The 203,259-nt window shown below is 47.7% G+C and overlaps 8 protein-coding genes and 2 non-coding genes across 15 annotated transcripts in view; 3 read left to right on the forward strand and 7 right to left on the reverse strand.

Annotated features, from left to right (window-relative positions):
- Positions 1-13,686: 13,686 nt before the first annotated feature.
- Positions 13,687-13,760, reverse strand: TRNAN-GUU (transfer RNA asparagine (anticodon GUU)). Its single transcript has one exon. It is a non-coding gene; the product is annotated as a tRNA-Asn (tRNA).
- A 2,324-nt stretch (positions 13,761-16,084) lies between these two features.
- LOC144943833 (uncharacterized) lies at positions 16,085-19,706 on the reverse strand. Its single transcript, XM_078871680.1, has 2 exons — positions 19,294-19,706; positions 16,085-17,633 (listed from the first exon to the last, which is right to left on the reverse strand). Exon 2 carries the CDS (start codon positions 17,535-17,537, stop codon positions 17,184-17,186), a length of 354 nt encoding a protein of 117 aa, XP_078727806.1. The 5' UTR covers positions 17,538-17,633; positions 19,294-19,706; the 3' UTR covers positions 16,085-17,183.
- Positions 19,707-41,062: 21,356 nt separating this feature from the next.
- On the reverse strand, positions 41,063-88,902 carry DLD (dihydrolipoamide dehydrogenase). Of its 4 annotated transcripts, XM_078871485.1 has the most exons (15): positions 88,699-88,849; positions 88,524-88,613; positions 61,373-61,454; positions 58,864-58,943; positions 58,531-58,599; positions 57,327-57,396; positions 56,998-57,098; positions 53,518-53,661; positions 52,006-52,107; positions 50,931-51,121; positions 49,444-49,614; positions 48,273-48,462; positions 46,842-46,979; positions 45,208-45,297; positions 41,063-42,260 (listed from the first exon to the last, which is right to left on the reverse strand). In XM_078871485.1, exons 1-15 carry the CDS (start codon positions 88,738-88,740, stop codon positions 42,195-42,197), a joined length of 1,626 nt encoding a protein of 541 aa, XP_078727611.1. In that variant the 5' UTR covers positions 88,741-88,849; the 3' UTR covers positions 41,063-42,194. The 4 variants fall into 4 exon arrangements, with proteins under 4 accessions (XP_078727611.1, XP_078727615.1, XP_078727613.1 ...); XM_078871489.1 differs by lacking the exons at positions 88,524-88,613; positions 88,699-88,849 and adding an exon at positions 88,878-88,902; XM_078871487.1 differs by lacking the exon at positions 88,524-88,613.
- On the reverse strand, positions 66,861-66,933 carry TRNAA-AGC (transfer RNA alanine (anticodon AGC)). Its single transcript has one exon. It is a non-coding gene; the product is annotated as a tRNA-Ala (tRNA).
- Positions 88,903-89,029: 127 nt separating the features above from the next.
- Positions 89,030-98,834, forward strand: LOC144943718 (G-protein coupled receptor 22-like). Its single transcript, XM_078871490.1, has 2 exons — positions 89,030-89,886; positions 94,664-98,834. Exon 2 carries the CDS (start codon positions 95,979-95,981, stop codon positions 97,593-97,595), a length of 1,617 nt encoding a protein of 538 aa, XP_078727616.1. The 5' UTR covers positions 89,030-89,886; positions 94,664-95,978; the 3' UTR covers positions 97,596-98,834.
- Positions 98,835-107,661: 8,827 nt separating this feature from the next.
- On the reverse strand, positions 107,662-125,437 carry LOC144943725 (phosphatidylinositol 4,5-bisphosphate 3-kinase catalytic subunit gamma isoform-like). The gene is made up of 11 exons (XM_078871503.1): positions 123,874-125,437; positions 122,684-123,332; positions 120,035-120,100; positions 118,227-118,452; positions 116,231-116,325; positions 115,091-115,237; positions 113,704-113,794; positions 112,580-112,704; positions 112,303-112,414; positions 110,606-110,760; positions 107,662-109,512 (listed from the first exon to the last, which is right to left on the reverse strand). Exons 1-11 carry the CDS (start codon positions 125,124-125,126, stop codon positions 109,252-109,254), a joined length of 3,180 nt encoding a protein of 1,059 aa, XP_078727629.1. The 5' UTR covers positions 125,127-125,437; the 3' UTR covers positions 107,662-109,251.
- Positions 125,438-132,175: 6,738 nt separating this feature from the next.
- Positions 132,176-155,138, reverse strand: LOC144943719 (coatomer subunit gamma-2). The gene is made up of 23 exons (XM_078871491.1): positions 154,965-155,138; positions 153,281-153,333; positions 152,765-152,845; positions 152,268-152,339; positions 151,826-151,905; positions 150,906-150,981; positions 150,081-150,173; positions 148,714-148,958; positions 147,366-147,499; positions 145,983-146,050; positions 145,220-145,408; positions 143,990-144,085; positions 143,350-143,593; positions 142,694-142,769; positions 141,855-141,958; positions 141,613-141,741; positions 140,885-140,953; positions 140,152-140,291; positions 138,007-138,178; positions 137,463-137,560; positions 137,165-137,303; positions 134,921-135,019; positions 132,176-134,176 (listed from the first exon to the last, which is right to left on the reverse strand). The coding sequence occupies exons 1-23, from the start codon at positions 154,999-155,001 to the stop codon at positions 134,046-134,048; spliced, it is 2,625 nt and encodes an 874-aa protein (XP_078727617.1). The 5' UTR covers positions 155,002-155,138; the 3' UTR covers positions 132,176-134,045.
- A 2,176-nt stretch (positions 155,139-157,314) lies between these two features.
- Positions 157,315-167,150, forward strand: LOC144943720 (zinc finger and BTB domain-containing protein 39-like). The gene is made up of 3 exons (XM_078871492.1): positions 157,315-157,377; positions 161,802-163,119; positions 163,324-167,150. Exons 2-3 carry the CDS (start codon positions 161,860-161,862, stop codon positions 163,627-163,629), a joined length of 1,566 nt encoding a protein of 521 aa, XP_078727618.1. The 5' UTR covers positions 157,315-157,377; positions 161,802-161,859; the 3' UTR covers positions 163,630-167,150.
- Positions 167,151-170,731: 3,581 nt separating this feature from the next.
- On the forward strand, positions 170,732-179,262 carry LOC144943726 (zinc finger and BTB domain-containing protein 39-like). 2 transcript variants are annotated; one of them, XM_078871505.1, is made up of 2 exons: positions 170,732-170,766; positions 172,144-179,262. In XM_078871505.1, the coding sequence occupies exon 2, from the start codon at positions 172,495-172,497 to the stop codon at positions 174,226-174,228; it is 1,734 nt and encodes a 577-aa protein (XP_078727631.1). In that variant the 5' UTR covers positions 170,732-170,766; positions 172,144-172,494; the 3' UTR covers positions 174,229-179,262. The 2 variants fall into 2 exon arrangements, with proteins under 2 accessions (XP_078727631.1, XP_078727630.1); XM_078871504.1 differs by lacking the exon at positions 170,732-170,766 and adding an exon at positions 170,777-170,935.
- A 9,222-nt stretch (positions 179,263-188,484) lies between these two features.
- The window catches only part of LOC144943729 (max dimerization protein 1-like), an 18,175-nt gene continuing 3,400 nt past the window's right edge, over positions 188,485-203,259 (reverse strand). Inside the window, exons 3-7 of one of the 2 annotated variants that reach the window (XM_078871509.1) lie at positions 202,724-202,777; positions 202,585-202,614; positions 199,403-199,517; positions 197,791-197,965; positions 188,485-196,232 (exon numbers count right to left, since the gene is read on the reverse strand). In XM_078871509.1, the coding sequence (XP_078727635.1) occupies positions 196,063-196,232; positions 197,791-197,965; positions 199,403-199,517; positions 202,585-202,614; positions 202,724-202,777 (544 nt within the window). In that variant the 3' untranslated portion in view covers positions 188,485-196,062. Of the gene's footprint in view, positions 196,236-197,790; positions 197,966-199,402; positions 199,518-202,584; positions 202,615-202,723; positions 202,778-203,259 lie in introns of both variants that reach the window. The other variant, XM_078871508.1, reaches the window with a different exon arrangement.

Here is a 203,259-nt window from a genome sequence, read left to right on the forward strand (position 1 = left end):
TTGCCTTTCATTGGACCGGAGATCGGGTGCCTTGTCCCCTCACAGCTGACACCGTTTGGCGTGCACTGCGCGCAAAAGAACTTTCAGCCCTTTGAATGCGTCTGGTTTGTTCTGCAACACTGGGGATGCGGTTACTGTGAATAGGTCACATTTCTTGTCTCGTTTCAATCCCAAACATGCCTATCTGTTCATCTTGATTGATGTTCTTCGTCTGGGCTGTGAGGATGTTTCTATCCACTGCGAGATGTAACTTATCCCCAGACATGCTGTTGTAATATTTTTTTGCATTTAACATTCATATTAGGGAGTACTTTCATGTAGTTGTGGATAGGTCATGGTGGCAGACGATAATAATTTCTTACAGTGTTTGCTGAATAAGGCTATTGCTAAAAGAGGTAGAATATCCACCCTTAACATTGAAATATATTTTACGGCGGAAATTAAACTGATATAAAAAGGAGTTTGCTACCAGTTCAATAGGGTCGAACTCACGATCAAAAAGTCGCTCAACAGGAATTGTTTTGGCCAGAGAGCAGTCGCCCTCCTTGGCGGTGGCGTCTGCCCATCGGGGGCCCGGAGCAGAATATATTCCTGGGGTGCCACGTGCCGACAACACATTACACGACTGACACGCCGCTGAATAAACACATTCCTGCGGAGGAAGCTGGTAGGAACGTTGGGTTGCTCGGTCAATGGCCAGGGTCAACGGCGGCATGGTGTATTCCGCAAATATGGCCGACTGTGAGGGCGGGCACAAGCCGGCGTGAGTAGGTTAAACGTTGAGTTTTATAAGGGCACCACGGGGTGACCAGCCCCTCCCCACCCAGCCCCACCCCTCCCACCCCCCACCCAGCCCCACCCTCCCCACCCAGCCCCTCCGCACCCTCCCCTCCCCACCCAGCCCCACCCAGCCCCTCCCCACCCTCCCCTCTCGACCCAGCCCCACCCCTCCCATTTTTGGATGCACGACGGACGGACACAATAATCCCCTGTCGGCTGGTGTAACCAGGAGATTCCTACTCGTATAATCACACTTGTGTGGTCGATAGACTAATTACAATCATAATTAATTTCAAGTGTTATTACAACAATGAGCTTTGGTTTATTTGTTGTTTACAATCGTCTGAGTTCGAGCTGATATTTGGTGAATCGGGGGCTACTTGAGCTACTTCGGACGTTTGCTTCGGTTGATTCGGCATGGCACCACCACCAACCACCATCAGTCAAACACTGACAGCTCGCAACTCTTCTTCTCGCGAAGGCATCTCTCTCTGCCAGGACACCGCTGGCATCAACCACTGGGAGCACTCGGTCCATGCTTAATTTAGCAGCTTGCGAGGTCGCTGGTAGTTTCGCCACCACTTGGCTTGCGACTTGCATGTCTGGGTCAACGCGCATTCAATTCGGGGCCACTGCATTCCCTACGTAGCGGCATCGGTGGCCAGGGTCAGGTTATTTCCTTTCCAAATCCACAACGTGTAAAATAGAAATAGAGTTCGGTGTTTGGCAAAGCACAGAGGTGCGACTACACTTTGCTAGCCAATCATTCATTTATATAATGCTGGACCGATGGTGAAGTGCACTGCGCTATGAACCCGGCAAACCTGAATTCCGAGACCTGCCCATGGCTGAAAACAGTGGCAGGTGACATCTGAACGAGTCCTGTCGCCCCCCCCCTCTTCACCAACCCGCGCGGACCATCAATGACTGAGAAGACATGGGGAGGCCTTCATCCAGCAGTGAATTTGCAAAACGCTGTAAATTATCGTTATATTATAATGCATATATTTTGCCCGTGGTGTAACGGTGAGCAAACTGGATCTGCAATCTAGAGGATACCCATGCAGAAGATGATACCCATTCAGTCTTCCAATGTGGCAATTGAAACTTCGTACATTCGAATTGTAGATGTTGTTGTGGGTTTACTCTCCAACACACCGGTGTGCCGAAGTAGTCACAAATTGTCACGTTTTGTTTTACGTGACAAACCTTAAGTGGTTGTGGCCGGTTTAACGCCACATTGATATTTGCGAGCTCTCACCCCTAAAAACCTTTATTAATGAATCGTATGGTTTTTTGACCTGCACGATTGTTTTGTTCTTCTTGGTTCTTTCGGTAAAGTCACGTAGAAGGGAAATAATAAAATAAGAACCAAGAAGATGAATCCCTGCAGTCACGAAAGCTTTAAATCGAGATTGTTTTGTTACGATGGTGGGTCCTTATTTTACACATTGGGTGTCAGTCCCACCGCTCAAATAATTTACCCCAAAAAAATCTAAATGTAGCAGCACCCTCCTGAATACAAACAACAAAATGTCTTTAAATTCAAGCGACGTTTTTGTCGCCAAATAATCGACACCTATTACCTCTCAGTAATATCATAATCATTAACATTATTATCATGAATACTAAACTAAAACCAAAAAATTGCCAGCTAAGGCCCACTGAAATATATAGTCCGACGAAGTGGCTTACCATGTGGACATTGATGGTAGCCAAACGCTCAAAACGCATGTTTCTAAACGTGGAGGCAAACACCAGAGGACCCGGAGAAAAATTGAGACGAGAGACACGCAAACTCAAAATATACATATTCTTAGGTTTTTTCGGTAAAGTCACGTAGGTAAAATTTTTTAATTAAAATTAATAAAAGTAAAATAAAAATAAAATAAAAATCACGACGTTTTATTTTACTTTTATTAATTTTAATTCTTCACCTACGTGACTTTACCGAAAAAACCTCAGAATATGAATCCTTGCAGTCACGAAAGCTTCAAATCTAGAATCAAAATATACAGGTGACAGGGTCGGGATCGAACCCACACACCTCCTGTACACCTGGTCGAGGGAGTTAACATCTCGCCACCTTGGCACCCCGATACAAAACCCACCACTCTCTGCCACTGAGACACGCGGGAGGAGAGAGTGAACGAGCGAACGTCCGCATCTGTGTCCGCCCAGCGGCTGCGTGCACACAGAAGCAGACTGCCCCTGATGGCCGAATAATTTTTCCCCCAAAAAAAAAAATCGCCGGAATGGAAACTCCGGCGCAAGGCCATCGCTGCGGTCAGAACTGCCACGATGGTGCAATCTGACACCCCCCCCCCCACTACCCATCCACCCCCTACCCCTCCACCCCCTACCCCTTTACCCCCTTAACTCCCCACCCCCTTACCCCTCCACCCCCTACCCCCCACCCCTCCACCCCCCTACCCCTCCACCCCCTTACCCCTCCACCCCCCTACCCCTTTACCCCCTTAACTCCCCACCCCCCTACCCCTCCACCCCCCTACCCCCCACCCCTCCACTCCCCTCACCCCCCTACTCCTCCACCCCCCCTCATCCCCCCCCACCCCCCTACCCCTCCACCCCCTACCCCCCACCCCTCCACCCCCCTAACCCCCCACCCCTACCCCCCACCCCCACGTGGCACCAGACGTGAATGTGGCCGTCGACCCGTGCCCCCGTTCGCCTCCACAATGGGCGATTGTCTCGTTTTGCCGATGCAGCGACGACGATCGATTCGCGAGGAAGGAGCCAACATTGAAATGGTTCCACGTTGCTTTGCGTTGCGCCCTCCGCGTACACGCACATGCGCACGTGTGCACGTGTGCGTGCGTGCGTGTGCACGTGTGTGTGCGTGGTGCCTGTGGCGTGGGCGGGAGCGGTGGTGCAGCGGTTAGCGCTACGCTGCGCTACGAACCCGGGCATCCGAGTTCGATTCCCGCTCACGGCCAACACCGCTGACGATTTTCTAAACCGGTCCTGGGCCTCCCTCTAGGTCGACTCAGCCTCAAATGAGTACCTGGTGCGGTGTGTAAACATCGCCGCTAGGGAGACAAAGGCGGCTGTGCGTGGTGCTGGCCACCCACCCCCTCGTGTGCCATGCCGGCCTTCATTAGGTGCTACTCGCTAACAGCACTTGCCCCAACAGCCTGTTAAGGCTACACGGGGGGTCTTTGTGTGTGCGCGAGTGAGACTCGTCTCGTGTTCTGCCCCCTAATCATTTTGTTTAATCAGCGAGCGGCGATCGCAGTCGCAAGAGACATCGCTGCCAGCTCGGTGTTTTGTTTGGCAAAATTCAACATCAGTCGATTGTAGCCCAGTGGGGCGAGGTGGACTAACGGGGTCATTTGTGTATTCGTGTTTCAGCCACGTACAATGCGCTCCAATGTGACTTTATATAGCGTGTCAATGCAACCACGGTTCGAGGCGCCGTACAGAAACCAGTGGGCACATTAATCTGGAGCTAGGAAGAGACATTAAGTCATAGGCGAAGGGGGGGAAAACTCGAGGCTGACAATGTACAGGGGCAGGGAGCCAGCAGCACGCACGGCAGGGGAGGTGTAGTTTTAGACCTTGGGTGCAGCGTAAGAGAGGCAGTGGCCTCCCGCTGAACAATGGCTGACGGAGGGCTTTCATGGAAAACTTTGGTTGCTGGAGCAGAGAGTGCGTGGAGGGGAGCAGGGTGAGATGAGAGGGGGAGAGGTAGGAGAGTGCGTGGAGGGGAGTAGAGTGAGATGAGAGGGGGAGAGGTAGGAGAGTGCGTGGAGGGGAGTAGAGTGAGATGAGAGGGGAGAGGTGGGAGAGTGCGTGGAGGGTAGTAGAGTGAGATGAGAGGGGAGAGGTGGGAGAGTGCGTGGAGGGTAGTAGAGTGAGATGAGAGGGGAGAGGTAGGAGAGTGCGTGGAGGGGAGTGGAGTGAGATGAGAAGGGAGAGGTAGGAGAGTGCGTGGAGGGGAGTGGAGTGAGATGAGAGGGGAGAGGCAGGAGAGTGCGTGGAGGGGAGTAGAGTGAAATGAGAGGGGAGAGGTAGGAGAGTGCGTGGAGGGGAGTAGAGTGAGATGAGAGGGGAGAGGTAGGAGAGTGCGTGGGCGGGAGTAGAGTGAGAGGGGAGAGGTAGGAGAGTGCGTGGAGGGGAGTGGAGTGAGATGAGAAGGGAGAGGTAGGAGAGTGCGTGGAGGGGAGTGGAGTGAGATGAGAGGGGAGAGGCAGGAGAGTGCGTGGAGGGGAGTAGAGTGAAATGAGAGGGGAGAGGTAGGAGAGTGCGTGGAGGGGAGTAGAGTGAGATGAGAGGGGAGAGGTAGGAGAGTGCGTGGGCGGGAGTAGAGTGAGATGAGAGGGGAGAGGTAGGAGAGTGCGTGGATGAGAGTAGAGTGAGATGAGAGGGGAGAGGTAGGAGAGTGCGTGGGCGGGAGTAGAGTGAGATGAGAGGGGAGAGGTAGGAGAGTGCGTGGATGAGAGTAGAGTGAGATGAGAGGGGGGAGGTGGGAGAGTGCGTGGATGAGAGTAGAGTGAGATGAGAGGGGGGAGGTAGGAGAGTGCGTGGAGGGGAGTAGAGTGAGATGAGAGGGGAGAGGTGGGAGAGTGCGTGGATGAGAGTAGAGTGAGATGAGAGGGGGGAGGTAGGAGAGTGCGTGGAGAGGAGTAGAGTGAGATGAGAGGGGAGAGGTGGGAGAGTGCGTGGATGAGAGTAGAGTGAGATGAGAGGTGGGAGGTAGGAGAGTTCGTGGAGGGGAGTAGAGTGAGATGAGAGGGGGGAGGTAGGAGAGTGCGTGGAGGGGAGTAGAGTGAGATGAGAGGGGAGAGGTAGGAGAGTTCGTGGAGGGGAGTATAGTGAGATGAGAGGGGGGAGGTTGGAGAGTGCGTGGAGGGGAGTAGAGTGAGATGAGAGGGGGGAGGTAGGAGAGTGCGTGGAGGGGAGTAGAGTGAGATGAGAGGGGAGAGGTAAGAGAGTGCGTGGAGGGGAGTAGAGTGAGATGAGAGGGGAGAAGTAGGAGAGTTCGTGGAGGGGAGTAGAGTGAAATGAGAGGGGGGAGGTTGGAGAGTGCGTGGAGGGTGTAGAGTGAGATGAGAGGGGGGAGGTAGGAGAGTGCGTGGAGGGGAGTAGAGTGAGATGAGAGGGGAGAGGTAGGAGAGTGCGTGGAGGGGAGTAGAGTGAAATGAGAGGGGAGAGGTGGGAGAGTGCGTGGAGGGTAGTAGAGTGAGATGAGAGGGGGGAGGTTGGAGAGTGCGTGGAGGGGAGTAGAGTGAGATGAGAGGGGGGAGGTAGGAGAGTTTGTGGATGAGAGTAGAGTGAGATGAGAGGGGGGAGGTTGGAGAGTGCGTGGAGGGGAGTAGAGTGAGATGAGAGGGGAGAGGTAGGAGAGTTCGTGGAGGGGAGTAGAGTGAGATGAGAGGGGGGAGGTTGGAGAGTGCGTGGAGGGGAGTAGAGTGAGATGAGAGGAAAGGGGTAGGAGAGTGCGTGGAGGGGAGTAGAGTGAGATGAGAGGGGAGAGGTAGGAGAGTGCGTGGAGGGGAGTAGAGTGAGATGAGAGGGGGGAGGTAGGAGAGTGCGTGGAGGGGAGTAGAGTTAGATGAGAGGGGAGAGGTAGGAGAGTGCGTGGAGGGGAGTAGAGTGAGATGAGAGGGGAGAGGTGGGAGAGTGCGTGGAGGGTAGTAGAGTGAGATGAGAGGGGGGAGGTTGGAGAGTGCGTGGAGGGGAGTAGAGTGAGATGAGAGGGGGGAGGTTGGAGAGTGCGTGGAGGGGAGTAGAGTGAGATGAGAGGGGAGAGGTGGGAGAGTGCGTGGAGGGTAGTAGAGTGAGATGAGAGGGGGGAGGTTGGAGAGTGCGTGGAGGGGAGTAGAGTGAGATGAGAGGGGGGAGGTTGGAGAGTGCGTGGAGGGGAGTAGAGTGAGATGAGAGGGGAGAGGTGGGAGAGTGCGTGGAGGGGAGTGGAGTGAGATGAGAGGGACAAAGTAGACAGGGCTGAGTCCACGGAGAATATTTTAGACGGCCAATGTGATCTTAATATGGATCCAGAATTGTATTGGGAGCCCTTGGAGGGATTGGGGGCGATGTGGTATTATTTGCGTGTGCTGGTGAGAAGTCTATTCGTAGAATTGTGGATCGTCTGGGATTTGGAGGTGAGCGATTTGAGGAGGCCACGGAGGAGAGAGTAACGGAGAAGGGAGTCAGTAAGCAGCAGGAGCAGGTGCAGTAAGGGAATGACGGATGCGGGAATTGTGGAGCAGAATGAGTTTGGAGGTCCTGCAGAGGTGGAATAGGTTCCGGAAAGGGCAGGAGCACGGGGTCATCAAAGACAACTTCAAGTTTTCACGCCAACTTAACGAGCGCTGTAGCAGCTTGTATGGGTGACCGCCATGCTTAACACGGAGCGGCGTTGTGGGCAGCCGAGGCCAGTGCAGCAAAAAAAATCCAGTGTTGTACTCTACTTCTATGCTCCCACACCGATGTCGCCCGCCTTTCACCAGCCCGCACTGACCAGCGTGGTGACGTGTGGTTAAATAACCCCACCGCGAGTCGCAGAGTGTGGGGGAGGCCTTCCTCTAGCAGTGGGCTGACCAAAGAGCGTGCATTTCGATACACGTGTGTGATGACTGTAATAACTAAGCGCTCACATTGGACCCACGCTGTGCCCGTCTGACAATATGCACCTTCCCTGGATTCGCACGAAGAGCGAGGCAAATATTTTCACTTAGATTTTTTCCTGTATTTTCCCCCCCACCCCCTCCAAATGTTCTCCCATGTGTTTCTATCGGTGTCACGGGTGGCAGATTTGTGCCAAAAAGGCCCCACGGTGTTAAAGCAAAAATGAAATTGGATGACTCATTTCACGTAACATTAAATCCTTTCGGATCTCTGGCATAAGCACCGCGAACCATCTGCGTTAGAGAATCGCCCAGGTAAGTGGATCGCACAGAGCCACCTCGGAAGATCTCTTCAAAGTTACTGGGCTGAGACCATGAACTCACTACACTTGAGAACTCGGTTCATTTATGGGCAGATGTCTGGATTTAACCCCCAAAAATATCAGCAATGCCAGCGAGCCTCACCCATTTTAGTTTTACAGGTTCCACATTTACCACCATCAATTCCACATTGCTCACTAGGCCACCACATTACCTTGCCTCTCTCTCTCGCTCTCTCTCTCTGTCCTTTTTTAGTCTTACATTTCACTCCCCTTACTGCTCGGTAGCTGGTTTCCAGTGCTGCCATAATTAACGCGCACGGCATTGCCCCAGAAGGACTGGCACCACTCAATTACACGGCCACAGTTTGCAATCTTATATTTATTTCATGATTATAGTGAAGGGTTTGAAAGCTCCTCTGACTGCTATCCAACGTGTCCTTTCGTTGACCCAAATAAGTCAGGTATAAATGATTCGACATTTCCACTCCCTTAAACAGAATCTTGCATTTTAAAGCATAACATATATGGTATTAGACTACGGCCCGGTGTTAATGCATTGCTGGATGAAGGCTTCTCGCGTGTCATCTCGGTTATGGGGGTTGTTTGACCTTACATCACCACGCTAATCAGTGCGGGTTGGTGAATTGAGGGATAGGGCCCAAGACCGGTTCAGATATATCACTCACCACTGATGGTAGCCGTGCCCTGGTGTACTCACCACTGCATCACTATTGTCCACGATAAAATGTACTGTTGGATAACCAACAACTCTACAACATTAACTGGACTCAAATCCCCCCAAAACAGTGGTGCCAATGCAGTCCCACAAACTTTTATCCCAATAAAGGATCCTCCTGAATTTGAGTGTTGAGATCCAGCGAGGCTTTCTTGGGTAAACAACATGTTAAATTTTGATTTAAAGCTTTCGTGACTGCAGGGATTCATATTCTTGGTTATTTCGGGAAAGTCACGTAGAAGGGAAATAATAAAATAACAAAAATACAAACCAATTAAATTCTCACGACGTTTCGACTGCAACACAAGCAATCACAAGCAATCATCATCAGGTGACGTTAAGAAAAAAACGCCACTTTTTTCAAATTTTCTTGCTGTGGATTTCACACCTGATGATGATTGCTTGTGTTGCAGTCGAAACGTCGTGATAATTTAATTGTTTAATATTTTTTATTATTGTATTATTTCCCTCCTACGTGACTTTACCGAAAGAACCAAGAATATATAACGACATGTTATGCAATATCCTAGCCTATGAAATTGACTCATGACCACATAAGCAAAGCTATAATGTGTAACTGATTGCAATATCATACTGTAATTTTAAGCCAGCCCATAATATTTAAAAACACCGAGTTAATTATACACTCACAGACTTAAAATGTGACTTAAAACTTTCGTGACTGTAGGAATTCATCATAGAATTCTCACAGACTTGTCACTGGATTTCCAACATGCTTTTTTTTCCTGCCATACTTTGTGTTTCATCATCGGAAATTTTCTATCCACTGCTGGATGAAGGCCTCGCCCTGTCGCCTAGATGGTCATCCCCTCGAGGTCATTCTCTCCTTTGCAAAAAAAAGTCTAATTGGAGCGATACAAAATATAGGAAACCCCACCACGCACATGAAGTGCGGTGGTTTTGTTTGTTGATAACGACGACAATATTCATCGACCGAGTTGTGGTCCTGTACATGTGAAGGCGTTTCCTGCCGTCGAATGAGTGTTTACATGTCGGAGGTGACCCCAGGTTTAGTTTAAATAGTCCAATAGAGCATTGGCGGCTGTTGATTGTACAGGGCTGTCGTCGGGTGTGCAATCACCTCTCCCTAGCCCTCCCTGCACCCCACTAACCCGTTGCGGCCACCACTCGCACTGCCATATTGCTGCACCGCGTGCCCTCTCTCCCATTGGACAGCGCTGCAATGGTCTGCGAATGCCTGCGTGGCCGCCTCGGTCTGCCAAGGCCTCTCTGCGACCTCTCCATGACGGCCCCAGCCCTCCCCACCGCCTCCGCCGCCGCCAACATTCTACCGACTGCAAACTCCGCCAACCCCTCCACAGTCGCGTTATGCAATCCCCTGCTGCGCTTGCATGCAGTGGGCGCGTGCGCGCGCACAAAGCCAAAGGGCCCACCGAATAGCCTTGAACAGACCGTTGGGGGGGGGGCAAGTGCAGTTAGCGAGCACCTATTAAGGCCGGCACGGCTCACAAAGTGTTGGCGTGGCCAGAAACTGCGCCCCGGCCGCATTTTCCCTCCCTGGTGATGGTGTTTACACGCCGCGCCAATTACTCGTTTAAGGCCGAGTCGATCTAGAGGAGGCCCAGTAGCGGTTCAAATAGTCGCAACCGCTGTCGCTCCAACTCGGGGTCGCCGGTTTCGAAGCGTAGTGCAATCAATCACTGCGACACCGCTCCCCAAGCGTGGGCGCGCACGAAAGTTGCAATTGTGCAAGGTCACGCGTGCGAATTCCACAAATGGGGCCACGTTTTTCGCTATTACCCAATTATGAACATTTGCAAAGCAAGCCGTGCATGCCTGTGCGAAATCCTTGAAAAATCTGGACACATTCCCATCGGTGAGCTCCTCCGGCAGGCAAGGCTGCGTTGGCTGGGTCATGTAGCCCGCATGTCCAGCCACCTCATGCCCAAGCAGCTTTTGTTTGGCTGCATAGAGGGGGCTAAACGGGCACGACACGGGCTGGAGAAGAGATGGAGTGATGTGGTACAGGAGGACGTGGAGCTGAGTGGACTTACCGATGACTGGTACCATCGGTGTCAAGATCGGCCTCTGTGGAGGAGGCTCGTGAATATCGCTGCTACTGGGCAGTTGGAGGCAGTCGTCCTCCAGCAACAACGAAGGGCAGAGGAGCGACGCTCACAACAACGAGCGCAGCGCCGGGCTAATAAAATACAGCAAGTTGGCACAGTAGGGGGTAAAGCTGGTGCATCTACCAGTCATCTCAGTCAGCCAACACATGGCACCTGGGTCTGTCCCGAGACCTCCTGTCAGCGAGCCATCGACACTTTATTTATGTGGCCTCAATGTTCACCTGGCCTGGCACAGATGCCGTGGCGACATCACCGTCACTTAGTGGCGAATGGCGTCTATTGGTATTGGCACGTACGCAGTGGGGAGCACAGTTTGGCGCATTTGAATCTCAGCCATTTTCCACCCATGAACACCTGTTTCTGTCCGAACACATCACGGATCTCCCTTGTAAAATACGGGCGAAACGGGGATCATCCGTGTAACGAATCAAACAAACACAAAACGCGTGCCAGCAGCGAGCCTTTTGACACATTCGCGTGACAGCCTCAAAGTGCACCTGGCGTGGCACAAGCGCTGTGGTCACATCACCGCGACTCGGTGGCGAACGACGGCGGCTGTTGTTGTTGCTGTTGTTGTTGTTGATGTTGTTGCTGCTGTTGCCGTTGTTGTCAATCTACTGCTGGATGACGAGCCATCCATCCCCGCGCCATGCAACTCGTGGGGGTCTTCGTGGAGCAAACTTCACGTGCACACTCATGAGATCGGTCCGCGTGCACGTGCTATGGTCGATTGTTAACATCGCAGGCGTCGTGAGACGTGGCGGACGGCTCGGGGTGGTGGGGGGGGAGGAAACCGTCATCCAGCAGTGGATTGACCATGGCTGCTGCTGCTGCTGCTGATGATGATCTTCGTCTTCATGTTCTTTCGTACGGCTGCTGATGTTGGCGCAGAGCAAGGACAACAATTTCACACGCAGGTCGCCGCGTCAGCAAGAAGCGCAGTCGTATCGCTGCGACGTCTCCCTGCCGCTGCCGATGTTGAAATCGAATCGGCGAGACCAAGAAGCCACTTTCGCTGACCTCCCGCTCTGAACACGAGCCACGTGGCCGAGACTCGCCAGAACTTGGCTTGTAAAACGCGAGCTGGACATCTCCACGTGTCAGCGTTGCGCCTCGACCACACCCCACTGCCCTCTGAACCCCCGAGCAGGCGCGTCTGCTTGCGTTGCGCAAAGGCGACGATTTCCCCCCCCTCCTCCACCCCCCCGTACACAACTTTGGCAGATTGCCAGTGAGCATCTTTGGAGGCCGGCACTCATTTGAGGCCGAGTCGATCCAGGGGAGCGGCCGGGTTCGTAGCGCGGTACGCTGACCACTCCGCACCGCTCCCCGCACACAAACACTCTAAACTAAACTTTGTGGGGTTTTTTGTTTAAAACCAGGCAATGCCCACTGAGCAATACAGCATTTTTTTCAGAAGTGACCTGGCCACAAATGATGGCTTCAACGAAATGGCTTATCCTTGTGGAAATGTATGGCGGACAAATACTCTAAATGCATGTTTGTAAATGTGGAGGGGAAAAAACCGGGGGACCCGGAGAAAAATCCACGCGACCACGGGGAGAACGAACACGCAAACTCCAAATACACAGCAGGCGTCAGGGTCGAGATCGGACCCACGACCTCTTGTATACCAGGCGATGTAGTTAACATCTCCTAACCACCGTGATGATGATGATGATGATGAGAGAAATACGAAAACTCCGAATACACATCAGGCGTCAGGGTCGGGATCGGACCCACGACCTTCTGTGTACCAGGCGAGGTAATTAGCATATCCTAGCCACCGTGATGATGAGAGAAATACGCAAACTCCGAATATACAGCAGGCGTCAGGGTCGGAATCGGACCCACGACATCCTGTATACCTGACGAGGTAGTTAACATATCCTAGCCACCATGATGATGATGATGAGAGGAATACGCAAACTCCGAATATACAGTATTTGTCAGGATCGGAATCGGACCCACGACCTCCTGTATACCAGACGAGGTAGTTAACATCTCCTAGCCACCGTGATGATGATGATGATGAGAGAAATACGCAAACTCCGAATATACAGCATTTGTCAGTATCGGAATCGGACCCACGACCTCCTGCACACCAGGCGAGGTAGTTAACATCTCGCCAGGCTAGGTGCACACTGATTCCACGGATGCTCGCTGCTAGCAGGTAACGAAACAGACTCGGGTGTTATTCGTCGACTGACGGAGAGCAAAGGCAAAGATCCCCCGTATAGCTTCTAACAGACTGTTGAGGCAAGTGCTGTTCGTGTGGATTGTGATTCTGTGTGTGTGTGAGAGTGGGAGCGGTAGTGTAGGGGTTAGCGCACGGCGCTACGAACCCAGCGCTCACGGCCTACACAAGTGACGATTATCTGAACCAGTCCTGGGCGTCCCCTAGGTCGACTCAGCCTCAAATGAGTACCTGGTGCGGTGTGCAAAGCATCGCGAGTAGGGGAGACAAAGGCGGCCCCGGCGTGGTGCTGGGCAACCCCCCCCCCCCCCTCCGTATGTGCCGTGCCGACCTTCATAGGTGCTGCTCGCTAACAGCACTTGCCCCAGCAGTCTGTTCAGGCTATACGGGGGGAGCTTTGTCTTTGTGACTGAGATCACACGCCACCCGCGACGGGACTGCAACACTCAGTAGGTGAAGGGTCGTCCGTCTCGCCTCAGCACGCGGCGCGTTCCGTTGCCAAGTTGTCCTCCGATTGGCACGGTTGGCTACGTACGGTGCGAAAGAAGTCCAACGCGCGCACGCGCACGCACGCGCATACGACGCACGTGCCACGGGACGCAGATGACCAGCGATGAGTTTGCGTCTCCCCCCCCCCCACACCTTGGTCTGCCCTCCCCCTCCCTCCCTTTCGCCAACCCACATGCAGGATGGGGCAATGTGCTGTGAAGGAGGAGGACCATTGCCCGAAACGTCGCCTGTTATGTTTGTTGAGGCCACAGTGCCTTAACAAACCACCGACAACGCGTAACATCACTGAGAGAGGATGTGTCTAACACTGGATCATAAGAAATACAAAGGGGTGGTGGTGGTGGTGGGGGGATGTGCATCGTAATCTCGCTCAATCGGCCTTCACCGGGAACACCAAACACGAAGCAATATAATTATCTGTCAAATAAAAAATAAATCTCGTCCCTGGGTGGGCTCGAACCACCAACCTACCAGTTAACAGCCGAACGCGCTAACCGATTACGCCACAGAGACCGTGAACACCCTGGGGGAAGGAAGAACCCCTCCAACCACCCACCACCCAAAGCCTCACAGATGGATTCAAGAATTCCATTTGTTACCATCTCCTGGTCATTCCCAGGCAAGTCTCGCACGCCAGCACTCACCCGGCACGCTCCTTGCTCGGATGCATTTGTGGATAACTCGGTCACGGAATTGCTTCATGGCGATAAATTACCTCTTATATGTCATTTATATATCCTACCGGCACAGCTGAGCTCAGTTAGTCCACACGTGTTCCAGGTGCCAATTACAACAACAACAAAAAGTGAATTATGACGCCGAGTGTGTGATAGCGATTTACCTGTACAGGTGCTCTCGTGACGTCACGGCGGGGGTCCATGGGTCGCCGCTGTCAGCCAGTGTTATTGAAGGAATTTCATTTATTATTTAATTTCACTCATGCCTCAGTCTGATCCCGAATATGCCTGAGAAGTAGTACATCCATTCTTATCACTCGCAGGGCAGCACGATACGTCGTGTTAGAGAATGACCTGCGGAAGTAGACATCACATAGCTCGTATCTGAGACCCTCTTCAAATGACCTCTGTTCCATGTTGCCGGCTGGCAGCACGACTAATAATCGACGCATGACAGCGAACCCGATATGTTTTTTTTCATTCTCACATTTGGAATTTGGCCAAATTGAGCGCAGAAAAATAATGTAATGCAATAGGGGTGTTATTGTGTTATTATTGGTGACCGGGCTGAGACCATTAGCTCTCTAGACTATAAACGATTAAAACTCAATTACAAACTATTTTTTTTATTTCACCAGGTAAGGTCCACTGAGCTATACATCTCTTTTTCAGAAGCGACCTGGCCACCTATGATATCCCAATATCATTTGGCTTATCATCATATGGGCCATTTACAGCAGCAAAATACTCGAAATGTGCAGGGAAAAAACAGGAGGACCCGGAGAAAAATCCACGCGACCACGGGGGGAGAGAAAGAGGCACGCAAACTCCAAATGTATAGCAGACGTCAGGGTCGGGGACGAACCCACGACCTCCTCCATTCCGATGCATTCATCATAATTTCCTGTCATCAATTTCGCTTTCACGTATCACAGATTCGCCCATTGCTTCCGCTCATTAATTGTATCAACCTCATCTCCACCAATACATTCATGTGACGTAACGTCCTTAATTCGCTGTAAAGCGCCTTTCTTAAGGCGCTATGTAGATTACGATAAGATAAGATAGTTAACATCTCACCACCACGGCGCCCACACTTGAGACCCCACGATTCGCGTTCTGACCTCTGAGCCACCGATAGGGACCACGTCATCTTGTTTATTTATTTATTTGTTGGCCGTCAGGACTTTGTGCAATCAGCGAGGCAACAGGTGCGACCGTGGTGGTCACAAATAGGTTCTAAAGTTGGCATCTAACGCGTGTCACATTCACATGCTTGCTGCGATAAATCATGCCTTTGCTTTATTTCTGGCCGGGGGAGGGGTGGGGTGGGGTGGTGGAGCGGTGAGTGGTGCAGTGAACCCAGCCACCTGAGTTCGATTTCCGACCATGGCTGACATCAGTGGTGGACCGTCCACCCCCCCCCCTCGCCCCCCACTTTTATCAGGCAGAAATCACCGGCGTGGCCCGGAATAATCGATCAACTCAAAGACCACCACGGCGTCCGGGAGTCTTTTATCCAGCAGTGGAATGACCAAGGGGTTTATATTGTTATTAGAAATAATCATAACATCAGGAATTACGATTGTGTTACGTGTGTGTATGTACGTGTAGAGGAGTAAAATGGGGACGTGACGTCAGGTGTGCCGTTCAGTGCGATGACGTCACGTCTCCTAGGGTATTTAAGGGATACCCCGTGACGTAGGCGGGGTCACCGTGGGAACGGGTAGAGTGAGCAGGGTGAAGAGGGAACCAGGGGTAGAGAGAAGGATCGAGTGGTGAGTCTGGGGAGAAGCCGGTGGTAGCCGTAGAGGTGCTTCTCTCTCCGCTCGGTGGAGTCGGCAGAGTCCACGATCCGACACGAGAGAGAGAGACCGGAGCCGGCAGGGACCCGGACTCAGAGTAGGAGCCCTAGCCCCTGGGAGCTGTGTACCCTGCTGTGTAATATTGATAAGCTTTAATAAACTCTGGCGGAAGCCCTTAACTTACCTCCGTCTACGAGTACGTCCGTCGGAACTTCTCTACACATGTAACGAGATGAAATGTTACGTTGTGTGCTGTCGTGTTTGCACGCTCCATGAACTTCAAGGTCGTAGTTTGCACATTGTAATTGTGTATACTAGAAAGAAAACATAAGCAAGTTTTCAACTTTGCGGAAGATTCAATGATGTTTTTTTTTATTGTTATAAAATTGTGCGCATCAATGTACAAAAATATGCCCCAACGATCTCCTAACCGGCACGTACAAAACGAAAACAAGCATAACAAGCCTCGCAAAACCACCAACCCCATCCACACCGAGATGAAAACTCCTCTCGTCTTGAACCGAAGCAGACTGCCGCACGACGTCACGCGCGCATTGATCTCGAGATGAACTCACAACGCAACTTGGCATTTCACCCCTCTTCACACGTCCACGTCGTTCTAACACAACACGCAACATCTTTCCGACGCAACAAACAAAAAAACCCGCCAATGTGAGCTGAACAAAGGTAACAGCTGTCAACCCATACGGTTTACCCGTATTCTTGTAGAGGGAAATTGAGTTTTCAGGTCCGTATGGCGCACAATACGGGCAAAAAAAGTTTTTTTTTATCTATTTGTTTGTGTTTCTCCCTTGTGATGGGACTTTGTAGGATGAACGTTGACATTTCTAAGGGCACGGGGTGACCAATAAGGTCTGAATTGATCTCCAATATTAAAGGTTGGCATTGATAAGAGGTTGACAGGTATACAAACGGCAAAACACATCTTTGTATTCATGTTAACGACGCTTCTCTGAGCCACAAAGCACTTCGTGGGATGTTTGGCTAATTCCTGACCGAGTTTATTTCTCGAGCGCGTGAGAGCAGCAGCCGCAACAACAACAACAAAGCCCCAAACGGGCAGCCCACGCAACACACGACGCGGACAAGGCGACGAAAACGATCCGTGCCGACAGATCAGTAGCCTCCTCGCTGCACCGCTCGCGACGCGCTCGCCGATCCCGTCGTTTTCATTCTCAGCTCGTGCCCATGTCACTCTGCAAATGTCCATCGCCGCGGTCCAGTTTGTTGTTGCCGTTGTTTTATTTCACTCGGGCAAATGCATTGCTCTTCGTTCTCAAGAGTCTAACGTATGTCCCAGCAATGAGACGGCGTAGCTTGCTGGCTTTTTATTTATTTTCTTTACTCCCGCCGCATGCCTCGTTCCCCCGACGCCTCGCGTCCCAAAGTTCCGGCCGACTCGCCACCATCTCAGCCCCGGTCTGTCCGCGTCTTCAGTGGCCGTACAGCCTCAGCGCCGTCGCTTCCCCGAGCAATACCTGCGGGTGACCGGCGACCTTCCGGATCTCGCCGTCTTTGTCTCCGCCACTCCTCCTCCTCCTGCTGCTGCTGCTACTACTGCCTTCCATCGTCGTGTCAGCGCCGCCCCTCATCCTCCTGCTGCCCCTCCTCATCATCCTCCTCTCTCCGCCGAAGATGTCGTCCATCTGGGCGCGCACGTAGTCGGACTCTGCGTCGTCAGCGGTGGCTTCCCGCGTCGAGCCTTGGATGGACTCGAGGATGCCGAAGAGGATGGTCAGCATGGAGAGCAGGGCCCCCAGGACGTACATTTGCACGGCGTGCTTCATGGTGAGCTGCAGATGTCTCCCGCCCTCTCTCTCTCTCTCGAGCTCTCTCTCTCTCGCTCTCCGCGTCTCTTCTCGGGTGAGTCCACGTTATTTCTCCTGGAACAGGAGCAGAGGGAAAGATTGCGATGAGACCCGAGCAGTGTAAGAGTCATTATTGAGACGGATTACACACACACACACAGTTATAATGTCAGGGGGCACTATTTGTACGTACTGGCATGACTATAATAGTCTGAATTATGTTCGTGAGCCAGGAAAGCCTCACTGAGTCTCAATAATCCTTTGCAGGAGGTTCCTGCCACATTGGATGTTCCGTTGGCATTGAGTAGCATGTTTGAGTATTATTGCCTACGATGCGATAATAAGCAGTGGTCCCAACAGATATATTAATACTCAATCGATTGCTGCATTGATCAGATCCTGACCACTTTGCCGGCCAAACTGACAACTCCAGGTCATTCCTATCTCCAGTAGCGTCTCCCAATCCAAGCGCGAAACAGGCTCAAACTCTGCTTAGCTTCCCAGCTCAGACGAGATCGGGCCTTTTGCACCAAACTCAAACCAATTCTCACCCCACACCCCGCATGACGTTGCTACGAGTGACTTGAGTTTAAACACGCGCGCGTACACACAGCCGTACTAGCCGACACGGACTGTTGGCAAGTAACTATGAATAGAAACATCCATACACACACGTGCACCTCCCTCACTGCGTGAACGGATGAAGGCGCGTGCTTTCATTCGCCTCCGATTCGGACGGTTGGCTACGTACGGTGCGAAAGAAGTTCCAACGTACATACATACATACAGACTTTTGCAAGTGTTGTTAGCGAGCACCCATGAGGGCTGGCACGGTACACGAGGGGGTCGGTTGGCCTGCACCGCGCCCGACCGCCTTTGTCTCCCCCTTTTGTTTTACACACCGCAACAGGCACTCGTTTGAGGCTGAGCCGACCTAGGGGAGACCCGTGTCCGGTTCAGATCATCGTCACGGCCAACGCCAGACGATGGGCGTTGACCGTGAGTGGGAATCGAACTGGGGCCGCCGGGTTTCGTAGCGCTCACCCCCACCCCCCCACACGCACACAACCGGTGGTGGAGGTGGTGGTGGTGGTGGAGGTGGTTCTGGTGGATGTGGTGGTGGTGGTGGAGGTGGTGGTGATGGTGGTGATGGTGGTGGTGGTGGGGGTGATGGTGGTGGTAATGGTGGTGGTGGTGATGGTGGAGGTGGTGGAGGTGGTGGTGATGGTGGTGATAGTGGAGGTGGTGGAGGTGGTGCTGGTGGAGGTGGTGGAGGTGGTGGTGGAGGTGGTGGAGGTGGAGGTGGTGGAGGTGGTGGAGGTGGTGATGGTGGTGGTGATGGTGGTGGAGGTGGTGATGGTGGTGATGGTGGTGGTGGTGGAGGTGGTGGTGATGGTGGTAATGGTGGAGGTGGTGGTGGTGGAGGTGGAGGTGGTGGTGGTAATGGTGGTAATGGTGGAGGTGGTGGTGGTGGTGGTGGTGATGGTGGAGGTGGTGAAGGTGGTGGTGGTGGTGGTGGTGAAGGTGGTGGTGGTGGGGTGATGGTGGTGATGGTGGTGGAGGTGGAGGTGGTGGTGGAGGTGGTGGAGGTGATGGTGGTGGTGATGGTGGTGATGGTGGTGATGGTGGAGATGGTGGAGGTGGTGCTGGTAGAGGTGGTGGAGGTGATGGTGATGGTGGTGGTAGTGGTGGTGATGGTGGTGGAGGTGGTGGAGGTGCTGAAACCCCAAAATACCTCTCGTTCGTGCTCGCTGCGCGCGTTCAACACAAACTCGCGGACTCGGTGATTCCCCGGCGTGATGAGCCGAGCCTCGCTTCTCTCGCTCCTCCTTCTGCGTCTTCCTCCACGCCGAGAGCGTTCAGCTTCGTATTGTTGCTGTCGCTGTCGCTGCTGTATCAGCAATCGCCGTCGGCTTCAACGCGCGAGCTTGCCCGTGCACTCAGCTCCAGCATCAGCAGCAAAGATTCAAAGCAGCGGCGGCGGCGGCAGTGGCAGCGGCGGCTCAGCTCTGAGGTTGCTCTCGACTCGACCGCTCTCGCGTCCTCCTATTTATGCCCGACGAGCCGCCAGTCGGTGGGGGGTCACGGTCACTCCGCTGCTGAAAGGTCTCCTCCTCCTCCCACCCCCCCCACGTCGCTGAGCCCCGGGCGATGATAGAGGTGGGAGGTGGGAGGTGGCAGGGAGGTGGGCACGTACCACGCGTGCGACACGTGTACAGCAGCAGCACTGCCCTCGCAGACAAAGATAAAGCTCCCCCGTATAGCCTTCAACAGACTGCCGGGGCAAGTGCTGCTGGCGAGCTGCACCTAACGAAGGCCACCGGCACGGTACACGAGGGGGTGGGTGGCCAGCACCACTCCCCGCCGCCTTTGTCTCCCCAGTGGCGATGTTTACACACGGCACCAGATACTCATTTTAGGCTGAGTCCACCCAGGGGAGGCCCAGGACCGGTTCAGATAATCGTCAGTGGGTGTTGGCCGTGAGCGGGAATCGAACTCGGGTTCTGCGCTCCGCGCTCACGCACCGACTTCACTGGGACCCGCTCCATCTGACACCGCCCCGAACTCGAACCCCTCCAGCCAGCAAGAGGGCACCTCTTCGTGAGCACGGCTTCTGGTGTTGATGCAGAGCAAAGAGGACGATGTCACATTCGGGTGCGACGTCTCATTCGTATTTGCGGATCGGGCATTGCATCGTTATTCGCTTGTGCGGTGTGTTCCGGATGATCACAGTCGCACGCTGCTACTGGAGAGTTTTTTAATGTTCCATTCGTGCATCTGGTATCCGCATCCAGTGCCATGGTTTGTGCTGTGGACGTGATGTAGGGTGGACCGTGAGCTTTGTGAGGGTCGCTAGCCCCCGAGATCCCTCCCTTGGTACCCCTAACGGCCGGGTTAACCTCATTACTCGCCCCCTCGCTGCTAGGCGAACCGCTGCTGCGTTCTTCACCCATGGGGTGAGAGCCGTCGCTACAGGATTCCCCTCCCCCGCGGGTCCGCGTAGTAGGCATGGTTAATTACGTACGCGCACACCCACACACAGCTCTGCGCGGCACTCACTCAACCCTGACCACTCACGCTAGGATCGCGCACCTGTATTATACACGTCGTGAACGTGCGCGCACACACGCATACAGCTCCACACGCGATACCCACTCTTGCGCCGCTCTGCGCCGCGCTCGCCGCTCACGTTATGATCGCGCACCTGGGGTACGCTGATTACGCACGCCGCGAGCTTACGCATACGCAGTACCACACGCGTTCACACTTATAACACGAGATCACACGAGGCCACGATCAGCTATTAATGATTTATTGTCTGCTACGTGGGACTGGTTGTTGAGTCAGTATGAATCGACGAGGCTGCCTACTCTACTAACCCGGAACCTATTCCCTATTTATCGTTCACGAAACACTTTTACCTCCTTACTCACGGTTTGAGGCACTCGACGTTCCGTGGGTTTTCCTCGCTGCTTGCCTCGACACGTCGCACGGACGTCCGGAGGGCAGAGCTGGGGCAGTCCTGGACGTTGGCTTCTCGGAGCAAGAGAGCGATTTCCCCTTTGCGCTCCCCATTTACCCTCCCTACCTCAAAGGGAATGCGACTCTGGACAATAGGCTCGCGACCCTCTCGCATGCGCACCGCCGTTCCGGGCGCTTTTGATATGCTAATTAATGCTCAACCTGCGCGGCGCAAATTCCAATCAATCCCTTTCTCACGCAGGCCCCCCCCCATTATCGCAGTTTATGCGGCGGCGTCCGTCACAAAGGTGCGCCGTGGGAATTTGTGCACGGCTCCCCGCGTGACCCCGCTCTCCCGATTACTCATACCAACAGCCTTATCCTTTAACTCCCCTAACAATGGTGTTTTCTAATGATGCTCCTCCATCACAATGCTTATTCCCTCTGCCTGCCCCGTCGATACTTGCGTGTGTGGGGTGTGTGAGATGCGTTTCCCCCGCGGTGGCCGAGTGGCCCCTCGCTGCGACCTTGCAACCTTAAGGCCGGTCGCAGCGCCGCGGTGCAAAGTAGCGTCGGGGGAGGTCGTCCAATTCCCTGGTCGCCGGAAACCGTGAAAGTTTAATCCCGATAAGGGCTTCTCGGATAAAAACCGGTCGGCCAGGTGACCTCCCCACGGAGCTCTATGGGGGGGGGGGGGGGGGAATGCGTGCGGGTGTGTTCGTGTGAGGTGAGGTGAGGGGGACGCGGGGTCGGCTCCGTCGCTTGGTGGTGGCGAGGTCTTAGATGGGGCGCCTGCTGAACGGCTTCGTGGCGGCGGCATGACAGCTTCGTTGGAAGATCAAACGCAGAGGGATCGTCTCGGTTGGGTCTTTCGCGAGGTATTTGTTTGTGACTTCTTCAGAACGCAATTCAGCATTCCAAGCTTCATCGAGGGTTTGAATTCGCATTGTTTAAGGTGAAGCAGTGGGGAGAGAGGGGGGGGGACGGAGAGAGGTGAGAGGGATAGTGGTGGGGGGGGGGGCAGAGGGGAGAGTGGGGAGAGTTGAGCCGAGAGGGGGTAGAGTTGAGAGAGAGAGCAGAGGGGGGGGGTATCAAGGGAGAGGGGGAGAGTGGACTGAGGGAGGGATCAGAGGGTGAGTGTGAGAGAGTGGAGAGAGGCAGGGGAGAGTGGAGAGAGGCAGGGGAGAGTGGAGAGAGGTGGGTTCACAGGGGTTCGTTATCATCGCGGCTCGGGCACTGTCAAGGGGAGATTCTGAACGTAACGCGTTCATCAACTATTCAGAATTTATCGTTTTGTTGTTCGCATTCTGCGCGAGTGAGATGTAAGAACGAAGCTATTTAAGTATTTTTTTAATATTTTCTTTTTGTAGTTAATACAGCACGATGGAGTATTTAAAGAGGGTAAAACCGTAAATAAACGTTCAGGCCCTTTGTCAATTCCCTGCTGTACGACAGCCTCCCCCCACACACACCGTGCCAGTGGTGGGGGTTGTTGTTGTTGTTTGACCATACTTCACCATGCTGGTCAGTGAGTGTTAGTGCAGAGTGGAGGAAGCTCGTGAAGGACGCTGCTGCTACTGGGCAGTTGGAGGCAGTCGCCCTCCAACAACAACGGAGGGCGGAGGAGCGACGCTCACAACAACGAGCGGAGCGCCGGGTGGCTAAAGCACAGCAAGTTGGCACAGTCGGTCATCTCAGTCAGTCGACCCGTGGCACCTGCTGGGTCTGCCCCGTGACCTCCTGCCAGCGGGCGTTCGACACTTCACGTGGCCTCAACGTGCACATAGCCTGGCACAAGCGTCGTGGTGACGTCACCGCCACTTAGTGGCGAATGGCGGTTGTTGTTGTTAGTGCAGAGTGACGCGGGGAGAGCAGACGCTGCTCGATCGTCACCGGTGTCAAGAGGTGACCGAGATTCTATATTTGAAGCTTTCGTGACTGCAAGGTTTCATACTCTTAGGTTTTTTCGGTAAAGTCACGTAGGTAAAAAAAAATTGAAAATAGATCAATTCATTTATTAATATTTTTATTTCATTTTTTTATTAATAAAATACAATAATAATAATAAAGGAAAATAGATCCATTCATTTATTATTATTTTATTTTTTACTTGTATTTTTACCTAGGTGACCGAGAGTCAAACTCAGGTGGCCGGCATCGCCACGCGGTATGCCAACTGCTGCGTCGCCAGTGCCACCCCACGGAGTTTTGTAAAGACCGGTCGGTCCTGGGATGCAACAGCAATTAAACACGGGTTAAAGAAGACGTCCACGTATTGACGCACAAACTTTCCCAGTGACAATCGATGCTTTCGGTAAAGTTACGTAGAAGGGAAATAATAAAATAATAACAACATAAAACAATAAAAATTCTCACGACGTTTCGACTGCAACACAAGCAATCATCATCAGGTGTGAAATCCACAGCAAGAATTTTTTAAAAATTTGAAAATATAATTGAAAAATTTTAAAATGTGTCTTGCTGTGGATTTCACACCTGATGATGATTGCTTGTGTTGCAGTCGAAACGTCGTGAGAATTTTTATTGTTTTATATTTTTATTATTTCATTATTTCCCTTCTACGTGACTTTACCAAAAGAACCAGGAATATGAATCCCTGCAGTCACGAAAGCTTTAAATCAAAATTTTCATATCGATGCTGTTATTCAAGAGGTTGCCGTGTTGGGTGTGTGACTAGTAACTTGTACCAGAAGAAACCCCGTGCACGGATACACGAGGAGGACCCTCAAACTTCCCATTTAAAACAACAACAACCTACTTTCTGTACTCTCACAGACACCAAGGAACCACATCTCTGTGTGGGCTACCCAACACTTTTACAGAGGGTTGGCGAGAGAGTGGGAAGAGGGTGGGTTGTCTTCTCCAGAAACTCAACGCAGTCGTCAATCACACCGTGACGTTAAAACGATGAATACATAACAGGCGACGTTTCGGGCATTGAACCTTCTTCATATAGGGAGGCCAAAGAGGTCGAGTCTTCTGAACAAGGATGATTGCCGAAATACGTGAGCTTACAACCAGGATTTAAAAAAATCAAAGTAAACAACTCCAACGCTCGCGAATTCACACATTGTCACAAAGATCCAATGCGCAAATTAAAATACCAAATGAAATCGTGACATTCCGCATGAGCCTGATGATTGCTCAACACGTCCCACGTGATGTCGGGAACGCTGTTTCACATTAGAAAGTGGCCATCTCTGAGTCATGGATGACGCACGGGCGCTCACACACAAATCCAAAATCCCTCGTGAGTTCGAGCTCTTCACATCACAGCAAACACAGCGGACACACACACACACACATGCCCATCGTAATTTTAATCAGTGATGTTGACGTCACGCCGGATCCATGTACAAAGACCAACACAAAGGCTTAGCCTCTAACAGACTGTTGGGACAAGTGCTGTTAGCGAGTAGCACCTATACCAGGGGTCGGCAACCTGCGGCTCCGGAGCCGCATGCGGCTCTTTTGAACCTTGACCGCGGCTCCGGGGCGGATGCTAGCGAGGGGAGGAGGCGCACTGTGACACCTGCTCTGGCGTTGCCGCTGCTGACAGGTCGCCGCTCCGCTCCACACTGCCCGCCCGGTGACAGGCAATAACGTTGCCGTTGCTTTGTCACATGTTTGGAAGAAGTAAAAACCTTCCTGGGCAGCAAAGAGCTCACCTTTGCTGAGCTGGAACAGCCAGAGTGGCTGGAAAAATTACATTTTATGGTAGACATGACAGCACATCTAAACACGCTAAATACAACCCTTCAGGGGAAAGGAGGCACATCCCTGCACATGCTGGAGGAGGTTTTGGCATTCGAGCGCAAGTTGACAGTGTTTGTCAAAGATTTACAGAGAGGTACACTGTCTCACTTTCCCTCTTTGAGAGAGTTCAAACAAAGTCATGATACGATAAATTTGGAATATTTCAAGTCTGCAATCACCACAATGCAAAGTTCGTTTGGGAAACGATTCTGTGAGTTCAGAGAGGAAAAAACGACATTATCCTTCCCTGTCACTCCCCTGGCGATCGATCCATCCCTATTGAATATGACTGCATTTGCAGGTGTAAGTCAACCTGATCTTGAGATGGAACTGGCCGATATAGCCGACAAAGATATATGGGTGTCCAAGTTCAAATGCTTGACCGCTACTCTTGAGGATGTTGCCCGTCAGAAGGCCATTCTGGCTCAGAATCATAAATGGAGTGATATTGAAAACCTTCCCAAACAGGACAAACTTGTATTCGAAACATGGAATGCCATCCCCAACACTTATATAAATATGAAAAAGTATGCATTTGGAGTCCTGTCGATCTTCGGCTCCACATATGTATGTGAGCAGGTCTTCTCCAACATGAACTATATTAAAAACAAACATCGATCACGACTCACAGATGACAGCTCGCAAGCCTGTGTGAAAATGAAGGTGACGTCTTACAGCCCTGATGTGCAGACACTGTGCACTGAGGTTCAGGAGCAAAAATCCCATTAACCAGGTAATTTAGCTATTAATTTGCAAAAATATATTTTACATTGTTAAGTGAAAAAGTCCTTTTTTTATTCAGATTGACAGCTGACTGCACGATCCTGTATATAGCAATAAGGTAAGAAACAATATATGCAGTGTTATATTTGTTTTAAATGTTGCAATGGTTTTGCGGCTCCCAGTTTATTTTTTCCTTCGGAAACGGGTCCAAGTGGCTCTTTATGTCTTAAAGGTTGCAGACCCCTGACCTATACAGTCCGGCATGCCACACGAGCTGTGTGGGTGACCAACACCACGCCCCGAACGCCTTTGTCTCCCCAGTGCTGATGTTTACACACCACCCCATGTTCTCATGTAAGGCTGAGCCGACCTAGGGGAGGCCTAGGACCGGTTTAAATATTCGCCACTGTCATTGGGTCGTGAGCGTGAATCGACCTTGGGTCGCTGAGTTTGTAGTGCAGTGCGCTAACCAATACACTACCGCTCGCCATGCACACACACACACACGCACAAAACTATCTGAATTTAATTCAGGAACTACCACGTCCGTACAACAAATACGATATAATCTTCATCATATTTGGAGTGTGCATGTTCTCTGCGTGGTCGCGTGGATTTTTCTCTTTCGTTTCTTTCCTCCACGTTTATAAACACGCGTTTAACAGTATTTCGCTGCTTTACATTTCAACGTAATAAGCCACCTGCTTTAGCTATCATTTATGGCCGCCTCTGAAAAAGAGCTATACAGCTCAGTGGACCTTACTTGGTTAAATTAAAAGAAATAGTTCAGTTCAGTAATAATTTATTGTAAAAGTTTGCGGTTCAATTTCGGCGGCCGCCCTGGTTAATATTTCGGGAGTATTCGCCATCAAATACTACGCGTCCGTCCGCTTCACAGAACACTTTTAAGAGAGCCCCTGTGTGCTGGCGTCGAAGGTCCAAAATCTGCCAGATTTGCATGTGTATATATGTTGAACTTCTTCCACGCCGTACGTAGCCAATCGGGTGGGGAGGGGGCGTGAAAGGACGACATCAAGATTTGAACATTACCCGCAGAATCCTTCATTCGTTAATAGCACCGCGCGGCATCGCCACCGACAAGATGCGCTCGTCGGCACGACATGGCACCTCCGTGATGTTATTATGTAGGCTACCCTGGTGACCTTTGTCTTTGTGTACAGAACACACACGCGTTGATGGGGTTGGCAGGAGGACTCGATTGTTCTATTGTACGTCTTCTATGCCTCCACACATTCGCCAAGTTCGCGCCGACCAGAGTGGGGAAGCGTGGTCAACGTAACGTGCTCGCCGCGTGAGGATGTCCCCATCCAGCAGTGAAGTAACTCAGAGCTGCGCGTGTCCGTCGATGTCTTAGCTCATCTTCTTCTTCTTGACTTGAAGCTCTCGTGACTGCAGGAATTCATATTCGTGGGTCTTTCGGTAAAGTCACGTAGATGGGTTCAAAGAAAATAGCAAAAAAAATAACAAAAAACTATACGACGTTTCGATCGCAACGCAAGCGTTCGTCATCAGGAGGATCGCTTGTGTTGCCACTGGCGGTCCCGCACGTGCGCCCCCTGACAACACACAACGAGTGAACCCACCCCCCCGCGTCCCCCCCCCTCCCCCCACATCATCATCAGCATCATCATCGTGCTGCTGTCAAACCCCCAGTGGTTTCAAATGTGTGGCGGCCTCTTCAACACTGACTATGCCTTATCGGCGAAAGTGGCCCCGCCCTTCCTCCTGAAATTTAGTGAAGATCACCGACGTCACAGTTAAACGTTACGGTCCTTTAACCAATCCAAGGAGGGGGGTTGACGCTGCAACGGATTGCAGCGATGACGCCAGGGTGGGTGCGCTCTCGTCGGTGATGATTTTGGGCCTCACTACAGTTTGGCGATTACTCTTTGGTTCTTTCGGTAAAGTCACGTAGGTAGAAAATAAAAGAATATAAATTAAATCACCAAATTTGGTTATTTAATTTTAAATCAAATCACCAAATTTTATTTTAAATCAAATCACCAAATTTGGTGATTTTATTTGGTGATTTAATTAAATCACCAAATTTGGTGATTTAATTTAATTTATATTCTTTTATACCTACGTGACTTTACCGAAAGAACCAAAAAGTATTGATCCCTGCAGTCACGAAAACTTCAGATCAAGTTTGGCGATTCTTTGATTTGTTTTTCTTTTCCATTCGTGGAACAACGTGGACGACGAGAGCGAGAGACAGCGAATCCCCAAATTATTATTTGTTTTATTTGCAACGTTGGTAGTACTGCGATGGTCTGTTTGCTCAGAATTGTATCGAATGGTGCTGAATTAATCACCAATGCAACAAAAAAAAGCCTCAAGCACGGGCCTTGCCAACATATGGGCAGACACACTGAGGCCGACAGCCAACAGCTCTGGTTAGCCGAGGACAACCTCCCTGCTTATCCGTGACCAGACAGGAACAATGGGACATTGATTAAACAAAGTGAAATGAAGCAGATGTCGAAAGTTCCTCTTTTGCGACAAATCGCAAACCGCGGGCGCGCGCATAGCGCGCATACGTGGGTAAGTATTCACATGTTCGAAAACACATGGGTGATCACGAAAAAAACCCCCCTAAACTCCCGTTGATCCCCAAACAGACAGACAACTGGGGAAAGTTGCGTCCTTCTTTAGTCCTCTATCCATTGGCGGTGTCCTCGGTTTGAGCTGCCTCCATCCAGCCCCTACTTGAGCTTTATCCCGTTATTGCCCTGTGGCCAGAAATTCCTTCCAGAACATTAAACTTTCACCGCCGAGATGATTAGCACGGTTGGCAACGTACGGTGCCAAAGAAGTTGAGCGTGCACACGTACTCTCCCACGTACATGTGTCTTCTTGTTCTGGATTGTTCCGAGTGAAATGTCCCTCATCCCGGAGCGCCTCTATAACCTCATTATTTCTCTCCATCTCCACTGATATTCTCCAATTGACACCGCACACCCAAGTCCTCAGTACTTTGCAATCTCCTCGGTGCCTTCCTTTCTCGGGGTCCCAAGTTTCTGCCACGTACAACGCTACACACCCACACACAAGGCGACCTCACGAGTAGCTCCCTCAACTCACTGCGCAGTCGTCTCTTCAAGCAGCGTTCTTTCTCTCCGCACCTCCGATTAGCACGGTGGGCTACGTATGTTGCAAAAGAAGTTCAACATCGAGTAAATACAACTCTCACCTGATGCCGTTCTCCCCGTGGCAATCTTGGCTCTAATCTCCTTTGAACATTTGCCATCTTCTGTCAGAATATCTCCCGAATATTTAACTTGTCCCTCGCGTCCAGATGTCCGTCCATCGTATTATTTACCATACTTTTAGGTGCGATTTTAATTAAATGTTTTCTGTATGTTCATTCTCATCCCAAAGTTGGTAGGTAAAGAAAACAAACTCAACACATTTGTTCTAGGAAGAAGGACCATTGCCTGAAACGTCGCCTAATATATATTTGTTTTTCCTTTGAAGGCCGCACAGTGTTATTGACGAATGTGTTCAGCGTTAATTTGTGTTAATTGTGCTTGTGCAAACACTGCCAACGCAGCAGAAGTAGAAGCAGCAGCAGCAGCAGCGTCAAATAACTTCGTCGTGGGTCGCTCAGCGGAGCTATCGACGACCCAAGTGGGTGAGAGATGTTCAGACTTGCGCCACTCCTGCTTCAATTTCGTGTCGCGTTCCTGCCAAAACGTCGCATCCACCATGTGCGTCGTTTCACGCAACGCGCAAAACTCAAAACGTCAGGCCCGCTGGTGACTCAACGTCGGAGGCTGTTGGAAAAAAAAATCCACAAATAAACATTGATTTGGCTTCCTCCCAATCGGCATCATCAAGTTGCCATCAAGCACGTCGACAGCGAGACATCAGATGTTCACACTCCCCGACCAAAACTGAGAGCAACCATCACAGGAATGTTTCGTAGGGCACTGGGCGAAAGTTAACCCGAAAGCATCTGGCAATCCAGCAGCTTTTGTGTCGCAGGCGAGCCCTGCCGATGAGACTCAGAGGAGTGGAAACTGATCCAGAGGTTTTTTAAAATTGTGCTGGAACAAACGGTACTGGAAAATACTTATCCACAAGACACGACAGACTAATGTCTTGTTTTTGAATTGTTAATCAAACTGCCATTGTTTTGCTGTGATATGAACCTGGCTACCTGTGTGTGATTCCCGGCCACAGCTCATATCAGCGGTGAGTGATATCTGACACACAACACTGCACAAATCCACACCGACCAGCAAGGTGAAGTATGGTCAAACAATGCCCGTGACCGACACGGCATGGGAAGACCTTCATTCAGCAGTGGATTGACAGAGGGTTGTAAATTAGAACATTTATGACATTTGTATGATCACACACGTGAACCTAAATAGGTTTAACATTCTTATAACGACGATATAAACCCTGCGGTTTCACTCTATTTACATGTTCAATTAATTATCCATTTTATTTGACAATTCTCTGAATGTAAGCTGGTTACGAAGGAGTAAATAAACGTATCTTGTGGCTTCGTGCTTAAACCAGCATCGAGATGTACCGCTAACGTGTTCAGACCTCTGACAAGTCGTGGAAATTCCCCATTCATATGGCAGAGGCAAAGCGATCCGCTGGACAGCCATTTCTGACGAAAAATGCTGGACAGCCCCCTTGTCAATCCACCGCTGGACAAATGGACTTCCTAATCCACCACCACCTCGCATGGCGCGATGCAACGATTCACCGAGCAGCTGTAGAAGAACTCACTGAATGGCTCCATCTCCTCGGCCGACACGTTCTAAGCATTGACAAGCTTCCGCTGCGAGCACACACCCGCTTCACACCGCGTCTCTGCGAGCCACGTGCCCCCTGCACAAGTTTAACATTCCCTTCCACTCGGGCTAAGTTCCCAGAATCTCTCTCCAGCAGCAACTTCCAGGAAATCTACAACCTGTACCAACATACACGCACACGTAGGAAAGTGTTTTATTTTCCTGTGTGTGTCGGTGGTGAGATGTTAACTACTTCGCCTGGTGTACAGGATGTCGTGGGTACGATCCCGGCCCTGACGCCTGCTGTATATTTGAAGTATGCATTTTCTCCCTGTGGGTGTAGATTTTTCTCCGGGGTTTCCCTCTACATTTTGAAACGTGCGTTTACACTATTTTACTTCTATACATTTACACAAGACCCACTTCACCGAGTTACCATTTGTGGTTATGTCACTTCTGAAAAAATAAACGATTTTAGTTTAGCGATGCTGTGTGTCTATTATCCATGCTGTGCAAACCTGCCGTTGTAGCGCTCTCATTCGAGCTGTTACCTGTGCACCCACATTTGATGAACTCGAGGCCAAGGGTCAATCGACGGCACCCTCGCAGCACCCCACGCCACGAGCCCAGTCGAATGCCAAAACACAAACACATGCGAGACGCAATAAATCCACGGCCACGCTCGCGCGATTCCGCGGCCACCAAAAAAAAATCCGCGCGGGGGCGGGAGGTGGGTGGAAGAGAGAGGGGGGGGCTCGCTCCTGACGCGCCAGACGCCTCTTGACACAATAAACAATAAACACTGCCGCGGTTTTTCTGGGAGGTGGTGGTGGGGTGTGCAATGCGAAAACGACGACCACGACGACGGGGAGAAACCAACGTAGAGGTATAGTAATAGGTTTTTACCCTTTTATCTCGTACAGAAACTGACACCTTTATACAAAGGATCATGTTTGCAATAACCACAACACAAGCAGTCAAAATGCAAACAAAAAGAAACAACTCTGATGATGATAATGATATGCACTGTCCTTGAAGTTGATTGGTCCACACCCGAGACAGCTTTTCTTAGAGCCTAGTCTCCATTGGTGTTGGACCAGATTACGCCAAAAGGCGTACAACTCAAAAACAGTGCACTATCAGAGTATTGAAAGCTCATCTGGTCCAACACCAATGGAGACTAGGCTCTAAGAAAAGCTGTCTCGGGTGTGGACCAATCAACTTCAAGGACAGTGCATATCATCATTACCAGAGTTGTTTCTTTTTGTTTGCATTTTGACTGCTTGTGTTGTGGTTATTGCAAACATGATGCCTTGTATAAAGGTGTCAGTTTTTGTACCAGATAAAAGGGTAAAAAACCTACTACAACGTAGAGGTGTCAACAGTTCTGCACCACGTGGGTGCTCTGCGAGCAACACTGCGAGGGATGCTCCGTGTTGGAGGTCACCAAAGTTGAATGCCGACCGATGACCTCTGGCACAAGCGCCAAAAAAACAAGAGCGCAGTTCACGGTTACACAACACTGGCGACGCGACCCACCGATTTGCCGAGGACCTAAGTGAATGTACAACACCGCCGGTCGAGAATGAGAGTACTCATGGGCAAGTTGGCAAATTAAAAAATAAATCGAAATGACCCCTGTATTGTATTTAATGTAATCCTGTTCGACAACTTTTTGGCCATCCCCCGACAACTGTTTCATCTCATCCGGCTTAAACAAAAATATTCTGATAATTGGTTTTTTACCCTTCTATCTGGCAACAAAACTGACACCTTTTTTACAAGGAGTCATGTTTGTGTAGTGGTGGTATTGACGTGCGCCGACGGTGACAGTGATGGATCACGGGGCGGCGCGGGGTGCGGGGTTGGGCACGCGTTGTGGGCGTGGTGTGGACGCGCGCGCCGGGAGTGACAGATGGCGGGGCGGCGCGGCGTGGGTGGTGGGGCACGATGAGATGTGGGAAAAGAGGATCGTAGCCAGCGCCCGGCGATTGGTCGAATAAGTGGGTGCTCGCAGCGACGTCCGCAGGTGGGGTATAAAGGGGGACGCGCGAGAGCACTCGGGGAGAGTTACCCAGTTGAAGACCCGAAGACGGAGTTGAAGACCTAGTGCCCCGAGACCCCTAGTCCCGCCGTCCTTGTGGGGACCGGGGCCCTGTGTGGCTCGGAGGCGAGGCTGTGGGACCCGGGGTCCGACGCCCCCGTGGGTCGGGCTGGGGACCCACAGTCGAGACGGATACCCCGGGCAGGGAGTGTCCCGAGTAGCTCAGTGGCGTTAGTCGCCGAGTAGCTAAGTGGATGTTGGTCATCCGAGTAGCTCAGTGGCGTTAGTCGCCGAGTAGCTAAGTGGGTGTTTGTCACCCGAGATACTAAGTGGGTGTTTGTCACCCGAGATACTAAGTGGGTGTTTGTCACCCGAGATACAAAGTAGGTGTGAGTCACCTGTAAACGAGTTTGATAAAATAAAGAGTGTGTTACCCGTGAAGTCGTCTCCCGCCGAGTTACTACATTACAACTGGCGTCAGAAGTAAACCTGTCTTCAAGGAGTATGGACACGAGGAAGACTACCCGTACCCACGAGCGAGGTCGGGACGACGACGGCGTACCGGGGACACCGACCTCGGGAGTAGAGGACGAGGAGTTGCCGCCGATGCAGCACTTCGCGGTGATGGCCGACGCTCCGCTTGCCTCCGACACCAGCCTCCAGGACGCGCACGCCCGGTTGGCGGAGTTGCTACTCGCCGCCGCCGCTGTCTTGGCCGACATCTCCGTTCCGGCGAGCGGAAAAACGGCTGCGGGGGTCGTGGAGGAAGCGACGGTGGAGGATTCCCGCCAAAAGGCGCTTCGCGCCAAAAGTCTGGAAGTTGCCGCCGTTTTTGGGGGGCCGCCACCGATTGGCGGGAAAGACGGACGCCACGTGGCGGGACACCTCCGCGCAGCGCAGCCCACGTCATCAGCACGCGCCGGAGCCCTCCATTTTGCGCCTGACAACCGAGCCGACATTTTACACAACTACAGCGGAGTGCGGGAAAATCTCTCCGACGTCGACGACGATCGGGTCCTCCAGCAAAGATTGCCCGCGCTGTCGGCGTTCAAGGCGGATGGGGGCGACTGGGGAGCCTTCCAACGAAGGTTCCTCGCTCATCAGGAGATGTCGGGGTGGTCCGACACCACTGCCCTGCGTGCGTTGCCAGCGATGCTTGACGACGACGCGCTTGCAGCCTTCACATCTGCTGCAAGGTCGTCCCGCTCTACGCTCCAGGCCGCACTACACCTGATGGCGAAGGTGTTCGGGCCGCCCTCCACGTGTCGCCACCAGTTCTACGATCGGCGGAAGGTGGCTGGAGAAACGACGCTCACCTACCGCACGGCACTACTCGCCTTGGCGGACGCAGCTTTTCCCCGCATGGATAAGGAGGGGAAGGACGCCATGGTGACGGAGCAGCTGCTGGTGTTGGCCCACGAGTTGGGGGTCCCCATCAACGTGGCGGACGAGATGGATATCTGCTCCCTGGCGATCGCCACGAGCATTCACGCGTACGAGGTCCTCAAACGCAAGCCGGGGGTCGTCTGCAAATGGCCGGGGAACGCGGCACTGGCCGCCACGATCGCCGAACCTCAGCCAGCTGCGGTGCAGGAGCAGGCCTTCGCTGCATCGCGTCCGGGGGAGTGGAGAACGGGAGGTCGTTCGCCCACACGTTCGCCCCGCAAGCTGGAGCAACCGAAACCTACGACGTCCGTCGTCTGCTACAACTGCGGCCTTCGGGGTCACGTCGCAGCCGGGTGCCGGGCCCCGCGTCAGCGCGCCACAGGACCACGTCGGGACGGCGACCAGGGCCACAAGTCATCCCAACAAAACCCGGCAAGTCGCGGCACCTCACACGTTCGGTCCACAAACACGGCACATTCGGGTCGCCGCTTCGCGGTGGGGGGTTCGCGGCTGGGTGCCGGGGGTTCAATTCGACGAGGGGGGTCCGTACGCGGCCCGCAAGCAGTCGAGTGGTCCGAATTGGCCCACAGGATCGTGGCTGCATCGGCCGGGTCGTCCGTGGTAACGGGGTTCATTGACGGGGTTGAGGTCCGGGTGCTTGTTGACACGGGTGCGTCGGCCACCATCATCTCGGACCTTATTTATAACATTCTTCCCGTCCAAAGTAGACCTCTTCTGCCAGTAGACGTGCCATTTTATGCGGCGAATGGGGGATCCCTGGGGATCATCGGCCAGATTCGGGCGACTATTTGCATTGGTGACATTAAATTGGCGGGCCCTATTTTTGTATCATCATCGCTGGCCGTTCCCTGTTTGCTAGGTACGGACTTTTTGTCCAAAATGCCCATCAAAATTCTTATAGATCAGGCCTGCATAGAGCTTCCGTCAGGTCGGAGGGTTGCGTTCTTGTCGAGCCCTACCAAAGTGCGCACGGTTTGTGCGACGGTGCAGGCGCTGGCGACTCACACTGTACGGGTGCCCCCGGGATCGCAAATGTTAGTACCCCTTCGGTTCAGGAAGCCACTCGAGGTGGGTGCGGAGGCACAGGGGGTGCTGTTGGGGCCGTCAAACAGAGCCAGTAAGGGCCTCGACTTAGCGGTTGCTCAAACCATGGTGAGAGGGGACAGTGAGCCGTTCGTAATGGTCCTGAATACGGGGTCGCGGCCGGCCGTAATTGCGCAGGGAACGGTGCTGGCTCACGCCGCGCCGCTACCCGTTGAGGAACGGCTCGTGGCTCAAGCAGATTTCACTGTTAAGTCGCATCCTCAAAGTGATGAGGGGACTGAGTGGTTGGACTCGCTGTGTGCCGGTTCTGCTAACTTGTCCGGGGTGCAATTGGGAGCATTGAGGGGTTTGCTAATCGAGTTTGCTGACGTGTTCAGCAAACATAAGTACGATATCGGCTGCACTGACCTGTTGCGCCACCACATAGCTACAGGGGACGCGGCCCCTATTCGTCAGAATCCCTTCCGGCTCAGCCCAGCCGAGAAGGAACATGTGCAATCGGCGGTTAATGATATGTTGGCGGCCGATATCATTTCGCCCTCTTCTAGTCCGTGGGGTGCTCCTATTGTCCTAGTAAAGAAACAGGACGGGTCCTTGCGCTTTTGTGTCGATTTCCGCCGCTTAAACAAAATCTCGATGGCGGATGCGTATCCGCTCCCCAGGATGGATGAGTCGCTGGATGCCTTGGCGGGAGCGCAGTTTTTTTCCACACTCGATCTGCTTTCTGGATTTTGGCAATTGCCACTCGATAACGAGTCAAAACCTAAAACTGCTTTCCGGACACCTGGGGGCCTATTTGAATTCAACCGTTTGCCCATGGGCTTACATTCCGCTCCCGCCACGTTCCAGAGACTCATGGAATTGGTTTTGTCAGGCCTCCAATGGGATACCTGTTTGATTTATCTCGACGATATCATCGTCTTTAGTCGGACTTTCGAGGAGCACCTCCAGCGACTGAGAGCGGTGTTCCTCAGGATGCGTTCCGCTAAGCTTAAATTTAAACCGGCTAAATGTTTTCTGCTTCGGGAATCGGTCAGGTATTTGGGCCATATCGTGAGTCGTTCAGGGATCTCGACGGACCCTGCTAAGACGCATTGCGTCAGCTCATGGCCAACGCCAACCTCGGTCACGGAGGTTCGTAGTTTCATTGGTTTCGCCTCCTATTACCGTCGTTTTGTCAAGCAATTTGCCACCATAGCCAGGCCCCTGCACGCTTTGACGGCTAAGGGTGTGAGGTTTCACTGGGGGGCGGAAGAGGAGGCTGCGTTCTGCTCCCTCCGTGACGCCTTGGTGCAGGCTCCCCCCTTGTGTTACCCCGATTTCACACAACCGTTTTTGCTTGACACGGACGCCAGCAATACGGGTATCGGGGGGGTGCTCTCACAGGTGGTTGGGGGGGTTGAACGGGTGGTCGCCTACGGTAGTAGGGTTCTTTCCCCCGCCGAACAACGCTATTGCGTAACTCGTCGTGAATTGTTAGCCATTGTGTTTTTTACACAGCAATTCAGGCCGTATCTTTACGGCCGTCATTTTACGGTCCGGACGGACCATGCGGCTCTACAATACGCTATGCGCGTGGCACAGCCATCGGGCCAATTGTCCCGATGGTTGGAGGTCCTTCAAGACTACCAATTCACGACGATTTACCGCAAGGGGTTGCGACACTCAAATGCGGACGCCTTGTCGCGGTTGCCGCCGTGCACGGACTGCACATGTTTGTTGGGATCGGCGCGGTGCAAACCCCCGGTCGCCGGCACCCCGGGAGTTGCGCTCGCCGCCACTGACAACCCGGGAGAGGACGCCCCCACGGGGAGGGATTCGCTGTTGTCGTTGCCCCTCATTGAGTGGGGCCGCCTCCAGATGTCCGACAGCTCCCTACTTACGCTACGTCGGAAAGTTGGCGCTCCCGAAGAAGGGGAGGCGCGGGTCGGTTCCTGGGTGTGCAGACAGGGCCTTTTGATGAAGTGGGACAACATGTCCCGGCGTCACGTGCTCGTTGTGCCTGTTGCTATGCGGGGTAGGGTTGTTCTGGCAGCTCATGAACGGCTCATGCATCTGGGTTTTCACAAAACGCTCGCCCTAATCCAGCGAGACTATTATTGGCCGGGGATGGGTAACGACGTGGCGAATATTCTTAAGGGATGCGTAGGGTGCGCCAAAAGGAAACCGCCACCATTGGCAGCTAATCCACCGCTGCAATCCATTCAGGTTTCGCGTATAAACGAATTGGTAGCGTTGGACATCTTGGGGCCCTTTCCGGCTACACCAAGGGGAAATAGGTTCCTGCTGGTTGGCGTGGAATACTTCACCCGATGGCCTATGGCATGGCCGCTCGCCAACCAGTAGGGTTATGTGTTGAACAAGGGCGCCCCCGAACGCTTGCTGACGGATCAAGGAAAGAATTTTTCGGGCGTTTTGTTGCGCGAGGTGTGCGACCTGTTGGGTACAAAGAAAGTGCGTACTTCCCCCTACCACCCGCAGACTGACGGGATGGTTGAGCGTCTGAATAGGACGATTACGTCTATGTTGTGCCAACAGGTCTGCGACGATCAGGTTGATTGGGACTTACAGGTGCCGGGGGTACTCGCGGCCTATCGAATGGCCCCTCATGCGGCGACGGGGTTTTCCCCATTTTTTCTTATGTATGGGCGGGAGGCCGATCCGGCCATGGACGTCCAACTGGGGATTTCCCAGCCACGTGCAAAATCTAAATTGGCAGACCACATCAAATTTAATATCGCCAAATTGACTGAAGCGCGGGAGGCGGCAAGGTTGAATTCGCGGTCGTGGCAAATTGCGAACGAGAAATTGCATGAGCGGAGGGTGCATACGCATGATTGGAAACCAGGCGATAAGGCCTGGCTGCATTGTCCACATGCACCGTTGGCTACGTCCCCCAAGTTGTTGAGACCTTGGAGGGGACCGGTGGAAATTGTGCGGGTTGCACGACCCCAGAGTATACAGATTAAATGGGGGAAACGCCGTTGGTACGTGCACCCCTCCCGACTGAAGCCCTATGCGGCACCGTGTGACCCCGTTCTGTGCCGTGACGACCGGGCGTGTGATGTGACCGTCGACTCGGGGAGGGAGGTGTCGCAGGCTGATCCTCACGTGTCTCCACCTGACCCACCCCCAGGTGCCTCGGGCTTGACGGCTGCTGACCGTCGAGAGCCTGAACCCCGGGGCACGCACGGGTCCTCGTTGCCTGGCCGATGTCTTCCTGAACCGCCGGCACCACCGGACGTTCAACCGCGTCTGGTGCCGTACGACGGACCGGCAAGGCGGACTCGGGCTAGGTCTCAACAATTTTCATGAAGACGTTTTTCTCTACACCGAGCTCGCCCGGTGTTCCCCTCTGCCGGGGTACTGTCCCGTTGTAGGGACGCTCGGAAGAAGAAGGGGACACTGCACGAGTCGAAAGAAAAAAAAAAATTATTCCATTTATTTTCCTTTTTGCATATACATTGCTAGTGTCACTCGCCGGTTTGTATATATTGTTCTATTGTCGCGGTGGCATTGGTTGAGGGTTGCGGATGGTAGTGTTCGCGTCGTGTTGTGTTGTTAAGTTAGTTGTTGTTCTTGTTGTTGTGTTGTGTTACGGGGCACACGGGCGGTTTGTATATTTTTATAGCAGCCGGGTCGGCTGCGAGCTATGTGGTAGGGGGTGATGTAGTGGTGGTATTGACGTGCGCCGACGGTGACAGTGATGGATCACGGGGCGGCGCGGGGTGCGGGGTTGGGCACGCGTTGTGGGCGTGGTGTGGACGCGCGCGCCGGGAGTGACAGATGGCGGGGCGGCGCGGCGTGGGTGGTGGGGCACGATGAGATGTGGGAAAAGAGGATCGTAGCCAGCGCCCGGCGATTGGTCGAATAAGTGGGTGCTCGCAGCGACGTCCGCAGGTGGGGTATAAAGGGGGACGCGCGAGAGCACTCGGGGAGAGTTACCCAGTTGAAGACCCGAAGACGGAGCTGAAGACCTAGTGCCCCGAGACCCCTAGTCCCGCCGTCCTTGTGGGGACCGGGGCCCTGTGTGGCTCGGAGGCGAGGCTGTGGGACCCGGGGTCCGACGCCCCCGTGGGTCGGGCTGGGGACCCACAGTCGAGACGGATACCCCGGGCAGGGAGTGTCCCGAGTAGCTCAGTGGCGTTAGTCGCCGAGTAGCTAAGTGGATGTTGGTCATCCGAGTAGCTCAGTGGCGTTAGTCGCCGAGTAGCTAAGTGGGTGTTTGTCACCCGAGATACTAAGTGGATGTGGGTCATCCGAGTAGCTCAGTGGGCGTTAGTCGCCAAGTAGCTAAGTGGGTGTTTGTCACCCGAGATACTAAGTGGGTGTTTGTCACCCGAGATACTAAGTGGGTGTTTGTCACCCGAGATACAAAGTAGGTGTGAGTCACCTGTAAACGAGTTTGATAAAATAAAGAGTGTGTTACCCGTGAAGTCGTCTCCCGCCGAGTTACTACATTACATTTGCATAGACCACAATACCTGCAGTCATAATGCAAACAAAAAACCTTTTGGCGTCATCTGGTCCAACCCATGTGAGACGAGGCTCTAAGGAAAGCTGTCTCGGGTGTGGACCAATCAACTTCAAGGACAGTGCACACATTATCAGTGTTATGTTTTTTGTTTGCATTATGACTGCAGGTATTGTGGTCTATGCAAACATGACTCCTTGTAAAAAAAAAAGGTGTCAGTTTTGTTGCCAGATAGAAGGGTAAAAAACCAATTATCATATGTTTTACTGGCAAATGAGGTTCCAAAAATATTCTGATCCCGAGTTGAAGGTGGAGGGGGTCACCAGCCCCTCGCTCACGTACAGAGGCCCCAGTGGTGGCTACGAGCCCTAAGAGAGGAAAGAGCCGTGGCTGGGAGATGTTAACTACCTCGCCTGGTATACAGGAGGCCATGGGTTTGATGCCAACTCTGGCGCTTAAACATGCGTTTAGATATGAGAATAGGTTTTTTCCCCTTTTTTTCTGGCAAAATTTTTTTTTACGAGAAATCGTGTCTGAATTTACAACAATACTTGTGGTCAGAATGCAAACATGATTCCTTGTAAAAGGTGTTTTTTTGTTTGCCAGAAAAAAGGGGAAAAACCCTTTTCTCTTATTTTGGTACTGGCAAAGTAGGTCCCATGATGTCGCTGCTCACCCCGATCCCTCATTACTCTGATAGTGTATTGTCTTTGTGCTGTACGCCTTTTGGCGTCCTCTGGTCTAACACCGTTTTGAGACGAGGCTCAAAAGAAAGCGGTCTCTAGTGTGGACCAATCAATTTCAAAGACAATGCATTTATTATCAGTGTTTTTTGTTTGCATCCTGACCACAAGTATTGTGGTTAATGCAGGCATGATTCCTTGTAAAAGGTGTTTTTTTGTTGCCAGAATAAAGGGGGAAAAAACTATTCTCATATTTTGGCACTGGCAAAGGAGGTCCCATGACGCGTTTAGATAATTTAGCTTATGTTGCTCGGCACCTCGCGTTTTAGGTATTTTTGCCTGTGCTCAGTATATGTCTGCTATGAAGGACTCTTGCCTGAACGTCACCTATTGTATATTTGTTTACCTTTAAGGCCACCAGTGTTATTGACGAATGAGTTGAACGTTTTGTTAATTTGCGCGAGCGAACGAAGTCTGTAGCCTGGCACTGATGTAAGTACGAGCCCTCGCACTATCGACACTGAATATACAAGGTGGGAGTGACGGCACAGTGGGTCTTGAGCTGCGCTATAAACTTATTGATGAAATAATTTCCAACCTGCATTGGTCAGTATGGTGAAGTATGGCAAAGCCCCATGACCCACATACATGGATTGGCAGAGGGCTGTATACGACTGTAAGCCGATGGTGAAACGGTTGGCACTGAATTTACAATCCAGTTCGATCTCTAGGTGCGGCAGGTGAAATCCTGGTCAAGGTTTTAAAATCCCCCCCACTTCTGTTCACCCAGCAATATAAATCGGTACACCAGTGGATGGGCAGGCCACAAGTGGTGGTACTAAGTGGGGGTTTTCCCACCTCTTACAAATCCTCTGGCCAGCATGGCAGAGTAGGCCAAATACCCTCCAGAGTAGCTGTCAAGAGCTCCCTCCCGTAAGAGGTCCATCCAATGGCAGTGGCGTGAGCGAGTGATTGCAGGTCTGTGACTTTACCTTCATTACAAAAGCTAATACAGTGAGCTTGCGGTGTGTGCTCCAACACCATTGTGTGAACACCCCAGTGGCAGCACAGCGCGTCCGTGCATGACAATATTCCACGAGAAAAGCACCGACGGAGAGGGTTTAAATATTTTAATTTATTCAAGGTGTGCACCGAACGGCACCACAGAGAATTACAGCCGGCCGGTGGGCGCGCGAGGGGGCTACCGGTCAGCCTGTGCGGATATAGCGCGTGCAGGACACGCAAACGGGAAACGGTAAAGCAGCAGAATAATAGCCAGGATTTCCACAGACATGCAGAAAGAGTTGAGAGAGACAAGAACCAACCACGTTGGGCATGGGCGAAACCCGAGTGGACGGAATTTAATTCGCCAACTGGAAACACTGATGCCTGTAGGGGGGATATGAATCAAAAAGTCAGATTTACATTTTACAAGTGGTTCGCGAAAAAAATATAGCAAAGGCAAGACACCCATCAACAAGAGCGTACATTTCTTTTCACGCACGTTTCTTTCCGCTCGACGTATGGAGTTGAGCCCATTAAAGAGTGAACATTTTTCAACGCTAAGATTTACTTTCACGCTGGATAATACAGCGCAGTATCAGATGTACAATCATTTCCACCCCGATATCTTCATGAAGGGTCTTTCTTCAAGATCAATCCAAGTTTGATCAAGGCCACCACTGCTTTCAGTGCACATCCTCTCAACGCTGTCGTCACGCACTGCTGGTTCGGTGTTTAAAGCCAAAACGCGTGGACGGCTTTACCGGGGAAAGATAACGATGCCAATTTTATTTCGGTACAGCATCGATAACATCCTGGTAATAAAACGATGTGTCAGCATTTTATATTTTTCCATAACCCCAACTTAGAAAAAAAACCCAACATAGATTACCAAACAAAAACTCATTGCGGCTGTTTTATTGACTTACTTACGGGCATTAAAAGGCCGGATAGAGTAATGAATTTTAAAGTTGTGCTACCGTTAATATCCCAATATTTAACAGTAGCGTTATAGTGCTCACGTTAGCAACTTAGCGCATGGTGCTCTGATAATAATAATCCATACATCTGTCGTGGGCTCCATTGGACTCCTTTTTGCATTCAACCTGGTGACCCGACCACACTCCGTCGCCGAGACTGCCCGTTGCTGTGCAAACGCTGCGCACGCGCGCCGCAGCGTCGGCACAGTGTGCGAATGTTTTCAATCGTTGGGGCAGACGCCGCGCAGACGGCGGCACTGGCTGCTCAGAAGTTGATGGCCTTGCCGAAGGTGGCGGCCAGGTTCGCCTCCCGGAACGCCTCCGACACGGTCTGTGGAAAAGCAAGGAAGGGCGCGACCATAAGGGCAGTCAGGGCAAAAAGCAGTACGACAAACAAACAAAAAATTACTGCTGCACAGGTGTTTGCATTTTTTTTCTGCATAGGCTCTATGCAATGTGTTTTGCAGGGAATGATGTTCCTATTGGACATCTGTGAAAAAGAGCTTCATAGAATGTCGAATTCCTCTCGTCTAAATAAAGATTTGGTTTCTGTTGGGGATGTATCAGTTTCACTGCACATGCTGGAAGTTTCTTCGGGGAGGAATCTCCAATAAGTCCGTGGAGGAAAACCGTAACACATCATGCCAAACAACGCACGGTCCAACCCAACAAGGCATCGGAGATAAATATATTTTTTTATGAATCTAAATGTCACCCTTAAATGAGAGGCGTGGTGATCATTTCTGTCTGCTGCAACTCCTTAATCTGCGATGGGATGTTCACGTTTCTGGGCAAATTGGCACAGTGGTGAGAACGTATGACTCAATATCAGAAGTTAAAACCCTGGCTCGAGAGTCAACTATCCCTTTCAGCTTTCCGAGGTCAATCAAATGTATGCAACTTTCTGGTAAGCCAACAACTGGAAAATGCAATTTAATTACCACGAACTCAGGATGTTTAATGCAAAATGACTGCCATCCAATACATGTGTGAGAAGCCAATGACTTTTGACCTCAATGTTGGGACACATTTTGATTCGTAACACAAATACACTGTTGGCTGCCAAACAAGTGGTGCACGACCTCACTATAGGTGGCGCACATTTTAGGGTATTTAGAGTATTTGGCTTCGGCTATAAATGTCCACGTCGGAATAAGCCACTTCATTGAGCTACCATTTGTGATAGCCAGCTCTCTTCTGACAAAGATATATAGCGCAGTGGGCCATTACCTGGTAAGATTAAAAAAAAGTTTTATTTTAGTTTGTAATATCTCCAGAGGGATGCAGGATTCAATCAGCAATGCTAATTTCCCCAATGTTGTTTGCAACATGACTCTTCTCAAATTTAATTTCAATATTAGGGTTATCGTCGCAGCAACGCTCTTGCGAACGATAGCAATGTCAGGAAGGCAATCTGAGAAGAGCACTTTTGTAATTACAAAAAAAACTGGCAAAATAATGTGGGATAAGAATAAATCTTTTCGTCCGCATTCTGGGGTAACTGCAGACTTGTTCCGTCTCATTTTCCCATCAAAGACTAAAATCCTGTAATTAAACAATAAATAAACTGTGATTAAAAGCTTCCGTGACTGCAGGGATTCATATTCTTGGTTCTTTCGGTAAAGTCACGCAGAAGGGAAACAATATTTTTATTATTTTATTGTTTCCCTGCTACGTGACTTTACCGAAAGAACCAATAATATAATAAACTGTACTTCAGCGGACTTCCTTTCTCCAAGGTCACTCCCCCCAAAAAGTGAGCTAAGAAAGGCCCCCCCCCTCCTCTTTTTCTTGATGATTGTTTTTGACTACAGGCCAATTCTTTTATGCATCAGAAAACACATTTCAAGCAGAGAAAGCTACACGGTTCCTGCAAAAAAGCTTTATAATGGGGTGGAGTGGTGGTGCCGCGGTTGACGCACTGTTCTAGAAACCCGACACGGTGAGGTCACTTCCAGGCCACGGGTCGAACGTTAAGAGGTGAGCGCTATCTAACCCGGTTATTGGGCCCTCATGGTAAGGCCTTCATCCAGCAGTGGATTGACAAAAGGATGTGTATTATTTTCATTATAATTTAAAAAAATCTCGGAGGAATTTTAGAGGAGGCTCAAAAACAAACTAGAAGTGTCCTCCAGTGTGGAGAAATGCTATGAAGTGACATGCAAGTGTAATATATGGAAGACATCTTCCTCTGCAAAGTCCTTTGCATTCATTTGATGAAGAAAAAACAAGCTCAAAGTTAGGTCAATGGAAATGTTGTCTATTTTAGCAGAATTTGTTTATAAACCAAGACAAAACAGCTAGCGTTGGTGCTGGCCATCGAAAATATAAATGTCAGCAAAAAAAAACTAACTTGACATGCAGCAAATCTGGTATATATCTTGGGCGGCTGACCGGATTTTGAACTCAAAATCTTGGCAGTGATGACAAAACCCTGGCCCCTAGCATTATCACCATCCTCAGGACTTTCATTCAGGATTTTTCTGCATTTGGATGTTTGGACAATTCCTTTTTAAAGGGTTTTGTGCGTGGGAGGAAACCAGACAACACAGAGAAACTCAACACATGCAAGTGGATGATGCTGAAAGGTCTGAATGGATGGGCTTATGAGCCCAAATTCTATGCCAGTATTACCTCTCCACATCACAGCCCACCGAACTTGGGAGGACTCCCACAATCTGTTATCCACAAACATTTCCTTCCAAAACAGTGGATTACAGATGTAATCTCGCGAGGATTTGTGAATCCAACACACAGCAAAACCTTGGATTGCGAGCATAATTCGTTCCGGAAGCGTCTTTGTAATCCAAAGCACTCGTATATCACTTGTGATCACGTGACACTCGGCAGACAAAGTGTATACACGTACTACTCGTATTGCAAGACCTCGCTCGTTTATCAAGTTAAAATTGATTTTAAAAATTTGCTCGTCTTGCAAAACACTCGCAGACCAAGTTACTCGCAATCTAAGGTTTTACTGTATTTGGGAGTTCCACAATTTTTGGGATCCGCCAACCATTGCCTGCGAGCACCGGATTACCACAGGGCGCACGCATTCACACCTGCCAACCAGGTAAACACCGCGTTTCCGTATCGCAACGGGCGTTGCAATCCTGTCGGAGATCGCCAATATCGCCAACCGATGCAAGTGGTAGCGGCGCGTTAGCATCGCGGACGCTTCCGCTGGGCACTGATTTATGCAGTTGGATACCTCCGCGCAAAGCGCTGTGGAGAGCGTCGATTGTGGTGGTGGTGGTGGAGGGGGCGAGGGCACTCACCGGGTGAGCATGGCAGACGCGCGCCACGTCCTCGCACGACGCGCCGTACTCCATCGCCAGCGCCGCCTCGTTGATCATCTCGCCGGCACCCTGCACGCACGCACAGTGGCACGAATCAGGAACTAAACGATGTACAAATGTATGTATGTTGAACTTCACGTCTGCTGCTACCTACGTGCAGTGCTATGTTCAACTGTGCTTCTAAATTCCATTGCTGCTTCGGTGACTCGTATTATGCTTGTACGAGGTACGATATGAAGTTGAAAATGATGACGATGCTGATGATACTGATCCATTACGTAGCCGTTGAAAATAAAATTAGAAAATATCTACGTGGTTATCATTTGCAAAAAAAGTAGTTTTAAGTAGATTTAATCGTACTCTACAAAACACAACCCTTAAAGGTAATCAGTCAGAGCAGCCAGCACATTTATTTTAAATGCAAAGCCAAATGTGTGAAGTTGTGGTTGCTCTTGACCTGCTGTTAAAAAGTTAATCCTTGAAAGTGTTTTTATTACTTGAATGTTATTCTACAGATTTGTGAAAACAACTTTTTTTTTCCTGATTACGACCGCTTGTGTTGCGATCGACACGTCGTGGTTTCTGTTTTTGTATATATATCTTTTATTACTGAAAGAACCAGAATAAGTCTACATTACAGACTGCCAGTGCGCTCACTCAGTCTACATTATGGACTGCCAATACGCTCACCAGCTTAAAAACCAGGCAACAGTCTACATTATAGACTGCCAGTACGCTCACCGAGGTTAAGAACCAGGCTACAGTCTACATTATAGACTGCCAGTACTCACCCAGCTTAATAACCATTGCTACAGTCTACATTGCAGACTGCCAGGACACTCACCAAACTTAATAACCAGGCTACAGTCTACATTATAGACTACCAGTACACTCGCTTTGATTAAGAACCAGGCTACAGTCTACATTAGTGGTTTTTTTATTCACTTAATTTTTATTATTATTTTTCCATCTACGTGACTTTACTGAAAGAACCAAAGAATAAGAAAGTCAACAATTTCAACATAGAAAAGCACGAAGGGTGTCGTATTTTGCATTATATGAACAACGCTCAGTATGCTTAAAAAATACCCCCCATGACCAACACAGTATGGGAGGGCCTTCATCCAGGAGTGGATTGAATGTTGAAAGCTATTAAAACGAATGATGCACAGACCCCTACAAATTGGAGTCTTAGAATCACAGAATTAGCCCTCTCCACTTAACAGGGCGGTAAGAGGCTATTGTCTTCCACACAAACTCTACAGAAACATTTGTTTTGACGCAAAAGGGTTTTGTTTCGAGATGCGCACAATATTAAGTGTAGACCAAAGCACGGGAGTGGTGGCGCATGCCTTAAATCCACGCCGTGATTGACTGCGAGTGACTGTGTGCGTGACTGCACGAGTGACCGTGTCGGTGACTGAGTGAGATTGTGAGTTGACTGCGCGGACGGCTGAGTGACAGCGAGCGATCGTGTGGGTGACCACCGTGCGAGTGAGTGGGCGGGTTATTTGTGCCAGTGAAGGTGCGAGAACGACTTGTGTGGGTCACTGCACGGGTGACTGCATGCGTGGCTGTGTGAGTGACGGTCTGAGTGACTGTGTGATGCCTACAGATCCCAGGATGTGCGCTCCCAGCATGCGGTCCGTCTCCTTGTGCGCCAGGATCTTGACCAGGCCGTCCGTGTCGGCGTTGGTCTTGGCTCGGCTGTTTGCGGCGAAAGGGAATTTGCCGATCTTGTACGGCACTCCCTGCCCACGGACAGACAGGCAGAAACACACAGGGGCAATTATATCGGACGTTGAACACGTACACATCGTGCATACTATGCCAAACGGCATGCTTCTACAGACGGGTGACAAACCTTGACTTGCAAGTCCCACTCACTCAGCCCATTGTACAGGAGATACGTTTTTTTAAATCAAAATTGTAGACCCGCACACTGCTCAACTTGCATGGCAATCGACGTCCAGGTAGTGTGAACATTAGAGTGTTGGTCTTTGAGAATACAGTTTGCAAAGTGGATATCCACTTTGCCAGAATATACACACTCAATTTAATTTAAAGTTTACGTGTACAATCTCAAAAACCACGGAGGTAAAGACGCGCAATTGCGTTTGTCTCTTTGCGGTGCCCGTGGCTGTTGTTTCACAAAAGGTTCACAGCAGAGGATGGTGAGCGAGTTCGTTCAAGGCAGCCTGAATGAGAATAGGGACACAGTCTGTGCAGGAAGAGACATACATCATTCTTCTTGCTCTTTCACAGAAGCAGAGCAACAACTGCAGTTTCACATCGAGGTGGTCAAGCCAGGCAACCGTACGTCGTACAGCTCCTGAATGTCTCGGGGAAAAAAGCGCTACGACAGAACGTTTGTGTAGAATGCGACCGTTAAGGATGCTAACACTGACCGAAGAAAAGAATGTTTTTTTACGCTGACAACATACGCAAAGAATTGTGTACCGAAAAATAAGTTGCGATTTATAAAAAGAAATGTTAGGCAAATAATCAGCTGTTACATTTTTGCCAGTGGAGCGAACAAAACTGTACGGACAAAACGTAACAAATCGTGAGAATTCAGCACCGGGGTTGGGAGGGGAGGTCAATTGTTACATAACTATAGCATAAACACAGTTATCCTTCTCAAAGGATCAAAGGAATGGTAACGCATTAGAGAGAGAAGGAAGAATGAAGACTGCAATACATTTTACAATTAACAGAATGAGCTTGTGCCAACACGGTCCCATAACGATGCTACGGAGAGCATGCAGATAGCGGTGGAAGTGAACGAAACTATTTTTTTTACTTTGCCACGTAAGGCCCACTGAGCTATATAGCTCTTGTCAAAAGCGATCTGGCCACAAATGATAGCTCAACGGAATGTATAGCAACCACACTCGGAACGTGTGATGTTGATTCTAACTGTGGGGGGGGAGAGAGAACATGAAAACTCCAAATATACACCAGGCGTCAGGGTCAGGATCAAGCCCACGACCTCCATGTACACCGGGCGAGGTAGTTAACATCTCCCAGCCACCGCTCCTTACCTCCTCCTTGAGCTGCTCCTCAGTCTTGCCGATCCACGCCACCTCGGGGTGTGTGTAGATGACGGAGGGCACGCAGTTGTAGTCGATGTGCACCGCGCCACCAGCCATGCCCTCCACGCAGATGATGCCCTCGTCCTCCGCCTTGTGCGCCAACATGGGCCCGGCCACCACGTCGCCGATCGCGTAGATGCTGGGTAGCGCGTCCACAAAAAAGGACACGAGGTTTGTAAAATTAGTCGGCTCTCAGTTAATCCAGGGCTATAGTATGTATACTCTTAGTTTTTTCGATAAAGTCACGTAGGTAAAAAAGTGAAATTAAAATTAATAAAAAAAATTATTTCATTTTTTACCTACGTGACTTTACCGAAAAAACTAAGAGTATGAATCATTGCAGTCACGAAAGCTTCAAATCTAGATATAGTATGTATGTTCAACTTCTTTCCCAATGTACATGGGCCAGTCGTGCTAATCTGAAGGGGGTGGGGGCACGGATGAAAAAATACTAAATCGTGCAGAATGCAAAACAAATGTACATTAGGCTATAAAACGTATCTAACGTTTCTGTGATGTGCTTATCGAGTTGCACCACGTGCGGTAAAATAAGAACACGTGGCAACACACAAGACGCGAAGGGGGAGCTTCAGTTTCATCATGGCCAAGAACTTCGCACATCGTGCCAAACAACGCGCAGCGCAACCCGAAAACACACAACGGAGAACTACACGGCACAAACGCAATACAACTTGGGTCGTATTTATTGTTCACTTACGCAGAATGGGGTGAAGATGTACAATGTCTTTTGTCTGATTTTAAGTCATCGGTTTACTAGCTGACACGTTTGTGGTCGAGTGGGCATCGAGGAGCAGACAAGATTGAAACCGACGTGCATGTTAAGATGTTTTACTTTTTTATTATCCATAATGGTTCATCTTTGTCATTTTTATTGTCCCCTGTGCCTTATTGCCCATTGGGGAATGACCGTTTCCTTCGCCTCTAACGCCTCGCAGTGCTCTTTCCACTTCTCACCGTCCACCGCTGCGTCCTTCGACCGAGACGGTTAATCTGCAACGTGGAATATCCGCCCACGCATAGCCGAGGTTTAACCGTACTTGGTGTTGTGGAAAAATGACCAAGAGAGAGAGAGAGAGAGGGGAGGGTGGCGGCTGCTCACTTGGGGATGCTCGTCTGGAAGCGGTTGTTGATGGGAACACGGCCTCGGTTGTCCAGAGCGATGCCAAGCTCCTCCAGGCCCAGGCCAGCCGTGAACGGCCGGCGCCCAACGCACACCAGCAGGACGTCACACGTCAGCGTGTCGGCCGCACCGCCCTTCGCCGGCTCTGTCCTGCGTGCCACCACGAGACGGTGGAGGTGAGGGACAGCAAGAGGTACGTACGTACGTTAGATTTCTTTCACACTGTGCGTAGACAAACGCGCAAAATGGGGTGTGCGCGGGAAGAACAAACTAAAACACAAAAAGCAGACTAGGTCATGGGTAGCTGACGCAAGCACCTGAGCACACAATATGAAGCATGCCTGATTTTAAGAAAAAAACATTCTTCATAGGGGATGCCCCGAAGAAAAGAATACCGTAGTTGAACAGTAATACTTTTAATTACATTTAAAAGTAGGTGAAACAGTGGCAGCAGTGGTTAGCGTACTACGCTATGATGGGAACAGAATTTGATTCTCGGCCACGGCTAATAACACATTCCTGCGGAGGGAGCTGGTAGGAACGTTGGGTTGCTCGGTCAATGGCCAGGGTCAACGGCGGAGTGGTGTATTCCGCAAATATGGCCGACTGTGAGGGTGGGCACAAGCCGGCGTGAGTAGGTTAAACGTTGAGTTTTATAAGGGCACCACGGGGTGACCAGCCCCTCCCCACCCAGCCCCACCCCCCACTCAGCCCCACCCTCCCCACCCAGCTCCCCCCCCACCCTCCCCTCCCCACCCAGCCCTCCCCACCCAGCCCCTCCCCACCCTCCCCTCTCCACCCAGCCCCACCCCTCCCATTTTTGGATGCACGACGGACGGACACAATAATCCCCTGTGGGCTGGTGTAACCAGGAGGTTCCTACTAGTATCAGTGGCGAGTGATGTCTGAACCAGTCCTGGACCACCTTTAACCAAGCCACGCTGACCAGTGTGGTGATGTATGGCCAAACAAAACCCCCATGAGCAATACAGCATGGGAGGGCCTTCATCTAGCAGTGTATTTACAAAGGGCTGTACACATTAATCTGGTTTATTATTACATGTGCCTCGACTATTGCCTCGGTCATTCCTTCACGCATCATCCGTCGCTTTGGTTGCCATCCAATGTAATGGGAGCAACAGGTGACTTGGGCCGCCACGTCCCCAAACAAAATGTGCAAGTTAAGGATAACAGCTGGTGTCAAAATCCATTGGAAGTGTAATCATGCAAGACAAGGATGTGTACAGACATTCTCTCTATCTACCGCTGGATAGAAGACCACCCCGTGCCATCTCAGTCACGTCGGTTGTTTTTAGCATACTTCACCGTGCTGGTCAATGTGGGTTCATGAAGGGGGACGACCGGTTCAGACATCACGCGCTCGTTTCCCGCACGACCCGCTCCCCAAATGCAGAAACACGCGCGGCCCTGCGCTGGAGGAACATTTGGAGGCAGCGGCCACTCACTGAACGTCGATCTTGCCGTCGGCGCGCCGTGACGCCGCCATCACCTTGGTCGACAGCTTGAACTTCATGCCCTGCTTCTGCAGGATGCGCTGGAAGTTCTTGGAGATCTCCATGTCAATGCCGGCGCCACCCACATGAGCCAAGAACTCCACGGCTGTCACCTCCGAGCCTAGCCGCTGCCACACTGAACCCTGAATAAGGCAAGTGAGAAAATCACCAGTGGACGGTGTTCTTAAAATATGGGTTTTTATATAAACAGTAAAACCTTGGATTGCGAGCATAATTCGTTCTGGAAACGTGTTTGTAATCCAAAGCACTCGTATATCAAAGCACTCGTATATCAGTTGTGATCACGTGACGCTCGGCAGACAAAGCGTATATACGTACTACTCGTATTGCAAGACCTCGACCGTTTATCAAATTAATATTTATTTAAAAAATTTGCTCGTCTTGCAAAACACTCGCAGACCAAGTTACTCGCAATCCAAGGTTTTACTTTATTTATTTTCTTATTTACAAAAAATCATTTCAGATTTCCCAGAGCGGTACAAGTTCTTTATTAGATAATAACCCATGGAATGGGATATCAAATAACCACTTCTGAAATACCTTAAAGACTTGTATCCATACACCGCAGAAAATAGACAGTCAAATTCGTATTTTTGTCAACTCTGTAGAGAAATGGGCTAAGACCGTCAGTCAACTCGCTACACTGGGGAATCCAGTTTACTCACAGGTAGCTGAAACCCAAATATGAACCCAGCATTCTGGCCTCCCCAGTTCAGTGTCCTGACTCCTGAGCCACCCGCACCTCCGATTAGCACGGTTGGCTAGGTACAGCGCGCAAGATGTTCAACATACATACAAACACCCGGTCACCCCCCCAAAAAACCCATCATGTTATCTCAAACGTGTCATCGAACAAAAAAAGCACAACATTAAATTTCGCGGCGCTTTCATGCGGTGACAATCATGCAGCGCAAATGGCTTTAAAGAAAAGTCAGCGTCAGTGTCAGAAGTGGTGAAAGAGCGGCGGTGAAGGAAGAGAGAGAGAGAGGAGAGAAGACGAAATTACCAGTTCCACGCCGATGACGCCAGCTCCGATCACCACCAGCTTCTCCGGTACCTGCTTGAGCGAGAGGGCACCCGTGGACGACACCACCGTCTCCTCGTCGACCTGCGGGGAACACAGCACGGCGGACTCACAGAGGATCACGCGGGGCATCGCACCAACGTCTCTTTCACTTCACACCTGCGTTAGCGTTGTGGCGGTGGCTTATGGACGTGGTCCAGTGCTTTGGAGGCAAGGGTTGGTGGATAACACAGGTTGTGAATCTCAAAAAAACCCACTCAACCGCCAAGTGGCTAGATTGAAAACTCATTTCTTTACAACTGTACTATGGGAACCTCATTTGCCAGTAAAAATATAATTGGTTTTTTACCCTTCTATCTGGCAACAAAACTGACACCTTTTTACAAGGAGTCATGTTTGCATAGACCGCAATACCTGCAGTCATAATCAACTTCAAGGACAGTGCACATTATCAGAGTTATGTCTTTTATTTGTATTATGACTGCAGGTATTGCGGTCTATGCAAACATGAATCCTTGTAAAAAGGTGTCAGTTTTGTTGCCAGATAGAAGGGTAAAAAACCAATTATCATTCTTTACAACTGCTTTTTGTGTTTGGTTTGTTGTCCTTCCCCGACACCTCCGATTTACACTGCTGGGGTACGTACGGTGAGAAATAAGTTCAACATAATACAGTAATTGATGCTTGAATCTGTATACAAAGAGCTCCTGAAAAACAATCTTTAGAGTGATTGAGGCTTTCTAGGGTAAAGGGCATCACCGTAACCACATCAAACTGCCATTCAAACACTGATTCTCAGCAGTGTTTTGATGCCAGAGTCCTGATCCAAAACACTGCTTTCAATTGAAATTGTTTGACTGCGTGTATGCATGTGAATGGAAATGTGCATGCGCGTGTGGTGTGTGTGTTTTCAACTCCGCCAAAGAATAGTCTGGAAGGAGTGGCTATACAATTACTCCAGTGACCAATGGTACAAATAGTGACGTCAGAGCACAACGAAAATAAATAAATAACGCGTTCGGAATTGACACGGCAAACGAGGGCAGAGTGGACTGGAGTGAACGGCCCGGGGTGTAGCGAGTGCAAACGCTACTCACGGCTCCTGCCTTCGGTGGCTATTGCTGCTTTGCTCTTTAAATCAAACTCAACACACCAACTGGTTTACGTACAGACACAAGCGCTGACTGCTGCACCTACAAATCGTATTCGTCAGCCACAGCTGGATCACTTCCCACGTCATCTATGCCACGGGGGTTATTTCACCATACTTGGGCGCATTGGTAAAGTCCAGGTTATTGAAGGCGCCCTATCTCCTTAAGACTGTGGAAGCTAAGCAAGCCTAAGTCTGGATAGCGCTTGTATGGGCGATCACCAAGCACAAACGGGTTGTCAGAGGGATTGTGGGCTACTTGGCGGGCAGCAGAGGGCAAAATACACTATTGTACTGTACTCCTCTATGCTCCCCGCCTTCACCGACCCATGAGGAGCAGTTACCTCGATGCCTTGGAAGGGCGTGACCTCGGAGCCAGTGGCGATGAGGATGTTCTTGGTGTTGATGACCTGCTGGCTGCCGTCAGCGCAAGCGGCCGTCACCTGGTTCTTCCCCGTTACTTTCCCGTGCCCTTTAACGTGCGTCACCTGTGCGTCCCGGTAGGGAGAGAGAGGGGTGAACCGCAGTGCGCGGGAGAGGGTCAGCAACAGGCAGCTCATGCTTATAGTGAGCGACTTGGGACATACATGCTCTTTCAAGAGTGGTAGATAGGCATGTAAAGATGGATAAATTAATCTGTTGCATTTTTTTTACAGACAATGTTACATGCATCGAGTTAGGTGCAAGAGTCAATTTGCGAAAATGCGTCCAAATTATGCGCAGAGGTTAATGTTTGGCTAATTGGACAAATTAAACGGACAATATACTAGATAAAAATGTTTGCATTTGGTAAACATTGTAGCAACTTCTCTATAAAAAAACTACTGACATTTCAGTTCGGCTGAACTGTGCAACATGTCAATAATTAGATTTCAGTTGTCATGGTGCAATATCTGCTACACAGACAATACAAATGAGCCGGACACCGAATCAAGATCATGAATGATGACAATTCATCGAATCGTTCAGGAAAGGTGAATCATGTTCTGCCTAGCAGAAGGCAGGTGTTCCTTTCCCTATGAAAGTTGTAGTGCCCAATAGCAAGCACACCTTGATCAAACGCATTGAATCTCAAACTTGTGATTGTTATATTATGTGGAGCAAGCCGGCAAAATCTGTATGATCCATTTTAGACTGCTCGGTTTTTTTTTCGTCGACCAATTTTACAGATCATTGATGTTGACCCCTTTATAGCTATTGCCTCATGCTGATTTAGTGTCCATACAATTTCATTCCATCACAGGGACATTTGGTACTGCTCAGGATTCAAAGCCAAATGTAACCACGATGCAATGACATAGATTTGCAAGAAATTCAATGGGCTCACAACCATAAAAATCACAAGGGCTGCTCACATGCCATCAGTGGATGGAGGCTGCATTTTAACCATGGCATAAACCTTAGTCCCAGACATGCGCTGACCACTGAGCCACCACTTTTACAAGTCGTTAAGAGGCAGAAACCATTACTAAAAATGTACTATCAAAATCAGTGCCATTAACAGGCACACGCATTAATTACCAACAATTACTTAACGTGAAACACGACAACTCTTTCTGGCTGGACGGTCAAAGAAAGTGCGGTGGCATCCTCATATTGACCAGAATCAATAGTCCGTGCTCCACAATACACTTGCTGTCTGTATAAGATACCTCGGAAGCCCTCTTCCCAAAAGTCAACATTCCCAGTGACAAATCACTCGTGCTTATGTGCTGTTACCATCCTCCAAAGTGCAGGATACAACTGCATTAGCTTTGGTCCTTACCCATATATCGCTAGTTCAACTTTCATGTGCAATGTTGAGGGATTGTGTAATGTCTTGGTGTGGTCTGAGACAGTTTTTGTTGTTGTTTGGCTGCTTTGCCCAAGTTGACCATTGGTGTACTTAAGCAATATAGAACATATATACCAAATCGTGACTGCAGGGATTCATATTCTTGGTTCTTTCGGTAAAGTCACGTAGAAGGGAAAAAACAATAAAATAATTAAAATAAAACAATAAAATGCTCACTACATTTCGATTGCAACACAAGCTGTGGTTTTCACAACTGCTGATTGCCTGTGTTGCAATCGAAACGTCGTGAGAATTTTATTGTTTCATTTTTTATTATTTTATTGTTTTTTCCCTTCTACATGACTTTACCGAAAGAACCACAAACACATACACTCATTGGTTCTTTCGGTAAAGTCACGTAGGTAGAAAATAAAATAAATAAAACCACGACGTTTCGGGCACAACACAAGCGTCCGTCATCAGGTGGGACCACCACAGCAAGAAACGATTGCTGAAGTGGGCAAAAGGGCTGCTTGTAACAAGAGGCTATATAGGTAAGAGAGGGGGGAGGAGCCAGGGAGTAGAGATAGAGAGGGTGGGGGGGAGTGAAGAGCTGCAAGCTCTGACACGAGCACGACAAGATGCCGGGGCTGGGACGTGAGCGGGGCTGTGGGTAGGAGGCTGAAGAAACTGGAGATGCGGATATGAAGGCAAACTATAAACTTTATCTATTTTACTTATGTACAGGTAGTCCCCGACTTACGATGGTCCGACTTACGATATTTCGATCTTACGATGGCGATACGACAAAATTGTAAATTATTTTACATTTCGCGCAGCAGGCAATTGCAGCAGCGTACGAGACTGTACGTTGGGACGCTGCCGGGATGTACTGTTCGCATATAGTTTAACAAGTACGGTACTGTAAATTGCTCTGTTTTGCTAAATTATCACCATTCTTTAAGACTCCTGGGTAGGCTAGGCCATTTTCGACTTACGATATTTTCGACTTACGATGAGGTCGTCGTAACGCATCTCCATCGTAAGTCGGGGACTACCTGTATTTTAGTGATTTGCTTACCTTTTTTTCTACACTTTGCACTCCTATCGTTGATGGTATTTTTTTTTATTGTTGTAACACTCTGACCAGCCCCTACCGGACATCTGTGAAAAAGAGCTTCATAGCTCATCGGATTTCTCCAGGATAAATAAGGATTGTGGTTCTGCTTCAGAGAGCAAGAATGATAATTATTCACTATTTGTGCCGGTTGTTACCGTGTTGATGCACCACATTGCCATTCGGAACATGTGCTGCACTGTTGCTGCTGGATTGTTTTGTTCACGTTATGTGCAGTGACCAGGCTTCTAATGTGTAACCTGGTCCCCATTGAAAATGTGCATTCATTGCCCAAAGTGTTTTACCTGTGCACAAATAAACCCAACTGACATGCCATTGAAGTTGGGCGAATTTTACACCTGAATTTAAAACGTGCTTCGTCAGGTTTTTCTCCTTCATAAGGTGCGCCTCATCAAATATTACCAAGTACTCAGTTTTGCCAAAAGGAAATTGATCAACTTATGCAACAGCAATACCTACAATTTTGATTTATGTCAGTCTTGGCAGCTATCACAGCAAATTCATATCACGTGTTTTTATTTCTGGAGACCACAAGGCTGCTCCACCCTCCACCAGCACCGAACCTTGTGAGAAATAATGTTTGGGATTCAGTGTATATATTATTTTAAAAATACGTCAAAAAAATTATAAACCATGTCTAAGTAATTCTAGTTATCTGCTCCTACTTTGCAAAAATGTCATGAAGATTAACTGGTTCCCACCTAGCTTAAGGCAATTATAATAATTATTAGCCATTTGCTTAGATATGGAAAATATATTTTGAACCTAGTGGCAAGCTGATCTTCAGTTTAAAGTGTTAAGCAATGCCAATGAGGAGGACAGACTTATTTGGCCTATAGCAGGACTCTATCTCAGGATTACCATAAACGATTCTCGTCTCAATTCTACAGCAATTGGCCAGAACATAAAGACCTTGTTTTGCTTGAAGAGGTGGGCGATGCCTCCTGTCAGAGCCTTGACCGCACCGCTCTTCTGTTCCATCATCTTCTCCAGGTTCAGCTTTAGTCCCTCAACTGCAGACACAAATCAGTGACGCTCACCACCAACGCTCTCAAGGGAGAGCGTATCTTTACACACACACACACACAATGCATTTCAAACAATTACCTGTGCGCTTACAATACAATTAAGTGACACGTTTACATCCGACAAGCAAAGGATAGAAATTCAACCAACAGCAAGTGCAGGTCAAGGTGTGTTGTACGAACGGGTGTTGTTGCTTTATTCTTGATGAGACTCACTTTCAATGCCTCTGCTTGCAAAGTCCTTGCTATGAGCCATGTGGTAGAAATACGAGTTATTCAGCAGTGCCTGGAATTACACAAATAGAGTAAAACCTTTGGAATGAACACATAGCTTTTTGTCAAATAGATTTTAGCTTTGTTACATTTAATGTATTAAGATATTCTGATGCAATCCAAATGACATGATGTAACCCAGGTTGGGCCTTACAAAAGAGGTAATGTAATGTACATCTCAACATACCTAGATTTCATCTGCTGGTTATATAAAGGATACTATTATATGGACCTCCTGCATAACCAATCATATGTTGATACTGCATTAGTTCCTACCGTGAAGGGGTTTTTGATTACATTTCTTGCAAATTTCTTCGAATCTGACCAACCATGCACAACAGTGAATAGATGTCCCGATCGTGCATTACTTTTCACAGCTGATATCAATAATTATGGATCATTAATTGGTGCAGTTGCTCATCTAGTGGACAAAGTATACTCAAGTCATCAATATTTTAAGCTAAATTGTCCTTTGAGTTGGAATTCATGAGCTAGTACGAACAAGATGGCAGAGACAGAACAAATTAGACATTACTACGAACAAGATCATCAGAATTGGTGGGATAGAGACGTAACATCAGACAGGACACACAAGCTATAGAGTACAGATGATACAGAACAAACCAAACAGTACACATGAGACAAAGGAAAAACACGACAATGGTACAAATGAAACAGCACAAATTAGATACATGAGATTAGACAGAGACTACATATAAGGTTGACAGTACAGAATAAACCAACAAGACGGTACAATACACAATATTCTTGAATTAAACTGTGGTATTTTTGCGACTTGCACGAGGCGCAGTGAATTTTCACATGCCAAGTATCAAGTGTGTGAGCGCTGTGTAGCAACGCCCTCTAGAGGACACACACCTCGCTTACAAGGACCACCAATTTGCACATCTCTACAAAGCACACAAACAAAACACGACGACATTCTAAATCAGCGCCACTCACTCCAGTCCTCATGAGCGACACTGGGAGAACTTCCCGTGATTACCAACCGTCGGGTGCATGCACTGTGCTGTCGCGGCGTAATTGGCATATGAACATCAAAGATTTTGTAATCACGAAAAGGCGGATTTGTAGGGGATGGAGGGGGGGGGTTAGCGAATGAATAAATACGCAGAATGTTTCAAACCTTGGAAGGTATGCATCCCACATTGAGGCAGGTTCCACCCAACGTTTCATTCTTTTCAACACAGATGACCTGAATACGCCACACACACAGACACGTGAGTGCTCGCACAATGCAATCTATTTTCATCTCGACAATGCCAGGCAACAAAAAAAAATGTAATGTGTTTTTCACCGTTGGAAATGTTAGTACATTCAACATGAAATTTAACACGTTTATATTATATGTGTTAATGGCATAATAAATGTGACTGCATTACATGATGACGAAGCTAATACTTAAAAGGGAAAAAACAAATCGGATGAACTTTAGCAACACATAAAATTATATCACCACCTTGAAGCCAAGCTGTGCAGCCTTGATTGCAGCCACATATCCTCCAGGCCCAGATCCAATGACAGTCACATCTGCATCCACTGAACATAAAGTAGGAGTTTAAAATGTCGATTTAAAGCTTTCGTGACTGTAGGGATTCACATCCTTGGTTCTTTCGGTAAAGTCACGTAGAAGGGAAATAATACAAATCAAACAATACAATTCTCACGTCAGGTGTGATGATGATTGCTTGTGTTGCAATCGAAACGTCGTGATAATTTTATTGTTGTATTTTTATTATTTCCCTTCTACGTGACTTTACCGAAAGAACCAAGAATATAAAGTAGGAGTGTTTAAAGTTGTTGTTGCATTTGCAATGTTCCTGTAATATGCCACCGCAAAAGATAATAATCCTCAAAAAATCCTGAAAGGACCCATGAGGTCGTATCACACCAGGCAGTCCTGAGCTCCAGCTCCCCAATCCAATCACACATCATCAAAGAGAGGATGGCTTTCCCCGTCTTCCACATCCTCCACGGACACGCCCTATGCTGCGACCTCTCTCCCCCCTTTCATCTCACTCTGTTAACCTTCGAGTGCCCACTGCTCCAGCAACCAAGGCCGACTGTCAAACACCCAGTCGGCGTCCACTCAATGTCAGGTCGTCCCTTCTCCATTGCTGGCCCTGTTGTCTGGAAATCCCTTCCTCTGGCTGTCTGCATGTCTGAACTTCACCCCCCTGGCCAAGTCCAGGTGGCTTAAGACATTTTTTCTCTCTGCCCACGACTGACCATTTCCATCTATCCAAAACGCTTAATACAGATCTATGACCTCTATGCTATCATACCCCTCAATTCCCCTTTTCATCTCTCCTGTTCTCCATGATGCTGCACTGCCCTCTGCTGCCCACCACAAGGCATCTAAGCTAATTTTGAGGACATGCAAGTGCCACTGGGCTACATGGCAAATGCATGTACTGGCAGAGAACGTTAAATCTTTCCCTGTCGGAAAAATACTTTTTTCCGCATGAGTATTAGCAAATATCCATCAAAATTAAATGTGCGTTCACAAGAACCAGTTGCTCCATCCCGTTACCCTATGTGCCTATAGTTTACTTAAAGTGTCATTCAATGAAACAGGTTCTGAAAACAGCACTGTCACTTACCTTGAGCTCTAAATCCAAGTTAATTTTAAGTATGCTTTTTCAGCGATACACTGTATACACATATATAATTATTTATGAAGTACCACGTAGGTCTTAAAATAGCAAGGCAGCCTGCACTATGCATGCCCAATGGAATGCATTCCAACCAAAACTGGTTCTCGGAGGGCTTCATATTCAAGTTAAAATTGGTTTGAAGTGCTAACCTGCAAAACGGGTTTAGTTGACAGCACAATCAGCTACAGTATATTTGTATAATATGCAGCTATTGTGTAGATACATCTGCATGATCAGAAAACGAATGCTTAACGTTCCATTTGAATGCTTTTGAAATAAGACATCTAGGAAACGAGGTTCAAAGTTCGAATTGACCTATGACTTAACGATTTCACTTGTTGACACGAGTGCAGCTTAACAGCTCAACCAATTTCAATAGCCCAATTTTGGTATGCAGCCTCATTTCGAAATCACAACTAAAAAAGCGTGTGCCATTGGGGAGGGGTGTGTGCAACAGCAGAGGGAGCTATTGAGTGTTCACGGGCTTCCCAATGTATTGCATACATTGGTGAATTTATAACTGATGAGTAATAGCATGTGAATGGTGAATGTCTGGCGAGGGTTTAGGTGTGCTGTGTCATGTGATCACATGTATCATGTGTGATGTGATCACATGTATCATGTGTCATGTGATCACATGTATCATGTGTGATGTGTCATGTGATCACATGTATTATGTGTGATGTGTCATGTGAGCACATGTATCATGTGTGATGTGTCATGTGATCACATGTATCATGTGTGATGTGTCATGTGATCACATGTATCATGTGTCATGTGATCACATGTATCACGTGTGATGTGTCATGTGATCACATGTATCACGTGTGATGTGTCATGTGATCACATGTATCATGTGTGATGTGTCATGTGATCACATGTATCATGTTGATGTGTCATGTGATCACATGTATCACGTGTGATGTGTCATGTGATCGCATGTATCATGCGTGATGTGTCATGTGATCACATGTATCATGTGTCATGTGTCATGTGATCGCATGTATCATGTGTGCTGTGTCATGTGATCACATGTAGCATGCGTGATGTGTCATGTCACTCCATCCGTAGGACGGGCTAGCCTCTAGTATGAAAATATACATAGGTAAAGAAACAAGCTTTTTAATGCACACACTGCACTCAAAAGTAGAACATTTATTCCTGTTTGTTTATTACCGAATAGTTGTTGTGTACTTGCTGTGTGTACTTGTTGTGTATTAAGCGTCAAAGATTCCAAAGAATATAAACAGACAACACGGCACGTTCAATGAAAGTGTGTAAAGAAAGTGTGTAATAATAAAAAGCACTCACGTGGAGCTTTATCAGAGTAGGTCCGGAGCACAACGGCATTAACTGCATGAGCATTGCCGGCTACCCTAAACAGTTTGCTACCCTGTAAAACACACGCACAACAACAATAATAATTATACCATTTGGATCAATCACATAGCATCCCATACAGAATAAAGCTTCTGAATGACAAGCAAATATATTGAACATTGTGTTGGCATTGTCTGGTAATGTATTCAAGTTTAACACGTTGGCTTTCGCGACCAATATCATCCATAATACAGTTTTTTTTGGGGGTTAGATTGTGTAAATGAAAATGTGTCGTTAAACCCGCCACCACCCGACACAGCCAATTAGTAAGGTTTGTCACGTAAACAGAACGTGCCAATTCGTTACTAGTTCGGCACACCGCTTGTGTGTTGGAGAGTACACCCACAACATCTACAATTCGAGTACGACGTTTCGCTGGTAGTTACAACTAGCATCACACTGTGTTCGCAGTTAAATGCACACAAATCTACAGCGTCGGCATGCGTTCCATTCTGTATAAATGTCATTAATGACGTTTACAGAATGCAAACGGCGTCATGGTATTCTAATCAACCACAAGGTCCAACGCCTGGTGAAGCAGCTGAACAGGCAGTCTGCAAGCGACACGTTTGAGTGTTAACAAAGACAGAAAGTTAAGTCAACTTGGCTGGTTGTTTGTGGTGGGGGTAGAGAGTGAATATAAGAATGATAAGAGCCCCTTCACGAATAGCGTGCAAGGGTTGAGATTAAATGCATTTGAGACTTTCACAACACATCAATCACCATTCTCGAAGCACGTGTCCACACTTTTTTGTTCATGTAAACGTTACCAAGGAGACTCACCGAGCCTCAAGACAGCTTTCAACAGGCAACCTGCTTGAAATGCGTTGCAAATTCCTGTTTTGTATTGTATGTTATTTAGGTTAATTATTTGTGCTTATTTTTGTTCCCCGTATTGCATGTATCTGTGGTGCGTAGAGAGACACTTTATTTCAGTTTGACGCTATTCAAAGTGTAGTCCAAATAATGCGCGTAATCGACTGATCACGGCGCTCGACTCAAAATTCAAAGGTCGTGAACTTGGTTCACTTTGACCCATCATCCGTCCGGAGTCGATAACGTGAGTACCACGTTTCCGACTCTCTCAACGAACAGTCTTGCCACCCACCATTGCAATGTGCAATTTACACCGCTGCCTCAAGGCTGTAAATAGACTTTAGCGCCGCCTGACGGTCGTTGCAGCTCAAAACAACGTACGACTTTGAAGCTATTATAATTTAGCCGGGGGGGGGGGGGGGGGTGACGGCGGACGCCTGCAATGCAGCACTTTGTAGGTGGATGATGTATCATAAATGGATCGGAGAGATTTGCAAAACTCCCAAAACCACTAGACTACGAGGTGGCCTGATGGCAATACTGTACAGCAAGTGAGCTGGGCAACAACTCCTGATCCACCACCGGCGAACGATCAGAGAGACCCCAACAACAACTCGCTCGACTCAAAAACAAACACGTCTAACCCAAAAGCCCTTGAGCAATATCATGGCCAGAGATAAATGGGAGGGCACAATCGTCGGCGTCTTTGAGAAAGGGCGTGGTACATGGCACATTGGAATCTAAGGACGAAATACGCCTTACAGATATGAATTAATATTCGAGATGCGCACAACCTAATGACCAAGATCGTGTCCGACCTTGTCAGTGCTTGGTATTTGGATGGGCGGGGACTGCCTGCGGCTGCGCGGTGGACAGATTCCAGCACATCAATGGATTCCGGAATCTGTTTGGAGCTCGTATGCAATCCCAGCCTGTGTGTGGGGGGGTTTTCTTTTGATTCTCCAATTTCCTCCCGTAAGATGCCAAACACTCATCAAATGTAAATGACCAAGCACACCAACGTAGCAGGGACCCTCCTGCAAAATATCTTTTGGACTGGATGGCGCTTTCCTTGGTAAATAAAGTGCAATTCTAAGTGAATTGACAAATGCCAAGAGTCCCATTAGTAACACATTGGTGGATACGCCACATTAACATCAATATAATTATCCATACAGGTTTTTTTTTTGGGTTAGATCACATAAAAATATAAATGTGTCGCTAAACCCGCCACCACCCGACACAGCCAATTAGTAAGGTTTGTTACGTAACCAGAACGTGCCAATTTGTTACGAATACAGCACACCGGCATGCTGGAGAGCCAAGCCACAACATTTACAATCCGAGTACGACGTTTCGCCAGTAATTAAAACTTGCTTCATCAGGCCAAATCAACATAATTATACTGCTGCAAAGTTAGCGATGGCATTTATCAACTCTCATCCCTGGCCATCAACTTAGCGATGGCATTCACCAATTCTCATCCCTGGTCATCAACTTAGCGATGGCATTCACCAATTCTCATCCCTGGCCATCAACTGGGCGATGGCATTCACCAACTCTCATCACTGGTCATCAACTTAGCGATGGCATTCACCAATTCTCATCCCTGGTCATCAACTTAGCGATGGCATTCACCAATTCTCATCCCTGATCATCAACTTAGCGATGGCATTCACCAACTCTCATCAATGGTCATCAACTTAGCGATGGCATTCACCAATTCTCATCCCTGGTCATCAACTTAGCGATGGCATTTACCAATTCTCATCCCTGGTCATCAACTTAGCGATGGCATTACCAACTCTCATCCCTGGTCATCAACTTAGCGATGGCATTCACCAACTCTCATCACTGATCATCAACTTAGCGATGGCATTCACCAACTCTCATCACTGATCATCAACTTAGCGATGGCATTCACCAACTCTCATCCCTGGTCATAAACTTAGCGATGGCATTCACCAATTCTCATCACTGGTCATCAACTTAGCGATGGCATTCACCAACTCTCATCACTGGTCATCAACTTAGCGATGGCATTCACCAATTCTCATCACTGGTCATCAACTTAGCGATGGCATTCACCAACTCTCATCACTGGTCATCAACTTAGCGATGGCATTCACCAATTCTCATCACTGGTCATCAACTTAGCGATGGCATTCACCAATTCTCATCACTGGTCATCAACTTAGCGATGGCATTCACCAACTCTCGTCACTGGTCATAAACTTAGCGATGGCATTCACCAATTCTCATCACTGGTCATCAACTTAGCGATGGCATTCACCAACTCTCATCACTGGTCATCAACTGGGCGATGGCATTCACCAATTCTCATCCCTGGTCATCAACTTAGCGATGGCATTACCAACTCTCATCACTGCTCATCAACTTAGTGATGGCATTACCAACTCTCATCACTGGTCATCAACTGGGCGATGGCATTCACCAATTCTCATCACTGGTCATCAACTGAGCGATGGCATTCACCAATTCTCATCCCTGGTCATCAACTTAGCGATGGCATTTACCAATTCTCATCCCTGGTCATCAACTTAGCGATGGCATTCACCAACTCTCATCACTGGTCATCAACTTAGCGATGGCATTCACCAACTCTCGTCACTGGTCATCAACTTAGCGATGGCATTCACCAATTCTCATCCCTGGTCATCAATTTAGCGATGGCATTCACCAGCTCTCGTCACTGGTCATCAACTTAGCGATGGCATTCACCAATTCTCATCACTGGTCATCAACTTAGCGATGGCATTCACCAATTCTCATCACTGGTCATCAACTTAGCGATGGCATTCACCAATTCTCATCACTGGTCATCAACTTAGCGATGGCATTCACCAACTCTCATCACTGGTCATCAACTTAGCGATGGCATTCACCAATTCTCATCACTGGTCATCAACTTAGCGATGGCATTCACCAGCTCTCGTCACTGATCATCAACTTAGCGATGGCATTCACCAATTCTCATCCCTGGTCATCAACTTAGCGATGGCATTCACCAGCTCTCGTCACTGGTCATCAACTTAGCGATGGCATTCACCAATTCTCATCACTGGTCATCAACTTAGCGATGGCATTACCAACTCTCATCCCTGGTCATCAACTTAGCGATGGCATTCACCAACTCTCATCACTGATCATCAACTTAGCGATGGCATTACCAACTCTCATCTCTGGTCATCAACTTAGCGATGGCATTCACCAACTCTCATCACTGATCATCAACTTAGCGATGGCATTCACCAATTCTCATCACTGGTCATCAACTTAGCGATGGCATTCACCAACTCTCGTCACTGGTCATAAACTTAGCGATGGCATTCACCAATTCTCATCACTGGTCATCAACTTAGCGATGGCATTCACCAACTCTCATCACTGGTCATCAACTGGGCGATGGCATTCACCAATTCTCATCCCTGGTCATCAACTTAGCGATGGCATTCACCAACTCTCATCACTGATCATCAACTTAGCGATGGCATTCACCAATTCTCATCCCTGGTCATCAACTTAGCGATGGCATTACCAACTCTCATTCCTGGTCATCAACTTAGCGATGGCATTCACCAACTCTCATCACTGATCATCAACTTAGCGATGGCATTCACCAACTCTCATCACTGATCATCAACTTAGCGATGGCATTCACCAATTCTCATCACTGATCATCAACTTAGCGATGGCATTACCAACTCTCATCCCTGGTCATCAACTTAGCGATGGCATTACCAACTCTCATCTCTGGTCATCAACGTAGCGATGCCATTCACCAACGTTCGTCATTGGTCATCAATGGCGCCCTACATAGCCCAAGGAGGCCCTCGCCTAAGCGCTCTAGGGCACAGCCTTGAACGGCCTCGGACGGCGCTCGGCCAGGCACACGAGGCCTGGGCTAGTGCCGGGCCCGAGGTACCGCAGCTTCGTGTGGAGCTCCCCAACCCTCGAGCGTGGCACGCACCTGTGCGAAGCGAGGCGCGACCTGGCGACACAAGCCCTGCATGATGTCCGACCTTCTCGCTCGCTCGCTCAACCCCGGCGTGACCCAGGAAAGAGAAACCCGAATTAGTTCCGGGGGTCACGCGGCACGACGTGGGGGGCGTGGTCCTGGTGGATCTGCCGGGATCGGTAGATTCTTCTACCGGTGCGAAGGGAACACGCGGTAGACGGCTTCTTTGACGCTCCTGCTGTTACAACACATTCCCTGCGGAGGGAGCTGGTAGGAACGTTGGCCAGGGTCAACGGCGGCGTGGTCTATTCACTATAAATCCTTTATATGCGTGGCGGCTAGAGTCCTCTCGTCCTCTGGCTTGAGATGGCTGCCACCTATGGGTCAGATGATTGCCTGCCACCATTAAGCAATTGGAAATTAAATACAATTTTTTTTCTTCTAAAAAGTGTAAAATTTTGGAAACATTTTTTCACGAAAATAAATTGTCACGCACAACGAGTCTGTGTGCAAAATGTCAGCTCGATTGGATCACGGGAAGTGGGTTAAAAAACGACCGAAACATTTGCAAGGTCGTAAGCAAGCAAGTGAACGTAATATAAAGTATTTAAAATTATTGGCTTTTGGAAGATACGGGCATCGATCCCGTTACCTCTCGCATGCTAAGCGAGCGCTCTACCATCTGAGCTAATCCCCCGCACACTACAACAAGAGCTAACCATACCTCATATAACTAACAACATAACGCAATCGTGTTACCGACCGGTCAAAACGCAAACCATTTTGTTTGCGATTGCAAAAATAAGAAAAAAAATTTTTCCTAAAAAGTGGAAAATTTAGGAATTTTTTTCACGAAAATAAATTGTCACGCACAACGAGTCTGTGTGCAAAATGTCAGCTCGATTGGATCACGGGAAGTGGGTTAAAAAACGAGCGAAAGATTTGCACGGTCCTAAGCAAGCAAGCACGCAAGCAAGCAAGCACGCAAGCAAGCAAGCACGCAAGCAAGCAAGCACGCAAGCAAGCAAGCACGCAAGCAAGCAAGCACGCAAGCAAGCAAGCACGCAAGCAAGCAAGCACGCAAGCAAGCAAGCACGCAAGCAAGCAAGCACGCAAGCAAGCAAGCACGCAAGCAAGCAAGCACGCAAGCAAGCAAGCGAACTTAATATAAAGGATTTAAAAATGCCCGACTGTGAGGGCGGGCACAAGCCGGCATTAGTAGGTTAAACGTTGATATAAGGGCACCACGGGGTGACCATCCCCTCCCCACCCAGCCCCACCCCCTCCCCACCCAGCCCCACCCCCTCCCCACCCCCCACCCAGCCCCACCCCTCCCACCCCCGCCCAGCCCCACCCAGCACCTCCCCACCCTCCCCACCCAGCCCCTCCCCACCCTCCCCTCCCCTCTCCACCCAGCCCCACCCTCCCCACCCAGCCCCTCCCTCCCCACCCAGCCCCTCCCCACCCTCCCCTCCTCACCCAGCCCCACCCTCCCCACCCACCCAGCCCCTCCCTCCCCACCCAGCCCCTCCCCACCATCCCCTCCCCACCCAGCCCCACCCACCCACCCTCCCCGCCCAGCCCCTCCCTCCCCACCCAGCCCCTCCCCACCCTTCCCTTTCCACCTAGCCCCACCCCTCCCATTTTTGGATGCACGACGGACGGACGGACACAATAATCCCCTGTGGGCTGGTGGAACCAGGAGGTTACTACCAGTATCATTATACCTCCTTTGCCAGTACCAAAATATAATAATAGGGGTTTTCCCCTTTTTTTCTAGCAACAAAACAAACCTTTTTAGAAGGATTCATGTCTGCATTAACCACAAAATGCAGTACAAAAAAAAGATAGTGCTAACATCCATTTCTCTCCTGCACCACAAATCAATTTCACCTGAACACACGTGCACGAATGCATACACAAACAAATTATAATAGGAGTCATGATTTCGCTTGTTTAGTCGGGAAAGGCTCACGAAGTCTCACGGCTCTTTTTTCAGGACGGCCCTTGTCACATTTTGTCAGTAGGGGGCGATGGTTGCTATATATGGTACACAGTACGTACTGGAAACCAATGGAGTAATTTTCAGGTTGAATTTTTTTATTTTTGACATATTTGGGCCATGAAACCATATTTCTGATTGATATACCTGCAGTATTCATTATGTCGGTCGTTAGATTTGAGCCGTGTGCCTCTGCAACGGTTGGTAATGTCATAAGCCACGGGCGATCCACTTGCTGATTGAAGATCTCCCCATACCATCATCATCCCTCATGGCCAAGTGATGCCACCATCCCTCTCACTGCTGCACGTGAGCTCATCTCATCTCCACGGTGGTCATCATCTCAGCAAACATTATCTCGTTCTGACGTACCGACACGTAAAAGTTTCAATGACAAATCTAAATATTACTGGGGGAGTAAGAGATTGCGCTGTTTGGAGCCAGCGAACTGAGTTGGTTTCTTGGCTGAAGTTCACATCAGTGGCTAGTGATATTTGAACTGATCATGAGCACCGATCTTCCGCAACCTGCAATGGCCAAAATAGTAAAGTATGGTCAAACAACCCCCATGATTGGCAGTGTGGGAAAGCCTTTATCAGGAGTAGATTCACAGAGATCTTTTTAATTACGTAAAGACATAATTTTACGCGTAAAAATAAGTTGGTAACAAAAGGGGGTTAAACCTCTGCTGAGCTGTACCATATACAGTTTTCTGAATTGTAAAAAAAAATGACTACATATCATACGAACACTATAGCCACGAGAACACACAAAAAGAAAATGTATTCACTAACATTGAATAGAATTAATAACCTTCATATAATTATAATATTCATGACGTTCATGCAAATGAGGTTGGTTGTAACTGCTCCTGGCAAAATAACCCCACGATATTATATTCTTGGTTCTTTCGGTAAAGTCACGTACGTGAACCAAGAATATTAATCCCTGCAGTCACGAAAGCTTTAAATCAAAAAGTAACCCCACAATAGTTAAGGTTTTAAGTTAGATTACAGAGTCCGTTTAACACGTAGGCTTTCACGAACAATATTATCCATAGTATAGGTTGTTGTGGGTTAGATTGCATAAATATAAATGTGTCGTTAAACCCACCACCACCCGACACAGCCAATTAGTAAGGTTTGTCACGTAAACAAAACATGCCAATTTGTTATTAGTACGGTAATAAAAAAAAAAGATGTAGGTTTATTCTCCAACACACTGGTGTGCTGTACTAGTAACGAATTGGCATGTTTTGTTTAAGTGACAAACCTTACTAATTGGCTGTCAGGTGGTGGCGGGTTTTAACGACACATTTATATTTACGCCATCTCACCCAACAAAACTCTGTTATGGACTACACAGCCCTTTTGTAAAACCACTCCTGAATCAGGGCCTCCATGTGCCATTGCGATTTGTGGAGGTTAATTAACCACACTTCACCATGCTGGTCAGTGTGGATTGGTGAAAGCATAGACGTGGGCGCTGTCCTCTGCTCCCCACCACGTTTCCACGAAGCCTATTACACATGTTATGCACTATCCAGGCAATAACCGGCTTGGGATTCAAGATCTTACGAGATTGCGCGCATCCTAGACGATTTGGTGATAGACTTGAATAAGATCCATCATCATTATCATCAGCAGCCATGGTCAGTCCACTGCTGAATGAAGGCCTTTCCAAGCCTCTCATGATCCTATTATATAATCATCCACATAGCAACTGCGCACGAACTGGTCTCATCACTCCATCCCCTCGGTTAATATCCTCTCAAAGGGTTTCGATCCTTTGCATCAGATTAATAGGATATACATTTCTTTGGAATTGAACACAGAAAAACAGTAACACTTCATCACGAAGTTTGTTTGAGAATCTGTTCGAAAGACCCACACTCCGAAGCACACCCGTTTATCCTTCATATATCTGAATAAAAACATGCAGGTTTATTTTTTAAAATAGACAAAAAAAGTAAAAAAAAACATAGCAAATTGCAGAGGCTGATAAAGAGGAAATGATGGGCGGTATAATTTCCCAAAATTAGATATTCCGTCCTTGGAAACTGCATAACAGTGGGGCATAAAGGAAACATCATAAAATAAAAGAGATTTGGAAGCACTCATGTCAGAGCCAATGCACTGGAGTGCTGATCAACATTGCACAGCTGTATTATAAATACATCACGATATAACCTGATTTATGACCAATGTCAAAAACACATAAAAACGTATGCAGTTTGGTGCTATTAACAAACATTTCGTTTTCTCTTGTATTTTTCATTAACTAAAATTTTGAAAATGTTCCATCCCCATCCCACATATTATCCTGATTGTGCTGTCAGCATCATATCATCAGAACAGGTGGAACCGTCACAGCCACGACAGCTGTATCAAGTAAATGAGAGATTGCAGGAGCTACCACTCCGTTTATATAATGGTTGGAGAAGGGGGAAGGGCCAAGTACAGCACACTTTTTATTCATATGGTAAGGTAAGGCTTAAGAGGGTGAGCCTTTGTTATGGAGAGGTACGGTTTGTGACTCAACCTGTGAAAAGGAGAAAACAACTAAACATGGTAAACCTGTAATAGTTGTCTGTCAAATAAGATTGGCCAAATAAGTGTAGTTAAATGAATCCTTGCAGTCACGAAAGCTTCAAATCTAAAGATGCCTCCTGCAACTACCTCGTCTCCGACTGTTGCTACACTACACGTCATGGGTTCACGTGACCTCTGCAACCACTAGGCATGCGACCATTCATTCCTGTATGGCATAGGAAAGAATATAGACTCTTAAATCAAATAGCGACAATTAATTTGCTTGCCGGTGGGAGGGAATCGTTCAATCCCAGAAATATACGACACATGTATAATGAACACTGATTGTAACGCAGGTGAGTTTGCATGTTTTAAATCCCAGTGCTTTGTTTTCAAGATACGGCGACGTACGTTCTTCTATCCTTACGCTCAGCATACAGTAGGTGAACAATGACAACGAAAGCGACTATAAATAGGCCATATCGTAATCATCATCAATCAGCGCGTTTCACCTTGACACCCCATCCACACAGCGCCCCGCAAACTCCCCGAGCTCGCTTTTGAAGAACTGGAAAATGCAGTTCTGCGTGCGCGCTCCGCGATTATTTCAGATCGGTGCCAACCGTGATGGCGCTGCATGAATGCGCCTCTGTGATCTTGATAACCCGACAGACACCACCAGCGGACGCGGCATCGAACCCTGGCCTGGGTTACATCCCAAGGTCAAGTCAGCCTAAATATGAGCACCTGGGCCAGCCGTGATAATTGCCATCGAGAGTGCGGTAACGATGAGATGTGCTCGCCTCCTGATCAGCCTCCCATGTGTTGTGCTGGCCTTAACCGGTGCTCGCTAACAATATTGGTTGTCTTGGTTATTTCGGTAAAGTCACGTAGAAGGGAAATAATAAAAGAATAACAAGTAAACCCGTAAAAACAAAGTTTTTCACTATAAATCCTTTATATGCGTGGCGGCTAGAGTCTTCTCGTCCTCTGGCTTGAGATGGCTGCCACCTATGGGTCAGATGAGTGTCTGCCAGTATTAAGCAATTGGTAATTAAATATTTAATTTGTTTTCCCTAAACAGTGTAAAATTCTGGGAATTTTTTTTCACGAACATTAATTGTCTCGCACAACGAGTCTGTGTGGAAAATGTCAGCTCGATTGGATCACGGGAAGTGGGTTAAAAAACGACCGAAAGATTTGCACGGTCGTAAGCAAGCAAGCAAGCACGCAAGCACGCAAGCAAGCAAGCAAGCGAACTTAATATAAAGGATTTAACAAGTAAACCCGTAAAAACAAAGTTTTTCACTATAAATCCTTTATATGCGTGGCGGCTAGAGTCCTCTCGTCCTCTGGCTTGAGATGGCTGCCACCTATGCGTCAGATGATTGTCTGCCACCATTAAGCAATTGGTAATTAAATATTTAATTTGTTTTCCCTAAACAGTGTAACATTTTGGATTTTTTTTTCACGAAAATTAATTGTCACACACAACGAGTCTGTGTGGAAAATGTCAGCTCGATTGGATCACGGGAAGTGGGTTAAAAAACGAGCGAAAGATTTGCACGGTCCTAAGCAAGCAAGCGAACTTAATATAAAGGATTTAAAAATATATTCGCCTGTGGAGGACGCGGGGATCGATCCCGCGACCTTTGGCATGGGAAGCGAGGGCGCTACCAACTGCGCTACTCCGCCACGGCCTGTGGAGGGGTTACGCTCTGGGCTCTTATATTGTGACGTTCAGCCAAAGCCAAGAATGAGTTCTATTTGAATATATGTAAAATATGTTTTTTTTGCCTAAAAAGTGTAACATTTTGGGATTTTTTTTCACGAACAATAATTGTCTGGCACAACGAGTCTGTGTGGAAAATGTCAGCTCGATTGGATCACGGGAAGTGGGTTAAAAAACGAGCGAAAGATTTGCACGGTCCTAAGCAAGCAAGCAAGCACGCAAGCAAGCAAGCAAGCACGCGAACTTAATATAAAAGATTTAAAAATAAAACATAATATGTTTTATTTCAAATAATAATAAAAGAATAAAAATAAAACATAATATGTTTTATTTTTATTATTTTATTATTTCCATTCTACGTGACTTTACCGAAAGAACCAAGAAGATGAATCCCTGCAGTCACGAAAGCTTTAAATCGAAATATGTGTTTTATCTACCATTGGTCTATACACTATAGATGACTAACCAGGGCTGGGTTTCTTAATATATTACTACTGTATATATATATGCCTATTAATGTCACGTGACTCCTCTTTGTATTATAAAGATTAATTGGCCAGAAGTGAAACGGCTTCTGCCACTGAGCGCGGACAGAGGTCACGTTAACGAGTAACATTTGCCACCCCGGCGTCTTAGACGCGAAGACAAAGTGCCCTAGAAAGGGCATCAATGAATTATGGAGGTTTGCTGGTCGCTGCACCCGATATGGGAGTGACATCACACATTCGGTGCCGGAAACTGAATTCGCTATTTTTAAATCACGGTTGCTGAATAAAGGCCACACATTCCCCACCCCCAATAAAATCGCACGCCAAGTAGCCAGCAATAAGAAGAAGCACTGTTGAATGTGTAATAGCTACGAGTTAACGCAGTCATTGATGTGCCTAAATTGTCTCACCTGGATATTAAAATGAATAACTGTGTCTACCTAATAAGCAAGAACACCACCTACCCACTTACAAACTCACCCATTTACGTATTTACATGCCTATCTACCATCTCAGGCACCCACCTATTTACTCACCTACCCAATTACCCACCTACCTACTTACCTATGCATGCATCGACCCTCCTACCCATTTACCCACCCACCCAAATACATACCCACCGACCAACCTACCCACCAACCAACCTACCCATCCAGCCACTCACCCATCCAACCACCCAGGGTTGTTGTTCCTGCGTTAGGTGGTGCAAGGTGGGTTACTACTCTCAGCATCGTGAGAGGTGGCAGCGGTTTGGGGAGGCTTCCATTTCCACCAGTGTCCTTAATCGCAAGGCCACTGGCAGCCTCTGGTGGCCTTTAGTGCGGCCCCCGACAATACACAACATGTGAAAATAACCCGGACCTCCTATTAGCACGGTTGGTTACGTACGGTGCGAAAGAAGTTCAAAATACATACACACCCCTTGCCCTCACACGGATGTCTTATCGGCGAAAGTGGCCCCCTCTGAAAATGAGTGAAGAACACTTATCTAGACCATCCATCGGAGGACGGTGACATACGCACCTGGACAAAAAAGAGGATGGATGGGAGGGAATTTAAAAGTCGAGGGATGCGAGGAAAGAAGCAGCAGATAAGAAATGTTTAATTTTCGATTTAAAGCTTTCGTGACTGCAGGGATTCATCCTCTTGGTTATTTCGGTAAAGTCACGTAGAAGGAAAATAATAAAATAATAAAAAGTTCTGCATAATAAAATAATATAATAGAAATTTTTTTTATATTATTTTATTATATAATATTATTATATTGTGTTTTATTTTTTTTATTTTATTATTTTCCTTCTACGTGACTTTACCGAAAGAACCAAGAAGAAAAACAAATGTTTACATCACCGTCAACCCGTCACCATGCAAATCTCCGTCAACATGCACACCACCATCGCTGTATATGCCCCTCCCCACCGCTCCATCCACCGCAACCACCTCTTCTCTCCCTGGCTTCTGATCGCTCACGCATTCCCATGGGAGGTCAGTCCCTGGGCTGTGTTCTTCCCCAAATTGAAGAGGCCTTTGTGAGCCACTCGCTTATAATCAGCCCGCGGAGAGAGAGAGAGAGAATATTCTAATGCCTATTCCAATTAACGCCCTCTCTCTCTCCCGCCTAGCTTGTTATCACCCTTTACTCAGCATTTGTCCAGTGGGTTTTAGATTCGCCCTGCAAACTCTTGTAAAAAAAATGAAGATATATTCGCAGTACGTGTTTGAGGTTTTTTTTTTCTCCCTCCCCCACATTCTCATTAAATAAATAAATGCTAAACCATCTTCCATCAAGAAGGTTTTGTTTGTGTCGTTAACCCACCACCGCCCGACACAGCCAACCAGTAATCCTTGGCTGCGTCGGGTGGCGGCGGGTTCACGACACATTTATACTTACGCGATCTAATCCAAAAATATTTTTTTCATGAATTATAATGTCCGCGAAAGCCTACATCTCCACGAGCACAAGCACTGTGCCATGTCAGAATCGGAAAGCGATGTATTTCATTAGCTTTATTATAAAAAAATATATATATATTTGCAAAACCTTAAGCGATTATTGTGCAGCAGTGGTTGCGCTGGTCAGCGCTCGGCGGTATAACACCGAACAACTCGGCAAAACCGAGCTTGATTCCGGGCCGCGGCTCAAACCAGTGGCGATTGATGCTTCATCTGAGCCAGTCCCGACCCCCCCCCCCTCTACTCCATCCCCGCAATCTCCAACCCACACTGACCAAGGACGCCTTCAACTAGCTGTACAGGGTGGTCCAAGTGTCTCGTGACCCCCCCCCCACCCAATTAATTCACCCTTAACATATCTGTTTCCTTTGCGTATTAATTTCTATTTTAAATAAATCTTACTTGAACAAAAAAACATTAAGTCTTAAAGGATGAAATAGGGGGGAGGGACGGGTCACAAGACATCCGGACCATGCACACTGCAGATTGACAAAAGGGATGTAACCTGTTCGATATACTAATTGAATTGGATGTATCGCTCTGCACGGCCCCGTGTCAGAATTGACACGACATCTACAACAAAGGGGGCTTCCTCTGAAGAGGTGTATAACCCATCATGCCACCGCACAGATCATCCTTGTTAACCCGCGCAAGGCCCGCTGCACGTGGCGGACGCTGCGATTGCAAATACATACACGGCAGCGCGCGCACGTGCTTTATAGAGGCACGCCGCAATGACCGCTCTCGTGTCCATTAAAGGAAATGTGAGAACTTCAGGAAATTGCACATCAAGAGGGCATGATCAGAGGTGGACGAAGCCCCCTTTAAATTTCGATTTAAAGCTATCGTGGCTGCAGGGATTCATCTTCTTGGTTCTTTCGGTAAAGTCACGTAGAAGGGAAATAATAAAAATAAAACATAATAAAATACAATAAAAATAAAATAATGTTTTTTTCCCCTTCTACGTGACTTTACCGAAAGAACCAAGAAAATGTTACGCGTTTTACAGATGCAAAACTTACGTAATTCGGTCCACATTATTAATGGGACAAAAAAAGAACAACCACGTTGAAGGTTTAAGATCGTGTAAGGTCAATTTTGTTTTTAATTTGCATAAGAAAGAAACGATCTGAAAATAGATTTGTATTGGTCCCAGAAGTGGTACAGCTGGCACCTGCGAAAAAAAAACAGGATGACGTCAAAAATGGCACCATCTGCTTATGGGCTTAATAAATAATGGTGGCTGTGGGACTGGGAATAGGATAATGCATTGATGATGATGATGACCTTCGAATGGAACCAATAACCCACTGAGGCTCATTTCTAAGGACCCAATTAATCTGCAGACTTTGTAAAGCGTGTAACGCCATCGCAATGGGTCTCTGCTAATGACGACGAGTCAAGCAATTGATTGACCCCCCCCCCTACACACATACAGCAATTCGATTAATTCCCACAATTCTGCATCGTGATTTTATTCTATAATCTATATTTTTGTCTCGCTTTTACCACGTCGTTTGCAACGGGGTTTTTTTCCCTCTTTGCCTTGTTGGTACGTATGTGTGTTCAAATTATATCGCACCGTACGTAGCCAATCGTGCTAATTGGACGTGCGGAATATTACAATTCTGTTGACTCCACAAACCTTTTGCATTCATCACAAATGGAGGGTTGCGGCCGCAGGATGTTGACTAGGGCGGTCCAGATCCTCTCTCTCCCTGGCGACGGACTCCAGCACAACATTACTAAACATACTACACTATACACTACTACACTATACACTACTACACTATACACTACTACACTATACACTACTACACTATACACTACTATACATTACACTATACACTACACTATACACTACTACACTATACACTACTACACTATACACTACTACACTATACACTACTACACTATACACTGCTACACTGCTACACTGCTACACTACTACACTATACACAACTACACTACACTATACACTACTATACACGACTTTACACAGACTCTACCTCTTCCTGGGGAATTCCCAGGCGTTCCCAGGTCCGCGTATCCTGCGCCGGCCTCGGGGTCTTTGACAAGTGGGACGTGCCCAGTCAGTGGGACGTGCCCAGTCAGTGGGACGTGCCCAGTCAGTGGGACGTGCCCAGTCAGTGGGACGTGCCCAGTCAGTGGGACGTGCCCAGTCAGTGGGACGTGCCCAGTCAGTGGGACGTGCCCGTTCGAGTTCCAGGGGCAGTCTACCGAGGCGGTGCGAGGAGGCATCCTTACCAGATTCTCGAACCATCTCCACTGGCTTCTCTCGATCCGGAGGAGCATCGGCTCTTCTCTGAGGCTCCTCACCTGAGCTCCGTACATTGAATCGATTGATTGACGCATCAACACATGTGCCAGTGATAACTGACCACCACAACCCTAAACCGCATCCGCACAAACCATGGCACAACGCGGATACTTAATGATGGTGATGATTGTGCACAAATGGAAAATTAAAAACCCTCCGGCTATGTGCGACTGTGGCCATTCAGAACAAGACTCTGAAACGATGAACGACTCGGCGCACGATTCAGAAGTATGAAGGAGAGGGCATCACATCGATACACTCTGTTACTCCCGATGCAATTATCTTGCCCAAACACTTCAATGTAAAATAATAGTTGCTGCTCTTCGGACTCATTACACACGGACGATAAACTAAACTTCGATTTAAAGCTTTCGTGACTGCAGGGATTCATCTTCTTGGTTCTTTCGGTAAAGTCACGTAGAAGGGAAGTAATAAAATAATAAAAATAAAACATAATAAAACAATTCTCACGACGTTTCGGCCACAACGCAAGCAGCCGTCCTCAGGCGAAGAAATTCTTCGCCTGAGGACGGCTGCTTACTTCCCTTCTACGTGACTTTACCGAAAGAACCAAGAAGATAAACTAAACGATGAACTAATCTAGAATTGAAGCTTTCGTGACTGCAGAAATTATACTCATTGTTTTTTTTCGGTAAAGTCACGTATGTAGAAATAAAATAAAATAAAATTTAATAAAATTAAATTAAATTGAAATAAATCACGACGTTTCGAACGCAACACAAGCGTCGTGATTTATATTAATTTAATTTATAAAAATTGTATTTTATTTCTACTTTACCGAAAAAACCGATGAGTATAAACGATGAACTATTTTGTATTTTACCAGATAAGGCCCACTGAGCTATATAGATCTTTTTCAAAAGCGACCTGGCCACAAATGATAGCTCAACGTAGTGGCTTATTGTGTCGAAATTTACAGCATCCAAATACGCTAAATGCACTTTTCTAAATGTGGAGGGAAAAACCGGAGGATCCGGAGAAAAATCAACGCTACCACGTGACGAACATGCAAACTCCAAATATACAGGCGTCAGGATTGGGACCTATTGTTTAATCTAGATTTGAAGTGTTCGTGACTGCAGGGATCCATACTCTTTGGTTCTTTCGGTAAAGTCACGTAGGTAGAAAATAAAATAAATTAAATCAAGACGTTTCGATTGCAGCACAAGCAATCATCATCAGGTGGGAAAACCACAGCAAGAATTTTTTTTTATTGTGAACATCTCATCACCTTGCTGATCTCGTCAAAGGGGCATAAACCATCATTTGATCTCCGGTAAAGTCACGTGACATTACCGAAAGAACTAAGAGTATGAATCCTTGCAGTCACGAAAGCTTCAAATCTAGAATTCGATCTCCGGTCATCCTCACAGCAGCGACTTTTGGCTCATTATCGAACACAGGGGGTGGTCACCGCATCACGCGCTTTCAAATGCGTTTCTGCGGCCGTCTGGAACGCTCTTCCTTCCGATATTAAGAATCCACTGGTGTTGATTTTAAGCTTTCGTGACTGCAGGAATCCATAATCTTGCCTTAGCAGCAAATCATGTTTTCCCACCTGATGACGGACGCTTGTGTTGCGCTCGAAACGTCGTGATTTATTTTATTTTAAACCTACGTGACTTTACCGAAAGAACCAAAGAGTATGGAATCCACTGGTGCTATGCACTTTTAAATAATCTGAAACGAATTTCTTCGGAGCTGCTTGCGGTGCTTCGTTTTTTGTCCTTCCCCCACACCTCCGATTATCACGGTTGGCTACGTACGGTGCGAAATAAGTTCAACACACACGCATGCATACATACGAACCACTTCCGTGTGAAATAATAGTTGTTGTTTTTGCTCGACATATACATCAGCAACATGAAAAAGACTGATAACCAATCCTGGAAACACGGTGGAGCGGTGAGGGAAAGGGCAACATTGGAGATATAAGACCCCGGTGAGCAGTTACATAACTCGAGAACGTGTCCCTGTGCGCGCCCTCGCCTCCAAGCAGTGGATTTCAAATTAGGGGATCTAATAAATGTTGATTTGAAGCTTTCGTGACTGCAGTAATCCATTCTCTTTGGTTATCTCGGTAAAGTCACGTATAGGTAGAAAGGAAATTCAATAAAACAAATCACAATTTTTATTTGATTTGAAATAAAATAAAACAAATCATAATTTTGGTTTGATTTTAAATAAAATAAAACCAATAAGAATTTTGATATGATTTGTTTTATTTTATTTCTACCTACGTGACTTTACCGAAATGACCAACGAGTATCTAATAAATGTATAAGAAATCACACCTCTTTATACTGGTAGGAACATCCTGGTTACACCAGCCCACAGGGGATTATTGTGTCCGTCGTGCAGGGAGGGGCTTGGTGGGGAGGGAGGGGCTGGGTGGGGAGGGGCTGGGTGGGGAGGGTGGGGAGGGGCTGGGTGGGGAGGGTGGGGCTGGGTGGGGGGTGGGAGAGGTGCGGCTGGTCACCCCATGGTGCCCTTATAAAACTCAACGTTTAACCTACTCACGCCGGCTTGTGCCCGCCCTCACAGTCGGGCATATTTGCGGAATACACCACGCCGCCGTTGACCCTGGCCATTGACCGAGCAACCCAACGTTCCTACCAGCTCCTTCCGCAGAAATGTGTTAAGGCCCACGACTGGGTGACATTTTTTTTGCGACGATGCTGGCTGTAACCATCACCGAAAACGCCCGCAAACCCAGTTGCCAAATGTTGTGACGAAGTTGCCTCTCGGCACGTTTGTTCATCACGTGGCAACTTCACTCTTCGGCTGTGTCGGGTGGAGGAGAGTTCCGCAACACAGATATTTCGTTCACGCGATCTGAACCCCCCCTAATTTTTTTTTACTATGAATAGAAACCGCATTAAAAACGTCTCAGACCAACAACAACAACAACAAAAGCGGATAAATGCGCGGTAGCCTTTTCCGTGTTGTCAGGGCCGATAAAGAGCACAGCAATTTCTTGGCGATGTTGCCACGGGTGGCCAATTAAACGCCGCCCAAACTCAATGCAAACATTTTTTTTTTGAAAAGCAAAAGTGTTATTTTTCCTCTCATTATTATTATTATTTGCTCACCACAGCCCCTCCGCTTGCCATGCGGGAGCCACTTGAAATGCAGCTGCTCCCCATAGAACGGGCTAATTGACGAGGCGCCCCTGTGCTCACAGAATCCCATCCTGGGAGTGACCAACAGGAAATTTGCTGCCTTTTTTTGTAGTGGGAGGGACCGACGCAATTCGTAGAAAGCCTCGCTGCGCGCTCTTTCTCTCTCTCTGTCTCTTAATATTATTTCCATTACATCAAACACTGCCGACCATCCTAATCACGTGGTCTGGATATCTCTGAGCGCATGGGAGACGAGGTGGCAGGGAGCGAGAGAGAAATGGATTTCGCTGTTGTTGTTGTTGTTTTTCCTAGTGGGAGAAGTATCAGAGGTACCGTGTCCCCCCCGACACACCCTAATAAGAGATAAGGCGTTAAATGGTAGCGCGCACGCCCACTGTAATGTTTCAAGCCGGTAGCTATTGCAATCAGTCTAATTAAAGAGCCAGGAAGGTCGGTGATCCTGGCGAATGAAAAAAAAGAGATGTCTTCTTTTTCTTCCTGCATAAAATTCTAAAAAGCATTGATTAGCGTTATGCACAGCAGCGTCGAATGTGCCGGGCTCAGTTGATCAATGGGGGGTTGTGCGAGGTGGTGGTGGTGGGTGGGTGGAGAGGGAGACTTCAAACGCAACTCGCATTGTGAAAAGAAATGACGTCGGTGTTTTATTTATAAGCTCGGTGCCTGTATATTCTCGAACGGATGTGCGCGTTTACGCACTTTGCCTCATCTGCATAACAGATGCCGGATGAAAATGATTTGCCTCCCTTGGGTAAATGTGTTTTTACAGCCTGGCGCGCGCATTTTAAAATCCCAGTGAAGTGGGTTGATGTATGACGTTCGCACCTTCATACGCGTACACGCGTTCACGTCACAGCTGTCAAGGGACTATACAATCACGTAAATGACGCAGTTGATGTAAAATAACAAATTATGGGTTTTTTCTCTCTCTGTTTCAATTGATCAACTGGCCTCTTGAGAGAACATCTTATTTTTAAAGTGCTGTGATTTTTATTTTTTACAATGTCCAAGGTCAATCTCTTGCACTAAGGTCTCGCTGGCATTAAACAGACGGAAGGTGTTAATGCGGCTCTCATCGGGTTTGCTTTAATCAGCAGAGGGGTTGATCATCAGCCAGCCAAGATCAATCCACTGCGTTCATATCGCATATTGCAACATACGCCGACGTGTTAGACTAACATACACTGCTTAAATACTTCAAACGTATTGGTTTGGTGCTTTTCACGGTGAAGGTTAGTTTCTCACTATGCACCCGCGACTCGCTCTCGTCCATCTTTCTGATTGATTCCATCATGACCGTTATAACTCATTATTTTCCAATGAAAAAGATTTAAATCACGTGCACAACGAGTTTGCGAAGCGATGATAGATCTTTGTGGGAGGGTCGCAATTGGGAAACACATCAGAACGTGTGTACCGAGAGCAATTCTTAAAGGTAGACCGGGATAAACAAAAGCGTTCCCCTCGCTTTACGCGGTAGTAGTCGTAGAAGCGTTCTAAACAAACAAAAAATAGCACACAAAACGAAACAGCACGAGGAGACATCTGCCTGCCGAGTAGCAAATACAATACACACACAGTACACACATACAGTGCACACACAAGGTTGACCCACGTCCGATCGCAATGGCCGAATATGAGTGAATTCAAACCGCACATAGCGATTCTAGATTTGAAACTTTGGTGACTGAAAGGATTCATACTCTTAGGTTTTTTTTCTGTAAAGTCACGTAGGTAAAAAATAAAATTAATAAAAATAAAATAAAAATCACGACGTTTCGGAGGCAATACAAGCTTCCGTCTTCAGGTGGAACCGTCACAGCACGATTGCTGTATCAATTAATTTTACTTTTATTAATTTTAATTTTATTTTTTACCTACGTGACTTTACCGAAAAAAACCTAAGAGTACGCACATAGCGAATTTTGGGTCGAGTCATAGGTTAGCCTGCCGCATTTACGCGAAAGCGCACGCATGGAGCCCGCATAGAGCGAGGGAAACTTGTATCGACGACGTTGACGTACTATCGTAACGCTTCGTGACAACAGAAAATGGTCAGTGTTAAGCAGACTTTTGGCCGGTACTAAATCTACAGATGGTCAGTAATCAAATAAGAATGGTCACTCCAGCAGCCCCGCATTTGTCAATAACGCTGCCTCTCTGTATCCTGTAACCCACCGGTCCCAACGCCCTCAAAACAATAACAAGGTTACTAAGGCCACAACACATATATATATTTTATTGCCAGACGGGGTAACGCCTATTCCTATTTTCCCCCCTGGTAATTAATATGAAGGAGAAAAAAAGCCCCATCGATAATTGTAATCCAGAGAGATACAGTGCACCGCATGGCCTCTAATCGACATGCGGTGTTAGAAAGCCACTTGTTTCCGTAACGTTGCAATAACGTTGTCTGCTTTTTTTTATTCTGCACGGTATCCATGCCGTGACTCCCTTGCCCTCCCTCCCCCCTGACAAGGCTGTTGTGATGCCCCCCTATAGGGGAACGCCCCCCCCCCCACGATTTGACCACCGCCGCTGTAACACGACGCCTTACACTTGCACCAGTAGGCGAGTCCCGTATGATGGGCAGTGTTTAAATTCCGTTATTCGAAAGATCTCGAACTATCGTTTTTTTTTAAGAGCGTAACGCTGCTAACTGCCACGCGACGTTTTCTGTGCTGTGCATTGTCGAGTTCCGTCACAAGACAAAGCCCCCCCCCTCCCCCGTTTAGCCGGCACAAAACACGAGGGGGGTGAGTGGCCAGCACCACGCCCGGCCGCCTTTGTCTCCCTCGTGGCGATGTTTTTTACCCACCGCACCAGGTTACTCAATTGAGGCTGAGTCGACCCTAGGGGAGGCCCTGGAGCGATGCAGAGTTGTGTGAGCGCGCACACAGAGCACTCAGCAGCTGCACTAGCGATGTTCACTCCCCTGGCTGTATGCATCGGTTCTTGTTAACCACTGCCGACTGCAATGAGTGGTGGTGGTGGTGATAGTTCAAGTTCATTGATTAGGTATAGCCCTGTGAGCCATTCGGCTCTTGAATCGGGTGCAACCGCAACAAACAGAAAACATGAACAAAAAAACATCTTAAAGTGAATATGTGACTGAGTGCAAACAGAAAATCCAAGAAAAGACAGCAAAATATTGTAGAAAAAACACCGTACACCAACGCTGTGTGCAAAAATCCCAATGGGATGCAAGTCAAACAACCAACAACCAACAGTGGTGAGTGGTGGTGGTGGTGGTGAGTGGTGGTGAGTGGTGGTGGTGGTGAGTGGTGGTCACCAGGGCGGCAGGCTCCAGCTGGGACAGGACGTGGTGATGGTGAGTGGTGGTGAGTGGGTGGTGAGTGGTGGTGAGCGGTGGTGAGTGGTGGTGAGTGGTGGTGAGTGGTGGTGATGGTGAGTGGTGGTTAGTGGTGGTGAGCGGTGGTGAGTGGTGGTGAGTGGTGGTGAGTGGTGAGCGGTGGTGAGTGGTGGTGAGTGGTGGTGAGTGTAGTGAGTGGCAATCCGTGCGCTGGAGCATTTGCGCTCTGGAATGTCATAAAATGTCATAAACGCCTCTTTCGATCACGACGATGATGATGATGATGATTGGAAGACCATCAGCTCTGTTCGCTGCCCCCGTATGGCGAGGTTTTACGTGGTTAACGCACCGTTGGTGATTCGCTTGTTCGTGTCGTCAATAGGAAACAGGTCCCATCAGCAGTCGATCATTATAGACGATCGTGACCGATGTCAAGTCCGATTATGTCACGAATGAAAAGTCTCGACAACGATGCGTGTTGCACCAAAGCTCGATATGAGTATCATAGGAGATCTGCGCAGGTACATACCGAGTGTACGCGTGTGTGTGTGTGTAGCTGTAGAGTGCGTAGAACTATCGCATGCAGCCGTTGTGATTTAAACACGGGTAATATACCATTAGGGGCAGCCTGTGCATTCATCTATGCATCGGTACACTCCCGCAACACACACACACACAAATATAGTACAAAGATCCTTTCCGTGGGGAGACGATAGGTGCTGGCTATCTAACAGCACTTGTACGCGAAGATCAATCGTTTAAGGAGATCCCTTTAACAGACTGTTGTGGAAAGTGCTGTTAGCGAGCACCTTATAAAGGATGGCGCGGCGCGCAGATAGCATAGCGTGGCCAGCAGAACGCAGGGCCGCAGCTGATGAAGATTAAACACCGCACCAAATACTCAAGATAAGAGGCTTAACTCGGCCTAATCGAGGTGCCAGGAGCAGTTCACGTAATCCCCGGCTTAATTTCTGCCGGAGCTGTCCAGGGAAAATATTTCCCAGGAGCGTACGTGGGGGCATTGGAGATTGATTATAATACAGGGTGCTTCAAAAAAATGTGAACACTTCTGAGAATTTGCAACGATGCCACGAGACATGTGCTGAGTTTGGGCTCTGGAGACCATCCGGAGAAGATTCCAGGCACGTGTTGACAACGACGACGAACGAGTGGGAGACTCTTTGACTTTTTGAAGCTATGAACGTTACATTTGTTATCATGTTACAGTGCATATTATCCCTTATTTTTCCATAAAATAACCGATAGTCCCATAATAAGTGCTAACATTTTTGTTTGAACGCGCCCCTGTATCACACGTGGGAGCCGTGAGCGGGAATCGAACTCGGGTGGCCAGCGGCGTTAATCAAGCGCCGCCGCGGTGCGTCCCACCACTTGCGAGGCCATCGCGACCCCGTGCACGCGCCCGCACATGGGGCCCACAACAAGACGCGGCTCTGAGCGAGGCATTTGATGAATTCGCGTGACTGCTCTTGGCGCAGCGATCAAAGTTCACGCGCGCGCGCGCGTCTGATGATGCCTTTCAACTTCAAATGCGCGCAGTTGCAGTCGCTTTAAAGTTGCCCCGCTGCGTCAGATTCTGGCATAAGACGAACCTGCCCCTCCGTCACGATGGTGGTGGTGGACGCAGGAAGATGAGGAGGCGGAAGGGAGGGAGGTGATGATGACGATCGTGAAGTCACGGATTGATGATCACGATTTCAGTGGGGTCATGTTGAACAAAACCATCCCGCCGTGATGATGATGATGATAATCACCACGATTCCCCTGCTACCTCTGATGTTGATTTGACTGGTGCTCCTGATGATTATGATTATTATCATTCCTATTTCACTGGCGATACTGTATTGATGATGATGATGACGATTTAAGTCGTACCTCTGATGTTCCAAACGCTGGTGCGTCTGAAGATTATTATTGCATTGGTTATATTGATATTGATGACGATTCTACGGGTGCTGCTGCTGCTGTTGATGATTGAACTCGTGTTACTACTCCTGCTGCTACTGATGATAGCATCATCATTGCTCAGCTTAAGCTTTGACGGAGCTTTGTTGTTACAAGAACGACGGACGAGATACAAAAAATAATTGAACGGCCATTTGGACCAGCTCGAGTTTCAAGTTTATCACCTCGATGAGATGTTTGCTGCTTTTTGTGTTTTGTTTGTTGTCCATACCCCGCACCTCCGAATAGCACGATTGGCTACGTACGGGGCGAAATAAGTTTAACATTAATACTTTATTTTAAGCATCCAAAGTTCATCCATTTGAGACAAAAAATCGCGCATTCCTTTCAGATAGCAGAAGGGAAATGCAAAGAGAACGACACCTGATGACGGACGCTTGTGTTGCGCCCGAAACGTCGTGATTGATTTGATTTTATACCTACATGACTTTACCGAAAGAACCAACGAGTATAGGTAGATGAGTGTCAAGCAAAATGTCATCTTTTCGATTGTAATGTTTGTATCCATATCGTCTATACTGTATCGGTGTGGACATTGCATTTGGTCTGTGATCATCACGTCCTCTGTCTGAGTATCCCCACTACCTCCTCTACCTCCTAGGCTGTGGCGGTCTAACGTATACTGCATGGGATACGCAGTATAAATAATCGATTAATCATAATCAGAATATGTATTTAATCCGATGGGCTATAAAGCTCTTTTTCCACAGATGTCCGCTGGAGAATGGCCACAGTGAATATATACAAGCGAGCACAGATACACTCTCAGAGTTTTTATTTCCTTGGAGAAATCCGAAGAGCTATGAAGCTCTTCTTTGCCACAGACGTCTAGCAGCACGCACACATCGTGTATAAAACGGGCAAATCGTGCACACCGATTTCCCTGATGTTGCTTGCCTGACTGTCTGGGTAGCGAGTACCCAGGGCGGCTACTCCATCGGCAGTGGTGCACAAGGACAAATACCAAACAAACAAAAACCACCGTGGCTTTAAAAAGAAAATAAATGTAATAGGCAACGTTCCGGGAAATGGCCGTTCTTCCATAGAACATAGAGAGGCCTGTGTATGTGCTGTGAAGACGTTGCCTGTTAAATAGTGCACCGAGTAAGGCTGGTGGTTTCTTCAGGACCTGCTGATGGTTTTGTTGTTGCTGTTGTTGCATCAGGCACAAAGTCGGAGTGGTTTCAGCACGTTCTTTTGCGTGTTGCTTTTAAACTATTAAGGCCACCACGATGGCACATAGCGTGTCGTGAGAATGCTACCCGTGCACGGATACAGACCACCCCGCCCCACAGTTAATTGAATCAATGAACTTATTTTAGAACAGGGTTAAAGCCCCCATTGAGACATTCATTCTCTTTCCACTGAGACCTTGGCACATTTTTAAGCCACATATTCACAGAACATAAAACATTTCTTATATCAAAAAAAATACTCACTTGAAATATTTAAAGCGGTGTTTTTTGACAACGGGCTGGCTGTAAATGATTACTAATGGACCATTTGTTTTGGTTGTTTGTTATACCTGCAGTTTTCACGTCGAGATTGTGCGGATTTAATCCGTCGTTTCGAGAACGCAAAGCGCTGCCCAGCCGGTGTGTGCATGGGTTGGTGAAGGTGGGGAGCCATGGTGGTGGCAGCACAGAAAGTACAGTACAACACAACAGATTCTGCTGCACTGCCCGCCATGTAACTCCGCGGCCTATAGCAACATGTATGAAAAATCAGAATAGGTGTTACCCTTTCGTGCAATACAACAGGTGTTAAGATGTTCAAACGCCAAATAGATGCCTTTTGCAAGGAATCATGTCTGCATTAACGACACGTATTTGTGGAAATGCGAACAAACATGGCACTGACAATACAGTATATGCATTCTATGGTCTGACACTGGTGAGACTGGGCCATAAAGAAGGCGTAGGGCAATCAGTTTCAAATCTGGCATCAGTTTTTGTCTATCACATCAGGTTTTTGAGATATAAAATATTGCATTTTCAATAAAAACTGCAGAAGAAAAATATTAAATAAATGTGGACATCTACATAAAATGATTTTATAAACACACTGTCCTAAAAATACAGCACCATATTTTAACACTAAAGCAGTCACTGACTCGCAACAACTTGCAATCATAAGTGACAGAGTTAATTTCGGGTAAAATCAATGAAAATGGGGTATGCCGATAGCATAAAAATTATGTGATAAAGCAAATCTGAGATCAGATTTGGAATCAGCACCCTGAAATTAGTTTAAAACAGCTGCAAAAGTCCAGGCCAGAAAAAAATGTTTTTTTTTTGTTGACCAGTGTTATTCTTCGTTGCAAGTATACGAAGAAATGGTCATGGTCGTAGAGCGACTGATGTTAAGTCTAATGATGTTCTTAGAAGGGTTATACATCTGAAATTTAGCACAAGTATACATGCGGTAGTGAAAGCAATGCTGTTAGCGAGAACATCCCAAATATTCGGACATGATGCCAACAAAAAACTGGGGCGCGGATCCGAGGTTGAGTGGTTTCAGTCACAGAGCAGGCTCAGCACAGATGTCTATATCGCTCGAAGTCTCACGCTATAAGCACTTCAAAACGTGCCCATCGTCAGCTGAAGCAAGTCATTCGACTCTTATGGAGTGAGACACACGCACACACAGTGAGACGTAAGGGTATGTAGGTAAAGACAACAAAAAAACACGCCCAGACGTGGATACAAAGCAGACGCTCGGAGCAAGTGATGTCAGCAAGCATCTATTAAGACCGGCACGGCGAACAAATAGTCACGTGCTGCCAGATCCCTCCCGTCCGCCTTTGTCTCCTCCAGTGCTGATGGTCTAGACGCAGCGCACCATGAACTCTCGTTCAAGGCTGAGTCGACCTAGGTGAAGCGCAGGAGAGGATTAATAAAAAAAAGCAAACTTGGTAATTGTATGTGTGTATGCTCATATTATTTTGCACCGTACGCGTTCGTCGAAGGTGTGGGGCGGATGACAACGACTGCCCATCGTCGTGTGGCCGGGGAATCGAACCCAGGGTGGCCCTGACTAGTAGCGCAGTACAACGAGAGAGAGAGAGACACACACATCATCATCACCATCACCACCACACACAGAGATACGAATGGAACCCCTGCGAGAAATACCATCGCTCTTCTTCTCTGTGCTGCAACCAGGGCAGCAATGGGGAGATTCTCTGCAGAAAATAGCCCAGGCACACGTCACGATGGGGTGGTGGGGGGTGGTGGTGGGAGGTGGTGGTGGTGGGGGGAGGGTACTCGCGAAAGGGAAGGGGCAACGGAGAGAGGGGGGTGGGAAATGCAGCGAGGAGGAGGGAGATGCAGCCAGCGAGTGGCCAGGAGTGAAGGAGGAGGCTTTTGGAGAGGCAAGCTGCTGCTCCCAGCTCCGTGGATCGAATAGGCAACAATAGCTGGCGCACAGCCGTCTGTACAGCCAGCAGCAGCAGCAGCACGCCGCGTTACACTCAGAACCAGTTAACAATCGCGACCAACACCCTCTGCACGTGGTTATTACACTCACAGTCCGATCTATAATATAAATAGCGCGCAGCCACAACACACCCGATATTGGGGGACAGAGCTTGGCCCCTTGCCATCACAGGAGCTGGCAAATGCACCCAGCAGCACATTGTTCGCTACCAATGCCCTGCACCAAACACATCTTCATACCAACGCTACGTGGGTATAGCTATCAGCACCCCGTATTCACGAAAAAGAAGACACGTAGCTACTATCACCCTACACCCAACACATATTTACCAACATTTAGCACACAGCTATCAACACTCAGTAAGCAACACATAGCTATCGCAAATACCCTACAGATAGCTACCCACACGCTGCATTCGACGCATATTTGGTCGAGTTAGTATTCAACATCCCAAACATAGCCACCAATACAGAACACCTACCACACAGCCGCTGTCAAAACCGTCAGCTCGCTCGCTATCTACCAAACACTCGGCTCGCGGCCACCTAGATTATAGTAACAACAACAGCGACAGCAACGACACCACTCCGTAACCAACATTCAACACATGGACTGCGGAGTAAGAGGCTCATCGGAGTGAAGAGATTCCGGAGGCGTGGAGTGAGCAGAGGAGAACGCCGCGCACAAAACAATCTTCTCGACAAGGTGAGCGGCGGCAATTGCGACGATCATCTGCACGATGCTCGGATGAGCAAAAGCCCACGGGGCCATAGCAGAGACGCGCTACAGGTGGTGAGCGTGGGGCTACCGTAGATAGACGGCAGCGCAGCAAAATCCATTGTTGTGCTGCACTTCTATGCTCCCGCGTCTACGCTGCCCGTCGCCGCTAAGAAGGGTGGGGAAGAATGGGTCAAGTAACCCCCTTTCCCGTTCTCCCTCCACCCCCCACGATTCACACGCGCGTGGAAAGGGCGGCTTGCGCAACGAGCTCATCTCACCGTTCCGTCTGCGTGTGGTGTCGTGGGGATTTTCCCCGACTTTGGCTGCTACTCTGACATTAGTCTCGACCACCGGACATCATCCCTTCTCGTAACGCACCCCCCTCCTCCGCTCCAAGCTCACGGTCAACAAAGTGGAGTCTCTTCTTTGTTCTTTCGGTAAAGTCACGTAGAAGGGAAATAATAAAATAAAAAAAATAGAACATAATAAAATACAATTCTCACGACGTTTCGGCCACAACGCAAGGACTGCTGTTTGCGTTGTGGCCGAAACGTCGTGAGAATTGTATTTTATTATGTTTTACTTTTATTATTTTATTATTTCCCTTCTACGTGACTTTACCGAAAGAACCAAGAAGATGAATCCCTGCAGTCACGAAAGCTTTCAATTGAAATAGTGAAGTCTGGCTTCACTATATTAGAGAGATTGGTGGCAGAATGATGTGGCACTACTCGAGAATATTGGCACTTGTAACTAAGCAATATAAATACATATACTCATCTGTTATTTCATTTAGAACGAGGCGACAGCCAAACGAGACATTATTATCCTGGGCAACCCACGGTTGGCTGCGTAAATTAACTTAAAAGGGGATGTATCCGACGCTGATTCTGCCGTAGACACATAAAAAAATTGAACGCCACATTAAAAAAAAAAATGTCATTAAATCATTTCGCTCTTATGCTTCATTAGAGTGTAGTGGGATGGAGCGGTGGTGCAGCGGTTAACGCCATGGGCGTAAACCCGGCCACGTAAGTTCGATTCCTGGTCCACGGCTAACAATTCAATAAGTGGCGAGTGATTCCAGATTCCACAATCACCCGTCAAATCCCCATCACCAGCCCGCATCCCGCCAGTGGCTATAAAAAAAAATATCCCTGGTGACCGTCACGGCGTGCAGATGCCTTCACCTAGCAGTAGGTGCTATGGCAGGGCCGTGTCTGGCGCTGCATTACATTTTGTGAGCCCATTGGAAACCTCGTCTCCATGTCCAGCACTCGAAATCTGGAGTGGCAGTCGAAGGATGGAACACGTCCGAGAAGGCGTCCGCTGGGGAGATGGAGCGATTCGAGCAGCTCGCGCATTGGATTGTTACATCACAGGGTCGTGAGATAGGCAGTGGATAAATCGCGGCTGACGATGATGATGACGATGACCGTTTATAGGGGTTCACATCCTGTGCACGCACACACAGACACCCTGGTAGACGATCGGTGTCTGAACATGGCCTGGACTTTCCCTCGGTCGATTCAGCCTCAAACGAGTACTTGATGATCAGATTCAAGTCGCATTACTAATCCACAAGGCACGGACTCTGTGGTGATAACACATCAAGGGTTTATTTTCTCACTTGATATTTTCCAGAAAGCTACTAGGCTGCTTTGGAGTAGAAATTTATCAGCGTAAGGCACTACTACTACTACCACCACTAGGGTACAAGATACGCCTATCCAAAAGAATCCTATATTTAGGTACCCTATATTATTATTGTGCCATACATCCCTATAACAATATGACACCGCAGTTTCTCGAGGACAAAATAAGGCAGCGAGATGGACGTGGTGTGACCAACATAATTCCCGGAACACCGTTACAGGCCGTTCTGGCTGAACTCAGGCACTGAAAACAGCGACATTAATACACGGGGGGGAAGTGACAATTGAAAGGCACTGTGATTTGGGGTAAACAGGGATTGGAATTACCCAAGCAGGATCTTGTCTGTAGTAGGTATCGCTCTGTTCGGCTTTGCTGATGATCGTGATTATGATGATGATGTATGTATGTTGAACTTCTTTCGCACCGTACGTAGCCAACCGTGCTAATGGGATACATTTAATAACAATAAAACTATTTTTTTATTTGACCAGGTAAGGCTCACTGAGCTATGCAGCTCTTTTTCAGAAGTGACCTGGTCAAAAACGATAGCTCAACGAAGTGGCTTATCATGTGGACATTTACAGCAGCCAAATACGCTCAACGTGTGTTTCTAAATGTGGAGGGGAAAACCTGGACGCAACCACGGGGAGAACACGCAAACTCCAAATATACAGCAGGCATCAGGATCTCGATCGAACCCACGACCTCCTGTATACCAGACGAGGTAGTTAACATTTCCCCACCGAGAGAACGTGAACCTGCCCCGCCGAGGCATTACGACTATGAGCCAAGAAATGTCTGTTTGTGTGTAACGCGCGTGACGTCACTCCACATGCCGCACCCCCCGTCATTAATATTCATGAGCGTGTGACGTCACTCCACATGCCCCCCCCCTCATTAATATTCATGAGCGGGTGGATTTTTACATTCACGCAGAAGGTCGAGCGGAAAGACTTTTTTTTCGCAAATTCGCTTTAAGTTTGACATTTCTTTATTGAAAGTGAATCTAATAAATAATTCTACGCAGCAACAAAGTGGATTGTGGTGTCTTTATTTATTTATTTCTTCAGCACTTGAGACAAAAGGTAAGTAGTCTACTTTATTGTTCTACGTTATGGTAAAATAGACATTTCTCGGTGATTTTCCACATATTGCATCGAATTCCCATTAATTTCAACCCCAGTGATCGAAAGCAGAAGATAATAAAGTATCAGAGCAGTGATTTTAAACAAATTGAAGGTCAGTTATATCCAGTGCTAGTGACATGAAGTGAAGTGTTTTATGACTTAGTTTCGTGCAATAATCACTGCCATTAACAGTGCTAGAGTGAAATGCAGTGAAGTGTTTGATGATATACTTTCGTGCAAAATTGACACAAGCTACAATGATACTCTGCTCGTAAATATTACAGCTTCGGTCCACGGACGGGCAAAGCGAGCCGGTGTTTGTAAATAAATGTGCACTTTTTAAATAATTCAACAAGATCCGATGACCTTTTTTTGCCGAGACGCGCTCTCAGCAAGAGCCTCGTGCCTAATCGGAGCCCCCCTCGGCGATGAGGCTCCGGTCACGGAGTTCAATGTCAGAAAGCTTGACACGACGCTGAAGCCTCTTCTTGGTTCTTTCGGTAAAGTCATCACGTAGAAGGGAAATAATAAAATTATAAAAATAAAACATAATAAAATAAAATTCTCACGACGTTTCGGCCACAACGCAAGCAGCCGTCCTCAGGTGAAGAACAGGTCTGTCGGGAAGACAGCATCTGAATGAAACACCACCAGGCTTGGAGCGTATATTTAAGCTGGGTTGGAGGGGGAGCCTCACCTGAGAACGGCTGCTTGCGTTGTGGCCGAAACGTCGTGAGAATTATTTTATTATGTTTTATTTTTATTATTTCATTATTTCTCTTCTACGTGACTTTACCGAAAGAACCAAGAAGATGAATCCCTGCAGCCACGAAAGCTTTAAATCGAGACGCTGAAGCCATCAAGCCTGGGGATTGCCCGGTGCATTCACGGGGCGATCACCGATGTCCATATTACTGACACTGCACATGATGGTGATGATGATTGTGATGAGCCCACCGTCAATGCTGGTGCTGATGATAGTGAACCAATAAATGCTGCTGTTGATGAGGATGATGATATTGATGATTCTACTGCAAAACGGTTAAGATTATTGGTCTACTGCGTGCCAATATGGTTATTGATTAATGACGATGACATCGTTGATGATGCTGCTGCTGCTACTGCTATTGTTCCTGCTGATGGTGATGTCATTAATGGTACTGCTGCTGATGGGCCTCATTAATGCTGATGATGGTGATTCTACTCTAACTGCAGTTGTTTCTAGACGATACTGATCAACTCATTCACAATGCTACTGATCTTCTTGGTTCATTCGGTAAAGTCACGTAGAAGGGAAATAATAAAATGATAAAAATAAAACATAAAATAAAATTCTCACGACGTTTCGGCCACAACACAAGCAGCCGTCCTCAGGTGAAGACAGAGCTGTCTGAAAGACAGCGCTCCAATGAACACTGCTAAGCTTGGCAGCGTGTGTTGTGGCCGAAACGTCGTGAGAATTATTTTATTATGTTTAATTTTTATTATTTTATTATTTCCCTTTTACGTGACTTTACCGAAAGAACCAAGAAGATCAATCCCTGCAGTCACGAAAGCTTTCAATCGAAATGCTACTGATGTTTCCCTCCCCCCTGTCACTGCCCACAATAATAATAACAACAATCGGTTATTTATCCAGCGTTAGCCACAAAGAAAAGTCTGGAGACCAATTTTCACCAGGCGGCTGCATTGGGATGTTTAACAGAGGCCAAATATTTTGCACGTTTCTTTACGACGGGAGGAAAACTGGTGGACCCAGAGCAAACCCATGCAGGACAGAGGGGGGAGCAACGCGTACAAACTCCACACAGATAGGCACAGGAATCTAACCCAATGTCCCTATTGCTGTGAAGTCGCAGGTGTTAGCCACTGCTGTGTTAGCCACTGCTGTGTTAGCCACTGCTGTGTTAACCACTGACGATGTCTGTGGTCTACCGGTCAGACGTGCGCGTCATTGTTGTTGTTGTTTGTGTTCCCAGGTTCATTCTCGCACAGTCAACCTCACCACCCATCGCGCGTCTTCCCATCGCACATCGCTCAACCTCGTTGTCAACATCAACATCATCGACAACTGCGGCAGCAATAGTAACAGCAGCAGCAGCAGCAATCGCGATCACAATGAAGCAACATTATCTGCAGCAATAACAGCAGCAGCAGGGGCATCGGTTGCTGCAAGAGCAGCAGCAAACATAAAATCAACACCATTAACAGCTGATGCTACAGCAACAACAGCAGCAGCAGGAGCAACAGCAGAAAAATCAGCAGCAGTGGAAACAACATCGGCAACAACAATTCACAACAACAGAAGCAGTAGCATCAGCAGCAGCAGTGGTAGCAACAGCAGTAGCAGTAGTTGCAACATCAGCAGCAGTAGCATCAGCAGTAGCAACAACAGTAGTTGCATCAGCCATAGCAACAACAGTAGTTGCATCAGCCATAGCATTCGTAGCAACTGCAGCAGTAGTAGCAACAACAGCAGCAGCATTAGCAGCGGTAGCAATAGCAGCAGTAGCATTAGCAGCAGTAGCAACAGCAGCGGTAGCAACAACAGCAGTAGCATTAGCAGCGGTAGCAATAGCAGCAGTAGCATTAGCAGCAGTAGCAACAACAGCAGTAGCATCAGCAGCAGTATCATTAGCAGCAGTAGCAACAACAGCATTAGCAGCAGTAGAAACTGCAGCAGGAGCATTGCTGTTGGAAAATAACGACTGTATGAGCACATGGATGAGTGGGGAGGAGGAGGAGGCGGTCACAGTGAGGCTATGGAATTGAAACCCATATGAATAGCAAGGTGTATAACGTCCATTCTCATGCCCTTTATTTACGCAGGAAAGCCTCGCCGAATCTCAAGGCTCATTTTCAGGAGGGCCCCCCATTCAGTCACATTAAACGAGTGTTTGAGAATCAGAATATTTATTTCTACTGCCGGAGGAATCCGATGAGCTACAAAGATAATTTTCACAGACGTCCAGTAGTTGGGTACCCGGAAGGAAATAATAAGAGTATCAGGAGAAACCCCACGGCGCACACAAGGCGGGGTAGACACTAAGGCGTCGAACAGATTTATTCAAGAATCCATTGCCGCACCGCCATTTCCTGGCCACCTCGTGGCCTTAGCCTGAACGGGATCGTATTCCCAAGCACGTGGCCTGCCGTCAAAGCACCAACCCGGGCTCAATCCCTCTTCGTTTGGGAGATCCCGTCGAGAATCTAGAACGTTTGAGAACCGGGCGCGCGACTTGATTCTGTGTTTGTTGTTGTTGCTCATTCTCCACCACCACCACCACCAAAGCGATGAGAAATATCAGCGGCTCAACCACCACCGCCTCCTCGTCAACCACAGCGCTGACGTCCGGCGAAGACCAAGGCCACCCGCGGGCCTTCAGGGCGACCGTGGCTGGCGTCTTGCTGCTCGAGATCGCCCTGGGCCTCGGCAGCAACCTGACGGTGCTGGCCTTCTACGCGCAGCGCCGCTCGCACCTCGTCAACTCGGTGAGCATCTTCGTGACGGTCAACCTGCACGTGATCGACGCTCTGCTGTGCGCCGTGTGCGCGCCTCTCAGCGTCGCCTCCTTGCTCTGGGAGGTGGACGGGGACGATTGCGGTGGCGGCGGCGACGGCTGGGGGTTGACAATCGACGGAGAGCCGCCGAGGTCCTCCGCCGTCGCCAGAGGATCGCAGCTGGCGGTGGCCCACGAGGCGTGCGTGGCTTTCGCGGGCGTGTCCACTGCGGCCAACATGCTGGCCATCAGCCTGGACCGCTACGACATCGCGGTGAGGCCCGCCAAGCGCTTCATGACGCGGGCGCGCTCCGCTGGCGCCCTCGCCATCGTGTGGCTCCTCTCCGCGGTCGCGTTCCTCACCCCATTCCTCGAGTCGAACTTATCCCCGGCGGGCGACTTCGCCGCGGGCGGCCACGTCGCGTCCGCCCCGAACGCGACGACTTCCAACCGGCAGCAGCAGTCCCACCATGACCGCAATGGGCAGGAACGACAGCTTCATCGGCGGCAAGAGGGTCAGAATGCCCCCTTACAAAATCAGTTGCCGATGATGATGGCGGGTTGCCACTGGCTGCGCTACCACCTCGCCCTGCAAATCCCCATCTGTGCAGGCACCGCGGTGGCGATGCTCGTCTTCTACTCGAGACTCGTGCGCGCGCTACGCATCAGGGTGGTGCCGAGCCGAATGGCGCGGCCAGATTCGCGAGGGCGCAACAGCAGCAGCAACAACAACAACCACCACCACCGCCGCCGCCACCACCGTTGCAGCCGCCACAACAGCATTGGGATCAGCGGCTTGGCGCTCGCACGCAACGGAACTCCCAGAGGCGCCAACGTCGCCGCCAACGACCACCCACCGTCGCGGGTCGCGTGCGCCGCGCGGTGCGAAGGAGCTCGCGGTGGCGGCGGCGGTGGAGGTGGAGCGGGAGGAGTCGGCGCCTCTGTGTCCGTCATCCTCACCCTCCACCGCGCCATCAAGCGCTACCGCCAGCGGCGCAAAAACCAGCGGCGCCTCTTCCGGATGTCCCTTGTCATCGTCTCTACGTTCGCGCTCTGCTGGCTGCCCCTGACGCTGCTCAACGCCGCGGCGCTCTGGATGGGGCCCGACCCGCGGGGGTCGTCGCGCGTCGCCCTCGCCCGGCCCCGGGCCGCGTGCCTCGCGGCCGCCTACGCGGGCCCCGTGCTGCACCCGCTGCTCTACGCCTTCTCCAGGCAGAAAGTTCGCCGGGCGCTCGCGGCCCGAGGGGTCCGGGCCGGGGTCGGCCTGGGGCTCGGGGCGGTGAGGCGGCGCGTCGAGGCGTTGCGCGCTGAGGACGCGTCCGTCGGGCGCCCGCTGGTCGAGACTCAACTCGTGGTGGCCCCGCCGCAACCGAGGGCCCAACTACAACCTGGTCTCTCGGCCGACCCCTAGCTGGGGGGTCGGGGGGTCGGGGGGGCCTCACGGCAACCGAGCGCCACGCGGAGGCAGGATGGGAGCGCCCCTGAGGGCCGGGCAGGAGACTCCCGTTTCGGAGGGGTCAAGGGTTTCACGATCGCGGGTTTCGCGATGGCTTTGTCACGACGGCGAACGCTTTTTGGTCGAGGGTGGAACGCACCGTGGGACACGCGAGTCGACGTTCACACGAACACGTTCGGCCCTAATATCATTACGAGGGTGGTTCTCGCCGGTGCTGATGTGTACACACACACCACGTGAGGTGCTCATCTAAGACCCAGTCGACGTAGGAGAAACCGAGATAAAACACGCACACACACACAAGGACGTCACTTGACAGCGGTGCCTTGTACTGGAGGCCAGCCTCGTGTGTATGTTTGTATGTGTATGTATGTGTGTGTATGTATGTGTATGTATGTCTGTATGTATGTTTGTATGTATGTGTGTGTATGTGTGTGTATGTGTGGGAAGCGGTAGTGTAGTGGTTAGCGTGCTGCGCTACGAACCTGGCGACCCGGGTTTGATTCCCGCTCACGGTCAATACCAGTGACGATTATCTGAACCGGTCCCGGGCCTCCCCTAGGTCGACTCAGCCTCAAATGAGTACCTGGTGTGGTGTGTAAATATCGCCACTGGGGAGACAAAGGCGGTCGGGCGTGGTGCTGGCCACCCACCCCCTCGTGTGCCGTTCCGGCCTTCATAGGTGCTCGCTAACAGCACTTGCCCCTACAGTCTGTCAAGGCTATACGGGGGATCTTTGTTGTATATTACACGGCAGCGGTAGAGGAGGCGACTTTGCTTCTTTCAAATTGGTGTCGCGAGCAGACTAAAGGAGGCCACGTTCAGCTGGGAATCACTCGCGGGGTTCACGCAGCCATGGCGAGGCGATCTCGCACCTGCTCCTCGGAGGTGTTTATTATCTACAAAACGTGATAATGTCGTTTTTTTTTTGGTCCACATAACTCCTCCTAGCTCGACCGCTGCACCGGTGTCAATGGCCGAGAGAGTTGTCATTTTGCAAGTGTGCTGCGTTTCTTACGAGATGTCACGAGAGAAATGTGACCCTTTGTCGTGGCAATTCGACCCATCGCTCCTGGTGCGAGTTCAATCCGCTCTGACATTCACAATAGCACAGCGGGCAACGTGAGGCCCCCGTTTCAAAGGAATCCAATGGATAGGGAGTTGATCTTGGGCAGGATGTGGTGGTGGTGGTGGTGGTGGTGATGGGGGGCAAGGGGCAGCTTCGTGGAGGAGGAGGAAGGAGGGGGTGCACAGAGTTAGTGGAGGAGAGATATAGGCGAGCACGTTTCTCACGTCGAGTAGGAATTGTTGATATTTACCCACGAAATGTGTTTTTACCTATGTCAACTGTTATCGTTGTTGATCAACAAATAAAGGGAAGCAACGAAAAGAAACGGCGGTAAATTTTATATTTTGGTTTGTTTGAAACACTCGATTTTGGCAACAACAACTACCCCCTAACGAATGCATTGACGTAATCCGCCTGTGTGTAGGGGTTGTTTTCCTCTTAGTTTTAACGTTCAGGAGTTTTTTCCTGGGATTGTTATGAAGCGCTGTGGGGCCCTTGTATGAATGGCGCTGTATAATATTCAAACTGAGTTCCGCTTACTGAGTGCCTCGCTCAAGCTTAACGGTCTTCCCACTCGTCATTATGTAATGCGGGCGTAAACGACCTTCCGGAAGTGACGTCATGGGGGGAGGAGTTACGTCACGTGGGGGAGAGGGTAGAGGTCTATAAGGGGGGTAACCGGAAGCAGTAGGGAGTGATCGGAGACTGGGAAAGTGTGAGGCCACGCAGGGCGAAGGGTGAGAGAGAGAGAGTGGCGAGATCGCCACACACCCGGTCCACGAGGATCGGCACCGTAGGCCAACGGTGACCGACCCCCGGGCAGCAGGAGCAGCGAGGAGGCTGCAGAGAGCAGCGGGTCTGCAAGGGAGGAGTTGGGCAGCAGGGGTCTGCGCGACGAGACAGCAGCGGGTCTGCTAGGAGGGAGTTGGGCTACGTGAGCGACAGCAGCCTGGGGCTGCAGAGCAGAGAGTATATAGGGGAGTGCCGTGAGGGGAAAGAGATCGAACCCAAATAAAGGACACAGGACAGAGAGAAGCGTCCGAGTCTTTTATTACACTGGTGTCAAAAGTGTAACGGCATGGCTAAACAACTGAGAAAAAAGAATATTCCGTCTCCGGCATCGGCTTCATCTTCCGACGACGATGACCTTCCTCCTGCGGTGGACCCAACTCCGGCAGAGGAGGAGATCCGTGCTGGGACGAGTGCGGGTCCGGGGGTCCAAGATGTCGCCGCGTCGGCGGACCAGTCTGCACCAAAGGACGCGGATTTAAGATGGAGTCAGATGGCGGAGCAACTTGAAACTCTCAAGAACGTACTTGCACAGTTGTGTGAGCTCGTTACGCCGAGGGCGGCGTCGGAAGGAGATGTTGGTGGTCCGCAGGAGCCCGGGTTGTCTTCGATGTCGACGCCATCAGCCACGCGGCACGAAGACGCCATCTTGGGCGTGGCGCACGATGAAAGGCGGGAAGCCGCCATTTTGGGCCCTCCGCGACGGAAGGCCGCCATCTTGTCGACACCACGCTGCGACGCCATGTTGAACATGCCACCGGATGAGTCAGCGGCTGGAGGGAGCGCGCCAAGGAGTCGCAGTCGTCACCTAACGACTGTCAAGGAATTCTCCATCGGGGGTGATTGGAGTGCGTTCGCCTGCAGATTTTTGGCAGCGGTACGCTCGGCGAGGTGGACTAATTACATAAACCAGTGGCGTCACTATCGAGTCGGACAAGCCCCCCCCCCTCTCCATGCCCACCACGCCCACCACGCCCACCACGCCACTGGTGTCATTCACAATTTTATTTTACTAATACTAATAGGGGTTTTCCCCTTGTTTCTGGCAACAAAACTGACACCTTTTGCAAGGAATCATGCTTACATTAACCACAATACTTGCAGTCAAATGCAAACAAAAAACAATACTCTGATAATTTATGCATTGTCTTTGAGGTCCCATGATGAAATTTTATTTTGGCCAACAAAAAATAATTTTCATTGGATTGCACAGTGGCACGCGAAAATCGGGAAGATACGTCTCATTGACGAGATCGCCGCACCGACCTAAAAAAAAATAGTTGAGCTTAATTTAGAGTCGTTACCAACCTAAATTTTAGTATCTTTGTAAAATTAAAATCGTTTTTTTTTGGGAATCGTCAGCGTCCACAGGACTAATCATTCTTAACGTCGGAAATTCCCATCGGGGCTCACGACGTGGATAGTGATTTGTCTTTTGATGTAGGGCCCCCTCCTTTCTACCGAGGTGTCTGAGAGTGCTTAACATCGCTTCTAATCTCGAGCAGTTGAAAGGAAAACCTCGGTGGCGTCTGTCCCTCTGGGCAACAGGTGACTCAACACGTGACCAGCAAACGGGCATTAGTCTGCTGTGTGTAATCGCAATTAGGACGCAGTAAGAGCTGATGGTTTATAATCCAGTACAATAAAACCAAACTGTAAATTGGCAATCGATGTTTCGCCCCTCGAAAACAGAAAATCCTTAAAATAAAAAAGGGATTCGGGGAAACTGCAAGCGTCCAAAAAAATCTGTTAATTGGACGCATCGCTTCTTTTAAGGCGCTAATTTGTCCTAGAGAGTGGGATAATTGGCTCGTGGTGAGACTCAAAGACCTCTGGTCCGAGCATTTCCAGTCTTACTTCTCTGCCAATTGGTACCGCGTGCGACGGAGCTCACGGGACAATGTTGTACTCCTGTGGCGGTGACAAAGCGTGGAATGAAATGGGGTGTCCCCCCCCCCCCCCGGGGTCGTCCGGGTTTTTATTTTCCCCGCGCGACCCGTGGGCTGTCCACTGCTTAGGCGCCACCTACGCAGTGGACAGCCACGCCGCTGGCTTGCCACGAGTTCGTCGTTCACGGTAGGAAACCTGGGGGTTGGTGGATCACGCAGAGATGGAGCCATCGAGCGAGTAACGTGATGTTACTCCCACTGCCGAACAGTGAGAGGGTCTCGATTTAAAGCTTTCGTGACTGCAGGGATTCATCTTCTTGGTTCTTTCGGTAAAGTCACGTAGACCTGGTCTTCACCTGAGGACGGCTGCTTGCGTTGTGGCCGAAACGTCGTGAGAATTATTTTATTATGTTTTATTTTTATTATTTTATTACTTCCCTTCTACGTGACTTTACCGAAAGAACCAAGAAGAAAACAGTGAGAGGGTCGTTGTACGGTCGGCGTTGGAAGTGAGAACCACGACCCCCTCTCTCCCTCCCCCCCATCAAAGGAATGGCGCCACCCCTTTAATTGGGGTTAAGCCCCACGATTACTTGGCATCCGATGGTTGGACTTCGCCACAAATGTCACCGTTGCATCTGCGACCGGTGGTCTCCTGGCGTGCGTCGAGCTCAGTGCGAGAGGGGAGGCGGCTGTCACTCACTATCTCGATGCGCAAACTCCAGCAGCACAGAGCGCACTTTGGTCGACGTTTTAAAATGAGAACCGCGGCCCCCCGCCCCCCCTCAAAGGAATGGCGTCGCCTTCATGGTCACCACCACTCCCCCGGACGTGATCCGTGGATCAAACAAATCACTCGAGACGTCGGTGTACGGCAGCCGTGGGCAGCAGTTGATGCGAGCCAATGCTGTCCCAAGAGGTCACACGTTGGAGGCCGCGGGTCCTTCGCTGGCATGCGTGATGAATGAAAGAATGGGGCAAAGTAAGTTGCCGTTCGATAAGCGCTCTCCAGTGTCACGCGGGGATCTCGGACACAACACCACAATTCTAGATTTGAAGCTTTCGTGACTGCAAGGATTTATACTCTTAGGTCTTTCGGTAAAGTCACGTAGGTAAAAAATGAAATTAAAATTAATTCAAAATAAAATAATAAAAATCACGACGTTTCGGAGGCAACACAAGTCTCCGTCATCAGGTGGGACCGTCACAGCCAGATTTACTGTATTAAGTGACGGTCCCACCTGATGAAGGAGACTTGTGTTGCCTCCGAAACGTCGTGATTTCTATTATTTTATTTTTTATTAATTTTAATTTCATTTTTTACCTACGTGACTTTACCGAAAGAACTAAGAGTACAACACCACAACTCTAACTTAACACTCTTTTGTCTAATGGAGTAAATTTTTTTATTGTGATAACCTTCTTCTTGATGTTTGTGCTTTTTAGTTTTGGTACCATTTCTTAATGCGCTTATTCATTTAATTTTGCTTGGCAGTACGGGATTCCATTTGCTTGGTAGTGGCCTCATGGAGAAACCGACTCAATGCACAATAAAGTAATGCGGGAATTTCCATCGCTGGCTTTCGATCGCCAGCCTAACAGAGCACTTGCGCATTGGTTAGTTGAGCCTGTGGCTTTAATTGGGGCCAAAGTTCTATCTTGTTTTCCACGTGGAGGGCAAATGGTAATTCAATGCTTGACGCATAAAACACACAATACAGCACATATCCAATTAACTACACCACCTGCGGGTGCTGCGAGAGAATGAGAAATGAATGGATGAATAGATAATCGCACGTGAAATGCCCTCCCTCCCCATCCGAATTGAAGTCAGAGGCTGCCATCGTCACGTGGTGATGCACCTAAAACCCACACGCCGACCCAACGAAAGCACGCACACTCACCAAGCATGCGCGTCGCTAGTATAAATGTTTGCATTTTAAATCCAACTTTGAGGTTGTGCCAGAGAGAAGTCATTCATTTGACGAGGGATTCATTTATTTGACATTAATTGTGTACGTCTATCGGCTGTCAGCAGTGCTTACTTAGCAGAATTGGTTGTTCCATCATCGCCGCTTTATTCCCCGTAATTTACGAGCGATGTTTGCGCACGGGAATATGCGGTGTTGAGATGAAAATTAAAACGAGCAAAATTAAAACGCCGCTCGGGCTTAATGGATCTGTAGGGGTGTTAGAGAGAGAGCCCGTTATGCATGGCAGCCTATGGTAAACAAACACAGTAGGCGGGGCTACATGTGTGCACAAGCAGGTGCCCTCTGCGACGTCCGCGCCAGACACCCTGGGGGGTCGATTCGGTCGTTATGATCCCCCGGGGCCCCACCCCTCAGGGAGGGGTTGGGTATAAAAAGGGGATTGTATCGAAGGGCTCGGGAGTGATGTTTAGCTAAAGAAGAGGAGGCGGAAGACGTCTGAGATAGAGCCCTGGACTCCCCCTGGTACGCCGTCCTTATCAGGACCGCGCAGGCTCGAGCCAGTGGCGTGGTACCAGAGCCAGAGCCAGTGCTGGTCTGGACTCTGGGTACCGGGCCCGACTGACCAGTGTCGGGCCAAGATAGCCTCCCCTAGCCCATTAGTGGAGGACTCAGAGGCAGGCTAGGGTTAGCTAGAGAGGTGTGTCCTCAGATAGACGGGTGAGGGGGCCGATACCCCCTCAAATGTGTATGTCACAACGTTGGTGTTAAATAAACAAGTGTGCCTCCAACTCCGGTGTGAACGAGTCGTGAGCGTTACTACAGATCTGTAACGACGTAGCTCAAAGAGCGAGCGAGATGCTTTTGTCGCGTGCCGGAGGGCAAAAGACCCCGCGATAGGCAATGCGGACAGATGTCCCCCCCCCCGGCCACTGAGTGTCCATCACCTGACCCGCTGGGACACCAAAGACAGAGATCCGCCCCGTATAGCCTGAGCACGCTGTTGGGGCAAGAGAGGGGGGTGGGTGGCCAGGCGCCATGGCCGCCTTCGTTTCCCCTAAGCGACGATGTTTACTACACACCGCTGCACCAGGTACTCATTTGAGGCTGAGTCGACCAAGGGGAGGGCCCGCGGACTGGTTCAGATAATCGTCACTGGTGTTGGCCGTGAGCGGGAATCGAACCCGTGTCCATCGGGTTCATAGCGCAGCGCGCTAACCGCTACACTACCGCACGTGATGTTCCGTGCCAAGGGATTTCCAGGTGAAATATCTTATTGAAGGTAAAATTGTGTATTTCCTTAACGGTCAATATGGTATCTCTAATTCGTGTTTGTTTCCCGACCCGTGCGTTGCTATTTTTATGACTCAGGCATAATTCCAAAGCCTGCATCGTTCCAACGCTCCTTTGTACTGGTTTCACATATTTCGTTTTTTTTCGTTGCTACATTTCTTGGTGCAACGTCAATGTTGCTAACTCACGTTACGGTAGGCAACATGCATTGAAGAAAAATATACACTCAACGAAACTGCCGCTGATAAATCAATTATTTATCAATAAATTAAGAATAAATTATTGGCAATAGTTAGATATTAATATTTATGACGAGTAAATATTTTTGTTACATTTATGTTCGTTTTTATTATCTCTGTGCTGTGATCATTGTGTACATTTTTAGGAAAGGAGTCGAGATGGACTGACTGTCCGAAAGACATCCCTAATAATGATTAATTTAATGGGAAAACCCATTCCCGTTCACGAAATTTCGTTTGACGCGCGTTTTCAGAAGAGCGCATCCCTTTCATCTGTGCGCGGTACGGTGTGTAAACATCGTCACGAGGGAGACAAAGGCGGCCAGGCGTAGCGCTGCCCCCCTCGTGTGCCGTGCCGACCTCTATAGGCGCTCGCGAACAGAACTTGCCCCCCCCCAAGTCTGTTAAACGCAACATGGAGGCGTCTTTGTGCGCAGTAAAATGACCGAAATCTCTCATTTAAAGGGAGAAAAATTGGTGCACGTGGAAAGGTGCAAGACAGTGAATGGCTTCGCGTGGAGTGGCATTTGCGAAATCCGAGCACAATCAGATTGTAGCACACGGACGGAGCAGCGCGAACCTTTAGCTTGGACAAAGCACAGCCAGCTAGCGCGCTGTACCACGCTAATGAAACGCAAGAAGGACCAATTCACATCCTGACATAATCGCTGAAACATATATATTGTGATTTCCCAATTGTTATGGAGACATGGGGTGGGGGGGGGGCAGTAAAACATGAACAAACCGGATTGCATCTTGACTTAAAACGTTCGTGACAGCAGGATATCATATTCTTTGGGGTCTTTCGGTAAAATCACGTAGATATCTACTTGACTTTACGGAAAGACCCAAATGATATGAAAACCAGATTGCAGTATAAAAGTTGGTGGTTTTGTCTTGTAATCCGGTAGCTGTGTGTGCACGCGTGCGTCCATAATCCAGTGAATTACTGCAATAAAAAGCATTGCACAAGACTGGAAACGAGGCCTTTGTGTCCAATAGGCAAGTGAGGACTTGGAGCCCCCACGGGCAATAGACTCATTGTCACTATTCAAGAGTTGCAATTAGATTGAATGAATATATACTTTTTAAATTCTCGTTTGTGTTATTTTGTCTAATTTCCCATCATTTGGCCTATATATATATCAATTGCGATATATGATTTTAATGTAGCCGGGACGAATTGTAAACAACCAACTCTCGCGCGCGCACGATGCGACGTGGGCATCGTGCGAGCACGAACCGATCCCATCGGATGGATTGTTACCCGCCCGGTGTGGTGCACATTTCCTGTTTCGGGGTCGGAGCACACGATTAAATAACACATTCCTGCGGAGGGAGCTGGTAAGAACGTCGGGTTGCTCGGTCAATGGCCAGGGTCAACGGCGGCGTGGTGTTTTCTTTTAACACATTGTCCTGCGATGGGAGCTGGTAGGAACGTTGGGTTGCTCGGTCAATGGCCAGGGTCAACGGCGGCGTGGTGTATTTCGCAAATATGCCTGACTGTGAGGGTGGGCACAAGCCGGCGTGAGTAGGTTAAACGTTGAGTTTTAAAAGGGCACCACGGGGTGACCAGCCCCTCCTCACCCAGCCCCACCCCTCCCACCCCCCACCCAGCCCCACCCTCCCCACCCAGCCCCTCCCGACCCTCCCCACCCAGCCCCTCCCCACCCAGCCCCTCCCTCCCCACCCAGCCCCTCCCTGCATGACGGACACAATAATCCCCTGTGGGCTGGTGTAACCAGGAGGTTCCTACCAGTAAAAAACGACGCTGTTTGTGCCACAGTGCAATGCGATACGTTCGTAGAAAGCATTCGGTGCATTTGTTAACATCGACGTCTGTATAGCGGTTTGCTGTAGCTAGATTTAGATTTGTTTGTATTAACCCACCTATCATTATTATCGGGTTAATATTTTACTTACAACTTCTATTTCAATGCGTGTCATTAAAAGCAAGCTTAAAGCGGAACACACAATCGTTTTAAGACACCGCGGGGGTTTATTTTTTACCCAAAAGCATAAAAACCCGACCTCGATGTGTGCCAACCCTGCCCATTCACGACAGTCAGCGACTTGCAAATGAAAAAAAAAAATCTACCACCTAAAAATAAATAATGCCTCCGAAAACCGAAAATGAAAAACCGCAGTTATTAATCTGTACAGCCCCTGGGACGCGATGAGCTCTGGGGTAAAACGAGAATGCTTTAAAATGAGCTCTGAGAAAGAAAGAAAAACCCCGGGTTTCATTATTAATCAGAGGCAGCTCACCCTCAACTCGCAGCCACCTTTGTTCCTGAACGGGGTGGGGAGGGAGGGGGGTGGTGCCATCCCTCGTCCGCTTAATTGCTCGTCGCTCCGGTGTCCGAGATGTCTCAAACACGAAGGAGCCTTATCGACGCACGCGAGACACCGTTTCAGTTGCCGTTGCTCTACCGAGTCACTGCCGTTGCTCTAACGAGTCACGGGCACGGCGCTGCTTTGTGGCGTCACTGTCGTTCGCCCGCCGCCGTTGTTATTCGGGATGCGAAGACAAAAAGGTAATTTAACAACAACAGCAGCAGCAGAAAGGAATACGTGGCGGCGTAAACGGCGTGGACATATCCAGCGTGCTCTTTAGCTGCGCCTAAAGGCACGTCACCCAGGGTACAAGCACCTGTTTACCACACACACACACACAGGTATTATAATATATCTCTATTTAAAGCTTTCGTGACTGCAGGGATTCATCTTCTTGGTTCTTTCGGTAAAGTCACGTAGAAGGGAAATAATAAAAAAAAATCATGTTTTATTTTTATTATTTTATTATTTCCCTTCTACGTGACTTTACCGAAAGAACCAAGAAGAATATATCTCTAACCGAATGAACAAACGTCGACGACAATGTGATTGAGATGACACGTACGCGGTATTGTTTAACAATAATAAAGGCCGTGCACTTTTTATTCGAAAGACAAACCGATGGCCATCTCGAATCTCGCGTGTCCGTTCTACATACTCGACACCTTGACATGTAACATCGATGACGATCATTCATCGGTGCCCACTCGCTTTCGTGTTACTCGGAAAGTCTGCCGAGGATAAATGCCCCGGTAGAGGTCCACGTTTGCACTGGAGACTTCAATTCCCACTCGATATCTTGTGGGCCACCCTGCTCGGCTGGCTTGGAGTCGAGATTATCAGCATAAGGCACTACCACTGGAGTACACAATTAGCCTATTCGTAATAATGATACGTATCTTTGTGTTTAGTTGGTTGTTCTTCCCCCGCACCTCAGATTAGCATGGTTGGTAACACACAGTGTGAAAGAAGTTCAACATACATACATCGTACCCTATATTGCTATGAACAGGTTTATAAACGTTAGATTTAAAGCTTTCGTGACTGCAGGGGTTCATATTCTTGTTTCTTGCTGTGTTTTTCACACCTGATGATGATTGCTTGTGTTGCAGTCGAAACGTCGTGATAATTTTATTGTTTTATATTTTTATTATTTTATTTTTTCCCTTCTACGTGACTTTACCGAAAGAACCAAGAATATAGGTCTATAAACGTTAGATTCATGTACTCGCCATTACCGCCAGTGCAAATTTTGTAAAAACCAGATAATAAGAGTACTGCGGAATGGACGTGGCGTGCCACACGAGTTACCGTAACCAAGATCTCCGTGCGTACGAGGCTCTGAGGCTGAGATAAACTACGTCGCCTCTGATTACCCTCGTGTACCGAGAGCTCTAGAAAATCCTAACACAGGTGGGAAATGCTACGACAACAACAACAACAACAAAAGCTGACCAAACATATCGAACAAGACGCAAGTGAAAGAGTCCTGAGACTCACTGGAAACTTACCTGGACAAATATAATCACTCTAAAACGAGAATTGGCCGACGGATATTATACGATGATTACGACGACTGGCTGGAAGGGGGCAGAGATCAAAGGTCAAGATGTCGGGACGGAGAATTCTCCGAGCTGGCTTCACCTTGCCACTGCTTCCATCCCTTTGCCGGACCCAGCAACCATTGCATCAGTTGTAACCTGGCACTGAAGGCCTCCTTTGATGAATGTACTTAAAATAGATATATAATTAACGAATACTATTCAATAAGCGAAAACACCCTGTGAGAATAAATATCTAATTTCTATGTTTTCCTAGAGACTATATATAGATACATTTAATATATTTAAAGTTTGTCTACGATCAAAGTACCCAGAATGCTCCCCATATCACGAGATACCGGAAGCTAAACTGGTTTGAGCCTGGACAAGTGCTTGGATTGGCGACCGCCTTGCACAACCGTTTGCGACCCTGGTGCGGCCGAGTACGGGTACGGGTAAGGAATCAAAACCCGTTTGCGACCTCTGCCGCACACCGCTTGACGATCCCCGGAGTGGGGCGCCACTAGGTGGCCTTGCGGCTCGCCAAGAGGTGCATCCACCAGTTAATCTGCACGGTCCAGCCCTTGACTTTGCAGTGCTCGATCTCGCCGCGGATGTGCGCCTCCGCGTCGGCCTCGGACGCCTTGACGACGAGAGCCTCGCGCATGTGCTCGATGTCGCGCGGGGTCACCTCGGGCATCCCCGTCGTCGCCATCATGTTGAAGAGCGTGATGAGCAGGTTCTTGTGGCGACGCAGGGCCAGGTACGCGCGGCAGCACGTGTCCTGGTTGGGGCGGTTGGGGGGGGCGGGGTTCAGAGGTCAGAGGCAAAAGATCAATCCGTCGCTTCTGTCTCCGTGTCAGTTCCGGCGACTGTTTGTGCAGTTGCCTTGTGGCTTAAATTCATCGTCGTCATCATTCTAATCATCGTCATTGGGCACATGGTCAATCGAGTGCTGGATGAAGATGCCCCAAACGATTTCACCGCTCCATCCCCTTCTGTTGACAAACTCAAGCTCTTATCCGACGTCCGTATATTTACCCAATGGTGCCACCACCAGTTGCCAAACGATAAATCCGACGCTGACAGTGGCGACAGGGGTAATTCGCTTTTAAAGAGAACACGCTTGCATCCGGGGCGTCTCAGAGAGCGCATTCACACGCGACAAGCGACGTGGAATCGCACAGCTCATCGCAAAACTATTAAAGGGCAACCCCCAGCAGCAGCTGTCCCTGTGTGGCACAAGGTGACCCAGCGCGTGGCCTGCAATCGGTCACGAGTCTGCCAATAGAGGGGGGGTGGGGTGATGATTGCCGCTGTGTGTAAACTCATTTGGAATTTGGACAGATTTCGACCGTGACGCCTGCACGCAATGGCCCAGCCCGTTCCCAAATGAAGTCGGAGGGCATCTTTGACGTCCACTGTGAAGCACACGGCGTGTACTGAACGTTAACCGTTCCCACACAGCACATTAATAACCAGGGCGGCCTGCGGGTTTTCTAACCGGGCACTTCTTTCGCACCGTACGTAGCCAACCATGCTAATCGGAGGTGCCGGGGAAGGGCAACAAACTAAACGCAAAGAGCAGTTCTAGAGGAACAAGTTGCCAATCTTGATGATTTAAAAGTGCATAGCTCCCAGTGGCTTCCGACTATAGGAAAAGGAAGAGCGTTCCAGACGACGCAGAACCAACGATCATGCCGATTAGGTGCACTGTGCACAATTTCACCCAAAATAAAAACAAAAACGAGCGCATCTGAAAGCGCCGCACGATGCGGGTGACCGCCTTTGTTCAACGACGAGCCAGAAGCCGCTGCCGCTGCAGCGAGGTCGGCAGTGCCGCCGCTCCCCACGCGTCGCGGGCAGCAGCCGCTCACCACGAAGCGCTGGAAGTAGAGGTTCTTGTTTTTGTGCGCGCCCAGGATGCACAGGAAGTCGGGCGTCAGCACGAAGGGCACGCGCTCGCGATCGACGCCCATGAACTTCTTGATGTTGCCCAGGATGTGGCCAAAGTCGATGTGGAAGAGGTTTCCTGCGCGGGGACCCGGCACAGACACACGCGGTGTGTGATTACCCCCCCACCCCCTCTCCTCCCCGATCAGTGGCTGAGCGTGGTTACAGCACGAGCCCAGGTGCAGGAGAATGAAGTGGGGTTCCCCCATGTGCCCAATGTCCATCCTCAAATCTTTGTAGCCCGGTGCCTGGGGCCTGTTGCCCCACGGAACCCATAGACTCAAATCGAGACCCATAGACGCATAGACACCCACAGATTTTCATAAAGACCCATACACTCACACAGATCCATAGACTCTTGGAGACTCTTAGAGACCCACACACTTACATAGAGACCACTGGTGCAGAGAACGCCTCCTCCCCCCCACCTCTTCTAATTTCCCCTCCCATTATCGTGACCTGGTGCCTGGGGGCCCCATCAGCCCATGGGCCTCGGTTCAAAGTTTCAAAGTTTCATTTATTAGGTATAGCCCTGTGAGCCATTCGGCTCTTGAATCGGGTGCAACCGCAACAAACAAAAAACAAAAACATGAACAAGAAAACATCTTAAAGTGACTGAGTGCAAACAGAAAATGCAAGTAAAGACAGCAAAATATTGCAGAAAAATCACCGTACACCAACCCTGTGCAAATATCCCAGTGGGATGCAAGTCAAACAACAACAACCACAAGACAACTTAGATTAAGGCCATCAGTCTAACTCTGTACTACAACAAACAAACATGGCCAAACCAAAAAACTTTTCGAAAATCACCAAAATAAAGCCATGAAAGCAATGAAACAGTGATCATAGGAACTGTGACCGAATTTTCACAATAAACGACGTAAACAACATGTACTACCAAACTCTGCAGCCATAGCTGGCTGCATTAGTCACTCCACAACAGCAGGAGCATCATCCACAACAGTAGGAGCTGGCAGGGCCAGCCAGAGCCGAACGATCGTTGCGATTGCTCACACAGCGCCACGGCGGTGAAGGCTTCTGCCACTGCTCCGCCCTCCGAAACCTTTCGCCGACGAGCGAGGGTGCGACGCCGCCGCTGACTCGAGTACAAAGATCGATCCTTACGCTCGTGATAACGACAGCCGGCAGAGGCGAACCCCATCACTGTAGCTGATCGATCGATGCCACGAATAGCGTAGTTTACTTACATTGGGTAATTTTTTTTTTTACTCAATTACACAATTTTACTTTTCTCAGCTATCATTTTATCGTGACTGGGCTAAGACCACGTGTCAGAGGATGGCCCTGGAAGATCATGTCGTAGAAGTGCTTATATCCCTTTATATGCCCTACAAATAGTGTTCTTTGAAAGTACATTTTTTGAGCCGGAGTATGCTGAATTAAGCAAAAACCAGATTGTACGTGGTTTTTTGTTTGCACGGTTATCACTGATCGCGCAGAAGCCATCAACTCACTACACTTACACAACCGGTTTAACCATGGAGAGGTGGGTGATACTGAAGATTCGAAGCCAGGATCTGAGCGGTTTCAGCCTCGGGACTTCCGAGTTTGGCCATTGCCAACCTCACCGCCACGGCCCAAGCGGGGCATCCCTCACCGTTCTTGGTGATCATGATGTTGTCGTTGTGCCGGTCCCCGATGCCCAGCACGTACGTGGCCATGCAGTAGCCGGCACACGAGTGCATGAACTTCTCCACCGCCTGCAGGTTCTGCTCTCGTGACAAAACAACGCGCGACACGGTCAAGGCCAGATGATTTCATTCTCGAGTGCGCTATTGGCGTCGCATCACCGACACCCGCGTGTGCCTCTGTGCTTCGCCCAGTGTCCGCTCCCCACCAGCACCCCGCGACCCCGTGACCCCGTGACCCCGCACCTCTCCTGCGAGCGGCATCTGCTCGTCCAGCCACGTCTTGAGGCACCTGTCGTTCCGCGGGTTGCCGCCTTTCTCCACCTGGATGCTCGCGACGGTGTGAGCGTTGGACACCACCTCGATGACACCTGTGGGAGGCACCACCACGCCCACCCGCGGGTGCCGCGTGAGGGTTGCCATGTGGGTAACAGGTGGACAGCGCGGGGCGTCATTTGTCGGCTCGGCTTATTCCGCTGTAGCTACGAGTCGAGGCGCCTCCCGGAAGCGGGACAGCGCGTGCAGAATTCGTCATCGATCATTATCATAGTCATCAGCCATGATCAATCCACTGCCTGGTTGAAGGCCTCCCCAATCCATCACCATCCCTCGTGGCCCCGATGATATAACAATCCACCAAGCACCTCAACATGAGCTGATCTCAGAGCTTAATTTTCTCAGTCGGCTGCCGCACTTTCCCCGGAGGCTCCTAGATTGGGAAGTTAAACCGGTTCCTGACTTGCCTGCAAGAACCGTGAAAAGTGCCACACTGACAGATCCAACGATCCACTGCTGCACTCACATCTCCTAAGCACCCCGCGGCCAAAGCCCAGGCGGTCTTCCATCCAAGTAATTCATTCATTCATCAAGCATGTCAGGGAAGGACCGTTGCGCCAAACGTGGGACCTCTTGGAACAGCGTTCGCACAAACTGCTCTGGGCTGCCATACACCGGCGTCTCGAGTGATTTGTTTGAACCACGGTTCACTGGGGGGGGGGGGGGGGGGGGGGGTGACCAGGAAGACGTCGCCATTCCTCTGAAGGTCGCGGTTCTTGGAACGTCGACCGCCAATTGAAGGGCGCTATGCGCTGCTGGAGTTTGCGCATCGAGACGGGGCGATGTGTCCACAAAGTTACACCACAGCCATCTACCCTCTCGAACTGAGCTCTACAATCGCCTGGAGACTGGTCGCAGATGCAACGGTGACATTTCTGATGAAGTCGAATTATCAGATGCCAAGTAATCGTCCGGCCTTAACCCCAATTAAAATGCAACGTCTAATGAAGATCGAGTGCATTGTGGGTGATTTGTTGATTGATAAATCTGGGCCACATGGCTGCGGTGCACCGATAGGAAGCGCATGGTCACACCTGTGTTGTCGCCCGTGGCGATGCAGCCGTAAGGAAGGAGGCAGAGGTCCAGGCCCTCGCTGTCCCAAATGGAGTCCATGATGTTTAAGGTCTGTGCACACACACAGAGCATCAGCAACATCGTCATCAGCAACATCGTCATCAATAGCATCAGCAACATCATCATCATCACCATCATCACCACCATCATCAACAGCATCAGCAACATCATCATCATCACCAACATGAACAGCATCAGCAACATCATCATCATCATCAACATCATCATCATCATCATCACCAACATGAACAGCATCAGCAATATCATCATCACCACCAACATCATCAACATCACCATTACCATCAACATCATCAAAAGCATCAGCAACACCAGGTCCAACTATGAATACGCCGTATTCTGCTTGTGTTTAATGTCCGTACGCAGCTCCAGCAATGAAGGCCTCCTGCCAGCCCCGAGACGACCTGCACCCAGAGGGAGGTCGCTCATTCGCCTCTGCTGTCCCCATCGTATGGAACCGCGTTTCCCCCGCCCCCAGCCATCTATGCACTCGACTCCCAGCCCCAGTTGAAGTCAAGACTCAAGCCCTTTCTTCTGTTGCTCCGCCCGTCTGTCTTGCTCTGTTAAATAAGTGAAGCATTCCTCCTTTCTCGAGGATGCCCATGTCCCACCGTTTCTCTACGACATCTTGAGATGTGTGTTGAATATAGGCATTGTATTGATCCAACTTGTTATTGTGCCGTACACCAAAATTATATATTCCACACACATCATAATGGCACAAAGACAGTCACTGCATTGCGCGCTCATTTCTTTAGAACTGCTTTTTGAGTCTAGTTTGTTGTACCTCCCCCGCACCTCCAATGAGCACGGTTGGCTACGTGCGGTGCGAAATAATTTCAACGTACGTACAAATGGAATCTTTCATCAAATCACGATCAAGAAGACGTGAAAATACATCGCACCAAAGGAGGAGGTAAGTCGTTACATCCCTGCTCCTCACTCAGCGCGTCCACCACGTGATTGGTGGGTCACACAGCCATGTGCTCTGCAGAGATTTCCAATTGCTTGGCGAACAAAATGGTGTTTATACGAGGCAGCATAGCAAGGATATTGTATGTACACACGCTGAACTTCTTTCGCGCCGTACGTGGCCAAGCGTGCTAATCGGAGGTGCGGGGAGAAGGCCAACAAGCTAAACTGTTGGCATTGTCGTGCTATGCGTGGGTTTCCTTTGGGGGAGCCTGGTTTCCTCCGCCATGGTGGAATTAAGAAACGGGGCTCGAGCCAAGGACCTGCCGCTAGCGCGGGGGATTACAGCGAGAGAGAGAGAGAGAGCCGGGTTTGAGTTGCGTGACGCGTGCGGAGGGACGGGCGACGTCTCCACACCTGCAGGATGAGCATGTCCTGGCGCAGGTCGTCGCCGTTCTTGAAGATCAACTTCACGTTGGAGGCGTCCAGCGACGTGGAATCCGCCCGGTGAAATTCCAGCCACAGCGGCTTCTTCTTGCTCGCCAGAACCTTACACTTCTCGATCTGAAAGGCCCAGACGGCGCAACGTCACGCGGAGCGTGCCACGCACGAAAAAAATACAAAGATCCCCCCCGTATAGTTGGGGCAAGCGTCAATGAAGGCCGGCACGGCACACGAGGGGGTGGGTGGCCAGCACCACGCCCGACCGCCTTTGTCTCCCCAGCGGCGATGCTTACACACCGCACCAGGTACTCATTTGAGGCCGAGCTTGACCCGTCGCAACCCTTGCAGCAAGCAAGTGCACCGCGTTGTCTCAGAGAATGGTTTTGGAAGATGATGTCAAGGCACTACTGGATGCTAAGCAAACTGAATATAAATGTTTTAATCCAGATTTGAAGCTTTCGTGACTGCAGGAATCCATACTCTTTGGTTCTTTCGATAAAGTCACGTGGGTAGAAAATAAACTACAATTGTTTTATACCTACGTGACTTTACCGAAAGAACCAAAGAGCATATATGTTTTACTCTATTTTTAAATCACACAGCAGGAGGTCGTGGGTTCGATCCTGGTGAAAACCGAAAAATGTGACGTGATATTTCGATTTAAAGCTTTCGTGACTGCAGGGATTCATCTTCTTGGTTCTTTCGGTAAAGTCACGTAGAAGGAAAATAATAAAAGAATAAAAAATAAAACATAATAAAATAATTCTCACGACGGTTCGGGCACAACGCAAGCAGCTGTCTTCAGGTGAAGAACAGGTCTGTCTTCAGACGCTGTCTTTCCGACAGACCTGTTCTTCACCTTAGGATGGCTGCTTGCGTTGTGGCCGAAACGTCGTGAGAATTATTTTATTATGTTTTATTTTTATTATTTTATTATTTTCCTTCTATGTGACTTTACCAAAAGAACCAAGAAGATGTGACGTGATGGTTTATTTCGGCGGAGTAACGCGGTGACATCTGCCCCCCACCCCGTGCCACCCACTCAACCGCCTCCGAAGTTTGCATCTATTGCCCGTTGGTGGCGTGGCGGAGTGGAGCGGGTGAGGCACGTACGACGATGGTGCCGGCGCGCACGCACGGGTCGTACGGCAGCTGGAAGACGCCGGGGATCACGACCCTTCCCAGATTGTCCTGGAGCTCGGAGGCCGCTACAGAGAGACGGTGGTTGGGGGGGGTGGGATTGGGGGGTGGGAGAGCGACACGCGTAAACACGCACAAGCGTGCAAGCACGTGCACAAGCAGACGTTCGCGCGTGCGCACTATCACGCGCGTGCAGAATCCGAATCTTGATTCATTAGCGCGGTTGGCTACGTGCGGTGCGAAAGAAGTTCAACATAAATACATTTAGACCGGAGGAATCCGATGAGCTACGACCTTTCACAGATGTTCAGTCGGAGCAAGTTGCATGCCCGTGTACTTGCACGTGTTCGCACACGAATGGACGTGCAAAGTGCAAAGCGCACATGCACGACACACACGGATGCGCAACGCACGCAAGCATGCACGAGGAAGCACGCACCGGTGAATAGAAGCCTCGCACACAGTCTCGAGCGCAAATACACGCACACACGCATGCACATGCGTGGGCTAGACCCCTGTGCGCTTGTACATTGTAGAATGTACAAAGACAAAGATCCCCCCCCGTACAGTCAACAGGCTGTTGGTGCACCGCAAGTGAGAAGCAGCACCTATGAAGGCCGGCACAGCACACGAGGTGGGTGGGTATCATACCAGGTAGCCATTTGAGGCTGAGCTAACCTAGTTGGTGTTGGCTGTTAGTAGGAATCAATTTCGGGTCTCCGCCAGGTTCGTAGCGCAGTGCAGTGTGGCGCTAACTTCCGCACCACCGCTCTCCAAACCCGGCGACCCAAGTTCCAATTCCCACTCAGGGCCAACAGTATACACGAACGCACGCACACACAAGCGCACACACACACATGTATAAGCGCACGTGTGTACGTACAAAGGCACTAAACTAAACCTTTTATTTTACCAGTTAAGGCCCACTGAGCCATGTAGCACTTTTGCAGAAGCGAACTGGATATCACAAATGATAGCTCAGCGAAGTCGCTTTTGTGGAAATTGATCGCAGCCAAAAACTCTAAACACATTTTATTCTAAATCTGGAGGGAAAAACCGGAGGAACTGGCGAAAAATCAATGCAACCACGGGAAGAACACGCAAACTCCAAATGTACAGGGGGTCAGGGTCGAGATCGAACCCACAACCTCCTGTATACCGGGTGAGGCAGTTAACATCTCACCACCGTGGCACCCCACACGCACAAACAAATGTGCAAGCGCATGCACGTACGTAACAAAGGCACACACACAGACACAAAGATTCCCCCGTATAGCCTTAACAGACTGGAGGGGCAAGTGCTCTTAGCGAGCACCTATGAAGGCCGAAACGGTACACAAGAGGCTGGGTGGCCAGCACCACACCCGACTGCCTTTGTCCCCCCAGTGCCGATGTTTACGCACCGCACCAGGTACTCATTGGAGGCTGAGTCGACCTAGGGGAGGCCCAGGACCGGTTCAGATTATCGTCACCGGTGTTGGCCGTGAGCGGGAATCGAACCCAGGTCGCCGGGTTCATAGCACAGCGCGCTAACCGCTCCACCACCGCTCCACACACACACGGGGGGGGGGGGAGGGGCAGAGGTCGCAAACGGGTTTTGATTCCTTACCCGTACCCGGCCGCACCAGGGTCGCAAACGGGTACCCGTACCCTACCCGATACCCGGCTACCCGTACCCGGCCGGGTATCGTGTAGGGTACGGGAACCTGATTGCGACCTCTGGGATGAAGCCATGTTGCAGGCGCGGGTGGGTTGATTCTAGGAACTTGAATTGTGAGAATAGACAAGACGTTGGGAAATGAGTGATAAACGGTGACTCACCAGTGACTCATGGCCTACCCGTACCCGTACCCGGCCGCACCAGGGTCGCAAACGGGTAGCCGGGTATCGGGTAGGGTACGGGTATCGGGTACCCGATTGTGACCTCTGGGGAGGGGGGGGGGTCCCGACGAGGGCGCTATCGACGCACCGTTGGGCGGAACGTTGTACAAGGTGCCGAGCACCAGCTGCATCTTGTCGCCGACGATGCGGAGGCTGTCGATGAGCTTCACCTGCTGCGCGAAGTTGTGCAGCGTGGCGCGCCCGCAGCCCCGCAGGTAAGCCTCGAGCAGCACGGCGAAGCGCGCCCGCGAGTGGGCGCACACCGCGATCTCGCTGCGCAGGAACCAGAAGAAGAAGTGGCCCAGGCGCTTGCTCTAGCGGCGGACGAGACGGAGGGGAGCAGAGGGGGGGGCGGCAGAGGTCGCAAACGGGTTTTGATTCCTTACCCGTACCCAGCCGCACCAGGGTCGCAAACGGGTACCCGTACCCGGCCGTACCCGTACCCTACCCGTACCCGGCTGGGTTCAGATAATCTTCACCGGCATTGCCCGTGAACGGCAATTGAACTGGACAAAGGCGGGACTAAAGCAGGAAGTTATTTTTCCCCAAATACATTCCTTAAATAATTATCAAATAGAGCAAGTCAAGATCTATAAGTATCTTGGGGTCATTCTTGATTCAAAACTGAAATTTGAAGATCACATTGATTATATTGGTAAAAAGACAAAAAAAAAAATTGGTTTTCTGTATCGACACAAGCACTGCTTCCCCCCTATGTTCCGTTTGGAATTGATAAAAGCAACCATACTGCCTCTACTTGATTACTGTGACATCGTGTATACATCAGCCCCAAGTACTGTACTGAAGAAGCTTGACTCAATGTATCACTCGGCCTTAAGATTTGCATTGAACTGCCCATATAGGACTCACCACTGTGATTTCTACATTGGGTCAAACTTAACATCTCTCAATGTTCGACGGCTTGTGCATCAGATCTTATTTATTCATGATGTACTTACAAAAACATCCGCAGATTACCTGCTGGATCTCCTCTCTGTTTCAAAGAACAAATTTGACCTAAGGTCTTCCCTCATTTACCAGCTTCACATTCCCTATTGCCGTACAAATACTGGAGGAAGGGCCTTTGCTGTTGATGCCCCCAGGATCTGGAATGCTATCGCCAATAAACTGCAACTTGAATCACTACCTGTGAGATCTTCACTCAAAACTGCTCTAGAGGAGTTGTACACCCCTAGCTGCCACTGCAATTTATTGGCCTAAAATACAATGTTTCGCTCCGGATGATCGCTGCAAAGTATGCAAAGTATGCAAAGTATGATCTGTGTTTTGATTTAGTGTGCTGATCTTAAAGGTGCATTGAAAAATGTTGATACTCCGACTGATGCTCCTACTGTTGTGGAGTGACTCATGCAGCCAGCTATGGCTGCAGAGTTTGGTAGTACATGTTGTTTACGTCGTTTATTGTGAAAATTCGGTCACAGTTCCTATGATCACTGTTTCATTGCTTTTATGGCTTTATTTTGGTGATTTTCGAAAAGTGTTTTGGTTTGGCCATGTTTGTTTGTTGTAGTACAGAGTTAGACTGATGGCCTTAATCTAAGTTGTCTTATGCTTGTTGTTGTTGTTTGACTTGCATCCCACTGGGATATTTGCACAGGGTTGGTGTACGGTGATTTTTCTGCAATATTTTGCTGTCTTTTCTTGGATTTTCTGTTTGCACATAGTCACTTTAAGATGTTTTCTTGTTCATGTTTTTTTTTGTTTGTTGCGGTTGCACCCGATTCAAGAGCCGAATTGCTCACAGGGCTATACCTAATAAATAAACTTTGAACTTTGAACTACCGCTCCCCAAGCACGCTCACGCACACACACGCACATTCACAAACACTCACAAACACACAGCGCCATGCAAAAAGGCGTGTCGTGCGCACCTACCCTCAGCGCCCTCTGTATGAGGAAGCGGGCGAGTGGGCTGTCGTGGTACGGCTCAAACTTGAGTGCCTGGGGGTGACAAAGAACCAAGCAGCATAGGCGTGTAAGGGAGCGCACGACAAAAAAGTAATGACTCAGCAGCAGTGACACGCACCAAAAGACACTGCGTGATGAACAGCTTCAGGGTAAATACAGATTCTGATTGTCGCTTTCTCCGTGGAAGACGACGTCGTGGAACTCCTTCTGAGGTCCACAATTCGATCGGTCTCATGGTCGGCACCTACTAGCTCCTAACTGAGCATTCGCATCCTCGTCGTAGTTGAGCAATATTCATTAAGGACCCTGTCTGTACTGCAAACTCCACAATAGAATCGATGTTTTTGGCTTTGTTGTTGTTGTTGCTGCTCTGATCGTGCGACAACCGGCTAAACGGTATCATCTGCGTAATTGATCAAAATAAACTTAAACAACAGCAACAACTTAAATGTGTGCAGTGGTACACAGGAGGTAGAGAGATATTTAGCGATTCTAAAATCACGGTTGAAAAGGAAAGGTTTGAGGAGAGACTTTAAAGCAGAGACACAGAAGGGTGGCAGGCATAATTAGCTGGGCAGGGAGCAGAGGTCGCAACCGGGTACCCGATACCCGTACCCTACCCGATACCCGGCTACCCGTACCCGGCCTGGTACCGGTACGGGTACCCGTTTGCGACCCTGGTGCGGTCCGGTACGGGTACGGGTAGACCATGAGTCACTGGTGAGTAACTGTTTGTCACTCATTTCCCAACGTCTTGTCTCTTCTCACAATTCAAGTTCCTAGAATAAACCCACCCACGCCTGCAACATGGCTTCATCCCAGAGGTCGCAATCAGGTACCCGATACCCGTACCCTACCCGTACCCGGCCGGGTACGGGTAGGGTACGGGTTCGGCCAGATACGGGTACGGTTACCCGTTTGCGACCCTGGTGCGGCCGGGTACGGGTACGGGTAAGGAATCAAAACCCGTTTGCGACCTCTGGTAGGGAGTCCCATTGCTATGACACGGCGAGTGAAGTGAAATAAAAAATTCAATATCGTGGGGTTTTTATTTATTTCACCAGTTTATTGGTGACCTGCGACCATCAATTCATTGCACTTGAGAAGCCAGTTTAATCCCAGGCAACTCCGGCCAATCTGGACCTGCCGCTTGATTTAGTTCCGTGCATTCTGGCACCACTACCCCCTGGTCATACGCAGCTGAAATCTTACGAATACAGTCTGGGATGATAATGCATCAAAATGCTTCCATATCTAAATTTCGTTCTGCACTTGATGAGAATGAAAATATATTGGTTTGCCTGCCACGCGATGAACATGCAGAGTGGGTGGGAAGTTGCTGCCGTTCTACTTTTTAGGACCAAAGGTCACTGGAACGGTCGTCAGAGATAGTTCTGTGGTGTTCGCTTCTTATGAAGGGAAAAAAAGAAAAACTTGTTAGTAACAGTGCAGTCATTGGCGACTCGTTCCAAGATCACCAACTCGCTACGCCCGAGAAACCCACGGTTTGAAAGCGTGGGTAGCTGCTGTATTTCAGCAGAAGTGATCTGTTGTTTTGCTTCACGTGTATGAGGTTTCTGATGCAAGGTTGTGTATTGCTTTGAATGTTAATCAGGTTATTTTGAAGTGTATTCTTATTTAATGGGTAGCCAGTGGAAGTGCTTGTTTTTTTAGGGTTTGTGTAATGTGGGATGATTTATGGAGATTCAAAGTGAGTATCGGGGCATTGATTGTGAATGAGACCTCGGTTGTCAAACCTGACCTGACCAGCACAGCTACACACTAACACTTGATACGGAAACACACACACACACACCCACAACATGGACGCAAACATGTACAGCATGTACCCTAAGGGAGTGTAGGGGTGTCAGGGGAAGGATTCCCACCAATAGGAGAGAGAACCTCAGTGCTGGTGGATAAAAGTGACCTGGCAATTTATCCACTGCCGAGCGTTCACTCGAGAGAGCTTTTGAGAACCCCTCCCGAGGGTTTCGTTTTCTCTCTCTCTCTCAACTCGTCGACGCTGCCCAGACGTCTTGGAAGATGCTGGGAGTACCCACACTTTACTCCACCGCTCGGGATCTGCCGATCGAGTGACTAACTGCAGTGGATGCTGCTGGGCGGGATTTCATCAACTTGCCCCGTCGTCTCAAATCCCGCGCAGCGATGTCAATTCGGGGTGCCGTGGTATAAAGATGTTAACTCCCTCACCTGGTGTGCAGGAGGGTTCATGGGTTCGATTGCAACTCTGACGCCTGAATATGTCGAGTTTGCATGTTCTGCTGGGTGGAGAAGTAGCTGTCAGTTTGTTCTACCCATGGTGGTGTGGATTTTTCTCCGGGTCCTCCAGTTTCACCCTCCACATTTAGAAACGTGCGTTCAAGGGGAATTTGGCTGCTGTAAATGCCCACGTGATAAGCCAACTTCGTTGTCCAAGTCGCCTCTGAAAAAGAGAGCTATATAGCTCAGTGGGCCTCACCTGGTCAAACAAAAAAACAAGTGAATAGTTTACATTCAAACTGCGGCCGTGCAAGTCCAGTGTGCTAACCCTTACACGCCTTCACATTTAAATGTCCAACATTCCAACCCACGCCCTCCCTCCCTCCCTCTCACCTGCACGAGCTGCAGCAGGAAGAGCAGGATCTCGTCGTTGCCGGAGGCGGCGAGCCGTTCGACCGCCATGCGGCGCACGAACCCGTCCACAAAGTTGCCGTCGAGCAGCTCCATGGCGATGCTCAGGTCGAAGTCCGTCGTGTTCCAGCGCTGCAGGAAGCCGTGCGTCTCCCGCACGCACTCCAGGCTGCCCCAGTCGACGGCGCGGAGCAGCCGGGGCAGCGACTGCGCCGTGCGGGACAGCGAGTCACGCATTTGCCACAGCAGCGCCAGCTCCGACGCCTCCATGCGGCTCAGCGGGTCGACGTTCACCAGGTCCTTGAGGAACTCGTCCTGGACGCTGCCCTCCGCGAAGAACCGCTTGGCCCGCTCGGGCATGTGGAAGACGCCGGCCTGGGAGCGCGGCAGTGCCACGGGGCAGTCGTACGTGTCGAGGAGGACGCTCACGACGGCCGCTCGCTCCTGCTCGGGGTTGGCGCCCGACGGCAGGGCGCTGGGGTCGGGCGCCCTTTGACCCTGCTGGAGGGGCCACATGTGCAACACGAACTCGCCCTGGCGAAGCAGCGAGCGGTGGTCGATCAGCGTCATGTTCACGTAGTGCAGCAGACGGGCGTTCAAGCTGCGGCTGCCCGAAGGCAGTACGCCCGACCTGCGGGTTGGCAGAAAATCGCATCTCGTCAGTTTTTCTTTTTTGTGGTCGCTTGTTTCTTTGAGCCGGTGGACGGACATCGTCAAGTGGTGACTTTTGAATACGGCTCACCGACGGAGATCACAGCATGACTGACTGAACGCTGAATGCAAACGCAGATTGAGGCAACAGTGCACTGAGGAACAGCAAACATGGTTACCGGCTCTATATACCTGCATATTCATGTAGAGCTGCTTTCGCACTGTACGTAGCCAACCATGCTAACATGTGCAGTATATGAGAAGATTTACCGAGTTAACTGGTTGACTGACCTGACAATACTGTGAGGCGGGGAAGGGGGGGGATGCACACCCTCACACCGACATTTGACAGCTAACAGCGGACTACACGTTGGGCTGCTTTAGTTGCCGGGAGATCTCAACGGAACGGGCGAAACAAACGCCGCAGACAGAGGGCGGCACACCAAAACTCCGCGGCCTGCCTGCCGTCGACGAGACCGAGCCGACGCGACGGAGAGAAGGGCACACTCATCCCTGCCCACCTGCGGGCGCTGTAGAGCGACAGGTTGAGGCATGCCCCCAGCGGCAGGTCCTTCATGCGGATGCCAAACTCGAGCCAGTCGCCCCAGACGATCTCCTCCTGCAGGGGCCGCTTGGACGTCATCACGGACGCCAGCTGCACCTTGCCGTGGTAGACGCCGGCCTGCACGTACACCTCGACGTCCCCCTGCGGGCACGGAGCGACGCCCGGCGGGAACTCGATGCCCCGCATGTTTAGCCGGAGGAATCGGTTGCAGTCCCAGAGCGAGAGCGTGCACAGCTGCCCCGCGTCGCTCCTCCGCAGGCTCAGCTCCTCCGCGGTGCCCGTCGCCCCGTCGCAGTCGTCCAGCAGCGGCCAGTCGTCCTCCGTCTCCTCGGCCGCCACATCCGGCAGCTGCGACACCGCCAGGTGGATCTCCTCGTTCTTCTTGACGCAGCGGCGGACCCAGACGAAGTCGACGATGGGGTACGGGCCCTGGATGTACTCGTCGCGCCCGCACACCTTGAACACGAAGCACTCGGCGTGCTCGGGCTCGCTGTGCCGCACCAGCTCGTTGGGGCCGTAGCCGCCGCCGAAGAAGCTCTGGGCGATGTCGCGGGGCGAGTCCTTGGGCGACACTCGGATGCTCTGCTTGCGGGCGGCCAAGTGCAGCGTGACGTCGAGGAGGCCGCCTTTCTTGGCGACGCGCTCCTCCAGGTAGGCGGGCAGCGGCTGCGAGGCGACCCACGGCTCGAGCGCGTATGCGAAGGGGTCGCGCAGCTCCAGCTCGGCAGCCCGCACCGCCGCCAGCTTCCGGCGCGTGAACTCGAGCTCGTCGTCGCCGGCGAGGCACAGTGCCTCCACCTTGGTGCCGATCAGGTAGTCCAGCTCCTCCTGGAACCTCTGGCCGCGCGCCGTGGGCTTGGGCCGCTCGCGGACGAGGATCCGGCCGGGCGAGATGCCGCGCGTGGCCCAGCGGCGCACGCAGTCGAGCGTCTGGAAGATCTGCTGCCGGTCGTAGATCTCGTACGCGCGCCCCTCCGCCTCGTAGTACAGGGCGTACGAGTCCGGCGGGGCGGTGATGATCACGTAGCACTCGCCGTCCATGGCGCACTTCGTGACGTCGGACCAGAACGAGTCCCAGACCTGGTCGACGCTCAGCGTGCCCTGCACGTCCCTGGTGATGATCTGCTGCCCGCTCACCTTGAAAGGCAGCACGAACTCCACTCCGATTGTCTGCACGGTGGAGAAACGATCGTCGAATCTGGCGTTCATCTTGCCGGAGTCCAAGTGGTGCCGAGACGATGGCTTGGTGGACACAACTGCAAGCACAATACGTACAAAATAGAGATGTTCTGCTTAACGTGGCCCAGTAGCGCCCTTCATGAGCCTCCTCCAGCGAGGCCAATCTTGATAACACTGGTACCAGTCATCAGCAAGTCCACACATCGTCAGCTATTGCGTCATATCAGTCTATCTCTGCTCTAGCCCAAACATGTGAACCAAACAGAAGAAGCTTGAAGCAAGTGGTGCCTGAGTATGCAGGCTACGTGACCCAGCCAATGCGACCTCACCTGCCAGAGGAGTTTGCTGATGGGACTATTCTCAACTATTTGCAGGACTGTGAGATCCTCACACGATGCAGCCTGGTTAAAGCCAGAATGGATCGTAGGCAGTTCATCTTGAAATTTCCATGCCAGCAATGTAGATGTTTCTATAAATGGGTCTACATTTCTGAAGCGCAGAGAATGAAAGGCATGAGTGTGGTCTAAGAAACCTGGGGCTACACGTGGAGTGATAGACCAGGCAGCTTCCACAAAGTGTTACGTGGAAAATAAGCCAATGCTCAACTAATCACAAGCGTACAGAGCTGTGTTGTTGCTTTGCGACTGTGAACGCAGTGATGGAGTCGAGTGTGCGGATTGCCTCTGGGAGGGTGTTCCAGAGGTGTGGTGCTGCAAATGAGAAAGATCTGTCCAACCCCCATTGGTTGTGTGTTTGGTTTTGGGTGGTTGGGGGAGGAGTGCTTAGCGTTGAGCAGCAGAAGTGATCTGTTGTTTTGCTTCACGTGTATGAGGTTTCTGATTGCTGTTAGAATTGTTACCGTGTTAAATGTTTATATACACGGGGAAATCCATGCAGTTTTAGAGATATCCCGCAAAGATAATTGGGATAACTCATAAAGAGCACAACATGAGATTTCAAAGCCTCCACAAGTCGTGACTGCAAGGATGCATATTCTTAGGTTTTTTCGGTAAAGTCACGTAGGTAAAAAATTTAAATTAATAAAAAATAAAATAAAAATCACGACGTTTCGGAGGCAACACAAGTCTCCGTCTTCAGGTGGGACCGTCACAGCTAGATTTAGTGTATCAAGTGAGGAAAAATCCAAGAGACAAGCTCTTAAATACAAGTTAAGGGGGAGGGGGGGAGGGGCTTATCTGAATGTGGTAGCCAATGAATGGAACGTGTTGGGGGCGGGGGCGGGGCTAAAAGAGAACAATGGTGCACATCGACTCAGGGTTGTGGCCGGTGTTAGCTGATAATAAACATGAAAGGAAGCAATACTGTTAAACGCTGGGGATGTCAACACTCGGTAAAGTAGAATAGTACCTGTCAAATAAGATGGTACAAATATGTGTAGTTAAATCTTTTTTACACAAAAAACACACACATACACACAGACCATTAGAATCATTGTTGCTGTTGTTTGTTTATCAAAGAAAGACGCGTGCAGTCTTTGTAGAGTGACGATCAGTGGCGAAGCAGATGACTTGCTGCTGACTGCTGGCAACTTGACAGTGGTGAACAAACACGAAAAACTTACGAAACAAGTTGTCAAATAACACTGCGGCCTTTAAGAATATATGCCACGTTTCGTGCAATTACACCTTTTCACAGCACAGCACAGACAGTCCATTACACCGTATGCCCTTTTTTAAGGCCACGGTCTGAATGACAAACGTGTTGGAGTTAAGCGAGTAAGCAATCGGCGACGTTTCGGGCGACGATGCTTGCTCACGGCACTGTGAAGAAGGGCCTTTGAGACCAAAACGTCGTCTCGTTCTTTTTTATTTCCGTCCCCTGTGTTACACGAGGAATGTGTTGGGAGTGGTTATTTTTTTGTCTCCAGTGTTCACCAGGAAATGAACGTGAAAGGCTGTAGTCAGGTGCAAGTTACGGACGCATGGTCTCACTGGGGGGTGGGGTGGCACGTGCCCCCTCCCCCGCCCCCTCCCTCGCTCCCCCAATGATCCGATCGAAATCCCTCATTTCGATCGGATCATTAGGGTTTATTAGTAATAATTCGGCATTTTGCGACCCCCACTGCCACTGTGTAGCATATTATTACATGTCAGGGACTCTATGAGATGATAGGACAATAATCTGAGTCCATAATTGGCAATAAGTAATGGCAAAGCAGTGATAAGTGATTCTAGATTTGAAGCTTTCGTGACTGCAAGGATTCATACTCTTAGGTTTTTTTCGGTAAAGTCACGTAGGTAAAAAATAAAATTAATAGAAACAAAATAAAATAATAAATCACAAAAAATAACCACTCCCAACACATTCCTCGAGTAACACAGGGGACGAAAATAAAAAAAGAACGAGACGACGTTTTGGGATGTATTATTTTTTTGATTTATTATTTTATTGTGTTTCTATTAATTTAATTTTTTACCTACGTGACTTTACCGAAAAAACCTAAGAGTTGTGATGAGTGACTCAAAATTGTGCGCATTTGCATACACAATCCACGACTTCCCTGATCACACAACGCGGTTCGAATCCGACCCTCGCCATCGTCGCAAACGCGTCGAATAACAACTCCTGTGATGTTTCATTGCTGGAGGGGTTGCCCCCCCCCCTATCCCATCTACCTGAAAATCCTCTCGCAACACCAATATCGGCACACAACGGGAACCAACCCCTTGAACCAATGTCAATGTGCCACGCGCACTTCCACAATGACCGCGGGTCGGAAGAGTCGTCGGTACCTTCAAGTTTAAGTTCATTTATTAGGTATAGCCCTGTGAGCCATTCGGCTCTTGAATCGGGCGCAACCGCAACAAACAAAAAACAAAAACAAGAAAACATCTGAAAGTGACTATGCGCAAACAGAAAATCCAAGGAAAAGACCGCAAAATATTGCAGAAAAATCACCGTACACCAACACGGTACCTTGCGGGTGGTGATGATGCCCAGCGAGTGACGAACACGTGGGGTGCGGTGGAGGGGGTTTCGATTGGGGGGGGGGGGGTCCCGGTCGATGCCCAGAGGTACCGAGTTAGACTCCTGGTTCCCGGCGCGCGCGAGAGTTGTTGCGCAGAGCTGGCGGCAGAGTTACGAACTCTCCGTCAAACCCACTTCATTTGAATGGGAAGTGACTTCCTTGTACGGGGTGGGGGGGGGCAAAGACAAAGATCGCCCGTATAGCCTCCGCTGACTGTCGGCGCAAGGGCTGTTTGCGAAGACCGGCACGGGCACACTAAGAGGGTGGGGTGGCTGACACCACCACCAACAACACCACCCACGCCCGGCCGCCTTTGTCTCCCCAGTGGCGATATTTACGCATCGCACCAAGTCTACGTTTGAGGCTGAGTCGACCTAGGCGACGCCCGGAACCGGTTCGGAGATTATCGTTACCGGTGTTGGTGGCCGTTGGGGGGAGGGGGGGTGTGGGGATCGAACTCGGGTCGCCGGGTTCGTAGCGCAGCGCAGCGCTGACCGCATTCGCAGTGGTGGGGTGGTGGGGGGGGGGGTAACGACTCCGTCTCACGACCATTCAAGGTTAGAAGCAAGGGCAGTTGTTTGTTTCGCTTGTAAAGTGCTTGTGCCAGCTCCTTTGTATCGTCTGCCTCCTCGTTCGTGTTGTTAGTCGCTGATGTTTATCCGTGGAGCGTCGCGTCTCGCTTGCGTGCTCCGCCTGATTTTGCTGCGTCTGTATCGCATAGCGGCTGTCAATCCATTGCGGGCTAAGGGGCCGTCCATAAATGACGTCACGCGATTTTGGACGATTTTTGACCCCCCCCCCCTTCGTCACACGGCGTTACAAAAAGTCAGACCCCCCCCTCGAATATGACGTCACAAAGCTCTGCCCCCCACCCCCCCCCCCCAAATAAAAAAAACTTGCTTCAAATCGCTTTAAACTATTGTCATTGTAGTGCGTATTTAATGTGGCGCTGCACTCTGATGTTGTATGAGAAAACATTTATTAAAAAGTCTATTTAATCTATTTAATTAAGTAGAACGTGTTGTCTATATTTATTTAAAATTGCGCATTTTGATGTGACGTCACATTTCTCACCCCCCCCCCCCCTCTCGTCACACATCGTCACAAATGTCTGACTCTCCCCCCCCCCCAGGTGCGTGACGTCATTTATGGACGACCCTTAGATCGCGTAGATATGTGTCGTTAAACCAGCCACCACCCGACACAGCCAATTAGTAACAAAACATTCCAATCAGTTACTCGTTCAGCACACCCGAGTGTGCCGGAGAGTAAAACCCACGACAACGTTTACAATTAGAGCAGTCTTTATTGAGTGCAAAGTCCCTAAGCCGAGCGGTTGCTTCCGATCCTGCTGTGTTGAGGGTGGGGAGGCCCCCTCCACTGAGTTTGTGGATTGGGCGGACTTCGAGGGATGTGGTTTTGCGTGGGGGTTGCTCCAGCCCAGAGGCACATGACGGGGCTTGCCATTCTGCCTCCATCGCTGGAGGAGGTGGGGGGGGGCTGTGTGTGGGAGTCATCTTGAGGTATACCCCGCAATCAATCGATGCTCACATCGGAATATAGTAATTCTAGATTTGAAGCTTTCGTGACTGCAAGGATTCATGCTCTTAGGTTTTTTTTCGGTAAAGTCACGTAGGTAAAAATAAATAATAAAAATAATGATAGATATACAATGATTTTATTTCTATTATTTTATAATACAATTATTGTATTTCTATTATTTTTATTATTTATTTTTACCTACGGAATACAGTAATCGATTTCAATCGATGGGTCTGTACGTGATGACGTCCTGGGAAATCCCCTGCGGGGCCAGTTTGTACCTCTGCGAGTGCTAATAATAGCTGCTGAGCACGGACATACCGGCCAGGAGACGCAATGGTTTGCATATATAAAAACAAACACGCAGCTCGGGGTTGATGGTGGTGATGGGTATCTGTGGGAAAAAAATCTGTATAGCGCATCGGATTCCTCCAGTGTAAATCCGCAGGTATGGACTCAAACCCATTCGCTCTTCCTGAAGTCCAAAGATTTTGCCAGCCATGTTCAATCCACTGCCCCTTGACTCTCGCAAACCCAGGCATAAATAAAGCACGATTTAGAAAGTGCGGTGATTTAAAAAAAAACGCTACACGAATATTTATTTTGCAGAGAGTGCCTCTGTAAGAAATTGGACCTAGTCTGACCCCAATCTGTATATAGTACTTGAATATGTAATACTCAATACTCATTGTGTAACATCACGAAATAAAGAACATCCTTCTACTGCATACTTCCATTAAAAACGGAGAACTTTAGAATGTGCCACTGCATAACACATCCACACACAAAAGGGAATCCTTTTCATTTGTGGTTATTTATTGGCCTGAAAAACAAATTGGCAGCTGATAACTGGGCTCAAAGCTCTGCTCCAGCCACCAATGCAAGCATTCTACTCATCAAAGGACGGTAATGTCAGCTGTCGATTAATCAAGTGGTAGATCTGCTGAGCAAGTTTAAATCAAAATAATTATTTAGACCTAGACGATGGGAAGAATCTGATGATCTATGAATCTTCTTTTCACAGATTTCCAGTATGGGCGGGTCAGCAAGTTTCAACAAAAACGAATCCCATCACGGAGGGCATAAAGGGAGGGCTATTGTCGTCTTTGAAGTAGTTTTACTGCCCAGGTGTCTTGCGGTTGTGCCATATAGCAAACGCTCCTGCGTTTTCGCGAATACTGTACTAAATTCGGTTCACGAACTGAGAGCGAAAGGTAAAAAAATGTCGAACACGTGGCACGACCTAACAAAGGACACCGTAAAGCTGTAAAGCCACACGGTGCCCTTGTGTTGCTAGGGCATGCCATGTCACTCCAAGTGCTGGCAACTTATTTTCATATTCTTAGGTTTTTTCGGTAAAGTCACGTAGGTAAAAAATGATACAGCTGTCGTGGCTGTGACGGTTCCACCTGAAGACGGAGGCTTGTGTTGCTTCCGAAACGTCGTGATTTTTTGTTTTATTAATTTACATTTTTTACCTACGTGACTTTACCGAAAACACCTAAGAATATGAATCCTTGCAGTCACGAAAGCTTCAAATCTAGAACTTATTTTCAGAACTGATATTCGGGTTCAGGAACTGGGAAGCTTCAATTCCTGAAGAAGTTCCCTTTGCACGTGGAGGGAGAATCTGCACACGCATCGGACAGCTATCAGTTTAATGAGGTCACTCTGGATTACAATGTCAGAGACCAGACGAGTTAATATTTTCTTATTCCCTACAGGTGACATACAGGGTCTGTGACGCAGCCACGGTCTCACCCTCGCAACGCGAACTCATCAATCACAATTGTTAGAGAAATTTGTAAACGATGGATATCATCAAAACAATCACAAGCTCAAATATTGTGATGTCACACTTAACAGCAAACAGACATTATTTTATCGTCGATTATATTGTATCGATTATCGTAAATTATATTATATCCACAAGGTTGTACGTAGAAACATATTTAAGACTTTTGAATCCTTGTATTTTTTTAAAAGCAGTTGCCAAGCACAGGCCAAATTATGTAATAAACCCCCAATAGCACACAACACTGTTACAGTTGCAATAGATAAGACTGAACGTTTCTTGAATTCAGCAAGCTTATGAAAAGTTTGGGAAAATACACGATCAGAGGGGAAGAAGCAGCAAGCTGTGGTGGTGGGACACTGAGGTTCAGACGAAACTGTCAGTCTGGGAGTCCTCAACATGGGTGGAAGAATCGTACGTCTCTTCGCGATGCGTTTATGGTTCGTACTGCGTGTTCTGAATATTCGGTTTCTGAAGAGGCTCAGAGAATGTGAAGAGAAACGTCGGACATCACGCCAAACAACACGTGGTACGACTCAAAACATACAGGAGCGCTGTGAACATCTACACGGTGGCGTTAGCAATACTTGTATTGACTGCTGTGAATGTTTGTTGATCTTCTTTCGCACCGTACGTAGCCAACCATGCTCAACGGAAGAGGCAATTATTAAATTTTTTCAACATAGCAATGCAAACCTAGAAATGGCATAGGTAGTATAACAATCCGTACACGATGTGTAATCAATAAAAATCGACCATGAACCCAGACACTTTTAGTATTTATTTTACTTTATTTCAAAGTCATATATGTCATTACAGTATCAATGGATCTTACAGAATGTGCATGTTTTTTTTTGCTTTTTCCAAAAAAAACAAACCTTGCACACTCAAGAGAAAATTATGAAAAGACACCAATAATCCTGATTATCACTTTTTGTATAAGTAATCAGAGAAAAAAAAGAAAATCTATGCAATAAAAATCTGGACACTTGCTAAGTATTTACAGACCGCGTGCTGAGGATGTTACGTTTCTTTATGGGGCGATGCAATCACACGAACCCCCATCTTAGCGGATGAATTGGACTTCACTGTTCCTGTAATTAAACGCCAGCCAGCCCGACACCGGATTTCTAAGAGCTTAAGATTATAAGGAATGATAGTTTTACAATAAAGAACACGCTATACTCTTCCCAACACTTAACATTTTAAGATCTTCTCGGGCCAACATGCGTGGCACTCGGAATTGCAGCTTTCTACGAAACAGCAGGCTCTCATTTACACCGTTTAAAAAATATATATGACACGATGCATCACCTGCCCTCGTCACTAATCGCCTTCATACCCCTCTGCGATAATGGAACACTCCAAAGGAAACAGCGTATGAGCATCGACAGTTGAAGTCACACTCAGGAAGCGTTTATATTTGGACCGTCCCATGCTGTGTGGGGGTGCAGAGATTTATCTCCTCTTGGACGAACCTGTGTACGAGAGGACTCGACTGCTTGTGAGATTCTGACTGGGTTGCGGAAATTAAAGTGCCCCTTTGAAGCCAATTGGACAATGCTGTTAAAGCGATGGCTCAATTTTTGCTCGGCATTCACTGCAAAAGCTCTCCGTGGTTTGGTGACAATCACTGGGCACCATACAGGGCTTGATTATAGAACACGTGTCTTTTTATGCTGACAAGTTGCCCTTGACAACTGGGTCAGGCCAACGAGCAGCAAGGTTACTTTCCCATCAAGTCAATGAAAGGCTTTGTTCACGCTATGCAACAAACAGTACTCTTTTCATGTCGACTTTATTTCTGTTTAAGTGTGAAATATTTAAGGCAATAATCCAGTTTGTGGAAATAGAAGAACGACAACGGTGGATGTGGTAAATAATCCGGCGTAAGTGGGAAATGAGGTTACCGTGACCCCAGCAAACCTTGGAACTCAGTTCTGGTGTTCCTCATGCGGCAATGACGTATCACGTTCGTGACAACTGCAAGGATAAAGCTTGACCAAAAGCAAGAAATACAATGAAAATAGGCTGCTGCGGGGAACAGTCACAAAACTCTTCAAGTGATACGCATCATCCCTTATTAAAAGCCAACGGCCTCAACAATTTAGACTAAATACGAATGCCAGGCCGTGCTAGCTTACCTTGTGAATCGGATATGGACTGCATGGGCCTGTCTGAACATCAACATCTTGTGAAACGGACTCCATCAATACCACACTACACCGTAGCCCACCCCTAGTTTCCACAGTAGCTCATGATAGCAAAACTTCTGCTCCACACAAGCTGTCAGCATTCTTAAGAGTGGATAAAAGGAGGCTGGGGTACAGATCGCTGACACAGGTATTTAATTTCTCTTTTATAAACAATTTCAGAAAAGTAATGTACATGATGACACGATGTGGCATTGCTTTGGAAGTATGGGATAAAACAATTTGGAGGCTTCAACAGAACGTCCCTCTGACAAATTGCAAACACTACCTATGGTCTCACTGCTTGAATCTTGTTGGTGTTCTTCGTCTGATGATGCAATAGGTCGGGAGCTGGGGGAGAGGAGTGTGGTTGCAGATGGGTGTGGGAGGAGGTGGTGGGGGGGGCGCTAGGCAGGTTTGAGTGACCACCCCTAACCCACGGATGAGATGATGACGTCGCTGACCACCGCATCCTGGCTGCGCACGGTCACCTGCATGGTAACGCCGTCCGCCAAGGCCAGCCGAGCTCGCACCAGCACGTCGTGTCCGCCGCGGTACACACCTGCGGTATCAAGACGGCAAAACATCCCCCCCCCCAATTCCTGTTTTAACGTTCATTGACTGCAGGGTATAACTGATTAGAATGTATATGTACAGCAATGCAGTGGGGGTGGAAGGAGGAATATTCAAGGTATAAGCAAGTATACAAATCAACCCATTATCCCTTCGAAAGCTACCAATGTCCTGGATTGGCTGAAACAGTCACAGCGTTTCACCAGGTGCCCTGAAGAATTTTAGTAAATTAGGATGTTTGCAACCAGTTTAAAATGTTCTGCCCTCAAGCTCGACTCAAAAAGGCAGGGTTACACCTTGGCAGTGCATGTGGAGTATTCGGGGCGGGGGGGGGGGGAGGCCTTCGAGCAGCAGGTGGGGGTAACGGTGAGAAAAAGGCTAGGCCCCTCACTGTGTGAGTGGAGCAAGCGGTTGAAGGGGCATGGCTTCTTAAGTGGGTGGAGCCGACACTGGGAGAACCGGCCTCCTCAGCAGGCCTCCTCATTAGGCCTCCCAGAAATGTGGTACCTTTTTACCGTCTGGGGCAAGCGTTGACAGTCTCTTTATGAGGGGCAGCACAGCACGTAAAATGAGGGCGTTTAGTGCGGCCAATGCTAAGCAAAACTGCCGGCCTGTCTGTCCCATGCTGTAAATGTTTACCGTGACATAACGCCGACAGCAAATGTACTTCGGGGGGGTGAGAGAAAAACAAAAAACCCAACAACACAAATCCTGGGAACAGTCCAGAACGCACCTGCCAAGTAGAGCGTGTGTGAGCTTTTGTTCTCGGGCACCTTCTCAGAACGCTCACAAGGCTGCATGCCCAGGAAGCTCACAATGTTCTTCACGGTCTCTGCAAACGACACGCGGCCAGTATAACGGATCGAGCTACCGACACGACCGCCCACTCCCGCTAGCTGCCACTCACTGCCAAAGCGCTGCAGTGATGTCATTTCACGTGTACATTATCATCACCGTCGTCATCATCATCAGGATCAGCGGTTGGCATGGGCAATGTTTGCATGCATTCCCACTTCTTTGTTTGCCTGGCTCCCAGGCCTTGGGGCAGTCGCTCCGTCAGCACAATAAATAGCTACGCCACTGATCACCATCATCCTCATTACCATCGTGCACGGGCCAAATCATGTCTTGTAAATGCTTGGCCCACAGGGACCCACTACAGCTCAGCATTGGAGTATCCTGTCAAGCACTGGCCCAAGCATTCCATTTGGGATACACTGCCTCGGGACAATACATGTGGAATAGATAGTAATTAAACAATAAAGACCTCTGTTCTAGCTACCAGTTGACAATAATGTTTTGTTTCAAAAAAGATTAAAACTCAACGTAGAACATTAAACAATTGGTTATGTTCAGTAAAATGATAAATACAGACATTTACATGCCTCTTATTGAGGTCATGTAAACAGCCAATTTTAATGAAAATAGTAATTAAATAAGTTTTTGATGTGTGGAGTTAAGTGGTTGTCAAGTGCCAGAATGCCTCTAAGTGAATATACAGTGAACAAACTGTGGAAGCAGAAGTAGTATTTCACAGTGTGACCCAGCACAGCGCTTACACCTTGAAAGCTTTGCTAGACACATACACACAGTACAACACCCATATGTAAAGCTACCATCACAAATATAAAAATAAATTGTCAGCCTCTCAGCTACAGAGAAGAACTACCATGTGAAGAATGGCAAGGCCTCAAAAACACGTGTTGTGTGTGGCCATCACAACTGCTTCTTGTGTTCAGTTTGTTGTCCTTCCCCGCACATCCGATTAGCACGGTTGACAACGTACAGTGCAAAAGAAGTTCAATATACATACACCATGTTTACCCTATCAATGACTGATAACATTTAAATGGTCATTTATTGCTGTGGTAAAGTTCATTTTATTTTAATAAACCTATGCATTGTATCAATAAAAAGTAATTGTATGTTCATGATTGAGTGTGGGTTGTGGGCAGAGTAAGGACCAAATCAGTGGCAAAGAAGGTTGTGATCAGAAGATAAAATCAACGCAGAAGATAACAGCACATAATACGACCACGAATATATTTCTACGTCGACCGCAATGATTGGTAAACCTTTACCAAACGACACCACTTTAAGGTATTCGCACCATTTTGAGTTGTCATGCTGTAAGGGAAAAACAGGTTAAATAAACGGCTCACACGTTCAATTGTTTGATTTGCACATGCGCATCCGCTTGGCATGCCCTTCAAAGCCATCTCCAAAAATACTCAGCGATTCAATAGACTCAGCGATTCAATAGATGTCTGAACGATACATTGGTGTTACTGCCTTTCATCTTACGGAGCTTAAATTATTCAAGGGAGAACGGGCAATAATGCCTGGCGATTTGTGGTGCTTTGGTAAAGTGCTACGACATGGATCAGAAACAAGCACAGTGATGAGGAAAATGGAAATAAATGCAGAAAGGTGGTTGTGCTTGGAATTACATTGCAAGGCAGAAAAGGGGAGCACAAGGATGAGAGAACAAATGCAATTTACAGACATCATGTTGACCGTTTGGAAAAGTATGTGGGGACTTGGGCAAAAACCGTTTCTGGAAGGCATGATGGCTGGTTGTCGAGTCTAAGGACAGAGCGGCAGCCAAATGATAGAACAAACCCAATGAGATGTCCAAAGAGGAAATGGAGCTCTAAGATGAGCTCATGTTCAGGTGCTAAACGGACTGTTAGATCGTAGGAATGTGACAGGATGGTGACAGCTTAGGGAGGACTCTTTATTCAGAGTGGATATACCATATTCTTTCAGTGCAGCGTGGCCTTGCGTGCCAGAAAATCTTGAGGGCATTTAAGATCGAAGGAGCTATACTGGATAGCAGCACCCATACCAATCAGGTACTCGGATGCAAAAAAAATGTGTTCCCTTCACCAACCCACACCAAGCAACATAGTGATATATAGTAAAACAATCTCAAAGAAGGGATAAATGGATGATGATGATGACGACAAGCACATACCTTCGATGGTCTTGGTGGCGGTGAGCGCAAAGGTGTCCTCCTTCTCGAACTCTTCGCCCACCTCGTCCCACGCCGCTGAGAAGTTGGGCTTGAGCACCTTCTGGATGTGGTCACCCAACACCACCTCCACGTCCTCCAGCTGCGTCACGACCGACGGCGCAAGTTAACAAAACCTGCGCTGCGACCGGCACGGCTGCACCAGCAGTTTGTGGTACTTGTTTTTCTCAACGGCGCAAATTGCATTCAATTGCGAAATGCTGCCAGCGGGGGGGGGGGGGGGGGCAGTGGACCCACTCACCACATACTCGTCATCGTAACCATCCTCTTCAGCCACACCAGTGTTGGGGTCGCAGTCTTTCACCATGAACTTCATGGTGCAGCTGAACGTGCACGCGACTGGTGGGCAGGGGAGGGAGACACAGCACGGTCAGACTGCAGCACCAAACTAAAGTACCAAACGAAACAAAAAATCTATTTTTATTTTACCAGGTAAGGCCCACTGAGCAATATTTTTTTTTCAGAAGCGACCTGCCCCCAATTGATAGCTCAACGAAGTGGCTCATCATGTGAAAATTTATAGCAGCCAAAGAATCTAAAAGCACGTTTCTAAATGTGGAGGGAAAACCGGAGACTCCGGAAAAAAAGATCCACGCAACCACTAGGAGAACATGCAAACTCCAAATATACAGGCGTCAGGGTCAAGATCGAATCCACGACATTCTGTATACCAGGCGAGGTAGCTAACATCTCGCCACTGTGGCGCCCCCAAGCACAATGGGTGCGTGTGTGTCCTCTGGCCACCATTCCCAGTTAAGGTCAAAGACCGCAGTGAGAGGCCTCACCGGCGGCGGGGTCGTCTTGCGGCAGGCCGACGAGCGTGTATGTGGTGCCGGGCTGGTTGTAGGGCAGGCTGGTGGCCGGGATGCACGTCAGGACTTCGTAACCCTCCGAGGGCTCCATTTGCACGGTCACCTTCTCCAGAACCTGGTCGTTGAGCGTGTTCGTGCAGTCGAACTGCAGCGTTGCGGAGGGGATAATAAAGAATGTTTGTACTTGCATTCATATCAGACCCAGGAATCTGAATATTTATTTATACTGGAGGAATCCGATGAGCTATAAAGCTCTTTTTGACAGATGTCCAGTAGGAGCGGGTCAGAACGTTACAACAACAAACAGTAGAAAAACATGCGAGTAGTGCACGTTAGTTCAATCAAGTAATTTAGAGGGAGCAAGAATACATCTTAAGGACACAATGTCACGAAAAGTAAATTATATTCTTGGTTCTTTCGGTAAAGTCACGTAGACGGGAAATAATAAAATAATAATAAAAAATAAAATTCTCACGACGTTTCGATTGCAACACAAGCAATCATCATCGTGAAAAATTTTCTTGTTGAATTTTTATTATTTTATTATTTCCCTTCTACGTGACTTTACCGAAAGAACCAAGAATATGAACCCCTGCAGTCACGAAAGCTTTAACTCGAAATATAAGTAAATTGTTCTATCTGCTAATTTATCACTCACAACAGTGTGTACACTGTTATTGGTCGTCTTGAAAACGTTTCGTGATTCTAAATTCAAGTGCGCTATGTGAAGTGATCTGTTCAATTGTGTTTTATTTCTGTTGGTACTTTGGAACTTGTTTCATACTCGTAAGATGCACGTTCACAAGTAATATATGAAGGTGAAAATGATGATGAGTAAATGAAAATGAGGCTAACACATTGGCACAGCCTGTGTACGCGAATTACATGGTTATTCAAACACGTGCCAAGACGATAAATTATTTGGTTATAAGTTTGGTTCACTTCCCAACTCTGTCAATTCAATGATAGATGAAGGCCTCCTGGCATCATATTGGCCATGGAGGTTCTTTGGTTATACTTCACGCAGGTCAGTCTGGGTTGGTGAAGGGAGACGGACGGGCGGACGGGCACGTAAACCCAAGACTCAACGCTGATATTAAGCCGCGACCAAGAATTTAATCCTTGGCGCCGGGTTCCTAGTGCAATGTGCTAAGCACAAAGTCATTGCTCCACAGTTGGTTATAAGGGAGATACCTAACTAAGCCCTAGGTAAATGTCTATGTGAAGTCCTTTGTGTGTCTGTGGATACAATGGCAAGTGTGTGAAGTTAAATCCATGAAAGGTTTTACACCTTTGCTTCCATTCCTGGCCATGAACACCATTGGCAATCGGTATCTAAACCTGGTCTTCACCTGTCCAAGGTGGACTCAGAAGACAATTAATTACCGGTGCAGTCATGTGAATATCAGGAATGAGTAGACAAAGCTTCACTCCACCGTGTGCCATGCTGGCTTTGAAACGTGCTTGCTAACAAAACACTTACCCCACCAGCTTAAACAGATAAAGGCTATTTGTTCTCAAGAAAATTAACAATTCTCCCACTTCTCCGTACTTCCACCCACATCCAAATTATCACCAACTTCCCTATTCCCCTAGTTGTGGCTTCTATTAATATACACGGCAGTAACATTGCACACTGGCATGGGGGTTGTGGTGATTAAGACAGCTTGTCCGTGGTATGTAACACCACTGATATTAGCTTGATTATTGTTAAATATTTAATTGAATTAATTTTTGCTTATGACAAAATCACCCAGAAAAGCACCCAATGTCATCATACGTGAGAAGCTAAGCAGATTTGAGCTTGCACAGTGCACTGGGGTCAGTGACAATGCCAAAAGACTGCGTGGCTAAATACCACTGTTGCAATGCACTCTCTCCACCTTCACCAGCTGGAATAATCAGCATGGTGAGGTATGGGTCACATATCCCCTCATGGGCCACAAGGTATGGGGGAGGCCCTCAATCAGCAGGGCATTCACAAAACAGGCTGCATATGTACTGAACATCCATAGGCTCACACTAACTCAGCACAGATGCATATCCTCTCAAGCCTGAGAAACAGTTGCAGGGTGGTACATGTTGTACACGTTTTTTAATGTTTGTCGCGTGACTCACCTGAAAGACAATGTGCTTGCGGAAAGTGTGCTTGATGCAGCGCACCACGTACTCCGTCTCCGACTCTGTGAGCTGCGTCGGTGGCGATGACTTGAACAATGGGCCCAGGTTCTTGAACTCGGGGATGGCGGAAAGTTGCTCTGTTACATCGCAAACACACGCGTCGCAAACACCTCAAATCTTTGCCGGCGCAGCTTCTCTCCAATGTAATTTCAGGTTTGTACCGCGTGTTGTTCGGTTTGATGTACAACACCTCCGATCCACATGCTGATAAGTTCCTGACGAAGCTCCCAGCAAGTGAAGTTGATATGTTATACATCATGCAGAACAACATGCAGTATGACAAGAAAACACATTAGAAAGCTATACAGCACAACAGTGAAAACATATGCAGTAGTACCATCACAATAATCACATTTCATGAAGTACAACGAAAGCGATGCATGTTTACCTCGGACAAGGCTACGAGATCATTTCCCTATCAAGTGGGAATGCGCAGGACACATTACTGGAAGAAGGGATGATGGCCGGTGGTTGAGACTAACGATGGAGTCAAAGGTGAGAATGTGTCTGATAGTACGTTCACAAAAGAGATGGTGCTAAAGCGTTATGTCGCAGGACTGTTAGAGATGGTGACATAAGTGAATTGATTATTGCTGCCGATGATGATGAATGCTATGATACATATTAAGTATGCATCCAAAAGTTGCGGTACATGACTGTGTAGGCACACCTTGAAAGATCTCTTGGCGAGAAGCCACCACCTTATCAGGCTGCTTGTGTGTGATGATCGGACCCGTTTCTGTGTACAGAATGATAAAAAAAGAGACAGACAGACAACCATTGCAGCATAAATCTTTCATCAGCTTGTGGTATGGTGCCATTACCACATCAGCAATGACATTGTACCTGTCGAACAAAGTCAAATGAATATAATATGCAAATAGGATTTCACAGAAGAAAACTAATGTCATACCTTGATAGGCCCACCCATGTTAAGGACCCCTTCAATCAGATTGTATCTACCCCTCAATGTAGTAAGCAAAATTTATCTTTATATTCACGTATTGCTTAGTTATTTTAACTCCCTATAATTCCTTTCAATTCAAGAATCACATTTATTCTTATCTGCTGTACTTCTTATCTGCTATACTATAAACGTTGTCTGTTACTCACAATGAAACTCCCTCCCATCATCTCTTCTCTCATGTTCCTAGGGCCTTGCTCAATTCAAAAAAATCGTATCTGCCACATTTTGGGCTCTGTGTTGTAGGCCATAGAGCCTGCCTTCAATAACTGTGATTAATAGAATGTGCACACCAACCCATAGATGTATTTTCGAGTGGTACCGCATGTTGCTTGAAGGCATGCCAAAAAACGTGTGGCATCTCCTATATAGAGCACAACCGTGAAAACCTACACAGCCCTGATGTGCCCGCTCCTCCCGTCACAAGCACTCACCGGTTGTTCTCTGTTCGGCCAATGGGGCAGTCGCCAAAGGCACCGACTTCATGTCGAAAGGCTTTTCCGACGGCTCCAGCGTGTACTGGTGCAGAGCCTTCTCCAGACCGGGCACGGACACGGCAAGACCTAAACGATACACGAGCAGGTCTCAAAATCCCAGCACCGCACCCGTACGCCGTTGGCGCAGCCAAGGCCATTTTCACCACCATCATCAGTCTGTCGTGCGAAGTGGGGCCCACCGTTGAGGATGTAGACAGCGTTGAGGGCCTTTTGTTTCTGCTGGAGGATGTTGAGGTAGAAGGTGGAGCGATCTCGGACCTCATCATCACCGTCCATCATGCACCTGCCACACAACAGCAAAAATCCAACTCTCTGACAAACATAACGAAACCTTAACTCTTTAATTGCCTGTGCCTGTTAACCAGGGGACATGCTGTCAGAAGCAGAGTGCAGTGAATACAAATTTAAACTATTTCTACTGTACTATGCTCACACACTATGCTCCCTATTCCTGGGTCTTTCGGTAAAGTCACGTAGATAGGGTCAAAGAAAAGAACAAAAAGCACAAAAAAACTACGACGTTTCGATCGCAATGCAAGCGGTCATCTTTTTTTCTTTTTTTTTCCTGAAGACGAACGCTTGCTTTGCGATCGAAACGTCGTAGTTTTTTGTTATTTTCTTTGAACCAATCTACGTGACTTTACCGAAAGACCCACGAATATGAATTCCTGCAGTCACGAAAGCTTGAATTCACTATGCTCCCTGCTTTGACATACCCGCACTGACCAGTGTGTCGAAGAATGGTTCAAATATCTCCTATGACCCACATGGTGCAGGAGAGACTCATCCAGAAGTAGATAGACAAAAAGCGTCGTACATCCAAAACAACCAGAACGTGAATGCGTAAATAGACTGGCCGTGACGAGCGTGGCTTACTAGCTGTCCAAAAGTTAGGGGGCGTTTGTGAGTGGTATGGTTGCGGTGAAATAATGGGAGGCTTTGGCAAACATGCTGTGGGTAAATAACGTTTAATACTGCGACAGTGGTGTAAATGGGGTTAAACAAAGGAGTCGGTTACCTCTGCAGTAGAACGAGAATGCTGGGCAGCAGGTCATCATTCTGAGCACCAAACTTTGCAAGGGCGCTGACGGCAGCTGCACAAGGAGGACACCATCATTTTAATTCTTTCCAGCAAAGGTTGAACTCGCTCATACAGGAGCTTGTCCATCCATGTATCGGTCCGTAATGGGGGGAGGGGGCGGCACTAGAACTCTCGTCAAGGTGATCAAATATGAACCAACCTCTAGTATAAAGCCCATTATATGCTTTTCTTTGTATGGTAGTGCTATTGACGGATGTGTTGAGTTTTTTGTTATTTTTGCTTGTGCACCATTGCCATCGCAGTATGACCAAATAATTTGTAGTATTACGTGTTTTTCGATTGAAAACTGGAAAAATGTATGAAAGGGTTGCCAAAAACTTGGGAGACACAAACCAGAGTATAAACGACTATTTGCGAACATGTAACCACATTTTACTCTGACAGTTACCCATCCGTCGGCGTCCATACAGAGCATTAAATAACTCAACACTTCAAAAGCATTGCACAATTCCATACGTAAACTTTTGTTTTTTTAACAGGGGCTGTTGAAACACCGCCAGCCCTCCCACTTTTCCGGTAACAAACTTTCCGTAACGGGCTCAGCGGAGAGAAAAAACGATGGATGCACAGACCGGCGCGGACAGCCTCGTTCTCCAGGATGACGCGGTTGTAGATGAAGCGGATGTACTTGGAGGGCGTGGCGGTGCGCGGGCCCTCGCGGCCCAGCAGGTGCAGGATGCGCGTGGCCAGAACCGTGTGCTCGCAATCCTCGATGAACTCGCAGAGGTGTGACAGGCCCGTCTCCTTGCTCTCCACGCCCTCCTCGATGATGCTGATGATGCAGTCCACGATTGCCCGCTTGTACTCAAACCCGCCCTGAGGTCGGAAAGCACATCGAATATATTATTTCAACAAATACGTATGCATACAGCAGCCCAATTTGTATTTGTTAATACTCAATGAACTGACTATATACAACGTAATTGTGACCTTTTATCACGTGCGTATTGTTCTGCTTTCATGACCCAAATCTCCCTGGAAATGGAGACAATTTTTGTCGCAACTGGCTCTCACGTGGTTTTAAATTTAGGATATTGAGTAAATAAAAAAGGCCAGATTCACATCGACCAAAACATGACCTTGAACATTTTCCCTATTGTTGGTGATGGAAACTGCAGAACATGTTTGGCAATAATAGCACAAAGGTAAAAACGCATCAATGATTTAACCCAACCCGGTGCGCGGAACACAGAGCGGTAAACTTGTGCTCACCTCATCCCGCAGCATGGACGAGAGGAAGTTCATCATGACGGAGTGTTTGCGTGGGTATTTCTGGCAGAGGGCGCTGATAGCCTGAACCACCACTACCTAGAAAGAGACACAAACGAGTATCAGCAGCCAACCGTTTACCACAAACAGTTCTAGGGATCATTGATGTTGAAAAATTTGGTTCTGAAATGAGAAATTATTTCGACAACAATGTTTACAGCATCACAAGCAACTGTAAAGATCAACTGTATGCTCACAACAGGAATAAGAACATGGAATGTGTAAACATTCTATATATGTCAGCTTGCTTGATTGTGTAAGATCTATATATTAACATCTACTGATAAATCATTAAAAACGGAAAGGCTATGCAAGACAGTGCAATGAGCTAATCTATCATCTGACCACAAAGTGGAACCAATGATATCTCCCTAATGATTACAGACTCAGTCAGTTCATTTGCTTGGACAACTAGGGTCTGCTGCATTTATTCAGATGACCTCTGTGCATGGTCTCATTCCAAGCCTACTTTGACAGCAAGAGACAAAGAGACATTGGACCTGTTTATGGATCCAGGATAGGGTCGAGTGCCAATGAGGCCTTCGCCAGATTGGTGATCTGACATCAGTGCCAGGCTTTACGGCTTCAAAAGAAGGGGTGGTTTGATCTCAGCATGCAGCAGGTCCACAGACTGAGTCATCAATATCTGACAAACACTTCAATATCCCACGAGTTTTCGGACATGACTGCCAACCGATAGTTGAATTTTCCCAACTGCATTTCATCAGTAAAGGATGCACTGAGAAGGGCTTACACTTTGCAGAAAGGCTCTTAAAAGGAAGAGCGGCACGGTGGCTTAGGTATGCAAAGTGTTCGAAAACAGAGTTTGCACTGCTGTGATCTCGAGTTCCAATCAGTTTAATTCTAGATTTGAAGCTTTCGTGACTGCAAGGATTCATACTCTTAGTTCTTTCAGTAAAGTCACGCAGGTAAAACATTTAATCAAAATTAATAAAAATAAAACAATAAAAATCACGACGTTTCGGAGGCAACACAAGTCTCCGTCATCAGGTGGGACCGTCACAGCTAGATTTACTGCACCAATCAGTTTAATCACGAGCAGTAAAGTAACTGATTACCGAATGGGTCGGTTATGACTTCCAGATATGAATGTGTGTGACAGGCGGTGTGGGAGCCCTTCCGTGCCGCCTTCCGGCGTGGGCGTGCACGCACCTTGAATTCATCGGAGATCTCGGACATGAAGGAAGAGATCTGCTTCATTAGGCGATCAATGCTACTCTCGCTGCCGGTCTTCAGCAGCGTGGTGATGGCCAGCGTGGCGATGCTGCGGTTTGAGTCCGTGATTAGGTTCTCCAGGTCCAGGTTACACGCGGTCACTGCTGACGGGTGCTTCATGGCGACCTGCATGGTGCGCGTGCACAAAGGTTCACCGTATAAGCCGTGCAGACTATACAGCCCATGACTTCGTTTCACAAGAGTGACCTGCGATAAATGTTCACTCAACACTGAATTTTTGCTGTACTAATTGAGTACTAGAGACAGGTTATTTAGGCCTGGCACAATTTTCTTCTGCTACGATTTACTGAATTGTCACGGCTCAAGGTAATTGTTAAAGAATCAACTACTTCTGTCCTTGCATTGCTTGTGGAATCAGTCTAGCCCGCAGAGTTTCCGAGACAATTCTGGCTATCCATGAAATAATCACATATTGCACATATGAATGAAAAGAAATCCAATTCTTACATGCAGAATGTATCACAAGCATATTGATTTTATTCAACAAAGCATGCATTACATTTGTAATTGCTAAATGTCTAAATGAATACCTTGTACATTCAACTTTAAATTGTATCAACTCCATGCTGTTTCTAATTGAAATAGCATCGATGTTGTTGATTAACAGGGGCCTTCATTACGAGCGTTCCTGCCGGATCGTGAACATTTATTTTCAAAGCCGGTGAGCGATGCGCGATACCTTATTGAGCGTGCGCACAGCTGCGTAGCGCAGGGCCGGCTTCGGGGAGCTGCAGAACAGCTGCAGCACTGGAGACGGGGACACAAAGGAAACGCAAGGCAACACACAGTGCAGGAAAAACATAAAGACTTGAACCTTTTGTCAACACTAAATTGTATCTTTCAAACCCATTGCTGACTTTACATATACACACCCAAATATCGACTCCTTACCTAGCTGGAGAGAAGGCCTGTGATGATTGAACATCACCCCTGACCCAGATTGATGATGGATTTTCACAACTCTGGGTCATAACATCTCAAATTAAATTCTTTTTTTCTCTTGTTTGTATTGTCCATCTCTTTCATTTCATTAGACAAAACAATGACACCAATTTGTAAAGTTAATCTATTCATGAAATTTGATGCTTGCACTGTGAAATAATACATTTTAATTATTAAATTGATGCCCAAAGGTTGTCATGAATGTCATCACGTATTGTCAGAGCTCATTTAAATATGAATCCACAATGCTTCCACTACATCTTTTAATTGGACAAGATGTAGTGCAATTAAACAATAATGGCTCATTCTTCAAAAAACGCATTACATGTTTTATTTAGAGCAAAATCCGACTGCGAATACGACATAACATGTTAAGGTACCTTGTCCAAGCAAAACGTTGAAAAGAGTACTGTGCATGGCTTGCAGCAATGATTATACTGTGCAATCATATAATCAAGAGGTGTCACTGACCATCACAGGCACAGCTTGTGACTGATACAGCACCAGCTCAGATCTCACCTCTGCCAGTACACATCACCGCATGGCGTGCGAGAGTTTGTATTTCTTTCACCATCAATTCGCAGCCCTTATATTCCTCAGTGGTACGGAGCATCAAGTACATTTGTGTTGACACGCACTCAATTTATGCATTGCTGTAAATAAGACGGCCAATGACAAAATCAACCAAAATGCTCCCGGGCCTCATGAGATCTCTGAAGTTAAGCAAGGGTGTGGGCCTGAATAGGGCCTGGATGGTTGACGATCCTTCACAACTAAGTTGTAATTGGGCTACAGGGCTACATGTTGAGCAGAAAAAGGCAGAATATCCATAATAAATCTGTTTTGGGTTAGATCACGTAAATATAAATGTGTCGTTAAACCCGCTATCAGCCAACACAGTCAACGAGTAAGATTTGTTACGTAAACAAAACGTGCCAATTAGTTACTACTTCAGCACACCACAACCGGCGCTGACCAGCGTGCTTGAAGCATTATCAAATAACCCCTTTGATCCACACAGGATGGGTAGGCCCTCATCCAAATGGGCTGTACATTTAGACACACGCGCACACACACATGTACATCTACATCAACAGGAGAAGGTGCACCAAGTCCGCACCGGAGACAGCTGGAGCCAGCTCCTTGGCTGTGCACTTGGGCAGGTGCACGATGGCCGAAGCTGCTTCATACACGACCATCTCGTGCTTGTTCCGCAGGCAGCCTTCGATGAAGTCGAAGAGAGGGCTGTCATGCCTGTCGTCAGAAAGACACACAAGCGTGCAGCACGTGAACTTCAGTTACCAAAAGCCGGGTGGGCAACATTACGGTGACATTCTCACTGGAGTACCCCAGCAAACTGAAAGAAAAAAAACGCTCACAGTTTTTTCTGGCAAATTGCCCGATGATGCCGGATGTAATCACCAGCGAAACATCATACTCAAAACTTGTAAATGTTGTGAATTCACTCTTCAACACACCGGTGGGCTAAAGTAGAGAACTATTTGTCTTTTGTTAACGTGACACATTTTTTACTGAATGCCCGTGTCGGGTGGTGGATGGTTGCGACACATTTATAAATAACGCGATCTAACCCAAAAACCTTTGTGAATATTGGTTGCGAAAGCCGATGTGTTAAGCTCACAGTTTATTTGCCCAATATCAGCTCTGTGAACGTTTTAAATTCATGTTAATTGCTGGATTAATTGAGTGAGCAGTGTTAGGTTGTGGTAGGCAGAGATCCCAGAGCTTTGAAGCAATCACAAGGCAAGATGCTTCACTCACCGTACCCAATATAAAAATGTTGTCATCATTTCACATCAACTGGGCAAGTTTATTGAAAAAACATCAGCTCGTTCAGACAATAGACGAAAATTTTTTACTTAAGTGTCGCTATAACATGTTTCGAGCTGGGTGGCCTTAATATCTGCTGTTGGAAAATGATTGGCGATTCCATGTTTTTTATCGACACGAGCAAGACAGTTCGTCAACGCACCAATGAGCCATTAATCTCATCAGTCGTGAGAGAACGCCGCCTGACCTGGCTGGGCGACGTAGACCACACGACATCAGAGAAAGGTGCAACAGCAGGCCTTCACGTGAGCCCCATAAAATGGTAAACAAAGACAAGGACTACCACCGATGAACTGGAACTAAACATTGAAGGATTTAGCATCCATAGGAGTGACAAAAGAAAAGCTCTGACTGATGGTACATGATTGTGACAAGTCGACGCATTGGGTAGCTCTGTGTCTGAAACACCGGGTGGAATAAGGACCAAGTATGTACACAGCAGGGAACGGTCCTATCCTTATAACACGACAGATTTCCTGCAAAGTAGCACTCAGCAGGCAATACTTAATTTCAGAAATCCAGAGGGCGTGCTTGCTTGCGACCGCTATACAACACTATGATGTTACGACATATTCACATCTCCTCTTGCTCCAGGCCACAGCCGAAAGCCTCCTCACCCGCCATCCTCCTCCTCCAGCAGCTTGCTGGCGATGCGGATGAGCAGGCAGTAGGCGAAGGGGGACTTCATGCCCTGCTTGGTGAACTTGGCGACCATCTTGGAAACGGCGTTGGGGTCATTGCGGCGGATGTGGTAGAGGAGACCGAGCGCGTGATACTGCACCATGACGTTGTCGCTCGATGCCGCCTCCTGCGCTTCATTCACCCAGCGCTTCACCACGTCGAAGCTGCCCTTCATCAGGTGCTGTGCGGACAGAGAGAGCGCGGGCATGCAATTGATGTGTGACCTGAGAGAACCTTGAAAACCCACAAAATGTCATTGTCGATAAAGTATATACAAGAGTTAAGCGGGGTATTTGGGAACGTATCTGCCTTTACACCAACACTAGTCACACTGCAATAGTTTCTAACAACTATGACTGAAACATGACTGAGAGAACATCCATCACAATTACGTAGCGATAAAATGTTATCATGCAAAGGTGCAAGATGAAGTATTTACATCGCAGTTGGCGACAACTTGGGGAGCGCTTAATCCTGCAGTGGGTGGATAAATCAATGCTGATAATAATAATGACTGAAACAAGTCTCTCTGTCGAGGATTGCCAATTAGTTTCTGAGAGCCAGTCAACTGGAGTGCCTTATAAAACTCGCATGTATACAGGAAGAACATGATAAACTCCATTATCAATAGCCAGTCAGCACCCTATTTGCAGTCCTGTCTCCTGAAGGCACCTTATTGACCCTGGTATTGGGTATCTCGTACACATCACTTGAGTGTGATTTTCCAAGCCCACCTCTGTCTGGCCATCTCTGCACATTCTAAGTAGAACGTTTTATTGCTTAATTTAATGATGGAATACATATGCCGCACTTGAGATTAATAACTACATTTTATGTGTCTCAATGCAGCAAACGCATCTGAAGACATTGCACAGAAACAGTAGGCATATTTATTTTATAGAGAACATCAGTCAATTAAACAGAAGCACAGAGTCAACAGCACAGATGTCTGGGAAAGACCTTCCCATAGTGAGGGCAGCATCAGAGAAAGAGTAACCTCCCACAGAGTGCAAGGTGAATGAGGGAAGCCTTGGTTGCTGGAGCGGAGAGTGCGTGTATGTGAGCAAACTGAGATGAGAGGCGAGAAGAGTGAATCCATGGAGAATCTTGAGAATGTGAAGTACGATCTTGAAATTGATACAGAGTTGGAATGGGAGCCAGTAGAGGGATTAGAGAAAAGGTGGTTTTGTAGCTCCGTTTGCGTGTGCCACGTAGTTTGCATTGACATTTTGATCTGGAGTAAAAAAAAAAAGATGCTCCGATTTAGATAAATTAGAACAAGCATTAATGTGCACTAACGTACCAGCGATGAGACCAGCGCAGAGCTGGATACACTTGGTACCTTGTCCACAATGGCCTGTTTCATGTACCGTTCAATCCCTTGCAGCATGGTTGTCTGTTCAAGAACACAATTACAATTTGTCGTCATCAAATAGCAAGGAAGCAGAGATGCATCCCTATGTACACATATGAAACTACAAGTTTACAAATTGAAAAGGAACTAGGATAGCCGCACAAATAGAATTCACAGCAGACAAAAACTGAGCTTTTTCAATGTAAACTGCACATTAAATAGTTAAGCCCTTTCTATGGCTATTAAAAAACTATTTAAAACTTTTAAAATAAACATTTAGATCCACGAGCCTTTAGGACCAATGGTTTCCAGCAGCATATGTACAAGTCTACATTTTATAAATCACATTGGCAGTTTTCTGAGGTTATAGGCAAGAGGGCTCAATGAACAGCACGGGGATCATTCAGCACAGTTCAGCAACAATGTAATACAGGTAGTCCCCGACTTATGATGGAGATGCGTTACGACGACCTCATCGTAAGTCGAAAATATCGTAAGTCGAAAATGGCCTAGCCTACCCAGGAGTCTTAAAGAATGGTGATAATTTAGCAAAACAAAGCAATTTACAGTACCGTACTGTATAAACTATATGCGTACAGTACATCCCGGCAGCGTCCCAATGTACAGTATCGTACCTCGTACGCTGCTGCGTTTGCCTGCCGCGCGAAATGTCAAATATTTTACAATTTTGTAAGATCGAAATATCGTAAGTTGGACCATCGTAAGTTGGGAACTATCTGTACTATTTTTTTATTGTGATAACAGTGTACTCACGTCAGTGATCTTGCAAAGCGCGCGGATGGCCGGCCCTCTGTAGAGGTCTTCTTTACCAGTCATATCTTTAGTCAAACTACAAAATAAGAGAACGCATGTTTCTCAAGAAAATCTATAACCATTTGTAAAAAAAAAACTTTTGATAATGGTCAGTTAACACATTGGTGCTTCAGTGAACCGATACGTAAAATTTACATCTTTAATAAAATAACAGGTTTTCTCTAACTGCCACTAAAAGAAAAGGAAAATATCCATTTCAGCTGACTGGCCTTATTTAGGAAATAATGATTACAGATAGTATCAATCTTGATTACAGATAGCTTATATAAAGTGAACAATTTGTATTTTACCAGGTAAGGCCCACTGAGCTATACAGCTCTTTTTCACAGGTGACCTGGCTACAAATGACAGCTCAACGAAGTGGCTTATCATGTGGAAACGTATAGCGGCCAAATACTCTAAACACATGTTTCTAAATGTGGAGGGAAAAACTGGAGGACCCGGAGAAAAAAAGTCCCACGGGGAGAACATACAATACAAGGTGCTTCAAAATAGTTAACACTTATATTGGACTATCGTTTTTAATGGAAAAAGAACGGACAATACACTGCAACATGATAACAAATGTGATGTTAATAGCTTCAAAGAGTCTCCACTTGTTCGCCATCATTGTCAACACGTGCCTGAAATTTTCTCCAGGTGGTCTCCAGAGCCCGGAGGCACATTTCTCGTGGTATTGTTGCAAATTCTCGGAAGTGTAAACTTTTTTTGAAGCACCCTGTATAGCCTCGGTATGCTAAGTTGTTATCGAGTTATAATTGTGACACTTAGTTTCAAACATTGTTTTCATTAACTGCAACAAACATAACATATTCATCAAATTAACATAATTATTTTCTATTGTTTTAGCTGAACATTACCTGCTTGTCACGATTATGACGTCCTCCGAAATGTTGGCCATCTCTTTAATAGTGAGGTAGCACATCCTTCTTAGTGTTGGCTAGTGAAGACAAAGACAATAACTTTCACGCAAATATCAAAAAACAAAACCAGTAAATATTACGTAGGACATTCACACTTCTAATCTGTATGGCAAGGCCCATACAATACTACATAATTGACAACCGTGTTTCATAGTCAACCCTTTAAGGCAAAAGGCCTTCTAGATGTGCTTTACAGTAACATTTTAAGTAAGCAAATCCAATATCAGTTAAAATGTTGACAGGATGAGGCCTGTTAGTTTTATGAAACAGGCAAGACAGTGCATAATGACTTAATAAAAGATACACTTTGCTTTATTTGCCCGAAATTACCCGAGAAGGGGCTTATAATAATAGCGCAAGCACTCCCTCGTTCACTCACGTCGTTGGACTGGAAGAGCTTGGTCATTGCGAAGAACGCCTCTGTCGCTTCAGTGGTTCCCAGGTGCTCTCCCTGGTCAAAACAACGCCGCCCATCACATTCGAGCATCCGTTAAAGGCACAGCAAGAGCAATGTCACCCAAAAGGGAGCGGCTGATGAATGTTGCTTTCCCAATTCAAGTTCTAATTTTTCACTGCATACTTTCACAGCTGAACTAGTTATCAATGCCCATGTCATGGTTCTTCCAAGACATTATAAACTCAGGTCAACTCATTGACACAATGGACTGAACGTCATATTTGGTTGCAGTGTCAACACATACAACATTCATAATCAACGTTTTTGGGTTAGATCGCGTTTTTGGGTTAGATCACGTTATAACGTGCTCTAACCCAAAAACGTTGATTATGAATAATATTGGTCGCGAAAGCCTACGTGTTAAACTGACATACAACATGTATGAGATGTTGGTTTGAATAGCATATGAATAAACTCACCCGGTTGATGAGGTAAACCACCTTGGTGAGAATGTGAAGACATTTCCTTGGGTTGATTGGAGTTTCATTGAAAAGCCGAGTCTGCAAAAAGGTACAATGGGACGTTTTCCAATCTTAAATCACTGCCTCTGTATCACTTTCTTTTCTTGCACCACATAATTTATTTTATTTTCTCTGCAATAATTTTTTCTTGTTGTGTATTTTTCCCCGTTATTTACGTACTTTTTTTAATTTGCGAAGTAGTGAAGTTTGTTATTGTATTATCTGTTTGGAACTGGATAATTGATGTTCAGCGTTTTGGGATGCAACTGCATGAATGATGCTATATACAATTAACTTATTATCATCCATACAACAAACATTAAACATATTATTAATAACACATCTCAAGGTATATACCCTTAAAATAAAGCAGACACCTTAAATAATATATATAGATTGGATAATGATCAGTATGCACAATGGTTTGTTTGGTTCAAAATACACGCAGCTGCTTTGTATATGAACTACACTGACCTCTTGAAGGACAGCACTTTTTTCCAGATTTTGAAACGGGTTGGAGCCACCACCTGAAAACCAAAATGCATGACGTTATAAAGAAGTTGGTATAAGAATCTGAAAACCAAAAACGCATGACGTTATAAAGAATTTGGTATGAGAATCTGAAAACCAAAATGCATGACGTTATAAAGAAGTTGGTATAATAATCTACATATATTCACGTATTCCATCCACTGGCTTTCCATTGAACAAAGTAATAGGACTTTCTGAGGTGAAATGAATGGACGACTGCTCAGGATGAACAAACAAGATCCTCAGCTGACCCAACTGTCAAGAGCCTCCTGGTTTCGCACTCGCTCATCTCGGCGAAAGTGGCCGACGGTCATGAACCGCATCAGAACACCACATGGACGCTGTGGGTTGGCGTATTCTCATATGGAGACTCAAATGTGGAAGGTGGAGAACTTCAAACAATGGAACACCGAGTGAATAGTTGTCCACTGTAGGCTACTCATTCAGAAGAAGCATCTTTTAAAATCACTCTGCCTCTCTAAAAGCTCGTTTGACTGGGTATCAAAACGTAGTACACGTTGCTTATTCCTTCCCCCACACCTCCAATTAGCACGCCTGGCTACGTAGGGTGCGAAGGAAGTTCAACATACATACATGATCACCACTTCTGAGGTCATTTAAAGTGCCTCTAATCTACATGAACTTTACAGTACTCTATATAAAAAATCATGTAAACTATTCCGTCATTATAACAGAGGTTATTCATGCTAAACGCCACCAATAGATGTTTGATTTTCGCACAGTTAGCAAAAACAATGTATTCCTCAGATGTAATATGCTAAATTAAGAAAACAATTATGAATATGTTCGTGCAGCCATTGACAAGAGACTATCCACTCGCATCATCTGAGAACATAGTTTAATAATAATCACCGGTGACTGAAACCCGCACCTCCGATGAGCACGGTTGACGAGGTACGGTGCGAAAGAAGCTCAACGTACATACACAAAACATTATCAGCGGTGCTGGCCGTCTCTCAAGACACCGTGTTACCACATAGACCTAGCGGGGCCCACATCCTTTCGACTGACAGTCTCGATTCCCACCATCAAGGCACAGAAGACGTCTTCTCTCCGTGTGTCCCCCCAGTCCCTAACCTCCACCATGGCCTTTCAAACCGAATCGCACTGCTCCACGTCGGCCTCCCTACTGCGTGCAAGTCAGGGCGGGCCATTGATAAGTTCACCACGCTGGTCAGCGGGGGTTGGGGTTAGTGCTCGTAGAATATAGACTTTGTAGCAGAGGACGGCACGAGTGATTGTGCACGGCAATTAGCACTCTTCCGAAACGTGAAAATTTAATTATCCGACATCGTCAGTCCACTGCTGGATAAGGCCACCACCCCAGCCGCCGCCGCTACCACCACCACTCACACGATTCCCGCACGGGAACACTCCACCGAGAAAGCCGCACACGAGCCGCGTTCATCGCTCCGTCTCCTTCCTCGACGTCAAGTCCTCTCAAACAACGACAACAACCAACGTGACAACAACAATAATTCCTATCGAGTTAACATTGTGGTCAATGAGGGCCTACAGCGACACCGGCCTGAATGCGGCCCTCGACTAGGCTCGGCGGGGGGGGGGGGAGGCATCAACTACCACGCATCGCGAACACGACTCGTACCGGACTCCTCGTCCTTCTTGTCGAATTTCTTCATCATGGCTACGTCCGGAGCAAGCGATCGATAGCAACGACTGTGAGCGCCTGTGCGGCGAGAGTTGACCGTCTGTGGTGACGCGACCCCCGCCCGTCTGCGTGGCTCCGTCTCCTCCACGGGACGTGTCACTTCTACCCGGCGTGCCCCGCGGGGTGACGTGGAGAACGGGACGTCACGGCTGTATCGCGATATATCGCGATATACTGCGATATTGGGCGATATATCGCGATATACGGCGATGTATCGCGATATACGGCGATATTGGGCGATATATCGCGATATACGGCGGTGTATCGCGATATACGGCGATATATCGCGATATACGGCGATGTATCGCGATATACGGCGATATAGGGCGATATATCGCGATATAGGGCGATATATCGCGATATACGGAAGTATAGGGCGATATACCGCGATGTATCGCGATATACGGCGATATATCGCGATATACGGCGATATATCGCGATACGGCCGCGATAAATATCGCGATATAGGTACCGCTATGTATCGCGATATAGATATCGCGGTAAATCGCGATGCATTGCGATAGATATCGCGATAAATATCGCGATGTATATATCGCTCTGCTTGTTGCGATATGAGAACCAGCATGTTTATTTGTACTGGAGGAATCCGATGAGCTGTAAAGTTATTTTTTTTCACAGACGTCCAGTAGGGGCACGGGGCCAGAACCTTACGACAACAAATACAAAAAAAGACCACGATAGGAGTGTAAAGTATAACGGAAGCTAAACAAATCACCGTACAAATGTAGAAATAAAACTAAACTATGTTTTACTGGTAGGAACCTCCTGGTTACACCAGCCCACAGGGAATTATTGTGTCCGTCCGTCGTGCAGGGAGGGGCTGGGTGGGGAGGGAAGGGCTGGGTGGGGAGGGGCTGGGTGAGGAGGGTGGGGCTGGCTGGGTGGGGAGGGGCTGGGTGGGGAGGGTGGGGAGGGGCTGGGTGGGGAGGGTGGGGAGGGGCTGGGGGGGAGGGTGGGGCTGGGTGGGGGGTGGGAGGGGTGGGGCGGGGCTGGTCACCCCGTGGTGCCCTTATAAAACTCAACGTTTAAGCTACTCACGCCGGCTTGTGCCCGCCCTCACATTCGGGCATATTTGCGGAATACACCACGCCGCCGTTGACCCTGGCCATTGACCGAGCAACCCAACGTTCCTACCAGCTCCCTCCTCAGGAATGTGTTCAGAATCATAACTACATCATGTTTTTACACACCGCACCAGGTACTCGTTTGAGGCTCAGTCGACCTAGGGGAGGCCCAGAACCGGTTCTGATCATCGTCACCGGGAATCGAACTCGGGTCGCCGGGTTTGTAGCGCAGCGTAGCGCTAACCGCTGCACCACCGCTCCTCCCACCACACCAACACCCGCCATTCTCCACTCAGTGACGGTGGCGTCACCACGGCGCCTCTGCCAGGCTAGGTGCACTTTGAGGCCACGTGAAGCGTCCAATGAATCGCTGACAGGAGGTCTCGGGGACAGACCAAGCAGATGCCAATGGATGGGCCAACTGATGTGACCGGCAGATGTACCACCAGCTGTAACACCCCCCACCCCCTACTGTACCAACTCGCTGCGTTTTATCCGCCCTGCCCGTTGTTGTGAGCGTCACTTCGTTGTTGCTGGAGGGCGACTGCGTCCGATCGCCCAGCCAGCAGCCAGCAGCAGCGTCCTTCACGAACACTCCACCACCACCACCGCCCCATCGAATACACTGGTCAACAAAAAAATCTGGCCTGGACTTTTGCAGCTGTTTTAGACTAATTTCAGGGTGCTAATTCCAAATCTGATCTCAGATTTGCTCTATCACATCTCATTTTTATGCTATCGGCATACCCCATTTTCATTGATTTTACCCGAAATTAACTCTGTCACTTATGATTGCAAGTTGTTGCGAGTCAGTGACTGCTTTAGTGTTAAAATATGGCGCTGTATTTTTAGGATAGTGTGTTTATAATATTATTTTATGTAGATATCCACATTTATTTAATATTTTTCTTCTGCAGTTTTTATTGAAAATGCAATATTTGATATCTCAAAAACCTGATGCGATAGACAAAAACTGATGCCAGATTTGGAATCAGCACCCCAAAATTACATTAAAACCGTTGGAATACCTTATGCCAGAAAAAGTGTGTTGACCAATGAAATCAACGTCCATCGCACTCGACCCCTACGTAACATGGCGGCACGGAGCTCCAGAAACGCGTTTTTTTATTTACGCTTTTAACCCCCTACGACCCCCCCCCCACCAACGTGAGAGCGCGCGGGCCACCGTAGCCACGGTCAAGGCTTCAAGAGGTGGTGGTATTGGAGAGGAAGTTCCTCACCTCCGGGAGCGCGGGGATGTGAGCGTGAGTCCCTCGGGGTGTCGGGAGGGAGGGAGGGGTTCTTCATGTAATTTTCATTAAGATAAAAACAAATCGAGTTTGTAACGAGCCCCCGGGGTGTTCTCCTGACCACCACTGCCCATCTAAAACCTCTTCGTCCCATTCGCTTTGTCGCGGCGTTCAAATGGGGCCGGCAGAATTTGCGACCCTTTGCGCGCGCGTGTGTGTGGTGTGTTGTTGTTCGTTTACCTCGTGGTGGTGGTGGTCCCTAGGTTTTATTATTTGGCTTCAGTCGAACAGGCGAGTATCGATTTCCTAGATTCGTCCGTGCGCGAGGCGATTGTTTACCCATTGATGGACGTAACGCTGTCTCGGAGCGGACGCATACCGAGGGGATTGAGAGATTGAATCGGCTTGCGTGCAATGTGCTGGGTGGTGGAAATGGTGTTTTTTTGCTCTCCAGGGTCACGGCGGCTTGAGAGGCGGTCCTCTTTCCAGCAACGAGTGGATAATGGTGATGATGGTGATGATGATGAGAAACAACCCTTTGTCAAATTTCGATGTAAAGCTTTCGTGACTGCAGGGATTCATCTTCTTGGTTCTCTCGGTAAAGTCACGTAGAAGGGAAATAAAAAAAATTAAAAATTCTCACGACGTTTCGGCCACAACGCAAGCAGCCGTCCTCAGGTGAAGAACATGGCTTTCGGAAAGACAGCGTCCTAATGAACACCACCAAGCTTGGCAGCGTATATTTAAGCTGGGTTAGAGGAGGAGAGAGCCTTACAAAGGAGTTTACGTATCAACAGAGGAATTTAGCATATTGATGACAAATGCAGATATGGGATTAGTCACTCCTTGTGGAATGTGTAGGTGGTGGGGGGGGGTCTCAAAGTCATATTTTGCTAGTGTATTATGTAGGATTAGCAGGGAGGTAAATTTTAATTGTTAAGAGCTGCAGCAGCCCAACCACCGCGTATCAAGCTCGTGCATTGTGTGGACAACAAAAAAGGAGTTTCTAAAGAACCACAAATACCCTACCTACTACCATACAATACACCGATGTGAAAAAACTAAATATAAACTACATCAATATAATCAATGTACCAAATATACTCTCCAATAAGCTGTGTTATTAACCCTTTGTCAATCCAGTGCTGGATGAAGCCCCCCCCAGCCACACACACACACACACCCCTCGTTGTAAATCGTGACGGTTGTTTCGCCATACTTCACCACGCTGGTCAGTGCGGGTTGGTGAATGGGGTGTCCACAACCACCATTAATCAGGCGCCAATAAATAAAGTATGTTCATGTTTTCGTTCGGCTAATTAAACGCACGAGATAAAATAAACTAATTAGACCACGCAACTAAGAATATTCTGCAATGGAGTGACACTAAGAATCGATTCGGCGAGTTTCAATGATTGATCTCTGCTGGTTAGGCTGCCCTATCTACTACGCTGTAGGTGATGCGATTGTTTTGGGTGGTCAGCTGTTTGCTGTTCGCCCATAGACCGTCACCTGAAATGACGAATTGACGAACAGGAGCGTGAAATTATTGCCTTGTTTGTCACAGGTCCAAATTTACAAGCCTTGTCTGTCCTTCCACTGGAAATGTAATGGGGTGGTTAATGCGTTGGGACAAGAGGTCACGTGAACATGAATGTGGCATTTTGGCGGGGTTAATGTAGCGGGGAGCGGGAGTACCTTGAAACGTAACGTTTATTTTTCAAAGGCCGACACGGGTAAACTCTTTTACTCTCTCATTGGTAATCAAAGCGCACGGGTTTTTGAGTCACTAAATCGCTCTGTTCCCCTGCACGTGTCATGCATTTGAAATGTGTCAAGTCACATTACTGTGGTATTCGTGTCCACGTTAGAGGCAGCAGCTGATTCATAAATTGTTCTGTTTGGGTCAGATTAACTAAATAAAACGTGTCGTGTACCCTCCTCCAGCCAGCAGAGAGCCAATTAATTAAGTTGTCACGTAAATAAATGTGGAATTGTATTACTGCTTCAGTGGTACGAGCATCGCTTGGGTAAAGCACATGCATGCAGTTTTATTAAACACAAATACTAGACTGTACCATTCACTTATATGACCAAATCACCCTTAATGCGCCCGATTTAGTGAGATATCATAAGCTAAGCTGGATTTAGCCTGAAACTAGTTGTGTGGGTGATTTCGATGCATAACCTGTGATATAGGCTGTGTGCTTATGCGGTGGGCAGCAGAGGGTAGTGTAGCATAACACATTATTTAACTTTACTGTGATTCCATCATCTGTGCTCTTCACCTGACCATAGTAAAGTGCCGTATGGTAAGTTAACCACCACCATCCCGCACGGCATGGGGGGGTAAGGCCCTCATCCTGGAGTGGATTGACAAAAAGGCTGTACATTGTGAATCTGATAAACATGCCTCTGTTTTTGTGCCACATAAAATAGGCTTCATGACCACAAAACGTGTCTGGCTTGTACCTTAGATTAAGGCCAGTAGTAGGTTGTACCTACTAAAAGTGGACATTTCACTTCATTTACACAGATTTATAATAGGAAGAGTATTCAGTTTAACACGTATGCTTTTCGTGACCAACATTATCCACTAGAGGTTTTTTGGTTTGCTCGCGTAAGTATGAATGTGTCGTTAAAACTCGACACATTTGCGGTTTTAACTATATTTATATTTAAGCGATCTAACCCAAAAACCTCTTTGAGGAAGAATTATCTCAATTATTTTACCCAGTAAAGCCTCGCTCAGTCTTGAAACATTTAGGACGATTCTGCACTTGCATGTTTAGCCAATCCCACTTAGAGAGGGGCTTCATCATTTGAGATGAAACCGGAGGATACGGAGGGGACACCCATCACACATGAGGAGGTTAAATTTATCACTGCCGTCTCATGGCCACACCTCAGAGCCCCATGCCTATAACAGCTTGCAAGCCCTTGTGGTCACCCATCAAAGTGATAATCGGACTAAAACTTACTTTGCTTTTGTTATTTGGCCTCATTCAAAGTTACGTGGTCAAAGCGTAATAAACGGAAGAACATATTTTTTTCTGGCCAGTGGCCACTGCTCTTGTACATTTGCGGTTTATTTTAGATTTTACGGACAAAGCTTTATCAGACTGATTCAACACATTTCTTTAGTCTGTGTTGATAAAATGTGAAACGCTTTCATTCTACATACAGTGTGCAAATGAAAGTTGCTGGACAAATGCCACGTTTAGGTACGCGAGCAAGTGTAACCCTGTCAGAAAATTTGCGAGCATGATCAAATACACATCACACGCTGTAGCAACACAATGCTGCTAACGTTTGCCTTTTTAAAAATTCCTTCCCATTAAGTTCTAAGTCTTGTATTTTGTCGACATGGAAATTTCTACAGGGCATTGTGACGTAGCCAAAATCTGCCACTTGTATATCGCTCTCAGCCTTATGATTTATCGTTAGGTGTAATTGAAGGTTAACTTGTTTAAATTGCTTAAGCTATACACAGGGGTGCTCTCCAGTGGTTACAGTTTTATCGCAGCCCAAGACGAAGTATTGTTTTTTCTCCGTACGAGACGGTCACTGCCTAGACAGCTAATATCAACATCCATCCACCTTCTGATGCCAACCCAGCGGAGGCCAGGAGCCTTCTCTGCCATTATAAATTATGTTAACTGCGTTTGTTACAAGGATAACTCTACAGTGAAACATTCTTTCTTGCCCATTAACATTTCACTGTTGGGCAAAGGTCCCCATCGATGTCTCTGCATCATCTCTTGCAGCCTTCATCCAGTGCACTCTTCCAAATCTGCTAATCTCATACTGTCATCCCGTCTGTCCATCTCTTTTTCTCTTTCCCTCCATCCGTCTCTATTCTTTTGATAATCTTGGCCATCTTCTGATGTCTGAGCTAGATGGCCTACTCAACTCTGTTTAAGATTTTTTTTTATTGTATATGACATCTATTTATCCAAATTTTTATTCTGTAATCTTCATTTCAAATTCTTCTCTTTTCGTTTTACAAAAAAAAATCCTCCTTTTCATTGCTCCTTTGCATGCTTGTAATACTTTTGTTCTTTGGCCACCAGGACCCAGTTTGTACCCTGTTTTCAGATTATAGTTAACTCTGTATTATCTGTTGCCATTTTATCCGAGTTGCAGATTAACCGTGCTTGTAAAATATATATATGAAATATCGCATCACAATCATGAACTGGTTTAATTATTAGCTGCTCCTCACTTGTTGTGGGTCAGAGGATCAGTGGCCATCGGAAAGAAAAACTTTATTTTTGTTTCATCTCGGCTACTCCTTCCCCTTATTACCCTGCATAATTGAGTTTTGACTGCACTTTCGTACAACCACCCTTGGACAGTTAAGCAACAGGCATAGCCAACGGCTCCACTGCTGACGAAAATCATTCCTTGTTTTTGCTCCCGGCCACCCCCCACCGCAGCTGTACGCCTTCGCACTGGGGAGCACGTCGCAAGCGGCGGCGCTTGCGTGCGTGCGCGATGTCCACCGGGGAGATGGAGGAACCGGCGGACGAGCAGATCAGCCTGTCGACGGGGAAGCAGCTGTCGGACCTGCTGCGCGAGCTGAGCGCCTTGTGGCTGCGCGGTTCCTTCTGCGACGCCGTCGTGGAGGTGCAGAGCCGGCGCTACCTCGCGCACAAGGCCGTGCTGAGCAGCACCTGCACCTACTTTCGCGGCATCTTCCTCGACACGCCCTGCAGCAACATGGGGCCCTTCGTGGTGGACTTCCTCACGGAGAAGACCTTCGACCAGGTCCTGGACTTCGTCTACAAGGGAAATGTGAGCGTCGGACGGGAAGACCTCCGCGAGCTGCTCAAAGCTGCCCAGAACTTGGGCATCGAGTGTCTGGAGGAGGTGTGCCGGGTGTTCGTCATGGACGACGTGGAAGACTGCTTCCCGGACAAGGACACTGACGCAACGTACATCTCGGAGAGCGGGCAGTACGACTGCGTCGAGGAAGGCGACGACACCCCGGGGTGCAGCTACAACTCCTTCGGGCAGTGCAACGGGGAGGACAGCAAGAGCCCCCCGCCTGCCAAGCAGGCCGCGCAGTCCTCGAGCGAGGAGGACCTGCCCCAGTTTGCGGCGCTCGACAAGGAGAGCGCGAGCAATACGGAACCGTTCCCGGACCTCTGCCTGGTGAAGACGGAGATGCCGGACGGCGGCCAGCAGTGCTCGTTCGCGCTGTCCGACGAGAACACTCCGCAGTCCGAGTTGCAGCTCGACGACCAGAGCCTGGAGATCCTGCAGAGCGGACAGAGCTCCAACAACTTCCTGCGCGCCATGGAGAAGACGCTGAACATGATCCCGCTGGCCGGCAGTACGCAGCAGCAGCAGCAGCAGCAGTGCGACCTCCTCAACGGCAACGCAGCGCCGACCACCGCCGCGCTGGTCTCAAACGGGCAGCTGCGGTGCCAGGCGTGCGGCGAGCACGTAGAGGAGAGCGTGTCGTGCCTGCGCGAGCACTCGTGCGGGCACCTCGACATGGAGACGCTGGCGTGCCGCGTGTGCGGCGCCATGTTCAGCCACATCAGCGTGGCGGTGGAGCACACGCTGGCGCACACGGGCGTGGCGCTGTCCGCCTGCAAGCACTGCGGCAAAAAGTTCCTGTCGGAGAAGAGCCTCGCGCTGCACTACAAAAGTCACTGTCGCCGCCGCAGGCCGCAAATCAAAGGCGGCCGACTGTCGTGGCATCCAGACCCCGATGCGCAGGAGTCGACGGAGAGCGCGCCATGCCAGGCAAGTGTTTTGGCTTCCAAACGTCATGGTTCGGCTGGATTTTTTTTTTATCCTTCGCAAACGTTTTTTAAAGGTATTTATAAAGTTATCTCTGTCCGATAATTTTTTTCTCCCGTTACTTCACAACGTTATCACTCAAACGACAAATGTTAACCCCGTTCCGGCACCATTTCTTCCCCCCCACCCCCACCGTACATGCGGCAGGTGTGCGGCGTGGCCGTGCAGAAGAAGATGGCTGCGTTGTGGAACCACGCGCGATTGCACGTGGATTCGGAGCTCCTGTCGTGCCGCGTGTGCGGCCTGCAATCGACGCGGCGCAATCTCGTCAAGCACGGCCTCATCCACCTGGGCGTCTTCCTCTTCACGTGCGACGCCTGCCGCAAGCGCTTTCTCTTCCGCAACCAGCTGCTTCGCCACCAGAAGGAGCGTTGTCGTGGACAGGGAGAACCGCCCCTGCCCGGCGTGCTCTCACCCTCCGCGCAATTGCCGCTCGACGCCGCCTGCGTTTAACGGCGCGTGATGCACTAGGGCGCTTTTGCGAACAATCTTTGCCGGCGACCCATCACCGGCAAACGCAGTCAACCACGAGCGCCCGTGGCACCTCGGTTGGAAATTACAATAATCTGCCCACTCGGCCATCGCTTCGTGCAGTCCACTGTTACAATCGCTCGGTACAAAACATGATAACATAAGCTTTGCGTACCGGAAAATCGGTCGCAAGGCCATCTCTTTCATTCATCCTCATTGCACTGATGTACTGACATAAAGCCGCCAGCTCTCAAATGAGGAGGGCTTGCAGCCAGGCAGTCTCTTGATTTATGCAACCCAATTGGAAGTTGCTGTCCCAGTTGCTCACTAGCAGGAGCTGTGGTCAGATTTGTTCTGATCGTGGGCAACGCCATTTTTACAATATGAAATGCCGCGAAAACTGACACCGGTGACAATTGCATACGATGATTGGGATACAATTGCCAAAGTGGATGATGGCATTGAGTGGACAACATGAACTGGGGCATGTTTTAGGCTCAACCGTTGCTGGCATTGCATTTATCACAAGCAACAGCGAGACGCTTGTTGATGAGTGTGTTTCATGAACAGTGCTTGGTCTACAAAGCACACAATTTTTGTTGGTCATGTTACCTCTGTGATCTGATTTGAAGTCATTCTTCCCAGTTTCCCACTAGGGGGAGCAGTGGTTGTTATAATTGGGCAACTAATCTTTTTTTCCCCAACATAAAATAGTGCAGAAACTATTACCAGCGAGGGTTGCCAGCAACGATTGCCCTAAAATTGCCGCAGTATACAATGACCATTCGGGATCCGACCCTAATCGACCTTGCGCGTTGCTCCTCTGACGGCTCACCAACCCTAATCTACAGACCCTAACCCACCCGACCGCCCGAGTTTCTGGGCACCATTTCACGTTTGACGCTTCGACCACGGCGGCTGTCGGATGGCGATCTGCAATAAACGACAGCAGCACTGCTCCTCCCCGTGTGGCTCTTCAATCGTAGAAGTAGATTTTTCCAAGGCAGCCTTTGGAGTGACTGGAATTTCACAAAAAATGTATTATATTTCGCTTGTTAATCTTGCTCTGATTGGCGATAGCTGGTTGGTGCGATCATTGCACATTAACACTGTTGTGTTAGATGCTTGGAAATATGGGTGGTTTTGATTTTTTATAGGCATTGTATTTATACGGGATATTACGCAAGGTTGCGCAATGTTTATTTAATGCGGTGGTTACAATTTTCTCTTGTTTTTCGCTATCGTCCGATTTTTGAGCACGAAAAGTGATTGTAGTGTGACGGACGATCATCCACGGCAGACGCAGGGTATCGCGACCGCTTTTCGGGCAATGGTTCACCCTGCAGCTCATTGTTGTACATTAACCATGGAGTACCAACTCTTTGTAGGGGCAAGACATGTTTTATAATGAGAAATTACCCCTCCCGAGCCCATAAAATTAACTCTCATTGGTTTGTCTCATTGGTTTGTTATGAGTAAGAATATAATATGAAGCCAAATGTTCACAAACATTGTGATAAGCTTCAGAGAATCTAAGAGTTGATGCAACACCCAATGTTGTTAGCCACTGGGTGCTTCCAGGGTATAAATGTTTATCGTGCATCTCTTAACAGTTGTGTGTTAATGTGTTTAATTTATCTGTGTATATATTGTGTGTGGATGAATGCAGAACATGTACAAGAATGTAAGAGAGTGGCTGACGTGAAATGTTGAACTTCAATGTTTCCGCACGTAAGTGAGATGTGCATTTCTATACGAGACGGTCACTGTGGTTTCAATATGAATCGAACAGGTAATGAAGGACACTGCATTATTGCGGATAAACTAGGGTTTTTGCAATTTTCCTGTTCTTGGCTATAGTCCAACATGTGGCAAAAATCGACGCGAAGGGATCATTGCTGTCGCTACGCCCATGCTGAATGGACTTGAACAATAATACATAGGTGCTAGAGCATAGGATATATAAACACAAGACAAACCTCATTTGATCAGTTGCCAAATGACCAAGACCGCTATGATCCCACAGACTGTCAGAACACAACGTTCATTTGCAGGGGCTAAAGACGAGATTTAGGCAGCTTGTACCCACTCAAATTAAAATAGCACCTACATTCTGTGGAGCAGTTTGTCGATGACCAATCAATTCACATGGAAATTCAGCAACTCACGCATGGCATGTACCTGATGGTAATCGCAGAAAGCTGTATTGTGGTGGGGGGGGGGGGCTCCTGAGGATGGGAAACATCAGTGGTGAGTGATATCTGAACTGGTCCTGGGCTCCCCCACCCCAACCCCTTCTCCATCCAGCAAACACACCACTGTGGTGAAGTATGGTCAAACAACCTCCGCGATTGACATGGGGTGGTAAGCCCCTCATCCATCGACAGAATGACAAAGGGCTGTTGTTAAAGTTATTAATGTAGTTTTATTGTAGACTTACACTGCTTTATTTTGGCTTCTGTACCAGAAGCTCGCTCAGTTGTATCAGTTAAGTGAATTGCGATTTCCTCATTTAAGCAGTTTTCGGTGTTAACGTTCGCAAATGTGATGCGGAGTATATTTCTTTGTGCATGCATGTATTTGTTTCCTTGTCGGACACTCGTTACATCGTCAGGAGCAGCAGCGTTTAATGTGTCGCCAGCACTAAGCATTGGAACTTTGGTCCATGCTCATTCCATCAACCTGGTTTTGTCGTTGAACCACCTGATTGTGTGCCAGGCCAAGATAGGTGTATCGATGATGCATTGCAAAAACCGAACACTTCATGCGTGTTCAAGGGAAACGTGGAATCGATCGATTTTAAGAATATTTTTCCACAATAGAAGGACTGTCGGCGTACATTTTAACGTGTTTTGACTTTCAAAACGGAGCAATATGTTCCGGTCGCTGTGCAAATTGTGATTATGTAACAAATATTTCAAATTGTTTTGATTTAACGGATTTCACAAAGCTTTGTCCATTGTATTGGAACTTGTTATAGTGTTATTTTTCATCTTCTGAAGCACTGGTGGATAAATTCACTGTTTATACCATTGTTTTAAATATGTATTTTGTCTTTTTAAAACTGTTATGGGTACACTTATTGAAATAATATATATGTGTGTTTGTATGTAACAAAAATATATTTTTGACAATGCGTGACGTACGCTTTAAATTATAACATTGAAGTGAAAGCAACTTAGACAAGAAACTTGTATGTCAACTAGAACTGGACGATTCTCTAAATTTATAGCCTGGAATCGTTTTTTTATAAATCTATAGAACCTCGGATCAGATTCCTACGGGATTGTGGGGACCAATGGAATTGTTGAGTCGTGTTGTGCAAAGCCTTGGCTTGGCTGGCCTCTTGGATCACCAATGACACTTATGGCTGAATTTCGATTTAAAGCTTTCGTGACTGCAGGGATTCATCTTCTTGGTTCTTTCGGTAAAGTCACGTAGAAGGGAAATAATAAAATAATAAAAATAAAATAATTCTCACGACGTTTCGGCTACAACGCAAGCAGCCGTTGTGGCCGAAACGTCGTGAGAATTATTTTATTATGTTTTATTTTTTTTTATTTTATTATTTCCCTTATGGCTGAATGTTTCAATGGTGATACCAGCCTTGGCTAAGCTAAGCATAGCCAAATCTTAGCCGAGCTAGATTTGCAGTCGGATTCCTTTCTATTTGAATGATTCTTCCATTGCAGAATTATTCCTTGTTAGAATCCCATTGAAAATTGAACGGAGATTGTTTTTTCATGGGAAGCTCGCATTAATCAATCACTTCCTGTCGGAATCGTCCAGAGGTGAAATCATAGGAATAGTTTACGATTGCTCCAGAACCGCTCAGTTCTAATGTTGACGTAAATTTAAATGAAGTTGAGTACATGCATAGCATACGTTTATGGAATACTGTATCGTATTTAAAACGGAGTGTTGTTTCTGACCAAACGAGTTTTTTTTTAAGTTTATTGGCATAGCTGTGGGATAGACTTGCATAAATCAGCGACATTTGACAAAAATAATACGGTATTCAGTACTTGATGTATAAAGTTGAGTTGCAGAGCAACTAAGAAGCGTTGAGTTAATTAACGAGTTCATTCGTATTTACTTGCAGTGTTGTGGTCGAGCGGTCTCCATTATGGCTATTTATAAATTTACCCAAAGCACACACGTTGATGCCTCTAAACAGCGAACACGAGAACGCTTGACACGAGAAAAATTGTTGCACTGCAAAATGTACAAAATGCCCTTGTTTTCAAATTGTTATTGATGCACAAGCGCATTGGTCTGTGGTGTTTTTTTATATATATAACGCGTACAATTTGGTTGTTGTGGTTTTGTCTGTACCGTCAAATATAATGAATGGTGGCATTGATTGTAAATCCTCCATTTATGGGAACACAAGAGGGCGTTTGGCATTGACATCTCGTCCACACACTGCGGCTGTTGTATATAACCAATGCCCACATCTTGCAGAATACAACCATTCTCAAACCATGCACAATCACATCTGTGTTAACGTTTTCCAGCATAGAAATGTTTGTTGTGATTAAGAAACTGTGGTATTCATAATAAAACTGGATTTTTTTTTACTCTACATGTGGTTGAATGGGTTTCTGATTGAGTTTCACCTATACTCTGTTTTTGTCGGTAAAGTCACGTAGGTAAAAAGAAAAGAAAAATAAATTAAATCACGACGTTTCGGAGGCAACACAAGCTTCCGTCTTCAGGTGTAACCGCTCCAGTGAAATTGGAAGCTTGTGTTACCTCAAAAACGTCGTGATTTAATTTATTTTTATTTTATTTTTTACCTACGTGACTTTACCGAAAAAACCAAAGAGTATGGACCCTTGCAGTCACGAAAACTTAAAACCTAGAATTATTAATGCCCTCTACGGGGAGGAATTTCACTTATCTGTTAGAGTTTTTAACAGACAAAGAGACAAGAAGTCACAGCTCATCGAGACGCTAACCTTCTGTATATAGTCTCGTGTCTTATAGTTCTCTCTACTTAACACAGTAATTTTGCTGTGACGGTGCCACCTGTAGACGGAAGCTTGTGTTGCCTCCGAAACGTCGTGATTTAATTTATTTTATTTTTTACCTATGTGACTACCGAAAAAACCAAAGAGTATGGACCCTTGCAGTCACGAAAACTTCAAATCTAGAATGAATTTCACCTGGCTAACAAGAAGACATCGTTGTTTTCATGTTTTGTCTCTTTCCTGAATTATATCCCGATTGTGTTATCAGTGACGCGTCAAAAGATGACAAATCTCATTGGGATCTTTCGAAAGCGACCTCCCTTCATGTTCGAGAACGGCCCATGAACGTAGATACCACAAAGCTACCTCTGAGATCCCTTCATTGTTGTTAATATATTTCTGCGCGTACCCTGATCCACTTGCTCCTCTTTTTTAAATCCTTTATATTAAGTTCACTTGCTTGCTTGCGCGCTTACGACCGTGCAAATCTTTCGGTCGTTTTTTAACCCACTTCCCGTGATCCAATCGAGCTGACATTTTGCACACAGACTCGTTGTGCGTGACAATTTATTATCGTGAAAATTTTTGTTCCAAAATTTTACACTTTTTAGGAAAAAATAAATTATATTTAATTACCAATTGCTTAATGGTGGCAGGCAATCATCTGACCCATAGGTGGCAGCCATCTCAAGCCAGAGGACGAGAGGACTCTAGCCGCCACGCATATAAAGGATTTATAGTGAAAAACTTTGTTTTTACGGGTTAATTTTTTCTCTCTGCGACTAATCCCAAACAGCCACATGTTCACGCTTCGTGCACCTTTTCGCGTTCAATTTCTTTTTGGCGAGATTTTAATGTTTTGAATGCGTGTCATAGCAGGGTGATATACAGTGATAAAAAAATAACTTTCATCTTTAAAAAAAAATAACTTTCATCTTTAGGCACGTTGGTACGGCTGCACTTTTAGTACGTTCTACAGGAAGTGATAGAAAAACGTAATAACGAAAACTGGAAAGTTGGACTCGAGGTAAATTTGATTAAGGTAAAAGTCACGTGCAGAGCACTGTGTTAAACAATTGAAGATATCTGTTTTAAACGTTGGCTTTCGCGACCAATATCCATCATTTTTTTGGGTGAGATCGTGTAAATATAAATGCGTCGTTAAACCCGCCACAGCCAAATAGTAAGCTTTGTCACGTAACCAGAACATGCCAATTCGTTAATAGTACAGCACACCGGTGTGTTGGAGAGCAAATCTACAACATTTACAATTGAAATATTCTTTGGTTCTTTCGGTCAAGTCACGTAGGTAGAAAAATAATAATAAAAACAAAAAAACATTAATGTAGACTGTAGCCTGGTTCTAAATCGGAGTGAGTGTACTGTCAGTCTATAGTTTAGACTGGTTATTAAGCTGGGTGAGTGTACTGGCAGTCTATAATGTAGACTGTCGCCTGGTTCTAACCTGAATAAAATCTAAACAAAAACCAGGACGTTTCGATCGCAACACAAGCGGTCCTCATCAGGAAAAGGGGGGGGGGGGTTTGCCTCTAAAGGCAAATTGCTGAAAAAGATTTAGAGATGGGCGTAGCCCAGGTGTGTCAGCAGCATGGGTGGGGCAGCTGATGCGTTGACATTTTTTAAAAAACACCCCGTATATGTGTTTGTGTATACCAGAGGACGTGACAACAGAAACGAATAAGCAAAGGGGGGGGGGGCCAACACGATGTTAGGATCTCCCTCTTTCCTACTGAAGACGATCGCTTGTGTGGTGATCTAAACGTCGTGGTTTTTGTTTTTTATTTAGATTTTTCTCTTTATTTTTTTTACTGAAAGAATTTGTTTTATTATTATTTTTATTTTATTTTTTATAATTTGTATTCGCTTCATTAAAATTTTTCTATCTACGTGACTTTTCCTGAAATAACCAAACAATATACAAACAAATTAGGAATCAATTGAGGGTTCGCAAGACACGTGGCATCAGCTAGGGGGAGTTGCATTGCTGGCAACTTTAAAGGGGTGGAGGGGGGGGGGCATTTAAAAAACGCGGTTTCTCTTTGTTGTTGTTGTCATTTAAAGGCGCGCGACTTGCCGTAGGTGGCCCGTGACGTCACCAGCCAAGAGGCAGGAAAATTGCGGGTCGGTGAGTGAAGTCGTCGTTGTTGTTGTTTGTTGTTGTTGTTGCCGTACCGAAGTCGCCTATAATTGTTTCTATTTAACGGTTCGGCTTTCATCGAATCCGCGCGCTCGTTTTCCCCTCCCTCGTGCAGATGTCAGCCCGCAACACAAGCGCCTGGGCCTTCTTTGTTAAAGTGAGGAGGCATTTCGTCTGATGCTGCTGCTGTGATGGTGGTGGTGGTGGGAGATGTCTCGCGTGTGGCCTGGATTCCGTTAGGCCAGGAAACGTCCACTGCTGCAGTGTCAACGTCTCACGCTCTCGTGCATTGTGTGTGTGTGTGTCTAACGCATTGTTCATAATATAGGTTTTTGGGTCAGATCGCGTTATTTATAAATGTGTCGTAACCCTCCACCACCCGATACGGCCAAACAGTAAAAAAAATGTGTCACGTTTTCAAAGGACAAATTAATTGACTTCTTTAGCCCACCGGTGTGCTGTCGGGTGGTGGAGGGTTACGACACATTTATAAATAACGCGATCTGACCCAAAAACCTTCATTATGAATAATATTAGTCGCGAAAGCTTACGTGTTAAATTAACGCATTGTGTACGAATCTGGCGCGTTCTGTGAGGCACGCACATTGTGTGCGTCTCACGCATTCAGACTCGCAGTGTGTGCGAGTCGAGCATCCCTACGAGTCTCACATTGTGTGTGTGTGCTGCTGTAGTGGGGAGCGGTGGTGTAGCGGTTAGCGGTTCTGGGCCTCCCCTAGGTCGACTCAGCCTTAAATGAGTACCTCGTACGGTGTGTGAAGATCGCCACAGGGGAGACAAAGGCGGTCGGGCGTGGAGCTGGCCACCCACCCCATCGTGTACCGTTGCGGCCTTCATAGGTGCTCGCTAACAGCACTTGCCCCTACAGTCTGTTAAGGCTATACGGGGGATCTTTGTTATCTTTGTATAACGCATTGTGTACGAATCTGACGCATTGTGTGCGAGTCTCACGCATTCTGTCAATTTCGCCTTTCACGCCAATTGCATTTCGGGGTAAGTTTGGGTGGGGTGGGATTTGGGTACCAAGAGAAAACCCACGACGTGTTCCAAGGGATGGCACTCCAACGTTGACAGTGTGTGTCACTGGTCAGGGCCCATCTGCTCTACTGTCATCACCAGACCAGCCACCACGTCTGGGCATAACGGACACACTACCACCGTTCAGAAGTGGACTTAAAAACTGCACGTGGACACATAACATGGCACCCCATTTGCAAATCTTGAGGGAGCAGTGGTAAGGTATATTGTTTTAGTGCCCCGAGAATGATTGTTTACGGGTGCTTTATACATTAAAATTGTTATTTTTCATAAACAATGTATTTGAACTCTTTTTTTTCTCTTTTGCAGGCATTTGTTTGGCGGTGGAGTGGGGACTGACAACAATTCCATTAAATAATACTAGATAGTGATGCAGTATTTGGTAACAAAGTATAATACGTTATTATGCTACGAAAACGTATATTACATGAGCCACTAGTAAAAGCACCTCGTTGTACTGTTAATCCTGTGTTACGTTATTAAGCGGCATGTAAAACTTGTTGCGGCTCCAAATATATTAATGCTCGTTTCTAATTTAGAAGACTGAATCGTGAAGTGGTGACGAATACAATTACAAAAAATCTATATGTATATACCAACTAAAAATTACAGCCGATATCAATAACAGCAATCGGTACAAATCGGGAGCAGACTGTAGCAATGGCCAGTGACAGAGGCGGCGAGGCGTTTTACTTGCGCAGCGCCAGCGCGCTGCCCAGCGTGACCCATCGGCTGAGCGCCATGCGGCACACCGGCTCCTTCTGCGACGCCGTTGTGGAGGTGCAGAGCCGTCGCTACCTGGCGCACAAGGCCGTGCTGAGCAGCAACAGCCCTTACTTTGCCAGCCTCTTCTGCCGAGCCCCTTGCAGCAACCTGGGCCCCTTCGCCCTCGACTTCCTGAGCGTTGCAACGTTCGAGTTGGTGCTGGACTTCGTGTACAAGGGTGCGGCGCGGGTGCGGGCGCACGAGCTGCGGCCTCTGCACGACGCTGCCAGGACGCTGGGCATCGCACCGCTGGAGGAGCTGTGTCGGCCGCTGCTTACGGACGAGAGAACGACCCCGATCGTCAACGCGTCGTCGTCCGCCACCTTCGACTACGACGGGAGGCCTCGCGGAGTCGAGGCCAACCTACGAGCCTCCCCCGAGCTGGTGTCCGAGGGGCTGGCGCCAGATTTATTTGACCGCGGGTTCCTGGAGGATGGCACGGGGGCTCTGTGGAGGAACCGCTTTGTCGAAATGGAAGGTGTCAGCGTGGCGGGCGTCTCCGGCAGCGGGCACAAGCCGGACGATGGGCTGGACGCAAGCAGCGTGGACGACGAGTCTGGGATTCACTCGGCCTCCAGGGGGATGGAGGACAAGCGCTGCTCCGAGAGCGATAGTGGCCGAGCAGAAAACACCGCCACGGAGCAACTGTTCCTTTGTCAGGTGAAGACTGAACCGAATGAGGAGCCGCCCTGCAAGGTGGCCAGGACCGAAAGCACCAGAGCCAATGGCGGTCAGGTTTCCGGCCTCGCTGCGGTTGATGGGCGAACTCAGGAGACGGGAGGCTTCAGGGTGACGGACATTGCCGCGCTCGGCGGTTGCTCTCGTGAAGACCTAGATGGGTGCGCGGAGCCCGGCGCGAGCGATTCGCTCGCGGGGCAGAGCGCGGCGGGAGCAGCGCAGCACGAGATTGGTGTGGCGCAAATTGCAGCCGACCACGTGCAGTGCCAGGTGTGCGGCGACACCATGGATGAGAACATCTCGTCGCTAAGGGAGCACGCGGCCATCCACGTGGACCGCGAGACGCTCAAGTGCCGCGTGTGCGGACGCGGCTTCACCACTTTCAACAACGCGGTGCAGCACGTGTACAAGCACTGCGGAGTCACCGTGCTCGCCTGCCACGACTGCGGCAAGACCTTCCTCTCGCTCACGCGCCTCACCCTACACTACCTCAACCATTGCCGCAAGAAGCGCCCGCCTCCGCCGCTGCCCAGCGTGCCATTCGTGCGGCCCCTCGAGTACCGGCCGCCCGACGACGCCGGCGAACACCACGCGTCCAGCTACGCCCCGTGTCAGATCTGCGGGCTGCCCGTGCACCAGAAGATGGCGTACCTGCGCAGTCACGCTCGTTCCCACGTGGACCTGGAGCACCTCCTGTGCATGGTGTGCGGCCTGAAGCTCACCTGCTCGAGCAACCTCATCAAGCACGCGCTGCTGCACGTGGGCGTCTTCCTGTTCGCGTGCCCCGTTTGCGAGAAGCGTTTCGCCATGCAGTGCCTGCTGCAGCAGCACCAGAAGAGGGGCACCTGCCTCCCGACTCTGTGGAAAGCGAGTGCCAGGGGGGACGGTTCCCATGGCGTGGACGAGGCCAATCGAGTGGCTCGCTCCAGCTCCATGCCCCCTCTTGAGTAGTAGACTTTTTTATTTTACCTCGTACAGTATTACTGTGTGATATTTCGCAGTTGCACTGTCTAGCTCTCCTGTGACGGTGGGTCACCAATTCTGGCGTCACAAATGTAATTAAGTTTACCAGGAGAGGAAGTATGGTGTGTGGAGGGTGCTGATTGTTGGGAGGTGAGGACACCAACCTAGGCTCTCAGATGTATGGGTTTTAGCTCACCTTTAATTACTAGCCTTTTGCCCGTCCAAGGACGGGTGTATTACAGTAAATCTGAAACTTGCAAGCGAAAAGCAGAACGCGACGTGATATTCATTGCATCAATGCGTGCGCAATTTGTAAGGGCGCGGTGACACAGACTTATTTCACTTTAAGGTTATAATCCCTTGTTGATCATGACGTCCTTTTTACTTCGATGTCTCAATAGCGTGACGGAGATCGCGTGACGTGAGGGTTCTGCCTTTGTCGGGAGGGTTGTAAGTTGACGCCGAGGAGGGGGGAGGAGGAGCCTAGGCCCCCCATGTGGAGTGACGTCAGCCGCTAATTATTATGAATAGGGTGGGTGTCCATTTGTAGGACGTGACCTTAATGATTATTATGTAACACGATTTTTGTTCCTGGGTAGTAAGTGTTATTTTCTAATTGTTTATGCCTCAAAAGTATAGGAAATGGCTATTCCCACAAACTTTGCTTTTGTGACCTGTCAATCTGCAGTTCTCTACACTCGGATTCTCGAACTCTCTGGAGAGAAGTCCATTGCGAATGACCATCCTAGATGTAGTGTCCTTTTCAGATAACCAGGTTTTACCCTGTCGTGCATGTTCCCACAACCATTTTGGGCTGATGTCCAGTTTCTGAAGACCTCAGCCGTCACTTCTGGACCCGTGCCACGAGGCACCTTCAAAGGCTTTCTTGCTGCCCTTCTCCCTCCTAACTTGTGCACGTGTACTGGCGGCTTGCGTGATTTCTGTCTCTACCTTACCACCCTGAAGCCAGTGAGAATCTGGATCCTCGGGGTGTCACACGCCCTTCACATGGCCCACTACAACCTCAAATAGAGAGTGTTCCATGCAGATAACCCGTACTCTACCACGTAGATATGGCGAGTCGATTTCCACCTCTGGTGTGGGACATCATCTTGCTGTTCCATCAAAGGACAATGCTATTTCCCCCTGTAAAGTCATCTTTTAATAGGTGCCTGTCAATCAAAACACCACTACACCCTGTCTCTCTCAACAGTCACACTGTCATCCTCGCCCAATCTGAACATAACCTGGTTGTGTTGGATACCTTTTAACCGCCCACATCCCCAAGGACTGGTAAGTTTGACCCATCCTCCAGTGTTGCATACTGGCCCTTTTCTGTCTAATAGCTGTCCCACCAATCCTGTGTGTAACCTGGAGTCTTTTCCAGCAGGGCTGATCTTCCCGTGCTGATCACACATTCATGCAAGATGTCCTGGTTTTCCCACAAGAAACACTTGCCAGGATTGGACTGCTGTCCCCCTTCAAGGCGTATCAGGGGTTTTACAGGGACCTTCAAACCAGTTGTCTCTCTACTCCCTGATGTACTTCCTGGGACCCAAACTTTTATCCTGCGGCCAAACTTCACGTGCGGTTCTGTGCTGTTAGAAACTGTTCTGCTGGTGCGGCTACAGTGCCAAGACGCTTGGATTCTCTCCCTAAGGCAGGGGTGGGGAACCTTTTTTCTGACGAGGGCCATTTGGATATTTCTAACATCATTCACGGGCCATACAAAATTATCAACTTAAAAATTAGCCTGTTATATTTGGCCAAACATTTAATTAACTCACCCCTAATGTGATGGCTGGAACTGCTTCTCTTTGGTGAGGCGTGCGATGTTAGCTGGTATTGATGGTGTTGCTACTCGCAACTGCTTTTCCAGGTTTGCTCCTAGATTTATTGAATTTCGAGTCCCGCCTACGGTTGCCTTGGCAGGGCCAGACTAAATGATTTTGCGGTCCTTATACGGCCCGCGGGCCGGACCTTCCCCACCCCTGCCCTAAGGCATACCACCAAATCCCGTGGAGATGCTCACAAAACCTGCTCGCGCAACAGCCCCCCATAGGATGTTGACCTTCCTTCCCCCAATTCTACCCATCGATCTAGATGGTCACGAAGTCTCACCATGAATTGGCCAAAACTGTCACCCTTCTCTGGCCTAACTTTGTGGAAATGTAGTTCTGAAGCCGTCCTCAGTGAAAGCATACCTCTCGAACAAGGCTGCTTTAAAATGTTCGTAATCGGAGGCCTCTTCCCTACCGAGTTGGTGATACACCAGGAGAGCTTTACCACTTAGCAAGGCACTCAAATGAATTGTCAAGTCAGATACAGACCAACCATGGCTCTATGCATACCTTTCAACCCTAAAACAAAATGAGTCAATCTGATCCTTTGTCTCCATCGAAATTTGGGAGCTTTGGTACGGTGCTATTCCCTGGAGCTGGCCCCATTGAAATGGTTGCACCCACACTCAAGTTTCCTGAGTTCCAACTCAATCTGTTCCATTTTCATTCTTTCGCCTTCAACAGCTTCCCTCTTTAAGCAATCACCCCTTTCTAAGGCTTTAAATTCCCGTGCCGTTTCCTCTCCCCCTTTTCCCTTTCCATTTTGAGCTTTTCGAGCTCTGTCGTCTGCTTCTGTTTCTCCTGAACGTTCTCCCTTTCTAAAGAAATCATCACGGCCTCCTTTTCCATCTCTCACCATCTTGTTGCAACTCTTTCATCCCGGAGAAACATCTCCAGGTCTTGCCCCCCCCTTGCAAACCTGCTGCCTCTGCACCCAGTCCCACCACGGGGCCACTGCAGACCGCATGAGGCAGGTGGAGGGGGAAAGCCCCATGTTAAGGCTCGGTGTGCAAGTTTGCACTGCATGTTTTAGGCAAAGTGTGACCCCAGTGAATGTGTGCATTCCACACAGCTGGGAGTTAGACCTATCCCTGCTCACTTTCCGTCTCGCTGGTGCTGATGGTACTGCTGCTGTGGTGGTGGTGCTGCTGCTGCTTTTTAAATCCTTTATATTAAGTTAACTTGCTTGCTTGTTTGCGCGCTTACGACCGTGCAAATCTTTCGGTCGTTTTTTAACCCACTTCCCGTGATCCAATCGAGCTGACATTTTGCACGCAGACTCGTTGTGCGTGACAATTTCTTTTCGTGAATTTTTTTTCCCAAAATTTTACACTTTTTAGGTAAAAAAAATTATATTTAATTACCAATTGCTTAATGGTGGCAGGCAATCATCTGACCCATAGGTGGCAGCCATCTCAAGCCAGAGGACGAGAGGACTCTAGCCGCCCGTTTCAAAGACCAATGTGGGCTGGGTTGTGGCCCATTGAACACGCATATAAAGAATTTATAGTGAAAAACTTTGTTTTTACGGGTTAATTTTTACAAAATGACTGGAGGGCCATAGAGTTGCTGCTTTCTGCCTCCTCGCCCGACTGAGCTACCTTTTTTAAGGAGTCCCCAACCCGCCCAGAATGGGTTTCCCTCTATAACTGGTCTCAGTTGGTAGGCTTGTCACACAAAACCCCCCACTCTCAACTCAGAGAGTGACTCCGATGCATCACCCGTACTGCCAACTTATAAAAACAAGTCCACTACGGCGTGGTATTTCGTAGTTGCGCTGTATATCTCTCCCAATGCATGTTGCGGCTTGGACGGTGTGTGTTTGTCCATCGTGGTGTCGGACGTCACACCGACCCACGTGGCGTACAACCCAAAAACATCTGGGATCTCGTACAGACGTGCCCGTTTTTTTAAATCCTTTATATTAAGTTCGCTTGCTTGCGTGCTTGCGTGCTTGCTTGCTTGCGTGCTTGCTTGCTTGCTTAGGACCGTGCAAATCTTTCGCTCGTTTTTTAACCCACTTCCCGTGATTCAATCGAGCTGACATTTTCCACACAGACTCGGTGTGACAGACAATTAATGTTCGTGAAAAAAAATTCCCAAAATTTTACACTTTTTAGGCAAAAAAAAAATATTTTACATATATTCAAATAGAACTCATTCATCGCTTTGGCTGAACGTCACAGTATAAGAGCCCAGAGCGTAACCCCTCCACAGGTCGTGGCGGAGTAGCGCAGTTGGTAGCGCCCTCGCTTCCCATGCCAAAGGTCGCGGGATCGATCCCCGCGTCCTCCACAGGCGAATATATTTTTAAATCCTTTATATTAAGTTCGCTGCCACGCATATAAAGGATTTATAGTGAAAAACTTTGTTTTTACGGGTTATACTTATTACTCTTTAACGTGACTTTGTCACCATTTTAGACTCGCCAATGATAGATACCTCACTCTTTCCATTTTTAGGTCACAGCTGTTTCGTCGGGACTTGATTGGGACATGATGAGACGTTTACAGTCTCGGCGTTTTACACAAACGTTGCGATTGCTAACAGCAGCGCTGGGCAATGTTTTTATTTTAATTTAGCTTGCCCGCACAGGGGCAACTAACTGTGTGTGATGCAACGTTCGCCACCAAAACACTGCCTCAGCCATACAGAGACCTCGGCGTGGTTCGAATCAGGCGCTCGGCCAGGACGCAAGCAATGCGGCTGTGTTGAGCAGTCTTGTCCCCTCCCACCAGGCAGATATAAGCTATACTCTGGTTCTTTCGGTAAAGTCACGTAGTTAGAAAAAAAATTAACCCGTAAAAACAAAGTTTTTCACTATAAATCCTTTATATGCGTGGCATCGGTTTTATTTTATTATTCATTTCTGTTTTTCTTGAGTAAGAGTTTCATTTTTATCACATTGGTATTTTTAATTAAATATGAAATTTTTTTCTTCCTAAAAAGTGGAAAATTTTGGAAATTTTTTTTCACGAAAATAAATTGTCACGCACAACGAGTCTGTGTGCAAAATGTCAGCTCGATTGGATCACGGGAAGTGGGTTAAACAACGACCGAAAGATTTGCACGGTCGTAAGCGCGCAAGCAAGCAAGTGAACTTAATATAAAGGATTTAATAATAGATCACGACGTTTCGATCGCAATACAAGCAATCGTCATCAGGTGAGACAACCACAGTTTCGGCACCTGATGACGATTGCTTGTGTTGCAATCGAAACGTCGTGATCTATTATTTTTCTACCTACGTGACTTTACCGAAAGAACCAAAGAGTATGGATTCCTGCAGTCACGAAAGCTTCAAATGAAGATATAAGCTAGTTCGTTGATTTGTATTAACACGTCAAACATTACTCAAATGAGCATGAACTTGATGAGTGTAAGATAGGTACATATAATGATTAGTTTTTCAGGAGCTTAATGGATTTAAATATATATATCAGGCATGTGAGAATTTAGTTGTAGATATAATGGAGTTCAAATGTCAGAAGTATTTTATTGTATTTAACGGCTCCACGAGTTCTCTGGCCTGTTGTCTGTGTGTATTTCCATATACGTCTGAAATAACACTGAAAGTATTGTACAGAATAATTGAAATACAATATCGACATATAATGGTAGCAACGGCAGAAGAATACGTACGGCAAGCTGCATAATCTGCAAAGTCCCTGTGACTCACGGATTACCTCTGGCTCGCAACTCCCTCCACAGTCCACGGGGTATTGAATCTCTTCCACGAGAAGATCACTCCTCCCGTAATACGAGGCACAGCGTGTTGCAGGCATCCTCGGAATAATTGTAATTTATTATCTTATTATTCTATTGTAATTATAATTGAAAATGTTTTACTGCATAATACGCCCGTGAGTTATTCTCAAGGTGCGCTCTGAAGTGCAGAGAAATGCGCATCTGCAGATGAGCAAACGCAGCGCTCCACGTAGTCAAAAGGTCGCGCAGAGGGGCGAAGTGAAGCTGCAGACGCTGTCTCCCCGACAGACCTGGTCTTCACCTGAGGACGGCTGCTTGCGTTGTGGCCGAAACGTCGTGAGAATTATTTTATTATGTTTTATTTGTATTATTTTATTACTTCCCTTCTACGTGACTTTACCGAAAGAACCAAGAAGATGAATCCCTGCAGTCACGAAAGCTTTAAATCGAAATTGAAGCTGCACAGTGAAGGGCGGTGCTGCAGGTAGGAAGGTCGGTGATGTGGAATATTTATACAGGTAGGAACAATGTTCCACACTGCCCACCAGGGATTATTTGTCTGTCTGACTGTCGTGCATAAATATATATTATAAACAGCTCTTTGATTGGTGGAGACCTACTGCCGGGTACGGAGAGGGGAGGTTCCTAAGGGAGGGGGGGGCGGTCAGCGGAGGGGCTTGAGGGAGGGGGGGGGGGGTAAGGGGAGGGGCCTGAGGGAGGGGGGGGGGGGTAAGGGGAGGGGCCTAAGCAAGGGGGAGGGGCCGATAGTTAAGGGGGCTGGCTACCTGGCTGGCTGCCTGGCTACCTGAAGTCAAGTTATCTTTCATACAGGTAGGAACAACAGGTTCCACACTGCCCACCAGGGATTATTTGTCTGTCGTGCACATTTGTCTGTCGTGCACGAATGCGCTGTCCAACCAAGTTCCTACCTGCCCACTCCGAAGGAACGTGTTTTTGCTAATTTTGACAAATGGGCATGCACCGGCACAGGCTAGCTGCGCTGACGTGATCTGTGGAGTAGTCAAGGGTTATGGTCTTTATTTTAATACTTGATATACAACCCGAAAAAAGGACAAAAAATCATTTAATATAGACCCCTATAGTAGATTTGCCCCAATTGAGTATGGAAAAAAATCATCAAGTCTGCACCTCCGATAAGCACGGCTGACTAACCTACAGTTCGAAAGAATTTAACACGTAGGCTTTCGCGACCAATATTATTTATAATCAATGTTTTTGGGTTAGATCGCGTTATTTATAAATATGTCGTAACCCTCCACCACCCGACACGGCTAATAATAGTGCAGACTGACTTATTCCTGACATTTGTCAATAGCCAGAGTACAATATGGATGGGGTGAATTTTCAAACGGGTGTCTCGTAACGGCAGGGGGGGGGGGGCAACCCCTCCAGCAATGAAAAATGATAGAGGAGTTGGTGAGTAAGGACTTGTCCCTTGCTTTTTATTCGACGCGTGTGTGGCGATGGCGCATCCATCGATCGAGGGTCGAATTCGAACCGCGTTGTGTGATCGGCATCGCGCTCGCTGAAGGTGAATGCCTTCAAAGAAGTCGTGTCCTGTATACGCAACTACGCACAATTCTGAGTCACTTATAACTGCTTTGACGTTACTTATTGCCAATTATGGACTCAGACTATTGTCCTATCATCTCATCGAGTCCCTGGCACGTAATAATATGCTACACAATGGCAGTGGGAGTCTCAAAATGCCGATTTATTACTCATAAATCCCAAGACGACTTTTTTTTTTACCCGGTGGTTCCTTGCCTTGGTCACAACAGTGTGTTTGTGTGTGTGACGCCATCACCGTTAAGCTGTCTGAACCATCTCATATTTGTGTTGTGTACACAAGAGCGTGGCGGGTAAAACAGATTGTGTGTGCATGTTAGATTGTGTAGTAAGCGTTTAATAATGTTAATAAACTTGTTTTTTTTTACTAAACAAGCTTTGTGTTTTGATTTAAAGCTTTCGTGACTGCAGGGATTCATATTCTTGGTTCCTTCGGTAAAGTCACGTGGAAGGGAAATAATAAAATAATAAAAATATAAAACGATAAAATTATCACGACGTTTCGACTGCAACACAAGCAATCGGCATCAGGTGTGAAATCCACAGCAATAACATTTGAGAATGTTATTGTTTTATATTTTTATCACACTTCTCTCCTGGTCCTGCTCTTACCTCTGAAACTGTTTCGTGCACACGTCCGTCCAAGGAGCCTTGTATCCCACAAGGACCCCGTGCTCGGCTCCCTCATCTCAGTATATCCCCTGCAGGTTGGCAAAATCGTGACCGGTTTTAATGCTGATCGTCATATCCACGTTCAAGACACCCAATTCTACATCGTCACGAACGCCCCAAATCCAACTTCGCTGTCCACTCACATCCCCCCTTCACGTGGTCCCTTCGTGGATTGGTGCTGACCCTACTCCAGCTCAGCGTTGGCAGAACTGAAGAAGTCCTCCTCCTCGGCACTCTGCCCTCCAGCAGCTGAAGCCTTCTGTCAAAGCCTCCAGTAAACCGTGTCTCATCGCTCATTGTCCTCTGCCTTAGTCTGGCAATGTTCCTGTACCCCCAGCAAATCCGTGCTGTCAACGACCCACCGCAGTTAAAGTCCAAGCTCAAGACCTTGCTGTGTTTCCCTCTGCCGGTGGGTTACCGTCTCACTCTCTGGAGCAATACATTCGCCTGCTCTTCACGTGCACAGTCTTGAGATGCAGTCGCATGCCGATGCGATCCAAATGAAAACTGAATTTTGTGCGACAACACTTTCACGTTGCGATGTGTAAATTTTGAGTCTCGTGATGTGAGCCCATGTCACGCGTGCCAATACATTTGCACAGCAGCGAGCGCTTCGGTAGGTGGCTGATGATTTAAGGCTTGTCTAAATGCATGGGGCGGGTGGGTGTTGTCTCCTCATATCTAATAGGACAAAATAAATGTAGACTGCGAAGGCGAATCGAGACAATTCTGGTGTATGGCAATGGATTTCCAATTAGACGGCGGATAAATTACTTCTATATGCAGGTGTAGGGGTGTTAGAGAGAGAGCCGTTATGCATGGCAGCTTATGGGAAACACAGTGGGCGGGGCTACGTGAGTGCACGGGGGGGTGCTCTCAACGACGTCCGCACCAGGCAGCCCGGGGCCCCACCCCTCAGCGGGGGTTGAGTATAAAGGGGGATGTGTCAGAGGGCTCGGGGCAGAATGTTAAAGCTAAACCAGTGAAGACCGAAGATCGTCTAGCTAGAGCCCTGGACTCCCCTGGGACGCCGCCCTTGTCAGGGCCGCGCAGGACCGAGCCAGCGGCGTGGTCCTGAGAACCAGAGCTAGTGCTCTGGGACTCCGGGTACCGTAGCCCGACGTACCAGTGTCGGGCCAGACAGCCTCCCCTAGCCCGTTAGTGGAGGACTAGGAGGTAGGTCAGAGATAGCTAGCAGTGTATTCCCAGCTAGCCGGGTGAGGGGGCCGATACCCCCTCCAGTATTGTATGTCCGCGGTTGTGACAACTGTTGTGGAATAAATACGTGTGCCTCAACCCCGGGTGTCCAAGAGTCCTCAACGGTATTACACAGGTAGTGGAAGATTACACATTTCAGCGTTGTCAATCCTGTCTTTTGAGTAATAATATAAACAAATACATCTCTTTAAAGCTTTCGTAACTGCAGGGATTCATATTCTTGGTTCTTTCGGTAAAGTCACGTAGAAGAGAAATAATAAAATAATAAACATTAAAATAAAACAATACAATTCTCATCACGTTTCGATTGCAACACAAGCAATCATCATCAGGTGTGAAAACCACAGCAAGAACATTTTTAAAAAGTGGCGGTTTTTTCAAACCGTATCCCTGGGGGCACGTAAGGTCACTTATAAATGTGTGAAATCATTTCATGCACCACGAGAGTCATTGGTGAATAATCATGTACGAATATGCCAATATAAAAAAACTACGATAAAATGTTAATACATATGGTCACCTATAACGATGTAAAAAAACACCTTTCTAAAGTATATTGATTGTAAACAATGTGTTGTCCAAAAGCCAAAAAAACCCGTTGAGAACCACTGCTGTCGAGTGGAGGCTTATCCCACCACCAGTGGCGTGAGCAAGCAATTGCAGGGCTGCACTTTTACCCTTTTATTCACAAGACTAAGCAGTCGCTGTGTGCCACCATTGAACCCGTCGCAATACGTGGATGTCTGGACTAGGTTGCTTGGAAGCACACATCGCTCGCGTAAATTCGTTGCAACCGGAGGAGCCTCACATCATCGGGTGCCGTGTATTTAAATATTGATTGTCTTTCTAGTGCCGGAATAAGCTAGTGCGGGGCCTGTAGTAGATGTCAGAGGGGCTCTAAATAAAATAAAATAAAAACATAAATATTAAAACACAAATGTATTTACTTGCATAGTAAAGTAATTGTATTTTTTCATTTGCTATACAGCCGATAAAACGACAAATCACGAACCTTAAACACCCAGTCGTTCATAGAAGTTAAAGGCGGTATAGTACTATAGTAATATAGCAAGTGCAGAATCACTGAACCGTAATTGATAGCTTGAAATAATTTAGCGCGGGTCCTTTTAAAGTGCGGGCCCGTAGCATATGTCGCTACTTTTGCTACTAGCATAATCCGGCACTGTGTCTTTCTCTGGGTCAATTGTTTCAAAATCAGTCTTCTTATCCGTTGTCAAAAATGCAAGCCCTCAAATTCACGCCGATGCGCCCCCTTCTGGCTCATGTGGATGGTAGCTGGGCTGGGTGGCTGCACTGTTGACGACCCTGCGGAGTCTAAACTAAACTCTTTAATTTTATTTGACCAGACAAGGCCAACTCGAGCGATATAGCCGCTTTACAGAAGCGATGTGGCCACAAATTGTCACTTTACGAAGTGGCTTATCATTTGGAAATGTATAGCTGCCAAATACTCTAAACGTGTGATGTTGTTTCTAAATGTTGAGGGGAAAAACCGGAGGACCCAGAGAAAAATCCACACGACCACTGGGACAGAGAGAGACACGCAAACTCCAAATACACAGCAGGCGTGAGGGGTCGGGATCGAACCCACGACCTCCTGTATACCAGGCGAGGTAGTTAACATCTCATAGCCACCACAGCACCCTCAGGAGTCAACGAAGGAGTCGCGCCGACCACGCGATGTCCTTTACCTTTGTTACGGGTGGCAGATTTTTTTTAAATGCCCGTGTGTGTGTGTGTGCCAGTTGGCCGTAGCGCATCTGTACTGAATGTTAACTCGCAGGGCAGGAGGAACTCCCAGGACAGTATCAAATATCTCCGTGCACTGGCGGAGCTAGTGGGATGGGTGGGGTGGCACGTGCCCCCCCAATGATCCCATTGAAATCCCTAATTTCGATCGGATTATTGGGGTTCATTAGTAACTAGCTTGACTACCCGGCTTCGCCCGGGACTTGGATTCACCACGCCCGGCCGCCTTTGTCTCCCCAGTGGCGATGTTCACACAGCACACCACTCGTTTGAGGCTGAGTCGACCTAGGGGAGGCCCAGGACCGGTTCAAATAATCGTCACCGGTGGTGGCCGTGAGCGGGAATAGAACTCGGGTCGCCGGGTTCGTAGTGCAGCGCGCTACCCGCTACACTACAATGCGTCACGCTTCCACGTGCGCGGGTCACGTGACAGATGTGACGTCACAGTTCACTTGCCGTGCAAAAAATCTCTGCATTATTGAGCCCCCCCCCCCCCCCCTAAAAAATACAAAAGTGTATTTTTATATTTTTTGCATGGTGTACAGTTTGGAAAGTACCCACATGGCAAATTTCAAGTTTGTTGCATGTCGGGAAGTACGCTAAACATTTTGAACAGACACACATAATCACAACTTTGCCTTTCATATATATGGAGATAAATAGGCATTTTGCGACCCGCACTGCCACTGTGTAGCATATTATTAATTGGCAATAAGTACCGGCAAAGCAGTTATAAGTGACTCAGAATTGTGCGCAGTTGCGTACACAGTACACGACTTCCCTGAAGACATCAACACCTTCAGCGAGCGCGATGCCGATCACACAACGCGGTTCGAATTCAACCCTCGATCGATGGCTGCACCATTGCCGCACACGCGTCGAATAGAAAGCAAGAGACAAGTCCTTACTTCTTCTTGGTTCTTTCGGTAAAGTCACGTAGAAGGGAAATAATAAAAAAATAACACATAATTGTGTTTTATTGTTTTATTTTTATTATTTTATTATTTCCCTTCTACGTGACTTTACCGAAAGAACCAAGAAGATGAATCCCTGCAGTCACGAAAGCTTTAAATCGAAATTTAAATCCTTACTTACTAACAACTCCTTTATCATTTTTCATTGCTGGAGGGGTTGCCCCCCCCCCGACCGCCATTGTCTACGTGCATGTATTTTAAAATGTTATAAAAGATCATCTTTAAAAGTTGTATTTACTATGAGCCTTCAAAAACTGCATTTTTTTCGGAGATTGTAGGACAAAATACAATTAAGCCCGATCAAGATTCTCAAGAGGCATATTCATGTTTGGCGCCCTCTCTCTCTGAGATGTTAAGTCGCAGTTTAGAGAAGAATTTAAATGTTCTCAGGGCAATCCGTCACGAGCTATTTGAGGAAAAACCGGCCCTTCTGCTGTGTTTATTTTACGAATACTCGATTTACGAAAAACCTCATTTATTTGGACTGACGATTCGAAAGACTTTTCCCTTCCAGGACAGTGGCGACAATATGGCTATCGATTTACTGAATAATGTCTGTGCTCTGCTTATAACCCAAGATCTAAAAGTAGCACGAAAAAAAAAGTTCACTTTTGAAAGTGCAAATGGTGTTTTTTTTTCTTTTCCCCACGGGGCATGACCTGACCTGGAGACGGGAACATTTTTATTTATGGAGAGAACAATATCAGTTACATTCCTGCCTCACTGCCTTTTGCAAGTCACGAAACAAAATTGAGTGACGACCAAGCCCGAGCGCGCAATAGTTCGTGCGCTTTTGGACAAGGCAAAGATTTTAAAACGAGCGGGGTGATTTGCATGTCCATTAATCTATTACAGAGAAGGGACGACTGCTGGCCACGGCTGTGGTAATGAGACGTTGCCAAAGGTCTCGCTGTTGTTAGTGCGATTACGAAGTTGTAACCTTTTAACTAATTAACGCTTCATCGTGCTCGCTAGGCATGAACGCAGTGTGCGTACAAGCCTGTGTGAATATACCCAATTGTCTAGAGCAGGGGTCGGCAACCTACGGCTCCGGAGCCGCATGCGGCTCTTTACGGGCTGCTTCTTGACGATATGTACGTATGTACACAGATGCATTGCGGCTCTTGAAATACTGCATTTTGTACCGAATTGGAAAGAAATGGCTCTTCTTGTTGTTTTGGTTGCCGACCCCTGGTCTATACGAATACTTTTCGATTTAAAGCTTTCGTGACTGCAGGGATTCATCTTTTTGGTTCTTTCGGTAAAGTCACGTAGAAGAGAAATAATAAAATAATAAAAATAAAACATAATTATTTTGTCAAGACGCCCTTCCCCCCTTCCAACCCAGCTTAAATATACGCTCCAAGCGTGGTGGTGTTTCATTCAGACGCTGTCTCCCCGACAGACCTGGTCTTCACCTGAGGACGGCTGCTTGCGTTGTGGCCGAAACGTCGTGAGAATAATTTGTTTATTTTTTCTTATTTTATTTCTCTTCTACGTGACTTTACCGAAAGAACCAAGAAGATATACGAATACTGTCAATGTCCGAACAACAAAAATCCCACGTGGACAGTGGGCTCTATGTTTATTTGATCACGCTCACGACTGCTCGTGACCCAAGTGTGTTAAGAACACGTGACCTTGGACTCTTCACGGGGATTCTTGGCTGGACATGATGAACCTCGGCTTTGCTTGAACACGACGCTCTGGGTCACAAGAAAAATTGGGATTACGTTGGTCGCTGCAATGCAGTGGGTCAACAAGCCCGAGCAGGCTCCACGTCACCCCCCACCCCTCGTGTCTATAAATAAACAACTTTATCTGCTATTCGCTGTGTTCTTTCCAATTTTATCAGTGAATTGTGGTAAACGTAGCCCGCAATAAGCTGCTCCCATAATGCCGTTTCCAATTGCTATTTTATCACGACAGTTGTGCCATATTGCAAGAGACGAAACTTCGACATACGGCACACTTAGGACCATGAAGTTATATGCTGCACACTATATATTGACGACCAAATCACCTGCGACGGTGACCAATGGCATGAGAACTCTGAAGCCAAGCAGCAGGATTGAGTCCGAAAGTGCGTGGATGGGTGACCAGCATGCAGACAAGTTTGCGGAGGGTTGTAAGGCGACATGGTGAGCGGCAGAGGACACTGCATTACAGTCCATTTATAGTACTCTACCGATTCTATATTCCCACACAAAGTCTCCCTACCTTCAGACACACTGACCAGTGTGGCAAAGTATGGTGTAATAACCATAGAGGCGTGGGTACGCCCTCATCCAGCAGTGGATTGACAAACAGGACTTACATGTGCAGTGTATACATTAATGGCATAGAGTAGATCAACATGCCATCAGAAACCTACACAGACTTGCATGTTTGTTTATTTAGACATTGTAGGTACCTGCGTACAATTAAAACACACGCAACCATTCGAAAAATGAATTGAACAGATCGAAATATACTTTATAATAAACTTTAATAAACTATATTATTACATAATATAGGGAACAGCAATACAATATACAGTACATACACAGCATACATTTTTTTTTTACAGCTAACTTCCAAACACTGCACTGTCAGTAGCAATCAGGAGCCTCTTTTTTTCAGTTGTCAACTTCTTGAATTCGGAGAGCACATGAATCATCCCTTGCAAATGTGTGCGCACACGCTGGAAGAAATTGCGTGAGTAACTTTAAAAAACTAACTCAAAATAGCCCCCCCATCAGGGAATTGTAAGAAAAGGGCCAAATTGTGGTGTACAACAAAACAGTGTCAATCGATGGTGTCCATGCTTTTAGTTGGGACGGTAAGACTATATTTTCACGTTGACGCAATTTGTACAACGATGCTTTTTGTCAGCGCGCAAAATTTTCACGATGTAATTACACCAAGTCAATGCGGCAGAAATGACAGGACACAAGGTTTAAAAAAAAAAATCACATCAACGCAAAGGTGACGAGATCATTAGACAGTTACAGCCAGTCCTATATTTGTTGAATTTCACCAAAATCAGCGGCAATCAAACGAAGTTCTCGTCACTCGTGAGTCTTTAGTTGCAATGTTAACCAGCCGGGGAGAACAATACTAAAGTGGCAACGAAAATTAAACATAGCTGCAAAAGGTAGTCATTCACTCAACATTTATAATAAATGATAATCCTGTACTGCCTAGTCTTCAACGAATTGTGTACAAAGAAAATAATAACATGCTATATACAAAGCTATGTACAATGCTTTAGTGCGGTGGAGTGCTGCTTATAATGGTGCAAGGTTTAGGGTTGGAGGGAATAAATTTGCCATGCATGTAGCCCAGCGTTCACACAAACATGGGTACCTATTGCAGTACTTATATATGTATATATTCAAAATTCATGTAAAATTTAGTATTTAATTATGTAAATATGAACAAAATAAAATCACACACAGCTGGTTTATTTTCCCCCAAAACGTCAGAAACTGGCAATTGCAAACCTAGAAAAATTACCAAGATTCAGTACTAGGCATTGGCCTGGTATACAAATGCCATGACAAGCATAAGGCAGGAAATCAACATTTGGTTAAATAAAAAATAATGTCCATTATCACGATGGTAAGATGCCAATTACAATATCTTGTTGGAGGCAATCGAGAGAGTATGACACAACTGATGCCCAGATTATTTTTGTACTGTGTAGAACAGACTAAATTTAAACACATGGACTGTGACACTGGGGCGGTGTTTAGCGGCCATCTCTCGCAGCAGATGGGAACAATAGTCCAAACAGAACCCCCACTGAACCTTATTTTTACTCAAACTATGCAGGTTATTGTAAGCATGTCCTTATTAAAATGAAACGATATACACTGTAAGATATTTTTTCAGTAGATTGAAAAACGTAACTACACATACTGCATTGGGAATTTTTTTCCTACACATTTGTAGGATTTTTTTTTTACACATTTGTAGGAAAAAAAGAAAGTGTGTTAAATTCGTACCATGTTTAAGCCGTTTGTTCCGAATTGAGCTTAAGGTGTACGTGCGAGTTTTTGCCTACATTGTGCAGGCAAAAACAATGATTCTGTAACTGCAGATGAGTGCCAAAATCGAAGCCAGTACTACTGTTCAGTTGCTACACAACTGACAATACTTATCCTGAAGACTTGTATTCCCTTTCAGTAAATACCCGTAACTTTTAAAATACTGAATTGTGTAATTAAATGACGCAGGGAATTCGATAGGGTTGGGGATATGCCTGCATTCACATTTGTAACATAAACAGTGTTTAGTTGTAATTCACACAGGAATATATTAAATCATAGCGGTTATGATTTCCCTGCTTTATGCTCAAAATGCAAGGCAATTGCATGCTTTGTTGAATACACATCAGCTTGCCAGACAATCGATTGCTCTATTGTAAATGGAAACGGACATTAACAATAGTTATGCTATATTATAATCGCTATCAAGAAACTAAAATGTTTGGATCACACCATAACATTAAAAGCACCATAAAAATCCACAGATTGCCACAGGAAGGGAAAATTTGGTCATAAATAGAAAATGTGCTTTTTCATTGTCCCTCCAAAAAGCACAAATTATAAAATACTTACCAGAACATAAAAGTACAGTAATATATACATTCGTACTTGTTGATTCAAGCTCCAGGTAAGTGCCAATTAACTTATCTGGGCTAAATCTAAAACATACTAAATGTATGCAAGGCCTTTAAGAACTAATCTAGGTATTTTACTAAAAGATTACTATAGTATGGTAATTAAATTTTATAAGAAATCTTTGTTTTGCAATTGACCGTGTAACATGTTTTGTGCATAGGTCAATGCCTGATAATGGTTGCAAGTGCAATGCTGTACGTGACATGTGATGCCACGTGAACCCTTTTCAACTCCCTCCCCCCCCTCAAGTCTGCCTGACCCAGGGACTCGAGAGCCTTGACCCCGAGGGAGCACACCCCAACCCTGGAGTCACCATCACCACCACCACCACCAACCCTTCCCCCTCCACAACATTAGCACTCTACGGGTCTGTCGATTTAGAGGTCTCGTGACGCCGTGGAATGCTCCCAAGTCGTGCAAGGGATTGGTGTTGTGACACAGAAGTTCTGGGACGGAATGGGGGGTGGGGGGGGGGCAAGGCATATGCCCCTCGGTCGCGGAATTTGAGCTAATGTAAAAGGGCCATCGTGTGTACGGGTTTGCGTGGGGATGCACAACATGAAAAAATAAAAGAGACAGCACCATGTCCACAAAGAATATGTGAGACTATCCGCAGCACCTGATTAAGAGACCATGGCAATTCGATGACAACAGTTCAACATATGAGCAATGAGCAGACCAAAACGTATGCTGGTGTTTACAAGTGTCATCACAACGGATTTACTTGTAAGAGTTTTACATGCCAGCCCGTCTCTGGCAAATCACAGTTCATCATTCAGGTTTAATTTGTGCAACAGCACAAACACGGCTCATTTTTGAGCATCCTTCACTGCTCAATAGGACAACATATGGTTGGATTGCATCCTATCACTTGCAAGAGGGCTTCACGGCTGTTTCTGAAACAGCAAGCTACTTAACAAGAAACGTTTTAACAATTGTTCATTACAGGGAATTACTGGCTCAGAAACTCCAGCCATAAATATTTGCCGGCAATTGTGCGCACTCCTCTTTTAATAGAAGCCCAAGGTTAAGTGTGGGATTATGGAGGTTGTTTATACACCTTTTGTAAGGTCAAGCAGAAATCTGCTGAAGTGTCCATGTTTCGTAAACAGCAAGTGTTTTATTGACTAAGGGCGATAAGTGTGTACCCGACGCAGGGTTACACACGGGTGAACTTGCGTGACCTGGACAATGAGAAAAATCAAACGTGCTCTGGTGAAGAGGAAGTGGGAACTACACAGTTTCTGTTGACGACCTAACCGCCTTTCGCCAACAACAAAGAGCATCACCTGTAGTATCTAATTACATCGGCGGAGCGAGCAAACACCAAGCAGGTGCATGTCATGTGTTGTCTCCAACACGCGTTCCCACGGGGACACAATGCTTAAAACTGACTGGCAAACAATAACTAAATGGAGGTAACGAGGCAGGCTCTGGTTTTTCCTTCATTTTTTCTGTCGGGTCGGGAAGGGGTCGCTTGCAGACATTCGCACTGCACTGTACCCCGCTCCGTACACCGTGCAGAAATGTGCCAGTCGTGGCGAATTGTGTTAATGACTTAACGTGTCGGCTCGCTTTCCTTGCTGTTTAACTGTTGCCTATCTGCGAGACCGCATGGCTACTGTGTACCATTATAGCACCAAAGGTTTTATTTTCTAATGCATTAGCTTATAGTCAAGTCAATTTGAATTTTTTCTTACAAACGTGGCACAAATCTGCCACTCAAAGCGCCATCGCATTAATACAACCGTCACTTTTTTCATTTAGACAACATCTAAACACATTACCTATGTCCTGTACAAAGGGCTTATTAAATTGATGCACTGGAAACTGGTGACACTGCTGTTTTTCTTATGAACTAGTCTCTTGTTATGCTTTGCTTTAAAATACGGTATGAGCTTTTTTAATTTTAAGTCTCTCACTTGTGTAAGTACAGCATGAAAAGTCTTATTACATTTACAAAAGGTTTTTGTAGCATATCATACCACTGTAATCGTGTACAGGGTAACTTAAACAACTGCTTTTATCCCTCTGCCAAACTGCAGCGGTATACCCTTGTTATCGGTGCCTTAAAATTGTTTTTCATCTTGTAAGCGGATTGATGGAGGGTTTATTTCCCCCTCCTCAACATGTCGAGACAAGTCTCAACGGGTTAGGGGGGGGGGGCATGTGGGGGCACTTGGATCATAAACATATATTGCATTGACAATTGTTTAGACTTAAAACTGCCAATAAAATTTAAACTAAAAAGGCACACGAAAAAAACTGCAGTGAAGTCCCTGAGATTCCCAGAAAAGTTGACTTGTGGAATCAAAGACTTTTTTGTACTTTTTAAAGCTCCTGTTGCTACACATTTAACAGTTCACAAAGTAAATACACTTTAAGAACACAGAAACAGCATAATTTTTTAGCTGTCCTCATTAAATGTCTGTCTCTTTTGTTTTGTAATCGGGTGAAACGTTAAGGCTGCACCAATACGTAAAATCCATAAATAAATTGCACCAAGGCTTGATCAGTTACCGTGGCAAAGGTCTGGCAACGAGCAGCATTACATTTCATCACGACGCCCAGCAACAACTACACCAACGATACAATGGCTCCTAGAACGTGCACCGCTCTATGTACAATCAACCCAATTGGTCACTAAGGGTGATCAGTGCAGCCTTAAAGTGAATGGAGATGTCATCACCGTGCCCAGTGGAAACACGCAGAGCAACGAGAAACCTTCCAATAATTAAAGCCACGCAATATTTGGAGTGCTGCGGCAGACACCGACCGACCGAGACTCGCCACCTGATATTTTTAGTTTGTCAACTTGGGTGGCGCAGAGGCTCGGAAGTAGTGGGCGAGCGGTAACAGTGGGCGAGCATGCCGTCGCCCGCCGATGCTCTCTTTGCGCAATTTCACGAGTGCAGAGCTAGCGCCCGCAGGGTGGAGTAACGATGTTTACACTCGCATTTAATTATCCACTTTGCTACTGGCTGCTCACACCATTGAACTCGCAAATTGCGGTCGACGCTGTTGTTGCGCGCACGCAACCGCTCGAGTCTCCAAAAAATTAACACAAACTTGTCTCAATCACGGAGGTGCTTCTGTGCATTTCCATTGGCTCAGGTAACCACTGGAAGATAATTAGAATGTACTGTGTTAAGAGCCTCACCAAGTTAACACGGCTACATGCTGGGAAGGTAGTTATTGCCTTTTTTTGTACAACTGTTTTAGAAGTGCAGAGGACTAATGTTTGTAAAAATACACAGCCAATCACTGCACATCTACATTATATTTACAAGTCTTTTTTTACATTTTTGTACGTTTTTTTTGTTAACAATAATCTCACAGTGCTCTACATTACAAAATCGCCACGTAATGTACAAAATTATTTGGCAGCAATTCAGTAACTGGGCAGTGTTTTGTGCAAAATTACCTGAAATTTACCCAACAACAAACTAAACCAATGCAACTGGTAAATAGCGAGCAGCACGCAACGTGTAAATTACCCGGCAACATTCAAACTCAAGTGCCGTTCAGCACTGGAGAACTTCCACATGTTTGTCTCACTAGACCTCCATCCAAAATCCTCTTGCCTAACAGTTTGTGTAGCCATTAACCTGTAACAACTTTGCTTTTGTAATTATTTCACCAATTCCCAATCGGATTTTACACAAATGTTGAATTAGCTTTACACGCCACTGTTAACCCTCTGAGGAGTTACTATGTATCGGTTGTCCAAAAAATGATGGGGGGCAATAACTCTTTTTTTTTACGATGCAAATTGACAGGTAACTTGCACAGCAACGCAACCCTGTTACCAAAGAGTCACCGTTTACTTTTAATGCCGATAAAGCACTGACAGATGGATCTGTCCACTTGCCTACAATCCTCTTTTTTTTTAAATGCACCAGTTATAAACAAGATGCTCAGAAAGTCTGGCACAAAAGAAAACTAGACACCAACTTGTCTGGCACGAGACAAGATCGGCTCTCTTAAAAAAAAAGAGACAAAAAGAATTTCAACAGTAATATCCAAAACATAAAATAATAACGACAACTATGGGAGCTACTGAAGCATCTCCCTCGCAGTGTTTCGGCAAAAACTAGAGCCTTTGGTCCACGTTAACTGCTCCCTAGGGGGTCTGTACGACCGGCTGGTGCACTGGGAAGGTAAATAAACGGACAGCGACGTTAGAGCAAGTGGAACCAAACTTGGTATCGCTGCAGTTTCGGTCATTCTCCGGGCCATCATCAGAAAATGAAAATCTAACGTAAACATGCAACAATTAGAACATTTTGTCTGTTTATACATCAACTCAGCTTCTTGTCATGCACTTCCGATATCCTAACTGGTACGATACCAAGAGGCGCTTGACTGGCCGTATGTTTTCCTGCATTTCCCGAACACGCGAGGGGGAGGGGGGGGCAGTGCTGGCGAATGCATGCCATGCTCCAGTTCACCCCCACGTATATACACAACATGCCTATGCCACGAAGGCTTACGATGATGCACCATCACAAACGCCGATAGTTCTCAAATAAATAAAACTCTCTTTTTACCGATATTCACATGTTTGCTGAAACATTTAACGATAATGTAATAATATTTATCGCCGATAAGCTCAAGTGCTTTGATTGTAAAATGCACTGTCTATAAACAATGAAGGCTGATTTTTTGCTTTTTTTTCCTGCTTTGTGTTCACACCATAAACTACACTGTTTTCTGCTCAAACGGTACAACTGTTGTTAAACTTGTCTGGAATGTTGTGTTCGGAGAGTTGTGAGCCCGCATTGCCCTACCTGCATGTAAGGTCACCGAGGATAAAGTTGAGTCCTAGAAGGAACACGCAGGCATCACGCTCAAGCGTTAAAGCCAACGTGACATCGGGAAGGGACTACTTCCATCAACGAAATAAAAAGAGAAAGAAGTTACTTTTAGTAACAAAAGGATTTCATCCAGGGTTAAAATGGCCTCGAATAATACATTTGAAAATTGGGGGGGGGGGCGGGGGGGAATCTAAAAATATTCTTGCTTGTTAAATATGAGGATATCCCAAAGTGTTTGTGATCGTAAAAATACCTATAGTAATAAAATTAACAATACAAATAAAACAAGACCTAAACACGGCTTGGCACTGAGGCTACTAAATGCCTGCAAGTGAACCCAATGTTGTTCCATAATTTCTCTTGGGAGGGGAGGTGGGGGGGGGCAGGTCACGTTTACCCAAGTAGGACAGGCCAGGTAAAGAGCAGCAGAGGCATACACAGGCAGGCCAGACCCCAGCGGCACAGCAGGCACAGGACGAGGAAGGTTGGCAGGGCCAGCTGGACTCTGATGCTGTGCCGGTGGCAGGCAGGGCAGGCCAGGGGGGGGGGGGGGGGGGGCGTGGAGCTAGCAGAAGCTGGGCCACTTGAGGCTGGAGCTCGAGTATCCGCCGTCACTGGCCGAGCTGGCCAGGATGCTGCTGCCGCTGCTTTCGCCGTCGCTCACGCTGCCCACGCTCAGGTTGTCCGTCTCGCCGCCCACCGACAGCTCCAGGCTCTCCACGTCCACGTCCACCTCTTCTGTAGTCGCGATGGCAGGGTGGGGTAGGTGGAGGAGGAGGGCATGGACACACAACAGCCCCAATGTGTTAAGAGTACGACGCTCAGACAAACACACACAATTGTCAATTACACTGCCCTAAAAGTACAAATATAACATATCAAGAAATGTAAATGATTGGCATATATATATTTCCTTTGCTATTTATGCTTGTGCACCATTGCTAATACAGAAACACAAAAAGGTTTTGTTTTCCATGAGACGATGTGCATATTAAGCGATTCACAATTACCATTAAATCTGTTTATTTTACACTACATTGCCAATAATGCACAATTTACAGCCCTTTATCAATCCACTGCAAATCGTTGGGAGTGCGGGTTGGTGAAGGGGGTGTCCAGGTTCAGAGTAGATACCACTCGCCGATGAGATCAAACTTGGGTCGCCTTAATCAAGGTATAGTGTGCTAACCACTGCGCCACTGCTCCCACCAATCATTGGCAATATTTGTATGAAACTGTTTACTACAAATTTAATGCTACGAATATGTTGACTTCAGAATCACTAGCGTAGGCCATTGTGTGCAGGTTACTGATCAAATCTAGATTTAAAAAAAACTGCTCGAAAAATGTTTACTTCTACAAATTACCGATGCTACTGTGGACACAGGCTTAAAAACACATCTTTTACTACAAGTAAATAGGTTGCAAAAATAAAGCTAGCATACTGGCTACAAAGCACAACAACTACTGATAACCACGCAGGCTGCGAAACTAATTACTGCAAGCACACAGGCTTAAAAACAATACAGCTACTGATGACGCAAGAGGACACAAAACAACTGCCACAAGCACATAGGCGGAAAAGCAACAGCACAATTATGGAGGCTGTGAAACAATAGAGATAATGTTAACACATAGGCAGCAAAGCATACCACAGCTACTAATAGTACAAAGGCTGTGGCACAATAGTCACTACCACCACAGACTACAAAACAATAGAGCTGCTGCGAGCAAGCAGGATGCAAACAAGTACAGCCGGTGCTAGCACCTCGCCTGCAAAATATTGGTCCTGCAAGAACACATGCTACAAAGTAAATTTAGACACTGGTAGTACACAGTTTGCAAACTGATACGGCCAATACTAGCCTACAAGCCGCAAAATGATCGAACTCCAACTAAAGCAAAGGTTTAAATACTCCGAGTACACGGCCTGAAAAATTATCCAGACACTAAAAGCCGGTTGCAGTAAATTACAGCTAGCAATATGACTACTGCTCTCACAGGGCCGGCAACCAAAAAAACAAGAGTGTTTTCGAATTCGGTAAAAATAAAACCCCTCAATATATCAAGAGCCAAAATGCATGTAAATACGCCACGGTCCTTAATGAATAACGCCACGAACCAATCCTTAAAGAGCCGCATGCGGCTGTGGAGCCACAGGGTTTGCCGACCCCTGTGCTAGCACACGGGCAGAAGTAAAATACACAGCTACTCCAAGCACAGGCTGCGACACGGCTCCAGCTTCAAGGAGCTGTGCAGGCTCAGGCGGGTAGGGGCGGGCGCGCGTGCACACCTCTGTCGGAGTCGGAGCGCTCCGAGCTGAGCGCCGAGCCCAGGCTGTCCGTGCGCATTCGCTCTACGGTGACCGGCGCACCCTGCAGCTGCTCGAGGCGCCGCCGCAGGTAGCGATGCTCGCGCTCCAGCTGATCCTTCTGGTGCTGTGCCCTCCGGTCCTGCTCTTCGAGCCTCTGCAGAAAGAGAAGAGCGAGCAAAGGGCAGCCACGACAGTCAGCAGGGTGGTGGGGGGGGAGGACATCAACATCGCCGCTCTCCTGTTGACGCATCCGAGATAAGCGATGAGGCTGCTGAACCTAACACCTGTTTCTACGTAAACAGCGTGCATCAGAGGTGGCCGGGTGGCTCGGGGAACTAATAAAATGCTCGAGCAGCAAGCTGCCACGGATGAAAATCCTGGGTTCAAATCCTGGTTGCAACAGCCAGTGATTAAACCAGATTCTCAAGTATAGCGAGTTTATGGTCTACGCCTGCTCAACAATGACTCAATGATTTTTTTTAGGCTTATGACAACGTTGACAATTTAAAATAAGTTTTTGACATGCAACGAACATGTGCAGATAGTTTACGATCACAGCCTGTGACTTTCAGGTGCTATACACAGACTTAAAATCTCCTTTTCCAATAGTTGTGCCTGGGAAGATTCCACCTATGAGGAACTAAAACTTTAAACCGAGTGAGATGTGGTGTGTATCCATTTTATAGATTATGAATGAAGACAGATTAATGTCTGAAATTTCCTACTGCAGGAGTTATTTTCAGGGTCTGGACACTGATCATGTGTTCCAATAGTGGACAGGATGTTTCTACGTCCCATGGCACGATCCAAAGAGCACAATAGGAATACAATTTGCTATAGAAATTTGAAGGAATGTTGACCGTTGTGCACACTTTCCCACCAGAACCATTTCCCACCAATATTGACAATACAAACTTAACCAATTCTGCAGTGCCCCTTCGGGTCACTGAAAGTGATTCACCCATAACCGTAAAAGCTAACGAATTTGTTAAATGAAAGTCAAGTAAAAAAACACTAACATTACACCAGAAAGGTTAATGTAAAAAGTTTTGTTAAAAACTGCAGCTATCTCTCAATGTTTCAATCAACTTTGTCATTAAACATTATGCCACATTTACTGGTTGCATTCCAAATTAGTTTTTATTCTTCCCAATTTTACTCCAATTGAGTTTTTAAAGTGAGTCATAAGACTAAGTGACCATCTAGAGCTCACAGGGCAGTGCAACGCTTGTGTTCGCGAATACCTCTGGAAAAAGTCACAACTACTTCTAAGATCAAATCAAGTAACCTCATGTCCACATTTGGGGCTCCGCATGTGCCCTGCTATCAAGACATTAAATGACAGTCATACAATTTTATTTTCGAGAACTCAATACGTGAAATATTTGCCAAACTAAGTAAAAAACTAAACTTAATACGAAGGATATTTTTTTTATTTTGCACAAACGGGCTGAGACCATCGGCACTCCCTACACATGCATGCCTGGTTTAATTGAAACCTGGGTTCGAACCTAGGTTCTCCAGCGGTGTCAGTTCGGTGCTCTGACCCCTAAGCCACCTGGGCTTGGCTATTTTACTTTCCATTTGTCACCTTTATGTGGTTCTTGGCCTTGTTGAGCAGGCCTAGCGTTGTGTGGCGGGAACATTCGGCCTCAAGGGGAACCATCTCCTTCAGGCGCTCAAGGCACTTGCGCAAATGGGCCCTCCTGAAAGGAATAATAATACGATGATCACAAAACACAATACGTCATTCTCATAAGCCTGAACTCATTCTCACAATACAATATCTAGTCGATGGGAGATTACTTAAAATATGTTGGGTTAAGGCAGCAGATTCCATCAAGCAAAAAGCTTCGAGCAAAGAGCATGAGATTCCGAGTTCAACTGACACAGTGCAACAATTTTTAGCGCAAACTCCACCATGTTAACGGCGGGGATGCTGTAATGACTAATGAGTATGTTTGTCATATGGATACAGCCTGTTATCACCCCCGGGCAAGTTCACACCAGCATCCAACACACTAAAGGAGAAGCAACCTCTATGCAGCCAAAGTATCATGCTGTGGCAATGCTCCCAAACAGCCTTTAAACTTGGGACCACATTGATATCATTCTGTCAGAGAACGTGACCACTACATTGCGCTCATTACATTGCGTGCTCAGCCTGAAGTTCATGAAATCCTAAACTTAACCTTGAAATAGAACACTTGCTCTGCGTTCGCAGAAACCCAATCACCAATCTTCTGATGACCACCAACACCTATTTTACATTCGATGACTGGGTTTACAGAAGCACTATATACAGAAGCATTCAACAAGGAGTTTCTTACAAGCATCTTAAAAGCTATGAATAGGCTATGTCTAGGATTTCACGTGTGTAAATATAACATGACCTGTTCTACGGATCGGCAGAAAGCACATAAAATAACTGACCGGTTATTGCTAAGCCACGCAGCATTATTTGCATTTGCTTCCAAAAATACTTGGGACGGAACGGTACATGTTAAAACCACAATGTATGCCGGGCATGACGTTAGTTTCCGAAATGTAATATAAATTATGCTGATGCTCCAGTTTGACTCTATCCAAATCTAGGCGCAACAGTAGTCTGGCAAGAATGCAAAGTCGAACTAACAGGCAGCACATGGCTACCGTTAGTGGGAGCAACGGGGACTGAAAAACACACATTTATAGGAAATGTGCATCTGTTCAGTCATCGTAAAGACTAAATAGCATGTTTTGCTACGTAAAATGATTCAGCTCAATAACAATAAAAAATGATGCTTTACAAACTTGCACGGGTCACTGGTAAAGTATTATTACATAAGTGTTTGTGGTGGATTTAGTACAAAAAAACCAGTTACATAATCTGCAGACGAATCTTTTATTAATTCATTTTTGGTGCAGTTTCAGTCATCAAAGGCTTGGAATCACTATGAATAGATGATGACGTCACCAAGTAATCTGCGCCTCCTGCCGAAAGCACATACCTGGCACCCAGTGCTTTAATGATTGTGTATACTCCACACACACATCACATACAATGCTCATGTTGAAATGATCTTACTAGTTCGGCAGGTGCCTTTTGTAAAACTGACAGTCAACACGCCATTTGAAATTTGCAAAGCTAAACGAGGCAGGTATCCATGCAGGTATGTTTGCATGCGTGTCAATAAGACCAATGCTGGGTTATTCTACGGGTGGATTAACGCAAATTCCAAACGATGGTATAACTTAACACAATTCATAAAGCTAAACACGTGCTTGAATGACACATCAACACGTTTCAATGAAGTCTATTTAAAGACGTAGCTTACACAAAAGTGCATATACATTTGAACAAGACCATAAACCATATGAAGGTGCGCCTTGCAAAAATAATCGCCCGTGGTTTGACCGAGGGCTGTTTTCTGTGTTGTTTTGTTGTTGTGGTGCACAGCTTGTTTTCAATCAAGGGTGGGAGTGGGGTTCAAGGACAGCGCTGTACATTAATAGCCACTTGCCACTTGAGATATCCAATACAGGCTCACGTCCTGTGCCACGAGCGGCTGAATGAATTGCGTTCGACACACATTTTCGGCCACATGGACACTCATCCCCCCTCTTTCATCCACCATCTTCTGTTTTGTCAGAGCCACGAAAACCAACAATACAGTTGCTGTTCTATTTGCATCCACTCCTTCACCACTACTGCCAAAAGGAATGCTTTGCTCCAAGGCAATCAACTGTGCATGCCATTTTTTTAATACAGACTACAGAGTGATTAAAAAAATGGAAGCAATGTTTTTTATTATTAAATTTTATGGATCCATTTAAAGTGAAGTCATGTTTTAACACGGCTGTAGTGGCACAGGGTAATCATTCCATTATGAACTGAGAGATGGGTTTGGATTACAGGCAATAAATATACAAGTAGCAGCTACTTTATAGTTTATCCTGCAGGTGATCTTTATATATTTGGTCAGATCATATATATCCCTATGTTTGGCCACACATTACTGTATCTAAATTTTTCATTTTTATATCAAAAGGAAGCTCCTGACCTCAAGCTGTGACATGCAGAATTTAAAACCATTGGCATGTGGAGTTGAAAAAAATTATAATCACGGAAAAGTGTTTCTATTTTACGCAACGGCAAAGCACCAAGTATCAGCCAATCAGCAGAAAGCGATTAGCAAGAGACGCATCAGGTAAAAATCCACTGCTTGCGGTTTACGTTTAAGACATAAGCACATGAATAATACCATTTCTAATTTATGAAAATAATTGAAGTTTCCAAAGTCATGCAAGACTCATCTTCTTGGTTCTTTCGGTAAAGTCACGTACCGAAAGAACCAAGAAGATGAATCCCTGCAGACACGAAAGCTTTAAATCATGCAAGACTGTTGAGGATTTTCACAATTCAGTGTAAATGCCAAACGCTCCAGGTGCAACTTATGAAGGATTCTAAAAGAGTGGTGGGGGGGATTGTCCCAAGTCATCCTGCCCGGCTGCCTTGTTTAAAACAGCCACAAGGGCTTCAAGTTCACACGTAGGTGTGAATGACGACACAGCATGCCTGTGCGTACACCCGTGCAAGCCTTTCCCTAACGAGCACGTTTCGTGGGCCTAAAACCCAATTATGCCACCTAACCAGATAAAAGTCTGTGGAGTGCAACAATGAAATAAAACGTAACAAATTCAGTGTCACAACACATTCACGAGAATTGACGTGCATCAGTTTAAATCCACAATAACGCAACAGTAACAATGTTTTAAACAGTGTTTATTCACCTGTTTTTCTCCAGCTCATTGTGCGTAGACCTGCAACGAAAAACAAAAAACCCATGAGAGATTTTTCCTTTCAAAGTGTAAGGTTTTGCACAAAACAACATTCAAATTCGATGTCCACAATTCCAATCAAAATCTGTACCTTATTGCAGGAACTAGAATGGGATGTTCAGTGCTGCAGAGTTCTGTTCTTCCACTGGGAACAACAACAGAACAGATTGTTAAACACATGTGCTTAGCACATACTGCATTTTAACATCCAGTAAGCACAACTTCCTCCCACCATATTGTGCAGGAATCGGGCCATAAACAGTACGTAACGTTTCAAGCACTAACACTGCCCTCCAACTTCCACATTCAGGGCTCATGTTTTGTATACAAAAATGCATGCGTGCAATTATGGCTGGCGCAAACATTTTTTGTTGTTGTTGCATCAGAGACAAAAAAAATGAAGTATTTCTTTATTTATATATGCTTCAAATTATTGCCACGGCCTCTCGGTTCAGTCCTCAAGGGGTTAGAAATTCCATACTGCTCCAGTTTCAACCATTTTTTTCTACAGTAAAAAAAACACAACCCAAGCACCAACAACACCCCTGCAGCCATCAACAGAAACACGTTGAGCCACGCACTGCACTGTCATGCATTGGCAAAGACTATAATTTAATTCCAACTTTT

Source organism: Lampetra fluviatilis, chromosome 32, assembly GCF_964198595.1.
Source record: "Lampetra fluviatilis chromosome 32, kcLamFluv1.1, whole genome shotgun sequence".
NCBI classification, from domain to species: Eukaryota; Metazoa; Chordata; class Hyperoartia; order Petromyzontiformes; family Petromyzontidae; genus Lampetra; species Lampetra fluviatilis.

Coding starts and splice junctions, on each gene's coding strand:
- LOC144943833 (XM_078871680.1), bottom strand. CDS start 17,537: ATGAAGCACGCCGTGCAAATGTACGTCCTGGGGGCCCTGCTCTCCATG.
- DLD (XM_078871485.1), bottom strand. CDS start 88,740: ATGGGCAGTCGTTGTCATCCGCCCCACACCTTCGACGAACGC. Junction 88,614..88,698: donor CCCACACCTTCGACGAACGC/GTACGGTGCAAA, acceptor CGCTTCACCTAG/GTCGACTCAGCCTTGAACGA. Junction 45,298..46,841: donor GAGCGCACATCCTGGGATCT/GTAGGCATCACA, acceptor GCGTGCGTGCAG/GGTGCCGGCGAGATGATCAA.
- LOC144943718 (XM_078871490.1), top strand. CDS start 95,979: ATGAGAAATATCAGCGGCTCAACCACCACCGCCTCCTCGTCAACCACA.
- LOC144943725 (XM_078871503.1), bottom strand. CDS start 125,126: ATGAACGCCAGATTCGACGATCGTTTCTCCACCGTGCAGACAATCGGA. Junction 120,101..122,683: donor TCCTGCTGCAGCTCGTGCAG/GTGAGAGGGAGG, acceptor TGTCACCCCCAG/GCACTCAAGTTTGAGCCGTA. Junction 116,326..118,226: donor GTACAACGTTCCGCCCAACG/GTGCGTCGATAG, acceptor GTCTCTCTGTAG/CGGCCTCCGAGCTCCAGGAC.
- LOC144943719 (XM_078871491.1), bottom strand. CDS start 155,001: ATGATGAAGAAATTCGACAAGAAGGACGAGGAGTCCG. Junction 145,409..145,982: donor CTGTGCGCACGCTCAATAAG/GTATCGCGCATC, acceptor CGCACCATGCAG/GTCGCCATGAAGCACCCGTC. Junction 142,770..143,349: donor GAACGAGGCTGTCCGCGCCG/GTCTGTGCATCC, acceptor CTCCTTGTGCAG/CTGCCGTCAGCGCCCTTGCA.
- LOC144943720 (XM_078871492.1), top strand. CDS start 161,860: ATGTCCACCGGGGAGATGGAGGAACCGGCGGACGAGCAGATCAGCCTG. Junction 163,120..163,323: donor CGGAGAGCGCGCCATGCCAG/GCAAGTGTTTTG, acceptor TACATGCGGCAG/GTGTGCGGCGTGGCCGTGCA.
- LOC144943726 (XM_078871505.1), top strand. CDS start 172,495: ATGGCCAGTGACAGAGGCGGCGAGGCGTTTTACTTGCGCAGCGCCAGC.